The sequence below is a fragment of the Carassius auratus genome, unplaced genomic scaffold (genome assembly GCF_003368295.1).
Source record: "Carassius auratus strain Wakin unplaced genomic scaffold, ASM336829v1 scaf_tig00215410, whole genome shotgun sequence".
NCBI classification, from domain to species: domain Eukaryota; kingdom Metazoa; phylum Chordata; class Actinopteri; order Cypriniformes; family Cyprinidae; genus Carassius; species Carassius auratus.
In genome coordinates, this window is record NW_020528076.1 from 616,858 (window position 1) to 835,916 (window position 219,059).

General features: G+C 36.1%; 12 protein-coding genes, 1 long non-coding RNA gene and 1 pseudogene across 20 annotated transcripts; 5 read left to right on the forward strand and 9 right to left on the reverse strand.

Annotated features, from left to right (window-relative positions):
* Positions 1-4,909: 4,909 nt before the first annotated feature.
* Positions 4,910-20,650, reverse strand: LOC113094594 (alpha-actinin-2-like). Of its 2 annotated transcripts, XM_026260188.1 has the most exons (21): positions 20,346-20,648; positions 17,493-17,607; positions 17,068-17,187; positions 16,819-16,905; positions 16,539-16,626; positions 16,299-16,377; positions 13,592-13,673; positions 13,007-13,092; positions 12,821-12,913; positions 12,498-12,728; positions 11,395-11,542; positions 11,105-11,255; positions 10,161-10,269; positions 9,921-10,061; positions 9,172-9,354; positions 8,920-9,054; positions 8,654-8,833; positions 8,044-8,190; positions 7,162-7,227; positions 6,342-6,500; positions 4,910-6,230 (listed from the first exon to the last, which is right to left on the reverse strand). In XM_026260188.1, the coding sequence occupies exons 1-21, from the start codon at positions 20,472-20,474 to the stop codon at positions 6,072-6,074; spliced, it is 2,688 nt and encodes an 895-aa protein (XP_026115973.1). In that variant the 5' UTR covers positions 20,475-20,648; the 3' UTR covers positions 4,910-6,071. The 2 variants fall into 2 exon arrangements, with proteins under 2 accessions (XP_026115973.1, XP_026115972.1); XM_026260187.1 differs by having other exon boundaries at positions 12,821-13,092; positions 20,346-20,650.
* Positions 20,651-21,665: 1,015 nt separating this feature from the next.
* Positions 21,666-33,050, reverse strand: LOC113094596 (prolyl 4-hydroxylase subunit alpha-1-like). Of its 3 annotated transcripts, none has more exons than XM_026260194.1 (15): positions 32,889-33,050; positions 30,574-30,650; positions 30,283-30,379; positions 30,021-30,172; positions 29,086-29,223; positions 28,349-28,588; positions 26,454-26,665; positions 26,187-26,363; positions 24,845-24,915; positions 23,484-23,583; positions 23,298-23,351; positions 22,872-22,937; positions 22,594-22,662; positions 22,409-22,505; positions 21,666-22,285 (listed from the first exon to the last, which is right to left on the reverse strand). In XM_026260194.1, exons 2-15 carry the CDS (start codon positions 30,647-30,649, stop codon positions 22,215-22,217), a joined length of 1,620 nt encoding a protein of 539 aa, XP_026115979.1. In that variant the 5' UTR covers position 30,650; positions 32,889-33,050; the 3' UTR covers positions 21,666-22,214. The 3 variants fall into 3 exon arrangements, with proteins under 3 accessions (XP_026115979.1, XP_026115978.1, XP_026115980.1); XM_026260193.1 differs by lacking the exon at positions 24,845-24,915 and adding an exon at positions 25,830-25,900; XM_026260195.1 differs by lacking the exon at positions 24,845-24,915 and adding an exon at positions 25,830-25,900 and having other exon boundaries at positions 30,574-30,653; positions 32,900-33,028.
* Positions 33,051-38,025: 4,975 nt separating this feature from the next.
* LOC113094597 (uncharacterized) lies at positions 38,026-44,134 on the forward strand. The gene is made up of 6 exons (XM_026260196.1): positions 38,026-38,231; positions 38,478-38,550; positions 38,683-38,827; positions 39,075-39,282; positions 42,022-42,319; positions 42,762-44,134. The coding sequence occupies exons 3-6, from the start codon at positions 38,796-38,798 to the stop codon at positions 43,148-43,150; spliced, it is 927 nt and encodes a 308-aa protein (XP_026115981.1). The 5' UTR covers positions 38,026-38,231; positions 38,478-38,550; positions 38,683-38,795; the 3' UTR covers positions 43,151-44,134.
* A 407-nt stretch (positions 44,135-44,541) lies between these two features.
* LOC113094595 (protein ecdysoneless homolog) lies at positions 44,542-51,405 on the reverse strand. Of its 2 annotated transcripts, XM_026260191.1 has the most exons (13): positions 51,270-51,405; positions 50,919-51,149; positions 50,614-50,819; positions 49,856-50,034; positions 49,560-49,752; positions 49,293-49,421; positions 49,001-49,126; positions 48,775-48,860; positions 47,291-47,397; positions 46,976-47,186; positions 46,817-46,884; positions 45,151-45,353; positions 44,542-45,063 (listed from the first exon to the last, which is right to left on the reverse strand). In XM_026260191.1, the coding sequence occupies exons 2-13, from the start codon at positions 51,121-51,123 to the stop codon at positions 44,854-44,856; spliced, it is 1,923 nt and encodes a 640-aa protein (XP_026115976.1). In that variant the 5' UTR covers positions 51,124-51,149; positions 51,270-51,405; the 3' UTR covers positions 44,542-44,853. The 2 variants fall into 2 exon arrangements, with proteins under 2 accessions (XP_026115976.1, XP_026115977.1); XM_026260192.1 differs by lacking the exon at positions 51,270-51,405 and having other exon boundaries at positions 50,614-50,845; positions 50,919-51,047.
* A 516-nt stretch (positions 51,406-51,921) lies between these two features.
* Positions 51,922-54,818, forward strand: LOC113094585 (progonadoliberin-3-like). The gene is made up of 4 exons (XM_026260176.1): positions 51,922-52,488; positions 52,977-53,121; positions 53,309-53,383; positions 53,482-54,818. Exons 2-4 carry the CDS (start codon positions 52,984-52,986, stop codon positions 53,551-53,553), a joined length of 285 nt encoding a protein of 94 aa, XP_026115961.1. The 5' UTR covers positions 51,922-52,488; positions 52,977-52,983; the 3' UTR covers positions 53,554-54,818.
* A 6-nt stretch (positions 54,819-54,824) lies between these two features.
* LOC113094584 (methylated-DNA--protein-cysteine methyltransferase) lies at positions 54,825-56,278 on the reverse strand. Of its 2 annotated transcripts, none has more exons than XM_026260175.1 (5): positions 56,173-56,278; positions 55,815-55,956; positions 55,480-55,616; positions 55,238-55,377; positions 54,825-55,143 (listed from the first exon to the last, which is right to left on the reverse strand). In XM_026260175.1, the coding sequence occupies exons 2-5, from the start codon at positions 55,943-55,945 to the stop codon at positions 54,988-54,990; spliced, it is 564 nt and encodes a 187-aa protein (XP_026115960.1). In that variant the 5' UTR covers positions 55,946-55,956; positions 56,173-56,278; the 3' UTR covers positions 54,825-54,987. The 2 variants fall into 2 exon arrangements, with proteins under 2 accessions (XP_026115960.1, XP_026115959.1); XM_026260174.1 differs by having other exon boundaries at positions 55,815-55,959; positions 56,173-56,274.
* A 1,651-nt stretch (positions 56,279-57,929) lies between these two features.
* LOC113094570 (BCL2/adenovirus E1B 19 kDa protein-interacting protein 3-like) lies at positions 57,930-60,638 on the reverse strand. Its single transcript, XM_026260154.1, has 5 exons — positions 60,424-60,638; positions 59,833-59,980; positions 59,675-59,741; positions 58,573-58,802; positions 57,930-58,485 (listed from the first exon to the last, which is right to left on the reverse strand). The coding sequence occupies exons 1-5, from the start codon at positions 60,464-60,466 to the stop codon at positions 58,440-58,442; spliced, it is 534 nt and encodes a 177-aa protein (XP_026115939.1). The 5' UTR covers positions 60,467-60,638; the 3' UTR covers positions 57,930-58,439.
* An 865-nt stretch (positions 60,639-61,503) lies between these two features.
* Positions 61,504-64,656, forward strand: LOC113094602 (survival of motor neuron-related-splicing factor 30). The gene is made up of 6 exons (XM_026260201.1): positions 61,504-61,658; positions 62,126-62,245; positions 62,503-62,645; positions 62,788-62,946; positions 63,708-63,861; positions 63,955-64,656. Exons 2-6 carry the CDS (start codon positions 62,126-62,128, stop codon positions 64,090-64,092), a joined length of 714 nt encoding a protein of 237 aa, XP_026115986.1. The 5' UTR covers positions 61,504-61,658; the 3' UTR covers positions 64,093-64,656.
* A 92-nt stretch (positions 64,657-64,748) lies between these two features.
* Positions 64,749-77,406, reverse strand: LOC113094601 (gamma-adducin-like). The gene is made up of 15 exons (XM_026260199.1): positions 77,209-77,406; positions 76,080-76,327; positions 72,412-72,547; positions 72,095-72,246; positions 70,834-70,914; positions 70,533-70,682; positions 70,220-70,363; positions 69,849-69,947; positions 69,407-69,577; positions 69,014-69,274; positions 67,400-67,516; positions 67,212-67,301; positions 66,662-66,779; positions 65,970-66,077; positions 64,749-65,846 (listed from the first exon to the last, which is right to left on the reverse strand). The coding sequence occupies exons 2-15, from the start codon at positions 76,299-76,301 to the stop codon at positions 65,506-65,508; spliced, it is 2,190 nt and encodes a 729-aa protein (XP_026115984.1). The 5' UTR covers positions 76,302-76,327; positions 77,209-77,406; the 3' UTR covers positions 64,749-65,505.
* A 14,001-nt stretch (positions 77,407-91,407) lies between these two features.
* LOC113094568 (VPS10 domain-containing receptor SorCS3-like) lies at positions 91,408-144,590 on the reverse strand. Its single transcript, XM_026260153.1, has 27 exons — positions 143,559-144,590; positions 124,696-124,763; positions 119,950-120,049; positions 119,701-119,859; positions 119,464-119,537; positions 117,024-117,088; positions 114,375-114,493; positions 112,768-112,857; positions 112,504-112,683; positions 111,562-111,708; positions 110,416-110,518; positions 107,603-107,679; positions 107,358-107,449; positions 104,625-104,732; positions 104,200-104,317; positions 103,246-103,379; positions 102,293-102,406; positions 101,943-102,114; positions 100,826-101,012; positions 100,436-100,569; positions 98,313-98,436; positions 98,070-98,182; positions 97,227-97,358; positions 96,068-96,167; positions 93,714-93,819; positions 93,267-93,502; positions 91,408-92,347 (listed from the first exon to the last, which is right to left on the reverse strand). The coding sequence occupies exons 1-27, from the start codon at positions 144,138-144,140 to the stop codon at positions 92,286-92,288; spliced, it is 3,696 nt and encodes a 1,231-aa protein (XP_026115938.1). The 5' UTR covers positions 144,141-144,590; the 3' UTR covers positions 91,408-92,285.
* Positions 144,591-172,699: 28,109 nt separating this feature from the next.
* On the forward strand, positions 172,700-182,499 carry LOC113094565 (E3 ubiquitin-protein ligase NEURL1-like). Its single transcript, XM_026260149.1, has 6 exons — positions 172,700-172,889; positions 175,828-176,036; positions 176,389-176,710; positions 179,736-180,365; positions 181,493-181,645; positions 181,761-182,499. The coding sequence occupies exons 1-6, from the start codon at positions 172,859-172,861 to the stop codon at positions 181,991-181,993; spliced, it is 1,578 nt and encodes a 525-aa protein (XP_026115934.1). The 5' UTR covers positions 172,700-172,858; the 3' UTR covers positions 181,994-182,499.
* A 108-nt stretch (positions 182,500-182,607) lies between these two features.
* Positions 182,608-193,977, reverse strand: LOC113094564 (SH3 and PX domain-containing protein 2A-like). 3 transcript variants are annotated; one of them, XM_026260148.1, is made up of 8 exons: positions 193,499-193,977; positions 193,167-193,307; positions 188,297-188,401; positions 187,252-187,369; positions 186,006-186,604; positions 185,780-185,829; positions 185,488-185,607; positions 182,608-184,792 (listed from the first exon to the last, which is right to left on the reverse strand). In XM_026260148.1, the coding sequence occupies exons 2-8, from the start codon at positions 193,267-193,269 to the stop codon at positions 183,281-183,283; spliced, it is 2,607 nt and encodes an 868-aa protein (XP_026115933.1). In that variant the 5' UTR covers positions 193,270-193,307; positions 193,499-193,977; the 3' UTR covers positions 182,608-183,280. The 3 variants fall into 3 exon arrangements, with proteins under 3 accessions (XP_026115933.1, XP_026115932.1, XP_026115931.1); XM_026260147.1 differs by having other exon boundaries at positions 187,252-187,366; positions 193,167-193,977; XM_026260146.1 differs by having other exon boundaries at positions 193,167-193,977.
* A 6,036-nt stretch (positions 193,978-200,013) lies between these two features.
* On the forward strand, positions 200,014-202,248 carry LOC113094575 (sphingomyelin synthase-related protein 1 pseudogene; annotated as a pseudogene).
* Positions 202,249-214,025: 11,777 nt separating this feature from the next.
* Positions 214,026-215,336, reverse strand: LOC113094580 (uncharacterized). Its single transcript, XR_003288129.1, has 2 exons — positions 215,177-215,336; positions 214,026-214,417 (listed from the first exon to the last, which is right to left on the reverse strand). It is a non-coding gene; the product is annotated as an uncharacterized LOC113094580 (long non-coding RNA).
* Between the last annotated feature and the right edge of the window lie 3,723 nt (positions 215,337-219,059).

Below are 219,059 nucleotides of genomic sequence, written 5' to 3' on the forward strand. Positions count from 1 at the left end.
AGCCTTCGACACCAGATTGAACGTGCAGTTATTTTTAAACCTGTTAATGTACAAAACAGTCTGGTGGTATATAGGCAGCATATGAGGCAATTTCTAAAATGACTTCTAAATGACTTGATGTAATCTCCTCGTCCCTGTTGAACTGATTTATACTGTCTGGAATTCAATGAAGCTGCTTAAATACTGATCCCAGGTCAGAGTGACACTACTGATATCCACAGGCTTTGGACTGAAAGTGGATGCTTCTTCAAAAGACAGCTATTTGCATTTTAATAATGCTCCAATATTTTCTTTTTATGTTGCATTCAGACAGAGCTGTTGAAACATGTAAAACAGAGACAGAGCTGTTGAAACATGTAGAAACAAAACTGCAAGTCTTTAGGACCCCTTAACCTTTATTCTGGTGTCTACCGTTAAGTAGGGGGTCCACAAATTCAAGATTTTCAGTAAATAACTGACTTAAATTTCAGATTTATTCCTCACACAAAACAATTTGACTTCAAAAGACTTGGAATAAAGTGCATGAGTTGAATTGCTTTGATGATGTTTTATAACATTTTGGAGATCAAGAGCTCCATCCCCACTTATTTCCATTATCCCCACTTATTATGGAAAAAAGCACCACAGAGATTCGGCTAAAATTCCTTTGGTGTTTCATAGAGCAAAGGTTAAAAAAGGTCATATCGGCTTGAAGTGACATTATTCAAATTAGGGTGAACTTTTCCTACATATAATGCCTTTCCCTCTTTACAGCATCCATGTTAACACCCGCTCGCAGGTCCAGCAGGAAACCATTCTCCAGCAGACACTGTCGTATCAAGAACTGCATGTCCTGAACTCTGTAAGACCCGCTCCAAAAACAGCACTATGGCTGTGTTCCGGACAAAATATCCAAGACATGTCAGGCTCCACCACTAGATCATCTGAGTATAACAAGCACAAAATATTTTCAACCACCAATGAATCACTTTTAGACATAAAAATCCCTACTTCCTATCTTTGCCAGTAGCCATGAACTAAATTTACTTTATTTAAAAACTGAGCTAAGACTCTCTCATTACACTGATTTCAGTTGAAAATTAAATACATTTAGAAAGATAAATCAATAGTTTTGAAAATAACGATTTTGCATCATGAATATATATTTTACGCACCTGTGTTTACAATTGGTACTTAAAGGAATATTGATGATTCCCTCCAGATCCTCTCTGGGGACGAGAGATCTTAAGATTGCCCTGATCCGGATGGCCTCACTTCCCTGCTTCTATGAGCTGCAGGCCATTTACAAACACAACAGAAACACCCATTAGCAAACCTTCAATAACTTTTCAAACCTTTAATGAAAACTGACTGTGCTTTAAAAGTAGATAAAACCAATAAGCTCTCTCCAACTAAGTCCTTTAAACACATTACAGGCTCTTATCTAGCTTTCCCAGCGGGTTTCCCAAAACACTTACATGCATCTCAGGGGCGCAATGACCCAACAGATCAATGAGAGCAGAGTAAAAGGTCATTATGGCATTTCCCATGTGGATGACATCATCATCATCATCATCAAGCGTGTCACTGGACATGCAGGTGAGAAAGAGACATGATCGAGAATTAGGAAAACAAAGACAGGATAAGATCGATTCACAGCCCTCACAGCGTCTGGTTGAAAGCACTTCACTCAGGTTGAAGCACTCAGGTTGGCGAATCAGTAGCCTCACTACCACATAGGCTTTCTCCTCAACACTCTCGCCTATATGAGGAGAATAACCAATCATATTTTTCAAAATATAAGTATAGGCTATTTTATGGGGCAGTATTGATCCCAAGATTATTAGTAAACACTAATATGCATAACCTAAATGATAAATATTTGAATGGGACTGCCACCAGTTCTGACTTCGGTTTGCCTGGAAGTAATTGGCAAGCTCCTTGCCATTAGCTGTAAATGTCAGGGGCCCTGTTGTCGTGTCAGCCAGACAGACATCCAATCTCCAGGCCACTGTTGTTGTGACTATGGGACAAACTACTGCCCTCTGCTGCACACACCATTGTAACAGCTGCTACGCTTACACTAACAAATGAATAAACACACACTAGTATTATTATTAAAAACATACTATTATATTTATTAATATTTTAATTAAGCTTTTTTTGTAATTATGTTATGTGTGTCATTTTTTAAACATATTTCTATATAGATTCAATTTTATTTTAAAGATACAGCATCTCTTAAAGGCCCTGTGAGTCTTACCTCTCATGAACTTTGCCCCATTTTATCAGCCAGGAGTTCTACAGTATATCCAAACCCAAGAAGGATACCAAGTGCCTCCCTCATGGCATCTCTGCTAGCCAGTTTGGTCTTCTCATCCAATAGGCAAAATGGCACCAATTGGGTACTTCTCTTATACATTACATCCCTTATAATATATATATATAGTGAGAAGCAATGTCCTCATACTCATATAGATGGCTTCAACTGGACAAATTTGGTATTTTTATTCCAGTGATAAATAATACTCAAGATCACATTTATATTGTTTATTTTCATAAAAATACTGATACATGTTTAATTTTTACCTGCTGTGGTCCACAGCTCCAGTCCTGCTGATATACTCTCCAGCCCAGAGGTTGTGTTCAATTTGTCCGCCAGCTCTTCCTGAGCAGCTGTTAGCGCAGGACTGATCCACAGGGGCAGGTCTTTATCAATCCCATAGTTCAATGTCTGGACAGGTGATGTAATCAGGATTGATTTAAAATTCAACAAATTTTCAAAGTTTATATCTCAGGAGTCTTAGTGAGGAATCCTATTTTGATATACTTATTTGAAAGGTGGACACATTACACATTGTCTTCTGCAGGTTCATCAGAGAGTCCAATATGGACACCAAAAGCAAGAAGAGTCCTTCCACAACACAAAAAGAAGTATGATTGATAATGAAGAGCTAACAGTTTAATATAGGCACAATAATCGATGGCATACCTGAGGATATCCTCACATGACTGGAAGTCATGAATTCGCTTCTGATCTGGATTTTTGGAAAACTCAACTAGACACGAGTGTACTTTTTTGCTCTCATCTTTAACTTAGCAGAAGAGATGCACATCAGAATGAGATGAAACTACTGAAAGGATGTTACTCAGTTACTTACAGGTGCGTAGGTCGAGCCCTGCTCTATTTTGTCAGTAGGCCAGAGTTCATGGAGGTTTTCTGCTAATCTTTCTCTGATCTGCTCCAGCTGTGGAGAATATTCAACCTGATAAGATGCAGATGTGAGTGCAAGGGTGTCAGACACTCATACAAGTTGATGCAAGACCGCTTGTAGCTTGAAAAAACTGCACTGATGCTAAATTTAAAATAATCAGAGCATACTTAAAATTGAATGAGTACCTCGCTGGAATCCACTGGAATAGGGATAAAGGTCACTGGGCTTATTCAACAGGTACTAAGAGGTCATGATGACTTTCAGTGTGATTTCGTGTGATTTGTGTCAAACAGCTCCAGCTTGCAGCAGGTTTTGGGGAGGACAGATTCAGCGCATGGAGAGAAGTCAGCTGGAGGAAGAAACCTAAACTCCCCACGTCGACCTCCAAATGCACCCTGATGATAACATACAAAACCAATCGCTATAAGGTTTTAGGATGTACAGGTCAGATTTAGGGAGATTCACTTAAAAAAAATGCAGTAGAACTGGGGAATCAGACCTTTTTTGTTTTTATTGTGCGATGAATAATGAGCAAACAAACCTACAAGTAACACAACAAGCAAAAGCAAAATCTATTCAAAGGTAACTCACTGCACTCCAGCTGAGAAGCGAACCACTGGAAATAGCAGCCCATCCAGACTGAAGTTCTCCAGCATGCCTTGAACTGGCTTTCTGTTCACCAGGAAGGAGATGCATGTTGAACTAAGCAACTAATGGCATCATCCTCGCTTAGCAAGTGCTGATTTGGAGAGGTGACCCTCTGACCTACGTCTTAGGGAAGAATACACAAATAGTGTTTAGATTTCACTAGGCTACATTTATTTGATAAATATACAGTAAAACAGCAATATTGTGAAATATTATTATATTGTAATATATCCTGTAAAATGTAATTTAGTCCTGTGATGGCAAAGATCAATTTTTAGCAACTATTTCTGCAGTCTTCATTGTCATGTGATCCTTTAGAAATCATTTGTTTATGCTGTTTGTGCAAATAAATATTACTTTTAAATAGTTCAAAAGAACTTTTATTTGAACAAATCCTTGCTGAATAACTTTCGAAAAATTAAATATTTGAACAGTAGTAGTGTATGTGCTTAGTCTCCGTCTTACCTGTCTAGAGCTGAAGTCCATCAAAGCCATAAAAGCTGAGGTCGTCTCCTACACTGTTTGACTCCCAGCCATCACCCCCTGTGAGGGAGGGATGGTACCCTTCAGTGCTGGCCCAACCCACTCACAACTGCGTAGGCTCTGTTTTCATGAAAGGCTCCACTTTCTCAACTATATCCTCATAATACTACTTCTTGTATTGAGCATCTTACACACAGGATTATGTTTGGATGAACACTAAACAGACAAAATAATAAAATGTCCAATACTTAAATGTTCTATATTTTAATAAGCATTTACTCTCATAGTTGGTCAATATCTATATTATTTATAACAGACTAAATTGGGAAAGAAAGGGCTTTTCCATGTTTGGTAAGTTACAGTGGAGAAAGCAAAAAAAAAAAAGAAGGAAGGAAGGAAGAAAACAAACAAAAGCACCAAATACATAAAAATTTAAATAATGAAATTGAATGATCAACTATTCATTATACAAGTAAAAACATACTAGATTATGCAAAACACTATTATGTATACATAAATACATATTTTAGACCTACAGAATGTTAATTGCACTTTATTCAAAACATTCAATAACAAATCAGAGATTTGGCCTTTTCATAAGTAAGGTTTATTTCATTTATGTCACTGTAAAACACACATTTGGCTTTCTTGTTCATAGAATTCAACAGCAGACATTCACAAATCACTTTCACATTAAAACTGATTTGACAGGTTACCAAATTGACCAAAAATCAACCAACTGCACTGTCATAGTACAATGAATTAAAAGTGACCTGTATGAATTAGCTGTATTCATATAAGCTTGATTGATACTCTGGGATTCACATACTTTTCCACTCTTCACTGTGAAAGGTTTACATGCTGTTCAATACAGACAAGAAAACAATTGTTTGTGTGTTAAGCAGGCTGTGTTTGTATATTGTTCCAAAGGGTTCACATACTTTAAACCACAATTGTAAATTTAGTATTTTTATCATACTTTCTCTTTTTTGCTTTCTTTATTTGACAAGCCCTGTAGACGTACCTACGTTAACACTTAATATAATCCCCAAATTGAAGAAATTGTTGAAGCATTCCCAATATTTAAAACGTCAAATCACTCGCTTGTGCTCTTATCTAGCAAACTCTCTACTGAGAAGGTCAAAGATCACCTCTTTCTAATTTATATAAACTGTTACTGTATATGTAATCAGGCACTGTTAGGTTTTTAGGCGATTATGTTGTTAAGAATAGAGCTACTGTTCATGTGGCCACACTATAGTACACTACAGAAAAAAAGAGAAGCATAGTGGTTCTGTGAATGTTTCTCAATTTGGGCATATTTCAAATGTGCAAATCTTACATAATGTAGGTTTAACACTACCACACAAAATAGATTTTGTTCTGGAAAATACAAAAAAATGCTTAAACATACTTAATTATTAATTTAAGTGTAACTACCTTTGGATCCGACAATTTATGAGAAAAGTTTTTGGAGTGCGACAGATAAATTACCACTTTTATTTTATTTTTTTGCTTCCTTCATTGCATTCTTTTCACTTCCAGACTGCATTCCATGTTTATTGACTTCAACGTTTTTTATCAATCATTTATCAAAATACATCAAATAAGATTGTAACTGAAATTGTGTTCATTGTTTATTTGCCATGTTTTTTATTTCTTGAGGTTGTTGATCTACTAATGGGTAAAGAATTTTCTTGGTTAATGAGAGAGACTTGGTCGAAAAGGTCAGAGCTGTTGAGAGAGTTAAAGGTCACTCTCTCCATAGAGAGCAGTGGAGAAGGCAGTGTAGTCCAGGGCTCCAGGCAGGGCCCCGGGGCCGGAGTATGGGGGCATCCTGCTGATGCAGTACTCTGCCTGGTCTGGAGGAAGCTCTCGCCTCAACTCATCTGCCAGAATATATGGCTATTCAAAACACAATAAACAACAGATAAGAAATAAGGAAAGAATTTTTCAGGTACAAAAGACTGTTCTGAAGAGAAGTGTTAAGGTTAAGTAAGCAGCACACACACACACCTTGTCGGCAGCGAGGATCCTGAAGGAAGCAATGACCTGTTCAGCTGTGTCTGTGTCCGCTGTCTCTCTTGTCATGAAGTCAATGAAAGACTGGAATGACACGACACCTGAAGTATTTGGATCAACCAGCATCATGATCCGAGCAAACTCCACTTCTCCCTGAAAAAAAAACACACATAAACATTTATTGCACCTCACCTCTGTAGTGTTGAAATTAATTTATGTGCATACGTATTTATTTCTATATAAATACTATTATAGTATTTATATATATATATACACACACACACACACACACATCACAATCAGGTCTGTAATTTCTGTATAACAATCAGTATTTTTCCCAAGAAAAGATTCTTAAAAATCCTTAACTTTTTTTGTCAAACAAAAGTGTAAAATGAGATTTGTTTTAAGAGAATATATTCATTGTACTTCATATAATGGTTTATATTTGATATAATTTTAGATTATAAAAATATTTAGATTAAGTGTATTTTTCTAAAACCATTGGCAAAACAGATGTTTCTTGTTTTTGAGCATGAACTTTGATCAAATAAATTTGACAAAAAAAAAATGATAAAATAAAGAGACTTGCTTTAAGAAAATATATTAATTATACTTGATATTTTATATTATATAAATGTAGATTTTAAAACATTATTTTAAAAAAATGGCACTGTCATAAAATTAAAATTAACAAAGCAAAACAATTATAATACTAAATAAACGTATTTTGCTTAGATATTTTATATTGTAAAACAACACAAAAATACTGCTTAAGAAAGTTATTTTTTAGTTTGTAATCTATTAAAGGTCCTACCAGATCATAACCCATCGAGATCAGACAGGCCCTAAAGTCATCAGAATCCATGGCCCCATTCTTCTTCTGCATGAAAAAGGTTAAAGGGCAAAGGTTGAGGGTGTGTGGGTGACGCAGCAACATGGTTGGAATAATGAAGCAATGTGGAGTAGAGAAAGAGACAGAACCTAACACAGAAACACACAGACAGAAAAATACACGAGAGGTACATTAGAAATATATTCTGCAGCCCAGGGAATGAATATGTATAAATCTATGCAAAGAACTACACATTGGGGTCAAGGGTTAGAGGTCATGTTAGTTACTACCTGTTTGTCACTTCCTAAAGGTTCAAGACTGATCAGACATGCTCAAAATTTCAGACATGCTCTCATCAGGCCTAAGTTTCCCCCTTTCTTCCTGAGAGCAAGTACCCACAACACTCAAAACCATGCACATGATGTGAGCAGAAATGGAAGGTTACTGATGAAAATAGATAAAACAACACAAAAATGTATTTGTAAGGATTTGGAATGAGTGGTATTTAAATAATATAATTTAACTCTGGCCATCATTTTAAGCGGATTTTAGCACAAATTGCAAATCTTTAAACATACTAAATACAGTAAATGATCTCCCATGTCAAACTAAATCTGTTCCAATAAGTGAATGGAATAATAAATCAGCACTCTTGCAATGTGATGCCTCTGAAGATGTGAAGGCAAGACATAACACAAAGCAAATATGAAATTAATGCGTCTCAGATGAAATAAGAGAGATTAACAGATGTTTGTATAATGCTCGGTCAAAGTGGAGAAGGGTTTAGTGGATGGTGTGGTTTATTGATGATTAGTGTATCATCCATTCAACAAAGGAAACAAGTGAGTAGTTCGAGTACAGCACCCGATCAAAGTGGTTGAAAGAGGACCGGAATTCATTCATCTGCTCCTGGCTGATGCCCTTTGCATCACGTGTCAGAATTTGAGTCTCAATTTCATTAATAGTGCGAGCAACTGTAGTCAAAAGGAGCTCCCAGCCAACACGAATATGCTGCAGAGGAAAGAGAAATACTGTTGTAAAAATTCATTGGCAATTAAGGTGAGAATTCAAACATTTCTATGTACACTCCATTCAGAAGTTTAGGCTTTTTTTATGTTTTTGAAGTATCTTACTTTCATCAAGGCTGCATTCATTTGATCAAAAATATAGTACAAACAGTAACTTTGCGAAATATTTTTATAACTGAATATAAATGCTTTCTATTTGAATACATTTTCAAATTTAATACATTTTTGTGATGGCAAAGCTGATTTTTAAGCAGCCATCCTAATATGCTGATTATCAGTGTTGAAAACAGTTGTGCTGCTTAATACTTTTGTGGAAATCATATTCTTTGATGAATACATTTAAAAGAACAGCATTTATTTGAAATATCAATTTTTACAACATTATAAAATGCCTTTATACTGTCACTTTTGATCAATTGAATGTGTCCTTGCAATTGAATGTGTACCTCCATAGTGTAGTTAGTATGTTTGTTGTCAAAGATAAGTGACTCCTGGATGAGTTGGTGATCTCCCTCCAGTCTGTCTATGTTGGGTTTATAGCTGATGATCACATGCTCGCATTGCTTCAGCTGGGTCATCTGATCCTCCAAAGTCCCGCCCATCGCCATTGAACAACGACCAATTTCCTGATAGACAGACAGATAGATAGATAGATTTAAAAACATGTCTTATTTGGGTATATCAGATTGGCACAGGTGCTAATGTCACCCACCTCCATCCTGGCCTGTATCCAGGGTCCGATGAGGTTGGCTTGGGCAGCAAACTGGCGTCTGAGCCTTTCGTTAGCATGCTGTTGCGCTAACTCCTCCTGCAGAGCACTGTCACGCTGGGGAACCAGCTTCTTCACCTGAATACACAAACACCATTAGCATCATGACTACAGGAATGGCTTAGAATAAGAGGTTAGAAGATCAATTTGAGTTTTAACTTTAAGAACAATTGAAGTCTGATTTTTGTGTTTGACCTTGTCCCACTTGATGGCAATCTCCTCTGTAGTTATGGTGCTGTAGGGGTTAGTGAGGTCTCCACGAATGCCGTAATTCTGGGAGATCTTCAGGACTTCCTGCTGTATGCCAAGGATCGCCTGCCTTTCTGCATCGGCCTCAGGAAGTGTGGCCTTAAACTGCTCGTGAGCAGCTATCAGAGTCTACACACAATGGTTAACTTGTTTTTATATATACACACTACCATTCAAAATTTCAAGTCAGTACGTTTTTTATTTTTTAAAGAAATGAATTCTTTTATTCACCAAGGATGCATTAAACTGATCAAAATGGCAGACTTTTACATAGTTACAAAATATTTATATTTCAAATAAATGCTGTCCTTTGGAACTATTAAGCAACATCTTTTTCCGTATTTTTCTATAAAATATTTAAGCACCAAATGAGCTTATTAAAATAATTTTTGAATGATCACGTGACGCTGAAACCTGGAGTAATGGCTGCTGAAAATTCAGCTTTGCCATCGCAGGAATAAAAAATAAATTTTAAAATGTATTAAAACAAAAAATAGTTATTCAACTGTAAAAAAATATTTTACAATATACAATTTTAATGTATTTTTATATAGTAAAACAAATGTATTCTTGGTGAGCATAAGAGACTCTAAAAACCTTACAAAAAGTCAAAACGTAATACATATGTGACAGCAAGGAGCTGTGGAAATACTAGTCTGTTTCACAAAATAAGCATGTAAATGAAGTGTGTGTACCTGGACCTCTTCAATGGTGTGCACTATGAACATATCCTGTAAGTCTTCCATGGCTCCCTCCATCCAGTTATTAAAGGGAGCGGATCTCTTTGCGTATTCCAGAAACAGCTGCTCCACAGTCTCCAAAAGTTTCTCTGTCCTCTGCAAAAATGTAACACGGATTCAAACCTTTTGCTTTCTTTAATACCTTGATTCATCTAAAATATTCTAGTACAAAACACGTTGCAACAAAGACCACACCTCCAAAGACTCTCTGCGTTTCTGAGTGAGTGTACCCAGGTGGTCCCAGAGGTCACAAATACTTTGACACCTTTGATTCACTGAAGCAACATCATGATAGTCCAGCTCACTTTAGAAATATAAAACAGAAGATAAAAAATATATACTTTATGCCACAACGTTGCATTTGCTATTGAGTCTGTCCCCCTCTAGTGGTAAACAACATCATTTCATTTTGTCTGCTAGTGTATGATTCTCAATCGTTTAGTGTATGATGGCAAGTTTTTCAACTGTAACTATTACAAAGTCGATAATGAATCCTGCCCAGTATTTTAAGAACTGTTCAGTGTAGCGTATTCCAGACTGTTTTGATACTCTAAGTACCTATAACTGTCATTAACATTAGCTATCTACATTTCTTTCTGTTTGCTTTTTGGGTCTAAATTAACATTATTATTCTAATCATCATAACTATGCTCCATAGTTTATAAGTAATATCATCCTGTACTTACTGAGATTACATAAAGGTCAGAAGCTGTCAGTTATTAAGTATTAAATACATGCACACACACACACACTCCAACCAGGCCTGCTGGGAGATAATGAATGTTAAAATAGAAAGTGTGTGATTTAAGTGTAGGGTGTGTGTGTGTATATGTGTGTCTAGTTATGGATAAGTAGTGTGACAGATAGAAGCTATTGAGACCCTGTAAAGTGACGAGAAACTGAACGTGACAGTTTAATAGCTAGGGCAAAGAACTCGTGCACTACCCTTTAAACATCTGACATTTAGAAGATAATTTTTAATATCTCTTATGCTGGCTAAAAATTATATAACTGACCCCAAGCTTTTGAATGTCAATGCACATACCAAAGTATACATTCAAATGAACAGCTAAAATAAATGAAGATCAGCAAAGAAAGTCGAAAGGATTTTTGAAGAGGATAAATCTAAAAGATCATACTTGAGCTCCTGAGCAATAGCAGCAATCTGCTCAACTCTGTCCTGGTGGGCCGAAAGGTCACTCTCAAATGCCTCGTGTTTCCTCAGCAAAGCTCGGACTTCCATTAAAGATGCTGACTCGTAGTCCTTCCGGGTCAACATCTCCTCCTTACCTATTGCAGAGCACACGTCAAGCATATATTAAGCATCATTTAGTGAACTTTCTTTTTCAAACTGGCTTGTAGTTCTTTTTTAATTAAGTGCAGAATGGTGGCATTTTATTGATGACACCACTTAATGTTTGGGGCTCACCTGCAGCCCAGGACTCATGGTTGGTAGCTTTCTGCCTGAATTTCTCTGCTAAATGATCTAGTCGTTCCAGTCTCCTGATCTCCGTCAGCAGCCATTCCTCATAGCCCTTCTCTGCCTGTTCCAGCCCCTGCCACGCACTTGCTATGTCCTAAACAGACAAACACAAACCAAATGATCAGCTATAAAACCATTGAGAAACTGTGAGCATGTTCACCTTACTGTTTCAGAAACGAGTGTTGTTTGTGACCAATATACCTATAAATCTACATATTTGTAATTTTGTCATGCCCACCAAAGATAGCTAGTTAAGATAAATAAATAAAAAATACATATAAAATATAATAAAAATAAAATATAGAATAATATAAAACAATTAATATAAACAAAAGACATTAAGCATGTATTGATTTATTAAATAAGATAAAGTATAACAAGCATAAACAAACTAAATAAATATTAAATAAGATTATTAAATATTAAAATAAAAAAAAACTCAATAAATGTTAAATAAATCAATATAATAATCAAACAAACAAATGTCAAATAAAATAAAATAGAAAATACATATTAAAATATCAATAAATAATACAATACAATAATAATAAAAAATAAATAAATACTACGAACAAACAATAAAAAAAACTAAAACCAGAAACAGCATCAATGGGAATAGTACAAAATTAGACTTCCAAGTAAAGAGGCGTCACATGTACCGTATTTTTCGGACCTGAGTATAAGTCGCATCAGTCCAAAAATACGTCATGATGAGGAAAAAAACATATATAAGTCGCACTGGACTAGAAGTCACATTTATTTAGACCCAAGAACCAAGAGAAAACATTACCGTCTACAGCCGCGAGAGGGCGCTCTATGCCTTCAGTGTAGACTACAGGAGCACTGAGCAGCATAGAGCGCCCTCTCACGGCTGGAGACGGTAATGTTTTTTTCATGGTTCATGTCTCTTAGTTCATTTCTCTTGGTTCATGTCAAATTAATTTTGATAAATAAGTCGCACCTGACTATAAGTCGCAGGACCAGACAAACTATTAAAAAAGTGCGACTTATAGTCCGGAAAATACGGTAAGTGTGAGTCAAACTCTCACCGAAACCATCTTGCCCTCAGAGGGCATAAATGCAGGCCGGTTGCTAATGCGGAGTTTAGTCTGAAGGGTGTTGAAGCTGATTTCCAGTTGACACTTCTCCTGCACTTTGGGAGGTTTGTGCTTCCTGCGGTAATCTCGGAAATCCTCCAGCTTCCGCTGCATCTCTGACATGGTCTTCTCTGGCACACGGTTCTCCAGCCAAGGAATGGTACGTCTGATCCACTCCAACAGCTACAGAGTGGGAATATTCAGGTTAAATATATGTTTATGTGCTGTGTGTGGAGTGTATCTGATGTGTGTTTAACTACAATATGTCTCCTGACCTCACTAGCCAGTTTTTCATAGTCCTCCATCAGCTTCTCATTTTCCTGATTCACTCCCAGCACCTTACAGATCCTGTTAGCAGCGGTTTCAGCCTGAGGGAGAGAGACACAGTAAGAACTAAGGTAGAGATGGATGGAAGGATACTTACTAAATCTGCTAAATCTAGCACATGCAAAACACATTACCTGTTCAGCTCCAGCAAAGGCATGGTAGAAACAGGACACATATGTCATAATAGCTCTCTCATCAGGCTTAGGGGTGTTCAGGATGTCTGCAGGGAGAGGAGATGAGTTAAGAGACAACTACATAAAGTGAAGATGGAGATAAGGTGCAATTGAAGAAAATATAAATACAACAACAAAACAAGTCATGTTCATCTGCTAAAGTGAAAAATGAGGATACAAGAACTGTGGAGTAAAAGCCATATTTTGTAATATTATACAGCTGTTGCTTGAGATCTTTAGAATTTGCATCCAGCTTTTAGAATATTGTCTTATTGATGATTTATTGTAAGGAACATAGGACTAGCCTGAGCCTAGAACTTGGATCATCCTATTGTTTCCTAATAAAATAAATTTGAAGGAGTCTTTCCTTGCCACAGGTAACTGTGACATACAGATCTTGCTCAGTGTAGACGCCATATTTAAGGTCTTATTGTCACCATAACATTTTCGGTAAGACATATTTTCAATGTTTAACTGTATGAAGGTTCTGGATTCAGCTGGAATGTTATATGGAGTATTGGGGAACATCCTATGCTTATCGTTTACCCTCGGCATCCAGCATTTTGGGGATGTCCAGATGTTTTTCAGCAATGTCAAATGCCAAATTCAGATTACCCAGTGGATCATCCTGAAGACAGACAAAAAGAGAGAAAAAGGCATTCTTCTTTACCAATAAATAAATTAAAAGAAATAATATGTCACAAAAAAAAAAAAAGACATAAATCTAAATAATTTCCATGCAAAAGTGAGTCTGGGTATTCAGGTGCCACTAGAAGAAAGAAAAAACGTTTAGCTCTAAAAAAGGATTTCAAATGATAAATTAGTTAAAAATTATCTGAAAAGGAAGCACTGGCATACTGGACATACTGAAAGACTGGTTGCCCTTTAAATGCAAAGGAGTTTTAAATATATATATTTATATATATATTTATGTAAACAAAAGAACCTACACTAATGTTCAAAAGTAATAATGATGTGTTCAGTTGATCAAAAGTGACAGTAAAAACAAAATACTATTTCAAAAAAATGCTGTTCTTTAGAAATTTCCATTAAAAATATTAACTGTTTTCAACATTGAAAATAAATTGTAAAAGTTTCTTAAGCACCAAATCAGCATATAAGAATGATATCTTAAGGATAATGTGACACTAAAGACTGAAGTAATGGCTGCTAAAAATTTAGCTTTGCTGTCACAGGAATAAATTATATTTTAAAGAATATTAAAAAAAAGAAAATTGCTGTTTGTACTGTATTTTTTTATCAAATAAATGCAGCCTTGGTGCGCAGAAAATACTTTCTTTCAAAAACATTACTTTAATAGTAATAATTCTTCCATTCTGCATCCTAAATGTTTGTTTATGGTTATTATTATTGCAGGTATTTTTGGATGTGTGTGTAAGCTGAGTCTGGGGATCAAGCCTTTGTTCTCTGTGTCAATAAAAAGCCATGACAGGACATCAACAGCTGCACGGGATCCAGAGGGTCCGGGACCCTCCTGATGCTCATGTCCAAACTGGGACCACTGGGGTCCATGCTAAACATTGGATTACCCCATTCAAGCTCACCTGGAGCCGCCAGTGACAGCTGAAGGGGACAGGAATGTCTGTGTGGGGTGAGGGGTCTTTTAGTCACTTTAGTCACAGATAAACTGACTGACCCTGACAAGCTAAATAAATCCTTAATCTTTAAAGGTCTGTTCTAACCGACTAATGAAAACCATAGTGCACATACACTCATTCACACTGACTAGGAACATGGCTGGAAACAAATGCCACATCCTGTTCAGCATGCCTTTATGATTCCCTGTTCTGGGAAGGAAGAAATCAAATCTAACATGTCATTAGAGTACTACGATGCTTCAAGTTCTAGCCCACTTAAAATCCACTTCGAAGGGTCAGAATAAGTTCTAATAGGGATTCTTGATTCGGGTCAAGATTATTGTAAAGCCAAGCGGTCCTCTGAGAAAACCTATTATGGGCCGCAACTTTCTCTGACTGCCTTTTGACTGCCATAATTACCGTATGAGGTCAGTTTGATAAGAAACGTTCCTTGAGCACCAAATCAGCATATTAGAAAAATTATTATTATTAAACGTTCAGCTTTGTTATGACAGTAATAAATTCAATTTGCATTAAAACAGGTATTTTAAATTGGAATAATATTTCACAATAAATTACACTACAAACAGTAATAATCAAATAAATTCAGCCCGCGGTAAATGTGAGAGACTTCTTTCAAAAACATTTAAAAATCTTGCCGACCCCAACTTTTGAAGGTGGTTTTACTACATCACTATAAGCTAACACAAGCTACCTGCAAATTACAGCTAAAAAATATCAGCTAACTATACAAATTTGCCCTCAACAAAACATCTCCACGTTTCACAGAGGATCTGTTATGACATTCTAGCAGAATTTCGCTCCAGCCATAAAACATTCCTTCTAATTAAAAGTAGTCACTATATCATGTCTATAACCTTCCAAATGTGAATTAGAAACACTCTATAGGCAGCACACTTTTAAGCAATCACAAGGTACACATGAAGTGAATAGAAAATCTTGCTAACTCTCACATTCGGCTCTAATAGAGTTAGCATGTTAATAATCTATCAACTTACTGTAACAAACACAAAAGTTAGTCTACATACACAACACACACAAATTGGCAATTAGAATACTACTGGCTAAAATCTAAAGTATTGTTTCATCTTGTTAAATGTTTTCTAGTCAACTCTTCTCTCTTGGAGTGCTGTTCTGGATGCAAGCTGCCACGGAGATGAATGGGAACGCTAACAGGTAACTTTCTCCAAGTACAAGAACTAAACTCTGCAGGACTCTTACAGAAAAAAAAAAAATCACATCCAACAATATAAACACTTATGCTACCTCCAGATTATGAAAGTCAATCAGTTCTGGTTTGTGTCTGTGAATAAGTGCACAGAAGGCCAGTCCATCCACAAAAAAAGGGGGATTTCTGATTGTACAATGCAACAAATGACATCTGGATCTACTACATACTAAAAGTCAACCCTTAAGTTTTTAAAGAAGGTCCTCAGATTCCTGAGGGTGGGAGTGTGATGAACTGTGGAGTGTGATGAAGATGTTAGGAACTCATACTGTAACACACACCATCTGTGCAGTGATATCAACAAAAAGGAACATCAGAATGTTGTGGCAGACATGCTATTTTTCTACTGACTGTTAGAACAAATGTCTCGGAGGATTAAAGGTTAATCTGGGGTCACACTTGAGACCTTGTTGAGTTTGGCGTAGTCAATGAGGTCAGGCCTGTGCCTGTGGATGAGAGCGCACAGCGCCAATCCATCCTTCCAGCTTCACCAGAGAGAGAGAGAATCAGGGTCATATGGGAATTAACATAAAAACTGAAACTTTATAGAACTAAAAATAATAGAGTTATCGGTTTTAACTGATTAAAATACAAAACATTGATATCACCCTTCAACATTTTTTTGCACCCAGAAAAAGAGCCTCACCTGACATGAAAGTTTTGAACATTGACATTCCTGTAAGGGGCAGTCTTCCTCTGACACCACAGCAGAAGTCCTTCTTTGGCCGAAGTTTCTGAAAGATAATTAGTGTATCTTTATATCATTCACATATGACTGAACAATCTAATTGCTGTTATTTGATATAAAATGATTTAAACATCACTAGGGGTTGTGAAATGTGCCTTTAATAATAATAATATAAGTATGTTTTGGTGTTTGTGCAAATATTTTGTGGCATTTTATGTTTGGGACTTGTTTGCTTTACGTTCAACAGAGATATCCTGAATGGCGAAGCGAAGGATGATGGTCCAGATCATTCCAAGAGTCATTTTCACATTCCCATCTACAATTTCTTCAAACATATGACAGGAAATCATCAAAATGGGCAGGACAAGTTATTTAAAAAATGCTGTGACATGCAAAATTAATAACCTGCATCCCCTAATATTCAATCTGTTTATAAAACAAATTATTATAAATCCAGATTAAATTACAGTTGTGCAAAAAAGCATACCTTCAGCCCCAATGGAGACCAGTTTCACTCCTTTACTGGTGATGAAATCAAGGGCTTTGTTGACATTGGCTATCTTGTGAAAACGCATCTTTCCTCTGTCAGGCTTGGGTAACCTCTCACCTTCCAAAATACAATGCAGCATGAAAAATTGAACTTGTATAGAGTTGATAATACATATCATTGAGGAAGTTCAGCATATTTACTTTGAACATTCAACACTGTCAAATATCATCCTTATATTGTAATCATTAGGATCACAAGCTGTGATATGTGTCTGCTTGACTGAACACATCACTTTGACACACTCATCTCTGACTGAAAACAGAAAACTTTCTGACTGTAATACTGAAACATGCATGCAAGCTTCTTTGAAACAATGATGTATTGTGTAGAGTGCTAAACAAATAAACTTAAAATGAATTTACCTGAGATGACTTCAAGCAGCAGCATTAGTTTGAGGCCATTCCTGAAGTCTTCCTCTATGTTCTCAATCTGTGTCCCAGCTTTCCTCAGGTGAGAGTTGCACCAGGCTGTGAACGTCTGGGAAACAAGTACAATATACATCAAGTCATGCACACTAACATGCAAATTCTCTTATACAAGTCCTACAGTCACTAGAGTAACATATGTATCCTACGCTCAATATTAATCAAATGCAGAATCCTTGAACAAAACCACAGTGTACAGTTACTAAACCAAATGTGTGACAGTAGACAAGTTTTAAGACTGCTAATTTGTAACTGGTTTGTATAAATATGGTCCAAATGCCTGTACTTTATTCAATCCATGAACTTTGAAAGGCATTATAATTATGAACAGGAAGTGTAATCAGGTCAGTCAGCAAGACAATAGAATGGCATTGGCATGATAAAAACATTGAACACATGAGCATGTAAACTTGAGTTGAACACTGAGTTCATCCTCCAAAAATAACCTGCACTTAACTACATGTACAATAAGCAACAAAGCTGGAAACTGTATAATACAGCTGCTGTATAGCATCATCTGCACCATCCTAGGATTGCTCTCCAGAAACACTTTTAAAGAAATCGGGACCCTTAAATTCAGAAGCATCTTCCCAGACATCATCATCTAAATTCCAGAGTGAATAACATTTTGTCCCCTCAGGTTAATGCTATTACATTATGTGGGCACCAACAGACACTAGTAGGTATCATTTACTATTGAGCACAAAGGGTTAAGAGTAACCACTTCAGGCCCTTTACTATACATTTAAAAGCCACAGGTAAAGAAATAAATTATAACTGCATATACTGGACCCTTTGCTGCCACAGGGGTCGAAAATTAACATTCATCAGGCAACAAAAGGAGTTAAAATTGTTCAAATAAAATTAAATAAAAAGTAATGAAAGGTAACCTGTGCTTGCCACAAATATAAGTACAGCTGCTACTGTATATATTCCCACTGTCACAGGGATATTAGATATAGATAAACAATACATATTCTAATTTAAAATTAACCAAAATATCATTTTGGATTCTGAATACTGCATTAGAATGAGGGGCAACCTTATGAGGCATTTTGGCAACATTATGACCCAGTAATGCTGGGAACCGTTTCATGGAACAAAATGTGGCTGTACTGCTGCCCACATCTGTATTAGGTTACACTCTCAAATCCACCGCTACCCTTTGGCCATTTTTTAGACTCAATAGAGCATCTTTTTTAATCCCTCAAAGCAGGTTCAGTCATTGCTGGGCAGATGAAAGCTTTACTGTGGACCCCAGAGTGCATTCCTGCGAGGTAAGAGTGTAAATTTAGCTCTCTCCGCAGAGTCTGTTTCTGATAAGAGACCTGATGAAGTAGGCTCACAATGAGGAGAGAGAGATTTGAGTGAGAATGCAGTGTATATAATGCGACTATCGCACTGCTTGGTTATCTAATCAGACAGGAAAGAATTTCATTCATTCTGGAAAACTTTAGGGTGTGTCTGCAGTAACATGCTTGCGTGGGGCGATGGTCTCGAAGAATAAAAAAGAATGTTTAGACTCTAAACATCACAGATCAACAGCCCAAGCAATATAAGACTACGTTTAAAATTTGATTTGAGAAGTAAGTATAAATACAATCATTGAGGTTCACTTTAAGGCATAAATGAATTTTAATATCACCCAGCTTGGCATGGACAAGTAATCAGCTTCTATTAAGCCAACCAGATTTAACAGAGGATCTAGGCAGACCACAGGTGCTGTAGATTAAGTGGAAACTAACTTCCTTGCTAAACTTTATTTAGCCTGCATTGTGAATAATATATATAAAAAAAGATCACTAAGGTCATATTATATTTTAACTACACTAAAACGGTCTCAAACATATGGGGTCTGATATGAACATGTTATCGCCTAATATGCTGGGAATGTCAAAAGATATCACAGGTCAAATACTCATAGACTGACTTAATTTGTTCTGAAAGGGTTTAGCCATGACAGTCAATGTACATGTTTTACAGCTCATATTGAAGTGATGCAATTGTGCTACATGTGAGCCTGCAAGAGGGAGAAAGTTCACTTATGTGGTTCTAGTGTATAATAGGATTGAAGATTTGGATTGTTCAGATAAAGTAGAAAGTTTAAGATCACCCTGCTCAAGACACAGTTTAGAGGCCCTCAAAACAAAATCCTTCATTAGGAATCCCTTTGTGATTACTCTGACCATTAATTAATAATAAACAATATATATATAAAGGTGATGTTTATATACAATAGAATTCCCTGCCAAGGACACCGGATTAAACTACTATGATGCCTTTTGGTGGTGAAGTTAAAATTAGCCCCTGCATCCATTCTAATCCCAAGGACGTCATCCTGTGTTGGAAGCATCTGTTGACAGTCCGCATTCCAATCGTATCAGCAACAGACAGAGCCGCGCGCAGCTGCGCTATTGTTAGTTCGGTACCCGCTGCATCCATCCTCAGCAAGCGCTCCCGACAACAGGAGCCAAACCAGACCCCTCCGTGACACTGCCAGAACACAGATCCCATAACGGGACGGGATTCCTTCTAAAACAACTGCTAAATCTAAGCTAAAAAAAATACGTTTAGAATGATAAATAAATAAAAAACGTTGTTAAATTATATTTCTAACGTAATTATTTATCTATAAATCATTATATAATTATAATATTAAAGGTTATAATGTGTGTGTGTGTGTATATATTATATATATATATATATATATATATATATATATATATATATATATATATATATATATATATATATATATATATATATATATATGCAAACTAAACTTTTTACCTTCCGTTGCTGTTTTTCCCATGCTGGATCCAACAGTAAATCCCGATCCCATTCTTCCTCCGGCATCATGTAATCGTCCGGTTCATATCCATTATCATATGGATCCGAAAGGTCGATCTGATTCATCATTTTCAACCCTTCAAGCGTTATATTCTCCTATTCGATGGGTAAATTGTGATATTCGGCTTCTGAGCTTTAGTTGGGTGTAAGTGGACTCTTCAGCGCCTCAGGTGTCTCTCTCTCGTCCGTGCTGGTTTCCAGTCTCGCGGCCGCAGTGCGCGAGCAGTGACAGAAATGAGAGGCGCGGCAGTCAATTAGTACTGATGGGTCACATGACCTCTTCTCGATCCTTCCCCCCGCGGCACCCACAACACTCACATTCGTTATTTTAACGGTAATGTAACAGACAAGCAAACTTCAGTCACTCCTAAACTCAAAATATTCCCTGACAGCAACAAGTGTCGGCCCAGATCTGGCCCACATGAATTTCGCTGGCCAGATGTAGGCTGGATCTGGGCCAACACTATGTTGCTGTCTGGGAACATATACTATAACTCACACAGACAAATCTTTTCAAATTAAAGTAAATAAATAAGAAAAAAGCAAGCTTCAAGCTTTTGTGTGTGTGTGTTCTCTTAAAAAGTTAATTTTAGGTATGAATAATTTATGCTGTCATTTCATAGATCAAAGTCACTTTAAAAAGTGTTTATATAGGGCAGGCTCTGGTAATACACATGTTTTACCTTTTGATATTCAAACCCAATGAGGTCTGCCTGGAAATAAAGAGCTAATGGCAGTTGCTTGAACGGTGTTGTGTAATATTCAGTTCCTTTGAAAAACTGAATATTACTTTAACTTAGCAAAAGAGTTCCAATTTTACAATCAAGCCAATGCAGAAAATGTCTCTTTTCACCGGTTGAACAGGAAATTGGACTACACCATTGCAGTAAGAATGGGGGAGCGGGGGGAAATCTCAAATTATGCTGGAGAATGTGTATTTTAATATGTGTATGTTTACCTTTACACAAATGAAATTCATGCAGCTCAAGTGATGCTCATTAAAGCAAAAGGGGAAAATACCACATTTTTCATTCAACTTTTAACCTAAATTGTTATGCTGATAATACAATTTGCAATAGGAGATTCCTTATTCAGTCAGACATACCTGTTACTGTATTCTGCTTGAAAATCAATCTCAGAATAACTTCAAGAATGGCCAGTCAACAGCATTTTTCTCCAGACCATCTTGCATCGTTCTTAAATGTGCTCACACATATCATGATTACTTATAAACTGAGGCAAACTAAAGACAACCGAGACTGAGAGCATAGAATTTATTTCTGTAGAAAACTATCACACATCCATACGCACGAGTACAACAACAACAAAAAAAAGATGAAAAAAGACAACAAATACAAATTAAAGTTGTTCGCACTGGCCTCAGGAATAAAGAAAATACTCTTTGGTACTTTTGTAGTTGTTTCAGGGATTTGTAAAACATATTTTTGTAACAGATCTTTTGGTCTTAAAAGGTTGGTCTTGCAGTTTGCTGTGTTCCTGTAACAGTTACACGAAGGTTAATGGGTGTTCAGTGGTTTAAATGAAAGACGTAAAAAAAACTGAAGTCTGTTAAGACAAGACAGAAGTTAAAAATCAATTCTTAATAAATAAACTAAAATGGTCACGGTATGTTGCTGCCTAAAAACCTCACAACATTTCTGAGTTTAATATTGGGATAGTAGAGCACGGCAATAGAAAAACTGCATAGGCTGATGCACAGTCATTCGCTCCTTGAACAGACACTCATCCCATACTGACCAAAATTGACACCATGACACTAAACAGGGAGTAAAGGAAGAAAGGAATTTATCATTCATCCTCTGAGATTTCACAGGGCCGTCTGAATTCTTGACCTCGTTCATGTATCCATTTGTTTGATACTGGAGGAAAAGAATAAAAGAAGTAAGTTACAGATGTTGTCAGCCAAGCATTTACTTTTACATACTTGCTTCTCAGCTAATTAAGAGAATAATACATAAATGCCATATTTACTACAGACTCACCCCATTTGCTGCCTACTAATACTGGACAGGCAGCATGTCTTGTGCTGTAGTCTCCTTCTCCACTGGCAAAAAGGTTATACCAGAACACTGCTGTACCCTGAAAGATAACAACCAAAGGGAGTGAATAGTAAAATAAATCAACTAAGTTTACAAATTATGAAAATTTATTGTTAATGGTTATTCACTTTTTTAGGCCATACTGCTGCTCCGACATCTGTGAAGACTGTAGCGCCGCCTGCTGACACGTCACTCATCTGCAACATATTAAAAGTCATGATTGTACAGCATATGTATAATTTTACATTACAATTTGTAACAAGCATTTTAACAAGCATATTTAGTTATAACATCAGACATGATATAGATCATGCTGGAGACCATAAAACCGTATGATATATTATAGTAACAGTGTGTGTTGACAGTGTTATATAAAGTGTGTGCATGTGAAAAACAGGTCACTTACATAAAAGAGCCAAGTGGCGATTCGGTTTCCTGTTCCGAGTTCTTTAAAGGCATCTGGTTCATCTTTCTGTGCATATAAAAAAAACACAGTGTGAATAACAGGAGATACTACTGTTCAAAAGTTTTTAAAGATTTCTGAAAGATTGTTTTAAAAGTAAAAAAAAAAAAAAAAGCTTATGCTCATCAAGTCTGCATTAATTTAATCAAAAACGTATTTATTTTTTTTAAATACTGTAGTAATCTTATATAACATTATAAATGTCTTTACTGTTACTTCTAATCAATTTAATGTGTCCTTGCTGAATCAAAATGCATTGACGCCAAACCTTTGAACAGTTTTGTATATAAACAATATAATAATGCTTTGCTGATTTAAAGGTCTGATATGCGTGGCGGTTTTATCTGTGAAAGAAGGACAGGTACTCACTCTTCCAAAGTCAAAATGAGGTTCGTACTGACCGCCAACTCCATAATTTGCAACCTTAGATGAAAAACATTGATTATGACAACATTTTCAACAAAGCAAAATTTCAATGGGTGGATTATTGTTACGTGAATGTGCCATTAAGCTTGAAGCATCTTACCGGCTGATTATGTGAAAAGCCTCTCTTACCTGCAGTTCTTCTGCCGTGTCCATCTCCAGGCCAGTTATATCCTCGATACGCTGGTTAATCTTTTCAATCGTAGAATGCTCATATGCAGACAGCCAAGCGCTGGAATGAGGAAAATGAGTGAAGTTGAAAAAGAAAATTAAACATTAAAATGACATTTTATATAATAGACCAAACACATGCCACAACATGCACATGAATCATTTTCAGACGTTTTTACATCATGTCTGTGGTGAAAAGATCTTTAACGTGCAATAAAATGTTTTAACTGATTTGATTTAGTTCTGAATGTGAAAATGTTCGATTGTGGAAACGGACAAACAGGTGAAGAGTGGAAAACGGTATTAAAAACAGGAGACAGCAGTCAGCAAAATTAGTTCACTCTTTATGAATATCATAGTAAAGGAAATCAGCAACAGTGAATTCATTCAAGAGAGTGAGAGAGAGAGAGAGAGAGAGAGAGAGAGAGAAAGAGAGAGACCCCTCGGCTATTGTACAGTAAATCAGCAAAAACATTAAACTTAAGCATGTTTTCCCCAAGAAGTCATTGCTAACTGATACCTACAACACTGATTAAATAAAACAATTAATACAGTAATACTGTGAAATATGAATACAATTTAAAACAAATGTTTTCTATTTTAATAGATTTAAAAATGCTATTTATTTCTTTAATGGCATTGCTGAATTTCCAGCAGTCATTACTCCAGTCGTCAGTCACATGATCGATCAGAAATCATTCTAATATACTGATTTGGTGAACCAGAATTAATTTGAAACAGAACATTATAAATAAACATTTACTATCACTTTTTTTCAATTTAATGTGTCCTTGCTGAATAAAAGGATTTAAAAAAATGTGAAAGGAAGCTTTGAGTATTCCAGCGACTCCACCCTGTCTGCCCATGCTGAGACGTGAGTTCTCAAACATACACACTCATAATAACTAGGAGAAGTTAAACCACTCTGGTGTGGGTGGAAATGCAAGTGAGACAACAGAACTATGTATAGCTCTATTAAAAAATATATTTTAGGTCACAGACTCCAGGGGCTTGTCAAGCAGAAACTCAAGGTGCTGTGCTGTACGTGTGCATCCACAATTATTTATTTATCGATTCTCAAATATTTCAAATAGTCAAAATATGAACGGGAGTGTAGTAGAGGAAAGACTCCAACATCTGTTGCCTGTGAAAGTGGGCAACCAAACCTTCTACGGCTAATTTACAGCCAACTGAAGGTTGGGTTTTTTGGGCTTAATCCAGTTTCCGAACACAGTATGAATTTAAGGGGGCTCTCTAGAGATGATGAAGATGATTATGATTTTGGATAGGATGTTTTGACCTATTACCTTTTGATCCCTTACCTCTTGGAGACTCTGTATTGGGCAGTGGTCAGTTTTCCCGTAATGGGATCGTGCACAGTTGCTCGCTTTAGCTATTCACCATTACACAAAGTAAAGAGGAAACAGAGAGAGCAAAGGTTGGAAGAGGAGCAAGAACACACAAAAACATGGACAAGGAAAATGCAAATAAAAAGAATGAAGAGAAGAGAAGAGAATGGGAGAGGGAGAGAGAAAGAGAAAGAGAGGTCACATTAATGTCATTTTCGGAACTGATTAAGCTATATAAAGAGCAGGGACAGAACTGTACACCAGCAACGATGCCAAATTCTAAATCAGTTTTGACTCCTCAAGTCATATTTATTAGCATAAATGAATAAGAGTTACTAAATCCTAAACTTTCAAATTGTAATTTCACATCGCTCTGTCCCTGTTCAAGCCCTCTGCACAGACCACATGACAACGACTGCAAGAAAAAGTAACAAAGTAGAGAATTTCTTACTCTTTCTTTCTTTTATCCAGCACCATATGACAAGAAGACAGCAAAGCAGGGCGGACAACTCCTCAGCATGAAAGCAATATCTAGTGCGTGTGTTTACAAAAATACAGTCACAGCTAGTGCCTGTTAACATGATATGAAATATTTTAGAGTTTAGATTTCAGTATGCTATTAATGATACTTTTAAAGAAAATTAAATATAATTTTATTGATTTCTCATTTAAAAACTGGATGGATGCAAATTTTATTAGTGATTAACTGAAATGTTTTAGATTCCAAATTTCAGTACGCTATTAAACAATACTTTTAAAGAAAATAATTTTACGTTTAAAACTTTTTTTTTTGTTATCTAATATAAATTTTAATAGCAATTAGTTGAGCAATTGTGATCTAGGATTTACTATGTTTTACATTGTTTCTGCTAAGGAGTTCTCAGATTCTGAGGGTCGGATAGGACACGACGGTTCCTTTTGCTGGAGGAGTTCTAGACTCGCACAGTGACTGCCTTACCTCTTACTGATCCTGTAGGGGGCGGTCTCAAGCACGCCCGTGGTGGGATTGGATATAGTAGCCCTACGGAGCTGAGGAGCCAGATAAGAATTATACAGGCTCCTCTAAACCATTTTCAACCCTCACTCATATTTACAAAACCCCTACAGTAGACCCTAAAACTCTAAATAGGATTTTAGGTTGTTGAGATTCATATATGTAAGACACTGTCTAAGAAAATTATAATCAAAAATGTATAATATGCATCTACAATTTTTTTGTAAATGTCATTATTTGAATTTTAAATAGAAAAACTCAAATTAATTTAAATAAAAAATAAATTTAAAAAACAGCATAACCTGAGAAAGCACAACTCACTCTGGGTTTTGCCAACTCCTTCACTGTCTTGATCTCACTGTCAGAGATGATGTCATGATAGCGAACGATATGTGGGCGGTCCCATTCATCTTCTTGCTTCACTGGAGACAAAAGCAACTGCGGATTGCGGTTGTTGTCAAAGTAGCGGCAAAACAGTCGACTCTGTCTGCGGGGTGTCTGCGAGTAAAAAAAGCGAAAGAAAAAAATCAGCGAGAATTTAAAACATGTGAAGAGTAAAACAAAACATGTTTTAAAACTTCTGCTCACCAGTTTGATTCCCTCTCCTCGGCACAGCATTTCATATTTCTTCCTCTCTGGCAGAGGGTCTTTGGACCGTTTCCTCTGAGCGTCACGTTTGTCCAGCACTTTCTTCTCTTTTTTTATATCTTCCTGTTCCTTCTCGGACTCTGGCTTTCTCTGCTTCTCCAGCTGGAACTCAAAGTACTTTAGGTTCCCATTGGCCCTCTGGTGATTCGGGTCTGAGATTCACACACACACAAAAGCAATTACAAGTTTTTTACAAGGAAAAAAATATATATTTTTATATATTTTATATTATATATATATATTTTATATATATTTTTTTTTCAGTCATCATTTCCATGTCATGAAAGTCCCTTTAGGGCAAGTTAGTTCAAACTATAGTAATAATCACCCCAGGCAAGGTTATTTCCTATGTAGGCAATAGCCACAGGTCATTTGTGCATTAATCTTTGCCATGTTTCATTTAGATGGCCAGGGCTATGTGCTGTATTAACAAAAACATAAATGGCATTAATAAAAACAATCTAATGACCGCAATATAGCGTAGCTTGTCAGTGATCTATGGCTCTGTGTATTAAATGCATCTGAATAATTTCCATCTGAAAGCACGTGATGGAGATTTACCGGTACTATTAATCACAGAATCGGCTTTACTGACAAGATGCGCATTAAAATCACATGTGATTTAGTGTGCACCCCTTGTTTGTTGATCACAAAGTACAAAGTAGATTAGGAAAACTACGATGCCAGGTGTATTTAAAGCGTCGTAATTACTGTCTGGAGTGTGTGGAGTGGTGCGCTGTGATTGGTTAAGAGGATATATCGCATTCTGCTAAAAAGGGAGACTGGCATTTGGAGAAAACATGACCTAATAACTCCCCAAATATCACATTTTATGTAAAATTAAAAGTTAACTATTAAATACAAACCAGATATAATACTGATTTTGGTGGAAACACTATTTTTTTAAATGGCGTTTATCGCGTTTTGGAACCAAACTCTTCTGGCCGTTCCCTACAAGCCAATAATAATTTAACTAAACAGATCAAAAATAAACATTAAAAGTAAAACTCATTTTAAATTAGTGTTAAATGCTACATTTTAAATGCTATAGACATGAGAGCGTTATAATAATCTATAAAATAAAACATTAATATTTATTTTAAGATTTTCTAAAGATTACATTTGGCCAGTTCTGTTATTTTAAACTATAAAAGTGTTACCTAAAACAAAAAATATATTAAAAAAAATGCATTAAAACATGAAATAAATATAAATATTACAAGAATAACTTTTTAAAAAAGAAAAGAAAGGAAAATTTGAAATGCTGCCCTGACAACTAACTGAAATAAATAAGTTTAAGTACAAACATTCTAAAATGAAAAGGAATAAAAAAATGAATATATAATAAAATAACAAAAGCATTCGTAAGTCTACTGCACTTTCGGAATTCTGTATTTTCTTTTTCTGCTTGTTTGTGAGTTTTGTTACATCTATATATATATATATATTATTTTATTATTCTTTTAAAATTAATAGTGTACATATTTGGTTAAAATCGATTCCCTATTTTCATTTTCGAAACTTTTTTTGGTTGGTCTGATCGACATAGAAGTATGTCCAAAATAAGAAGTTTAACCAGAAAACATCAAGTAAGCAAGTCTGCCAGTGTTGTTCTGACCAATGGAAAGTTTTACAATAAATGGCACTACTAATGGTGATTAAATCTAACAATCGCAAAGATAGCTCGGATCACGTCAAACCATGCAAATTACTATTATTGTTATACTTTGTTCTCATATTTCAACATCAACATTATTTTGAACACTGATTGGTTATGTACTTGCTCAGTAATTGATTTTGGATCATTTTTAACCAAAAAAAAAAGTTTTTTTCACCTAGTTTCAGCATCCTCTTGGTGAGCTCGAGGGCTCGCTCTAGTTCGCCCTGCTGGTAGATGGCATAACTGAGGTAGTCCATGACTGTGACCTTGTCTATGGTGGATTCCTCCCCTTCATCCAGCTGTGTGAGGGCCTGAGCCATCCAGAGCTCTGTGTGATAATAATCTGCCTCAGAGTAAGCAATCTTGCCCAGCTCAAAGCAGTCTGCCACTGTCATCCGGCTCTTGTGCACAACACCTGAGGTCACACATATGAAAACACACATATGAAAACAAATGGTTCAAGAATTAAATATTCACTTTCTTTGTTCTAACTATAATGAAACTAATATGATTATAATGATATTTTTAAGAGGTCTATTTCACTGCTGTCCCAAATGACCGCCTTCTCAAATGTCAATCAACCATTATGCTACAAGTAGGGTTACTTTTCTAAATAACCATCTGTGGATACACATTTAAAACAAACATTTCTTTCAGGTGTAAACAAGATGGATTGTAACAACTGGCCACTGGCGTTTTCATATATACATATTTTATTTAAATGGCACAGGTTTTATCACTATATCCCATAGGAACTTTACAAAGATTTTCAAAGAGATATCTACGCCACTTATCACAGACATAGCATGTTGCTTCTCATAGAGTTCACACAGACTGTAATAACGTGATGTACTTGATAAAGAAATGCACGGTCTGGAATGCATAAACACACAGACATGTACGATTGCTCACCAGGCAGGTCTCCATTAGAGATGGTGTTGGCAGACAGCTGGTATGTGTCCTGTAATCTAAGCAAAGCTTTGGCTGCTCCTGTCTGGTCCTCATCTGTTGGGAAAAACTGTCTCTGGACGGTCAGATTAGAAATAAACCCTACAAAAGAAAACAAACAGGGAAGAGAGGCTTGTTATCTTGGGGATAAAAAGGTTAGATATCCAAAGCGACCTATTCAGGCTAACATTTTTTACATGTGAATCAAACTCACAACCTTTTGCGCTGCTAACGCAATGCTCTATCACTGAGCCACAGGAAATCTATACATAAAACATGTATCGATGAAGACTAGTGACGGATTTTCCATCACAGGAATAAATTACATTTTAAAGTATATTCAAATGAAAAACAGTTAATTAATAAAACAACAACAACAAACAAAAAACACTTAAATCGTACCATCGTTATTATAAATAAATATTGTTATTTCTGCTATAAATTCAACCTGAAAATGTTATATAGATATTTCCTGTCATGTGGATGGGGACAATTGATGGATACAAAACGAAATGAAACAGTCATTGTTTAGTAAATTAACAATAAGTCAAATATCAGCACATGAATAGCTTAACATCATGTAACATTTTGAGTCTTTCTATGGTATTTCTGAATACTCCATTCTGATTGGCTGGCAGGTATGCATTAAAATTGTTTAATTCACAGGTACTTCCAAGTCAGTTTAAACACCATTCTTTATTAATGTGCTACTTTAATTGACACACACAAACGCACACACACATCACTCGCACAAAGAGATAAAGAGAGAGCGAGAGAGAGAGAGAGATCGGAAACATTCAGGTGTAGCCCAACATAAAAATAAATATCTTTTTAAAAGAGATTTATAATATAATTCTACCCATCACTAATTACTATGTCAGGTTTTCATTGTCACTAACCATTGGCAGTGTCTTTCAGCACCAGGCTCTCCAGATCAGCCCACTCACTGTTGAGTCGTTTCATCAGCTTAAAGGCATTGACCGGGTGTCCCAGGTATCCCTCAGGGTCCTGCGTGGCTGTGATTGTCAGTGAGTCCAGTTTGTCTGCCCAGCTGTTGCCGGAAAAGAAGCAGAATATTCACCAGCTGTCTAGTTATTTATGAGTCAAAAGACAATCTCAACTACCCAAGCAGACAGACATGTTGAACGTGCATTTACTCACTCTTTGACCTGCTCTAGTCTATTTTCCTCTTGTCTGATGTATTCTTTAAGTGATGTCACCAGGTCCTTCTCTGTGTACAGTAGGTCTGTCATCTGACCTACAAGTCAAAAAGTCAAATTCAATATTTTTCTGAATGCTTTATACATATATGTAGCTTGCAAAATAAAAAATAAAAAACAATCAATGCTATCTTTGAATGACCCCTAGCATTTCCTGCAAGTTTCGTATGTTTGGCATGATATATAGCCTAATGGATACAATACAGAACAAAACCATGGAAGATCAACTCACCTATAGAAGTGAAGAAGTCATTGTGGGCATACAGGGAATGGAAGAGGAAACTCAACAGGAACCAACACAAAGCCATCCTGAGAGAAACAGAGAGTGTCATATGGGATGCATCAATGCATCTTCCTGATGATGTCAAGAAAGAAAAATAATAATCTTCGTTTTTAGGTGTTAACACAATCAGATACGACAGCCAACTCTCAGGGCAAGGACAATGCATTACTGAACCAACTAAGACACTGAAAATACATTGATAAATTTGGTTTTGGTTTCCATAACCCCCAGTGCACACCCATTTGGATACACATGGCTGCAGAGTGGACACTGCTGGATCAGAATTTTGGCACAAAGGCGGAATCCAGAGGGCAAACAAAGAGCACCACACCAGGCCTGTGGGAAAATCCCTTTTGTGTGCTTAAGCCAGTGTGAACATGTATAAACAAGATGTCACATTTGTTTGTTAAAAAGGACAACTACAGCGACCAGGGGAAAGCCTCGGGGCAAAGGGAATGCCTCATTAGACAAATATCCTGATTAAACTTACACACACTGAGAGATCCACACAAAGCTGTTACAAACAAAATCATAAGCACATCTTGTATTATCAGTTAAAAATGTGCATCTTAAATGTATATCAGAGTTTAATATTTTGCAGATGTGTCATGGTATGCAAAAAGCACCTGACACATAACAATATGCAGAGGTTTTGCACTTAAGGGACCTGCTCTGCTGTGCTTGCTCATGTGATCTGTAGAAGGAACCTGTCTGAACCAGCAGGCATCTTACATGAACTACTGGTGATGCCACATGTCAAAATAAGATGAAGGGTTCAAGATCATCATGAAGGATACAATGTAGCATGTGAACTCGCATGCCTCAACATAGAGAAGAAAGATCTACATAGAAATTAAAATCTTAAATCAAATAATTGACTTTCAAAGGTAACATCTAGCATTAGAACATTGTCAACTTTCTTAACTATTCAAAGAGATCAAGGGAATTCAAGTCAGAACTAATTCCCAGAATACTCCTCTCTAAACCTCATAAACCTAAACCTAAAATAAAAAAAAACACACACACCTTAAACCTAATCTTAAGAAAATTTGTGATTTCAATCATGTTTTGCAATTACAACTTTTCAGATTTTTTTTTTTACTTTCATCTAATCAAATATATTGCTGATAGCCTAATTCATTATTGTTTCCTGTGTCCCTTAATATCACTTTCTATGCTACTATAACTATCCTGTTAATCTTTTGTAATATCCTTTTAACCAAAAGCCAGGTTGAAACAAGTATTAGCAGTGTTTTTGATGAATTGTCAATGATCAATATCATCACAATATCAAAGTGAGTTCTCACTCACTGTCAGTTCTCAAGCAATGGCTAACTTTAATTTTTCATCCCCATCCTTTTAGACACCATTTACAGTTTTGCCCATAGGCCTATTTGTCTAACATATCTTCTTATAGAAATATTTACTTGGATTACAGCACTATTCATTAATTTCTTACAATTTACATACACTAGTTCAAAAGGTCCCGCATAATTCCAGGACAGACCCGAGTGGAGTGCGTGAGCTCGTGAGGGTCCAGTATGGAAGCCGACCGCAGTTCATTGGGTGTAGAGCCACGGAACTGCCACGTCTTCGCCCCGCCCCCTCGAAAACTCGAGAAGAACCGGACTGCAAGCTCTTCAAAGTTAACAGATAAGCTAACAGATGCCAAAAGAAAAGACATTTAAAAAAATCTGTGCAGTAGTCTAGATGGGACTGAACACGGAATACTCTACTCACTGCAGCATCGTGTCTGTCCACGAAACGTGCTTGACGCAGAGAAACACTGTAACGTTTTTGTAACATTATTTCGCAATTTACAATGCTGCAAATAATGTAATGTTCGTTTGCCTTGTCCAGTTCCGCTTTAGAGCACATACTTATTCTTCATAAGAAAAAACTAAATAAATAAAAACTTGGAAAAGCTTGTCACGTATGAAAAACTAAATCCGAAGTCTAACATCTATTCGCTTGAAGAGCATGAAACTATTTTTTCCTAAAGATTCAATCACTATTGTGACTGTATTACTGTGTACTTTGAAGAATGAGTGCAAGATAAACTTGTGCACGTGAGCCATATTTTCAACTGTTTTTCAACTGTTTTAGATATCAATTTTATCAAAGGAAGTTGTTATGTTTGTATTGCTGGTATCAACTTCCATTTGCTGTACCGATGGGGAAAAAAAGCATTGCAACAATGAATATTTTAACAATAAACCAAACGAAATTTCCTGAAAGAGGTTGAAAAGTAAATATCCTCTTACCTTTCAGGCTGTCACCGCGCGCAGAGAAACAGTGAATCGATCCAGATGTTGCTCTAGAGATGCTGATGAGATGGGGAGCTCAGCATGGATAAAGAACTGTGCTGTGTTTACGATGCTTGTGGTGTGCAGCTAGGCTTTATCGATCTGAGAGGCTGCTCTTCTTCTCGCCCTCTGGCGGAGGGGATTCCGCTACGTGCAGACTCTCACACACTCTTCCTAACTCATGGAACCAGGAGGAATTAAACTGCGCATGCGCCTGGTACAGTTCCTACTTCACATTCCATAAGGGCCATCCTTATGATGTGGTACTTGATACAGCTGGGGGTGTAAAAGTTTTACAGAGTTTGGATGCACATTTATTTAGTTTGTACTAATAATAGTTTGTACTGACATTGTATCTACTAAAATTATCCAACATATAGATTTAATAATAATAATACTACTTATGTAGAATCCATTATGCATCCTTCATTAAAGAAATAGTTCACCCCAAGATCTTATGGATAGAGAACTCAGCTTGTGGATTACTTACATTAATTGAACGTGAATTATTGTGGTGTTTTTATATCTCTTTCTGACAGCACCCATTCACTGCAGAGGATCAAGTGAGCAATGATCTAATGCTAAATTCCCCCAACATATTGGATGGCCTGAAGGGGAGTACATTTTCTGAAAATTATTTCTAGGTAAACCATGCCATTATGTGTCAATAAAGGTTGCATATTTTATGCTCTAATTTCACTTTTAGGTATTACTCATTTTATCTTTTGTATTTCATAGCTCTGTGTTGCATAATGAATATGCAGTAAAAAAAAAATGGAAAGCCTTTTTTTATTTTTTTTTACTTCCAGATGGATTTTTTTTTCTGTGCAAAAAAAAGGATTCGATGCTTCTTTCTCTTTCTCCTCTAACACTCTGTCTTTCTCTGTTGCTTCCTCTCATTTTGATTTCTAACAACTGTCTGAGATTTATTATTGTGAGTTAAATAAAGTGGCAGCTGCTATCTATCTTTAAAGTTATTTCCCTCTGATTTCAATTCTGAATGCAACCTTTGTTTTACAAATTAACATTGAGCTATAAAAGATTTAAAGTACTTTTTCTGTTTTGTTTGTGAAACCATGGCATAATAGAGACATTAAGATTTTTTAAAGAAAAATATTAAGCATTTCAAAATAAAAAAAAAATGCAAATGCTTTTTAAATGCTCATTTACAAAATAAAAATAATAAGAAATATTTTAACACAATCCTTTGAGAGTTGTCTTCGGTATTTTTTTCGTCAATTAGTATTTATTTTTTCTATCCATTATGATGTCTTGTAATGCTCTGTCACCCCAACACTAGCCAAACATCCAAACATCTGGCTCTTCTACGAAAAAGAATTTGGCATTATCCTGTGAGTTTCCAAACTTTTCTTCCTCAGTGTAAATCTTTAAGGGCAGAAAAAGGTCCAACACTGCAGACTGCAGCTGTTCTGTGCAGTTTGTGTTTTCTCCACTGATTCAAACTTGTTTTTTAGTTACTTTATTGCCTTTTTGTCAATAGATCTCTCTCCTATATTGGAAGAAGCTTAAAAACAAAACATTTATATCATTACAAACCTAATCTGGACACAAATTTTGTCACCTTTAGTCCCTCATCCTAAAATTAAAAAAGGCATAATTTTTGCACCCATTTAAACAGTGAAATCACATCAAAAACAATTACTTTTTTGCTTTTTACCCCCTCCTCCTACTTGAACGTTAATCTTGCTAGTTTTGAACAAATATGAAAAATAGCATTTGTATAATGATATTTGTCTTATTTCTTTGGCTTATGATAAAATATATTCTCTAGTATTCCCTGATATATTCTATTTTACGTTTTCCATTCTTATTGGAATAAGGCCATCCACAAATGCCCATTTGTGTCAGATTAATGGATGTTTGTCTTTAAGTCATCATATGATGAACAAAGCTTTTCTTCAGTCTGTCAAATAATTTTTCTGGTGCTCCCCGCAAAGCCTCAGCAATGAACCGAGAAGCTTCTGGAAAGGTCTGCCGAAGATCCTGCTGTGTGTCATCACTTAGCCGAAGCCAAAGATAGCTTAAAACAGCCGGAAAGGCATCTGAGATTTCAGCTGTGGCACTGACCACATGTGTGATGTGGAGGTTTTTGTTGATAGGATAGTCATGTGCTTGTGAGGCAGAGCCCTGGTACAGCGCCCCCTGCAGGATTTCAGAGGGATAGATGGTGAGGGAGCGACGCTCTGACTCCAGGAGAACCATTATTGTATTTCATTATTTTATAATTATACATTATTGTAACATTATTTTCATTGTTGTAAATAATACTAAGTTATTTTTATTATTAAATCTAATAAAACTGCCCAATCAACATAATTATAATAATTAAGATAAACAAAATAATAAATATAAATAATATAAATAGTTTTATTATATTTACATAAACATACCTTTTATAATAATCATTTAATTTGTAATAATAGGCTAATAATATTAATAATAATAATTTAGTAAAATGTCTAAAGTGGACTATCAAAATAAGGTGTTACCTATTACACATATTGTCATTTATTTGACATATTATAAATTGTATTTATAAATAATATTTTTATATTAATTTACACACACACACACACACACACACACACTAGTTAGTTACCATTAAACTTAAAAAACAGAAGCACTCACAGTCCTTTCACTGAATGTGTGTTTATGTGCATCACTGTTACCTCTCTGCAGAGCCGCAGTCCAGTATAATAGGGATCATGCAGTGAAGAATGGCCGCTTCAGCATTCAGGAGGTTGTACACCTGCTGTGGGGTCACATAACCTCTTTCTATATTTGCATTTTCTTGAAGTGCAGGAATCATAAGCTTTCACACAAAAACATAAAAACATTAGAAATTTAGCAATTGATGTGTAAACACTCTATATGTAATCAGCAGTTACACACAGTCATTCAGGATCCAAAGCGCTCTCTCTGTCTCTCTCTCTTCTATGGGCCCAAAGGTAAGAGAGAGAATGCAACTATCCTGATACACACACTCAAACCAGCACCATGCAAAATATACACTGCCTACAGCATTTCTCTGCTCTGATACATCCAAAATCTACCAAAAAAAGTCAGGAAAGTGTGTAGATTTTTACATCCCTGTGTTTGTTAAATCGTTCTGCGCATGTCACCGTGTCAATAATTTTTCTTTCCATTCTATTCTCTCCCTCCCTCTTTGTCAGGTCCTTATTTTAGTGGGTTGCCGGGGTAAGGCGGGACAGTAAAGTGCTCTACATGAGCAGGGGGTGAGCTGGCCATGACAGGTCAGTGTCACACGCAGACACTTAGGAATAAAAGTCAAATAACAAAATGCATACATATTTTTAATATAATACAAATAGTTTCTTTATCTAAACAAACCAAACCTTTTTTTTCTGGGCGAAATTTAGCTACTGGTCAAAGGAGTGTAATAATTATGAATTTTTAAATGTTGCTTTCCAAAGCTTCATTCATTTGATAAAAAATGCAAAGACAACAGAAATTTAAAATAGTAAAATACAACTAAAAATTTTAATATATTTTAAAATGTAATTTATTCCTGTGCAAAGTTACATTTTCAGCAGCCATTACTTTATACTTCAGTGTCACACGATCCTACAGAAATCATTCTAATATGCTGATTTGGTGCCCAAGAAGCAGTTCTGATTATTATCAATGTTGAAAACAGTGCTGCTTAATTTTTGGGCAGGCGGGGGGGATCATGATACAATACCATTCAAAAGTTTGGGCTAAATAAGCTTTAAAAAACAGTAACACTCAAGACATTTGTAATGTCACAAAAGATTGCGATCTCAAAAATGCTGTTCTTTTGAACTTTCTATTCATCAAGGAATGCGTCACCGTTTACAAAAAAATATTAAGCAGCATGAATCAGTTTTCAACATTGATCATAATCAGAACCATTATTAATATTTAAACACCAACAATAATTTGATAATAATTGAGCACTAAATCAGAATATTAGAATGATTTCTGAAGGATCAAAAAGTCCTGACAATTCAGCTTTCCCATCACAGGAATAAATTACTTTTAAAATAGTAAACAGTTCTTTTTAAATTCTAATAATATTTTATTGTATTTTTGATCAAATAAATTAAGCCTCTGTGACCATAAGATAATTCTTTACAAAAACATCACAGTAATTAAATTTATGCATTTTAGCAGACGCTTTTATCCAAAGTGACTTACATCGCATTCAGGCTAACAATTTTCTCCTAACATCTGTTCCCTAGGATTCAAAACCCCCAACCTTGCGCTTGCTAAACCACTTAATCTAGAGGAAAACTATGTTATTAATTATTTTCTAATTGGTAGTGTATTGCTAGCTACAAAATACTATCTCATACAGCCCGAATGGAACCATTTCTTTTTTTCTAGAATATTTGGAATGACATAAGGGTGAGTAAATAATGACTTAGGGTGAATGTCCTTTCATTTATTGACCCACCATCACTATGCCATTCCATAATAGCCTACGATGATGTCACCATATCGATATGTTCTCACTGATATTTATATTATTATTAATATATTATATATTAATAAGTACTGGGTTGTGGGATTCTCACACACCTGTATATAATGTGCTTGTTTTTCCACATTTATTCATTTATTCTGTGGATCCAGCTGCTAGCCTCAAAAAAGCCCTCATGTTTAAATGTTTGTCCTTTTATTAGTAATTAATCATAGACCTAATGGATGTTTTATTTACTCTGTTATAATGCATTCATTTGATCATAGTTCAAACGGAAGCCATATTAACTTTCAAGCATAACATAAAATTTCAGTAAACCAATACATTTTGGAGGTTCCAGAGCATTTTAGAAATCGCTTGTATTCTCCTACTACACAATATATTTTAACACGCTTAAAACATTAAAATTGTTAATCACCAGCTTGGTTAATTTTGTGTGTGTTTGGTACACAACCTGATAACCGCTTCGGCAATGAAAAAATATTTACCAAACAACGTGATGCGCGTTCATGCTGCGACGTGACATATTCAATCATTAACTCCGCTTGTCCTCCAGAGTCTTATCTCAGGTACAAAAATATACACTGACTGCGCTCAATAGACGAGAGAGAGGGGAAACGGAAGGACTAAATCCAGGATAAACGGGTGAGAAAACACCTCTCACCGACGACAGTCAGGTCAAATAATTCGTATTTTTAAATTCTCAGGGTGAGCGGGGTCAAAGTTCACTCGTGCGTGTCCCTCATGAGAGACTTAACAGGTTTCAGTCAGTCAGTCCGTGGAGGAATAACAAGATCTCATGACGATAGAACGATGTGAGTTGGTCTATCTTATCGTTTTGATATTTTATTTTTATTTTACTTGTTTTTATTTTATTTTACTATTTTGTGTAGTAAAAAAATGGGTGGGAAAATAAATGATTAAAGGCTTACTTTTTTAATCATGTTTTTATAATACGTTATAATGTTCTATTCTATTATGTCTATTCTGTTATTTTCTATAAAAAGATTTTGGACTTTGTGTTTTACACATACAATACTAATTGGCATTATTTATTACAGGACAAAACAAGACATACAGCAACGTCTTTTGTGTTAATGGCTGAAATTAAGATTACACTGGGCAAAAATAATGGTCAGTGTACTCCATGATAGCCTATTTATGCTGCTTTTGATTTATTTATATATATAAAAAAACATTCTAAAATCTATATTAGAAGACTTTTGTTTGTAATAGTGTTTTTTTTTTTTTTGTGTGTGTGTGCAGGTAGTTTTACATCCGTCCTCCAAATCCTGATGCTGTAAAGGGGTTAATAAAATAATATAAAATAAAATAAACATATTCCACTCCACCGGTCCTGGGGTGGGTGGACCACTAGTATGGACCCCTGGCAAAATCTGGTGTCCAGATGGTGAGAACAAATTTATTTGAGACTGAAAGTTTTAATGACCACAAAGCTCAGTTGAAATTTATGAATATGAATACTTGCTTGTTAATGTGCTGGGAACAGTAGCCATAAATTAACATATTTATCATTAATGCTTGTGAGATTAAGCCATTATATTACTTCAGTACCTCTAATGTGATATTCTTAGATTTAGGGTTAAAACTTACTATTTAGGCTTAATCAATGTACTGTCTGTCTATGTGTGTTTCAGTTCGGCATGGTGGCAGATGCATACACCGCATGCTCTGAGAGTTTGTGTGTATGAAGTGTGTAAACCTCTGGTGCCACTTCTGCTGGTCATCGCAGCCCTGGTGGCTGTGATTGTGTATGCTCTGGCAGATAAACTACACAGTTTTGTAAGCAGGATCTTCCTTCCCCAGTATCACTATCCTTATGCGGTGCCACTTGCATTCATACAGGTACCTTGCACACAAAGCTACATCTTTATCAACTATTTGTCAGTTTTATAATATTGAACATGCAAATTTAAAGCTGCCTTATATAACTAATGATCAGAGGATTTTCCTGGCTTCTAAGACATTTGGAGTCATGGTAGAAAGCTCTGGGTACTTTAAAATAGGGTTGTTATAGTTAAAGGTGCAATGGGTGATTGTCTTCAGAAACGTTTTTTGTTATTCTTGGTTTAAAATCTCTTCAAATCCCGATAGTATTCATTAAGTTAAGAGGTCTAAATGTATTTATCTGTATTTATATATTCTGTGGAAGACTTAGGACCAACAAATTTTCATTCGGTCTGAGGACTGGAATTGGGAACTGCTGATGTAGCCTATTGCAGTGGCGAAGCTATGGGTGGGCCCAGGTGGGCAAAGGCCCATTTTCCAGCCATTCACCCAGTGAGAAGCTGGTAATTTTCCAGATGAATTTTTTTTATCACAAGATAATAATTGTAAATGTATAGTTTTACTATAACTTTATATAAGTGCTTTAAAATATATTTAACAGGAGTTTTTCATGGTCAATTACAGGCAGTTTTTAATTTCCCCTCTTCCTATGGGTGCATACAGTACCATACTTGTCAAAATAATGATTGGTCAGTTTCTGCCCCACCCACAATTATGTTAACGACGTGACGACACGCACGTTTGAAAATAGTGTTATATTTGAAAGTTGAGTTTTAAAATATTGACACAAATCTCAGTATTCAGTATTCAGTATAAATTCAGTATTTAAAAATTACATATATTTTGGGGGGGTTTCCCAAATAAAATGTAAGGCTTAGCACTGAATCCGGACTGCCTACAAATGAACCAGACCAGCGGTTGTTTAAAGCATCATATTGCCAAAAGCACATTGTTATCCTCGTGGCGCAACGGTAGCATGTCTGACTCCAGATCAGAAGGTTGTGTGTTCAAATCACGTCGGGGTCAAGCCATCACTTTGGGGAAGTTGTGGCCTAGTGGTTAGACAGTTTGACTTCTAACCCTAGGGTTGTGGGTTTGAATCTTGGGCAGGCAATACCACAATTTAGGTGCCCTTGAGCAATGCACTGAACCCCCAACTGCTCCCCAGGCATGGCAGCATAAATGGCTGCCCACTGCTCCGGTTGTGTGTTCATGGTTTGTGTGTGTTCACTGCTGTGTGTGTGCACTTCGGATGGGTTAAATTGCAGATAGGCCCCTGGCCTATTGTAGTAATGTTGTCTCTGGTATTCTGGTCTGTGAGCGTATATGCGCTCAAGGGGCGTGTGTTTGGACAGCGATTGCAGGGAGGGTGGGACGTTCGCTTTCAGTAAGCATTTTCCAAGATCTCCTACTGCACATTTAACTAAAACTAAAAACTTGAATTTTTTTTGTTACTTGAAAAAAAAAAAGTTAACTGAAATAAATATAAATTATTTTAGCTAATTGCCAAAGCAACATTAATAATTTTAATTTAGTTTAAAATTATGTATAAAATCATTAAAACTGAAAAAAATATAAAAATAAAAACTGATTTAAAATATTAATAGAAACTATAGCAGTATCGGAATGATATTATAAATAGAATCTCAATAAAATAAGACTGGTTTTAAGGTATCTAATTTAATTCAGTTATTCAGAAAAGATTAGATTTAAGGCAAAGCTTAAAAAAATATAAACTATTCTGTCATTTTCTCACAAAGAAATTTTGCAGTTTGTTTAAACTTGGAAATAAACAAACGTTTAAGATTTTAAAATGATGAAACATTATATATATTTCACTAGTATTCTCAGTCTTTGACCTCACTTTAAACATACATTTTAACCTCAAATCTTCCATTTGTCAGCCCCTGATATTCCATTTGCATCTTGAACACATAGCCAGCCATAACATTCAAACACAAACAGTAAAATGAATTCACCAGTTTAAAGTCCTCGTCATAACACACCTAATGATTATTCAGAGAGCTGCCCTGGCTTGTGCTTTACACCCTACAAACAATCTATGTACACACTGAGATATACTTAACACTGATCATATGATATATATGCACGATTCTCTTTAGAACTTTACATAATGGTCCATTTGACATAATCCTAAAATAATACAAATTGACATATCATGTTTGAATGGAAATTTTTCCACTGAATAGCAGCTTGGCTGATAGAAATATATTGTGTGACTTTAGAAAACATGGAATGTACCAGAATTTATGTATAATGTAGACGCATGTAGAAGTTGTCCGGACCGTGTATATGCTTTTTTGACCATATTAGAGCTTCCCTTTAATTTTCATGTTGTAAAACAGCAGCTTAAATTAGATTTTGAATCCCAGCTTTTCTATGCAATCTCACAATCTGCATTGGCTATACTGTATATACAAGGGAAAGAGCAGATTTGTATGCCTTTTCTCAATAATTCATTTTTGGAGTTCACTTTTTCAGTATTGCAGTGTGACAAATATTCAGTGCATTCAATGTGGTCATAAAACTGCATGTATAATAGTTATAGAGATGGTCAAATGTTGTTTAAAATAGTGTGATACAACTGTTTCTGCTTAAATGTCATGTTATCATTTATGTTTATCATTGTCCTCTGAAAGTGGTTTTCTTAGGTACACATGAAAAGTCAGTGGTATATAACTCTATGCTTATTTATGGCACTGTGCATCAAGTTTTAATCTCCAGTGTGTTTTTAGGCATGTGAACTTCCTCTTGCTTTTGCTTCCTTCCACTCAGGTATTTTTAAATCTCCTGGCACTGCTAGCTTTGCACGGTGTGGGGCTGATCCACCTGAAGCCTTTTTCACTGAGGCTGGGTGAGCGTTTGTTTGTGCCGGCGGTCTGTGGGAGCGTCCAGTGCGTTCTGGCCATATGGGCTGAAGCCTATTCCCACTCTGGCCTGTTCCCGCTAATCGCCCGTTTCCTCCCAATGGTCAGTGTGAGCTTGGGTCACCTGTTTGCACTGAGTATGCCAGGCTCCATCCATGTCTCCTGCTTTCTGACTGTGCTCACTTTTGCCTCAGTCACCATCACAGGTACACTCTTCATGTCTAATTTGATGTTACTTTCTGTCCTTTGCAACAGTCGGGTAAAAATTATCGAATATAATATATAAATGGTAATATATAAACCTTTAAAAGCAGCTGTTGTGAGCTCAGAAGTTGTTACCCAGCTTTCAGGGAACATTCTCAGAACTATGACTGATGTTCATACAAGGTTCTTTCAAAGTTATATGAATATTATTCCAGGATTGTTAATAGAATGTTTGTTAAAAGTCATCTGGTCTTTAAGAATATTCTCAAAATGTAAAAAAAAAAAAAGGAACCAACAGTGCTAAAAATGCACCCTGCTGTGAAATTTACTAGCAATTTCTAATTAAAATTTGTTTCTGCATTATTTTTTCAGTGCATGATTGCTTCAAATATCTGGGAAGAGGAATAGGCCATTTTTTTATGTCATTAATTTTTGTCTTTTCAGCATGTAAAGGACTTCATGCAATGGAGCCGCTGGAGTATGTCTTCTCTCCCCTCAGCCTTGTCCTCCACAGCCTCTCTCTTGCCTGGCTAGCCAAAGTCTCCCAAACGGAGCGAGGCCATACCTCGACCTTTGACCTTTACTACACTCTGACAGTGACACGTACCCTCTTATTAGGGTTTCTATGTGTGTTGCACCCTGATGGACCAAAGGCACTGATTCTTGGCAACTGGCACAGTCTGCTGTTTCTGGGATACATGCTCGGGATGTTACTGCTGGGTGCTGTGCAGCTTCTCTTTGTGGATTTAACAGCACTGTATTTTTCTGCTCTCCCAGCAGCCGTGCTGCATGCGACCAGAGGGCTGGTTCTACCCCTGTTCAGTCTGCTATAGGACACATAAACCAATCGGAGTGTAGATCATTCTGAAGAGGAACAGTTTATGTAGAATAACCAATCAAATACCTGATACCATGATTGATAAAAACAGTATTAGAACTTAATTTATATAGGCATGACAGCCTCATATTCACATGCTAATTATAATTAATTAATCAGGTAATACTACCAGCAAGCACTGATGTGCGACTCCTTTCTTCGCTTGCACTGAAAGTACAACACAACTAAGACACACATCCTGCAAATGGGGTGTTTTCATGAAGGCGCTGATACTTCAGTTCTGAATTAAATTATAAAGGTAAAATACAGGTTTCTCTGACAAGCTTTTTCGTAAACACTGTATTATTTTTCTATGTATCAGCTGGATGTTCTGAGAAAGAATTATAATATAAAATTATTTTTTTTTTTCTTTTTGCATAAAGAAGTGGAAGCCTTTTTGGGACCATTACAGCAATGAAAAATTGTTATGGTTGTCTATTAAAAATCAGACAGGAATATATTCATCTATAGTTAAAATTACAAACTAAAAAATAAAACATACGAGTGCCTTACAGTAATGAGAATGTAGAATGTGCTTAAGTGTCATAAAAATAATCCAAAATGCAAAAATAACCAACCTTAAAGGTCCTAAAATTGCCTAATTTTTTATGCAAAATATATATTTTTGAGGGTGAAATATGATCTAAGCATGTTCTTGACAAGCTTTGTGAAATTTACCCAAGTATGTCATTCACTTTAAAATAACCTTACATAGACCAGAGGAGCCTTCCACTGGTAAAATGCATGGTTTGTAGAAATCACAGCTATAAACTGCAATACAAGAATTTAACTTTATTACAGTAGTGATATACTGTTCAAAAAGAAAACCTGTGACTCATGTTCTTATGTAGCTCCTAATATACAGTACAACTACAGTATTATTGTTAATGTTTGGAGCAAATAAAACATATTGATGAGGCTTTCTCATGACTAAACCAAATTCCCAAGTGTTTCGGTTTTTCTTGTCATATTTTGGTATAAATGTAATTATCACATTTCCAGCACCGTTTCTTTGTGATGGAACCAGTACTTAACGCAGATACAGATCACAAAAGATCCGAAGAGCTATTTGTATTGCTACCAGCACTGGCCAAAGTCTGCCCGAATCTTGAGGTTAAAAAAGTTCAGCATCACAGCGTCCAGGCTTTGCATCAAATCAGTCATGATTGACTTATCTGTAAACCTTGGTTAATGTTATACGAGCATGCAGTTTGTTTAGTTTATCAGTAATCCCAGCATAGATAAGCATTGTGAAATATCCCTATTCTTTTTCTCTGATTGATAGCCGTGGCTCGTATTTTCAGTTGTAGTGCATACTTGTTGGCTTGATTAATCTCAAAATCTTAATAAAACAAACAACAGAAAAATATCTTTATTCAAAAAAGATGAAGTCATATTTAATTCAGAACAACATGATAAACAATTTCTAACAGAAGAAATTCCCAGTTCATATTTTTAGGGAAGTGCTCGGTGTTGAAGGCAACACCAATGCTGGGATGTAATAATTCACAATTCAGTACTGGGTGTGGAGCAGAACACCATAAATATAGCCATCTGATAGAGGAACTGCTGATGTTCACTAGGTGAAGGAACGCTGAGTGCGTGTTTAGTGTGTGATAAGTCTCTGTAAGTTGATTTTTCCCACTTCAGTTTGACATATCATGACTGATCTGCATCAGGTGGGATGTGGATGCCAAGACTCTGCAGTAGGTTGGATGCAGGCCCAGCAAGCCCTGCCTGAGAAGCGAGAGACTCTAGTAAATTTGAAACCAGGTTGAGATCCACATCAATTGGCTGGATTTCTTCCTCAACAAGCTCTGACCCGGAATCGGCCATTGATCTTTTAGATGCATCTGCTTTATTACTGGTCTATAAGGAAAGGGGAGAATAAATAAATCCAATAAAATGTCTCACAAGGTTACGTGCACAGGATAAACAACATCTGTGGAGACTCACTCTGTTATTCTGTGTAAAACTTCTGCCAATATTTGTGCTTTGCAGTTCCTGGTCCATTTCATCCATGTATTTCCTCAGATTGTCCAGATCCTCTGCACCTGCCTGCTCGCAATTCTGCACTCCTTCATCCTCATCGACATCACTGTCGTCCTTTTCATCATCATCCTCAAAGTCATCAGAGTCTAACTCATCATCCTTTCTTCCTGTAAAATATGAAGTGCAAATTATTAATGCTTTGTGGTTAATGCAGATTAGTAGTTGACCTATGTGTCTGCTGATTTCTAGCATTTTTTAATGACTGATTTCAGCAAAAACGTTTTTTTTTTTCCCATTTGTCCAAAAAATCAGAAGTGGGACATTTTTGTGGTTATTTTGACACCAGTGAGAACACCAGCGCATGATCGTTTTTTTAAATACTTTTACTACTTTTTTTACTTTTAATACTTTCTTAACTACCGCCAGCACTCAGTGTTAGTTCATATTTAAAAATATATATATATTGTAATAGGATTATAGACAGAATAAAGAAGTTTTTATATGAATAAATGTTTATTTTAAAGATGAGTTTTTTTTTCTGGTCAAATTCTTGTTTTCAAATGTATTCATTTGCAAATTATTTATATTTTACTAAATATTATGCAAAGTAATAATATGAATTAAAGCAATTGTTATGAAAGTATTAAAACTATTGTAAATTAAACTGTGATATCATATACATTAGGGCTTGAATGACTAGGGATTTTTTTTTAAGTTGTGATGAAAGTAGAGTCGAAGTAGACTAGTCGCTGATGACATCATTAATGAACATAAGCTTGGAGCTGTAAAAAAAAAACCTTTTGCACAGCTATGGCACATGACACAGCGCTGTGTACATATCTTGCTCCTATAATAGCTCATATTTATCAGTTCTTTTGTCTTTGGATCGTTATATTTCTCACAGATTTCTGCTCGTTTTAAATCAGATACAGATAAAGTAGCACAGTAAAGATTACATTCATATGAATGCATTACTGAGAGAGGCTGTGTGTGTGAATTAATTCTACCTGGCAGCATCTCTACTAGTGAAGCTATGGGATTTAGTTATTAAGAAATAAATTACAGAACATTTCAGTTTCCAAGCAATTTTACTGAGAAATCACAGAACAGCGCTGAATGATACTGTGCGCGAGTGCTCTGCACATGACGTACGAGCTGCTGTTTAGAATGTGCGTTCTCCCGTTCAGTTTCGAGCATCCAGTAATATAATCACACATGCATGTGGAGTGCTTTCATAGTATGTATATTATTTTAACGGTTTGAAAATGGAGCATAAATGTGGAAGTCCTTCAAAGATTTATCCTGTTCCACCATCTATAGGACCGGCGACTAGTCAACGTCTTAAAGCGTCATGGCAGACCATTGAAGTCGACTAGTCGGTGCAACCCCTAATTTAGATTGGATTTCAGCAGATATCAGCATCGGCAATCAAAAAAATCTGTATCACTCAAACACTAGTGTGGCACTGGGCAATTAAACTGGGCATAAAAAAGGCATATATTTGATTTCCAAATACAACTGCAAAGTGTTCAAAAAAAAAATTAACTGGCTTTAACTAAAAATATAAAACTAAAATATTTGTCAAAAGTGGGAATGATTTAGATCTAATATCGCTGAAAATCACACTCACCTAGAAGTCTATCAAGTGCACTGGTTACTGTATCTGGATCAAAGCTGAAGGGCTGAGCCAAGCAAGAACTTAAAAAAAAAAAAGCAAAGAAAGACAAACTATCATGATGGTACAATAATAACTGGAGTATTGACAATTATTCAGATGGAATATCATTACCTAGGTATTTCAGCTCCTTCATGAGAGGACATGGCATTGATGAAGTTCTTCATGCCTTGCGTTACAGCTATCAGACTGTAGCCAGCTTCTTCCTCCTGAAGCTCCTCATCAGGTTTTGCTGTTTTGCAAGTGCCATCGCTCACCCCTCGACCCCCTCTCTCCTCGAGCAGTCTCTCCAGCTCTTGAGGTGTGATGTCTAACCATGCATCACCTACAGAGGGAGATTGAGAGAATTCACAGAAGACTGAAATCATTTTTGTTCTTAATTCACGGGCTAGATTAGTCTCAATATTTGATAGATAAAATGGTACATACTGTCCTCTGGTGGTAGATGTGCCTCTTGATTTTTTAGATCTTCCAAACTGTAGGAGGTGTCCTCCAAGACTTTCAACATCTCTTGACCAGGATTTTGAATAGCAGGGCTTTAGAAAGAGTAACATGAGACTCTACCGTTGACACTTCTGGGGTCAGTAAGATTTTTTTTTTTTTTTTTTGTCATGTCTTTTATTTTCACCAAGGTTGCATTTATTTTATAAAAATACAGTAAACAACAACATTTTAAGATACAACTACAATACAAAATAAATGTTCTGTCACATAGTCCTCCAAAAATCATTCTAATATGCTAATTTGGTGCTATAGAAACATTTCTTATTACAAATCTTGAAATAAGTAGTGCTATTAGTTGTTTAATGTTTAAAGGAATCTGCAATATATATTATATATATATATATATATATATATATATATATATATATATATATATACATATATATATATATATTTTTTTTTTTTTTTTTTTTTTTTAAAGAACAGCATTTATTTGTAACAAATCCTAAAATGTCTTGCCATTACTTTTGATCAATTTACTACATCCTTAATGAATAATAATAAAAAAAGTATTCATTTCTAACTGACCACAAAAATTTCAACACATACTGTATTTACACTACAGACATAAATCCCAGTGCATTTCCACACACAATGAAGTTAAATGAACTTGATTGTGAACTGTGACTGTGATTATGGCTGCAACAAACGATTATTTTGATAATCGATTAATCTAATATTAGAATGATTAATCGGCTAATCGTCGATTATTTCACCGATTAATCAATAGAATTTGATTGATTATTCAGCCCTTGCGATTAGTTAAAATACTGTTATCCTATTTTTAAGATTATTTTACGCATAAAGATTTGTTTTTATTTTGAATGTACACAAATAAAAGCAAACCATTTACAGTTCAGATTGTCCTTCTGACTAAAAGGAGAAGTTGCTTCCACTGTTAGAAGGAAAAAAATTTACTGATTATGCTGACACCGCATGCGCGCACAAAGTTTAGCTGTTGACAATGCAGCCTGTTCATTTTCGTAATAAATTAGAGTCAGTCAAAAATATGGAAAAATAAAAATGTAGTAAAATCTGAACTGTTAAGCGTTTTCACTGTACCGACATGATATTATGCAAAACATTTTGTTTTACGTAGATATAGCAACGCTAGTGAAGTAGCTATAATAAATAATAATTTGTCATTAAAATACATTGCAAATACGGAAACATTTGATATTGTGTCAAATGAGAGACCCAGCTTCGTTTTAGCCTAAATTAATTAATTTTGGCTTCTCGTTTATGTTGCTATAACTTCTTAATATATTTTGATAAATTACCGAAAATAAATAAATAAATGACTTTTTAAACCGTTTAACTGATTGCATTAATCGGTCAAAATTCTTAACGGTCGGTTAACCGGTTAAAGTGAACAACCCTAACTGTGACAATGAAAAAGTCACTCTCACCGGTGAGTGCTGGTTACAGACTGTCTGAAGAAACTCTCTGCTGATGTCATTAGGTCTTTGTATCGAACAGATCCTTCTAGTTCCCCCTGGTTTCACAAAAATATGGATTCACACAGATCAAATGAATGAGGAGTTTATGTTTTACTAAATTTGTTTCTCTCAGGCAAAGGAATCTTTGCATCATCTGCTTCATTTGAGTATTTTGAACACAGAAACATATTCCTACCTTAAAGTATCCATTCTTTTTAAGACTATCTAAAAAGCCTCTCCATAGTGGGTTACTGCTGACTGAAGCCTCTTTCTCGGATGCAGACTGTCCACTCTTGGAGCACAGGATCTCAAAACCATGGGCCTTAGACATGAACAGAAAATAAAAACATATGTTACATGAAAAATTTTATTTTTGAGCATATTCAAATTCCAACGGTAGAATACTTGGATAAACAGATGTTCACTCCTTTAAGAGACAAACTGCAATACATGACTGGAGAACAAGACACCGCATGCCATGAACTCACCAGTTTCATTCCCAGCTCGTGAGCTCTGTACTGGGGATGAGAGCGGACAGGAAGCGTGAAACCACTCCGACGGTCTGGAACAAAACTCTGTTGCTGCAGCTGTGCGTACAAGCAGCGAGTAAACTTTACCTTCAGGAAAGGGGTAGGGGAACAGGAGAAGTTTTCAAAACTTTCATCAGGTTAAACTACTGTTCAAATGTTTGGGCTTGGTAAGAAGTATTTCCCTTATAAAGATAAATTCAGAACAAAATTTAGACATCTTCTTACGGATGCCATAACTCTAGTGTCAGGAGTAAACGTGTGGAAAGTTCGGCAGGCCTGGAGGTCAACAGGGTCACGCAGATAGAAAGCAGACACGGCAGGGGCTATAAGGTCAGGCCTCCTAGACAAAACCACAGCAATGCCCGCAGGCACATAACAGTGGGCACGGTGGAAATTCTGCTGGATTTTATCTGGATACCTACAAGCATACACAAATGACTGGGTAAAAGCTAAAAATAAAGATACAGTGGCAAAATAGAAACAATGTAATTACTTATTTAAAACCATAATGTCACTCTCACCCATCAAGCCTCTTGGTCAGAGCGGCGCATATGGGCTGTTTGACTAAACAGCTCTCAGTGTGTGAATGCAGCACCTCTAGAGCCTGCTCCACAGTAGGCACTGAGTCTCTGGGCCAGCCAACCTCTCCAGAACGTGTGCGGTTGGGTAATATGTGCAGCTCTCCCCGGTACAGGAACACCTGAGATATAACAGGACAGAAAAACTGATTAGCCAATTGGAATATATATGCACCTCATGATGATAAAAAGAACATCCTTACCTTTAAAAACAAAAAAAGTATTTGTTTTTCCCCCTAAAAATGATAATAACCATCTATCACAGATTAGTAAAAACTGTTATTGATGCTGGAATCAAACTGATTATACCATGGTACGAAATGTGTAAGAGCCACTTATTTCTTTATATTGACGTGGAATTCAAAATTGTGAATAAAGTCTACTATAATAATCCAATATTTCAGAAAACTTGGAAATGAAAGCTCCAGAAACATTGCTTAAAACATAAGATTGGATCGATACAATTTTTTACAGCATACCGTTTCCAGTTAATTTTGTTAATAAACATAAAAGTAAGTTACTGCAATATTGGATGATATTCAAGTTCAACTCACGCTCACATCAAAAAGAAATATGACAGACGCTATTTCAAAAAGATTACCATCTTAACGTACTTCAAGGAGTACCATGGCATTACTGGAGTATTCAAATAAAACATGGTAAGACCATCATATTACTATACTATAAATAGTAATACTAACCCTGTTTTCACTGCTGTCAGGATCCAGCCACTTCGGCAGGTGTTCAGCTGCTTCAATCAGAAGAAACTGTCCATCATTATCATAAACGGCAGCAGCTATATCACTAAAGGTGCATGTGATGCGTTTGAGCAGGTAAACGATGAACCATTCGTCCTCCACATTATCACCAAACTCAGTAACACCGCCCAGGTGCGCAGGCACAGCTCCTATGGAGAGTAAATGAAGATGCATACTGCATATAACTGTTTTGTAGCAATGCAAAATCAATTTTAGAGAGTATATATATAAACTGACATATATAATACCTTTCTCAGGGTGGTATCTTAGATTGAAGGGCTGATGCTGCCAGATGTACTGCACCAGGAGGGGGGCGAGCTCAGCGAGGATGTTTTGCAGGATCTGCTGGAGGAATCTTTCATGGGTTTCTGCGTCTGATGATTCGGGGTGAACCAGAAACAGCTGATACTGGACCGCGTCTTCGGGGATAGGAGGTCTTTTCAAAACATCCATATTGATGTATCCTTATACCCTGGAATCTGGAAAGGAGCATCATAGGTTATGTCACTAGACTATAGATTCCTGAAACGCGTCTATCGAACGCTATACATCACAGTAATTACACAACATTTTAAATACGTGTTCATGCAGATGATTACCTGTGAGACTTTACTAGTTATGCGACAGCTTCATTAATAAACGCGTTATAGTGGCGACCATGTGGACAGCTTGACATATTTAGGAGCTCAAGCTCGCGGGACTTTCCTTACACGCCCAGGAAGTGACGTAGTTTTGGATACAGGTCCTCCGTTCAAAATAAGGGTCATTTTGAGTTATTTGACCACTGATTTTCTCACAAAATACACACACATATATACATATATATATATATATATATATATATATATATATATATATATATATATATATATATATATATATATATATATATAAATCCTGAATAAATATCACACTTTCCACAAAAATATTAAGCAGCACAACTATTTTAAAAATGTTTCTTGAGCACCAAATCAGCATTTTAAAAGCAAACTAGAGTAATGGATGCTGAAAAATTCTGCTTAAATAAAATAGATTAAAATTGAAAACAGTTATTTTAAAAAGTTATAATATTTCACATAGTGTTTTGCTTACATTTTTATTATACAAAAAACATTCAATTTCATAAAAAAGTCACACTAAACAAACTTTTAGTGTATATACAAATACAATTAATTACTTATAGAAAAATGACTAATAAAACAACAACAATACATTAAAAGAGATAGAGTACACAAATGAATTGACCTGCTTGTTTGGTTGGTTGTTTAGTCAGTACTTTCATATAAATATACAAATATTATATCAAAGTTGGACACATACAGAACATAAAAAAGGTTTGTGAGCAAACAATTATGTAACAGATAATGTTTTAGTTAGTTAGTGAGTTAGTTTGTTTGTTAGTTAGTTAGTTAATATATTTTTATGTAGGTCTGTTTAAAAAAAAGTCCCCAGCAAATACTTAATTGTCTGTCAGATGACTCAGTCTTTGTTTGACACATCCATTGCCTCTTTTGGCCTTTATATATAGTTCATCTGCTCCCTTGTGTGTTGATGTGACCATCTGAGAGTCTGTTTGAACCATTTAAAGGCATTATTTAATTTATCTCAGGGTTAACAGGTCCATTAGCTGGCCCCCCTGACAGTTATTTTTCAGTTTTTGAAATCCAGCCCCAGGTGTGCATTAGAGCATGGATTAGAGAGAAACCTGCACCTGTGGTTGTGAGTCTCCAGATGACGACATAACATTACAACTCATTTTAGGAGGACTGTATAAAGGAGACCAAGAACAACACATTTCATCTTGAACAAAGACAGCAGGTAAGACATTCTGTATACTATCAAAATTCGGTTTTGTTTTCTGAACATCTAGACAGACTGTGATAAATGTGCCAGTTTAGAATTAAAAACGTACATAATTTGTATTATAAATCTTAGCTGTTATATCCATATACGTTTACCCACCACTTTAATCTCTTAAAAGTAAAATAGACTTGATTTCCTTTTCATGAACATTTACATTAAGAGAAAGTATAGAATTTATGGACATGTTTGAATGGTTTCTGTGGATCTGTTGTTAGAAAGTGGGGTTGAATGCTATTGCATTGTACTTTCACTATACATATAGTGGTTTTGCATCAGACCGGCACCATCTTAATAATTAGGTTTTATAAAATCAAAGGAATGTATTTTCCCATTGTAAGAATCTGAACTGGATATAATATCTCAACTAAAACTAAACAACCCACCCAAAGATCATAACTGTTTATATGAGAGTGCAGTGTTGATATCAAATGTCTTTGTTTCAGTTTTAGCATGGAGGGGAAAGGAAGGGTGCTGGTCCAGTTCCTAATGCTAGCGTGTGTGTTGGAGGTTAGTCTTTGCCAGCACTGGTCATACGGTTGGCTTCCGGGTGGAAAGAGAAGTGTTGGTGAAGTGGAGGCAACATTTAGGGTGAGCTTATCCTCTTGTTCTCATCTGCCTCCTTATGTCTGTCCATCCCATTGCATGTCAACTTTGGTCCTTTTTAGCAGGGGTATCAGAGATGTGTTGGAACATGGGGAGGCCATGAAAATCTAAAGAAATATCCAAAGTACTAAGATGTGTCAGAACTAACAGAGTGAAAATCTGTCTTTGTCAGATGATGGATTCTGGTGATGCAGTACTGTCTATTCCCATGGACAGTCCAATGGAGCGGCTTTCACCGATACACATAGTAAGTTTATGACCGTTCCTCTTTATTATTGGAAAACATCCACAGCTTAATTTCCCAGTGTGAAACTGATCATTAATGTCCTTCTATAATGATTATAGGTGAGTGAGGTGGACGCTGAAGGTTTGCCTCTGAAAGAACAGAGATTTCCCAACAGACGAGGAAGAGATTAAAAGCATAAAAGATGATGATAAACCCTTGGAGCCTATGAGAATACAATTCAGTTTTATTCCCTGGGAACAACATGTTTTATTGAGTCCTGCTGAAATATCCTATTAATTTGGTTTTAAGAAATAAACTGTATTGTAGGTATATATAATGTAAATAAGCAGTATGCCTAGTTTGTTCAAAATAAATATTAAATGTGAGCGAAGCTGGAGCAAATGTTGCAGTAACTGACCAAATAACCAAAGTACTTTTTCCCAAAATGGACAAAAAACAAGTACAAATCCTAACTTTTTTCGCGTGGTGGTGCTATCTGGATATGTCAACAGTGATTTCAGAATTATTATTATTTATAATGTATGCCCTCATTAGAATTCAACATATGTTATATTTAAGACTGAAGTCGATTAAATTTGTTGTGGCCAATAAATATATCATGAGTGTTTACAAAAGTTAGCCTAGCCTACCTGTTATCTCATCGCATTTGTTAGTATGATATTTCGGCATTTTCAAAGAACTGATTAATTTGATTAAAACTGTGTTGACTATGAAAACTGAATTCAAGTGTAATGCTAAAAACTTGCCAATTATCTAGGTATATCAGTTGGCCTGATTGTGTTTAACTGACTTTAGCATCGAGTTCATCTCATTAAACCAATTACATCACTAAGGTTCAATAAAAGTGTGTCGATAATACACATTATTATGACGCACATGTGGTCAAATAGCTGAGCTGTTAGCAACTGAACATGCACTTTCTCAAAGATATCGTCTATATGGACTTTGATTGAGATAGCTTTACACCTCTGGTACTGATGGCTTTGCTCAAAAGCTCCACATAGTTCACATAGTTCTTTTGAATAAATATGAAAATATTAAAAAACTATCAAAATAACTTATTTTTTCTTTTTGAATATATTTTTTATATAATGTATTCAGGTAATGGTAAAGCTGATTTTTCAGCAGTCATTACTCCAGTCTTCAGTGCCACAACATCTTTCAGAAATCATTCTAATATGGTGAATTGGTGCGCAGTTATTATAAGTTATGACTGGAGATCAATTATGAATAATGGCTCGGATTATAAATGTTGAAAACATTTATATATGTGGTTACATTTTTGCTTTAAAGAGCTGTTTATTAGCTTATACATTTTCTTATATAACTCTAAATGATAATTTTGACAATGTCAATGTAAGTGACAACCAGAACAAGTAGTTAACCAAACTTATTCTCAAAAACACAATAATCAAAAAAAAAAAAAAAAAAAAAACTGCATACTGCAATTAAAGCAAAAAAACTAACTAATTAACTGCCATAGACAATATATGGATTATAACAAAGACTGTGTTTGCTTAAGTTTGATATAATTTGTCCAATCAATATAAATGTAAATAAATAAAATAAAACTGAGAAGCAGTGTGAAGTGGTTTTGGGGTCCATCAAAAAGATTTTTCACTCTTTGATGCATTGAGCACCAATGCTTTTTTTTCATGAGTGAGCAGCCAGACTTTAATATCATCTCCCTTTCCTCCCATATATGAGCCACTGTCCCCTGAACTACGCAGCACCCGGTGACATGGCACGATCAGGGGAATCTGAGTGAACAACAGACAGATGACTGCATCAAATGAGAAAAAAATAGATAAATAAAGATAAACCAATCTGTCATGATCATTGCAACAAACTCACCGGGTTATTCTTCATGGCTGAACCCACAGCTCGCACAGCTTTTGGATTCCCGATCATTTCAGCAAGCTGCTTGTAGGAGACCGTTTTACCAAGTCCCACTTCCTTAAACAGAGTCCACAGCACATGTGCTTTAAAAGAGTCTAAGTAAGAGAGAGAGGGAGGAAAACAGTGACACTTAAAATCCTTGTTTTTGCTTTAAGTGAACTACATGTGTAGTGGAGTAGTTTGTGTATGTGACTAACCACTCTGCATTAGCGGATTGTGTAAAGTAGGTAAAGGAAGTGCACTGACAGACTCGGGTTTCATGAAGTAGCACTGAAGCCAGTCAACACAGTGCTGTAACTCAGGACTCATTTCTGACCGGCCAACAGGCTGTACACTACAACAGGATAAACATTTAAAGAACAAAGGACAATTTGCTGAAAATGCACTGAATGTGTAGATTAATCTGAATCAAATTCAAATGATTCAGAATTTCGAATAGCTTCGTTTCCCTCACTATTAGCAGCACTACTGTTTACGTGTGGATTGCATGTTAGGACGGACTGACAGTCTGTGTCATGTTTGTGAGGGTTACCTCTCGTCCTTTTCTGTTCCCAGTTTGATATTAATGGTATGAACTCCTTTCTCGCAGCCGCTCAGCAGGATTTCCCCCACTGGCGAGCTGAGAGTAACTTCACGGAGCACACAAGAACCGCTGGCAGACATCACATCACAACCTGCTGCCAAAACGCAGTTAAACACATGCATTATACACTGAAATGCCAAAACACACAAGCAGCTATTAGACATCATACTCCCACACGTTCACGCTAAAACACAGTTATTTTTTCACGCAGAAGTAAAATACCACAGTTATTTGCAAGATGGCACTTCTTTTTATTACTGTTGTGAGCCGTGTTAAAAAAGATAAAAATAATATAAATAAAACCTACATGATTATAACGAACAATGAACGCCAGGAACTTTTTTTAAGTGTCTTTGGAACGTGACTGGTTGAACATGTTGTTAATTTTACTTCCTGCTTGGGAAACGTGATGAACGATGTCAGGGCACCCGACCAATCAGAGAACAGAATATATGCGCTCAGCTCTATGATTGGACCATTTTGCTCTCAATCCGCCTCACTGCCCAGCAGGGGTATATAATGTCTACGTTTGTCTAGCAAATGAAATCTTGATAACAGGAATATATATATATATATATATATATATATATATATATATATATATATATATATATATATATATATATATATATATACTTTACATTATTCATTAACTCTTATTATTAAGGAGAATAACTATATTTTGTACCCTCATTTTGCACACCATTTCATAAAGACAAACGTGAACAAAACAGATAAATCACATTGGTACAGTTGTGAAGGGATTCAGATGAATATGCAACCTCCGTCTCACACAGGGAGGACTCACTCATGTGCTTAGTTTCAAGACAAACTAAATGTTAAGCGTTTGGTTTTACTTTGGTTGCCTCCTCCTTATAGTAAAACTTGATTGTTTGAAGGAGAGCAAAGCTCATTTGAGAATTCAGTGAAGGATCTTATAGAACCTCCCCAGCCATGAGAACAATTGTCAGCCTATATGAGAATTAAATAAGACATAAAGAATAGACTTGTAGAGACATGGGCCATGTTAAATTTGGGCTGAAATTCATCCTTAGTTTAGTATCATTCCATTTCCTATGCTTTGATCATTTTTCTTTTCCTTAAATAATGGTAAGTTTAAGCAGATAAATGTTCCTGGAAAAGTGTGGTTTAACTGTAGGAAAATGTCACAGATGACTAAAATAATGGCTGCGAAAAATTCAGCATTGCCATCACAGGAATAAATTACATTTAAAACATATTAAAATAGAAAAGTTATTTTAAATAGTAATATTAATTCACAATATTATATCAAATAAATGTAAACTTGGTGAACATAAGAGGAAACCTTACTGACCCCAAACTTTTGAATGTTAGTGTAAATGTAACAATTTCTAGTGCTCATGATAAATTGAGGGATTAAGTAGCCAATCTGAACTCAGCAAGATGACACACAAACACAAAGTTACCATAATTTAATTTAATGGATTTGGCATTAATTAATTAAAATGCCAAATCCACGCTGTTGCAGTTACTCATTCTGTACATGTAATTTGATCATTAATATACGCCATAGCCACGTTCGATTATCGTTAGGCAGAATTTAATTATTCAAGCGGAGTTTAGTGTATTTTAGATTGCATTGCTATGATGAATAAGCAGGTCTCCACAGTCATCCAGTGTTTGGAATAGTTCATTCTCTGTGAAGAAAGAAAATACTGGCAGCCTATAATGAAATGGATGCTGCCATTAATCATATTGCCTGAAAATGTCTATAACACTAATTCTGTTTGGTACGTTTAAAATAAAAGTTATAAGAAGTGTCAACTCCAAACAAAAACCAAACAGAAAATCCCAGAAGAATCGAATTACTTCGCCACCTGCTGTCCCTGAAATGCCAGTACAAAATTTGAGACTTGGTAGCAAGTTAAACATCTATTTAAATATTTGCTTATATGTACTTGGTTATATATATATATATATATATATATATATATATATATATATATATATATATATATATATATATATATATATATATTAAATGTGAAAGTTTTTTTCAACAAAAAATAAATAGAAGATTACTATTTTGGTAGCACAGTTTATTACTTTTCCACAGCATGTGTGAGTAAATTAGAGTAAATGTAAGAATAAGTATTTATATGCCTCTGAATTTTCTGTCAAACATATATATATATACAAATTTAAAATGTTATTTAAAAAGCAGGTCAGCTGAAGGACTACAATGTGACGTGGTCAGTAAAATAATCGTCATGCTCATGTCTTCAAAGTTACAAACATTATTAATTCCTAGCCAAAAAAAAAAAAAAAAGATTAAATCTATTAGGCATATTTCCTGGTTAATCTAACCTGATTCCAATACAGAACTGGATTAATCTTTTTAAATTCTGTGCCAAAGTCCCCACAGGAGAACCAAAGAAAAAATAATGCTGAGAGTTTCTCTCATCATATTTTCACAGTGTCCTCTTACATAGTCCTGCATTTCTCCTGAAAGAAAACTAAAGGACTCCAGGCTGTCAGGTTCTTTCTAGAGACACTGAGACACAGCATACACACACACACACATGCTTTGACTCAGATAACAGAACACTGAGTGGAAAGGCGTCGTCCAATACAGATCCTGCATAGAGAGATTAAAAATAGTCAAACTGTGAACAAAAGAGTGGCGGACATACAGTCAGTATTTATAAGTAAACAAATGTCTCACCCCAATCCAAGCATGAGAATGTGTGTCAAAAGTAGGGAGGGTAGCAGTAACTTCAGGAAGTTTGTGTTCATTTCCTTTTCATTTTTTTCTCTGTTTTTGCTGCACATTCTGTTCCGTTTTGGCCGTTTAATAATAAATGCTTTGGGTGGAAAATTTTCTGGCCGGCTGGACCATTCGCAGATTCTTGCGACAGCCTCAGCTTCCTGTGTGCTTGCTGCTACAACTTCCCCCTGGAACAGAAAGAGCAAAGCTTCAAAATAATATCTGATCTTTTAGTAATCGAAGATGTAGATGAGTTTGCTGAGATTTAGAGAGATATTTAGCATTACATGACTTGCTCACCAATGCATCCTCTGCAGTGAATGGGTGCCGTCAGATGAGAGTTTAAACAGCTGATAAAAACATCACATTAATCCACAAAAAAAACCACACGACTCCAGACCATCAATTAATGTGTTGTTTAGTGAAAAACTGTATGTTTGTAAGAAACAAATCTATCAATAAGGCATTTTAACTTTAGACTATCACTTCTGGACAAAATATTCTCATCCAATAGTCCATAATCCATTATAATACTTCTCCAGTGAAAAAATCCATCATCTGTTGTCCTCTCACAGTAAATCCATAGACATATTTATTTTGGACTGTTTTTCTTGTAAACAGTGCTTGAATTGTACATGGTTGTTCTGATACAGACGAGATGATGTTTCACCGGAGAAAGCAGTATTATTGATAGAGGACTATCAAGTCGAAAGCATGTTTCTTACAAACACACAGCTTTTTTGCTTTACAAGATGTTGAATGATGGATTGGCATTGTGTGAATTACTTGTGGATTATTGTGATGTTTTTATTTGATATGTGATACCCTCATTCTGATGGCATCCATTATTAAGCAAGTGATGTAATGCTAAATTTCACGAAATGTGTTACCATGAAGAACAAAACTTATCTACATCTTGGATGGCCTGAGGGTGAGTAAATTTTAATGCAATATTTGTACTACTTAAAGCCACTGTTCCTCCTGTGAGTGTTATGGAAATGTATTTATAATTTAATAAATGCAAATCTATGCAATGGGTTATTTTTTCTTTTTTTTTTACCTGTGAAATAATGTGTGTGTTGAAAGAGACTGCACTTATGAGTGGAGGTGTCTGGACACGTTGGGGACTAGGAGGAAACAAATGTGATTAGAATGATCATACACTTCCTTGTAAAGTCACATAGTACACGCAGATCACTTGAAGCGGTTTATACACACCTGCTACAATGAGAACTTGTCCGTGAACTACTGCTGGATTCCCGTTGTGCTTCCAGAAGCATTTTTTCTAGGTCTGTGATATCAGACAGGGCTGGTGCGTCCTCACTATGTTCACTACATGAATCAAAGTGGAGCTCTACCCATGAGTCTGGTGGAGAAAGGTACATCCGAATATTTAGAAATTATCACTAAAAGCAGTTTCCACTTTTAGAAGTGGTGAATGCTTGATTGAGTATTTTACATAGAGATTTACAACAACCACCTACACTTACACTTGGTGTAACAGAAACTGAAGCAAAAAGGCTCCAAATGTGTATAATATATTAGTACGTATTTGGGTGTTAGTCCAATGTTAATGCGTCTTGTCCTTAAACAAACATTTGCACCAACAAAAAATAGAGCTAATGATTGTTTTAGCAAACAAGTTGCTGACAAGTTCTTCTTTGTGGACGTTTAGAAAAAGGAAACTGAGGGTATACATTGCTATAAAACCTAAGAATGAGGAAAATTATTTGCTGTTACTTATGGTCTTATTGTTTTCGTTAGTTGTTATTGGGTTATTATTCGAGTAAGACATATTATATAACTCACCGTGCAGACTTTCCTCCTGAATTATGAGTTTTTGCTTTGACATCGCTGTCCCTTGGAATTTCAATCACGTTTTGAACTGTAGTTTTCTATCTTTAAATAATTTTATTTTATGTATTTTTTTCGTAAACAAAATGAAAAAAAAAACTAAATGTTGCTCGACCTGAGAAACATACAGGGCAGTATCGCGCTCCTGGAAAACACTGACGAAATCTTTTGTTTACAGACAGACACTGAGCTCTTATTGGTCAGTCCGTGGACCAATCATCCCAACCTACGTAGGTCAGTAGAAAGCTGGCGCGAACCATGGTGCGAACACGCTGCAGAAGCAGCTGCTTTAACCATAGAACGTGTGTTTTTGGGTAGTCTACGTTACATTAAATATAAATGCAATAAAATATACTGATGTTGTTGTACTCTCTCTCTCTCTCTCTCTCTCTCTCTCTCTCTCTCTCAATATTCAAATGGCTTTATTGGCATGGCAAAAAAGAAAAAAAGAACACAATTATTTTTTTAAGTTTAGTGTTGATGATGTAGTTTGGTAAATATATATATATATATATATATATATATATATATATATATATATATATATATATATATATATATATATATATATATATATATATACACACAAACGTGTTTTTATACAGTCTGTGGTATATACACATTGCACACATCTGTAGTGCAGGTGTGTTTGTTTTTGTGAAGTCAGTGTGATTTCTTATGTAGGTGTCCTGAAGAAGTGTGTCCCTCGACTCGAGCCTTCATTTGCAAACATACAAGGCAACTTGGATTGGCTTTTCTTGTATTAAAACATAGAATATAAAGCATGTATTATATGGTCCAAAAGATGTTGCAAAACCATGCCAACCGTGTCATGATGAACTCTAATGCACCTATAATTTTATATTGCAATATAGGCTACAATATTATTCTATTCTATTCTATTCTATTCTATTCTATTCTATTCTATTCTATTCTTTTTCGCTTTTGCCTTTGTTCTTCTCTGCAAGAAGTTCAAGAAGACGGCAGCGGCAACACCACTATTTTAGCTCAGTGGGCAACACCGCGACAACTTTAATCACGCGAGAGTGTGGCGTCACATCCGGGAAAAGGTAGAAACCAGAAAAGATACAAACGAATCCTTTGCTGTAAACATACATTCGTTCATGGGATTCCACAACACCTCAGTTAATCTGGTTTTTATATAAATATTATACTAGGAATATTTAAAGGTAAGACGCATGTTCAAGGAATATCCGGTTATCTTGTCTTTATAAATATAAACATGTCTTTTGTCGAGCGCGAGGCCTTGTGCTCCCTTTATATACATTAACGTTAGTCGCTGCTCTTCGTTTAACTTGAGCCAAAACCGATTTGTGAGACATGCTGTATTAAATGAGGTAATATTTGTAGTATTTTTTGTTCAAATTATGTATCTCAAGTAAACATGCCCGCATGTTGTTACATTTATTATATTTTAAAACCTTAACATGGCTTTAAGTCTAAGGGAGTATTTTAAAAACAAAGATCGTATTCAGATCAAAAATAATGTTTGGGAAACTTGTTCTAGAGAACTGTTGGGCTATTATGGATTTTGTGCTGGTGCAGTATATAGTAGCAATGTATAAGTTGAAAGTAGAGGCTGGGTGTTTTGAGTTCTGCTTTTACTTATCACTTGAAAAAATGTTTGATTTTTCAGATGTCTGAAGAGTTGGTAAAGCAGTTGAACAATTATAAAGCTCAGCTTGCGCAGGTGGAAGCGGCGCTCTCTACAGATCCAGATAATGAAGATCTGCTCAAACTGCAGAAGGACCTTCAGGTTTGGGGCAAAATTATCTACTGCTTCTTGTGATGCATTACTACAGTAGAGGGGAATGGTGAAGTTTAATGTGTTTTAATATTTGTATCTTTATTTATAATATTAAATATAAGTGTGTGCATTGTTGAAACTTGTCATGTTTTTCAGTGGTCCAGTTTCAGTCACTTAGGCTGATGCCTGATAGCCTTTGACTAGATTAAACGTACCTTTCTATGTAAGTATTTACATCCAATCATTGCTGTTATGTGTCACTGTAGGAGGTGATTGAGTTGACAAAAGACCTGTTGACATCACAGCCAGTGGAGGGTGCAGCCAGCACCAAAAGCTCAGAGGCAGTTGCTCCCACTCGCAGCTGGAGAGTCGGAGACCGTTGCATGGCCACATGGAACAAGGATGGACAGTGAGTATCACACACAAACACAGTAGGTATATTGATCTTACTTGTTGAGTGTTGGGTGGGATTGTGGTTGGCTACATTTGGAGGAGTATATATTTGTGTATATATCCGTACTCACCTGCTTACAGTGCTGTGTGATCTGCAGGGTATATGAAGCAGAAATTGAAGAGATTGACAATGAGAATGGCACGGCAGCCGTCACCTTCTCTGGCTATGGCAACGCAGAGGTAATGCCGCTTCATGTGCTTAAACCAGTGGAGGAAGGCAGGAGTAGAGAAGAGAAGGATGGAAAACCCAAATCTAAGTAAGTTCATGTCAAAATGACTTCTTTTTTTTTCTATATACATTCTTATCAGTTCAACACACCTTGACAAGGAGCTTTATGATTTAAAAGCTGTAATTAAGCACAGTTGTTAACATAAATTAAGATGTCAGTAAAGAAATACATTTTAATATTTATTTTGCTAATTGTTGTCAATTGTTGTCAAAAGACAATTTCTCAAAAACTATTGCTGTTTAAATGTTTTAAGTAGTATTAAGTATGTTATATTGGTGTTAATAAAAAAAATTATAATACTTCCCAAAAACATTTAAATTATTTTTATGCATTTTTTAGATTTTCTCTTTTTTCCCCTCACCCCTTATCACGCTTGTGGTGTTCCTGTTCTAAAATGATTTGCCTACGAAAAGTTGTATAAAATTGTATTGGCGTGTCATAGTGCCAAATATTTCATTCATTATTTTTTATAGCTTGTTTTCTTCCACTTTGCACAGGTTTTGCAGTGAAATTGTTCAGAATGAATCAGAAAGGTTTTTTTATTTTTATTTTATTCAACTGTGGTGCATAGTCTCAGATTAATGAGATTAATCAATTCCAAAAAAAAAATACAAAACCTGTGCTATTTGAAGGAAAACAGGTTGACCGAAAGGTTGAATCCAAGATTTGGTCTTAATATAGCATAATTATATATTTACTAGCTATTTCTAAAAGGTCAGTGACAGAAATGCTCTTCAAGAGTTGTTTTTCATTTATTTATTATATTCCCATTGTGTTTTTTCTCTTAGGAAAGAGCTGCTGGCAGAGCAGAGGGAATATAAGAAGAAAAAGGCCCAGAAAAAGGTGCTGCGCATGAAGGAGCTGGAGCAGGAGAGAGAAGATCAGAAGTCCAAATGGCAGCAGTTTAACAATAAAGCCTATTCCAAGAATAAAAAAGGACAGGTGTGTATCAGAGAAATAAAAGTTAACTAATCCTGCTACGTGTTTTTTATTTGTTTTTTAACCCTGCCATTGTTATATGATTATCATCTCCAGGTGAAGAGGAGTATATTTGCATCTCCAGAGAGTGTGGATGGAAAGGTTGGCGTTGGCACGTGTGGTATCGCAGATAAACCCATGACCCAGTACAATGACACTTCAAAATATAATGTCAGGCACCTAATGCCCCAGTGATCTCCCTTGTGTTCTGTCTGTTCTCATCTGTAATCACCAAAAATGAAAATGGATCGAACTGAAACCTATTTAGAAATCATAAACAGATCTGATTGGACATGAAATAAGTATAGTAACACATTTCCCCTCTTGTACCATTTCCAGTAATAGTTGGTGTTTGTTCTGTGGATGTAGGAGCTGTTCTGTACTGAACGAGTCTCTGGGTGTAGTAACGAATAAAACATCAGTCCTCAGTGAGGCATAACTCCTGGTTAGTTTAACAGGTTTTCCTCATGCTCTCAGGGGCAACTCTCTGCAGGAGCTGCTGAGGATGGGAACTCTGCTCTATAGTTTTTATAATGTGTTGAACAAACATTAATTGAAACACTGGCCTCCCTCATACATAGTGGAGATAGGGAAGACAAGTGTCATTGAACAGATTAAGCCGTTTCTTTTTGTTTTGCTCAGTCCACCTCTGTCTAATAAGTATTCTGCTGCAGTCCATTTGTTGTTACTTTTGCTTTTCAGTTTTGTATATTTACATATTTTAGAGGAATAAATGTGGATTTGTTGACATTTCTATAACGATTTGTGATTTCTTTTTTTTTTTTGCTTTATTAAAATTGTTTTTCCAGCTGATATCTGTATTATATAATTATATATTATATTCTTATACATTTTTCTTTTATCGTAAATTTAAGCACACTTTTATTTCAGGAAGATTACATTCACACATATGACCATGAGACTGCAAATTACAAAAAAGCATTATTTGACCATGGAAGACAAAAACGCCTTGGTAAGACAAGGAAAACATCACTGTTAACATAATTACAGCGCAAGTTTTTGATTAAAATCCATGTATTTGAAAGTATAATCAACATAGAGTGGTTATAGACTTTTATATAATCAGTCAACAAAACTATTATAACAATCGGTTCTCAAGCACATCTTCATTTACAAACCGAGTGAATCAACAAAGCTTCATTTCACACTGAATGGCTGTTTCCCGTTTACTTGAAAATTCCTAATATGCTGGAATCCAGTTTCAAAGTCTTTCTTACAATTCACTGTCACCTGATTAATTCAGCACACAACATCAATTCATCTACAAAACACAATGTAGAGCCATTATAATATTTCCAGCACTTCACACTATTCGGTGATTAGGGCTGTGATTAAGGACTAGAATATGTAATTTAGTCCTCTAATATTTGTGTGTATAAGAGTGCATTTAGGTATAGTTTATAAAAGTCGGCTCTTTAGATGTTGATATAGCTGTACAGGGAAATATTCTGTTTAACAACTTAACATACAAGTCATTGCTTTGATGTTACTATCTCTGTCCCTACTAGTCATCGGATTTAACACTGGGTCCAAAACTACTTTTCCCACAAACCCCTGCACAGTCACATGTCTAACAGGAGTGTTTACTCAGTCCTTCCTGCATTCCTTTTCTTCTTCTATCACCTTTTCTTCTTGCTTCTCCTCTCTCTCCTTTTCCTTCTCTTTGTCTTTTCCTTTCTCCTTGTCTCCTCGCTCTTTCTTTTTCGACTTCCGCAGGAAGGAAGGAGTACGGAATTTCTTTTTCTTCTTTTTGGGTGACACCGGCTGACTCTCAGAAGAGCCGGTGACTGAAATGTTGTTGGCGACGGTGGTTGTTATGGAGACCTGCATCTCTTTAGTGATGCTGAGCTCTGTGACCTGTAGAGTGAGGTCATCATCCTGCGTCAGGTCATCACCATCGCTGCTCTGGAGGAGAGCTGAAAGACAGTCTGAGAACAAGAAGAAGAAACTTTTCGGCATGAGATCGTCTAGTCCAAAACCATAAAACCACAACTTATTTGGTTATCAAAGACCAGTGTAGTAATATACAGATTATATGAGAGAATCTTTACCTCCTCTTTCAGGGCTCATGAGAGGTGAGATCGACAGGGAAATGGTGGAGCCGTCATATGTAGTCATTTCTCCATCTGTGAATTCCTCGTCAGCCTCTGACTGAAGGGCTTAAATGTCAAGAAAACATATTTTGATGAAGCCAAATAAAAAAACTGTGGTTAAATTGAGGTTTTGAAGGTAGGGAAGTAGTAACATATCCCTGAAATTCAAAGTATGTACTGGATCAAAAAACAAATACACTTGAGCTCACAGGAAATGGAACTGACTGCAAACTAAATAGTTATATACTACTGTTCAAAACTTTGGGGTAAGATTTTTAATGTTTTTGAAATATGTCTCAAATGCTCACCAAGGATACATTTATTTGACCAGAAATGCAGTAAAAACAGTAATGTTGTTAAATATCACAATGTTATATTGTTTTCTATTTTAATTTATTTCAAACTGTAAGTTATTTCTGTGAAAGCAAATGCATATTTCTCTGGATTCTTTGATGAATATGAAGTTCAGCAGAACAGCATTTATTTGAAGTAAATAAATAGTAACACCATAAATGTCTTTCCTCACACTTTAGCTCAAAAGTGTCTTTGTAGAATAAAAGTATTAATATCTTTAAAAAATAATTTTGCTGACCACAAACATTTGATTGGTAGGGCCATTCTATGCCCCTGTATGCAGTGTATGTGTGTACCTGATTGGCTGGTCTTATTCTCCACCGTTTGTGTGTATTCCTGTATCTCTGCTTCTGATTGGTTGAAAGGGTTGGGTGGTAAAGCAGCTGTCTGCTTCTCATCCTCATAGATGAATGCCTGAAAATAATAATGGCAAAGGGACTGACTGACAATTGTCTTAGTGATGTCCTTTTTTATTATTTTTTGCTATAACGTTGGTTTTGAACTTAATACTGCCAAATATGGAAGCCTGTTTCTACCTCAGAGTAAAAATAAATTGTAATTGTGAGATAAAGTTTAAAATGAGATAAAGTAACTATTTGAGATATTAATTCACAATTACCTTTTTAAGAGGAAAGAAACAAAATTAAAAAAAAAGTAGAATTTACTATGAAATCACATGACATGAGTACAACAGCATTTAGGCTGCTGATGTTACTGGGATTTCATCTCATGAGAGTGCCATCATTTTAAACATACTATTGGACTAGAAAAGTTATATGGTGTACTTTTAAAGGGTGTTTGATTGGTACTTGTGTTCGTGTTGGATTTATTGGTGTAGTTACGCACTGGTCCTGGAGGCTTGTCAATAACAATGTCTGCCAGCAGCTGAGACTTGGGTCCAGCTGTCATCAGATCTACTCTGTTCTGCTCTCGAATCTAAACCAGCACAAATAAAGCAGTGCTTTAGTGTACAGAACACAATCTGTGGACACAGTCTGTTCAGTCTGTATTTTCTTTCTTTTAGTCAAACATACCTTATTTCTTTTTTCCAATACTTCGTTTGGGTTAGTATTAAGTGGGACAAACTGGTTGGGGTCCTCGATCCTAATTGGGGTGTCCTTGCAGTTCCCTGACTCTTCTGATTTCATCCACTAAAAAGAAAGAAAATAACGAATTTAAGAAATATTAGTGAATATTAAAGGGATAGTTCACCCAAAAAAGAAAATTTGATGTTTATCTGCTTACTCCCAGGGCATCCAAGAGGTAGGTGACCTTGTTTCTTCAGTAGAACTCAAACCAAGATTTTTAGCTCACACCATTGCAGTCTATCTTATAATGTAAGTGGATGGGAATCACGGCTAAAACATACACACACACAAAAAAAATACACAAACAAAACCAAATTAAACCCTGTGGCTCGTGGTGATTCATTGATATGTAAAGACACAAAACTATCGGTCTGTGCAACAAACTGAACAGTATTCATATATACTAGTATACTAATTCATGCAATGTCTGAACTGTTAGAACTCTCCTGAGCGCGTCCTGTTGTGTGTTTTCTCAGCAGCAGGCACAAGTCTTCTTCTCCTTGCTTTACAGTGGATCACAGACTTATAAGTACATTACTGCCACCTATTTCTCAAGTGGACCATTGACGCTCTATCTACAATCTCAATTAGGAGTCTCAATGATCCACTTGAGAGATAGGTGGCGGAAATTCACTTAAAAGTTGCGATCCACCGTAAAGCAAGAAGAAGAATTTGAAGTGTTCCTGTAGCTCAACTGGTAGAGCATTGTGCTATCAAGTGCAAGGTTGGGGGTTCGATACCCCAGGAACACATGATAGGTAAAAATGTATAGCCTGAATGCACTATAAGTTGCTTTGGATAAAAGCATCTGCTAAATACATTAATTTAATTTAAGAAGCCTCCTCATGCGCCTGCTTGAGAACACACACAACAGGAGAGTTCTAACAGTTCGGACATTGCATGAATCAGAAAAATACTGTTCAGTTTCGGGCACAGGCCGATTGCTTTGTGTCTCTACACATCAATGTATCGTCACGAGCTGCAGGGTTTAAGTTGTTTTTTTTTGTGTATGATTTTTTACATTATAAGACTTATAGACTGCAACGGTTTGAGCTAAAAATCTTGGTTTGTGTTCTACTGAAGAAACAAGGTCACCTACATCTTGGATGCCCTTGGGGTAAGCAGATAAACATCAAATTTTCATTTTTGGTTGAACTATTCCTTCAAACATATACATAAAACATGCTGAAATGTTTGGCATTCCACCAATAATTTTTTCTACTATAATTTAAATGTTTAGATTATATGTATCTACTGGTCTACGGGAGCTCATTTTCCCTCAGAGTAAAAAAAGAAAAAAGTTAATTGTGAAATGATGTATACAGTATTATCTAATTATTGCTTACTTTTAAATACATCTCAACTAGCTTTTTAAATGTTATTTTTTTACTCTGAGGTGGTAACATGCTTCCATACTGACCAACGATTAACAACACTGAACACTAACTTTATGGTCATTAAGTTGATGATGTGAATTTATAGACAATACTTATTTATAGCTGTGTGAAGCCCTTGATGCTGTTTGCCAATATGTTTGCATGTGATCATATGCAAGGATACCGTGGTTTTGGTCTGGGGGCTGCAGGTCCCGTTGATGGATTCCTCAGGTATGTTGACCTTCAAGTAGCTGTTTGGTGAGTTCAGCCATCGTATCCTCTCTCTGTCCCGCTTCTGTGCCAGGAAGTGCAACGGACACTCTGGAAAGGTGTCCTTTTCCTCAAGTCCCACCCCTGTGACAGTTGCTGGGATTTCCACATCATTATGGTGTCGGGGCTTCTCTTTTACTATGGGATACCGGTAAGTGTAACCTGTTCTGTAACCCTAGAAACACAAGAGGTGGCATGTTAGTTACCACTATTTACATATTTATTAATACATGCTTAATGCAGCCCAAAAGACATCATTTAAATGCTGCTAGCACATCTGGTATAGATCAGCTCACAGGCCACTCACTAAGTTATCTAACATCCTCATAAGCGCCTCAAACTCTGCCTCTCCGACCCTCCATCTGTTCTGTCCGTCTGGCATTTGTCCACTGGGTTTTTTCGTAGGAGCAGTTTTCAGACTTGCTCTGTCTAACACGCACAGGTTGTCAACACCACCCGCACATAACAGAGCACTAACCTGAAGAAAAACAAAGACAGAGAAAGTGTTGGAGCAGTTTAACCACTCATAAAAATCTACTGGCAGAGTTTAAACTGAGCTGGAACTATCTGGGCCTTGAATTTATATTAAAAAAGCCATATAATCCTTTTTCATTTGGTTTATGTATTTGTATTAGTGTATTTACTCTCATAAGTGTGTATTTCAGTTTTAAATGTGTGTGTGTGTGTGTGTGTGTGTGTGTGTGTGTGTGTGTGTGTGTGTGTGTGCGTGTGTGCGTGTGTGTGTGTACCTGTATCTCACAAGCTTGGTGGCTGTGATACAGATAATGAAAAGCTTCCTCTGTCGTCTCTCCAAATGTCAGTAAACCTTGATTCCTCAGGACCAAAACCTAAAAACAAACAGAATTACATCAGTGTTTGAAAATCCACCCTAACAGATCCCAGTAATGCACAAAATATTACTATAAATATGATTCTGTGCAGTATTATATTCATGATGACAACGACTATAAAAGTTTAAAAATACTAACAGAATTCTAAGGCACATTTAAATTTTTGCAATGGTTAGGACCTGCTATTTTTTCCTGCTTAAGCTTGGCCATGCTGTACTATAGTGAACTTCTAATGGTTGTCATGCCAACAGGTAGCAGAATTCACAGACCTTGGCAGTGGGACCAAGAGCTTTCTGAAGCTCCATCTTCTCCTGCTCGTTGGCTAAATCACCATGGTAGCTAAAATAAGACACCTCCCCCAGCAGCAAAGCTTCATGGGAAATGGGTAAGATGCCACATTTCATAGAAGAGACCTGCAGGACATTCAGAAGTTGCAATGTGTGTGTTACAGGCAGGGTGAATTAGGCAATGGTTTTAAGGGTCTGGGGCCCACCGCAAATTTCAAAAGGGGCCACAGGACATATACAAAATTTTTTTAATAAATTATATATATACACACACTGTGTGTGTTTTATTACTCACGGCAGCTGTAGTCGGTGTATAGGTATGTATAACACATTTGGCATCTGGTCGGGCAGAATACACTGCAGAATGTGGTTTGAATCCCAGAACATCCACAGGCAATGCAGTAGCTCCCTGATCAACCACCTCGCCAATCAGATTCACTTTCACCTTTCAAGAAAAAAAAAAAACATTATAAGGATGAGATAAAAATTATTTATTGCCTTTTTTCCATATATTCTTTCACAAATTATATCTAATGGTATAATTATATTCAGTATATTCAGGGTTTCACGTTCAGGATGTGTGTGGGTGTGTGTACCAGACTAGCTGCTGTGGCCTCTGAGAACGACAGTCCTTTAGGAAGAATAAGAATATGATCCTGCTCTTTGTTGATACGCAGCTGGAGAAGAAAATAACAGATAAAACATGAATAGCGAAGGAAAAAAAAGACAGAGATATATATACATATTATATAAAATTCTGCTATCAAAAATACAACATAGTGAACCAATATATAAATACATATTTATTTTGACTATAGAGAAGGTCTTTACACCTTGTTATTATATTTTACAGTGTTTTTTTGTACAGTCGTTGTACAAGACTGGCACACAACTCATTGTTCTATGCTGGTCTGGAATAGTAGACGAATTTATTTCACTAAAATCTACAATTAAACAGTATATAAAAATGCCGGTCAGGTGGCCTCTTCCTTTTTAACTGCGCGACAGTTGGCCAGAATAAGCTAAAATCTGGAACAAACTGTGTTTTTCTTTCTTCAAAACAACAATGAACAAAACATTTTCATGTTTACAAACTTGATGCAAACCATATATATGTATACATTTAAATGCAATATTTGAAAATGCATTTCAATCTGAATGGTAGATAACATCTCAAGGTTTTTCTTCAATCAGAGTGCAAAATAAGTGTGACGTCCTACATCTTGAGTGTCCAAACTTGTTCCTGGAGGGCCACTGTCCTGCAGAGTTCAGCTCCAATCCCAATTAAACACACCTGCACCAGCTTATCAAGGTCTTCAGACTTACTAGAAACTTCCAGGCAAGTGAGTTGGAGCATGGTGGAACTAAAATCTGTAGCACGTCGCCCTCCATTAACAGCATTGGACTCCCCTGTCCCCTGACCTTTTGAGGACAGCCGTCTCAATTGACTATAATGGAATGTGCATTTTTACAAATAAAGGTACAAAAGCTGTCACTGAGAAGGTACCCATTCAGAAATACATATTAGTACTTTTTTATAAAGGTAGTGCCCCAGTGACACTGTGCGTGTATGCATGGATGTGTAAAACATCTGTAATCTGATGAGTTGTCATGTCAGATCAGAGCAGAAGTAGGATTTACAGTTTCCACAATGGCAGCTATTCTCTTGTCTCTATGCATTGTTCTGACACTCAAGCCATTACTATGGTAACCAATGTTGTCTGAACAAAAGCATCTGCTTTTATTACATCCAAAATGACAGTGAGCACAGTCAGTCCTAGTTCGGATTTGAAAAACTGTTTGTGTGCTCTGTGGGGGGAAAAAAAGCCAACATGTGAAATTAATGTGAGTACTCACAGTTATATACGTATTTGGAAAGTGGGTATTTCCGTATAGGTCCAGCAGCCGGTACAAGCAGGCGAGTTTACAGCGGCCCTGCCTCTCAGCTTTAGAACAACTAAACCACTCCACACCACACAGATCATTCACCGGACTAATTGACCCTGCACCTGGAAACACACGCACAGCCAAGCAACAAAAATAAATATCTGCCTTTATCTGACTTCTAGCTGATAACCATACAGAATTAAACGCCTGCCATCTGTTGACCATGGCTACAACAAATAATCTTCAATGGGAAGGTATAAAGTGTCAATGAAAGTGTGTGCACTCACTGCTGGGACTGTATACGCCAGTGTTGCTAAGTGTATTGCTGATGATGAGGTGTGCGATGTGACCAAGGAGACCGCTGGAGTTACTCCCTTTGGAACATTGCTCCTTTACCATGCACTCCAACTCCTCCTTAAAGTCCTGCAACAAACACACAAATACATTTATTAACGCATGTATGTCAATGCTTTAGAAAACAAAATATCAAACCAAGTGGCATTTATTTTAAAGAAATGTTTATTTCCAAAAAAAAAAAAAAAACTTTTCTTTAATATAATCATTAATTTGTTTTTTAATTTAACACATAAACCGACTTTTGCAGTCACTAGAAAGACCAGTTGGTTAAATGTAATTGCAAGAATATTAGTTTTGATAAAAGGTTGTGCATAAGCTGTTGCTACTCCATATTTATATGATTTAATTGTATTTATTAGATCTACACTAACATTAAAAAGGTTGGGGTCGGTAATACTTGTTTAGCACAGATGCATTTCTGATTTGTTCATAGCTCATTCTTTCATAGTAATTAATAATCAGTGAGAGCAAAACTATGGAAGCATATGGGTAGCATTATTCAATGTGGGATGTAATATGCAAAATGACAATGCAATATGTAAAATGGCAATGCATTTCTGTATTTACATTTACATTTTTCAATACATCTGTGCAACGTTTGGTGCAAAATGAAAATGAAAATTAAATTACCTAATTTTCATTTGCCATTTACTACACCAGTTTTAATATGTAAAATGAATATTAATTTTAACGCTGTATAAGTTGCAAAATTAAAATGAAAATGTATTACAGAAATGATTAGATATGTCTAACATGTTCAAGCAAAAACTGTGGCAAAATGATCATTTAAATGCTATTTTTCTTAATTGCATTAACACTCACAGTCAAGACACTTACGATTGCATTTTCATTCGGTGTCCCGCAATGAATGTAGCAAAACTCAATGTGCACATTGAAAATGCATTCCGAGCCGATCACGTGTCCCCGCCCTCGCGCCACGTCAATCATTGTGTGAACAAGGCGGGGCTTGCAGAAGGTCAGAGACTCAAGTCTCAAGAAGAGGATTCAATCAAGTGAGACAACATGGACAAGACAGTTGGTCCGTGTATGTTTTGATCATTTCGGTTTATGGCTTCAATATTTCATTCGCACTTGTGGGCGGAGCTGAAACGCTGCTTTCATCTGATTGGTCGAATCGGATCGGTTTTCATCTGACAGCCTTCAGCTGAAATGTCTGAAACTATACTCACTGTTAATTAGCATAATATTTGAATCAGATGTAGCTGGGCACATAATTCGTGCTGCTGAGACCTGCAAATTATTTCTAGGTTGTAGTATTGTATGAATATTGTCCCACTGATAAAAACAGTGCAAATAGTTCTGTCCCTTTGGATAACAGTAAAGTGGAAATAAATATAGTTACATTTATGAAATAAAATTAAATAGGATTTTTTGGGAAGGTAAGTCTGGCCAGTTATAGCCTACAAGCAACACGAGTCGGACGAGTCTAAAGATATGAGCTGAATTGGGTGAAACATTAAAGTTCTAGTCTGTGTCAATTACTCTCATAATAAATAATAATAATAATGTACTGTAACTGTATTTTTCGGTATAAGTTGCATCAGTCCAAAAATACGTCATGACGAGTGAAAAAACACATATAAGTCGCACTGGACCATATGTCACATTTATTCAAGACCAAGAGAAAACATTACCGTCTCCAGCCGCGAGAGGGCGCTCTGGGGTAGGCTACAGGAGCACTGAGCAGCATAGAGCTAATTTTACTATTTTTATTTAGAAATGTAACTATATTCATTTTTACAATTATTTATTAATGTCACACACACACATACCTAGTGCCTTATGACTTAAAAGATGAGAGTGGTAAATGTTACAGACATGGAACTGTTCAGTCTATTATTGATTTTAATTTCCACTTCACTGTTATCCAAAGGGACAGAACTATTTGCACTGTTTTTATCAGTGGGACAATATTCATACAATACTACAACCTAGAAATAATTTGCAGGTCTCAGCAGCACGAATTATGTGCCCAGCTACATCTGATTCAAATATTATGCTAATTAACAGTGAGCGTAGTTTCAGACATTTCAGCTGAAGGCTGTCAGATGAAAACCGATCCGATTCGACCAATCAGATGAAAGCAGCGTTTCAGCTCCGCCCACAAATCCGAATGAAATATTGAAGCCATAAACCGAAATGATCAAAACATACACGGACCAACTGTCTTGTCCATGTTGTCTCACTTGATTGAATCCTCTTCTTGAGACTTGAGTCTCTGACCTTCTGTAAGCCCCGCCTTGTTCACGCAGTGATTGACGTGGCGCGAGGGCGGGGACACGTGATCGGCTCGGAATGCATTTTCAATGTGCACATTGAGTTTTGCTACATTCATTGCGGGACACCGAATGAAAATGCAATCGTAAGTGTCTTGACTGTGAGTGTTAATGCAATTAAGAAAAATAGCATTTAAATGATCATTTTGCCACAGTTTTTGCTTGAACATGTTAGACATATCTAATCATTTCTGTAATACATTTTCATTTAAATTTGCAACTTATAAAGCTTTAAAATTAATATTAATTTTACATTTTAAAACTGGTGTAGTAAATGGCAAATAAAAATTATGTAATTTAATTTTCATTTTCATTTTGCACCAAACGTTGCACAGATGTATTGAAAAATGTAAATGTAAATACAGAAATGCATTGCCATTTTACATATTGCATTGTCATTTTGCATATTACATCCCAAATTGAATAATGCTACCCATATGCTTCCATACTAAACAGGCTTTAAGAGAAAAGGTCAGTACACAGAACATCCAGTCATGTGTCTTTGGTCTGGAATAGTTCAGAGAAGTTGACATGCCCTGCAGTGAGAAATGCTATACTTAATCTAAGAATATTTTAAACAGCATTTTATGCTTTCATAATTGCAATGCATGCAGCTTCTATGGCCTCAAGCATAAATATTTGTAATTTAGCATACAAATAGGCCACACCAAAGGACAATTTAGTATAATCCACACATAAAGAAAAAACTATTAATAAAATTATTTTAAAAAAAACATGCTGACCAGTTACAGAATAAGAAGGCATACACTTTATGTACATTTTAATTTATAATAGTGATGCTGATTCATAAGCAAAAATCAGGGACATCACATCATTCAAATTTTAAGTTGAATCTATGAACTTCAACCATAGAACATCATGACAACAAACTATGAAAGATTTTTCTGTGTACTAAGCCAAATCCAGGACATGAAGTTTTGTTGATTACACAGCTTCAAATTTTGCATTTTATATGGATTTTAAAAATAGATCAAGCTATAATCAGATAAGAGACTGAGCTTCAGGCATCAGAAATATGCCTCTAGAGTTACGGCCTCGAAGTACTGCTACAACATAATGCACAGAAATCACTTCGGTTTCTTTATTCAATTCACCCACTCTCTGCATTTCTGATGATCGGTGCATGGTTACTAATGGCAACGGATCTCCACTTTTTGGTTGTTATGCAATCAAACGAGCGTGGGCTCCTCTTAAAATGCAAACGGAAGGAGGGAGAGAGAGAGAGAAAGAGCATGCGAATTCACACCTTGGTGCGAGTGTGTGTGGGAGTGACATCTTACTGGACTCTGCAGAATCTGTGTGACTCTCTTTCTCTGCTCCATCATGTTGAAGTCCTGCCTCAGGTCAGGTGACATAGCGCTGCTCCTCAGAGCCTCAGGGGACTGGAGTTCTTCTGCACTCTCACTGTAGACCTTCTTCACATTTAGACTGGATGGGGGGCGGATGCGTAAACCGCCCTCTTCATCGCCCGCACTCATCTCAACACACTCACCCTCGCTCATACATAAACACAACACACAACCTTGTGCTTCAGAGAGAGAGAGTGAGAGAAACAGAGGGGCGGGCTGAGTGTTTTTTTTTTTTTTTTTTTTTGATCCACTTGAAGCTGTGTTCACAATGGCTGCATGCATACAAAAAGGTTAGGGCACTTTGGATCACAAATGAATTGTCTAAACACACACATACAAATCAACACTCTCACAGACCTGTATGTCTGCTCTCCAGCTGACATCCTATATAACTCATGCATATCTGCACGCACCCCACTGAGAACAATTCACACCTTAAATGGCCCTCTTTCCAACGTGATAGCCTGAAATCACCCCAACAACCCCCAACAGAAGCTCTGTTTTGCACCTGAATTTAATTTGTTTAAATTTATATTTCTAAACCGTGTACAATTGTTTTGACTCTACACTGAATCTGGATGTCTATCTAACCATATAATATGACATATTCCAAGCATATAAACAAAAAAGACTGTAGAATACCTAAAATAAATGGACCCCCTTCAATGTCAGGAAAAAATACATTTTTTCTATTGCTAAAAAAAAAAAAAAAAAAAAAAAAGTCGCGTCCTGAATATGCGTGTTCCTAATCGGTTTGCCACAGACCTTCTCAAAGATTTAATGCCCCCAAATGCGGTCAATTAAGGCAAATGTATTGATGCACTACGTTAATATTGTGTAGCTGCTGCATTATATAACTCAATATGAAATTTAGGCTAACTTCGCATCCATAAAGATTAGAAATCTTTCAAATCGAACACAGTCCGACCCATTTTTTTTAATGCATTTAAAGATCACATATAATGGAAAATGTCGCGCAGTTCTTGCTTTGCAGTAGCACTTTATCAAGCATTTTTCATCCATCTAAACAAGTCCAATAATTACATAAAGGAGTACTCACCTTTCTCGGTCTCAGTTGAAGTTTAATCCCAGAGTTGCAGCGGGAAACATAATAACTGTTTCAATCAGGATAACTAACAATTGCGCATCCGAGTTTGATCTCTCTGGAACCGTAGGACTGTGTTGCGAGTCCAGGGTTGTGAGCGCGCATCGAAAGCGCGAACGCGCGTGGATGTGTGAGAAGAGTTTTGCGTGGGAACTTGGTGAGAGGATCACGTGACCAGTCCTGTCCCCACCACTAATAATAATAATAATACTCGCGCATTGGCAGGACCACCACGACCTCCCCGAGCCTTATCATTAAAATACACAGATAGAGTTTAAACAAACGCGAAGATACGAGCCAGATGTTAGACACCAAACACAGATTTATACAGCCCTGCTGAGGTTGATTTGTTTGGCCACTTTATAGCAGTTTTACTTTTAAACATTTGTAAATAATGAACATGTAGGCTTATATATAATATATTATATTGCATATAAAAAGCCTGTTTGCATCTGAGTGTAAGTTAAAATAATGCGTTAAGGCTTTTAATGCATGTTTACTTCATAAATCTGACCTATGTTATTTAATTACATGTCTTAAAAAGCACTTATCCTCCAAGTTGGTTAGCTCCAAACACTAAGCTAAAACTCGCAAAATAAGAATAATAAGAAAACAAAGTTTTAAAGTTGTCTTCTTTTCATGATGTTTCTTACACTTTCAGCTTCACACAAATACACACTTTATAACACAGTACAATGTCAAATGTCAAAACAGCTCTGAACTTGAGTTTAGCCTCCTGGATCTGACATCTCATGACTGGTTCTGTTCTTTTTCATCCACAATACATTGTTCTCTCAGTGAATCATTTAACCCTGCATACGCCAGCGCGGTGTGATCAACCTTTTCTTTTTAAAAGGGGATAATTACCATAATTACTTAAGTACCCGAGTAAACAAATGACTAACAATGAATCATAATTCTTCAAATGATCATGCACATGAGTACCTGCTTTTGTTTGGCTGATATATATAGAATTAAGAAATAATATATATATATATATATATATATTCCTTATATCTATATATATTTGAGCATAACCTTAAAAAAAAAAAAACGAATGTGTCTTTCTTGTATTTTTAAGTGTGCATTGCAGTGCAGGTTAAAGGAAAATGGTTAAGGTCTGTAAACCTTAACCATTTTTCTACTGATTTTGTTTTTCTTTTCACAGGATATAACAGTATCATATGAGAGTAACATGTAGATATTAAAGTTTTTAGAAAACTTGCTTTGAATTAATAGTGTTTGTAACTCCTTTAGGATGATGGAGTTGGAAAGAAAGACTTGACTGATATAAAAGTCAGTCCCTTGTGCATATTGTTACACCTCTGACCTTATGAGAATGTTAAATACAATTTGAGCACAACTATGTTATGTTCCATTACATTCATGACCTCTGTCCTAAACTCTTGTCATTAAGACAGGTTGGGTGCAGGTCCATAAACTGTGTGTATATAATTTTTTAAACAGATCTGGAGAAGGGTGACAGCTTCTATGTCTTTGAGTTTCCAGATGTCACAGAATAGTATAAATAGGCTAACTGAAGTGGACATTTTAAAGACAGAAAAAAGCGAGTAAAAAGTCTCATGTCTCAAGTTAGGCACATCTGGCCAATTTCCCACGAGGATCTTGCATAACTGCAGGGCTGTTTATTCTTGAGACAGACACAAACTGTTGACTCTGTCTTCCCATTCTGCTCTGTTCAATTCAAATTATCTGTTTTGGAGATGGTTTTAATTTCATCATGATATCATATGACTGTAATTAAGATCTGTTGGAACAGAAAATGACACTTTCTAATGTTGTTTTTGTGCAGTTGAATAATTAAAGGATCATGCATTACAGTACTTTGCATTTCAGTCTGTGGTGTTTTAGTTAGTGCTTTTTTTTGGCAGGCGACATGATTGCTGGCATTTTTAGAGGCTATTTATATTGGAAATTTCACCAGATATTTTTGTGTTGCTGTAGGCTTGCAGCTGACATGTTTGGCTGAATGTTGTATTATTATTATTATTATTATTATTTTGTGCATGTGATACTGCACATGAGCAGCCTGTGACACATTTTTAGGCCATGTAAAATCAAAATGGGTTTTATGACACATTAAATCAAGTTTCTGCATGCATCTTTAAAGTTTTAGCAGTGCTGTAGTAATACCATGATAATGCAGTATATTGCTATATTGTTAGTGAATATTATGTGTGCATGCTGTTGCAGACAGTACAGTGAGCTTCTGCAGTCTCTTCCTTTCCAATCCGCTCTCACCTCCGCCTACACTCACTCCTCACAACCTGAGTCATGTTCATGAATCTGAGAGACATAACAAGGGAGAAACAAAATACTAGATAGAAAAAATGTAATATATTTTGAAATCATATAGCGTGCAAGTGATCAACCTAGCATCTGCTTCAATATGCATAACAGTGAGAAAACATATTAAAGTAATGCTTTGTTCTCAATCTCTGATTTTTGCTCTATTGTTCATAATCCATTGGTATTCTCTTTCCTCTGACAGCTATTAAAAATTTGCATGTAGAATAATGTAGAATGCTGACCTGAGATCAGCTCCTGCTGTTTACTGAATTGTTTTTGTTGGAATATAAAAGAGTCTCCTCTCATGGAGGCATGCTGTTCTCTGGTGGATGTTTGTTGAACTACAGAGAAATAAGAGAACGTTGATATCTTAGAAGTTAAAGGGGAGGTTCACACACACACACACACACACACACACACACACAATTTGTTTTTGTGAAAAGTGGGGACATCCCACAGGCATAATGGTTTTTATACTGTACAAACTGTATATTCTATGACCATGCACCAACCGTACACCTAACACTAACTCTCACAGGAAACTGTGTGCATTTTCACCCCCCCCCCCCCACACACACACAAATCTCATCTTTCTTTACATGTCTCTCCAAACCTGTATGTATTCTGCACTCTAAAAGGAATAAAAGTATACCTAAAATGTACATATAGGTAGGCCTACCTAATTGGTACATGTCTGTAACTTTTGAAAAGGTACCGCCCCCCAGACCCCCCCCCCACCCTAAAAGAAAAGCATATCAAATGTAAACAAACAAATAAACAAAATGTTTTCTTCTTAAAAATACATAAATACACTTGAAAAAATGCTGGGTTGGTTCAATTTTTACATTACATTTTTAACCCAAAATTTGGGTTAGTCCATATTTGACCCAGAGTTGGGTTGAAACCAAGAATTGTTTAGAGTGTATACAAATATACATACATATACATTTTCTAAATGCAAGTCTTTCCTGTTTGGATGAATATCGGTAGCAGTATTCAATATTCAATATTTCAAATTGAATATTGCTACCCATATGCTTCCATATTCCAGATCCACATTTCTTAGATAACTTTAGGTGTAACTTTACTATGGGTCTGTAAAAGTACTGCAAAGATATTTATACTGAATCTAAGTTCCCATGCATTTGTTAATTCCACGTTTTCTTGATTAGAAAACACCAGCATGCATTGTGAAAGAAAATTAATCAATACTGAACAATAATATACTTAAAAATTTAAATTATCCAAGATTTAATAAATTCTGTAAAGATGTTCTTCATTGCTAGTTTATGGGAAATAATTACAAATATTAACCTTATTGTATATATAACCTTATTGTAAAGTGTTACCATAAATTCCTGAATAAACATCAACTCATGATCTCATATGAAATTATATAGCCCTTACTGTAATAATGTTTTACTGAACATTATTATTATACAAAAATCTTTTTTTATATATATATTAGTAGTCCTTCTAGGTCTGAAAAGGTTGAAACTTCATGTCTGAGATTATCAATAGTAGAAGTTTGGCACGTTCGTAGTAAAATTATGTATATTAAATATATATATGTTTTTGTTTTCATGACAAAAACATAATATTCATGTAATGCAGTGATCTCAAACTCAATTCCTGGAGGGCCACAGCTCTACACAGATTTGCTCCAACCCTAACCAAACAGACTTGATGCAGCTGAGCAAGGTCTTCGGGAGATCACCGATGTAAATCATATTTGAGACACTAGGTGGCAGTAGAGATTTAATAAATGCCGCGTGCTTTAATAAGGCACTGGAGTGTTACAACATCTACACTAATCAATACTATCTATTAATTAAACTAGTTCAAATGGATGTTCATGAATATAATAAAAACATTTTTATGTCATATTATTACAATTTCAATGCACAAACCTAAAACCCAGGCAAAATTAGAACTGTAAAGATTTAAAGATAACCACTTAGAGAGGTGTGAGAGTTCAGCTTGTTCAATTACCTCATGCCGCTGGCCTGCTTTTGAATCATCTGAACCCTGAAACCAACAAATGAAAGGAGGACACCGCCCGGGGCATCAAATCAATCTCTGCCACTCTCTCTCCCTCTGCCCTGTTGTGAGATACCTGAATAATATTAGTTACATACAGCACCTTTTTCTTTATTACACAAACACACACACACAAGCACAGCCCATATCCTACCTTTAAAAGAAACCATTTAGCATATTTATGTATTCATTAATACATGAATTAGCATAATGCAGGTTTTACTGTCTTTGTGGTGACATTTGGCTCCCACAATATAGTCAAAACCAGACCCACACAAACAATCATATTCACACACTATATTTTGTATCAAATACAGTGTGAATGTGTGTGTGTGTGCGCATACTTTTAAGCCTGCATTTGTGTGTCTGTGCTCATATCTCATATAATAATTCAAGGCCACTCTCCAACACAAGAACAAAAAGAATAAAACATCCTCTATCCACAGGAGGATCTGTCTCATCCGATTCCCGTTCAGATTAATGTGACAGATGCCCTCTGATTGTTTGGAGCAGATTATTTACACCGTCCTTTTCAATTCCAAGTCTAAGTATAAATGCGTTTTGCTTGCCTGTGATGCTTTTACACATATGATTAAATAGAGCGGGGTCAGAGGTCAAGGCTTAGGATTCGTAGACCTATCCACCTCATTTTGATGTCGTAAAATCCAAAAATGAAAAAATACAAATACAAAATGAAAGGATAATAAGTGCTTAATTTGCATAAACGTATAATAAGTGCTCAATTTGCATAAAAACGTTTACTAATAGGCCTATTGTGGTTTTGTCTATTCATTATCAGATTTCACAGATTCATTTCGGCATCAAAAAAGTTCTAACACATGAACAGTGCTGGGTTGTCATCTACTGATTATGGTAATTACGACATGGGTGAATGCACCATAGGTTTATATTACCTGGCTCTCTGAAATACTTGATTCTGATTGGTCAGTCGCAATATTCTGACAAGGTCAGTTTTTCCCCAGTAATGACCCTTTGTCAATAGCAGTGTCAAAGCCACTGGAAGGCAAGCCTGCAACCTTCAGCCAAAAAAAGTGTGATGGCTATTGCTAATGCGCTATGCAGGGAAAAAGACCAGAGACCATTTTATTGAATGGATATCAATGGATGAGAGGCTTCACTATGCTGAATAAACAGAATAAAACCTAATCTTAAATTTCAGTGAAAATTTTCTTTTTTTTTTTTCTTTCTTTTTTTTTTCTGTGCAACGTAAACTGTAACTGACTGCAGAGATTGTCTGACTATAAGGAGATGAGAGGGTCTGTATTACTATTGGAGAATGCATAACAGCTAACTTGGAACATGGTTCCCTTAATAACTAATCACATTACAGCCTTGATGTCACTGAATTTCAGCCAGAGTTGTACAACGCTCAGTCAGTTGTTGATACCATAGGAAAGAATGAGAAATGGCGTAAGCTGAATCCCACTTGTCGCAAAAAGTCAGTGACTTTGTGCAGGGTTCCTGTAGCTCAACTGGTAGAGCACTGGGTAATTGGTAGAGGTAGAGCGCAAGGTTGGGGGTTTGATTCCCCGGGAGCACATGATATGTAAAAATTGATAGCCTAAATGCACTGTAAGTTGCTTTGGATAAAAGCGTCTGCTAAATGCATACATTTAATTTTAATTAAATTTAAAACATGTTGAAGATATAGTTCCACATTCCACTAGTTGATATGTACCTCTCATGTCTCAATGCATGCACTTAATAGCTGAAGCTCACGGTACCACTATAGCGTTTAAAAGGGATGAATTTATAAGCCAACAAACACTTCCATGTTATCCCTATTTAAAGATGGTTAGTTACAACAAGTAAATATGATGACACAAAATAACATATGGCGATTTTCTAAGCGGATAAAAAAAATTATAACTATAATGTATGGCGGAAGAGCACTTCGCAGCACTTCGATCTCAGCGCAGTAATATCATCAATCCTGAAAACTCCCATTCCTTCTCCCTATCCCTGCATTATTGGTAGTAGTTTGGAGGAGTTTTCATGAGTGATGTGCATTAATATTTATTTGGCTTTTCGACAGCTGTCTTTAAAGTGAATGCATTTTTGCTATTTTTTAGAATAAGAATGTGTTCATGTTGAGTCATGGCACCAGTTTGTGGTCTACGCGTGTCTGTGATGTGTGATAGACGGGAAGGCATTGAAGTAGAAAGTGGGAATATGAAATTTCAACACTGGTATTTTGGCCTCTGTCTGGCATACCTCACCCGTGCACAGTTCTGCAGCAGAGCAACATGTCATTGAAAAGTAGCGCGCATTGAATTGATTATAAATGTAAAAAAAAGGGGCATGAATTATAGTTTTATACATCAATAACTGAACCTCTATACTTATAGAGTCATGTTTTGCTTGTTGTCTGGACTAGCCAGCTTGTCTGCAACCTGGTTGCTTTGTTGTAATACATCAGGCGATCAGATTTAAATGGGTTAGTACTTTATTCAAGCCCTGGGCGCATTACGACTTCCACGACCTTACCATAATTCTCGTTCCCTAGAAGACCACAATTTCTCATGCCCACTCACTATATTCGCTGCCCTCAGCAGCTGCACCGCCTTTAAACTAACATGTTTTCGCTTGTGAGTGTTTATGGATAACACAGTCTACAGGGGTTGGCAGCTCATTACTCCACATTGCAGTCATGACCATAGCATATTAGTCATATACGAATTGCAGCCATTCAAAATGATGGGGAAAATGCCCTAAAGCGGTGGATTGAGTAAACACTGTTGTTGCTGACAACATGTGTACCAAACCTCTATTAGAGTTTGACATCAGAAGAGGTTGATGACCTCACCGATGGCTATGATTGTGAATATGCAAATGGGGAATGAGTACATTGTTAACGAGGCTGTCAGGTTTGAAACTACGGTTCAGTTTCTGGCTTTATCGCATTTGACTCGTGGGGAGGCTATAGTGAATTTTTATTATTTACTTGGTTTTAATTTGTCTTCTAAAAGACATAATGCTGTATACTCACGCTGTTAGGAATCAACTTTTAGAGACATCAGTATTGCCGTTGGTGTCACTAGATGTCACTGCATGTTCATTCAATAAACCAAGTTTAATAGAGTTCAGTCATATTTAAATGAGATAAAGGTGTATACATGCTGCTCAACTCTATTAAAATCCAAGATCTAACCATTAAAGAAAATCTAAAGCGTTTGCCTCTGGAGAACACTGGCAGGGAAGACTGACTCTAGGAACTGGAAAATTATATTTCTAACATATTTTCTAATGTAAAAAGTTGAAAAGTATTTTTCATTTTGCTTTGCCATGAAAAATAAAAATACATTTAAAGAGTGGAAAATAAAAGCTGGCACTTGCATTTGTCCATTTGAGTTATTCTAAAAGTTTGTCAGACTAGATATCATCGTTATATAAAAAGTTTGTTTTCTTTCATGTTTCCCTTTACCTAGTTTTCCCTTGTGTCTGATTAGTTCATTCTGTCACCTGTGTTAGTTAATTATCCTCGGTTGGTCTGTGTATTTAAGTTGCTCCCTTTCAGTTCTTCCTGGCTGGTTATTAGTTGTGTACTGTATGCTGTTTGAGTTACCCTGTGTTTTGTATGAATCTTCATCATCCTGGATTGCAATTAAATGTTATTTGGATTATCTACATCTTCATGTGAATCCATTCACAAGAGTGTGACACTAGATATATGTGAATCTTAATAGAAAACCTATTATTATTATTATTATTTTTTTTTTTTTTTTAAGGGTAGACAATAGCAAAGCAAGTACAAAGACATTTACACTGCCGTTCAAAATGTTTGTTATGCAAAATTGACAGTAGACACTTGTAATGTTAGAAAATATTTAGATTAGAAATTTTTTATTCAAGTATCCCGGAAAAAAAAAATGCATCACTTTTTCCACAAAATTATTTAGCAGTACATTTTTTACAATTGGAAATAGTAAGAGATGCTTTTTTTTTTTTTTTTTGCACCAAATTATTTAAAGCACATTAGAATAATTTCTGAAGGAGTGGAATGATGGCTGCTGGAAATTTGCATTCACAGAAATAACACATTGTATTTGAAATTAAATAAAAACATATATACAAATGTGTCAAAATCAAAAAATTTATTCAGGAAAAGTATTCTTGAAAGATCAAGTAGAGCCTCCTTTGCAAAATCCAAGTTTCACCTGTCCTTCTTCTTTATAGATCCACTGATATTTTCCAGTTAATTATTTTTTAATGGGTCAGTGAATTGGATCTGCAAAATAGACAATTATTTCAAAGTTCAAACAGTAGTTTAATTTGTGGTTTCTTGTTATGGGCATTATTTATACAGTGGAGAGAATCCTGGTTGAAGGCATCATCTGCTCTCTGTAAGTGAGTCTTGTTATGCTACTGAAACTAATAATTATGCAGTGAAAAGAACAGAGTTTCAGTTTAATTTTCACGCTTGCATGGATGAAATTCGTCTAAATGAACATTAGAAATGTTCATCATTTTTTCAGCGCTAATTAAAGATGATTTATAGCAGTAGAATAAACAATGAGCAGATGTTACTTTAACAGTTTGATGGCATTGAAATGATATAGATTGGTAGTTAGTTGTCATTATTATTCAGTATAATTCCATCATAAGTCCACACTGTGATGTGGGGGTCTGAAAGTCCTCAGTGGAGCGTTAACACATACACACGCACATGCAATCTCATTCATAGTATGTGTAATATATCAGTGGTGACAGGCTGAAAGAGATGTGTCTGCTTCTTTATTAGAATGTGTAATTGATTTACTGACCCTTGTATGGGCCATAAGACACCATCATTAGTCACAGAGTAGGAGTTACCATGTGTGCATGAGGATATGTGTCCGCAGTGATGCTTTTTAGAGTGTGTTTGTGTGTGTGAGAGAGAAAGAGAGAGAGTGTAACGGGTCCCAGTATAGGACGTTAGAGACAGTCATTAGTCAGACCAGACTCCTTCTCAGTAGTTACACACTGGGGAGTCAGTAGAGAAATTCTGCACTAGCGAGATGGATTCACCCCTCTGTCCCTGTTTACTGCACCTTCGTGTATGAGACCGCTTTAGTCCACAGATCTGAGAACAGTGCTTTACTGCATTAATCACTGAGCCTTTTCACTTAGCGGACACTCAACATTAAACTCAGACTTAATAAAAACACACGGCGATAACGAGCTGCTTGATGTAATGGAAATGATGATAAAGAGCACGAAGGGCGGCTGTTTATTTCCCAGGGTTCCTGGTTGGCCCTGATCGTTCTGAAGCACCTGGACCCAGAAGTCTTTAAACTGTTTCCAGGTCAATAAACACATCCTGATACACTTGACATCATTAGTAGTGCTTGCTAAGGATGGCAGCACTATTGCTATTACTCAAATATTTTTTTTTGAGTATTCAAATTGGTAATGTAACTAAACATGCCCTGTGCTATGGCTGTAAAGATAGCTCAAATCATCAGATGTGGCTTGTTGAGGAGAGCTGTGTTATTACTGTTCTTATATTACAGGTACAGATGAGCAGCATTTATTTAAAATATAAATATTTTGTAACATTTTACAATTATTTTACTGCACCTACTGCATTTTCTTCATTTAAAAGATCCCAAAAAGTTATGTAGTCATTTCTTTAGGTTAGACTGCAGTAAATTACACTGTTTACATTACAAAAAGAAGTAACAAAATCGCTGATGGTCAGCAGCTCTCATCTGGTTTGTCTTTATCTTTCACTTCACCTGGGAGTGTTTATGAATAACAGACTTTATATGGGTTGGGTAACTAATTTCTATTTTTTATTTGTATTTCTACAAATTTCATATGTAATATAACCGCCACATTGGTTTTTGATGGGATTGTGTGTGTGAATGAGTGTGTTTGTGTGGATTTAAAAACTTGCTAAGCATAGAGAATTTAACTTTTATCTGGCTGGCTTTATCATGTTCAGACATAATGCATAATACAGTGCATAATTTACAATGATGGCAAATACAATCACAATATATATTTTATTATTTAAAACACTGATACACAGTGATTGGGAGATCAAACCAGCGCAGCATGAATATCGAATACAAAATGCACATAGGGAACTGAAGCTGAATTATAGGCTGTTTGCACATGCAACCGTTGGCCTTTGTTACACACACATTATGACATCTCTTAGTATCGCAAGTCAATATTTTTAATCTCTCCATTTTCAATTCCAGATGAGAATCAAGCAAATCTTTTAACTCAGAGGGATTATGCAAGTATAAATGAAAAGAATGGTAAGGCGGATAAAATTATATGTTTTGCACACATTTCCACTTTAATTAAAGATATAATTGGTAATTTTGTTTACATGAAAACTGTTTTAAACATAAGGAAATAAATAGCATGTTTTATTTGGGCCAGTAAGCAACACACTAGAAACGAGCCCCCCAAAAAACCCTAGCAACTGCATAGCCACACCCTAGCAACCCTGTTATTCAGAACATCTAATTAACATATGTCCTCAAATTGATTCATTCCAGATAATTACTTTGCTAAAAAGTCTCATGATAACGTCATTTTGATTTAGTAAAACATATCAACTACTAAATATTATAACTGATGTAAATAGAATTATTGCAGTCAAAAACTTGCACATTTTCTCACTAATACTTTAGAATCACTCTTGACAGTAAAATCTCTTAGGGATTCTACTGCATAAAGTGCTGACATTTAAATTACACTTCATTGCCCATTAAAAATGGACATTAGGAAAATTAATTGGTCACTGGATGCCTGGTAGTAAAAATTGGGATATGAAATCCTTAAGAATATGGATTCACACAGCAGATCTGTAGTTACACCGATTAACAGCAATAAATGTGAAACATGGTCACATTAGCACAAAACAAAATAAATGTCATTCTGTAATGTCTAAGGCAAGAGGAGTCTCTTGTAAATATAAACATAATCATTAGTTTGATATCAGTAAGGATGACCATCTCGTTTAAAATCCTGTAATGACGCACATAAAACAGAATGCCGTTTCATAAAGTCTTTGCTATTGGAAGGTCACCATGGAAAAGGATATTTCCTATATCAGTCTCTGGCTTTGATTTTATCCAGTTGGGAGGCGAGTTGGCATCCAAATTTGAAGCCTGGCAGTTATATTTGGCACAAGTGAATATATTTCACTTTAATGCCTAGTATGTTTGCAATGCAACAATTGATGCTGCTCTAATGCTATGTTTCGACTTCTCTGTGACATCATCTCATTTCATTGTATTTTTTATTTATTTATTCATTTTATTATTATTTTTTATATATATATAAATGTATTAAGGTCATGAATAATGATTGTGCATGAAAAAAATGAACATGATTGTTTTTCTAACAGTTGCACCAGTCAGAATTGCATTGAAGTGAAACGGATGGAGGAGATGGAAGTACTCGCACCAAAACAGGCCTTTTTAATAATTCATCAGACATTAAATAATCCCTCTGAATTTATCAGTGTTTCTCCATCTCTGAAAGCTCAGGATGACCTTTGGAAAATGTTAAATCTTTTTCACACAAGGCAGTGATGAGCCTGGCAGGAAAGGTTGAAACCTAAACAGTCCGTCAGCTACAGCAAGTACACACAAGAAATACTCGCACGCGTGCACACACACACTCACACGCTGACAGCCGAAGCTCAATCACTCTGACATAGATTCAGTTTTCAGACTATAGTGACAGCTGTCTGTCTTTTTCCAAAAGTTAACGGAAGTTGAAATACATAAACTTCAGAAAGTCTGAAACCTGAATTTTATAGCACCGCTCCTTGGCTGACAGTATAGTATAATAATGGCTTATAAAAAATGTTGAACAATGAATGTTCACACAGATCCATAAATGCACAAATAGGGAAAATTAAAACTTGCAAAATACATTATTTATTTTAGTTGAACTTGAGCAGAGCGGGAAATTTTTTTTATCATACATTGCAAAACAAGTTTGCACAACAATGTGATGTACAATGTCATGGGACATGTAGTTTTACAATTTGCGTACGGTCTCATTAACTTGCAATTATGCCTGCACACATGTGAATATTGACTGAATTTAAAGTAGGCCCATCGCAACAAAATACAAAACACTTAGGGAAGAGTGTGTGATGAGACATCCAACTACTTTCTTTGCTTTACATTCATTCATAATGGTAAATGAGATTTTAAAGGAAGCTGAACTGTCCTTGAAGGCAAAGCTCTGTGTGCCATATATATATATATATATATATATATATATATATATATATATATATATATATATATATATATATATATATATATATATATAAATCACTCAAGTTCTAATCCTACCCTTCTCTCCCTTATCACATAAACATGACCACAAGGGCTCCTTGGACGAGATAAAGCTAACTTTGTTTCATGCAGAGTGCTCTTTTGTCCATGTTACTCAACTTTTTTTTTAAATGCTACCATATAAACTTAAAAAAAATGCTTAGAGCCGTCTGCGGTTGTACCTGTGTGTGTGCGTGGTGTATGTGTGAGAGAGAGCGAGACAGAGAGCTACTGTGGTGCAGGATATTTGGACAGCCTTTGTCCAGACCAGCAGCCTGCACATTTACGAGTGGATATTCAATAGATGACTGTTTGCGTTTCCTTTGTGTACGGAGTCTTTGAACAGCTTCAGAAGATCCCAGAGTCATAAAACCCAACACTTTTATTTATTTCCTGTTTTGTTCACCAAATGCACTCTCTGTGTCCTTTTCAAAGTACTGAACCATTTCTATTTGGAGTTTTCTGTCAAAGCTGGTTATTAATGAATTTGCTCAATGAAATATCTGTCTTGCTGGTTTAGTTCTGGCTACACTACCATTGCTACACTGCATTTATACGATCAAACACTGACACTCCACTTAAGCACTTAAGCTGTAGGGATGGAACGATTAAAATATGTGACGGTTCAATTCGGTTGAGATGTTAAACAAATCGCTATTCAATTAGGGGTAGGAGTTTCTATGAGTGTATGTCTGAGGTTAACTTTCTGTGTTTAGAAAAGTTATGATGGTATTTTTTTTCATCTTGCCTTTGCATAATGCCTATTAAAGTTCATAAGTGCAGCACTGTTTTGTTTATAGCGGAAACCAAGTAAATGCATTAAGCAATACCTGCTGGCAGAGAGGGAATCTGTGTCTCGTTCACCACCTCTGCAGTTTTATGTTTTATGCAGATATGTTTTATGTATATTTTCACAAAACTGAAGTCAAACCATTCCATTTTTGCTTCAGATTTAATGCCATTTAGATTAAAAACTGCTCATGTTGCATGCATGCAGCAGCTTTTTTTGGATCATGATTAAAATGCAGTGGTTGCCTGTAATTTTAAATGGAAAGAGCACAGACAAAGCCTTATTTTGTTTATATGAAGAGATTTATTTTATTTGTGTTACTTATTTGATTCAGGGCTTGTTTAAAAATTTGAATTTAATTTTGTTATTTACATCGAAATTATATGTAAATTTTGTCATTTAGCAGACACTTTTATCCAAAGTGTCTTACAAATGAGGACAATGGAAGCAATCAAAACCAAAAAAGAGCAATAATATGCAAGTGCTATATTAGTATATTATCATAATGTTATATTTCAATTTCACAAAGAAACTTGTACCATTTTGTCCAAGCAATAATAAAAGGACACATTTAATTTATCATTTTGTTTTAAATCTAATTTTGTAAAAAAAAAAAAAAAAAAAAAAAAACAATTTTGAATCGAATCGTGAAATCAAAATCGTGAATTGAAATCGAATCATTACATCCCGATTAAGTGGAATAATTTATTTCTGTGATGGTAAAGCTGAATGAAAATCCATTGTAAAAAAATCAGTGGGCAATCACTAATGTAAAAATACATTTATTCAGATTAAAGTAACTTTCAGGTCACATTCAAATATAAAACTGGCTGTCAGTTAGTAGTAGTGATGAAACATGCACTCCAAATGAGTATACTCCTAAGAATATTGTATTGTGAATACTAACCAAATTAAGAATATGTTGCCAATTTACAATAGTAACACAAATTGCCAAGGCACAAATGGACACATTCAGCAGATGAAGCTTCTACACAGATGAAGGTACCAACCTCTATTTGTGCCATGTACATCTACTCGACTCTAAAACCATGCTCCTTATGACTTCTTAACATTGAATTAGATGCATCAGCATCAATATAAACATACATAAAGCTATACGTGTATTTCAAATGATCAAATATTGAATTTTCTGTATGAAAGCGTAACATGATTTGTGAACTCTAAAAGTAAGCTGTTTTACAAATGTGAGGCAGGTAATCTTAATATATCTACAATTTTGCATGCGGAGAAACAAAAGGAATTGGGTGTCCCTGCTAAGGATCAGTTTCTCTGATTATCGTTTTAAGAAAGATTTGTGAAAGAAACGACTCCTAAAGTGCTGATATAATATATATAATTCTAGAAATCTTTTAATTGTAAAATATTTTTATTTAATTTACGTCTGTAATTAATAATGCCTTGATTAACACTTAAGGAATTGTTCTTTTATAGAGCGCAAATGTAAAACACCACAATAATAAAAAAGCGTAAGCACCACAACAACAGGAAAAGATAAGGGAAAAATGTATAAATGTACATGTAATACAGTTGATGTCGTCAAATCTTCCTTCATCATTTTAGACATTGGTGCAGTTTGGAATCTGTCTGGTCCTTTGCCGCTCTCCAACCCCAAGGCTTCCTAAACACACACACACACACACACACACACACACGAACAAACAAAGCAGAAAATCACTGTAATTGCAACCAGCAGGCAAGGGCAACTCTGTGATCAATGCTTTCCACTTCAGTGTCACAGGATCCATTAGATTACTGTGAATCAAAAAGTCCCGGGACACACAGAAGACAATCACCTTTTCTGACAGCAGAGTAATAAAAGTGGAATGAATGAATTGGGGTTCATCCACTGACCTCACGCTCATTCATGCTCCTTCATGCTCCTTCAGCGCAAATTGCATCTTTATGAAAATCAAAGATTACAGAAAAGCACTTCCCTTGTAAAAAAAAATAAAAAATAAAAGGGGGCGCTTCACTGTAGTGAAAGGTACTTAATTTATTTTTAAATAGCTTTAATATGTATAATAATGATATAAAAGACCACTAAAGTGTACTTAAAAGGATACGTTTCTTATGTATGTGCACTTTGTAATCATGTCAAATTAAAAGCTGTATTAGGTACATTTTAAATTGTTGTTTTAATATTTTGCCATGCTTTAAAGATATACACTTATTTTGATGTGTTGACTAACATACTAAAGCACATGTAAAGTACTTAATTATAATTTTTCTGTAGTGTGCTTTGATATTACATGTCAAGTCATATATTTTAAATGTACTAATTGCTACTTCATCTTAATTGAGTGAAAACAGCACTCTTAGGTTTAACTGCGTTTTAAATATACTATAGATTTCCATTTAACTGTAAATAACATGCAGTTAAGTGCATAAAAACATTGCATTTAGTTTGCACTTTATATATTCTTTAAAATAAAGTATTTCAATAAAAAGCATGCCTTTTATAAGTATGCTACACAAGAGTTGTTAAGAACAAGAAAACCTAGCATAAAAATTGTGTATGGGATAATCACTTATCTAACCTGTGTTGTGAGCCTCCAGCTCTTTCTCTATGAGTTCTCTTGGAGGTGGCAGATGGCTGAAACTGTCATGTGTTCCGGTGTTGGAGGGAAATGGTGTTTGTGTTGTGTGTGCGTTGCACATTGTGAATGAAGTGGCTGTTGTACGCGTGCCGTTCTTCTCCTGTCCGACAGCACTGATCATCTCGGGCTCCTTCTCATGGGTGTCCTCTGTCTCCACATGGATCCATGGGATTTTACTAGTGTTGTGGAAAATAAAAAAATTGGATGGGTTTTTGTTTTTAGTCCAAATAGACAAGATCAAGAGGAAACAGTCACTGATGCCAATAAAGAAAGCGAGCATCGTTTGTTAGCATTAGTTGGTGTTTCCAGGGCATATCAAAATGACAGTGTATAATTAGCCCAGATTTGAGGAGCAGAACTGGGAGATTTGGGAGAGGCAAGGCTTACATTTTGAACTTGTAGATGAAGAGAATGACCAATCCCACCAGACCCAGAGAAACCATTAACAGCATGGCAGAGCCACTGGGGAGAACACTGGAGTCCACCAAAGGTGCTGTGGGTAATAAACAGCATAGCTCAATGTCTCATCTCACAGTCTGTACATATAAAGTGTGCATGTCACCCCCCCACACACACACACTAAAAATACACTCAACATTTTTTTTTATGGTGTTGATTAAACAGCAAAATACTGGCAGTGGTGAGTTCCACGGACGAGAATCCATGTAAAACATTATTAGTTGGTTTCTAAGGCTGCATGGAATATTAAAATCATTTAAAAATCTAAATAAATCAAAGAGCTATTGTGAATTTACAAAGACTGCGATTCAATTAAATAAACATATGCACTGCGGGTTTATTATGCACTTTATTTATATGCGATTAGGTTACAGCTCCGTTCACAGTAAATGCTGCTCCACACAAACAGTTATCATTTACATGTGCGGACCATCTCAAACTCCATCTTTGCATATTTCTATTATCTTTTGCTTATAACATTCATCTGGGAAAAATGTGACCCATTATGTCAGATTTATAAGGTAAATCATTTATAAACCTTCGCCAACACAGAAGAACACATTATTATGCTAAACGGTCACCGCAACTTCAAAAATTTAATTCATGTTTTGATCCACACGTTTTTGTTCAAGAAATGACAGCGACCATAGCATTTCTATAATAAAGAAGAGGCCAAATATTAAAGATTAAGGTTTACCCAAAACAGTTTCGGTCAATAACCAATTATTAATGCCTGATTGCTATTATATTTGTATTTTAAGTTATTTTAAAGTCTTTTGTTCGCTTAGGTCAATTTTTGTTACTACAAAAATGATCAGATTACTTGATTAATCACTGGAATAATGGATTGATTATTCGATTAGCAAAATATTTGTTAATGACAGCCCTAGAATATTACTGTAATATAGAATATTATATTCCCAGTATATGCTATTGGTATAACAGCAGCTAACTGCGAAAACAAAAGGTCTGTCAACCACGAATGTCTTTGCTGTCTCTCAGTGTTTCTGATGTGTGAACCGCATATCCATTTCAGTAATTCTAAAAACTGTTTCCCTCGTTCACTGCACACACGCACACACACTACAGTCCATCCTTCAGCCCTTTGAGGGTTGACGCATGATGATTCTGACCTTTTGGCAGAATGCAGGAGGCAATCTGAACCTTTTCCTGTTTGGAGCAATGAAGACAAATGGCTGTGTCGAAAAGGGGTAAAATTATATGTGGCAGAGAGACACTCTTTATGATCCTGTAATGTCCTTTCAAACTCACTATACTGGTCATGCTCAGACAGGCTCCACATGATCAATATTAATTTAAGTTGGAGTATCTGTTCTCTAGGTTTTCTAGCACCAGGAGAAGGTTGAGGTATCTGACACAATGGATCGTCAGCAAAGTAATCATGTAGTGTATTTTATGTAACCACAGAAGCATAGAAGTCACCTCACATGACCACAGACAGCGCTGTAATTTACCACAAAGAGGCAGCAATTAAATGCAGAACACAATGCGGTAGACCGTTAATAGCCGCTTTCACACATATTATCTTTACTGGTAAATAACTTTTAAGATATAATATGTGAACAGGACCTTTCAGAAATACTGGTAAATTCATTCTGGCAATTTAACGGTATGAGACGTTGTAACATTGGCAGTAAATTATTACCAGTAATGTGCTCTGTGTGAACGCAGCTCAAGATTACCAGTATGAGCACATACAATTCAGAATGAACTGACGTAAGAAATTTACTGGGCCAATCATAACATTCTGAAGCAGATTACTCTGCGCTGTTTACGGAAGTCCAAAAAATGTTAAAAGACATCTAATACGATGCATCTGGGCCAAAAGCAGTGGCATGAATATGAAAATTTCATACAAAAGTGAAAACATCAACAAAAACACTGGCTGCATATACCCCTCTTCATGTTTACAGACACAACACCAGGAAGCGGAGCTGTCTGAAGGTCATTTCCAGTTAATGGCGGAACAGAATTTACTGATATTTTGAAATTGATGTGTGAATGGTGCTTTACTGGAAAAAAGACGTAATGTCATTGCCTGTGTGAACAGCGGATTTTTTAATTTACCTGTAAAGTCGTTCTGGTAATTTTATGGCAATTTTACTGGTATTAATATGTGAAAGGGCTAATGTAACTCAACCACAGACAGCAGTGCCAAATGAGCCCTATAACCACAGACAGAAGCAGTGCAAATGCATTTTGGGTCATCAGAGAAACATTGATTAAAATGTTAGGAACAGAAACTTGCGTTCAGGTCTTACCCAGTGTGAGCTGAGACACAGACACTATGACCCGCGTGTCAGGCTTCAGATCAAACTGGATCAGGTTCTGATTTAAAGCGTTCATGAAGACCTCCGACATCTGAAACAAGAGAACGATGATGGGGACCGTAATGATGTGGAATAGGAAAGTTAAAATAGTGAAGAGCTAAGTGGTAAAGCCTTGTTTTAATATATCACATTATTTTATTAAATATTTAATATGCAGTGTTACAACATTAAAGCAGTAAATGTGTGTGAATAATGATATATCTTACTAAAATCGTAGTAATTATTTCAACATGTGGACATTTACTACCATTCAGTTTGGGGTTGGTAAGATTTTTTAAATATTTTTAAAAGAAAGTCTCTTATGCTTACCAAGACTGCATTAATTTGATCAAAAATATAGTAAAAACTCAATATTATTACAATTTAAAATATATTAATGTGATGTAAATCTGAATTTTTAGCAGCCATTACTCCAGTCTTCAGTGTCACATAATCCTTCAGCAGTCTTTTTGATTTGGTGCTAAAAATTATTATAATTTTTTTTTTCAATGTAGAAAACAGTAGTGTAATATTTTTATTTAATATTTTTGTGAAACGTTTTTAGTTTTTCAAGATTCTTTGATGAATTGAAAGTTCAAAAGAACAGCATTTATTTGGAACAAAAATCTTACTGATCCCCAACATTTGAACGGTAGCCTATTTGTTTTGAGTTATTAAAAAACATTTATAAAGGCTGCAAAAAGCTTTATTTGCATAAAGATTGCGAATGTGAATCTTTTGTATGCCATTTAAAATGATCATACATTTTCCATTTCGGAAAGCTGTATGTCATAACCCTACATAAACTGAGAACGCAATAAAAAATACTGCTGGTTTTAGCATAAATTTGAATTATTGTACAAATTTAACCGGAGTTTTAATTTCTCTTTGTGGTTGCTGGGCATTACAATTCAGCCAATGACATTTTTAAAGTAAGTGCTTGTAGTTTGCAGCAATAATAAAGCCTATTTTTATTGCCACTATAATATATTTAGCCATCAGAGAATCATAATAGGTTATTTTAACAGACTGTATCAATCATCGGACCTTGTCATTTGGGGGATCATAGCAAAGCATTTTGTTTTAATATGCGTGCATGTGTGGTTCTTGCCTTATTAAGCTGTTCCTCTGTGTGTGATCTAAATGCTGACTGGTTTGTCTTGGGTAGGATAAAGAGCTCAGCGGCAGTTGGAAATCCAGGAAACACAGAGACCAACAGCTGGTCCTCAGGGAAGCCGCAAACCTGGAGCAAAACACACAGATAAACACACATTTGTCATATGCTAGTAAAGATTCAATTAAACTCATTTGATCAGCATTTAACATTCATGACGTAAAAGCTAGTCATTCATTCCATGCCCATCTGCACATTAATAATATCTCAGTTAATGTTTGCAAATCATAATAAGAAATTCCAGTGAATCTCAAGATGGTTGTAATATTTATGCTATGATGTTGCGTAACTGTATTGAAAGCTCTCCGTTCAAGTTGAAAATCCAGAGGTATTGGGAGACCATTATATTTGTGCTTGAGCGACTCATTGTAATGGAGTTCTGTGGAGCAGTTCTCTGGCTCTGTTCTTTAATTGGCTAACTGGCTTTGGAGTCTCTCTGTTGCCGCATCAATATTCACTCTGAACTCCTATGATTCACTCTCGCCAGTAGCACTACGTTACCCTATCTCTCGCTCTCAGACTGAGGGGAAATCAGTTGGATGCGTGAGAGCACGTAAAGCCTCTCAGCCAAGAACGAACCTCGCTGGAGAGCCCAGAAAGAGCCATCAGGCTTTAAACCAGCAGTGTTTGAGAGAGAGGAAAGAGAATAGCTGAAGAGAGAGGAAGTGTGGAGAGCTATCAGCAGCCTTTCAAGATATTTCGTGCGTTCTTTTCAGCAGTTCGTTGACATGAACAGAGCACTCCAACAGGAACTGATGATAGGCTTTACAGTCAGTATACCTGAGAGAGTGTTGCCCTGACAACCCGCCCCACGTCCTGTCTCCATTCGGCAATGGTCGGGTTATGCTCTTCCAGGTTAGGAGAGAACGACAGCAGTAAAGAACGGAAGAAGTCTGGGAATGAGAGAAAATGGATGGATGGGAACAGAGATGAAACTCTGCCAAACATTCCTCTTAATTCAAAAATATCACTTTCTGTATCTCGAAGAGCACTGCAATGTTTGTAACAACTGGAGGTCTTTACCTTTGACAGTGATGATTTTCACATCCTGTAGGACTGTGCCTCCTGTCGACACCTGTACTGTGACGGAGTTCGGTCCCTCTCGTGTGAATGTGTGAGAAATACTTCCTTCCAGTGTGATCAGCGGCTGAAAACACACACATAGGAGACATTCGGTTCAGGATTGACTGCACTGGGAAACAGGAAAGCAAATCACAGCACTGACTGATGTGTGAGTGGCAGAATCATTTATAGCAGAAAGCAGTTACAGCGCTACATGTACAAACTCCCGCTGTGTTTCACGGTTCAGTTGTCATGTTTTTGATCTCAGGGCTTTCCGTAGATATATTGGTCTTAAGGATCTTCATCCTATTTCCTAGTATTTTTTAACAAGCCGCTCCTTCCTGAGATTTACTTGTAATTTATGGAGGGCTTGCTGATCTTTTGTATTGTTTTAGCACTAGACGAGGATGTTGGGCAGCATCACTAAATAGAATGCCATTTGTAAGTGACATTCCAACATTAATATTCATCCAAAACAATGCAGTTACATTTTAATGCTGCCTTATTTTTCATAGAAATTAAAGTAGTCAATACAAAAACGTTGTACTTTCAGTGTATAATGGGTTAAGTTAATGCATTTACTTCACTGAAATTATTTATAAGCATAATTTTTTATATTTCTAACGCACTAGAGGGTCTGATTTTTGCCTGGTTGTAGTCTTTGCTGTATATGATTACTTTATTATCTTTAAACATTAAAAGCAATCACAAACAATACAGCTGGCTTATAAAGCAAACCTGGACAACATTTTTGTTGCTTTCAATGGGACTGTTCTGCTGACCAAAACATATTCAAGTTACAGTTATATAATGGATATGGGCTTCAAGTGAACACTCTAAGCTTTAATTTGAGGGTATCGCAACAGGTTAACAAATTACAGCTCTTTAATATGTTCCTCCCCACTTTTTCAAGTGACCATAAGTAAATGGACAACTGTTGCTCTGAACCCACATCATGTGGTCAAAGGAGGTCTCCTTGCAAGTGGAACACACAATAGTTTGGCTTCAAAAACAAAACAAATCAATCAGAGAGTTAGCAAACATCAGGAGTGGCAAAATCAACAGTTTGGTACATTCTGAGAAAAAAAAGAATGCAGTGGTGAGCTCAGCAACATGAAAAAGCCTGGAACATCTATGGAAGACAACAGTTGTGGATGATCACAGGATCCTCTCCATGGCAAAGAAAGACCCTTTCAATACATCCGGTTAAGTGAAGAACACTCTCCAGGAGGTAGGTGTGTCATCGTCAAAATCTACAATCTAGAGAAGACTTCACGAGAGCAAATGCAGAGGGTTCACCACAAGGTGCGAACCATTCATCAGCCTCAAGAATTGAAAGGCCAGATTAGCCTAACATCTAACATCTAAAAAAGTCAGACCACTTCTGAAAAAGCAATCTTTGGACAGATAAAATGAATATCAACCTGTACCAGAATGACAGATAGAAAAAATATTGAGACGGCTTGTCACAGCTCATGATCCAAAGCATACAACATGATCTGTGAAACCTGGTGGAAGCAGTGTGATGGTGTGGGCATGCATGGCTTCCAGTGACACTGGGATAGTGGTGTCTAATTCTGAAGTGTAAGGGATATACTGTCTGCCCAAATTCAGCCAAAGACAGCAAAGTTGGTTGGACGGTGCTTCATAGTACAAATGGACAATGAACCAAAACATACAGCAAAAGTAACCCAGGAGTTTTTGAAGGTAAAAAAAGTGAAATATTCTGCAATGGCCAAGTCAATCTCCTGAGCATGCATTTCACTTGCTGAAGAAAAAACTAAAGGCAGAAAGACCCACAAACAAACAACAACTGACAACAGCTGCAGTAAAGGTCTGGCAAAGCATCACAAATCGGTCAAAATTCTTAATGGTCAGTTAATGGTTAACCGGTTAAAATGAACATCCTTAATCCTAATAACAGGTTTACCTATATGACCCTGGTAACCACAATATCTTTGGCAGAGCCCTTGTTTTGTTACAGGTCAAAAGTAATACTGGAAGCCTCTGGGCCATAATACTCACACACACACACACACACACACACACACACACACACACACACATATACACAACAATTGAACCTCTGTGCTGTTACTGAACCACCAGTAGAAAGTAGCAGTCTTGGGCTGACTGGGCCACAGCACTGCTGTCAGGTTGGCCTCTTTTCCTCTGATGACGACCACCGGTGCCGAAAGAAAGATACGCTCCACAGGACCTGACATGACACATTGGACGTGATATCTCATCAGACACAACAGAAAGTCAATAATGATCACATTTAGCACTGAACACAACAACAAGCAATTTCTTCTTCTACACATCTTTCATTGAGAACTGGTTCTGAAATAGATTGTCTAGATGTGCAGTCAGTGGTTTAGAGGTAATGTAGTCTGACAGGAAAGAGTTTTTTAATAGTGACGGCAGTGTCTTCTTATATGTATATGTGTATATGTGCGTGCTCGTGTACTTACTAGTGATGTGCAGATAGAGCAAGCTGCTGTCAGACCCCTGACTGTTCTGAGCATGTGCGGTGACCCTGAATATCCCAGTGACCCTGTACACGTGTGTGATGCTGTCACCAAGACGACTTATATTGGAGTATGACACCGAGATGCCATCTCCAAAATCCACATGGAGACTTGTAGACAGTGAGTCTCCCTACAGAAAAACAGAAGAAAAAAAAAAACAGATATATTCTATGGGTTTGTATGTAAAGGCTTTGAGAAAAACTGGTTCTAAAACTGTAAACACAGATGGCTGGTGGACTGATTTAAAAAAAATAGATCTAAATACATAAAATGCTAATTTTAAAAATGAATTGAAATGATTTACTGTTAAAATCAGTTTTATAATAAGTGAATACTCATAGTTAGGTGTCAGAAAGATTTTGTTTTCGAAATAAGTATCTTATATCAGTTAAGGCTGCATTAGTTTGATCAAAAATACAGTAAAAGAGTAATATTGTGAAATATCATTACAGTTTACAATAATTGTTTTCTGTTGTATTATATTTGTATTTGCATTGTATTATATAAAGCTGAATTTTCAGCATCATTACTCGAGTCTTCAGTGTCACATGATCATTCTAATATGCTGATTTGGTGTTCAAGAAAGATTTCTTATTATGATCAATGTTGAAAACATTTGTGCTGCTTAATATTTTTGTAGAAACTGTGATGAATTGAACAGAAAGTTCAAAAGAACATATTTGAAATAGAAATTGTTTGTAACAATATAAATGTTTATGATGTAACTGTTGTTCAATTTAATGCTTTTGCGCTATATTAAGTGAAGAAAAAACCTTACTGGCCCCAAACTTTTGAAATATTATCTATGCAAGTTCTTTACTAACCTAGTTATTAAGTTGTGTTAAGTTCACTGAAATGAAAAGCAGCAGCCTTGTAAAGTTATGGATTGGTGGCACAAGGCAAGATGTATGAAAAGGACATTGACTGAGACCCCCTCATGAGATCAGGGGTTTGGAAATTTGCTTTACTCGCAAAGTTGGTCTGCCATCAAAGTTTGAGTTGAGTTGAAAGCACAACACCTTATCAATGACTTTGTGTGTTTGTGCACCTGCTGGCTCACTTTTTGCAATGCTACTCTGAAGGTGATGTTGGTTCCCAGTACAGCAGTGAGCTGGGAGTTGATGGTGCTCAGCTGTAGGCCACTGGGTGCTATGGGTTTGCACTGTTGCATTTTGGGACTTAGTGTATCTTTCAGACCCTCTCTACAGTTATTCAACAGCACTTGCCTGTACCTGCACCGACACACACAAAAACTTTAGAAAAAGCCCTCTGTTACCAGCAAAAACACAAAAAGAGACATGTAGTTATTACAAAAAACACTTTTATGAAGACTATCACATAGAGATTAATTTTGCAACTATGGATCATGCAGTGTGTGTGTGCATCTGTGAATCTGTGAGTGTGTGTTACCCTGTGCTGTTGCGGTAGCGCTGACCATGGCTGCAGGTGTGTGCTGGTAAATTGACATCATACCAGAATGCAGGTGCACATTTTCCACTGGCCTGTCTCTCAAACCCATAATCACTGCAGGGAAAATCATAAAAACACATCAATTATTCAGTTTGGTTGAGCTCCTCTTTATGATGCCTTAGCAGTCTATAGAGAGAAGTGGTTTATATTTTCAGTTTTAATTTTAGTTATTGTTTTAAATAATTTAGGTTTTAATTTATTTTTATTTTGGTTTTAGTAATTTTAATACTTCAACTTTAACACCAATTTTTGTTTCAGTAACATTTTAGCAGCACGGAAACCTTAAGTTGTGATTGGTTAGTGCGTTTACAAGATATAAACTGCAGTTGGGGATCAGGGCTAAACTTAGTAACACCTGCTCCTTCAGGCTAATCAGATCACTGCCACATTTAAATAATCATTACTTATTCATTTGGAGATGATTAATCATTTGACATTATGCTACTTTTACGTGCCTCTCATTCATACCTGTAATTTGCCTAAGAGCAGACGACTAATGGAGCCTGTGTGTGGAACAAGGGAGATTTATGTCATCGTTTTGATCAGCGCAGGAGTGTGTCTCCATGTGCATCGGGGTGGGTTTGTCAAATCTCCATCAGTATAGCGATATGATTACGATGTAAAACCAGGTTTTTACCTTGCTGCCTCAAGAGCAGCTGATTTAATTGAGTGCATGAATGGAAAAACCTTGTTTTTTTGTTTTTGTTTTTTTATTCAAATACCACTTGATTGATCTGTATAATTGGTTGGATCCCTGCAGCTTTCGTACTGTGCATGCAACACTGAGTCCTTTGATCTGCAAGAGTTACTGTCACTCATTTCCTCTATTGGAGAAGCAGCTGCTCTGCTTTTCCATGTGTGTGCACGTATGCATATGCTTGCATGTGACTCACCACTCAAAGTCATAGAGGGTGCAGATGCAGGGCTCAGCTGAAACAACTCGAGAATATTCCCGACCCAGAGTGCAACGTGTGCCAGGCTTCCTCTTCATATACACCTGTCTCTCTCCCATCACACACACCTCACCCTGAAATACACATTAATACCTAAATAAATAACTAGCAAAGTCACCAAACTGCTCACGGAACAGTGTTATTTTAGTATTAGTATACTAATAAAATATAAATTAATATTTTACATTGGATTTTTTATATTTTAGGTTTTCATTTAGATTTTAGTTTTGCAATGCCCTTTTTGTGTTTATCTTTTTTTGTAAATTTGTACATTTATATCTAGCTTAAATTTATTGACATTTCAGTTTTAGTTTAACTTATAACTTTAATATTTCAGTAACATTTCTAGCTTCCATAAGTTTTTTTATACGACTTATATTTTATTTTATTGCAGCTATATTTCAATTATCAAAAAATATTTTGCAAAAAATTATTATTATTTTTTTTTTATTAAAGCTATTTTAGGAAATGTAGTTTAGAATATGGCAAAGGAATAGTGACAAAAATGTTTTCTAGTTCCGTCTGCCTAGCTGAGGATGGATACAGTAGTTAGTACGTATTATAGAAAATGTATTGTGCTTTCCAGGAAACAGATTTGACAAGCAATAGATGCTGACTCTGAAACTCTGTAAACCACAAGTGAGAGTCAAGGCTGATGGACAACATGTCACCAATATTATGTGCTGAGATCTGTTGCAAAACTTCATTACGACTCCATTAATTTCCATTTTGCTTGGGCATGTTACCCCTGAGGTGAAAATAATCTCCCTTGCCACCCTAATCACTAACGCATTTAGTGCCAAAAGAAACTCATGTTGAATGCTGAGAGAGTGAATTACTGTTTTGCTGTTGAGACCGAACAGTAAGGCGTGCTGATAAATGTGAGGTGACAACCTTGTTATGCAGGTGCCATGTCTGAAAGTCTCCGTCTGTGCATTTCCGCCCAAACAGGGAGCTGTAGTCAATCTTTATCAGCTGCCAGTCGGAGTGGTAATTAAAGTGCCCAAAGAATCTACGAGGATAAAGATGCTTAAGCACAACAGTATCGCTTTACTTTTACATTCTTTACAATTGCTTAAAGGACACATATTGCTATGAAAAGTAAATTTATGGAAAAAATCCATAAATGACTAACAAGAAGGAAGTGTCAGTGTTATCAGTACAAGAAAGTGTGAGGATCATAGTCCAGGCATGCTGACATGCAAATGAACAGATTTAATCTGATAATAATGATCACAAGTAAGTGAAGGTTCATTACTGACACCTCCTGGGCTATTTGGATGAGTGTGACTTAGAAGACGAGGTGAAATGATTCTTACGTAATGATGTGATTCTCAGTCTCTGGAGTCATCAAAACCCCGTCAACAAATAGGGGTGTAGACGAAAAGCTGAGTTTGTCCCATTGCCGGCCTTCATCCAAACTAATCCTAGACACACATACATTTCACAAATCATTTCACTGGCGAAGCAGATTCGGTTCATATTCTGATTAATATACTGTACAGTGCACATTTGACAAAGACATAAAAATAGAAGATGCATTTGTTCAGTCATCTGAGAATATTTATCGGATCCACAGAAACAAGTCATTGTGGAGTAACTGCATTAACATTCAATGTGGGTTACATCTGCATAATGACATTAAAATCAAATCTAATATATGCTCGATGAAAAATATCAAGACAAAATTATTCACCATACCCCCACTTGTGTTTACATTACCCTCTAATCATTATTAGTCATGTAAAATGCATATTACGTCTCATTACACATTCGGTCTACTTTGCATTTCATTGTTCTTTTATGTTGCATCTCTTTTTTATACTTTTTTTCTGTCCTTTGCATTATTTTTTATTATTTTTCTTTGGGTAAGTGGCATCTCAGCGTGTTTTATTTTCAGATTTTGGTCTTCCTATGAATGCCTTGTATTTTAAAGCACCTGATTGTGTATTTATTGATTGATCTATTGATCTATTGATTGATCTATTATTGTGTATCTACAGACCCCCTGTTTGCTTTGTTCTGTGAGCATGACATTTTTAGCCTAAACTTAGTGGTTATTCATAGTCGTGTTTTTGGGGATCTTAGTTTAGATTAAGTTAATTTCAGCATTTTTTCAATAACCAAAGCAACTCTCACATTGCTGAGTCTGCAGAATGCTGCATAAATCCCATAAAATCAGCACACATTCTTTGTGGAATTGGTATGCTTTTAATACACACAGTTAGTGCACAACATCTATCGCCTTTCTATTCTATACACTTTATTGTGTATAGAAGTTTGGGATTTTTTTTATCCTATTATTAAGCAAATATGCAATAAATTGATCAACAGTGACAGTAAAGTCATTTATGCTACAAATGTCTTTCTTCAAATAAATGTTTTTTCAGCATTCTATTAATCAATTAATCCTGAAAAAAAAAAAGTTAAGCAGCACAGATGTTTTCACCATTAATATATACAGGTAATAAATTAGAATGTTGTGGAAAAGTTAATTTATTTCAGTAATTCAACTAAAATCGTGAATATTAGAATAATTTCTCAATGATCATGTGCGAAGGATCAAATTTTCAATGTAATATATATAAAAACAGAAAACTGTTATTTTACACAGTACTATATTTCACAATATTACTGTTTTTACTGTATTTTGATCAAATAAATGCAGCATTGATGAGCATAAGAGACTTCTTTCAAAAACATTACAATTCTTAAAAACTGCTCCCAAACTATTGAATGGTAGTGTATATCTTTACAATGCTTTTTAAAGTTTACCGTTCTCTTTATTTTTGTGTCTAACAGATGTAACGGTCTTCATGGCATCTTTTCATGAAGAAAGCAGATTTTCAGGTTTGGTGTTCCTGTTGTTGTATATATGGGTCAAAGTCACCCGAGTTGATGGCTAAACACCCGCACACACATCTGACTTCTGTTCTAACAGCAACCCACAGGAGGATACAAATGATCTTCTGCAGCCTAATTGATCCTGACAACATTTCAGAGCTTACCACATCAAAGCTGGGAATGTGATGTGGCAGGAACAATATGAGAATGGAAGCCCACTGAATCCCACCTCTGCTTCAAACCTTAACCCCCCAACATGAGCATAAAAGCCCTGGCAAACACAGCCACCTGCACTACAAAGCCATGACAGACACTTTCGCTGAAAGGATTCCAAATGTTTGATATGATAAGACCTATTGCCTGCTGCTTATATCTACCAGTCCTCATATCAAAGCTGACGTTTAAGCATGAGGGAACTTCAAAAACTTAGTCTGAATAAGAAATATCCCAAAAGTTAGAGCAATAGCCTGCAATGAACCCAAAAATCTTTCTAGTGCTTTGTTTTATATACAAATAATGTGTCAAGTCACTTTTATTTTAATAGCACTTTATACAGCAGAGATTGCTTCAAAGCAGCTTCACAGTATTAAACAGGAAAGTAACCGAATCAGTGATGCAAACTTTAAAAATGAGGCAAATCCAAATTCTGCTTTACAGCTGCTGAAACAAGACAAGTGTCATTATTCAGCTCCAGTCATTTTAGTGTCTATACAGTTCAGTTCAATAACTGTGTAAAAGTTCAATTCAGTGATAAGCAGCTCTGCTGAAGTATAGTGTATAATGTATACAGTATACACTATAGTTTAGTGTAGTTATTCAATTCAAATCAGTAACGGATTAAATACAATTCAATAACAGTGTCAATGTTGCAAAATACGTCAATTATGAACATTTATTTCAGCTATAAAGCAGCTCTACAGAAGAAAATATCTTTGTTATCTTTGTTAGTTCCATCAAATCTATACAGTTTTTGAAATTTATGTGTCTTTTAAACCTCAACTAAGTGAACCAAAGGCAAGAGGTGACATAAATTAAGAAAATATCTTTGGAGAAAGTTAACCAGGCTCAGTCAGGTGACTAGTTATCCTCTGGTCTAAATGCATTAACATGGAGTTAAATAGATTTCAGGCTGCATCACAAATCAGATTTTTGTATTGATGTCATTTAATAAAATTTGCAAGGCACTGCATTTATGTCCATTGTCTTACCATAAATGGCGTGTTGGTACAGCAGATTGTGTAACAGCTAATAAAGCCCCTCCATGGTCCAAAAACCAGACACCGTGCTCCTCCTCAAAAATCTAAAGACAGTGTTTACAGAGTCAAAATCCAGCAAGTTATTTTGTCATTCTGTCTCTTTGTGTTTCTCACATTTCTTTTAGTTTCAGTTAGTTTGAGTGGTGATCAGGGTCTATAATTACAGTAAGGTGATTGTCAGTATGTGACTGGTTTACCTGTCTCCATGTGTTTCCAGCATCAGAGGAAATGAACATTCCTGTATTAGAGGAGGAAAGCTCGGGCCCAATGTTACCTGTGAAAAAAAATACTGCTGTAACTCTGACAGACAGATTATTCACCATGCATATGATGGAGATATGTTAGTGGATGAGATTTGATTCTATTTCACTAGTTTATTAAAATAGAAAATAATCCCTACTGGTAAAAAAAAATAATAATAATAATGAAAAAGATAAAAGCAAATACAATAAAAAATAAACAAAATCAAACAAAACAAATAAACAAAACCAAGCATATCTGGGTTTACACATTTAATCAGTAATTAAACATAGATAATCAAAATATGTCTTTTACAGATCATTTCATGGTCTAAACTCCATGTATTATATGAAGGGTGACAATGTAAAGACCAAAAAAAAAGCTGCTTAAATGATTTTCATTTATATTTTCACTGAACAAAAGCAAATTGTATCTGTAAAAAAAAAAAACAGCATACAAGCAGTCCAACAGCACCCCCAAAGTAGATAAAACGCCTAACAGGATGGGCAATAGACAGGGCCGGCTCCTCACATAATTTAAATGCTATACGCTGTCCATCCATTGTGGCACCCAAATGAGGTAAGTTTTTTGTTTAATTATTATTATTTTAATTAGGGGCACAATATATATTGACATAGAATCAATATCACATTATGGCTTAATACCATAGTCATACTGCGAATGTTGCCATTTAATTAAATAAAAATAACGTGCTGCAGTTTTCAGAGTGAAGTGTTAATGTGTTAAAGTGACACGCATCGCTTCACTCTGAAACATGCAGAATGTTTACTTATTTGATGGCAAATCACCAAAAAAAAACAAGTTTAATATTTAATTTGGGCAGAGATGCACTGATAGACCATCAGCCATAAATTGGAACCGGTTGTTAGCAGACAGAGCAAGATCACTGTTCACGATGCACGAAGTATGAATGTATGTATCTCTGATGGGAACTGACTGTCTTAAGAAACAGTTTAAATGGCATTTTCCTTTCACGTTTCCTCTGTATGTGCTTTTACAGCAGTAATCAAGGAAACAATGCATCACTGCTGTTCCTTAAGCGCCACCTGCTGACAGAGAGTGAATTTGCATTTTCATTCAGCCCATCTGCTGTTTGTTATGTTTTATGTAGCCTAATTTCACAAGGCTAAAGCCAGACCACTCTGTTTTTGCTTCGGGTTTTGAAATTATACAGTCAAATTTAGATCAAAATAATAAATAATAAAGCAACTATCGATATTCTTCATATACTCATATTTTATTTTTTTCTTGTCTTTGGCTTAAATAAAATACATTAAAAATCAGTATTGGATTCTGCCATGAAATATTCATGAAAATATCAGTGCAGCCATAAACTTATGAATGTCTGAAATGAAGATATTAAGATTTAAATGTTAGTATTTTAGCTGCCTTTGGACAATAAAGTTCCCTAATTTAAATAGCTAACTGAGTTAATGTCAGTTTATTTATTTATTTACTGTGCAACGGTCTTATTTTATATGTATTTTGCTTTATATCATAAAGCTATGCAGTTTCTGTGTCAATGATTGGTGGTGGATTTGGCTGTTATACAAGGGGCACCAGTTAAAATCTTGCCTAGGGCTCCAAATTGGTCAGGGCCGGCCCTGGCAATAGGACATGGGGATTCTGCTGCGGCTGCTACTATTGCAGCTACTAGTGACAGCTGACTCTGTTGTATGAAGGATGCATCATTCTGTACTTGCATTCTCAAATTAAATGCAGCGATGCAAAACAATGCATCTAATCATCATTCAGGAAAAACTTTGATTCAAGAATGACCACACTGCTGATGTGATCTTATAGCTAGCACACCCTTAGCATGTGAGTAATTAGTCTTATTGGCAAGCCATAACAGCATAATTTTTCTTATCGGGCCATGCCGATATTTACTTTTTAAGCAATTATCAGCCAATTCCAATAACGTACCTATAATATTGTGCATCCCTAATTAAATTAAAATATTATAAGCTTTGGTGAATACAAAAATTGTGTTTTGCATTAATATTTAAATTAAAAAAATGTTTCCCTAATATTTTGTGCCCCTTTGCAGCCCCCATAGGGTGACCTTGGATTTCTATTAATCAAATAATTAAGTCCAGTTTGAAAACCCCTGGTCGATGAGACCTGAATGAAGTCATTAAGAGTTAACACAATTTTTGCCACTGCACTTAAGTATATTTTTAAATCTATAATCTATGATTTTACAATAAATTCTTGGTGCATATTGTCTGGTGAGTATGAGTACACTCATGGCACCTGATGAATTACGTTTGGTAAAGCTGCTGCCAGTAACAAAACAAAACTAACAAACAAAAAAAAACAACAACATATTTTTCAAATCCCATATTTATATACTCCGAGCATGGGAAAGTGATTGCAGAACAGCTGTTGGACATGACAGGCAATTATGAATGTGGAAGACACTGGTCATATTTTCTGCGTGCTCTGCACGACTTACTTTTTGAGTGAGCATCTATCTAGTCTCATGCAGGAAGCTATTTGGGTTTGAGTTTTGAAGATTTATAATGAGTCTGACAAGCAAAATAACATATGTTTTTTTTCCAATCATGCCAAACTCTGCAGGTGAAAAACACAGAGAGGTAACAACTTGAAAGCCGTGATTTGGCTACTCAAACTCTATCTGCATTTAAAAGCATTTTTCACTCTAATTTGTCAGAAACGCCCGGGGGACTCAAGATGCCACAAGCTTAAAAACAATAAAGGAAGTGGGACAGTTGAACACACACACCTGTGGCTACTATAATCCCTGGAGCGGAGTGTTTGGTGGAGATGGTGTCAGGTGTGTAGGGGTTTTCAGACATCTGCAGGAGAAGGTGCAAGGAGCACGAGGGCTGAAAATTAGAACATTACACAGCATTAAATTATATTTCAATACATTTAAATATATCTACATAATCTCACCTTTATCAACCAACTGGGGCATCAGCTTTCAAAAGCCATGCAAATGAATCTGCTTTGGATCTCTGCTGCTTTTGTCCATATTTGTGGTATCCCTTACAATTAGTGTGACCCATTTCTTTTATTTCAGAGCTTCAGACAAATCTATTATCTATTATGGCAATTAGAATACAGTGTCAAAAATCAGTACATTTAAATGTAAAACCACCTAGTGATTCAAAACTAATTTCATATGCAAATAAGCAACACACTTTTATTCTGTATGTACAAGTGTCTGAATTCTTGTACCAGCAGTTTTTTAAAGTGGGTAATAAGTCCCAAAATACCCTAAGCACAAGGAATGAAAAAAAAAACCTTGTTTCATCTTGTCTTTCTAAAGAATGACAACACGTGTGCAAACACTGAACCCACTGTTTTGGTGCAGCAGAAAAAAAAAGTAATTAAGACTTTCTGAGATCTGCTGATAAATTGACTCCAGCTGTTCAATGTATGTCTTAATTGAAATCACCAATCTTCCAGAACAGTGTAAAACATCAGTGAAAGTCATTACAAAGATACAGAGAAGGTAGTGTGTCTTAATCAAACCATCAGAAAGCACTGAATTCAGAACTATTGTTTGGTAGCTGGTGGTTCACCCTCATTTCACTGTGAAACTCAAGAAGTTCTTCTCTGCAGGGCTCCACTGTAAATACGCATCAAATGAAAAGTGTCAACACTGTAATGTCTTGTTTTCATCTGACCATAGGTTAAGTAGGTGGCTCTGAGTGTAATTTAATGAATATAGTGGGTGTGACTGGCTCTGATGAAGTGCTTGTTTTCTATAAACGTTGGTGTGTCACTATAATAGGATCAACATTAATAATAGCTGTTTTATGATAAATAGTATTTTGCCTACTTTTATGTTGGTGACCTATGCTTTTTTTTGGCAATGTCTTCATGTATGAAGAAATATGTGGATGAATTCACTGGGTCTCACCAGGTTGCAGTTGATGTCATGTCCTGTGGTGTCTTTTGCTGGAGGCTTTAGTAAGCTCCATGTCTGGCCTTTGTTGTAGGTGATGTACGTTCTCATCTGTGTGTCTTCTTTCTTATTGGCTATGATCAGTCCGCTAACACCCGCCACCTACAGGACAGGACAAAAGTGATCTGAACTCAAATATTTGGATTTCCTCTTTGTGATGATGATGATGGTAATAATAATAATAATAATAATAATAAAGTATATTATTGTTATTATTAACAACATAATACTAATTTATTAGTATTATTACTGTTATATAGGTTATTATTATAAAAAATATTTTCAGTACTCTGTTCAGTTACAGACATTAGTTTGTGTTCTACTAAATTATTATGATATAACTTATATATATAATAATAATAAATCAGTACAGTAATCTGTTATTATTATCATTATTAATAGTAGTAGTAGTAATAAAATAATAATATATTCTTATGAATTTTACTGTTAGTAAGATTATTATTATCAGTTCTATTGTTTTCTTTTTTTTTTTTTTTTTTTTTTTACAATTATAGATATTAGTTAGAGTTTTTGCCTAGAAGCGAAGCAAAAGAGAAGAACGGAAAAATATCAGGTTCTACATTATTGCAGATAAGCCAAGTTTCTCTGTGCATTTTTGCTTACACTTCAGTTTCTATATGTTTTGAGTTGTTCTCATTATCAGATTTTCTTCTTCTCTTTGTATTCATTGCGATTAATTGCAGAACTTCAAACACTGCTGCTTTGTGCTGCATTGCACTGTTCCCTGTTCTACTTTCAAAAATTCCTGGCGAAAACCATGTTAATTACTGAGGTTTTCCTAATTGCACACAACCTTCATATGTGAACATTCAAGGTGGTTGACTTCTTTAACTTAATTGAGAAGCACCATCAGGCCATACGATCATATTTGCAGACCTTGTAGACGTCCACAATGAGGTTTCCTGTGAGACTGCGGAAGGTATGGAGGTTTGGGAGCGAGCGAGTGAAGTAGACCCCAGGGGTGTCAGAGATGTACAGACTGTAGGTGTCATTTTCGTTCCACTCCTGCACTGCTGCCAGCACTTGTCCCTCATCTGTACTGACAATGTGCATGTCCTGCATGGAGAACAGCTGTTAGAGCCACATACATTTCATCTTACAACTTATTTGTGACAGCTAGTGCTGTGTCATGTATCTTACTTTGGGTAGACAGTATTTAGGGAGCTGAATGGTCCTGAAGGGCCCTCGCTGATAGGACACAAAGTACGTAGTTCTTCCTGCTGTGGTTAACTGATACACACACACACACAGTCAGAGAAAGCACAGCTACAAGGATTTACAACAGATCAGGAGTTCACACCAGTCAGAACCCATGTTTCTTGTTTATCATAGAAGAGACTTTCCGTTGCTTGTGATTTAATGTTTTCAGCGTCTCGGATCTTGGTATATGCAGTGAACTCTATCACTGCAGGTTACTGCGAGCATTTGGGTCACAGTGGCCATTCACATAATTTCATACATTTTTGTATACAGATAAATACAACATTTCACTAGATTTGTAATGAAACATGTTCGTAAACCTGTTTTCACAAAACGCCAGTTTCCTCCAAAATAAAAGCCAGAGGGTTTAACTTTTGCTTAACTTAAAAAAAATTAAAGTAACAATATACATAAATAATTAAATATTTTTCTGTTCAGTCGACAGAATAAGAATAATAATTTATTTTGGCTGAGGAATCTCATAACCTTTTCTTATCAACTTAAAAGTAAATTATTTTAACTACTAATCAAATTTAGTATTTTTTTGCATGTAATTTAATACAAATATTAAATATAAATAAAGAAATATTAGTAAGCTATTGTTAGATTGTTAGAAATTACAGTATTGTGAAAACACTACCTCACAAATTTTTTAATTGTATTATTATTATTATTATTTTATGTTTTTTTTTTTTACTTTTTTTTTTTGGAGAAAAGGGGGAGATTAGTAGGTATGGAGGTATACAATGCAAGTATAAATACACAGTGTTTAATTAAATATTTTAAGGATTAAATACATAATTGCAAGGCAAATTGTAATCCAATTAACATGTAGACATGTTAAGATACAGTCACATAATCTAATTCTCTTAGTCTGAATTCACAAAAACCTAATAAACATTTTGGTAGCAAACTATTGTCTTGCTCATACTAAAATCGAACTTTTAAAGTGCAGTGTAAATGTACTGAATGTTAGCAAAACCTGACACATGTTGTACACCCTCTTATCAAGTAGATTGTAGCTATTAGGCTATAAATACAGTGCATTAAAGCTCTAATGCTTCGATTGATCCAGTGTCAATAGAGCTTAGATGTCCAAAGAATGAGGTAGTGTGTCTGTGTGTCCACTTTACAGGGTGAGGATGGTGCTACACTGTGTTTTTCCTGCGAGAGGTGTGGGATGTCAGACCGTCTCTTGTTCCTGTGCTTTTTGAATCAATAACCTCATTAATCTCTGTCAGCTCAAATCCAACAGCTTCAAGCAACAAAAGTCAAATGAAAGTTGCTTGTATTGACAGAAGAGGGTCCAGGTTTGGGATTCTCACTCAAAACCATGCCCTGTCCTACCCTGGCCTGCTGTTAAAGATGGAGAGGCTGGTTTCAATGGTTATCACTCACTTACACGGCACTGACAGAGATAAAACGAGGGCTATAAAAAGAGTCAGGCAGAGATTATTGTGACACACACACACACATTTTTGATATCTCCCACGCAAATCTAAATCAGAAAGGCTTATGTACTTAATGTAACGCACACACATCTGTACCTGTAAGAAGATGTATTGGTCCTGCACTACGAGTGAGTTGGTGTCAATTCGGCCGCTGAATGGATACTGCCTACCCTCCTCTGAACACTTTTGTGCTCGGCAGGTGATATACTGCATTTCTGTGAGACACACACACAGATTTATCAACGCAGGATACGCTCGTGCACAAGAACGCCTTGATCTACACCAAACACAAAACAGATGATCAATATCTCCCTCACTCTCGCTGGCACACACACACCAACACAACAAACACAATCAAGAACCTACACACATCTCTGTGTCTAGCCAAATTAATCAGTGCTCTCCATTATCAGTCTCTCTACTAGCTATCCATCCTCACTCAGAAGGGAGAGAAAGAGGGGGTGCGAGTAAAAGTACAGAGAAAGACTGAAGGGAGAGAGCAAAGACAGAAAGAAAATAAGAGCCAAACAAAGAAACAACAGATTAGGCATAATTTTTTTATCTGTTCAAGGTATCTCTGGAAAACAAATGAAGAGTAGGAGATATTATGTCTTTCATAACAATTTTAGATATTTTTTGTTACACGTTTTGAGATCAAATTTAAGGAAGGAGATATTTTTACATGGATTAAAGGGTTAGTTCATCCGAAAAAGAAAACTACACACACACACACAAACACACACACACACACACACACACACCGGAGCAGTGGGCAGCCATTTATGCTGAACCCACAACCCTAGGGTTAGGCGTCAAACTCTCTAACCACTAGGCCACGACTTCCCCCATTCCTAACACGTAAGACCTCCATTCATCTTCGGAACACAGTTTAAGATATTTTAGATTTAGTCCGAGAGCTTTCTCTGTGCTCGCAACAGACCCGGAAGAGAAGACAATGCTGAATAAAGTCGTAATTTTTGTTATTTTCGGACCAGAATGTATTTAGGATGCTAAATTCTAATTGACCCTCTGATGTCACATGGACTAATTTGATTATGTTTTTTTTACCTTTCTGGACATGGACAGTAGACTGTACAAACAGTTTCAATGGAGGGACGGAGAGCTCTCGGACTAAATCTAAAATATCTTAAACTGTGTTCCGAAGATAAACGGAGGTCTTAAGGGGTTGCAACGACATGAAAGTGAGTCATTAATGACAATTTTCATTTTTGGATGAACTAACCCTTTAATGTAGCTTTATATATATACCCTTTGACTTTGCAATACTAGTTAATCATGTTTCTATTGCAGTGATCCTCAAAATTGGCTCGCGATGTTCACTTTCCTGCAGATTTTAGCTCCAACCCTTTAACACCCGTTATCAGTTTTATTTGTTTTAGCTGTTGCACATCATGCCAATATTTTTAACTTTCAATGATTTTAACTCTAACAGTAGCAAACCCACAAGAGAGGTCAGGTGTTAATTTGCACTTTAACATTCAAGGTCTTACAGTACTAAGTGGCCTTCTCAATGTGGTGTACTGAAAAATAGCTAAATAAACCAGCAGACAATGCATGTACAGAACAGAATGTTATTTGAACAACAAATGATTACACACAGCAGCAGGCCATCTGTACAAAACAACTCTCAATCTTTAACTAGTTAATTGAGGCATAATGAAATTGGAATAGAATAGCAAAGACCTCAAAGCTAGGCTAAGGTTGGCTAAATAATGTTAAGCGGTCATAAGTACCAAGTTTATGAAACATAATTGTTTTATTACAAAAATACTCTACCCAGGAAAGTTATTTTTACACAGAAGACTTGAAAAACTTCAGTCTAAAACTAGCTAAGTAAAATATAATATAGTAATATATCAGGGTTGCCAACATTGGTTGCCTGGCTGGAGTGAGATACATGAATATTACCCTTTACCCACTTTCCATCTATAGTGTACATTTTTTAAACACTTTAAATATTTTAAAGCCTATATTATTTTTTAATACAGTCATTCCTGAAACAGCATATGTGAACGGAGAAAACTTTTCTTCAAATTTTAAATGGATTATGTGAGAAACCTTTTTTTTTTTTTTTTTTTTTTTTTTTAATAATGGGAAGATCTGTGAGTGCGAAGAACTCCGTAAACTTGTTAAAAAACAATAAGTTGTTAGGCAAATTAATTGTAGGTAAATGTCAACCTCATCCAGCATTCTTTTTGTTTTATTATGAAATTTACCATTATTTTTCAGTATGAAATTTTCTATTGAACGAACTGAAAGGACTGGTTCAAATCCTTATTTTAGAAGAGGTTTATTACCACCTAAAAAATTAAAGAAGCTTTTGCCACTGTCTCCATTTCCCTGTGCTTCAAATTTAGTTTGGTGTAAGCACTGCATCACTCATAACACATTTAAATGTTGTTTTTAGACTGTCCATAGCTTAGGGCCTGTTGTGTTGTGTCAGGCTCAATAGACTTTAATGCACAACACTGTCCCACAAGGATAAAACACAAGCACAACAGTCTGCCAGAACCAAGCCAGAACCATTTACTATTGAATTTACTCTTGTCCACAATTCATCTATTCATTTTTCACTGCGAACAAAAAGCATAGGCGACTGAGAAAGTAAGAAAGACATGGTGAGAGCACTAGGAGGGGAGGAAGAGAGAAACTGAAAAAGCAGGTGAAAGGAAGACAAAATTTGAAAGGGAATGGAGAGAAAAGAAGGAAAAGAAAGAGACTAACGTCCACTGTCAGTTCGAGCCTCAATGTGCACCAGGTCTGCCTCTTTATCCAGACCACTCAGCGCCCTAAAAATGAAAAAAGAAAAAGTCAGAAAACAAAAAAGAACAGAAGAGAGGAAAACTATCAGGAAGGGCTCCAGTGGAGAGGAGATGAAGAAGGAAGGAAAGAGAAGGAGGTGCCAGCAGGGGATGGACGGATGAGTACAGTAATAACACGAGAGTGATGGAATGATGGAAGAGGAGAGAGGAGGGATGAAGGGGCAGTGATAGACAGCATAATTCCACTGCTCCAGTAGACAGTCTGTCTCCAGTGAATCCTTATTGTTGCTCTGATAGCAATTAATCATACAAACACACAGTGAGAGTTCACTCCCACAAACCATTCTCTATCATACACACTTTCATTTCTTACCTATTTTCACCTGTGATGCACACACACACACACACTCACCATCATATCCTCTTTCTCAGGTTTTTAATCATCTTAATGTCTTGCCTTTTGTCATCCATATTTTCTTCTGAGACAGTTTGAACACAGTCACAATCTGATATTAAGTCATTCTTACAATCCAAAATTAAACCTTTCAGTAAAAAGCTGATATTCCACCTCTACAGAGCCCTAGTTTAATATAAAATCCTATTTATAGTCTCAATCTCAGATTAATATTAATCTCGGTGTGAATTAGCATCTCTCTCATTACATCAAACCCCTTCTAAACTTCTTTATCAGTTCAAGTCAAGACATTAAACCCCCTTAACATGTTGTTTTCTTGAGATCACAATGTAATTTTCTTGCCATCTCAACTTTACAAAAGTTTTCATGTCTTGACTTGATCTTGACTTGAAAATGATCTTGACTTGAAAATGGCATGTTCTTCACCATATGGTCAGCCACAAATTGCTGAAGTCCCGGTCCCTTGAGTTGGCAGGCAATGAAATTAAATATAAGTTGTAGCCTCAATCTCAAGTGTCAGACTGTGATTTGGAAGTGGTCCATCACTGACAGACATTGAAATATGAGTTCCTGATGAAAGTAAAACCAGTTTGCTCATATATGTTGCAGCATTACTCTATATGTGCACTACCACTTAAAGAAATTAAAACATTTATTTTAATGCAAGGATGCAATAACAAAAGTGACAGTAAATATATTTATAATATTTTAAAAGATGTATATTCCGAATAAAAATTTTATTCGTCAAAGAATCCTATAAACATTTTACCAAATATTTTTCAAAATGAGTAATTAAAAGAAAAAAAGCTTTGAGACAAGATAATTAAGAAAAAAAAAAGTTTTACAATGTTGAATTCATTAACATTAATTAATGCATTAAGTATAATGAAGTAACAGCCTTTTTTAGAGCATTTCTTAATCCAGATTATTATTAATTTATAATTGATTTGAACCTTAAATGTCACAAATGTATTAGTATGTGTAGAAATGCACATTTTTCAAGATTAATAAATGCTGTAAATATTGTTCATTGTTAGTTTATGCCACCTAATGCATAAGATGCACATCTGATGTTAACAAACTAAACCTTATTGAGAGTTTTACCAAAATAATATTACATTTAAACACCTTCAATAATCTCAGTTGGAGTTTAAATATCTCTTTCAGTCCCAGTCTAAGATTAAAGCACTTCTCAAAATTTCTCTCTCTCTTTCAATTATCTGTCTGAGATTCAACATCTCGCTCAATCCCATCTAGACGATAACTGAACGGGGGTTAAACATTCCTCTCAAACCCAGTCTGATACCGAGACCCATTATAGTCTGAGGCTAAACTTCTTCATTTTCCATTTTTGTAGTCACCAAACCTGACACAGCAGGGCTTCAGTGACACAAACACAATCAGAACAGTCTTCAGTGTGTGTGTGTGTGTGCTGCAGTACGAAGCAGCAAAGAAAAGATGTATTATATATTTTTAAAAGGATGTAGAGAAATGTGTGTGTGCATATGGATGTTAAACCCAGGGTTGAAGAAATGTTGTTGGCTGTCTCCACAGCTCATCAAGCATGTGACAGGCAACCAGTTATTTTTACTACACCCCACACAAGCACACACTGATGGGATTAAAATATAAAACCTGATCAAAAGTCTACACTTATGCTAATGTGACGCACAGGGGAGAGAGAAGTGACATGACAGTGAGATGGAGATAGATAGAGAAAGAGAGAAGGGAAAGAGACATTGAAAGTGTGTGTATGTAAGTTTATTAGTGTCAGAGTATTGGATGTAGAGAGTGGGTTTAATGTTGGATTAATTTCCAATGTGTGATTGTGTGTGTGCATGCAGGTATATTCTTGCAGTCAGATACATTTTCAGTGTGAAATTGCACTGTAGGCAAACTATATGAATATGAGCCACAGTGTTATATGAGATTGATGATCAGTAAAAAAAAATTACTCCATCTGTGTGTATGTGTGAGTGAGTCGTACCAGTAGAATCGCCCCGGAGTTACTCTCTCATGAACAAGAATCCACTTTTTACCGAAGTCCACCGAGCTATAAAGCTACAGCCAAAAGAGAAACAGACACATTCACTGTAAGATCCCTAACTGCAGCCAACAAATGTAATTATCTTGCTCACACTTAATTATCCACATTATCTGCTTTTAATTGTGCAGTATAAGTAGAACCTCTTGAGGCAGTGTGTGTGTGTGTGTTTGTGTATACCCTCTGATCATGGCTATATGCCAGTATCCAATTCTCCTGAGTAGGGTGAAACAGAAGACTCATGATGTAGAAGTTAATATTGAACTTTTGAAAAGTGGCTCCTTCATCAGAACTGATAAGTAAACTACTCTCCACCTCCGGATCAGATAAAATCAGGATCTGAGGAAGAGGAAGAATTATATTAGCTTGATATTTTCTTTCTGACAATTTTTGTACGTCTGTATCTCTGATGCATTTCAACACACTCACCTTCCTCTTATTGGTCGGACAGACGTACAGATAGCTCAGCATCGTTCTGATCATCACTTTATCCGTCAGCTTCTCATATGTTGTCCCGAAATCTACTGACCTACAAATATATACAAAGCCCACTGATGTGATGTTCATATTTTTTTAAACTTTTATTAATACATTATTAAAAGTTGTATCTGTTAATATAATTTAATGGAACTGTAAGTATTTTTCATTGCTAGTTCATGTTAATTAATATAGTTAACAAGTAATGGAACCTTATTAAAACATTAAAATCCAATGTAAATATGCCAAAATAATGATTTTTCATGTACACTGACACAAGGAACATGCACAAGAAAAATGTTATATGATCATTACACCACGAGTCATTAAACTGAAACTTTTCTTAAATGGGGTAGAAGTTTTTCCAAACTGGAAAAGCAATAAAAATAGAATATTAGATTTTCCTTATTTTAAAGATGTTTCCTTTTCTTTATAGTTGAAACATGTGTGTCATTGACCCACACAGACATTTGATTTCAAACAAAGCATAAACCAAAGTAAAAATACAAAAGAAGAGCTGAGGATTTTTTTTAAAGCATTCAGCTTGTTCTAATCAGGAGGGACACAATAGGTTTTCTGCATCATGTAATTTTTCTGTCCTGACTGAAAATGCAAAAGCAACAAAAAGAGCCATTAAGAACGTATGTGATGTTGAATATACTGCTATGTGGATCAAGAAGTTCAATTTGACAAACTGTTACCTAGAAGGACAGAGACAGAAACCACATGACCAAAACCTTTCTTTATGCTTCCCTTGTTGCCATCACAGCTGGTTAGTACAAAAACTCAAAATAACATGGACATATGGACACAGTTTGTTGGCTTTTTATAAGACAGGCAAAATAAAGGGTGAACGGGAAACATCATGGGCCACGTTAGAACCAGCGTATCCCACACAAGCACTGTAACTCGTCGTGTCAGGAGCACGGTGCGCCACATCTGCAGCGAAACTTAGAGAAATTAAATTAGAGAAATTTAGAAGTCATTGGCGTAATTGACTGAAACTGTTGTGTGTGTGCACGTCTCCGTTCCATCAGGACTCATTAACACCATCTCTTCTCCAGCATGAACGACAGCAGTCAGGAGATACCGCTGAACTCATAGAAGTATTACATTGCTAATGGTTTTAAGCCAGATAATTACACGTTGCTGTGCCGGAGAAGCGCATGTGTATGTGTCGTCTGAAGCATTATCTCCTCGAGTGCTCATCTCTGAATGCCCTAAGAGTGCTCATATTCTGACACTTTTACCGTTGGATACAATTACACTGCCGTTCTGAGCTGTTGAGGTTATTTGGGTTGTGTAAGCTGTAGCGGCACAGGTGAAGAGGAAGATTGTTCTCTGAGCGCCCTCGAACAGTGCTGAGTGCCTGCTCTAAAAAGCTCCTCTGACATTTCTGGTCTGGTCAAGCTCCCCCCCACCCCTCTCTCTCTCTCTCATCCAGCAGATCTGCACTGTACTCAAGGGGATATTACTCCTCCTCTCAGGACAAATACACCTGGGTACGTGTGTGTGTGATTTTAACAATTGCATGGGCATGCTGGATACTTTAAGAGCATGCATCTTTATTTAAAACACAGGAGAGTGTGATTAACTAGCTCCTCTGAATGAGCCGTGATTTGTCTTCTTCTTCTTTTTTTTTTTTTGCTCCTTTTATGCTGCCAACAGCAACATTCATTAATCATTCATACTGTTATTACCGACATCATTTACTACAGCCTGCAAGCTGAGCTTTACCATTCACCTCTTTTAATAACATGATGCCACATCCCTCCCCCCACTACTGTCTATCTCTCTCTCTCTTTCTTCCATTCGCTCTTACTTTGTTCCACTTTCTTCTTCCTCATTTCCTGTTTATGCCATTTCTGTTTGTGGAAGTTTGATGATGGCTCTCTGTTTTTTCTCTCAGTAAACCCCCCAGCTCACTTCCCTCTGTGTGACACACACCAGGAGAGGAAATCTCATCAGGGCTTGCAGCCAAAAAGAAATTAAACAAAGCCTTCCTTCAAGGTGATTGCAGTGGGTATGTGTGTGGGAGCGTGTGAATTTGTGTCTATGCACATGTTTGAAGTGATGGCTTGTTGATAAAGTATGATGTCATATTGCATATCTCCCAAAACATATCAAGTAGTCTGTTTAATTAATGCAACATTGTCTGCATTATTCTTTTAATTAAAATGGACAAAGGTCCATCCAACTATCAGTTGTACTGATGATGATGATCACGCTGTGCTTGTGGCTACAATTACGCTTTCGTTCAGTTCCATTTACATTCATGTGTTATTCATAGAGTCATTTTTGTGTAAATCACAACTTTAATAAGTGGATGAATATCAAGCACATAACTATAATGAACAGAGTAAATGAAAACAAATTTAAGATGCAGAGAGGTGGTTATAAAACTGATAATAACATGTTGAATTACTATTTAGGTTGACTTATATAAAGCACTTATCATTTTAGTTTTGTTCCAAAAACTATTTAAATTCAATTAAGATCAAAAGAATTGTCATCTTTGAAACCCCAATTCCACTGCAATCTTAACAGGTCTGAGCAGTACAGAAGCATATAAGTAAAGGGACTATACTAGTTCACACAGAACCAGTTAGCCATTAAATAATTGAGGGTCTAGGGTTTTTACATTTAATTAAAGGTACTTTAATCGCAGTGAACTGCAGATTTCACTGGGAGCCATTTTAATGGATAAAATAGCTTGGAAATGCTCAAGTGAGAAACGCCTCAGTTAAGCAGGGAATTTTAAACAGACCCTTTCAGACAGCCAGAGAGAAATATACCACAGCAGTCTAATCTGAAACTTAAAAAAGCATACTAAAGTGCAACGAGCTTCTCAGCAGCTTGTAAAGAGCCAGAAAAAAAGGTGTTTTGTGAATAGTGAGGGTTTATAAATGAGTAAATGATTGTTCTCTGTGATGTGAAGTCGAAATTAATGGGGGAAAATTTTCAAAAAGTAAGGTTACAGAATGTACAGTCAGTGCTTTCTTTCTCTATGTACAAGCCTGGCTTACACAGCTACCTTGCAGTTCTTTTCTTTCCATTGTCTATGCACTATGACAGGAAGAGAGAGAGAGTTGGGTCATGGTACAGAGCGTCCCAGGAGAAGACAGGGATTAAGTACTTCACCCAGGGGCATATCAGCAGTAGTCAGTGAAAGTGTTTCCGAGCAGAATTTCATCCCAGATCTTTGCCATTCATATAGTTTGGTGTACTTGCCACTAACGCACTTGTGGCTAATGTAAGAATGTGTGTTGATTTGTAATGGGCTAGAAGCGTAATACTAAAACCACAGTTTTTTCTGATCATTTCATTCAGACTGGTTCAGCAGTGCTGTAGCGGTTAAAAGGTTCATCCCAGATAATATTGGAAGAATGCACGCTTAATGTTCCTGCCCTTTTCCTAGTACTGTTGCAAAATGGTCCCTGTGCTCTCAATATAAAATACTGAGTCCTAAGCACACACCCATGAGGAACAGTAAATTTTACTTACAGAAGGTTTACAACAGAGGATTCTGTATTTGCATGAATTTACGATGAAAAAGAGGTGCGCTTAATTCTACTGAATGTGCTTCAAAACTTAAAAGTATATTTAAAAAAACAGTTTCTTAACAAATCTATGTATACTTTTAAAACCAGCTCTGTAATAGTGTCAAATTAAATGTTTTAAGTAAATTTTAATAATTGATTAAACTATAATTTGTCATGCTTTAAAGTTCATTCCATTTGAAGTGTTACTGACGTACTAAAGCACATGTAACATATTTTATTATAATACAGTTTTATTGTAATATTATTGGTTAAAACTTTAGGTGCCTTTTTTGATATTATGTTTAATATTTAATTTAAAGTTATTATATTGTAATATAAAATTGCAACTTCACATCACAACAAAGCGTTCGAGAGTATGACGCATGAATAGCGGAAGGCGCAACATTTTTAAATATAACTGCGATTGTGTTCATCTGAAAGAGGAATGTCAGATACACCTAGCATGCCCTGAGGGTGAGTAAATCATGGGCTAATTTTCATTTTTGGGTGAACTATCCCTTTAAGTCATGAGCCAAGATGGGCAAATTAACATAATTGTGTGTGTATTTGACCATTGGCTGTGTCAATAATAAATCTATTACTTATTAACTCCTTCACTTAAAACTTATTAAGTCCTGTGCCGCGTGGATATATAAAGTTTGGCGCTGCCAGTGTGCATGCAAGGAAAGGAAGCAGAGCGCTCCACACACACTGCCCTACTGTTGTACATCAATGCAACTCAGGAAACATGGATCTTATTAAAACAATGCCATTTTTAGTAAAGGTATATTGTGTAACACTAATTTGAAAATGTATTTCCATAGCTTTGACTCTTCTCTGGAGATCTCAACTTCTCGCATGACATGATTGGTCAGCACACTATTGGTCGAAATGCTTTTCCATCATTACCTTCAGCAAGTATGAAAACAACAGGAAAACCAAGCTAAAACCCAGACAATTTAGGCAATTTAGAAATCCCGACATGTCTGGGAAAAAGAGGACATTTGGCCACCCAATAATTACATCCAAAAAGTTTATTTTTAATAAGTGAAATATGCTAAAACGTAATTTGTTTTGACAAGGGGTACCAGAGCACTGATGCTTAAAAGGCTTTGAATAAACTCCATGGTGTTTCCATTCAAAGAAGTGGGTTTACCTCCAGAGCGAACTCTCCGTCACAGTTCCCAGGTTAAAGTCGAACAGTTTTGTCAAAATCAAGATCACCTGAAAGAAAAACATGCAGACAGTTAACAAATCACCCAGTAATCTCCATTTACACATTTCCCCAGATACAGCGCTCTTAATGTGCTAAGCTAAATGATAAAATGTCTGTCAGGCAGCCTTGCAGTGATGGATGAGAGTAAATATCAGGTGTGAATTTTATTATCTTGAGATGACAGCAAAATAAGAGGCAATGCACTCAGAGCCAGGACAGCCTGATGGAGGTAATGATGGTCATTGGAGAAGAAGAGAGAGAGAGAGAGAGAGAGAGAGAGAGAGAGCAAGAGAGCGAGAGAGAGAGACAGAACAAAAAAACATGATGCTATACACACATACGCTGTCAAATGTCACACTGAAACGTGGCAGGTAAAACACTTTGCTCTTCTCACGACAAAACATTCTGAGCACACACTCATAAACAACAGACACAAAAAACACACAAAAAAGAAAGGGATAGAGAGAGACTTTGAATCAAAAGCAGACAGTAAGTGGTCCCTTTGCGACCGTGTCTGTGTGAGAACACAGTATTCAGTATCGCCTCTACACACTAATGAAATATTAGTCTAAAAGGTCCAATATTTCATTTCACACTCCATGATTGTTCCCTAATGAGAGTTCAGTCAACAGGAGTATTGTCATTAACCTGAAAGAAAATCGAGTAATGATTTACGAAACGGATGCAGATACAAACACAGCCTTTATAGCAAAACCTATTCCAGCATAGTCTGTGACTTTACTAACGCTGATGTACCGGGTCCTGTGTTTGCATATGCATGTGTGCGCAACCTTCACTCCTCATTCACTCCTCACAGTGATGGGACATTTTCATCTGAGGTTAATTAACCAATCAGAAGAGGACAAACTATTAGCATATCCAAATACAGCATATCTAAAAGACCAGGACCCCAGTCAAACTCACTCAGCTTCCTGAACCAGCAAAACCACCGTGATACTGGAACTAATTACATTTCCTGAAAGAGGGAAAGAGCGACAGAGAGATGGGAGTCCATGGGGCTGAAAATGAATATTAATGTCAAAGTCGAGGTTTCTATTGTACGTTTCTATGAGGTCAATAATATGTGCAGGGATGTTATGCAGATTTAATCACATTTGCATATGAATGGTGGCTTTGATCAGTTCATGTTCTAGCGAAGATCAGATTCAGTTTAAACATGAATGACTTACTGTCATTTTACAGTCAATATGCTGAGGTCTGTTCAGTCGCTTTATTCTTCTTACCTCAAATACATGAAAAAGCTTCACCATTTCATTCATATTTTTATTCCTCTACCTTTTGTTCTCTCTGAAATAAATGTTTTATTACAGTACATGCAAAACATGTCAACATTGTTTAAGACTCAACATTCCTGTCTTTTTCAGCTGGAGCCAGTATATCATAAAATACCTATTATCTGAATCCTACAACTGAACATTTCCATTTCCATAATTCCCATATCTATTTCATATACTTTATTGCATTTGCCTATGAAATATGATTATCTAAATTGCAGCTTATAGTGCTGTGTGTTTTTACTGTCTATGTGTGCATGACCATTTTGTTGAGCTCTGTGATACCATGGAAACAACTCCTGCTAAGACCAATCAGTATCTACTGAAGGCTGCTAACTTGACAGTGATAACAAGTAGCAGTAAAATCAAAAACGATAACGGGAGTAAGAACAGATGGCATAGTACTACCAACATAGCTAATGTTTCTTCCAAAGGAAGCTGACAACACTTTATAAAGCTTTTGCAACTGAATCGGAAAGACATATAACTTTAGGATCTGTTTAAAACTGGACATTTACTCTGATGCCTATGAGCATAAAAAAACAACAACAGCAGGAATGACTACTACAGTACATGGATGTATATTTCATATTGCACAAAAAGACATCAGGTTTACATAGTAAAAAAAAGCACATGCAACATGAACAGCGTTAACTAGCTTATTATTTTGAACTGAATATAAACCAGTTTTTGCCTTTAAGTTACCTGCAAATGCATGTAGTCACATTTGTTACATTAAAATTACATAAACAGTGCCTACTGAACATTTATTCTGGGGCCCAGTACTTAAAAATGTTGGAATGTAATTAAATATATGATTATATTAAACTATAATTTAATAATTCACAATATTAATATAAATGAAGGTACATTATGTGTTTTAGCCCTATTCAATAAGATCAGAAATCACTTCTGTTTAAGTCATTTGCATTTAACCAAAATAATGTGTACCCAGTGGCTTGAATAAAACTGCTTGAATTAATTAGTCTTTTTAATCATAACTGAATCAGTGCAGAATCTGTGCCTGCAAAATTCCATAGAAACATTAACGGAATTACAACATACAGGTGCATCTAAAAAAAAAATTTATATCATGGAAAAGTGTTTTTTTTTTTTTTGTAACTAAATTCAAAAAAGCTTTTTATATTCTAGATTCATTGCACACAAACTGAAATATTTCAAGAGTTTTTTGTTTTAATTCTGATAGTTATGACTTACAGCTTAGGAAAATTTAAAATTCAGTATCTCGGAAAATTTTAATATTTTCTCAAAGAATTTACAAAACAGAAATGTTCAAGATCTCCAAAGCAGGTTTAATTATGTTTCAATACTTGGGTTGGGGCTCCTTTTGTATGAATTACTGCTTCAATGCAGCGTGGCATGGAGACGATCAGCCTGTGTGGCACTGCTGAGGTGTTATTGAAGCCCAGGTTGCTTTGATAGCGGCCTTCAGCTCCTCTGTATTGTTTGTCAGATGTTACTTATCTTCCTCTTCATGATACCCCATAGATTCTCTGTGAGGTTCAGGTCAGGTGAGTTGGCTGGCCAATCAAGCACAGTAATATCATGGTCATCAAACCACTTGGAAGTGGTTTTGGCACTGTGGGCAGGTGCTAAAGTCCTGCTGCGAAATTAAATCAGCATCTCCATAAAGCTTGTAGATGGCTGCATTGACTTTGGACTTGATAAAACACAATGGACCAGCACCAGCAGATGTCATGGCTCACCAAATCATCACTGACTTCAGAAACTTCACACTGGACTTTTGGATTATGTGCCTCTCCAGTCTTCCTCCAGACTCCAGACCTTGATTTACAAATGAAATGCTAAATTTACTTTCATGTGAAAACAGGACTTTGTACCACTGGGCAACAGCTTCTGACATTTTTTCTGGTTCAGGAGTGGCTTGGTTTTAGGAATGTGACAGCTGTAGCCCTTTTCTTGAAGATGTCTGAGTGTGGTGACTCTTGATGTGCTAACTCTTTTGTCCACTCCTTGTGAAGCTCTTCCAAGTTCTTAAATCAGCTTTTCCTGACAATCTTCCCAAGAATGTGGTCAACCCTTTCCTACCACACTTTTTCCTTTCAGTCAACTTTCTATGAATATATTTTGATACAGCACTCTGTGAACAGCCAGCCCTTTCAGCAATGACTTTCTGTGACTTACCCTCCTTGTGGAGTGTGTTGATGGACAACTGTCAAGTCAGTAGTCTTTCCCATAATTGTGTTGCATGTTCTAAACTAGCCCAAGAGCTACCCAGTATTGCTCTCAAAATTAATCAAACTCAATAAAGCTCAATTAAAACAAGCTCAATAAAGCTCAAAATGGAATATTATCAGTTTTTGAGATAATATTTTTAAAATTTTCCTAAACTGTAAATCGTAACTATCAGAATAATAACAAAATATTTGAGTTTGTTTGCTATAAATCCACAATAAAAGAAGTTTGTTTTTTAATTAAATTACAAAAAATAAATATCTTTTCCATGAAATTCCATTTTTTTTTTTTAAAAAAAGAACCTGTACACATTGCATGCTCATTTATTAAAGGGATAGTTCACCCAAAAATGAAAGTTTTATGTTTATCTGCTTGCCCAAAGGGCATCCAAGATGTAGGTGACTTTGTTTCTTCATTAGAATACAAACCAAGATTTTTAACTCACACCGTTGTAGTCTATCACTTTTATAATGTAAATGGATGGGAATCATGGCTAAAACATACAATAAAACAATAAAACATACACAAATAAAAGCCAAAGTAAACACTACAGCTCATGACAATACATTGATGTGTAAAGACACAAAACGATTGGACTGTGCAAGAAACTGAACAGTATTTATAGTTTTTTACCTCTGATTCATGCAATGTCTGAACTGTTAGAACTCTCCTGAGTGCGTTGTCAAGTAGGTGCATGAGGCGTTGTCTTCTTCTTGCTTTATGGTGGATCGCAGACTTATAAGTGAATTACTGCCACCTATCTCTCAAGTGGACCATTGACACTCCTAATTGAGATTGTAGATTGAGTAGGTAGGTGGCGGTTATGAACTTATAAGTCTGCGATCCGCCATAATGCAAGAATAAGATGCCTCAGTACCTGCTTGAGAACCAGGGGGGCAGGGTTTCATATTTTACTGAAGCACCCCTGGACGCCACCATTGGCTAGCGGACCCTCATCTGCTGTTAGCATTCCATTGACTCCCATTCATTTTGGCGTCACTTTGACAGCAAATAACTTTACATCTGAGGCATTTAAAGACTCCATTTGTCCATTCATTATTTCTAAAGAAATACAAAAATGTATAAGGCCCCATTACCTTGTATCTTACATTGTGGCCCCGTAGAAGCAGTTTTCGTAAAAATAGGCTAACAATTGCGTCATAACCTGTGACTCTCTGTCGCATAGTAGAGAAATTACCGTATGGACAGGAGGAGAAGCTCGCAGACAATCTTTTACTGTCTATGAGGCAATCAGGGGGCGTGGAGGCATGAAGTCAAGGGAGAAGCTCATAGAGAGTCCATAAAAGCAATGGGACAAAATTATTCAACAACGTCTGCAAGATTCGGTGGGTGATTCAGATTTCTCTTGGCACAGCGATTAGAAGACTTACAATTGTCAGACAGGTTGCTCACATGACAATCTACATCATCTAGCTCAGTTTGAGTCTGCGAAAGTGAGTGCTTCTAATTGACTTCATTTGTCTCCATTGAATCCAATGGGGTCGCTGTGTCCATTTCTTTTACTGTCTATGTTGAGAACGCACCTAGGAGGGCATGCTCAGGAAGCGCTTTTAACAGTTTGGACATTGCGTGAATCAGAGGTTAAAAAAAACCTATATAAATACTTTTCAGTTTCTTACACAGATCGATCGTTTTGTGTCTTTACACATCGTATATAATCACGAGCAGCAGGGTTACATTTTTTGTTTTGTTTTATTGAATGTTTTAGACGTGATTCCCATTAAATATATTTTGCCATATTTATATCAATTCAATAGAGGTGTACAATCTGCAAGTTTACCCACTAAATAAGTACAGAAAACATGAAAAAATGAGCAGATTTCTAAGTTTGTCCAATTCACAATAATATTCAAACTATTCGTAGTAAGTGCCTTTTGGCAAAAATAAGCATAACAAATGTTTTGATAATTTTATCCCCATTGATCTCTATTTTACATTTACATTTATGCATTTAGCAGATGCTTTTATCCAAAGGATTCAGGCCATACATTTTTTTTTTTTAAGTGACAGCCCTACTAAAATTATTCTGTTTTATTTATGTTGCTGTGGACCTTGACATTTTGAAGAAGACTCAAGGCTATTCTCAAAGTGAACCATAAGCCTTTTAAAATCCACTCATGGGAAAACATGATACACTTGTAAACTTCAGCTTTTAAGCTATAAGTTTTTAAAAGTGAAATAATATATAGAGTGGGACAGGTTGACATTTTAAATCAATTTGTTGACTGAAAGTCTTACTTTCTTCATTTTTCTTTTGAACCCATTATAGAATGTTGTTGCCTAATATATATTTTTTTTTTTCTAAGGCAAGAATAAGACCTGTGAGGTTTTCTAGTTTACTAGCCACAGAACATAAATGACACCACTCTTGGCTTAACTCCATGCAACTTGAACTGGGGAGTATTGTTGCATCAATAACAACATTTTGGTATCAGTACAATACCAGCCTCTGGCACCTCAACTAAATCAACATCTTAAACAACAAATAAAAAGCCTCAGGCAAAATGAAATGAAACTGCTGTTGGACTGTCAAATAGGCCCAGTGTGAATTGTTCATGATAAATCTCATCACATTTTGCAGTACACATTAACGCATTCAGTTCTTTAATAATGTGTAAATGTTGGATACAACTCTACAATTTGTCAAAATGCACAGGAAATGCAAATTCTGAACCAATGCAAAGGTGCAGTGAGTAATTAATTTTAATACATTTTATAAAAAGTAATATATTTTTTTTACATACATTTACAAATGAAAAAGATGTTTTGCTGATTGTCTTCAGTAATGTTTCTAAAATAGTACAACATTTCATTTTTTTAGCTTTGAAGAAAAAAAAAGATATATGCATATGATTTCACTTTTGTTAATCCCATCTAGATTTGATTTATATATTTTTGTAAAGTACAGAACAACAGCTATAACATCAAATATGTCAAAAGGTAAAAGTGTTAAAAAACATTTAATGAATCTCCCAAATAAACACATGCACTTTTATGCTTCAAGTCACAATGCCTGAAATGCCAAACTATGCTAAAGACTGGAACATTATTGACTAGGCCAAGTAACGATATTTGCCAAATTACTTTTTTAGTGCCAGTATAACAATCAACCTTATCGGGGAGTAAAACAGATGCTTATGATTCCCCAGCAGGTTGTTTGAGGCAAAGATAACCTAGCAAAACTATGGATGTATCTGAGAGCATACAGCGGCAATCTGGGACCGCAAGCACAAACAATCAAGAAAACATGAAGACCCATTTGGTAATTTTACTGCAAATGACGAAGCCCATAATTAAAACTGTTTCCGAAACTCTACACAACAAAATCACATTAACATGGGTAGGTGATTAAAAAAGTCTATATGTTCTGAGTCAGTTTTCGGTCAGAGACTTTGTTTTCAAACACTCAGATGAATTCAATTAAAATGGTGAAATAAAATGGAACTACCTGCTCATTGTTCCAGAGGCATTCCTACAGCAATGTTCTACAGAACCCAAAGAACAACATTGAATTCTCCATTGCAATACTTTTTCTATGAGAGCAGAGAAACGTTCATTGCAGTTCTGCTCTCAAAGGAGACATGCAGCACATTGTGACTTTTGTTTCTCCCTGGTGGACTTTGAAGCTCATATCTCAGTGTTTTTGGCACAATTTTTTGTTCTGTGTACTGTAATACACCCCCTGAGTTAGCAGCAAACTGAAATTTGTGCTCACAATTTGAATAAAAATACAAAGAACGGAGGAATCCTTATTCTCTCAATCCAGCGATCATAAACAGAATGGGCATAATATATCAGTTTAACTCTAGTGGAATTAAAACAATCCGTTTCAGTGTGTGCATGGAGTGTGTGGAATATTAATCCAACATTTCTTTCTTTTTAATTCCCTTTTATATTGTTTCCCTCTCAATCTGTCTTTTAGAGCTCTCTGAGTATCATGTTTAGATGCTGCCGTATGAATAAATAAACCTCAAACCATTAAAATATGGAACAAAACGGAGGGAGGGGTCAGGATGAAAAAGTAGTTTATATATATATATATATATATCATATGCTATGCATGTCTGAATATAGTATAACAAGGTAAGGCAAAAATGAATGTTGAATGGAAGGGCTGCTTTCATCGTATCAGATTGGAAGCAGTAATCAAATCTTTTGTACTACTGTATGTTTGTGACCGGTGGTTTATTTGGGGCTGTAGGGTATCTCACCGCTTTCACTGTAATGATAAACCATCAAGGTAAATGAAAGACTTTCTGTGTTATGTGTTTGCATGTATATCAGAGCTCTCACAGCATGATTTGAAATGCAAACACTCCTAGCATGAAATAGAGTTTATGGGGATAATACACACAATAGATGAATTTCAAGAACGAGTTTGTGCTTTGGGGCGAGAGACGTTTTCTCATCAGTCAAAAAAGCAAAAGATGTGCGCTGTCACACACATACACACACCTAGAAAAGGAGAATACTTATTCATATTTATGTTTTATTAATGCTCACTGCTTTGCCTTAGGAAAATCCACAAATCATCGCATTGCTCGATTCTGCCTTGCTGAAAATTTCAATCATTTTCACACACTTCTGGATCTTATTTTGTGTTTATTCACCAGAAAGCCTGGGGGCCACACAGGGCCATAATAAAAACTCTGTACATTTTCCAGCTCCTTAAACATAATCCTCAAGGACACATATCTGTATATTAATATACATGCGTGAATATAAATGACCTTAATATGCATCGCTCTAAGATGATCCCCAGTTAGAGCGTGAGCAGGTGAACATATACGGTCATACACAACACACATACACACGCAGTGCATAAAGTTTCTACAGAAAGCAGCAGCCTTCATAACACTACCAACAGCTGAGAGGTTTATTTTACTGAGAGGTTACTATTTTACTTTAACTGGCTACTTAAAGGATGAGCTAAGATTTTCATGTTTTAAAAGCCTAAGTTGAACAATATAGCTTATCCTTATACACTCACCTAAAGGATCATTAGGAACACCATTCTAATACTGTGTTTGACCCCCTTTCACCTTCAGAACTGCCTTAATTCTATGTGGCATTGATTCAACAAGTTGCTGAAAGCATTCTTAAAAAATGTTGGCCCATATTGATAGGATAGCATCTTGCAGTTGATGGAGATTTGTGGGATGCACATCCAGGGCACGAAGCTCCCGTTCCACCACATCCCAATGATGCTCTATTGGGTTGAGATCTGGTGACTTTGGGGGCCATTTCAGTACAGTGAACTCATTGTCATGTTCCAAGAAACCAATTTGAAATTATTCAAGCTTTGTGACATGGTGCATTATCCTGCTGGAAGTAGCCATCAGAGGATGGGTACATGGTGGTCATAAAGGAATGGACATGGTCAGATACAATGCTCAAGTAGGCCGTGGCATTTAAATGATGCCCAATTGGCACTAAGGGGTCTAAAATGTGCCAAGAAAACATCCCCCACACCATTACACCACCACCAGCAGCCTGCACAGTGGTAACAAGGCATGATGGATCCATGTTCTCATTTGGTTTACGCCAAATTCTGACTCTACCATCTGAATGTCTTGACTCATCAGACCAGGCAACATTTTTCCAGTCTTCAACTGTCCAATTTTGGTGAGCTTGTGCAAATTGTAGCCTATTTTTCCTATTTGTAGTGGAGATGAGTGGTACCCGGTGGGGTCTTCTGCTGTTGTAGCCCATCCGCCTCAAGGTTGTGCGTGTTGTGGCTTCAAAAATGCTTTGCTGCATACCACGGTTGTAACGAGTGGTTATTTCAGTCAAAGTTGCTCTTCTATCAGCATGAATCAGTCGGCCCATTCTCCTCTGACCTCCAGCATCAACAAGGCATAGTCGCCCACAGGACTGCTGCGTACTGGATGTTTTTCCCTTTTCACACCATTCTTTGTAAACCCTAGAAATGGTTGTGCGTGAAAATCTCAGTAACTGAGCAGATTGTGAAATACTCAGACCGGCCCGTCTGGCACCAACAACCATGCCACACTCAAGATTTCTTAAATCACCTTTCTTTCCCTTTATGACATTCAATTTGGAGTTCCAGGACCACAGTTTTTGACCAGGACCACAGCCCTAAATGCATTGGAGCTACTGCCATGTGATTGGTTGATTATTGCATTAATGAGAAATTGAACAGGTGTTCCTGATAATCCTTTAGGTGAGTGTAATTCTCCTAACTGTGGATCACTGGCATTTTTTTTTATTAACTGAAATAATTTATTTGATGGAAAATCAAAGGAAACTGCACCCCCTGGCTGTGTAAACTAGTTTAACAGAGCCTCAAAATAATGTTTATCTATGGCAATTTATTTAACTGAAACAACAACAACAACAACAACAAAGCAAAGAGAAAGACAGACCTTTTATTTTATAATTCCCATTGAGGAGAAATTGAAAGATGCTGGAGCACATCATGTGAAGAATGAGTGAAAACAAATGTGAAGAAAAAAATTGTTTTTTGCCCTTGAAATAATAATAATAAAAATTGTTAAAAGTGTTAGATGAACAATGAACTGTTTACCACCGTGAAAAACCTTCTGTGAGATTATTTGCCCATATAAAGCGGTAAATATTCATGGCCCTTCTCCACACAATGTTAAACAGAGGTGTTAGTCATTTTTTAAAAGGATGTAGCCTTTTAGAGGAGATTTATTTTTCAGACCTGCCACAGAACATTAGTGCAAGCTGTCACTGGGGTTAAAGGGCTAGAAATATGAGTGAAAGTTATGCCATTGAGGTAAAAATAGATTGAACTGAGCTGTCATCTGAACAAAGTCAAAATAAAGAGAGTCAGACTAAAACAAAAAGGTTGCATCATTAACATTAAAGACACACAAGGGTTTTAACTTTGACTCGAACGTATCTTTGCTCCCTCTAAACACAGATTCTGTGATGTCACTTCCTTTCTGTGTCAGAACTGGGTTATAATAGCTTGCTTTCTAAATTTTGAGTGACCTCTTATGTTATGCTATTTTAATTTGATCTGACTTCCTTTGTTTCTTGTTCCCTGGCTTCCTTTGCTCTTCTCTTTCACCACGGTTCTCTAGAGTCTGGATACCCACTCGACCTCTGCTGCCTCTGCCTTTAATTAAAAAGACATAGAGACAAGCTGACTCTCTACAGACCAATAATTAGACACACACATAGGTTTCAAAGACATTCACAGGCATACACACACACATCAGTGCACACACACACAATTATGCACACACACTCTCTAAAGACCACTGACAAATACTCTCTCCAGGTCACATCTGACACTTGCTCCCTACATCCCTGGAAAGTGTACAATAACCACAATTAATCTGCATGCTCATTATTATTCAGTACTGTTACAAAGCATGGATAGCAGCTCATAATGAATAAATCTGTCACCACAAATCCCATTGGAAGGAAAATCAGGTCACTGGTCTGCATACATTTGAATGTGAAAGGGTGCATGGGCGCTCTCACATATTTTGTTATTACTGAGCACAATTTATTATTGAGTAATATTTGGACAATTTATCCTATATAATATTTATAAATTATATATTTATTTTTTCTCGAATTTAATTTGTTACTTTGATTTTTTTTGCATTTATTTTAATGAAATACAGCCCAGCTTTAGGCAAAAGTTAAACATTCCACAAACAGAAGTTTGTTACATTTCACATTTAAAACAATAAATATAAAATTATATTACCTTTGGTGGAACATGACATACGGGTGCATCTCAATAAATTTGAATGTCGTGGAAAAGTTAATTTATTTCAGTAATACAACTCAAATAGTGAAACTCATGTATTAAATAAATGTAATGCACACAGAGTTTATGTCTTTGGTTTTTTACTTCATAAGACCAATAATAATAATAATAATAATAAAAACATTTTTAGTGAATTGTTGGCCTTCTGGGAAGCATGTTCATTTACTGTACATGTACTCAATACTTGGTAGGGGCTCCTTTTGCTTTAATTTGGATAAGCGAGGAGGATTTTTCATGAAACCCTCCCAAACAACTTGTGGTGATATAGGGGCTGTTTCTTAAGACATACTGACCCCAAGGCTCAACAAATCTCTGCCGTTCTCCAGCTGTGAGTCTTTGGCCACTCAAACTCTCCTCCTCACTGTGCATTAGGACAATATAGGCACGCCTCTTTCAGGCAGATTTGTAACATCTTTAGTTAATTGGAATCTCTTAATTATTTCCCTGATGGTGGAACTGGGGATTTTCAATGCTTTAGCTATTTTATTACAGCCACTTTCTATTTTGTGAAGCTCTACAATCTTGTTCCGCACATCAGATTTATATTTGGTTTTGCTCTTTGTGATGGATGATTATGGGAATTTGGCCTTTGTGTTCCTTATATTTATAATGCTGTGGAAAAGAAAGATATAGCTGGACAATTTCATGTTCCAAGTCACCCTGGTGTGCTAAATGTTTATATATATTATATATATATATATATAAACGTGTGTGTGTGAATGGGAATATACTTATATAATTATTTTACTCATAAGAATTTTTAGGGATGCTAATAATCGTGGCCAACATGCATTAAAGAGTTTATTTCATAATGTGAGTTTACCCCACTTTCAGTTGTTTTACTTCAGTGAAAGGTAGAAGTTTGTGATTTGTGAAAGATCAAAAAGATAAATGATGCAGATTTATTTTCAATTCAATTCAATTCATCTTTTATTGTCATTGTAAATTAGACATACAACGAAATTAAAGACTTCCCAACGTATACAGCAAAAGAAAAATAGAAATAAGTGATAAATATAAAGTAAAGTGCACAGATGTTATTGTCATTAATGCATGCTCTTGAATATCAAGAATGTGTTGTAGTGTGTTTTTTTTCATTTCAGAGTTTAGTAGGGTAACAGCTTTTGGATAAAAACTGTTCATGAATCTTGTGGTGCGTGTTTTAATGGACCTATAGCGTTTTCCAGAGGGTAGCAGTTCAAACAGAAGAAGCTGCTCCGTTTGCTCATATTTACCAAGGGTGCCATATTAGTGGAGGGTACTTTGAATCTATCATCATTAACTATATATTCTTATTTTTACTTTTACTTTAATGCATATTTTGGTATTTTGATTATATAATCATCCGGTGTTTAAATTAAACCCAGTGCATGCCAGAGAAGTGCAAGTATGTGGAAATGTGCCCTGCCAGCACATACTACTTTATCTGGGAAAAAGAAATCATAAATCTCCATCAGTCTTTATAGTCTAATATTATTAGCATTGCAGAATTATTTATATAAAAGACATGATGCATGGACATTTGTATTATATTACCATCGGGTTGCTCATGTTCACGTTGACAGATGAAAAAAGGTAAGAAAATGAAGCAAAAACAGCTTAAATGACATCTAGTAGTAGTACAATGTAAATTATTGGATGCCATTTAAGCGGTCTATGCTTAATTTTTTAACACATGAGCTTTTTTCACACCTTGGTATTACTGATATCTATTACTGGTCAACCTTTTAATTAAAATGAGCAACATTTACTGATGTACAAAAAAAATAAATACTGTATACACATTTAAACGACTGAATTGACACAAAGTTGTTCTGCATTTCCCTTTACAGAAGAGACAGTCGGAAATATGAACTTTACTGAACTAACCATCTCTACCACATTTCTGTCAGCAAATATTTGAGTAATGGAGCTTGGGAAATGTGCACATATATCTGGATAAACTGAAAAGGTCAGGATTATAAAAAGAAATCAAATTTTTAGGTTCGACTCTAAGGAACCACTACTAGATTTGTATCCATGTAATTCTCTAATTTAAGATTGCTAAGCTTTACAACCACATTTTTTACAATGACAAGAGAAATATTTTTTTATTCCAGATATTTATTATCCTCGGCTGAAGAAACGCTGAGAGCAGGGCTGTTTGTTTCATTTTCCTTTCAAATTGTACATAAATCTCTGCTGAGCAAATGACAAATTATTTCAGTTTCAAACTTTTATTGGTACTGGATATTCTTATATTTTAAGAATGGCTGTGTCTCATAAATCATGTGATTTTAAAATTAGTTAGTGGCACAAAACATGAATCTGTAAAACACGGAGTTTAACTAAATATATTCACATTGCTCTGGTAGATTCTAATAATGAATATGAGATTTCAGGGTTTGAGAGAATAAATCCTGAGGTTATGCAAGCAGCTCTGCACATTAATGTTAGTGATAAATTATAGAAGACAGAATTTGCACAGATTCAGTTTTTAAGGGTAATGCAGGTAAACGGGTATGACTTGCTGTCCATAACAGAGGGAATGGAGCTCTAAAATGCCCCACTACACGAAGTTAGTTTTTGTATAGCTAATATCAGAAGGTTGATTTTTGTATTAAAGCATAGTTTGCTGAAACTTTTTACATCTTTCATCATCTTTGTGCAAACTACAGAAAAGTGAAGAAAGGAACAAAAAATTCTTATAAATGCTGTTCCTTTGAACCTTCTATTAATCAAAGAATTCTGAAAAAAATATTTCACAGTTTCTTGACCACCAAATGAGCATATTTAAATGATTTCTTAAGGACCACGTGACACTCAAGACTGGAGTAATTAATAAAGAATTTTCAGCTGACATCACAAGAATAAATTACATTTAAAAAAATACTATCATAGAAAAATTATTTAAAATTATATCAATATTATTGGTTGGTCCTTATCTTTTTCAAGCATTTACATAATTGTTTATCCTTTTTAATTCCTATAGATGGGCTGTTAACCTTTGATTTATTGTAATGTTCTCCAAATTTTTGAAATGTAAAAAAAATATAAAAAATAAAAAGATTTCAAGATGCATGTTCTTTGAATAAAACTCACTTTCTTTTAAGAAACTTTTTTTTAAGTGTTATGGTGCAAAACTACATAGAACACTGGCATCCTCTCAAACTGCCCTGATATCGAAAGGTCCTTTAAAACTAACAAGGCTTGATGTTTGCCCAACTCAAGAGTGTTTACTGCTAGAAGCTCTGCCACTCTGCTGCCCTGAGATAGAGAGGACACGCACACATACACACACACACACACGAGTGAACATACACTCACTCACTCACTCACACACACACACACACACACACAATCACTTTGGCTGTCACTCCAGAGTGAAACTGCTGGAGGATGTGTAGACATTTGGATGGACAGCCAAACTCTTCAAGGACATCCCTCATGCTCTCCGCAGGCCATGAATACCCACACGAACACATGCGCACACACCCTTGAAAGTTTCATATGAACGCACGCACAAGCCCACACTTGGATGTACTTGGCTGCCATCTTCCTGTAGGGCATCAACAGAGCATCAACATGAAACTTGAGCGCGACAAAATAAACCCTGCGCAAACTATGATTGTACAGCCATAATCTGTGATTCTCTCACAGCAGGTCGCAGAGTTTTTTAGAACGCTAAAATCACTGCTCGATCACAATCAAACTCCTGCGGAGTGACTTCCCATTGGGAATGTGCTTCCTTAGCCACATTTGCATAAGATCTGTTTTGTCTAGACAGCAAAATATACAAACCCCACCTTCACAATGAGTTCTCCATGGGGGCTCCTCTCAGAGAAAATGTCATCGTGGACTTTGGAGGGCAAACTATGGATCAGGACCCAAGGGCAAACGCAGCAGGGGCCGCAAAATGATTCTCTTGCATTTCCATCATCTTTATGGATTTTCATTGATTGTTTTTACAATTGAAAAAGCGGCCAAACAGCCTCTCCATTGCCGTGAATCAAAAGTGAAAGCTTTCAGCTTTCAGAAACATTAGGCCAAAGAGAGTATGCTTTCAGCAGAACACACAGTTTCTTGCTCTCTCTCTCTCTCTCTCACACACACACACACACACACACACACACACACACTCACTCTGCTTCAGGAAAACTGCTGAACGTGACGGATCAATTTGGTCACTAAAGCCACTAACACCAAAATATAGCAAATGCTTCAAACATGCAAATGTTATTCTAGTTGAAAGCCGTACAGCATAAGACAAATGAATATCATCATATAAATGTAAACTGTACAGTAGCTGCGTCCAATTGGTAGGGTCCCTATGCAGTGTTCACTTCTCTTTACTTAACTACTATTGAAGTTCACTTAACTTGACAAAATGCGTTAATTCGGAACACTTTGCAACATCATCACAGATTAACAAAACTTGAGTCGCTCAGACTAGATCCATGTATATTTATTTAAATATAAATGTATTATTCATTTAATCAATATACATTTTAATATTTAAAGCACTAAACTGAGTGACAAAAATCTGTTACTTTGTTTAATATGACAATTTGGCAACACATTTTGATTATATTGACATTTAATTAAATTTGTTCATCGTACACTAATTAAAAAGACTACATAATTTACAGTTTATGAAACCTTTTGAATCTTACATTTTAAGAAATTTAATTTTCTACATGAACTACATGAAAACTAATGTCAGACCAACAGAGTTCCCCCAAGTGTTTCCCCAGGGAATGTGATATTGATGAAATGTTAAAGGTTTGTGAGTTCCCAGCATGCATTGCAGCAAGAACAAATTGTTTCTATAAAATGGTTGTTTTGCTGTTGGCTGACTGTATTTAAACATTTGTTTTTATATCGTCGATTTATATATTTTTTTTACTAATTGAAAAATTGCTGAACATGGAATCTGTTGTCTTGACAAACTTATTGGATAAATGAGGCATTTTGCATTTAATGAACAAACAAATTCAAAGTAATGTTACATAGTATAATTATTAAGACAATCATTGGGACAACTTATCTGAATGCATCTTGTTGCCTTGGAGTTTTTCAACAATTTATTTACTCTTCATAAGACTTGGATTAAACAACTTGATTAATATGGATTAATTTGACAATGACTTTATGATTTTATAACATTTTTGAATGTTTTGGTTGCATGAACTTTCAATGGTTTAACCAAATTTTTGTGGATTGACATGACAGAATATTAATTTTTAGGTGAACTATCCCCTTAAGATGGTGAAATAACATGTGAAGTCCACTTCTCAGTGCTCTTACAATAGAATGGAACACCTTGTATCTAATTCTTCCGTGATGTCATCACACACACATGCATGGCCTTTGAGTGTAGCTGTATCCTGGTACTATACTCTACAGGTATCTGTCCATCTGCTCTCACCTTCTGGAGCAAAGAAGTGTATTTAAGATAGGCTGCACTATAATAACAGTCAAATTAGCAAAATTATAATTGCCTTTGCATCTAAGTGTGTAAATAGCACTTGTATTTTTGCATGTCAGTGATTGAGCAAGGAACAACAGAGGTGTGAAAGGCCAGACAATAGCTTTATCAATTGTGTGGTAATAAGACAGGAGTGTCTACAGGAAGCAATGGGAAAGGTTTCACGTTATATGAAAACTGGCATGACATAGGGCTTCATTTGTTGCTTGCCGCTGAGGCTACTGGTGTCATCTCTTCTCGTGCTAACATCCTAAACGGATCTTTTGAAAATACCATATGGGTCTCATTTTTCATTTAATGTCATGATTGTGTATGATGCTTTTTAAATATATTACTAAGTGTTATACTTTAAACAATTTGGTGCTTCATTATGTATAGCAGTGTTAAATGTGTCAAATCAATACAGTGAATGTCTGTGAGCCATAAAATAAATGTGAGTATGCCAAGGTGAGATAGAGACAGAAAGAGTTTGTGGGGATGCTATCTGTTCTCTGATGTTCAGTGTGCATCTGTGGCATCGCAAAACATCACTCATGCGGTTTGGTGAAAGATACACCAATGGCATCAGCAGTACTGCAGAAACACGCACGCACACATCAATTCTGCAGGTATTACTCTGCCAATCTAAAAGTCTGCTGACAGAGTCAGTCATTTATATTTCAGATGAGGCACAGAAATTGTGAAGGAAAAGGAATGAGCTTTGATTTAAAAAAAAAATGTGTCATTCACACTCAAAACAAAGCAGCATATGGAGAAATACAAGCTGAGCACCTTGGGCACTAGAGATGTAGATATCTAACAGATGCAGCAAGTGGATTACTGATTAAAGAAATTAATTGTTTGTAAAGTAAAGTGGTGCAGGCAAGTAACTGACAAGGAACTGTGCACTGAACCATGTTCTTATTGGCAGATTCTTCTGACACATTCTGCATTCCTCAAACAGATGCCCCAATGAAGTATGCATCAAACCACAGCTGATGGAAAATTAGACAAAAGCTGTGTCCAAAATCCTGTAAGTTCTTAGCATGTGCTGGATTCGAACAAACTGCTTCTCCACACTTTATCCACCATGCTGACACTTACAACTACTGACAACAACAGCAAAATAATGTACTAAATATTTAGTCACAAGAAATTACTTTTTTACCAAAAGCACTTGGCTCACAATTCTTTTCTTTTTTCCTACTTCTCTTAGCAACCATGGCCTTATGGGCCAGAAAAGTGTCCACTAGCTGCACACTTCATTATCTCAGAAGATGCAGTACTGTAGGTCATTGGGGTATTGTTAGCCTACAGTTTCATAAATACTACATATTCGGACATTCTACTCTTTTTGCATAGTGTGTAGCAAGGAAGTACACTAGAATCAAGAAGCCTTGTATGAAATATGATGCTCAGAAAATAAATACAAATAAAGGCACAGTAACAAAAAATCTTTCATACAATCATTCTTTATAAGTAAACAGTTGAAGAGAAATTTCAGAGAAAGTTACAAAATGAGACAAAAAAAAGAGAAAAAATATTATTCTCACACATACTTAGAAATCGTCAGAATAAGAGAGACATTGTTATATGGGTATTATGAAAACTGGTGGCTTTCAATAATCAATATAATCCTTTAAGGAAAGTACACATTTATTAAAGAAATGTTAATATTTAGGGGAAACAGATTTACTTTGAATTGTTCTCATTTATGGATTATGTTCTCAATGCCTATTAATTAGGTGTCTGCCAAATGCTTTACCGATGCTTTATATTATACGCTTTTATTGCTGTCTCTGTTAAAAAAAAAAAAATAGTTTTTGCTATACAGAAACAAAAAGGTGACGCACGCGTGCGCGCTCTGGTGTTGCAGCTGCCGCGCGCCAGCCCTGCTTGTGAACTACTCCAGAATATCAAAGTCATCACAATACAAAATTACCAATAAGATGACCCACTTGTTCCATTTTAACTTTACAAGTATATCTGATTAAAAATTACTAAAGTAGGGCTTTTCAAGCGAAATACGTTGGATAAAGTTTACACTCACGCTGCTGTTGGGTCCGGACCACAGCACCATGGCCTGATTATGAGCCGAATCTGCGGACAGAGCGAAGGTGGACGTGATCAGGTGTGGCACATTCTGCCTGGGGCTCTTCCCGGTACCATCAACCCCTCCGGTACGCCTGAACTCCAACCGAGAACCGGCCGCGCTGTCAGACGGAAACAGACTGCGCTTTTCTCTCCTGTTTACTTTGGTTTCCTCTGGAGACGATGTTGGATAAACTTTTCCGTCTTTTTCTTCAGCTGGGCTCGTCCGTTCCGCTCTGGAGATGTGCGCATTCTGCAGTTTCTCTCTCCAGGACACGGGAGGAGATTTTTCGTGCGCTTCAGGGTAAAGTTGAGCTCCATCAAGTCTCCATGTCCAGTTTTTATCAGTACTGCCATCCGGTGCACTTCCAAAGTCACGGCTCACAAAAGCTGTCCGACGTATTGGTGCGAAGCACGAGGCGCAAGTGATTTCTGCGCGCACTGGGAGCGGCACGAGAGCGCAGAGAAAAAATAGCTTCCAGAACGTACAGCTCGACTCGAACCACAAGACATCCTTCGTCTTAATTATCCTCCCTCTCATTTTTACCTTTTAGACCCTACCAAGCCCACGTAAGTTCCCCTAAAACCCCAGCATAAACAACTAAAATAACTTTTCGCCACGGTAGTGACGTTGGGGGGATACCTGTATAACGGTGAACGTGTCTCATGTGCAGGTTCGTTCGGTTCTGAGCAGGGTGTAGTTACCGGAGGGGTGGAGCCGCTGAGTGACACGCTCTCACTCACTCACTCCGGCTTGGATCGAGCTCGGGAGCAGAATGTATGACAGGTGCGCGCGCGGGGTATAGCGGTGGCCCCGAGGGCATCCGCGAGCAGAGACATCTGGAGCAGTCGAGACTGCATCTTTTCATATTAATATCTAAGCAGGGAAACAGATAACCTCGTCTGGCGTCACATCAGTGAGAGACAGATTTTAAATACGGAAACAAAATGAAAACCAGTGATAAGTCTAAAGGGAAGGGAAGGAGGGAATTTTTAGCAGCTTACATTTTAGTTTGTTCCTCACACAAAGATACAAAAGTTTAAAAGAATCTCAGAAATAAACATTTACACAATATACCAAAATACAAACTTTTCTTTTTAATCAAATTTAGTAACTTTAAAATAATAATAAAGTCACATTTTGGTAATTAAATTTGCAGTTGTGCACCATAATGTCAGAACTTTGATAAATAAGGTTGCTATTGTGAGATCTTATTTGTTTTCAGAGTGGAAGAATCTGGCTTCTGTACACTGGAAGAAACAAAAAGGTGAAAAAAAAATAAAAAAAATGGCAAGTTTCTGCCAGGACATTATCTGTTAAGTTTACAGACATTTCATTAAACCTAAAACTTGACACAATGCACTGTTTGATCCAAAATACAGTTTAAACACAACAAACACTAATCTATATACAAGTTTAAAGATTATCTGTATAAACATCCTAATCAATTTGGGAAAGATTAAAAAAGGGGAAAGCAAGCATGAAGAAGATTTGCATTAATTATTAATTTAAAACAAACTTTTGATTGCATGATTAGAGACAGAAACAGACACTGAGAAAGAGAAAGAGAGGGAGAGATGGAGAGAGGGCAATATATATCTTTCCTCTCTTTTGGGAAGGGAATGGCATGTGTTTAAAGCAGGAGGGGGTAAAGAAAATACTTAATGCAGCAGTGTTAAAATATGCACAATTAAAACTGTCTCTCTGTATGAGCTGGAAAACTTTGACACATGGACACACACATAAAAACATGCATGTTCAGTCTGACATGATAAAAGACAGAAACATCTGGTTCCCTTTTTTCACCACAGTTAATGTGAGCTGGAAATTTCCTAGCTCTGTCCATCATAGAAAATCCCAGAGGATTTACAAAATATATCTTTATTTTCCAGCACTCAGCTGAACTCTAACCCTTGCTAACAGCTAGAATGATTTATTGAACTGTTCAGTCACTGTCTTAACTCAACAAATGACCTACCTGTTAAGTTGATCTGATTTAATTTATTAGCACATTGAAGTTAAATAGTGTTACTGAGTGTGTGAGACAAACATTTTTTGAATTAAACTTTTTTTCTATCTGTCTATCTCTCTCTCTGTCTGCCTGCCTGCCTGTCTGTCTGTCTGTCTGTTTGTCAGTGTCGAAAAACAAAACAAAAAAATGGAACCTTTACAGTAAAATGCACTAAAGTTGTGTCATTTTACATGAATAATTGTAGCATCATTTTTTTTCAGTGGGATTCCTTCCCCTTGTTCAGTTCATAAATCATTTGTGGAATACCTGGTGTAGTCACAATGGGAAAGTGACTGAGGGGAATGGTTTGCATGTAATGGATTATTGGCATTTCACTAATCACTTATTGCTTTGTCAGATTTTCTGACTGTTTCAAAAGTAATAAATCAATAACCTCTTCCTCTGTGACACTTTTACTTTAGGGCAGACTCTGTCAGGTTTTCCCTATGATTCCAGCCTTGAATACTCCACTGGTTTGCCGGAAGCAATGGTATGACTACTGTATATACATGCAGCTGATGGCTCTTAGTCCACTCACATCCCCTAGAATATATCAGACTTCTGTCATGCTCAGACACAAACGGACTCTCTGCAGTTTTCGATATACTGCTGCAAAATATAGACATTTACTGTCACATTCTTCAGACTGACATATGTTCATGCACATTCAAACACATGCGTGTGCAAAGACTCGTTGCCTCCAGGATGTGTCCCATTTGAAGCGTTCTCAGTCCATGCAGGAGCTTGTTAGCTCTGACACTCCGGTATGAGATCTGACAGACACTGAAATGGCCTCCTCCTGCACACACACACACACACACACACACACACACACTTATGCAGACATGTGAAAGAGACTGCTGCAGAGCTTTTATCACTGCAGTTGCCATTGTGCATAGCGAAAAAACATTCATTGGTCCTAGTGGATGGTTTCTCTGTTGCACAGAAAAAGTCAGCTGAAAGAAAGAGAGAAAGACCAGAAACTGACATAATGAAGCAGCTATACAGTATTTTCACACTGGTTGGATTTATTAAAAAAGTAACAAAGGAAATGGAGAGAAGAGCAATGAAATTCCTAAAACTGAATAATCCATATTAGATTAATTGTTTTTACAAAGACAATGCTCCTCTGTTTATTACGGCTCATTATCTCTGCAGTTTTTTTCTCATCATTATTGCTAATTATCTGGGCAATGTTCACAGTCAGAATAAATCTCTGGATTTCAAAAACAATTCAAATTCAGTCTCCAACTACTGACGTGATGCATTCTTAAACTGCAGAGTCTGGATCTTTTTGGTAAACACATGGGTATGAGTCTCCAGCAAGGTCAGCAAAGGTCTATCCTGATAAACAAAAGCCTTTGTTGCTGCAGAACTGAAAATAGCATGTCAGTGGCAACATTACAGACTGAACTTTTAAAAGCATTTTCTCTTTGCTGTTATAGGGCTCAAGTGAAAGTCTGAAGCCTAAAGTGTTAGTTCACCCACCTGTCATTATTTACTCATCCTCATGTCATTCCAAACGTATGACTTTTTTTCTTCTGTGGTGCACAAAGTTTTGAAACGTTCATGCAATTTTTTTTCTTACAAAGGGGATTAATGCTATCAAGTCCTAAAATGCATGGTAAAAGTTTCATAAATTCCATCCAACTCTAGTACTATATTTCAAATCATCTGGAGCCATATGATATTTGTGTGATGAAAGTACAGAAATGAACAATGCTTAAAATATTCCACCCTGATGTGCTTAAATCTAATTCATGTGTCAGTTTGACATCAGTGATGCTCACGTGTCTTGTAACTAGTTGTTGTGTGACAAGATTTAATATGCGGTGAGAGATATTTCAGTGAATAATGATTTAAATAATAAATCAAAAAGCCATTCACAAAGCTTCAGAACATTTAGCTAGAGTCAATTTGAAAATGCTCCCTAACATCTTGCTTTTTTCTGTTTCACAGAAGAAAAAAATGCATGTTGGATTGTAATTACATGAGGGTGAGTAAATGAAGACAGAATTTTTATTTTTGGGTGAGCTATTCTTTTAACTATTCTTTTAATGAGTTAAAGATGCTCCATTTACACATTGTTTTGATGGCTTATCGATCTGTCATCATGGCAATTATGTGATTGATGAATATAATTTTGTTTATGTAACAAAATTATAGTCAACAGGATTAGGAATATGAGTAACTCATTGGTACCTCTTACAATAAATCTCTTGTTAAACTTGCTAAATATGAAAACATTGACAAACGTCTTGAGGGCAATAAACACAATCAGTTTGAGACCAGACTATCAGTTACAATTACGCTGGCAAATGAGCTATTAATGAATAATGAAGACCACTGCACATGAGATGTGGTTTGTCTTTCATGGGTCTTGGAATCATTCTCTCTGTGTTTTAATGTTGACTCTCTTTCTCTCTCTCACTCCTTTTCCTCACTCTCCAATTACGCTGCAGCTTCACCATTCAAAATCTTAATCAGAAAGCAGCCTATTCATTTATATATGGGCATCCATGCATATTAGCAATACAAACACATGCAGGCTCACATATATTCTCAGGTCTTTATGGCTATGCTGAGTGCATTTGTTTATTGCCACTGGAAATCAAACATCATCAGTTAATGAACAAACTCTCTGACCCACTTAGCTTTATTTATTTAGTCTCTCTTAGCTCCCGACAGACAGAAGTTCATACGTGTGTCATTTGAGACTAAATAAGAATACTATTCTTCAGATACATAGAATAAACTGAATCAGTTTGTGCCATGTAATGTTTTTCCAAGGCACTGCATGAATCAATACTATCAGATTGACTTTGGCTCCCTGGGAAAACAAATCAATAAATAAGTTGTTTTCTATATGAGTTCCTTAATAGACGTAAATCAAAAGAAGAGCCTATAAGATGTGCAATGGATTAAAAGAGATCCAGAGAGAGACAGAGAGAGTTATGTATGCCTCTCTTTTATTGAAAAGTTGGAAAAATAATATGTGTAAGATCCATAAGTGTATAAAAAACACATAAGTGTATATTCACACCATAACCATACATTCAAATGATGACAAGTAGACTAAAAATGGGGTTTATAAGATGCATTTTGTATTGTATTTACTCAACAGTGTTGGGTTGGGTGTTCTGGGCGGGATTTCTAAATTGCTTAAAATGTCCAGGTTATTACTTTGTTTGTTTTCATACTTAATGCCTGAAGGTAATGACTGAAAAGTAAAAAAAAAGATCAAAAAAAGACCTAATAAATCTAACTAATGGACTAACTCCATCAGAAAACTGTCCAACACCATCAGATAAAGAGGTAACATTTTATTTTAATGGTCCCTTTTGAACAATCTGTTGACAATGAATAATGTTGCACCTAAAGTCTACCAACTCATCAACTCGACTTTATGTTTAATATCTGCAAACTCTTTATTGTGATGGTCTAGACATTCTAATGACTATAAATAATTTTGCAAGTACATATCAACTTATTCTAACCCTAACCCTACCAGTCTACTAATAATCTACTAACACTCTAATGAGAGTTAGTAGACATATAGGTGCAACGTTAACTATAGTCAAAAGAATGTGTAGCTACGACGTAAGGATGCTACGACAACAGCCAGACACCTAGAGGGAAAGAACAGGACCTCTGGTACCAAACAGTTTCTGCCCTTCACCCATACAGAAACTGATTCTAAAAGGAACACTCCGACTTTTTGGGACTTTAGCTTTTTCACAGTATCCCCAGAGTTAGATAAGTCCATACATACCTTTTTCATTTCTGTGCGTTCTGTAAGTGTTATTTGACGCACCCACCGCTAGCCTAGCTTAGCACAAAGACTGGATGTAAATGGATAATGGTAGCATAGTAATCTCAATAAGTGACAAAATAATGTAAACATTTTCCTATTTACATGTTGTGATCTGTATAGTCACAGTGTGTACAAATAACAAGGCTATATGAGATAGAGACCATTTTTAATCATATAAATACTAGGAACTATATTCTCACTAGGCGTAGGAGCACAGTTAACCTTACTTGGGCGGAGTGATTAGCGCAGCCCCCGAGACGCGCAGTGGTGATGAGCAGAGTGTTCGCTTAGAGTTGGAGTAATAGAGTCAGCAATTACTAGATAGTAAATTTATAGTGTACAATCATGGGTGGTTGCTGTAATGTAAAGAGCTGCGACAATAAACAGGGGAGACCAGGTAATAGTATGATGTTTCATAGAATTCCAACCAAAAACGCTGACCTGATTAATCGATGGCTAATCCAAACACACCTGTAAACACCATTACGAAGTATTTCGTTTGCTCTGAACATTTTACTCTAGACGACTATTTTGAAAAAATGCAAGTTGCCACACGGACCATGAAACGTGTGCTAAAGGATACAGCCATCCCATCAATAATAAAGACAGGACAAATTGGATCACCTTGTTGCTGCGTGTAAGTGTTCCGTTATGTTTTGAGATGACTAACATTAGCCATACTGTACAGTGTACTGTAACAGTGACGCAAATATTTTGATTGTCATCAAGCCTTGACATTGATGGCAATACCCGGTCCCATTCATTACAACAAAGGCACTTGGTTTCTGTCGGCATAGGACAAATTAATGCATGCATGACAGTTCAAACTTTTTCCATCATGTTTGGACTTAATGCGTTCGAAACATTGCCAAAGGTATTCCAGTTGTTTTTGGAAAGTGAGAAATTTACTGGTAAATCTTTAGTGGCACTTTTCTAACTTTGTGTTTGGACTATGCTAGTAAGTTCCACATGAGGAAAGAAGGGTGAGCCCCGCTCTGATGGAAACGGAAATGGAAGCACCAAATTGCGATCTCCTCCTCATCAGAAAAGGATAAAGGTACCTTTCCAAAACAACTCCTCAGGTTGTGAGTCTCTGGCCAGTTAGTGTGAGACGTCAACAGACCACGTTCTGAGTCTCCAGCATTTGAGGCAGTAACAGATACAACCACATTCTGAGCCTCCAGCCTGTGTGGAAAAAGATACCTCGATAAAGAAAAAAAATACCCTATGTATCTATGTAAGATAATGAAGATAATGCTGGATGTGCTGCATCTGTTGTTTAGGTTGGTGAAAGCAAATTCAATACAATATTCATAAGCACATTGAATTGTAACACAAGTATTATTATTATTATTTTTTTATTGGTTGGTTGAAATATGTTTTTACTTGTAGTGCAGAGTAACTCTTCACAAGGCGCACATGCAGGTGTTGAACCTAAATTAAGACAATCTTAATCTCTGCCAAAGGATAGGATGCATTTGCAGGTTTAAAAGGATTGTGGGTAAATATCCACTTCATGCAGTGTTCATTTTGTTCTCTCTCTCTCTGTGTGTGTGTGTGTGTGTGTGTGTGTTTAAGTATCCCATTACTTTGAGTGTGAGCTGTCGGAATGATTCACATTTGTTAGTTCTGATTCAAAACAGCTGACAGAAAATACTGGACAAGCAACTTCACTGCTGAAATATTGTCAGTGAAAATGTGATGTTATAGTGTTTGTCAGCAGTACACAGCTGCTTCATCAATAAAGTAAAGCTCCCTGCTCAGAAATGTAGTCAAACTAATTGTACTGATGCTATTGCGCAACACTGATTCCCTTAAATCTGAATCGTTGATGTGTAAAAAATTTAATTTTGCCCAATGTATGTGATAGTAAGTCCGTAGCGAAAATGTTGTTTTAGCACAAAGCAAAGCACTGCTCAAGATCTTTTGAAGAGCTCCTGTCCATGTAATGTGTCCTGGTAAAAGTCCTCATTCTGCCTGCCCTGAAAAAAAAAATCGATACATTCTGGCCCTTGAGTCCAAATCATTTTAAACCAGTGCATGGAGGGAGAGATAGCACAGAGCAAATGTCTGGCTTTTAGTAGCTATTTTCCACTCTAGATTTTGGAGCAAAATGAATAGAAGAGTGTCTTTTGACTTCACAGGGCCTGGAGACTGATAAAAACCCTAATGATTTTTAAAACAACAGGGTGCTGAAAAGACAGACTCGTCTGTGTTGCATCAGTCTTTAATCAGTGTAATCCAGTCTTGAAATAAGTTTAATCATGTTTTAAAACTTGAGATTGAGTTGAAAAACAGCTTTAAAGGAAAACGCCACTGTTTTGATTCCACTTTGTTCTTCCCTCAATTAAGACGAGTTGATGTGTACCTCTCCCGTCAATTGCTGGAGTGGGCGGCGCCACTATACTAGCAAGGGATACATTTAGAAGCTACCAAACACTTCCATGTTTTTCTTATTTAAAGCTGGTTGCATGAGTAGTTACATGAGTAAGTATGGTGACACAAAATAAACAGTGGTGATTTCCTAAGCGTATAAAAGTGATGACTATGTAGGTTCTATAGAACCAACATGAGCAGTTTTCTGATGATATTACTGTGCCGAGGTCGAAGGGCTGCGAAGTGCTCTTAAACTTAGGAAAAGTTATTGCAGGCCATAAACTAAGTTGCATAGAACACTGGATTAATTTGTCTTGTACTAGACAGAAAACCTTCTCACAGAGCTTTGTTGTTGAGAATCAGTGGTGCTTCCATATGTTCAATAATGAGTTTACTTTATTGCTATATTTTCCAAAAATCGCTATCCTTAAAGAGATGCAACGGCCAGGTGAGCTGCCAGATTATAAGTAGCAATATTCTGTGCAAATCACAACAAAGTATTTAATTTCGAAATCCCATATGGTTCTTTAGGAAGTTGTACTGTATACCTTAGGCTTAGCAAAAAATAAAAATAAAAATAAACACTGAAGTAATGTTTTTTTCCCCCAACATTAGTCTGTTATACATAGGTTTCCTTCAGAAAATGTTGATTTTCACCCTGAGAACAAAATATTATATGTGTGTTATATTTTCTATGTATTTTAGAGGTTTGTTGGTTTTTTGGGACATGTTTTACAGTTAAACCGTGAAGTATATTTATATTAAAGAAAAATATTCTAGAATGTGTACACTCAAAAAAATGAAATGTTGGGTTTAATTAAAAATATTATGTCAACAGGTTCCACACAATTGTTTAAGTAATCTCAACAAACAATAATTTAGTTCATTTTACAAAAGAAGTTTAAGTAAACGTAACTTAACAAACCTTAGTAGAGTCAACAAACAACAATTGAGTTAATTGTACATAAAAAATATAATTTATGATAGCAAAGTTTTTATAATAATGCCACTTCAGAAACACCACCCCCTTTAATTAGGATTTAATAAGTCCATAACACTGAATCGATAAATAAGAGTGCAGCTGTTCATTACAACTCAATATATAAATCATCTCTTAATTATAGCTCATCAAACAGATCAGAAAAATTATTGAAACGCAATGTTTCATTTCCAACCATTTGTTTGTATGTTTTGTTCTAAAATAAATCAGAACAAGTTAATCAAACATGATTTTTTTTATTATTACTCACGTACCTATCTAATGGTGCTACACTTCTGCAAGAGGGTGACAGAACAACAATTACCCATAATACACTGCAAAATCCTCAGCCAATGAGATTCAAGTCTGTAAAGATTTTATTAATCTGTTACTTTAAAGCAACAATGTTATGTTGGCTGAACAAATAATTTTTAAGTAAAGCTGACAATACACACTTTTTTGTTGAATGAACTAAACTAAATTAAGTTCACATTGTTAAATTAATTTTTTTAAGTAATCACAACATGAACGGATTAAGTAAAATTGGCAAAAGTGAAAGTACATTTTTTTGAGTGTAACAGAGTTTCTGTGTAAAGGAGATCTGAGATCTCTCGAGGATGTCTGAGGTCTTACAACAGCTATATGAGAGAATGTTTTGTATAGAAATATTTCTCTTTTCATTTTCCTTTTCAAATTTGTCTCTTCTTCTCTCTCCTGTGAATATGTGAATATTAAGTTAATACGAGAGCGTCTCATATATATGTGCGTGCTGTGGGGGAGATCATTTATTTTGCACAGACCATATAACATGTGGGTCAAGATCTGTTGATTTAAAATCCCACAATATTTCCCCGTTGGGTTTTTATCTCCTGATGCTGTTGTTGTAATGTTAACCGTGACCCCATGCCATGTTCTGCAGGGCTATTGCTCAGTCAGGATTTAATATTCCTGGGATAACAGACACTACACTTACTAGTGTCTATGTATGCAGGTGTGTGTGCAGTATTTGTATGTGTTCATGTTAGTGAAAGTGTGTTTTGATCCTGTAGAGTAATTATTGATGTGAAGATGCTTTTAGAGAGCAGATGAGTGGGTAACTAGATTGCAGATTTATCTTAAATTGATATGTCACTAAATAGGAGCTAGATAGCTTGGTACTAAAATGTTCGTTTTAATTACTGGTAAAGATATTTTTTCCCCATACATTACATTATATATTTGTCTGATAATTGTTTTAAGAATAATTTTATGATGAGGTTGAATGCATTCTACACTAAAATTTGTGTAAAAATCGAGGAAAATAAATAATATTAGTGCTTGAGAAAGGGTCTTAAATAATGATAATCCTTACTGAGTGTCAACATTTTAAGGAAAAATGTTTATTGGGGAGAAATACCTAAACTTATTTTATTGTAATGAAATGAGTTTAATTTCAGGAGATTACGGAAAAATATGACATGACATTAAATTATTGTATATTTTTAGATTCAGTCGAGAAGGTAAATATATTTTTATATATACTGTATATATACATGTTGCAGCATCAGTTCCACCTTTGCAGTTTAAACATGGCATTTGTTGATGCTGATAAAATTCTATTGGTAATTAAATTCCAATTTAAATATTTGGCACCAAAGATGACACAGATACATTAATTACAAACATAAATTAGTAAATGCTGTAATTAAGATATTTTTTCAACTAAACAAAACAATGCTACAGTGCAATACACTACCTGTATACAACCTGTAGATGAGGTTAAGTGCTTTAAAAAAGGTCTCAGTGTTGATTGAACCGGACTCCAACAGTCGCTGCTCATTTCTAAGGTCAGCCACACTTGAGTTTGCACCTGCACTGCTTGTTTCTGAGCCACATTATATCAGCCCATTATAGCCTTTGCCCTATCCTAACTTTAACCCTTCACGTGTACATGAAGAGTAATAGTTGTTGACCAAGAAACAAGTCATGTCGAGCACTCTTGGTGCATATAGACTCGGATCCCCACTCCCTTTTCACTAGAGTTCATCCTTGAAACTCTTGTAAAAGTCACTCGGTGCAGCGCTGCAGGTGCCACATTAGAGCCAAGAAAAAGCCCCATCCTGCAGATGGCCACGTCCCAGTATCTTAATTTAGACAGTTCTTCTTAAATTCTCCGCTGTGGATGTACGGCATTATATAAGGAGACTGCTGGCAAGATGCAACTTTAGTTCAGGGCATGTGTAATAGAAGCCTCAGACAGACAACATTAGACAGTTACATGAATAACAGATGGAGCAGAGTGCTGTTATGTTCTCTTGTCTAAATTCCCAAAACACCTTATACTATTCTCTATCTCTCTCTCTCTCCCTCTGCTTTTCTCTTTCCTTTACTTTCACTTTCTCTCCACATAAAGGAGATTGTCACGTTGCTGCTTGAGGATTTCTGAAATATTACAACAGCTATATGAGAGAATGTTGTGCAGAAATAATTCTCTTTCATTTTACCCCCAGACTTTGTCTCTTTCTTTCACTCCTGTGAATATGTGAATGATAACAAGTGAATATGAGAGCGACTCGTGTACAGTATGTGTGTGCTGTGGAGGAGATCGTTATTTTGCACACCGTACTGTATTATATGTGGGTCAAGATCTGTTGATTTCAAATCTTTTATTTTTGTGCATGACTTTATTGTAATGTTTACTGTGACCCCGGGTGCAGGGGTCACAGTAGGGCTATTAGCTAGTCAGGATTTAATATGTTTTTTATAACAGACTCTATACATTGTGGAAAGATAGATCTACTGAATAGTGTATATGAATACGTGTGTATGACTGTGAACATGAATAAGTGTGTCTTGGGACCCTTAGAGGAATTATTGATGTGTAGATGCTTTTAGGAGGCAGATGAGACCAATCATGCATAATTACACGCTGTCGCATACACACAAACACCATTATAAGTCGCCCTTATACAGAGGCTCTTGAGTCAGTTCATATATAATTACCCTCATTTAAATGACCAAATGTTCAAGTGCAGCCTGACACTCATCTGACGTGACGTGTCCACACACACACACACACACACACACACACGCACACACGCACACACACACACACACACTTAGATCTCTCAAGGGATTTCAGAGTACCTTTGCCTCATCTGAACTCTTTGAACAGATGAGTCAGGACATTCAGCAATATATGCTCATTAAACACTACCATAGATCCAGGAGATCCATGATTTGTTTTAATTTAAAGTATCAAAATATAAGTATTATTTATATTCTATTCAAATTTATTAATACATTGAATGAACTCTTATTTTTACATTTTATTTTAAGCAGTAATTTTGTTAAAGAGATACTCCACACCAAAATTAACGTTTTGTCATTAATCACTCACCCCTATCTCATTCCAAACCCTTAAAATGTTTGTTTGTCTTCAGAACAAAATTAAGATATTTTGGATGAAAACCGGGAGGCTTGTGACTGTCCTATTAACTGCCTAGTAAATTACACTGTCAAGGTCCAGGAAAGTATGAAAAACATCGTCAGAATAGTCCATCTGCGATCAGCGGTTCAACCGTAACATTATGAAGCGACAAGAATACTTTTTTGTAAGCAAAGAAAACAAAAATAACGAATTTATTCAACAATTTGTCTCCTCTGTGTCTCTCTGCATCACCATAGTGCCATTTTGGAGAATATCCACTACATAATATCCACTATATCCACTACATTTTTAATGAGTCTCAGAACTGGGCGATAGAAGGGATGTGTTTGAAGGCTTATCTGTTGTCTTGAAAATGCATTAGACTGAATTATGTGGGTCTGAATGTGAAGTTATACTATTATCCAAAGAGAATCACACTGTCAGAAAGTTTTTCTCTAATAAATGTGATTTTAGTTCTTATTCTCTGTTTTTGCTCTGTTATTTTTTCTTAGACTATCTTCCTGGTATGTTCCAATAATATTGTCTCAGTGTTTGAGACAAAGATGCAAATTGAACGATGTGTAGTATTTTAATATCTAAAGACCGTTAGGTGATTTGTGTAATTTTTACTTACACCATATATCTCATCTTAAATATGTAATCAACTATAAATTAGCCCTCAGTAGATTGATGTCCTGAAAAGCGCTTGCTCTGAGGTGATTTCATAACATCTTGACCAGCCTATTGGAATCAATTGTGAGCCATATTTCCCATGCACTGCTTTGGTTGCATCACAGACTCACTGGAAAAATGTGCTTCTTAGCTCCAATTCATGAGTTCGCCTGCCCATCCAGTCCTGATGGTTAATGGAAAACAAACTTGGCTTGCTGTCCTCAATGGCGTCTCAAACCCGAGGCTCGGCTTGAGCTCTGAGTTCAAAACTCATAGTATTTTCTTATAAAATATAATTTTTTTCTTTTTCTTTTTTTACAGTGTATTCATACAATTCACTGCCGTTTCCAACTAAAATTAAAACTTGTGGCTCTAAAACACCAACAACTTTTCAGAACTTTTATTACTTTTCACACAAATTATAATTAAGACAGCTGATTGTTGGTTAATAAAGAATTATTTCCTTGCACAGTACTATTTTATGACCTCAAATCACTACCATAGTGCATGATTTATAGACAAACAAATATTCAAGTTTCCAAAATGTGCTAAGTAGCTTACCTATGTATTAATGATACATAATAAATAATAATAATAAATACAATAATAAATGATCACATTCACATTTATCTGTCTCTCATTCCCATCACCTAGCTGTCTGTGACAGCTCATTCAAGTTTCAAAGATTATTAAAAGTATTTCATCCCTTAGTATTCTATCATATTCCACATATATGTTGTACACCTGATAAGATGCTAATCCAGTCCAAGGCAATAAAATAAAGAGCAGACTTTGATCTTCTTTCTCCCCCATATCTCTTTTCTTCTCTTTCTTATGCAACTTTTGACAACAATTTTAACCTGCGGTGTGCTGCTGGACATGAGAAATATCAGACACTATGGCACAGGAAACACAGAAAATCAGAGAGGAAGTAGCTCTGATGGAATGTCACAGCCCTGGAGGAGAGAATGAAAGTATGGAGAGGTTGTGTGAGCCTGTGAGAGACAGAGAGGAAACGAGTGTGCATGCATGTGAGAGAGAGAGAGCTTGAGTGTGTTGGTCAGCTCCTGTCGTTTATTCTCTGAGTGGATCTGGGAGATCAAACACTGGTGAAAATGAATCTCTTTATGTGTCTCTGAGGGCAGTGAGAAAGATGCTCTGATCTAAGAATGTGAGGCATCTGTAGGTTGGATCAATAACAAATTCATTATGGTGCCAATTTTATAAAAATTCCACAGAATCAAAGGTAGATTCTTAGAATGCGCTATAATTGTTACATCATAATATTTATTATTATTATTATTATCTAGATTTATGCTAAATATTATTGTGAAGTTTTGCTGAATGTTGAAAATAATAAATTAATATTCTGGCATTATTCCAAATCATCATTATCCTTTTTTTTCAGAAAAAATAAAATAAAATAAATGGAAATTTGGGTTTCCATGTTATTTTCCACACTGTAAAAAATGACTGTGATTTTAACGGTAAAAAACTGTGAAAATGCTACAATACCTGTTTACTGGTTAACGGTAATTTCCTGTAAACTTTACAGGGAAAAACCGTAAACTTACGTTCCCAGAATTCTCTGCGTTGCATTTCAAATTTTGTTTGAATTTGATGTTTTTTCTTTGAAATAACTATGTTTCTTCTTAATTTTTTCTCATCTGTTATGTTTATTAGGTTTGTATGTAACATAAAATGTTGTTAAATTAATGTTTATTGCATATTTCAGTTTAATGAGTCTCACCATGATGGTGTTTAGTGCTTGTGTGCACCTTCTATGTATCTTATTATTTAAAAGCTGCTTGTGATGGGCTTTGTTTCACCACGTGACTGTCTCATCACCACCTGCTTTTGGTGGTTACCAGTATATTTTTACTGTAAAAGTGCATATAATTACAACAAACATGGACTAAAGCTTTTTAAAATTAAAAACAAACATGAAAGAATCATAAGGTGCACATAATGCTTACTCTATAAAAGGCATAAAATAAAATTGTGCTAGTATGAAAAATTTGGAACATGGTAAACAGTATCAACATCAGTGAAAAAATTCAAAAATTTCATTTTGGGGTAAACTGTGTCTTTAAAATTATAAACATACTCAATGATTTCTGAAACACCATCGTTAATACATCCACAGCACATTTCTCCTGTGAATGACATCTAATGAGCGAGAAGTCTGGCCTTTAGCTCACAAGCTAACACTCATGGTTCCCCTTCCTGAAAATGTCACATGCTCAAATCTGGCACAAAACAAATTGAGGTCTGTCATTTAGTTGAGGTCTGCGCTGAAAGATCCAGAAAGAAATGAAAGCAAGTGGGTTCCATTGATCTTTCGCGGTCTGAATGAGAAGGAATGATATTATGATGGTCTATCCTGCAGGCTGGACGAAAAAGAAAGAAATCTTTCACTATTACCCATACACTGTCAAGACATAGACATGTGCAGCTCCGTAATTTTAGGATTCTTCTATTTTTCCATCAAGAATGAATTCCACGGGTTTATGCGTAAATCACAGTTCTTCGCCTTTTTTTTTTCTTCAAAAAACATTAAAGTCTTGATCTCTCAGAGCCTGAGGGGATGGAGAAGCTTATCTCATTAAACACCCATCTGCAGAATATCACCAGTCATTAGGATTGCTTAACTAATTTCATGATAATTTAACAAATTAAGTTATAGATTAAATATGTATTAGATATTAATATAAGATAACGCCTGGAGCTGCTCAGAGTAATTTGGAAGCACCGTTTTAATGAACAGTTTCTTTCTTTCTTTCTTTGAATGTGTGTAGATGTGTAAAACCTGTAAAACACTCCTGTGATGAACAGGAGGCTCAGAAAGCTACAGTTCTTTTAGGCTGGAGGTCTTTGTAGCTTTAGGAGGCTCATAGTGTCTTTGAACTGCACTTCATATGTTAATGAGGGAACTTTAATCAAGGTTCCTCGTTAAGGTCTCGTTTAGAGCCCTTGCAGGAGCTCCTTAAGGTAAACCTGCCCCAGGATTACACCTAATCAACAAACTCTAAACCAAGCGGGAAAATGACCAGCACTGAGAACTAGAACTAGCTTAATATGTCTCCTGAATATTAAGCTCCATCCCCTGGGTGTTAAAATGCTTCCGCAGTTGTATCTCCACAATGACTCTATCAAATTACCTTAGCTCAGTGTTACAATTTCTCAGCTCCCTATAATCATCTGGTTCAGGTGAGTTCGAGGGCAGTAAAGCCTTCTAATGTTTATTTGTTTTTCCCTTGTTATCTTTATGCATCGCGAACGCGTGTCCAAATGCGTTCGCCACTTGGTGGGTTATCGCTGGGTGTTTAAGCATCTCACACTGTGGCTAATTCTGACTGATGTTCTTCGGCAGTACTGAAAAATATGTAATTAATTCAACGGAGCCAATTAAACTCTCATCTCTAAGTGTGTGCGCATGAGAGAGACTCATTTGTGCAATAGACTCTTGGTCGGCATTACTGGAGCCTTTGATTTTCTAGGACTCCATGATCACAGGTTTAATATATCCTAGGAATTTCGACTTTCTCCGGTCGACTGGCTTTGCACCGATTGTATACTGATGGATCTGCAGTGTAACTGAAGCATAAATTAGAGGCGGCAGATCGCCTCAGGCTGACCTGTGGTGAGCCCGATAAGATGGCTTACAAATAGTGAATCTTAATATCTCTCTAATATACATGCTCAAAAACATATATCAGTTGGCTCACATCTCATAAACGCTTGTTTTAGATTGCTGTCATGTACTGTATAAAGCACACCTTTGATTTTGAGTCTGCCTGTGTACCTGCGAATGTGAAGCTTAGTACCTGTGTATCTGTCTGTCTGCCTGTGCGCCTACGTGTGTATGTTATTGATGTAAGAAAAGAGTTTTGCTGATCGATTCTGGGTCTGTATCGGCACTAACGAATTTCAGTATTGTCAAGTTGAGCCTTTGTGCTTTCTGCCATTAGAAACTCAAATAGCAATGATGTAAATAAACAACAGATCAGAATGACTGTAAAAAAAAAAAAAAAAAAAAAACAAGTCTGATTTCTGGGATGCCAATATTCCTCACACCTCTCCATTCCCTCTCTCTCTGTATCACTCTGTTCCCTCATCCCTGAATCACTTCATCACCTCATTCTTAGAATTCATCTCACACATCATTCATCACCGGTAAGGAGAAAATAACAATACACAAATATATCTATGTGGGCAATTCTCACCCTGACAGCAGTGGACCAAAAGCATACACCAAAAACCAGTGACAGCGGCTAAAAAGCATGAATATCTAATGGGCTTATTCTGACATATACATAGTGGTGTAGTCACACCAAATAGCATTCCATTTAGTTAATTGTGTGTCATTGTGAACAACTGGCTCTCAGATACTTTTTTGTGCATCAGTTGTATGTATAGTCAGTCATTTCCGAATTGTGGACACCAAATCTTTGGATCTTCTGCCATTAGAGCTGTGCTTAGTTTTCTTTAAATTAATGATTTATAATATGGGAACCAATTTAAACTAATGTTTCATCCAGCTGCCCTGCTATAAATGTTTGAAGTTAACGGCATCATTTCTTATTGATCTCTCCCTGTCTGTCTCTCACATGCAGTGAGCCGTCTCTGTAGGCATCATAGGTGCACTCCTGTCGCGAAGACTGTTTCCAAAGGAAGGAAGTTTAATTATGCATCTTCTGAAAATACCTCATTTGTCCAAATTCAAAAAGAGGGTTCACACTAACGAAAAATTAAGCGATCATCACTTATTTTGAATTAAATAGAAATGCTGATTGGCAACAGTGTTTGATTTTTCAAGTGTTGTTTTCTGTGTTTGCGTGTTCCAAACAGAAGTAGGTGGCGACAAGTGACTGGACTGATTCATTTGAACATATGGATTCATTCAGTGACAAAACAATTAATATTCATAGTCATTAATAGTCATAATATCATTCACTCAACCAATTCATTCAAAAACACAGATATTTATGATTTTTACAGATTCTTTATCATTGACTCACTGATTCAATAACCAATTCATTCAAAACTTTTAATTGTTCATATATATATATATATAGAATGATTTTGTTACTCTTTTGAAACACATGACACTGAAGTCAGAAATAATGGTTGCTTTGCTATCACATTAATAAATTATTTATATATATATATATATTAAAATAGAAAACAGATATCAAAATTGTTACAGCAATTCACAATGTTACTGTATATACTGTACTTTTTTTATTTTAATGCAGGCTTGGTGAGCATAAGATACTTCTTTTAAAAACATAATAAAATATTACCATCCCCCAAATTTTGAATGTATTAGTATTAACTTCATGTTTATTGAACTGCTATAAAAGCAATATTTCAAGCAATATTGCTCTCTTTCTTCCTGAAGAGAGCAATATTTCTTCCTGATTCTGCCTTTAACAAACAGAGAGAAACAGAGTTGTTTTTAAAGACTTCCTAAGTTTTTGGTTCTAAAACAGGAGGCTTCTTGTGGCCTCAGCCATAATACACTGTGTTCTCCTGAGCTTTCTGAGGTGGTGCTGTGAATGAAAATATGTTTTTCAGTGTTTGAGTGTTTATGTTTTTTTGAGTCAGGCTGTATGTGTATTTTCCATTTGGCAAGTGATGTTTAAATGGATGTCAAAAGAGAAAGAAGATGAAATGATGCACTCTCGCAGTGCGTCATGAACGAACAACACTAAGTGCGTGTACACATACACAAGTTTGTAAGGAAAAGACAGCAGGGGATGGAGATTATCACTCTTTGAGAGTATACACAGAATCAAATCTTTGCTATCCTTTACTATCATTATGTCATTAACAGCAGTCAGAGCTGCAGAGACACGAGAAATACAGCTTTATATTAGAGACCAACAAGCCTGAAGTTTATAATACATTTAGGCTGTTTGGACGTGAATACCAGCATATTGCAAGTCATGATGCATACTACCTGTCTATCTATCTGTCTGTCTGTCCTCAAAAACCTCTTGTTTTCCTCTTGTTAAATTTGCTTAATTAAAATGAGCCAATGCAACAAAATGTCACTAAATTTCACTGCAGTCAATCAATTTTAGTTTGTAAAATGAAAATGGACTCATTAATTTGTGTTGGGGCAACATGAATAATTGTTGACTGTAACCGGATGTTTTAGATTCATACCAACAGAGATAATTTGGTGTTTGATTTAAGCATTACTTTTTCATCTACCATCACCCATTCATGCAGTTTATTTTATATAGTACTAAAGTAAAATAAGGTTATGTTGTATCCAGAAAGCCACTGTTTAAAATGATAAAAAATGTACTATTTAATGTTTTTTTTTTTTAAATAATGTAATGTTATTTTTTTTAAATATGGTTCTGGAGTAGAGTAACTTCATCAGATGACCGTAGTCTCATATACTGCTTGAAAGGCATACAACAAATACATAAAATGTTATATTAAATGATATAAATTAAACTATGAACAAATCCTTTTGATCATTTTTATGTTTAACAAAAATGAATAAGTTAATAGATCTTTGAATGTATCTATCCATCCGTCCATCAAAAACAAAAACAAAAAACCCTATTGTTTTCATATTAATTTGCTTAATTAAATTAAGCAAATCAAACAAACGATTCTTGCATATTTTTTTTCCCAGACTGCATTTTTTTGTATTGATTTTGTATTGAAGTAACAATGTCATTTTAATTTTAATATTTTGAAATGATATGTTGTTGAGTGGCTTCATCAGTTGACTGTAGTCTGATATATTACTGGCATGAAACTAATAAAAAAAAATGGTCAAATGCTTGTCTATCTGTCTGTCTATAATCTATCTATGGCTTCAGGGAGTTAGGGACGTCCAGCAGTATTATAGGATTAGATTCCCTTAGGTGTGAGTGTGTGATTGTGTTTAAGCCCAGCTTTATCCATTACAAAACTCATCGCGGTGGAGGCCAAAGGTTCCTCCTGCAGAGAGAGGATGTAACCTGTTAAAAGCAGAGAGAGAGACAAGAGAGGGAGAGAGATGGGAGCTGGTGGAAGGGGCTCTGTTTGTAATGAGCTTGGCTTGTGTCCAGTCTCAGAGCTGTGAGCTTAAAACTTTCTGTCTGTTTGAGTGAGGTTATGAGGTATGTGTGTGTCCATGTGTGTGCCTTAGGTCCAGGGGTCTGATCTAATCTCTGAATTACAGAAACGCTTTCTCCTTCCATTCTATTCCACCTTCTCACGGTTCCCCTCGCTCTTTACTCTCTTTTTCCAAGACAATTTCTCTCTCTTTTCAGAGCAGGACCTCAAATTTCTGCCCTTTCTTAAACAGTGCATTTCACTACTTGACTGTCCATATGTCCATACTGACAGCTCACTGCCGGATCGCTCACTGTGTGTAATGGTTTCTAGCCTCCTTGTTTTTCCTTCCCGGGTGTCTGTGTTTATGCTCATGTCTGTCCTGTCATCTCTCAGTCGAGCTCATTCTCATTTCCTCCACCAGTGAAACCACTGAGCCGCAAACAAGCTGATCTTAACAGGAAAATCTAAATTCACTCCCGTCCTCCTTCGCTTATGAGAGAGAGAAGAGGGGAGAGAGAGAGAGTACAAAAATAAAAGAACGGGGAAAAAAATGACACAAAGATTTTATGTCATGTAAAATGAGAGATTTATCCCATATTAAAAGAGTTTGCAGGAATTTCCAGTCATGCTTTGAACTCAGATCTGACTTGTCTGTTCTGTAAACTCAGTTTAGAGAAGCATTGTGTACTTTGAGATAAAAGAACTGACAGAGATAATCTCTCTCTCTCTCACACACACACACACACACACACACACCAGAGACACACTCATTCTTTCCAAAAGCCCTGACAACATGAATAAAAAAAATATATTTCATTGACGTGTTGACTCATGTACAAATCCGACATGTTTATTTTTCCTAATGGGACATTTCTCTGCTCTGTATTTTCAGATAAGCTGTGTGTGTGTGTGTGTGTGTGTGTGTGTGTGTGTGTGTGTGTGTGTGTGTGTGTGTGTGAACTCAACACTTAAAGCCTTTAAAGTTGCATTACTTTATATCCACTCAAATTTCCTGCTAGCTTTTGACGATGCCTTGAAGTGAAGAGTGTAAATAAAAGACTGATGTCCCAATGCATAAATGCACCAGTAAAATTTCTGTTTTATGGAGAACAAAATATAAAGGAATCACAGTTGCTCACCGTCCACAACTATGAAGACCTGTATTTTATGAGCCAACCTTGGCTGTACAGTTAAGACAGTTAATGGTTGATTATAGTTTATCATGTATCTTTCTGACAGCTTTCTCTCTTTATTATTCTTTCTGTCTTTCCTACTTATTGTTATTTAATTTTACCTTGAAACTTTAAGACAGGGTGAGAAAAGGCTTACAGCTAAAATGCCAACATTTCATACACCACGACATCAAACATCCTCTTCAGGAGGAATCCCTAAAGGGTACGTCACCTGTCAGAAACAGTTCAAGCTTGCATAAATGAGACATGACATTCTGAGTTGCCTAAACTACTTTGAAAGGATTAAAGCATTGAACATACTCTAATAAGAGAACACACAGGACTACGGTAAAGGGGTAATTGAATTGCTTACTGTATTTTCAGTACAAGATTTTTATGTAAAACATAAAAAAATACATTAATACTTTTCAAGTACACTTTATTTCAATAGCCCGTTATACCACAGAGATTGTTTCAAAGCAGCTTCATCCTTTTTAAACAGGTGAATAAGAGAATCAATGATGCAAACATTTAATATGAGGCAAATCTAAATTCTGCTGTAAAGCAGCTCATATTAGTTTATTTTTAACAGGTCTGTTATCATTTGTGTCAGACTTTAAAAGAATAGAAAAAAAGTAGTCATCTACTTACTATCATTTAAAATTGTATGAAAAAAAAGAAAATATATTTCGAGTATACAATTCTTTTAAAGTAAATGTGAATTGCAGCATCAATATCATCTTCTTCTTTTTTTGAACTAAAATAATACTTTAATTTAGCAATGATTAATTCAATTCAACTAAAAGTGATAGTTCTGCATAATTTAAAACTGATTTTTTTTCTTTTTTTTTGGACTTACCTTATGAACTTTTATCACCAAATTGGCATATTAGAATGATTTCTGAAGGACAATTTGACAATTAGACAGAATTTGTTTTCAAATAAATGCAGGTCAGCATAAGTCACTTATTTAAAAAAAGTAAAAATCTTACTGACCCCACATTTTTTAACAGTTGTTTATATATGACCCCTTCAATCTGTCATTTAGTCACTGAATCAGTTGCTTGAAGGATTTTAATTGCGTTAGACACAGCTGACCTTCCTGTCGCTCATATGATCAGTATCATGCTGCTGCAGTTTGTCTGGATCTTTGAAGATGACTTTAAATGTTTTTAATTTTTGATCCCTGTTAAACAGTTCTGTCTGTCATTTTAGTATTGGCAAAAATAATATTGAACTCAAAACATTTCATGCAAAACAAGATATAAAAAAACAATCCAAATGTTAGTCATGTCATGGTTTGACTCCTAACCCTAGGGTTATGTGTGTGTGTGTGTGTGTGTGTGTGTTCACTGCTCTGTGTGTGTGCACTTTGGATGGGTTAAACACAGAGCATGAATTCGGAGTATGGGTCACCATCACGTCACTTTAAAGTAAACAGGAAGTGTTTGTCTGAGCTCAACTGATTTTGCAAGAGAGCCCAAAAGTTTTGAAATGTCCTGCTATCTTGTATTTTTCTCACCACCATGTCCCTTAAGGGTCTCTGTAATATTCTGCACATTTTGACAAATGTCCTTCTGAGCATATTTTTGCATACTTCAAAAAAGTATGTACACTAGAAAAACACTGGAAAAAACGGATGGCACCCTTTTAAAAGGTACTAATATTTACACTTTAGGAATACATATGTACATCAGCGCAAATATGTATATTTAATCTAGTATTTAAGAGTAAAATAGAAAGAATTTGAAGGTTTTGTACCCTAGGGTTCCATCCCAGTGAAAGCTTTTACCGTTTTTCTGTAAAAGTAGTATAGTAGTGTATAATTCTGAACCATTTATTACGTGTGTGTGTGGGTGTGTGTGTGTGTGTGCGTGCGTGTGTGTGTGTGTTTGTGTTTTACTTCTCCTGATCCCGCTAGAGAGAACGTTGTGAGTGTGTCCAATGGGCAATGAAGGAACTGATAACTCTCTAATTGGCCTAGCCACACTCCGCCACCTTCACCAATGAGAGAGCTTCTGTCATTACAGCTGCCAATAACTAACAGTTGTTTTGGCATGGAAGCAAGGCTTTAAAACACCAGTTGGACAGCCAGTTTAGGGAGAGAGGGAATATGCAGTTTCATAGTTTTTTTTTTGTCTGGTCCTAGTCTTGTATTCCTGTTGTGCATCACGTTTGTTTGTTTCTGTTTGCCTTTGTGCCTGTATTGTAGTATTACAGTGAGTTAAAATATGAAAATCATGTAATTGCACAGAGCTTTTTCTTTGTTTATTGATGGATGGTAATGATTCTGTAGAACACTGTTAGATCATTATCAGTAGAAGAAATGTCCATTGTATTTCAATATGCATTAATTATTATTGAACCTGTAGCTCAATTGGTAAAGCATGACTTTAGCACCAGCGAGGTCATGTGATTGATTACCACAGAACAGGCTTATTGATGTATGAACACTGAATACAACATGAACCTTGAATGAAAGTTTATTTGAATACAAGCTTCTGGAAAAAGATTGAATAAATAGGAAATGGACCTTTGCATCAAGTAACCTGTGCAAAAGATGAAAATGGAGGTTTCTCTCTTTGTTGTTATGAGACATTTCATTCAAACAGTGGAGGCAGCTCACTATTGTGTTAAAATGTTGGAATGCAAATGAACATTATAAAGGCATTAATTGTAAATGAATATCTATGGATTAGGGTTTTTTATGTTTGCATATAATTTATTTATTTATTTATTTATTTATTTATTTATTTATTTATTTATTTATTTATTTATTTATTTATTTTATTATTTTTTGCATCAAGTTAAAATAAAAATGACATGTCATCTTGGTAAATTCATTATTTATTTATTTTTACCATTTATTTTAAGTCAAGAACATATTTTTATGGTTCTAGTTTTGCTTAACTATAATATCCCTGGCTCCTCATCTAATAGGTATGTGTGATATTACATTTTCCATCATTCTCTGTGGTCGATGGTAAAAGGATGATAAAATACATTCAATTGCACATCTAATGTGGATTGTTTGTTCTTTATTTCGTAATTACCCATTTATTCTGACCAAAATTACAGACGACTCAGTGTATCTGTGATTTCTGAACTTCTTGAGAAAGACTCGAGCATTTCACACAGCCTGTCTGTTGTGAGATCACCTTTAAAACCTTTCTCATTAAACCTCTATCATTGCCTCTGATGTAAGACACTGAGCATGCACTGCAGGCCCTGAGAGTGAAAGATCTTCCCATGAGAGTAAACACTTTGACCCCAGAGAGGCACTTAACATTAACAAAACATAACTTAACAACATTGCACTGCAAGATTATGAGACCAGACAATGTGACACTAATGTGCATTTGGAAGCATCACTTCTCTGATGTTAAGGCTGGGTGTTAATTCATCAAGCCCATGAACACAGCAAAAATGACTGATGTTGTTTATGTATGATGTTTATGAACAGAATGTACACTGGGGCAGAAGAATGTGGCTCGGGCACACTCAGAGGGGCATTTAGTGAATATGGTGGTGAGAAAGAGTGAGGTGAGGATGGAGAGTAGAGATACTTTTGTGGTTTCAGGTTCATGGGTTTAGAAAGTCAGCTGAAGAACTTAGTTTCTTGTACAATGCAACGTTTTACAGGAATTGGATACACACATTACGGTACATAAATTAATATGTTTCCTTAAAGATATATACACAAATATTATAAAACACTGGGTAAAACTTTATTTAATGAAAATATACTATTCTTGTCACTCCACTTAGCATGTATTTACTTTTTAAAACGATTTTAATTTCATTGTTTTCTTTATTTAAGGTAAGCCTTATACTTTCAATGGATTGTACTGTGGTATACAAACATGCTCAGCTAATGAAATGTCTCCAAAAATAATGAAAAAAGAAATTTTAATTAACAAAAAATTTTAATAAAATGTGAAAAATTGTGATCTAGGACTTTTGTGCCATTATAAAAACTTTAAGTCTATTCCTCACAGGCTTGTCATCATCAGTGTTAAATTGGAGTCTAACCTGACTAAAGTCTATGTCAAGTTAAAGCATTACTATAATATTATTTTAAAGAATAATCAACAGTATTTTTATCTGAAAGGTTTGCCAAGATACGGTAGCCCATACTTGGATTTGGTGCTCTGCATTTAATCCGTCCAAGTGCACACACAGAACAATGAGAAGTGAACACCATGAACACACACCCAGAGCAGTGGGCTTATCTGTAAGTTCTGTGCTATATAAATAGTTTACTTACTGTTTAATACAGTCATGCAGTGGCCAATAGAGGAAAAAGTTGGTTGATATATTAAGGCCATTATTTATTTGATTGTTCATTTTTATTAAATTTTTGGATAAAAGTATCATTTGGGTTGTTTGAACAAGTGAAACATCTTAATTTTTTTAGAAATGAGCACAAATTTGTGCACAAAGTTTTGAACAGTGCACCAAAAGTGCAAATTGTGTGAAGGCAATAAGATTTTTTTTTCAGCACATTAGCATGAGCAATGATGACTTATTAGTGCATGGCTACAGTCAAAATACTGTAAGCACATACATGTTTTCCAGTCACTTTGCGTTTATATCAAAGCTTATGAAAGCATTTTGTTTTCCAGTGGTTTTGCTTCAGGGTCCAGATTTGGCACTTTAACCTGCTGTTTGTGAACCATTGACTTAAAAATTGCAATTATAGTTTATAAATAGGAGATAGGAGAAATCTATTTAAAGGTCTTGATGGCATGGTCTCCATCTCACTGTTAAAGTGGCAGTGTGGGTGCTTGCATGTGATACTGTCATACCGGTTGAGACTGACAGCTTTGATATTTATGACGTGATGAAAGCTCTGCATGAGGGCTTTTTGTCTAAGTGTGTGTGTGTACTGATTGCTGGCCTATGATGGGTTCACTGTTGGTAGTCTTCTAAGACTGTGCACACATCTCTCTAAACCGCTAATAAGGTCATACTTGCCACACAAGCATTTACACACACACACACACACACACACACACAAAGAGAGTCCTTTTTAATATACAGCCTCACACAATAACACAAATTATATATAATTTAGCTATTTCTAAAAGAAACAAGATAATTTGCTTTTGTCTGCTAAACAGCACAAAATGCTCTATTCAGTATTCAAACCAAATACTCTTCCCCACATCAAATGTTACGTTCTAAAAGATTCAGGGAGTATGTATTGTGGTATATTCATGACAGACACAATGCAACAGACTTAATATTCTTGAAACATTTTTATATTATCAATGGATCCTGGAGTTCTGCTCATTCACGTTACAGCTTGTCACGTGGAGCTTGTTGATGGTGACATTTAGACATGTAAAATCAAACTCTGGCTTTTTAGCATGAGTTTTTGACCCATGCTCTTTTCACTTTCCTTACTTTTAGACAATTAAACAGTTATTTGCTGAGAGTGAGACAGAGACAGAGATGTTCCTAAATTGTCTGAAAAAGATCACATGCAAGAATGGGGGAGAACAGTTATTCATCCACAAAATGTATACTTTATATTATGTCCTATTTAACTTAACAACTTTAAACCGTGATTTTCTTTGATACATCCATACAATATAATTTTCTTAAAACTGCATTAATAATAATTATTAAATAAAATAAACACATCAGTAATTTAACATACATTTAGTATTGTAATTTTTCCTTGATTTAAAAAGTTTACACATAAAGAAATTAATAGTACTCTATTATTAATGGTATTTCTATAATATAAGTTTCTTTAAAATGCATTAATAATAATAAACATAATCAAATCAAATCAAATAAGCATTTAAAAAAGTAAAAATATATTTTTGTAATTTTTCTTTCATTTAGACAAAAGTTTAAAACATAAAGCATGTTAGAATAAACATTTATATTAGCCTACTTTAAATTATTATTATTATCATTATCATTATCATTATCATTATCATTATCATTATCATTATCATTATTATTATTAATAATAATAATAATAATAATGAATTTTTAAGAAAATTCTATCTTTATTTGTCCTGCAGTGCCTAGAAGTAGCTACTTCAACATCCTTAAACTTTTTTTTTATATTCTGAACAAAAGTTGGTTCATTCCACATTCACTCAGGTCAGCCACGAGACTCTCCAACTTTTTACTTCTGTCTTCATTTACCTTCTCTTACTCTTAAGCTTCTGATAGGGCCTCAGTGGGCTTAATCAGTGTCACAACAGCCTTCACCAGAGCCTCCAGCTGTTGACATATTAGTTTACACACACACACCCACACACATATATAGTTATATATCTTTTATTTCCCTGCAGAGGAAATTGTTCAAACTGCTGGAACACAGAATTAGACTGTCTAAGAGGGTGCTGAGGGGAAACATAGGGGCAGAACATCACCAGAGGACACACACACACACCATCTGCAGCTGCATGAATAAAATTAAGATTTTTTTGCCAAAGTTTGTCCTTGGTAGAACAACCATCTACCATTGTATATGTTGAAAAATATGCATAAAATGCATAGAATGTTGACGAATATTCTAAACGTGAGGACCGGTGAGATTGAAACGTGAACGCTGTACTGGAAATGTTTGGTGAGCGCAGGGCACCCTTCAGTGGACGACAGAGAAACTGCACTGCCTTATCGGATTAAAAATGATACCCGTGCTTCTTTGTGCTCTCATATAAATTGCTTTACTGTAGCGCTTGAATCTATAGCGACACGGCAAAATAAATAATATTTCACTGGAATATTGAATATGAATTTTCACCGTGTATAAAATGTGATTCGCGAAATAATGGCAAGTAACGTCTTTCTATTGAGATGAACTGCGCTCACAAACAACATATCACGCAAACAAAGTAGTCCGATCAGGTCTCCCCCGCTGCCAAAACATAATTCAGTAGGAAACACTGGGTTTGTGTACTTTGTTCATTCAATCATGATGAGCTTAGGAAAGAAAATGATGATGGATGTCTTGTCTTCTGTTCGTTTTGACCTTTGTGGGCAGTGTCTGCAGGTATGATTGTGTACACACACACACACACACACAGAGAGAGAGAGAGAGAGAGAGAGAGAGAGAATAATAGGCCTATGTGTCTACTGAATTCAGTGATTATCAATGACATAATCATCTGAAGTGAAGCTGATTTGATCAAGACACAGTGTGAATCTGACCACACAGTGACTGCTTTTAACGAGATGCTGTTATTTAATCAGTCTTTAGCCTATTTTGTAATGCTAGAAAGTGGTCAGGTCAATCATAACATAAAAGAGTTTGTCAGCTTCCTCTTATTATTTTCAATCTGCTAAAACGACGGGGATAGTTATGGATTATTACATTGCGGATTATTTTTGTCTCTGTCATTTTATTGGCAGCGCGGGGAAATATACGGATCAGCCAGAAGTGCAAAAACTGAATATTAGCCTACTGTCCCTACTAAATATTAATCGAGTCATTCAGACGTTCCGTTTCCGAGAGGGTCCAGTCACGTAAGCTAATTCATCTACATGAGCCAATCAATGACCAGTAGACCTCACAAGCCCCGCCCCCTATGCTAATATGAATCGTCGCTGAAGTGTCTCGTTGAATGGGAGCGCGTTTGCTCGTGGTGTACTGTGTACAGCCACTGTACTATCACACACCAGAGGAGAGGAACATACTATGACTTACTTTATTTGAAATGCAAAGCTACTGAAGACCAGAATCAAGATATTTTTGCAGGATTTCACTGTGTGAACATCGCTGTGCTGAAATGGGTGGCCAGGTAACCCGTACCTCTTTAGGTGAGAGACAGAAGAAATATTGCGTCTTTTTTCATTAGAATTTCGAAGAACTTGTTTGATCTGATATTTGAATATAAGTTATCTGAATTATTCTTTGAAAATTATATGAAGAATTGTGTCTGCATTTTCCTAAAATTATCAGAATAAAAATTAGTTTTTGTTTCTTCATTACTATAAAAACGTTGTAACTTAAACATAGCCTACTTGTCGCTCAGAGTCTTCTCATCAAACAAATCACTTTATTCTCTTCTATTTCTCCAACATGAATGCATTTCAGATGGTTTGGGTTTTTGTCTGTGACAATGGTTTGTAATGATCAATAGGCTACTGATCAACAGTTTGTCTTTCAGGGATCCATTGTTTTTATATAAAGCTAAATAAAATTACTATAAAATAACTCTAACCTTAAAGAAAATGTGTAATTCTTTATAATTAAATAATAATAAAAAAAAACATAATTTGCTTTATTTAGCATGACTTTTGAGTAATTTTTATTGTTGGGTAGGCTATGCCCTCAAATTGATTTTTTTTTTTTTTTTTTTTTTTTTTTTTTTGCCTGTAATAGTATATCCCCATACACATAGTTTAAGATTTGCAAGTTAAATAGGTTTTGCTCTTTCTTGCTGAAGACAAGAAAAGTAGGCATAATAGAGTATTTCAGATTTAGCTGACACTGAGTTAAACTGACACTTAGGCCTGCTATTGCCTGCAGCACTGAGAGAGAGAGAGAGAGTCCACACATATAATGGGACATGACATTAGTACCAAGAGAACATCCCTAACATCTCTTTAAACCAAGAGGAAAAACAAGATATATTGAAATATGTGATTAGTGATTACATCTGGGGCAATTTTTGTCAAGACCAGCAACCGCCTCCACAAAATAATGTTATAATGAAAATATTAAAATGAGAAAGGTTTTCTTTGAGGATTTTGGTTTTGTGTGATTAGTAAATGTATTTTGATCCGTCAAACAAAATGTATAGTGAAAAACAACACAATGAAAACTCAAACACATTTACTGGTTTTCATGTATTTGTCATGACATACAGTGAACATATTTATTTGATCCCCTGCTGATTTTGTAAGTTTGCCCACAAATGAAGGGTCTGTAATTTTTATGGTAGGTTTATTTTAATGTATAGAGACAGAATAGCAACCAGTGGGTCTGTACATGTACTTTCTTGAGCAGGGGGACCTTGCAGGCGCTGCAGGATTTCAGTCCATTGCGGCGTAGTGTGTTAATGTTTTTGCTTGGTGGCTGTGGTCCCAACTTCCTTAAGATCATTAACAAGCTCCTCCTGTGTAGTTCGGGGCTGATCCCTCACCTTTCTCATGATTGTCCTTACCCCATGAGGCAAGATCTTGCACGGAGCTCATACCAAGGCCGATTGATGGTTGTTTTGTATTTCTTCCATTTTCTGAATAATCACACCAACAGTTGTCTCTTTCTCTCTAAGCTTCTTGCTGATGGGCTTGTAGCCCATTCCAGCCTTGTGCAGATCTATAATCTTGTCTCTGACATCCTTTGACCACTCTTTGGTCTTGCCCATGCTTGCCCAAATCAGCAGGGGATCAAATCAATATTTTCCCTACTGTAGAGGTCAGGGGGTTGTGGTTGAAGTATCATTTTTATTTATGTGTGTGTGTGTGTGTGTGTGTGTGTGTGTGTGTGTGCGTGTGTATAAACTGTCTCATGATTCCCATATAAACACTTACAAAAAAAAAACAGTCACACCTGCTACTGCATGTCCTCATTTGCCCACACAGAGATTGAGAGATCATAAAGTGTGAGAAGAATGCAGAATCAGTCTCTCGCTTGTGCAACTAAAAGCTAAAGTTTCAATTGTTGACTCACACCCGGTGAAATGTCAGCAGCAGTTAATTAAAAAGAGAAAGTCTCTGAAATAAGACCGTGTCCTTGACTTAAAAAATATACAAATATGAAATGTCGAGGAGTGAGTGTTTGATCTGTCTGTGAGAATCAGTGCGCATCAGATTTGATCCTTATTAACGGCTGTTTATATTTTTAATTCTATATAATCTAATTCATCATTATAGAATTGTGTGCTATATATGTTATGTACTATACAATATTATATATTGAATATATCAAAACTGTTTAACACTGCATTTTTTTTTCTTTTTTACTCATCTACAGTACCTGTCACTGTATTTCAATGTTATGCTACAACATCCGAGAATGCTTGATACTTGATGGAAAATTTTGAGGTGTTCAATAACTGCATAGCCATGGAGTAGTTCCAGAAATGGACCATGTTGCAGTTCCAAATAACAGCAAATTATTTCAGTAGTTTAAAATAGTAATGCAGCCACCTAATAAGGTTGATTTTGTTTATTTGCTAATCTATTTGTTTATTTCTTTGCTTGTTTTTGTTCTGGTCAGTCCGATAAATCAGGTTTGTACCAGCTCCACTACAACAAATACTTCAGCAGTGAAAAATTATTTTAGAAACATTTTTGTTATATCAAAAATAAGTATATTCATATTTTTCAGTAAATGTTTTCCTAAACAAAAATATGTATCTTACAGCAATGACAATAAATGATATACTAAATTAGATTGAAAATGATAATGTAGGCCTACATACTGTGGGGTGACATGGTTTATTTTTAACACGTTCAAACTGATGCTTTCAAAACTATTGTGAAACATTCTCATACATCACAGGTGTGACCTAACCCTACTTAGCAAGCTAGACAACTTTACTCTGGTAAAATATTTAAATAATGACAATTCATAACAACAGTGTTCAGTAAATCAATGTTTGCATGGCATAAAACATGTAGAAATCATCAACAAAAGTAGTAGGCTGATGTTGAGTAGAGATGTTGACTTTATAGTTTGTGTGTATTTGTGTGTGTGTTGAGACATAACCTCAATTTTGGCACCCCATTTTTTTTGTCCATCTCTCAGACGGAGGAACCATTCGCTGCCACCCCTTGAAGGTGAACACGTGCCCACAGCTGCCAGCTCCCCCGCCGCTCTGCTTCCATGCCACCACGAAAGGCTCTCAAATCGTGATGGACAAGATGCAGCGCAGTGTGCGCCGAATTGCCAGCTTCTGTAATGCCATCACCTTCACCAACCGGCCAGTCAGAATCTATGAACAGGTTCGGCTCAAGGTATGGTTACTTAACTCTCACCATTTCCACATGCCATCCTGTAAAGCGCTTTGTGTGGTCCCAAAATTGCCCTCTTTCATATCACTCCATCTCAGACTTTCCTGAGAAGGGGAAAACAGAAAGAGAATGCTAGAAATGCTAACATGTGAGGTATCATGCCGTTATCTTGTTTTGGTGACTGAGGTTGTCTGGAAATGAAAAAAACAAGAATCTGTGTCTGATTAAAAACGTCTGCTGGTCTCAATTTATTGCATCAGACTTGTCACACAGTAACTTTGGCATTTATTTCTTGAAATATTTACAATTTTAGCTAACCCTCTCAGTTTCTCTCATTTTTGGTCACTTCTGTTAGATCACAAAGAGACAGGGATCTTGGAATGGCGCCCTCCGAGTGGGTTTCAGTATGGTGGATCCATCATATTTAAGTTCAGCATGGCTGCCACGGTTCTCCTGCCCAGATCTAGTTAGCAAAAAGGGATTTTGGGCCAGAGCGCTTCCTGAGGATCATTGTGAAGAAGGAACCATTCTGTCTTTCTGGTTGGATAATACAGGGCGAGTGTTTTACCGGGTTAATTGCAGCCCTCCAATCTTCTTCTTCGGTGGTGTACCAGCCAGAGAGCCAGTTTGGGCGATCATTGACATTTACGGGCTGACACGTGGAGTACAGCTACTTGGTAAGCTCACATTTCTCTCACATGAAATATCAGATCTTACAAATGTATAATGTCTGTTTACGTTCTAAACCAAGCAGTCATCAACCTGCCTGAAGCTGGTTAGCTGGACGTCTCTGTGAAGTAACTCTCTACACAGATCAGATGATGTGCCATTCAGAGTTTGCTCCGAGTGGAATTGCTGAGCAATGGTTGGCATGTAATGTGGGCCAGTATCTGAGCTGCGCTTCAGTGAGCACTTGTTGATCACTTGATGAGTTGAAAAGTTCACAGAGGCCAGTGCGCTTTTGCTGTGCCGAGCATGTTTAAGCGATTTAAATTCACAACATTTAAAAATAGAATTCTAGATTTATACCCTCTTATCCTAATTACAAAAACTGCCCAATGGAAAATGATGGGAGAGATAGGAACGGTCGCCTAGCAACACGTTCACTTTTAAAATGAAAAACATATGCCGGGGAATTCCAGAATGCTGGCAAAGTGAGAAAAACTATTTGTGATGAACAAAATCGATAAACCGAGCTGAATGGAAAATGATTATTCAATTCATAATTTAGTTTTAGTGAGAGAAAAAAATGTCTGCTGTAAAATGGTCAAAAGTTGACAATATTTAGGAAACTTTTGACATTTTTCCTTGTCAAGTGACTGTACCGATACATTTTTCCTTCTATCCTGACGACTGCTCCAGTCCCTGCTGCAGAGAAACACCTCATAACAAGACATCACCACCTCCATGCTTTACTGGAGGAATGCTGTTATTTGGATGGTGAGCTGTATTGGATTTTCACCAGACATATCGTTTGGTGTTGAGGCCAAATAATTCAATTTTATTCTCATCTGCCTCAGAATCTTCAAGATGTGTTTTGGCAAAGCTCATTCGTCATTGCATGTGGGTTTTCTTGAGGAATGTCTTTTTTCTTGCAACACTGACATACCAAGCCACATTTGTGGAGAATTTGTGATGTTGTCACATACACATTGACCACTCTTTGTTATAAATTCCTGCTGTCGTCCTCTTGGTAGCATCTCTGGTTTCCTTCTGGCTCTTTCATCTAGTTTGGAGTGACGTCCTGATCCAGGGAGGCTCTGTGTTTGTGCCAAATACCATCACTGTGCTTCTAGGCAATGATAAAGCCTGATTTGATGCTCAATACAAATTTTTTACTTTTTCTTTTTGCTTAATATTTTTTGTGGAAACTCCTTGATCGAACTGATTCAATAAAATAAATCAAACTTCCCAGTATGTTTGATTAAGACCTCATTTATCTCAGCTACTGTATCTCAGCCACAGCTACTCAGCAACCTGTGTGTGCAAAAAATAGCAATCTAGCATTTTGTCACATTACACTACTGCTTGTTGGAAAAAGTAGATTTTTACTGATGAAGCTACATTGTTTTGAAAAGAGCTGAGCTGTCACACTACAAAAAAACTAACCTAATTTAGTAGCATTGCTACTTTAAGTTAATTGCTCCCTTACACTTGTGTTGTACACACGTATGAAAAACAAAGCTACAGTAATAATTAAAAATATGTTTAATAATAAAAAGTATAGACAGCATGTATGTGTATTGATATCACGGCTCAGTGTTGGTGCAACATCACTTAACAATGAGACAACTAGACTAATTTAACCTTCATTATATAACCTGATCTCAGCTTTCAAACCTACAAGAGACGCAAGTACACATCTATGCACCCAGTTATATATTGCTTCTTATCTAGCTACAACCACTATGTGTATTTTCAGTTGCACTTTCCTCCGTTTAAATACACGTACATATTCGGTCTAGAGATGACCACTAATCATTAATCATCACGAGCCATCCGCACATGCTGTAGTCTCTCACATTACCTCTGCTTCCAAACTGTGTTTATAGTCAGATGGCCAGATGCCGTGACTAAAATCACCTCCTGTTCACACTAATGTAGATCACACCACGTCTGGCATTTAGTCAAAGTGGCTCAGTGATGGGTGGGTGGTCCCTTGTACTGTAGGTCAGCGCACATTAACTACATGTGCATTGTTTTTGTAAAAACAAAATGCATGCTTTATAGAGTATTTTTATACTTTAAAAATCAGTATGACAAATATTTTACAATTTTGTATGCATGTTTCCTTCCTTTTCCGTCCCCAGTGTCACAGACGCTTCTATGTCTCAATAATTCCTGTTCAGACTCGTCAGTGTCAGCTAAAGGCACTTCAGTGGCCTTCAGAGACGTCAAACCCAGAAACTAAAAACCGAGAGAGGAACATCTACCGCGTATGAGAACGTTTCTGCTGATGTAGCCGCAGTGAAAGTTATAACACACCAGTAATTTCCATCACTGAAGCTCTGGTGTTCTCTTTAGCGGCTGTCCACTGTGGATGGCCAGTGGCAACGTTTTTACTGACTGAGGTCTAAATGAAAAACCATCCAGTACAATTTTCTTGATGCTGCTGATTGCAGGCTACATGAGCAATAGATTTTTAAGAAGAAAATATGAAAAGTGCTTCTGCATGCAAAACTCACTGCCATGATATGCTAGTGTTGTGGATGGTTGCCAGGGGGTTGCTATGCAGTTGCTGTTTTAGTTTATTTTTTATCGATATCAGAAAATTCTGAATAAATGAATATTAAAATAATATAATTTCATACAGTACTGTTCAAAAGTTTGAGGTTGGTAATATTTATTTATTTATTTAAGTCTTATGCTCGCCAAGGCAGCATAAATATAAAAATACAGCAAAACAGTAAAGTTGTGAAATAGGATTTCATTTGAATTATATTATATTATATTATATTATATTATATTATATTATATTATATTATATTATATTATATTTAAGTAGTGTAAATGTAAAAATAGGGGAAAGGATAATGCAAAAATACATTTTATGTGGTTGCCAGTGTTTTCTGGTTGGTTTCTAGGAATTTGATTTCCCTTTTGAAATAATTATTACCCACCGAGCAGAAAAATGTAAGTTCAACTACCTGGAAAAATAATAGCATGATCCTGATTAATGCAGTGTGTATGTGTCTCTTCCAGATAGTACGATGGTGCCAGCTGAATATCTCTGTCCTGCTGTGACTCATGGAGGCATGGATGAGTGGCATCTGTCAAGCAGCTGCTCTGAGCTTGACCTCCAGGAAGATCCGGCATCCTTCTCAAATTCTCCAAATGCTCTAAACTCAGTGCTGTCACGTCAGCTCAATGATGACTTGCATTTCCACTGTGTGCATGGCAACGGTCTGCGTCTGCTGACTGAACACATAGTGGTCCATAGGTATAACAAACGTGAGGATAGTACTCTGGCGTTCACTCATCGGCCGTTGCGCTGTGGAGAGTGTGTGTTCCTAAAGGTCTCGTTGAGGTCTTCTGCTCTGAATGGATTTTTGTCTTATGGATTCACTTCCTGTAACCCAACCCATATTAACCCAAAGCACCTGCCGGTCAATCCAGATGACCTGATAGATCGCACAGAATACTGGGCTTTTAGCTGCCTGACTTCACCGCTTGTGGGCGGGGATGTCATCGGGTTCCGGGCTACTGCGGAAGGGGAAGTGCTTGTGAGTCAGAATGGAGGCAGGGCCTGGAGAGAGATATGTGTGGATAACTCTGCTCCTCTGTGGATGATCTTTCATTTACAGCCACACATCAAGCAAATCAGCATACTGGGTAAAAAAATACCAATTATTGCTATTATTGAATAAGGTGATGATGATGTTTATTATTATTTATCCAACTTTTCATAAGTGACTTTAATTGATTATTGATTATATTTCAGTTATAATATAATAAAATTGTGATTAATATTTATTCACCTTTTAAAATTATTTCTCTGGCGTGAGGTGAAGGTGTTAAGATTTGTTTTATTTTTTTCCTATAATCAATTTTACATAAGTAACTTTGGTAACACTCTATTTTAAGGTGTCCTTGTTACACATGTTAGATGTACTTACTGTTATAATAACAATTAATTATGCATAATTACATGCAAATCCTAACCCTAAACATATACTGTAGTAAGTACATGTAGTTAATTAATATTACTCAGTACTTATATGTGTAATTACACTTTAACAAGGGCCTCTTAAAATAAAGTGTAACGGTAACTTTAATTGATTTTGATAATAATTAATTAATAATATAATATAGAACTTATTTGCTTGTTTTTTGTACTGAACAGTTTTCTTTATGACATAATAAAAGGTATGATTGACAATTGTATTTGATATTAACGTATTTTTCGGACTATAAGTCGCACCTAAGTATAAGTCGCATCAGTCCAAAAATACCTCATGACGAATAAAGAAAAAAAAAAGTCGCACTGGACTATAAGGTGCATTTATTTAGAACCAAGAACCAATAAAAAAACATTACCGTCTACAGCCGCGAGAGGGCGCTCTATTTTTTCAGCGGTAGACCAAAGGAGCTCTCAGCAGCATTGAGCGCCATCTCGCGGTTGTAAACGGTAATGTTTTCTCTTGGTTCATGTCAAATTAATTTTGATAAGTCCCACCTGACTATAAGTTGCAGGACCAGCCACAATATGAAAAAAAGTGCGACTTATAGTCTGGAAAATACGGTAGTTGTGGAAGGTTCATGCATTTTTATTTATTGCTCGTGACGTGAAGATGTTTAGTTTTTTTTTTGTCTTTTTTGTCTTATATCCAGTTTTACATAAGTAACTTAAATTGTGTTTTATTGAAATGAAATTATAATGCAATATCGTTTTAATTATTTATTATTATTTGTGCAGGGTTAATGGATTTTTTCTTGCTTTATTTATTTATTTTTTCAAGGCACTTCCAGTGGTTACTCTCCACCCCGTTCAGAAGTACAGAGGTGCATCTTTAGCGATGCCAGTCACCTTTCAGCCAATCAGATTACCAGAACAACAGTCAGGGGCTTTACAGACAGCTTTCAGTCCCACCCACAGTGCCTCAGTTCTGCAGGTTTGTTCCTGTATTTCATTCTTTTATTTTCTATTACTTTGTTTATTTATTAAATTCCTCAACTAAAAATGTAATTCCTCATTGCTGTTTTCTCTGTGATTGCTGTGGTCACCAGGGACATTCAGTTCGCTGTCCTCAGAATCTCCCAGTAGCCCATCATGCTGTGTGATTACTGGTGAGGAGTGTTTGATTTGCTGTGAGAGGGCAGTGGACTCAGTGCTGTATGCATGTGGACACATGTGCACGTGCTCCGTCTGTGGTGGGAAGTTAATGGAGATGTCAAGCCCATCTTGTCCGATGTGTCGCAGCCCAATCAAAGACGTTATCAAAATATTCGGCAACATGTAACCTGGAAACCACCTTTCTGACAAATAGGATCACAGTACATGGATCAAGCTGAAGAGGCTCCCTTACAGGTCACTGTCTCGTTCCCACAATTCCATTTAAAAGACTGCATGAGCTCAGCAAGGAAGAGGTACTAAATGACTGCTTAATGAACTAAATGTCTGACCAAAATTTCTGAGAAACCCAGAAGTAACTGCTTAAGTGAATGGCACATCCCAGATACTATAAATCTAGTAACTACATGCAAAACTGTTCACTTGTGTTTTAAATGTTTGTTCCCACACTTCTTTTCTTTTCATATTTACTTGTATGAACTTGTATATGTTCAATCAGTCCAGAATCAGAAAACTACACTGCGGATTTGATGTGTTGGTAAATGAATTTTTATGCAAAACATTAAACAGAAAAACTAAAAAATGTTTTACATACCAAAGTAGGCATTCACAAAATTGTAAGTGCCAATAACTTTTATTTATGTTCGATGTGGAATTAAACAAACTGTCATGCTACCAAACAGAAAAGCCTGTATTTATTGTTGTAAATATAAATATATAGATATTTTGTAAGGCTTTTATATTAAGCATTTATCATCCATATGTATAAACAATTGTCTTAAGGGTTACCTTATCTCTTGTGAATAATGCAGTGATTGACCACTTACTGAATTATTTAACCTACGTTTGCCCTATATTAATGCATGAACACAAACAGCATCAAGCTATTGTGATTAAGATACAAAATAGCACTTGGACATATATTATAAGCTTTGGTTTGAAAATGAAGTGATTTAATAGGAATAGCACCATGTTTAATTACACATTTACAGATAGATAGATAGATAGATAGATAGATAGATAGATAGATAGATAGATAGATAGATAGATAGATAGATAGATAGATAGATAGATAGATAGATAGATAGATAGATAGATAGATAGATAGATAGATAGATAGATAGATAGATATTTGAAAGTGCATTTAGTCTGTAAACAGAACCTGATATTTATTTAGTAAAAAGAAAAGAAAAAACAGCTAAGAGCAATAACTAAAAATCTGTTCAGTGACAATAAGATCACATCATCCGGCACAAGCAGGAGTATACAGCATATAAACAAGGTGTCAGTCAAGAGAATTCACTTGTGACTGACTCTCTTAGTGTTCCCCTTGATTTTGTGAACAGAGATAGCCATGTCTCTTATGAATTAAAAAGGGAACATGTTTTTTTTTAATCATGGGCAAAATCGAGAGTATGGGACATAAGGGCATTTGGTAATTAATTTTGGCAACCCATTAGCTCCTCCTCTCCAGGAAATTGGAGGGCACCCATCCTTTTTGTGTTTTAGTTGTGTCAAGCACACGGCAGTACCACCATCCATTAGGGTTTTTCTCCAGGACCTCCAGCCTCGTGCCAGCAGGTAAGCTCATGCTCTCTGCATCACCGTGATAGTCGGCGACAGAAACGTACTCCTCGCGAAGGTTGTTGTGGATCAGATGTGGTTTAGGCTTCACCATTGACACCGGTACTTTTCGTCTCATGCTCTCAGTATTAACTGCACAGGAAGAGGTGCTTTGATCATTGTAGCTGTGACTAGGCAGTGCATCGTTCCTCTGTCCTACTGGAGTTGTGTGCGTATTAGTGTTGTCCTTGAGGACATTCTGAGGTCTGACAGCGAGCTGCTTCACGCCAACCCGGCAGTTCTGGTGGTTAGATCGGTGTCCGCTCTTCAGGCTTTGGTTAACACGCTGCTCGTTCTTCTCCAAACTTACGCATTTACCCATATTTCCAACATCTCCCTGCAATGATATTTCCAACTCGGGAGACGCAGACCAAAATGTCTCAGAATTAACCATCTCTATGGTTTTAGCTTCTGTACCACTTGTTTCTGAGCTTTTGGTTTCCTGTAAGTAGTAAGTGGGCGCCCAACCCTCTTCGTTCCCCCAGCGGATGAACCACCAGCCGCTCTCCTGCTTCTCCAGAACCTCTACTTGCACTCCCGCGGGAAAGCTGAGCTCACTCGGCTCTTCCCGCTGGTATGCCGCAGTAGTGTGGTACAAAAAGGAAGGCGGATGAGAGAACGTCTGGAAGTTCTCCGAGTCATTCTCCGAGTCCTCAGATGTGCAGGAGGTCCTGAAATGTATCTGGCCTGGTTCCTCTTGGTTTTGGGGTCTTCTGATGGAACTACAGTCTTGGTTTGCAGGTTTTGGACGCACCGATGGTTTGGATTTCAACTCGTCAGCCTGCTGTTTGAGTTTAGATTGCTTTGTGTGTGCGTAGAGTGTTGTATTGGTCTCAATGTTGGACTCGATTGTTGGGGCGTCATATTCCGGTGGATCCCACATAGATGTCCGGTGAGCCACAGAGGACGAGTATGTGTCCGAGTGACTGTCCTTACACTGTGGTACAGCTCTGAAGCCACCGTTTGCATAAACACCCTCATCATCCTCTTCATCCCCTTCACCCAATGTAAAAGAAACGGTACGCTGACTCAAAGGAGGAGGGGCTTTAGTTGGTGCATCTCCTGGAAGAAACTCCTTCTCAAGGTCGAATTCAAGGCCCACTGTTGGAACATCATATTCTGGTTCCTCGTACACCCTTGGACTCACAGCCTCATACTCAACACATGGAAGCGAGTTCTGCTTTTTGATTGGTGGAGCAGGAGGTGGGACCTTTGGCCGGGTCAGTGTACTGGTTTGGCGGTTCAAGGTGGGTTTCTTGCGTTTGTCGATGTAAGAACATGGGGCCCAACCCTCCTTCTCTCCAATCTGGACATACCACCAGCCTCCGGAGTTCTTGTCAATGACCTGTAAACATACACAGTTTCCAGAACATCTGTAGAAATACTTATAATGTTATCTGCAGCAACAGAGTGAGTCGTCACATTTTTTACGCAATATTTTAGATCAGTTTCTTTTAATTGTAGATACAAACCTTGAAGTTCTATACAGTTTTGACCAACGATATAGTTGTTATATAGGCTAAGCCGTCACAATGGAAACCACTTTTTTTGTCACTGATTTAGAAACAGTACCTTTTGTAAACCTATACAACTATTTTACGAAAAGAAATCTTTTCAGGGTGTTTTATGCTAATTAAGATGTATGCTTCAAAATGTAATTAAAAAATAAAATACAATTCTAAATTTTCATGAGCCATTAATTCCATCTTCATTGGCACACAGTCTTTCAGAAATCATTTTATATATGCTTATTTGCTGCTCAATAAACATTAAAACTATCAATACTAAAAACAATCACTTATATTTGTGGAAACTGTGACAATTTTTCTTTCAGGATTCTTTGATAAACAGGAAGTTGAAAAGAAAAACAGCATTTATTGGAAACAGAAATCATTTGCAACTTCTAAAAGTCTTTAATGTCAGTTTTGTTCAATTTAATGCATCCTTGCTGAATAGCAGTACTTTTTTATTTATTAAAATAAATAAAATAAAATAAAATCCCCAAAACTGATTAAACAGTGAAACTGAAAAGTGTCTTACCTCAGCTTTCTGTCCTCCACTGAAACTGATGCCATCTGTCAAGCAGGATCTGAACTCAGCGATGGTGTAATACTCAGCTTCAACAGTAGGGGGATCCGGGGGCTGCGGTAACTGAAATCCCTGAGAGCGAAGTGAAAAATATGCTGTTCAGTATATTATAAACCACAAAATGACCGACTTATGTGTGTGTGTGTGTGTGTGTGTGTGTGTGTGTGTGTGTGTGTGTGTGTGTACTGGAGAGAAAGAGGAAAAAAGAAACCGAGAATGGAAAAATGAGAACACACACACTGACCAGGCTGTTTTCTCGACGGGGAGGTGGTTTTTGATTGTTTGATGGTGATCCTAGGAAAAAACGAATCAGAAATCAAAATGTGTTTACTATCACATAACATGGCTCAAAAAAATTATGAATAATGCATAAAAAAATAAAGAAAAAAGACAAAAGGAAATGAACAGAATGAAAATTTTATAATAGTGAAAATTAAAGAAAAAGAAAGTAAAAAAAGAAAGAACCTCACTGGTCTCAACACTGTGGAATCTCTGAGGTGCGACTCGAGCAATGGCAGGAGATGTAGGGACGGTTTTGGTCTTTATTGTGGATAATGTAGAAGATACACTTGCTTCAGAAACAGACGCAGTTCCACAAGCATCCGACACTGACACAGACACACTGCTGTCTGAGACTGAGAGACGCACACTGATGTCTGTGTGCTGGCTGACCGGATCATCAGAGACTCTCTCTAAACCACTACTGCTTGTATTAGCTGCTGTGCTAATACTGCTGCTGCTGCTGTTTCTATCGGCGTGTGTATTGTTACCGTAAGCATCGGTCTGCTCCGCATCGCCATTGTACTGTGTATATGTGTCAGTCTGTGAGTGCCTGTATGTGTTTGTGTTGCTGTTACGGTGTGCACTGGTGTCAGTTTGTGTGTGTGAGTGTCGTTCGTTGGCAGGTTTCTTGTTCAGGAGGTTGCTGATATCCATAAGGTTTCCGATGATTTCCACCTGACCCTGCACAGCTGGCTTATTGGTCTCAGTTGCCTGGTTATCAGCTATGACACCATCTTGCATTTTCCTCAGGTAGGCAGCTGGAGCCCATCCCTCCTTTCCACCATAACTGAGAAGAGAACAGAGAGAGGGATAATTCACATACTCTCAATACAAAAAACAACAACAACCAAGGACATTTTTCAAATAAAACTATATAACTATATACAATAGCATTCATAAGCTTGGGGTTAGTGAGATTTGTTTTTCTATTTTTGTAATAAATTATTCCTTTTATTCAGCAAATATGCATTAAATTGCTCAAAAGTGTCAGTAAAAATGTTTAAAAAACATAATTAAAATAAATACTGTTCCTTTGAACTTTTTATTCATCAAAGAATACTGGAAAAAAAATTATTAAGCAGCACAATGTTTTCAATATTGATAGTAATAAGATTCTTGAGCACCAAATCAGCATAGTGGAATGATTTTAAATTAGAAGCATATTAGAAGTATCTTGTGACACTGAACCTTTTAGGTTCTAGCACCGTAGGCTACCATCCAGTGACAACTTTGTACCTTTATTTCTGAGTGAGTGAGTGAGTGAGAGCGTAAGTTTAGGAGTAACTGGAGGATTGCCTGTTTGTCATCAATTGTTTAAAAAGCATACTTTACAATTACATTTGTTTTTTGCAAAAACCCATTAAAAAGCAAAGGATTCTCGAAGCATACTGAAGTAGTATAAAGAAAAGAATAAACAGGTGAAGATGAGTTTACCGTATGAACCACCAGCCCTCCAGATTCCTCTGGATGACCTCAACAATGACGCCACTCTCAAAGCCCAGCTCATCCTGACTTGAGCTGCTGAAGGACTGAACCGTGATATACCTCTCTGCTACAGACAAAAGAGGAAAGAGAGCTCAATGTACACTGTTCTGCTATATATATAATATACATAGACATACAAATGCAAAACTTAGAAAAAAAGCTTAGAACAAATATATTGTAAATCTGTCAGGGAGTGTGTAGCTGTCCCACATGTGTATCTGCACAGTACCCTCAACAATGATTTTGATTCATTTAATTTGGTGTGAATTTTTGTTTTTCTTCCTAAAAAGTTTGCTCATGCTATATTTATATAACATACATGCCACACCTTTTGATATTTTGTATATTATGCGATCAAATTCATATATTTTTGGATGTGCCTTAAGTGTCCAAACTTCTTGGGCCTCTTCAAGTAATGTTTGTGTGTTTAGTGTGTTTGCTATTTTGGTGTAGAAGTGGAAACCCCAAATGAAACATGAAGACATTGCAGAATCTCTCCACCAAAGGCACACTCTCTCTCTATGGGTCAGTGTGCACTAGACCTGGTTGTACAGTAAAAGCTTCTGGACCAGGAGATGGAAAATCTGACATCTTTGTTGGAATTTCCACTCCCAGGCTGTTAAATGCTCCAAGAGCTCTCTCTCTCTCTCTCTCTCTCTCTGTGTGTGTGTGTGTGTGTGTGTGTGTTTGTGGTGCAAGGGGGTCCCTTGGCTATGATGCAATGCCTGTATAGATTTCATCCAAGCAAGACTATGTGCTGACATGGCATCAAGTTGCGTCCATAACAGAATTCACCAACAGTTTTCATCCATAAATCTTTTGAAACAAATTAATTTGAAACTGTTACGAGTGAAGGGTTGCGCAAGACAAAGAAAAACAGGACATTTGGCCATCTGTTGTGAAAGATGTGCCTTGTTTGTTCAACGGTTCTTCATTCAGTTTAGAGGTAGCATGGTTTAATCAAATTTTTATTTTTGCAGTGAATTTGTCTTACTCTCTCCATTTGGTGCTTTGTGGCGGTCTCGGTGTCCTGTGAGAGAGACAAGGTATGTAGCTGGAACCCAGCCTTGTTCTTCAGCTGTTCTTACAAACCACCACCCTGAAGAGAAAGAGAAAGAGTCCGTGAGCAATACCACTGATGTAACTGATTCCAGCTGTTCATTTGAATTGGGTCACTTCCCTTCTGTCTTCATAGTTTAACTAGTCCTGAACACAACAATATAAACAAAAATCAAACCATTAAATAATATTTTTAGGGAAAAGGGATATGGCAAAAAGCATCTGTGATTTCTGTAATGCAACCATTTTCAGGCCAAGGACCATTTGGTGGATAAACAGGTGGAGCAAAGACTCCTTGTTACATAGTGTATAAATATGCATGCATATAGTATCTTATTATTATTTTATATTACACTGCAAAGCTATTAAATTATCTGTACTGATGTGCAAAGTCAGGTACATTACATGATATTTTTTAATGGAGGGACATTTAAACATTTAGCTGCACTTTAACTTCAGAAGTTAACAATATCATATTTCAGTAAGATCTTTTTTAACGTTTTTTTCTTTTTTAAACAAGTCTTTTATGCTCACCAATGCTGCATTTGTTTGTTGAAAAATGTATTGCAAAATATTATTACAAATTAAAATATGTTTTCTATTTTAATATTAATATATTATTTATTAAATTATTTCTGTGATCAGCAGAAATGACTCCAAACTGCAGTCACATGCTCTTTCAGAAACAGTTCTAATATAGTTCTGATTTGTTTCTCAGGAAACATTTATTATTGTTGTTATTGAAAACAGTTGTACTGCTTAATATTTTTTATGGAAATATATATTTATTTTTTAAGATGCTTTGATGAACAAAGAAAAATCCTAAAAACGTGCAGTAGTGTATATCATATCAGTTACAAAATTCTAATGAATTTTTAACCCTTATAACTATACTTCACTAATGTTTTAAAATAGCCTTAAAACTGTAAGAACCACAAAACTGTTTAGGCGGAGCACAAGCTGTCACTGGTTGCAAACACCTGCCGTGAGTTAGTGCTCACAGTGTGAGACGCTCATTAGAGCAAACAAACACACGCACAGATTCCAGATTCCCAGTTTATTATGCTCTGTCAAATAAAAATTCCTTTAGGAAAATAAATGGACAGATTGAATCATGTAAGTACAGTACATCAGATATCTGCAGTCTTTTTGTTATAGCATATATTGCACATGCCTTCATCTACAGTATTTGTGTGTATGCATGTGTTAAAAGACAGAATCAGAACATTCCAAACTAATGTAAGAAAGAGAGACATGATAACAGCTCTCTCTGATGTTGAAGAGAAAACAATAGTAGAGTTAATGGAAAGTTAAGGTTGTCTTAGCTTATTAAGCTCATGATGAATTTAAAATGAAGAGTAACACACACTCACACAAGGACTCACACAAGGACACATAAACAAATACACATACATGAACACAAACTATTTCTGCTGGGGAAAGATTCTGGCGGATCCATTAAGATGATCTAAAGACTTTTACTCAAATACGAGTCTCTGGCTGTGGTGGGCATTTTCCAGACTCACGCAAACTCTTCTGCTGCTCTAAAACGACTCAATATCAATGCTTTTCTCAGAACAGATCATTTAATTTGCATGTCTTTGCATGTTCCAAGTTTTCAAATTTCAATGCAGTATTTCAGTAAAAAAAAATAAAAGTCACTAAATTCTCTCCAGACGCACAATTTGTTTCAAACGCAGTATAGGCTGGAAACTTTACATTTCACCAAATTAAATCCAACTGCTGCTTTTAATTCTGGTAAGACGTGTAAACCAAACTTTTTTTTTTTTTTTTTATACTTATAAAGCTTTTTGCAACAACTCATGTTGTGGTACAAATTTTTCGACATCCAAATACATGTAAAATGGTAAATATTGTTCCTTAAAAAAAAAAAAAAAGAAAGACTTTTTGCTGCGAAGGTAATTTATGATTAATGAATACCATTGAGCCTTTTTTATGTCTTTGGAATTAAATAGGTCATTTTGTGCAAGCTATATAATCATTATTCAGTCATTTAGCTTCCAAAGAGACCATAAAAATAATAATTGCAGGGCTCCAGACTAACTTTTTTCACTAGGAGCACAGTGGCCCCCAACTGAAAATTTTAGGGGCACAACCAGAAAATTTAGGGGCGCACACCGTAAATCAACATGCTAACCAAATCTACTAATTTCCACTGTATTACTAATAAATACTTTAATAATAGATGCAGAAATTACAATGTGCTGTTTCAAATTCAGTGTCACATTTTATTCTGCACTTTTGAAGATGCAACAACAAGATAAACTGACAGCACCATCGCTGTCATGACAGTACAAATAGTAAACAAAATTCCATACACTCAGAATAAAAAATGTGCTTAGTAAAAAAGTTTGTGTGCATGCTGTATCGTTGTTGTATGTTTCGTTAAGTTTTAAGCCATTCTTCCTTTGAAGGTCGAGCTGGCTTTTGTATTTGGTGAAAGGTAGTTCTAATGCTTGTAGTACCTCAGCCATCTGAATTCTTACAGCCAGTCTTCTCGAAAATGGTGAGTGTGGACCAGGGCCGGCCCTAACCAATTTGCTGCCCTAGGCAAGATTTTACCTGGCGCCCCATGCATCACAGCCCTGTCATTGTGTTCATGCTTTAGCATATATATATATATATATATATATATATATATATACATACATATACATACATACATATACATATACATATACACACACACACACACACACACACATTACAGCAGAACTGTTTCCAACACTCATAATAAATCATCATATTAGAATGATTTCTAAAGGATCATGTGATAGATTGGATGTCACATGTGACACTGAAGAATGGAGTAATGATGCAGAAAATTCAGCTTTGCATCACAGATATAAATTATAATTTAAAGTATAATAAATTGAAAACAAATTATTTTAAATTGTAATAATATATCACAATATTAAATTTTTTCTGCATTTTTGATCAAATAAATGCAGGCTTGATGAGCAGAAGAAACTTCTTTCAAAAACATTAAAAATAGTAATGTTTCCAAACTTTTGGCCTGTACTGTATCCCCCCAAAACTGCACAAATGTAGAGTAAAACATTAATAAAAAAGTGATAATAAAAAATATGTCTTAAAAATGACATGATTGTACAAAATCACAGTCTGGGGACTCAGATCAACTGCTAACATTAAGTTTAAGGTAAAAATAACTGCCATGAAATTATAGTATCTTACTCCTATGCAATAAATTGTTCTTTCACTACATCTCTTTACCTCTGTCTTTATCCTCTTCTCTTCTTTTTGGCACTGTATCTATCTCAGACTATGCTCATTTATAATGTGTCATGTAAATTCGGCCTTCCGTCACAATCAGGAAACTTTCACCGTGTCTAGAACTGGCGTGAGCTGCCAGGCCCGTTTCTACGAGCTTTTTGTTAACAAAAGCAGTGCTGTCTACATTGGATGCGGCGTTGGGCATGCTACACAACAAATTACCAACAACTGATCGTGCGCGCGCTCTGTTTCTGACGCACTGCAAGCACTCGATGGGCGGGGGAAGATTGAAGAGCCAGATTTTTTTTTTTTTTGCTTTATTTGGAAGTATTTCGAATTAATGTTTTTTAAATAGTAGCCTATTATAAAAAAAATATGTAAATAAAAAAAATTCACTAGTTCACTCATTCTGGCACCCCTATGGATGAGTGGCGCCCTTAGCATTTGCGGGCCGGCCCTGGTGCAGACTTTTTTCGTCACACCAACCTCTGACTCTGAATCATCATCTGACGGTGACACTGTAGACTCTGGCACTGGTACACTAGCCGCAGGTCGGAAGAACGAATCAATAGTTCGCTTGCTCATAGCTCAGACGCACGCACATATCAGGTTGTGAAGATATTTGTCTCTGTTTCCTTCCCACAGATGTCTACGCGCGCTGAATTATCTCTAGGCCCCTCCCCCTCCACACATTTTAGCCACTTACAGTGGCCATTCCCTATTCTTCTCACACGCATTTGCCGCTTCACAGACAGGCATCACTCAATGTGTTCAATGTGCTCGCGTCTCATTAGTATGTGTGCAAGTGTGTTTGTGTGTTTGCGTGCGTGCGTGTGCAAATCTACTGGTCGCACATGTGCAACTGGATGTAAAATTCAGTCGCACACTCTCAAAATTTGGTCGCAAAATGCGACCAATTGGTCGCAGTCTGGAGCCCTGCATTGTGACATCAGAAAAATAAGCATAGCTGCCATAAAGACATATTACAAAAGGTCAAAGTAATGCACTGACAACAAATCATGAGGACAGTATAAGTTTGTTCCATCGTCACAGTTTGATTGTTTTAAAGAAAATGTTAAGTGCACTTTAAAGAACACATTTTCTTTTATTTTATTCAAACAAAAATGTACTATGTTCTGAATTTTTTTTTTTTCTTCTTTTTTGAGTGTATATGTTTGTTAGGATGTTAGTGGATTTTAAATAGTGTGAGACTATTGAAAATCTGGTATCCAAAATCAAATTATGTTAATAAATATTATAATTAAAAATAAAGAACATTGAAGATTGTGTTCAATTTTAGGTCAATAATAATAAAATATGTAAATTTGTGACATTGATCATGTGACGCTTTGTTCAGACAGGTGTTCATGGTGAAGGACTGGAGGACAAGAAGCTCTTTGGATCATCTCAAAACATGCTGGAGAACTTCATGTTGAAATTCATGCTCTTTTTACTATTTACTAAAAGCATTTTTACCAGTGATTTCTGAATTTCAGGCCCCACTGTACATACAAGACTACGTTGTGTGTGTATGAATGTGTGTCACTCACCGGTCTCACTCTTTTCAATCACCTCTACTCTCTCTCCTGCTTTCAGGCTGATTTCTGTATTTTCCTGACGCTGGTAGTCTGCCGTCACCACATACACACACATACACTCCTCTGCACCCAGGGCTTCTCCATGTTCTCTTCCTGAGGATGATGGAAAAAAACAGGCTGTGAGCCAGCTGCCTCCATGCCCGCGTCCACCTGAACTGCGCCGCGCCATTCACCAACACCAACACAGCCCCAGCCAATCAGCAAGTGGTACAAGATCAAAGGCTCATCCAATCAACAACAACAATGGCCCAAAGAGGCTCAGATCTGTGGAGTTAATGTCTCACCAAGCAAAAAGGCTCAGGTACAACAAATCCTACTTTCATCCAGTCTCATCCCACCTTAAAGTTCCAAGGTAAAAGGTTTTGAGCAATCACAGTTCAACCTGAAGCACATCCTCCCGGCCCTGGGCCCTGAGGTCTCAAATGGGCTCTGGCATCTCCTCTAAGAGTTTCTGATCACTTCTGCAGAAGGACACAGGCCTGACTAAATAAAGAAAAGGAGCAAAAGGAGAAAAGAAAGACAGAAGGAAAAAAAAGGGGTAGCTGACAAAAGGAGTGAAAGATGAGATGTGGAAAATAAACCAAGTGCTATGGGCTCAAGGGGCGGGAAATAGAGAAAGGGGAAACAGACGCCAATCAAATGATGCTCCACCCCTTTAAAATAGTTTAAACAGAAGCATATGGCCTATGAAAATAAAGTATACTCACACACTCAGCACATACTCGCATTCTCTCCAACTTTGCTTACAATCTCTGAAACATGCTACTGCTCTCCGACACAAAAATATTATGGTCACATTCGAAACACTGATTGTCTATTTTCAAACAAGAAACAACGACTACATTAGTTTTTAGCATGAGCTTTAGGGCTCAATCCATCTCTATAATTTATGCTAACTGAAAAAAGCCATGAAAGACACTGACAACAAATCCCGAGGACATCATAAGTTTGTCACATCGTCACTGTTTGAATGTTTTAAAGAAAATGTCAAGTCTACTTTTAAGCATTCATTTTCTTAGATTTTTTTATTTTTTATTTTTATTAAAACCAAAAATAAATGTTTTGATTTGTGTGTCTATGTTTGTTAGTATGTTAATGGATGTTCAAAAATTTGAGACTATTGAAATTCTTGTATCTAAAACCTAATTATGTTAATAAATATTATAATAATAAAAAAAAACATAGAAGATTATGTTAAAATTAAGGTTAAAAATCAAAAAAGGAAAAAACAGCAAGGTCACATCTGAAACACTGACTGATTCTCTATTTCCAAAGAAGAAACAATGACTGCATTAATGGTATTACATTAATGGTTGTTAGCATTAATTTGGGGCGCAATCCATCTATAAAAACATAATATTTCTAGAGTTTATGCTAATTAAAAAAAAAGCATTTTATAAAGTAAAAATATAATAGTGTAATATGGCACTTTACAGTAGTCTTGACAGAACATGAAAGATTGTATGTGTGTGTGTGTATTTGTGTATACACACACACACACACACACACACACACATACATATACTGCCCACAATATTTTTGGTTCAAATAACTGTAGCCTTGACCTCTTTCAAAAACATTGAGTTCTTTTTAATTCTTTCACACTATATGTAATATAGTCTATGTGGCTATACCTGTATTTAAAGCAATGTTTATGTTAATGTTTGTTGTAGAGTAATTATTCTTCTACTTTATACATATTGTAATTGTAATTTTATGACTGAATTTGTTTTTGTTGTTTTTTAAGGTCGTGTCACATGTTGATATTTAAAACAACATAACTCTTGATGAAATTTTATAAACAGATTACATCCTCATTTTCATAAATTTGCATTTTTGCAGACGCTGTTATTTGGAGTTAATTTTTTTTTAAGTATCCTAAGTACTTCACATCCATTTTCCATTCCTCATCCTCAAAGCAGCACACACACACACACACACACACACACAGAGTGTGATACTTTTAATTTTCACAATGTCCAAGTAAAGGGATGTTTTATTCCCTTTTTACAGTCCCTCTTTCTCTGTTTTGCTCTTATTTTTCCTCTTTCCTTCTCTCCCATGGCTCCCCCCTCCTCACTCCTGATTCCCCCCGTCACACTGAAGCCACTTCCTCTCTGCCACGTCAACGGCCTCCCTCTGAACTGCTTATTCTTCAAAATCATAGAATCCCTTTCTCTCTTTTCCTTTCTCCCAATTATTCTCTCTCTCTTTATCTCTCTGTCCCCAATATCATATTTTACATGTTAGATTTTACATAGTTGTTGTTTATTTCTGCAGTAGGCCTATGTTTCCTGCAGGAATTCAGCTGACCTCATGAACAAACAGGCATAATGTACTTTCTTACATTATAAATCTTACATTATAGCTGCACATTCAGAACTGCACACTAAACTACAGTACACTTAATAAAGTACATAAATGTTTTACAACTCAAAAAATGTATAAATGAGTGATTATGTATACTGTCTAGAATAAAGCACAGTTTTCAGTAACAGTCTCAGGTGTGCACAGCTTCGTTTTGAGTCCAAACAGGGCAGAAAAGCTGGGATGTTGTAAAAGAGTGCTAAGGGAATTATATCCTGGTGACCATGAAGGCCCTCAGGGCAACCTAGCCGAACATCAAGGAAATTTTGCAGTGCCATGCTGCCTGATGTTAGAGAAGGCTCCTGCAGAAGCCTTTGAAATGCCTGCATGATCCAGGAAGCATGAAGCCGGTGTCCTGACATTTTATTCTACCCTGTCAGATTTTCCTACCCGGGTTTACTGTGCACGCCCACATCAATCGCGTCCTTGGTCTCATGCTAAACAACGATATTTAATGTATCTGCATTACTGTTAGGGTTTAGGGTTGGAGTAGGTGTAGACTTTAATAAAAACGCAATCTAATTGGTAGAAAAGAATATTTATTGTTGGTTTCCTGTAACTGTATCCCTTCTAGCTACAACCGCGAATATAACACATAATTACTGTATTTGTAGTACTGTAAGAGTATGATTAGGGTTGTGGTAGGTGTAGACATTAATAAATCATAACTTTACAGTAGCATTTTTCGTTGTACCCACTGTTTTAGTGGGAGGTAGGAAAATCTGACAGCGTAGGACAAATCGACAGAACACCGGAACCAGTGTTATCATACCAGCTGGACACAATATCGATGAGTGAAGTAACACTGCAAGTTGAACCCCCGGTTTCTGAATCCAGCCAAGGTGGGTGCTCACATAGTACCTACCTTAGAAAGGACAGAACCCACAGGTCCCAGAAAAACACTGAATATAAAGCTCACAGAAGAATTATACACACATAACCACCAGCACATTAATATATAGAATGGATCATCCACCATGGTTCCCGCGCTGGAGCCCTGCTCAAGAGGTGACCCAAAGAACCAACCAAACATCATAGGTCCAGCATAGGAGACTAATGCAGGAAGTTCCTACCCAACCGTGGTCAGGTAGAGAGATGGTGGTTACAGGGAAATTGAGAAGGGGAAGATAAAGCAGATGTTAAACCCTCCGATAGAGATGAATAGATACTCAAGTATCACTCTTATCAGGACGAAAGTGCTGCCGCCTCATCTGGATCACATCTCTTATCTTGCCTACTTCCCTTTGACCTGTGATTCCTCCTACCCCTACCTGCAGGCAGGGGAGGGGCATGAGCTACAAGACTAGCCTTCTGTTCCCTTTTCTGATCCTCAAAACGAGATGGTTTAGGACCCCTGTGTTTGTACGGGATCAGACCTGGACCTTCATGGAACAAAAGGATTTGAAGGCTGGTGAGCACGCCTTTGCCTCCCTGAACTTCTCAACCACTGTCTCGACAGAGGTATCGAAAAGTTTGAAAGGTGACACCAGAGCATCGAGAAGAAAGCCCCTCTCTTTCTTTCCGACAGGTTCACCCACAGATGACTCGTCATTACCACCATAGACACAATGGACCTGCCATAGCAGAGGTGGCCCGAATAGAAGCACAGAGAGTGAGATCTGTAGTGTGGCGCAACTCTGCTACCTCGGGAGAAAGGACCTTGCCTTCAACCAGGTCTTTCAGCAGAACAGCCTGATACGCCTGAAGCACCGCCATCGTGTGCAATGAAGTGACAGTCTGTCCTGCTGCTACTGGCGACCCCTAGAGGACGTAGTTCAAAGTTCCCTTGAAAGGGAAGCAGGGGTCTCAATATGTCTTTTAAAGTTTAATTAATTTTTTTAATACAGTGCTCATAGAACCAGTCGCTTAAAAAACATCAATACATAATGCAATGGCCAATGATATCAGTCTTGTCTCATATATATACAGTATACATAGACCAACAATTAACATTTCAGACTGAAAGAATTCACATATGACTGAACCATACAGACTCAAGTGCTGTGTACTGCCGGTAAGAGAATATGTTCAAATATCAAAACAAACAATATGCAGACATCTAAAGGCACGTTTTGTAATGTATGTTCAATGTTCCGAAAAATACATTTTAATTATCTTCCTTTGGAGGGTTTTCTCAGCAAATTTTAATATTGATAGAGTGCTAGAGTATAAGGTCTGTGGTTAATATATATTGAAAATAATTGCACATTTAGTTGTACAATGTAAACTGTACACGCACACCCTGACCATTCTTATATAGTTACTTATTACAAACATGTTTTAAAAAACTCATTACAGGTTTCATTACAGGTGTACATCATTTACATTGTAGACCAAAACATCCAAGTATAGTCAAGTTATGTTTACCACAGACCTTATTTTACTAATAAACAGAAGAAAAAAAAAACATTATAAAACCCATAGGAAAATTTCAAGGGAAACCATGGTGAATTAGTCTTCTGGGTTTTTGCAAAATGGCTGAAGCACTCTATTAACCATTTTTCAAATGATGGGTAACTTCAAACTTAAAATGATGTTCAGTACCAAATACAGACAGTTTATGTAGTGCACAGTGAAAACAACAAAACTAATTTTTAGTTCTCTTTCTTTCCAGTAACCCTGAGGAGGACTTTGCAATGGCCTACATATCACATCCACACACATTTGTGTTTCCAGGAATGCAGAATTGCATAACTAAGACAGCAGAACTGAGATCTAATTTCAAACACTCAAGAGCAGTAAGAGAAAACACACACACACACACACAACAACAACATTATTACATTTCACTCAGTGTTTAGAATATCAAATGCACCTCTTCAACATACATCATGTTTAAATGATATTCCTCTTTCTGTTGCACACACACTGATATTGGGAGGTACAGTACTTATTATCATACATTATCTTGCAGATGTAATCCGCATACCTTCACATCAGCAGTTAAGGGGATCTTAACAAAGATATTTCTGTGCAAATTGAATCCAGCTGTTCCTCTTCTTTTTTGTTAAAAAGACGCACTCCCCATGATGTAATGTTAAAGTAGCTTTACCTGAGAAAGCACTTCTTGTCACACAAAAAGAACATCTTCTGCTAAGTCAACCTGAAAAAAGTTGGATGGATTTTTAGAAAAAAAAACAACAACAACAACTTTATATTAATCAGTAAAGTTCAGGAATAATAAACAGCTAACAACAAGGTAACAGATATGTAAATCACTGTTACCTACAATAACACAACCTCTGCAAATGCACAAGAGACTCAGCTAATGTTGAATGTTAAGGATCATTTTGCAATTGCCCTAAAACCAGCATGCACAGAAGTGTTTCATTACACTTACCTTTTATTTTATACATTTTACCACTTAATATCCTTAACAAACCAAACTCAACTGCAATCTATCTACAACAGCACAACCTAGTGTACAAACTCTCTATGACACTATAAGAAAAAAATGTCAGAAGAAAAGCGGATAATGTCCTGGCAGAAATTTTCAGATGTGTCCTTCAACCCTAAAACACAACACAAATACAATTCAAAACACAAGTTAAACACCTCTGAGAAATCTATAGGAAAAAATCCTTCATATTAACATGGTTGGCTACATTTGGGTAATTTCCTATATTCCGATATTTTCAAACTGTTTAACAATAAATAATATTGTTCTGTTACTTTTTTGTGCTGCCTCTTATTACATGCCAAGGAAGCAAAACTGTACAGAAATGTAATGAGCTATATGATTGTTAGATCATTGCTTTAATAACCAAAGACTTTGGATGAGTACAGCAGAAATACATTTTTTAAAAATAAAAAATGTAATATTCACCTTCCCAAATTGAAGTCACAATGTTAAGTCTCACCACTAAATCAAATCACAACCTTGCTGTTCCAGAGTATTCCTGACCAATGAGTAGCTGTGAAAGAGAGAAAGAGGGGAGAATGATATGAGTTGTTGGAATGACCACAGCACAGTGGTTCACAATCCATAACTCTCTGAATATTTAACACTCTTTAAAACTCGGTATTTTTACTCAGCCAATTTACAGGGCATTGCATTCAGGAATGCTACAGCATGTAAAACATACAGATAATTAATGATCTAAAAGGTCAACAGTAATGAGGGTGTGGTCGGTATTGCTACAGCTAGTTAGGTTGATTTTGTTGTTTACATCACAAAAAGCCAGATAGACTGCCACAGAATGGAACAGAAAGCAGGGGAACGGTTTTATATCCCATGCAAAAATAAGATCCATCACAATTTTAATTAAATTCTATTTTATGAGATTTTTACTAAACCACTGCTAATATACTAAAAGTCCAATAAATACACCTAAAACTTACTAGATGACCTATTCTTAGTATAGAGTCAGAATTTTTTTTTTCTATACAAATTCCTTAATTCTTATCTGTGTGTTTTTAAATAACTGTGTACATGTGTAATCTTGAATGTTTCTGCGAGCATGGCTCCAGGTTCATGGGTGTGGAGGGCTGGAGCAGTATAAAGCAGGTCGCTGGATGGCTTAGAGATGAGGGGTTTCATGAATGAATAAATGAAACGAATAAATGAATATGTGGCTCTCTTGTGCTCTAAGCACCACTTGGATGGTGTCAGCATGCTTTGTCTTACTTAGACTAGGTCTTAGACTAGGTCTCCTCCACTGGAACTTAAAAGTGCTGGGTGATATCAAGAGATTGATTCTGTATGTCCAGAGGCTACAGAGACAACACACAACCCTCATGCAGTCAGGTTTGGACATACACGTTAGAGGTTTAGACCATGTAAACTCTAATGGTTTTGCAGAGCGAGGGTCAGGAGACCACCAACCCTGTAATGGGGCGGTAACTACAGTTGGTGGGGAACATAGTTACTCGAACGGCAAGCGTAAACAGTATTGTGGTCAGTTGGACCCAGAGTACTGGAAGACTGCACTCAGCGCACTATATGCCATGCTGGTGTGTGGAGTGACATCATTCGTCCCAGTGTTAGTGCACGAGAGAGGTCCTGACATGAGGACATACTGATATTGAATTAAATTACACTGTACTGTATATATAAAAAATAATATATGGACAACTTTTTACATAATTATATTCAATATACTATGCATTGATATGTAATAGTTCATTAGTAATTGATAATAAAGTGGTCCAGTGGTCCGCATACACGACCAAAATAAGAAATGCACTGTTAAAATAAGTAGTGCATGTGTGCGCATAGTTTATCTTTGTGCCATACGCTTCATTTCGCATTTCACTCAGACTTAATTTCGTTGAGGAAATAGAATTTTCTATCCCCTAGGAAAGCATCTCACGTTCTCAGAAATATCTTGGGGGGGGGGGGTTACTTATGTAACTGAGATGATTTCTATTCACATTTAAAACAAGCATACATCTAGACTACTGTTTTCAAGGCACAATGCAAAACTGTGATATTTCATTCACTGATGCTCTACAGACAGAAGCACATGTACATCTAAAACTGGAAGCACATGTGCAATACTTACTTGCTGGCAACCCGCCAAAATAAAAGCTTGCTGATTTTCAGTTTGAAAATGATGAAAGTTCAAATTAAAATAATAATAAAAGCATTTTATTTTAAAGTTTGCAACAAAAAAAATTGCATTTAAAGCTGCAGTAGGTATCTTTTGTAAAAATATATTTTTTACATATTTGTTAAACCTGTCATTATTTCCTGACAGTAGAATATGAGACAGATAATCTGTGAAAAAAAATCAAGCTCCTCTGGCTCCTTCCAGTGGTCCCATTTCCATTTGCAGAAAGTCATCCGCTCCCGGTCAGAAATCAACCAATCAGAGCTGCGGTCTGTAACTTTGTTTGTGTTCAAAATGTAGAAAAATGTATATAATAAGCGAGTACACCATGAATCCATTTTCCAAACCGTGTTTTTGGCTTGTCCTGAATCACTAGGGTGCACCTATAATAAGTGTTTATATTCGTGACTATTTTAGATTGCTTCGGGGATACCGCGGCGGAGTAACCCAGTACCTTTGTGATTCTTCATAGACATAAACAGAGAGAAGTAGTTCCGGCTACGATGTTCTTCCGCAAGACGCAAGCAGTTCTGTTTATTAACCGCTAGAGCGTCAAAAGTTACCTACTGCAGCTTTAATACTCCCTTTTTAAAAAATAAAATAGTATTATCACACTTTATTATTTAGTTTATTATTTGTTTTTAAAAATATTAAATAAATTGCAATAAAATTATCACTATTATTAATTTATTGTTTATTGTTATAGTTATATTTGATGGCTTACACTATGTGCTGAAAAATATTATGTGCACTTCTGTTTATAATCAAATATTAATTTACTCTTTATAAATATTTTACTGCTTGTAGTGAACATTTTGACAAAATGTTATATACCTTTAAAATGCTGCAAAATAGGAAATGTTTTTGTATATTAAATGCACATCCAACTTTGTTGGTTTTTGTTCACAATTAAGTTAAATGAGAAGTTCAATAACTGTCTTTCCTCAGTAATCTCTTCTTGTGGCTTGGGAGTGTTAATATCAAAAATTATAACTCATGTTGTTTATGTGCCAGTGTACCCAGAAATCCCTGGGCCTTTACCATGGCTAAAGCATGTGCAGTGGTGTTGAGTTCCATACTGAATGCTGGTGTTGTTGATGCACAAACACAGCTAAACACACAGACAAAGAGTCAAAATGCAACCCAGCGCTTTTTAACACATTTTAAAATGTTTACTATGGTCTCAGGACTGTGTTAATGTGTAGTTATAATATTCTCAGCAACAATGCATGAATTGCTGGTACTTATGAAAATGCTTTATTATCATGTAAATCTCTTGAAGATGTGTTGAATTTTAAATGTGAATTATTACTGTTACATATTACTCACTGTGGACCCATGATCAGTTTCTTTTGGCAGCTCATTGGCAGTTGATTTTAACTTTAAAACATATAAAACAATAATCTAAGATTATTAGACTAAATAAAAGCTATTCATTTCAGGATTTTCTGTAATCAGCATTTTAAGATAGACAATATAAATATGAAATATGTATTTTAAGATTTTTCTCATTGTTTTGAAGAATAAATTACAAGAATTTATTTCATAAGAAAAAATAGTACAACAGTAATATTGTGAAATACTTGTATAATTTAATGTACTCGACTTATTTATATTCATCTCTTCACAATAATTCCAACTCAAACTATTTATTTGAACTGCAAGGTACAAAGAAAGTTATTGTCTGTGTACAGTATTGATATGTACAAACAATCCTCGATCATATCAACTTCCTCTAATAATGTAATTGGCTAGCAACCACACGCTAGGTTCGTTTGACTAGTGTGAAGTTTAGTACAAGTGTGCGTGCAGGCCATAAACTGTATAAAAACAGGTGCAGTGAGTACACATTCAATAAACACACACACTGTGTGACTAGACATTAAATTATTTAACTGTCCAACCTGATTTGACTGATATGTTTTCAACATTGACTTCAACACTTGAATATTGTTCCATTTTGGTGCAAGTAATCATTATATAAGAGCACAAGTATTTATTTTCTACAGCCCCTTTTTGCTTGACTTTAGAGGGTCAGTGTGATATAAGACCTGAAAACTCTTAACCCTGTGAGCAATTTTGTACATGTTGATGCAGAATACACTAAGTAGCATGACATGAAGATATTAATAATTATGAATATTTAACATTAACATTTAACATTTACATTTTGTCATTTATATAAGTTCTATATGAGTCAGAATGTTTTCAATTTATTAATTTAATACTTATTTACATATGATTCTTACACATTTATTATTCAAATATTAGTTCATATAGTCATGCAAAATATGTTACTATTCTTTACAAAAATTAATTATTTTTGAGTGTATTGACTGAATTCTGTATATAAAGACAGCAAAAATGCTTTTTATATTTATTTTATGGTTTATGGTGGTCTCCTGTAGTGCCGATTGCTACATTAAAATCTGCCGGTGACAGAACAGACCATCTGCAAGGTAGCCAAAATTGCCCAAAGCTTTTTCTTTCTGACATAAGTTTCTACTAAACAATCTGATTAAATAAATATATTTAATTTGCATATTAACATTTTAATTTACATTTACATTTCATGTTTATAAATTAAATAGACATTCCGGTAATGCTATCTTAAAAGGATAAACTGCTGCTGTTGATCAAAGTGATCAAGTTAAAGATCATTTTTGTAATAATATTTGTATGTCCCTTGTTTTAAAAAATCATTATAAATTATCTTAAATAACAATATTTTACAGTGTTTAAATGGTTTTACAGTGTTTAAATGGTTCTGTGTGTGCATGCATTTATTCAGGTTGTGTCAACTCTGATGAAGTAATCCTTGACTTAAACTCTGAATGGGACAAGGAGTGTTACAACTGTCTTTATACACTGTGTGGCATTAGATGCTGTAACAAGTGAGTATAACACTAGTTAGACTTAATTTATTTATTGTTTTGTGTTTTCACATTTAGTGACTTCTGCATAATCTGATTGAACAGAAACATTAAGTCATGTCTTATTATTTGTAAAGTCACCTAAAATTCAAATCAACTAAATAATTTGCATTCAACAATCTTAAGAATCCAGTTGTTGAGAATATTTACTCAAGAGAAATTTGAATAGAAGCTTTATTTGAATTTCAATTATCAAATGAAAGTTCAAACATACCTTATTTCTACACTGACCCCACCAATGTAAATTATTTACATCAGATGTAGATCAGTTATGTAGTTTTTCACCCATCACAGAAGTAACAATTAAATAAAATGTAAATAATTGAAATACAATTTTCGAGCAGAAAACTTGAAGGGTTACTGCTCACTGGTTGGAGGAAAAGTCTTTCAGTCACATATGTTTATTTAGAGGTAGTATATATTATAGCATTTGAAGAGAGTTCCTTAAGTGTCTGTCGTGTTTGACTGAACAGTCTTTTTGTATTGCTCACCACATCTCACCACAACATGGTACTGTACAATTTTTATCCTTTGGCTTGTTTATGGGGTCTCTTTCACACCATTTCAAATCTTTTCACAATATTCTGTCTCTTTAGGTAGTGAATATTATGTACAAGCTGTCTTCTCTAATAATGTGCAATGCAATTTTTTCTGTATATATAGAATTAACTTAGCTGAAATTGTTTTTTATTTATGGGTCTTATGTACACTGTGTTTTAGATGTGTTTTGTAGAGTAATTAAGTTATGCAACTGCTATTTAAAATCCAATTTTTATTTTTAGAGCCTTCGTTATGTTGATTTTTGTATATGATTTGCAACATATATTAAAAACAAATGTTATTAAAAATCAATCCATGTTAATGTCTTTTTATATATTTGTCCTGTCTTTCAGCTGAGACTGTTTCTGTTGCTTACAGCAGTGCTCTGCTGTAATGCCTGCAGATTAGAAATGTTTTCCGATGAAGATTCCACTAGAAGCCCACCAGGTGAGGTTAAAACTTGGTCTGTTGGGAAAAACATAACTATGCCCACATTTTTGCAAAATTTTTAGTGAAAGGCCCAACTAGCGACGCTATAACGTGTTTTGGTAGATGAAAATTAGAATTTTTTTGTTTGTTTGTTTCTCGCTGTCTATCTCCACTTCTGTCTGTGGTAGTGTTTTTTTTTTTTTTTTAAGACAGTCACTGTCTTAGGCAATTGTGTTTAAACCTGTGCAGATCAAGTAAAAAAGTATTTTTATGTTTCTGTGTATTCATAATCTTGTATTAATATTTGAAATACATCCAGGTTGTCCTGACTCTGATGGAAATCTCCATGAATCTTACTCTGAGTGGGAGAATGGACCTGAAACATGTGTCTGTGTGGATTTTGGAATCATCTGTTGTGAAAGGTAACTTGTATTTTCATACTTGCATACACATCATTTATATGATAAAATAAACAATTAGGGTGGAATATGGTAATGTGGGACACTTTTGGCAATTTTAAATTGTGTATCATAAATCCATATGCAGCCATCTCCCCAAACTTTTTTCAGATATTCTAATATTGTATTGTATTGTATTAATTGTATTAGATTAATATTGTATTGAGGACATGGCCTAAAGGTTAGAGAGTTGCACTTCATGTGATTTGCTGGTTCTAGTCTCATGTCCAGCAGGAATTGTAGGTGAGGGGAGTGAATGTACAATATATGATGTTTTATACACAAGGTTCGGGAGGAGCGCATCAGAAACTTAGCCTAATCAAACACCGGTGGACCACAATCAAGTTAATCAACACCAAAGTATAAATACCTCTATCCATTGACAGTTTATCAGCATCTCTCCTCCAACCCATTTCCTCACTTCGAGTTCATTTTACACTTAAACAGGGAGGGGGTTACTCTTGTGTAAGAGAAAACAGGTAAATTTAGCTCAAAAGGGAATCATTTAAGATTTTAAAGGGAATTTGAACAGAATCAATGTTTTACGGCTGATCACTGAGATGGCCAGCGATTTGTTGAAAGAGCCATTTAACATAAAATATGCATGGATATTAATATCCAAGGTATAGTGAAAACACTATTTAGCACAGTTAGTAACAAGATCGGCAGTTTAAGACATTAACTTGTAAACACAAAACATAAGATACTTCGCTTTTCGATATGATTAAGGGCAGTGCTTAATTTGTAAATTGCAAGGTACCGGATCAAAGCGGGGCAACGGATCCGGCACACGATTACAGAAGGGAGAGGTAATGGAGCACTCGCGCAACCACATTGGTGGACCAGTTTAAGTGATTAAGAGCATGCATGAGTTGCTTTTATAGGGTCTGTAAAGTCTTGAATAGCATGGAAAAGCCATGTGATTTTAAAACAACAATACCCAGGCCTGAAACTTTTCTGAGGGGGACTATGTGTCACATGGTTTGAATAAATCTTGCAGCTTTCAAGTTTAGAATGAGGGAAAATCCTGCATTTATTCAACATAGCTTGTAGGTTTGAATAATAAAATAAATCCACACAATGTCTAAGATTAAATCCGTCATTTGAATCCATGAACTCTCTCAGAGCGCGCTTCTCATCAGCGCATCAGTGACCTGCATGCTGCGATACAAGACCCACTCGCATTTCAGGACAGCTGACAGAACTGTCAATTGACTAATCGGGTCATTGTTGCATTGTCACAAAAATTTATAATAATTTGCACACCTTTTTACTAATTTTAAGCCATTTGGTACTCACGCTCTCCAAAGGCTGTATTATGTGCCCTCACAGTAACATCCAAAGCTTGTGCGAATAAGGCTGACTCGGAGTACCATATAAGAGTTATTTTCCGTAGTCTGTTGAGTTTAAGCAACCAAATACAAACAATATGATGTCAGATGGGTGTTAACAAATAAAACGGTTTCATGGCACTACTAAAATACAGGGGGAAAAAGAAAGAATAGGGGGAACAAATCAATAATTAATCAACACTGCATCGTAAGTGTTGGTGTTGTATCAGACACTTAAAATGAACATCAGGCTATATGTAAAAAAAAGCTCAAATGGAGTTAAGAAGGTCTTTGGCCGGCGAATGAGTCCAATGGGTCCGCATCTGAGGAAAGTGCAGCGCATTATGTGCCATTATCACCTTTTACCGGTTAGGATATAACGTTTATTTTTTTATGTTTTTTTTTTTTTTTGGCGCGTCGCTTGTTCACGAGTCAAGAACCATTTCTGTCAGACGTGTCCGATTCGAGAACCAAGGAGCTGTAATACTGCGCATGTGTGATTCAGCGTGAAACAAACCGACACACAGAGCGTCTGAACCGAAATGATTATTTTGGTGATTGATTCTGAACTGATTCTGTGCTAATGTTATGAGCCCAGGTAAACCAAAGGCTTGCAATCATTGCCAATGATGCTGTTACTTCGAGCGCAAAAGAACCGGCGAACCTTATTCTTCAACCAGTTTATTGAATCAAACTGTCAGAAAGAACTACTGGTGATCAGAAAACCGATGCAACCAGTTCTTGACTCGTGAACGAGTCATTATCTGGCTCAGCTCGGTGTTCATCTTTAGTTCTCTCTTCACAGCAGTTCAGTCAGTGTACTGTTTGAGTACATGAATTACTCCGGGATATTGGTTTGTTTTAACTAAGGGAGTGTCAGCCTCATTAAGTCATTTGTGGATTAATGCGTATTGGAGACGCAAACTATTTAAAATGATTCAGTTTGATTTGGTGAACTGGTTCAAAAAGATCTGGTTACATCGAATGATTAGTTCGCGAACCGGATATGACAAACTGGTTTGTTTTGAACTCTCTCACAACAGACACGGAGGAGAAGACAATGCTGAATAAAGTTGTAGTTTTTGCTATTTTTAGACCAAAATGTATTTTCGATGCTTCAAAAAATTCTAACTGACCCTCTGATGTCACATGGACTATTTTGAAGATGTTTTTCTTACCTTTCTGGACATGGACAGTATACCGTACACACAGTTTCAATGGAGGGAACCATTCTCGGACTAAATCTAAAATATCTTAAACTGTGTTCTGAAGATAAATGGAGGTCTTACTGGTTTGGAACGACATGAGTGTGAGTCATTAATGACATAATTTAGATTCAACCATGCTCCCGATCGAATCCTTAATTTGTCTGGTTCGGGTCTGATACGCTACACTTGGTTCAGGCCATTCCCGAGCTTGGATCCCTTCCCCGGACAGCATGCCAAATACGCATTTTCATACTTCAGCTAATTATATGTGAGCTTGAACTCGTGAAATATAGATCCCATCGCTCTCTAGACTCTATTTTTTTTTTATCCAGACCTTAAAACAAATTATATTGCTGAATTATAAACCAACATTTTACAAGATTACATGTATTGCATTTAACTTTCTTAATGCACATTTCATCAATTGAATAACATAGTATATTGACTGACTGTCCCACATAAGTCAAAACATGATGTCCCACTTTTGAAGAGTCCTTTTCTAAAGTGGGACGACAAAGATTGCTTCAAATAGAAAATATTGTTAACACAATATTATTGCTACATTCGATATACAAAATAAACCACAAATATAATTTGATAAATTATCAAGCATCTCTGCTTGTCTAACAGACATTTCTTGCTGGATGAAGGACCATCACCTTCAACTCAACCTTGCCAAGACAGAACTGCTTGTGATTCAAGCAAACCCATTGTTTCATCACAATTTCACCATCAAGTTAGGCACATTAACCATAACGCCTTCAAAAACAGCCAAAAGCCATGGTGTTATGATTGATGATCAGCTGACTTTCTAAGACCACATTGCTAAAACTGTCCGGTCCGGCAGATTTGCTTTATTCAACATTAAGAAGATTTCTTTCTGAACATGCTACACAACTTCTTCAAGCTCTTGTTCTGTCCAGGCTGGACTATTGCAATGCTTTCTTGGCAGGTCTTCCAGCCAATTCTATCAAACCTTTACAATTAATTCAGAACGAGGCAGCAAGATAAATTTTTAATAAGCTAAAAAGAATACACGTCACACCTCTGTTTATCAATTTGCACTGGCTTCCAATAGCTGCTCGCATTAAAATTCAAGGCATTGATGTTTGCCTACAAAACTACCACTGACTCTGCACCCATTTACCAAAATGCATTACTTGTGCATGTGCCCTCTAGAGGCTTGTGTTCTGCAAGTGAACGTCACTTGATTGTGCCATCCCAAAGAAGCACAAAGTCACTTTATATTTATTTATATCCTTAAAATAATTTTGTCTAATTTCACTGACCTTTGAGGGAACTTCACAAGAGGTGCTTCCTGTTGAATGATTTTCATAGCAACATTTAAGACATAATTTCCAGAAAGTCAAATAATTTCAATAACTTGACACCCCTGCTTGAATGCAACACCAATCATGTTCACTCTAATGTTCTAATAGCTGGTGTAATGTTGTAAAATGTTGTAAAAATGCACTGAAGCTTAGGTGTCCTACATTATACTAATCCACCCTTTATATTATATAGTGATGATTGTGGACATTTGGCTTTGATGTTAACATGGCTATGTTCTTTATATGCATTATTTATTTATTTTCTTTCTTTTTTTTCTGTTTTCATAAATGACTTGGGTATAGGTTCGGAAATTAATGAGGGCTTGTAGAGGAGAAAATGGAACCAAAATGAACAACACAATGTCCTAATGTCCAAATTCTAGATTAGACAAATGTATCCAAATATTGCCTATTAGGGCTTTCATGAATTGTTGATGGTGATCAAATTGTAGTAGTATTTAGACTGATTGAAGCACCCTAATTTGTTAAATTTAACTATTGTTCATAAAAGACAACAAAGACAGGCTATCTTTAATAAAGGTGTAATTAAAATTACCATTGTTATGACTTTGTGTTTTTGTGTGTTGTAACAGATTTGGAAATTCGGAACTGGATTATCATGACAATGAAGAGTGAACAGTAAGTCATTTTAATGAACATTGCATTTTACAGTTTACAGTTAATTAAGACAGAAGTACATTGAAAAAGAGAGCAATGATTATTCAGCAGTTAACTTGAAAAATAAGATTTTTAAAATAAACATTTACTGAGATTCTACAGGCTTCGTTATGATATATAAGTTGTGTTATTTCTTATTTTACATTTAAACATTTAGCAGATGTTTTTATCCAAAGCAAGGTACATTTAGCAATATAAAACATACATCAAACCATTTGTGTATTTATTTGTTGGGACTGAGGTGATAGTTGGCATGACATTTACTGCATCACTCAACCAAAATCCCTTTTAAGGAAAGTTAACTTGTTGGCCATATTTCCAGATGCTCATTCCAGGACAGGGAAATGCATCGTATCATAAAGTATCGTACATTTAACTAAACGAAACAGAGGTTTAGTATAAGCTATAGACACAGTTATAAACTGCGCTGATGGTTTTACTCAGGTGGTTAACTGACTCTTTTCATGGCTTCATTCTCTGGTTTTCCTGATGGTATCATCCATCAAAAAATTGTTGCCCTTTCCCTGTATGAGTGATTGTATGTTTGTTTGTTAGATTAGTTTGCGTTAGTGTTTAGTTAATAAAAATCTTGTGCACAAATTACATGAGTCACTGAATCTGCTGACCCACTGACCCTTTACCACTACTGTTACTACAACTTTTGAATTTGAGTTTACTTCACGGCCATTAAAAAAGTATGGGTATTATGAATGATATTTAGTACTACCAAAGCCTAGAAGGCAAGCCTGCAACCTTTAGCCAAAAAAGCATTACGGCTGATGTTAATGATTTTGCTTTGGTAGTAGCCTACATAGCAAAAGGCCTTTTTTTTAATGGATGTCAATGGAGGAGAGGCTTCACTGCGCTGAATAAACAACTTTTTAGAGGAAACAGCTTAACATTTAATTAATCAACAGCCTATCAGCAATCTTCAACATGTTTTACACTAAACAGTACTTTTGGTCTAGTGTGAAAATAGGCTTTTTAAACTCTATTTGAGCAAAAGAAACAAAATTTATGATACAGATCTTGTCAAATTTCATTGAAGACTTCAAATATGAAATTGAATCTTAAACTTGAAATATTTTGGAGAATTTGATATTTCCCCATTCAAAGTGATATGAGCTGCACTTGCATGCACGAGAGGCGTTTCAAAGATGGCCACTGAGTGACATGACTTTATAGGGACTTCGGTAATACAGACCCTTTCATCTCCCAATAGTAAGACAATCTCTGATACTACATCCACTATGATGTTACTGTCATACGACCAACCAGCGTCAGTTGCATCGCTTCACTGCCATTCATAAATCCTCTCATGTGGCCTCAATGTATAGTAAGGTGTCCTTTGAATGCGCACTTCAGAATCTGGGAGTAAGAATTAGGACATCTGGGTACTTTTTGCTTCCTGTTTTTAAATACTATATTGCAGGGAAGTATACAACTTCAGACGCAGCAATAGTCTTTAACCCAACATTATAACATCGGAGACAATGAGCTGTCAGTTCCATAATTTTTCACTTTTAAATAACACAGAGCTTTTGTGGTCATGTGTAAATGTAAATAAAAATTTTAAAACCATATTAAACTCAATTTGTATATTTGTGTGTTGGAACAGATATGTCCCTGGTGAAAGCACTCCACAGCCCGCTGATGATTACCACGTGGCTGAGGAAACAAAACCAGAAAAGAAACGTCATGAGTGGACAAATTCTCTCTTATATGATCAGACTTAACCCTGCTGAATGAACTGATTTAAACAGCATTTTAAATAAACATACCTAAGCATCTATGCTTGTTTGTGCATTTCTAAATAATATAATGTGTTTTAATGTTAGACTTCAGTGTGTTTCCAGCAGGTTTAAATAAAAAAAAACTCAAGATGACATGCAGTGCATCTTTCCTGCCACAGGTGGGAAGCAAACGGTGTATTAAAGGGGTTTGCTAATACAACAAAATGAAGCACAGAATAAATATGTGTCATATAGCTATAGGTCATTTTCAGTAGGAAAGTCTGTTCATTCAGCTGTCATATTTGCAAAGCCTCAACTATGTCATGCATCCGAGGCCAAGTCCTATCTAAATGATTGGGGGAATCCTGAAATTTCAAGTTATGGATGGGCGTATCGATCCCGAAATATTGATACTCAAATAAAAAAATATAGATACTTTCGTCTTAGCGTAATGCAAGTTAAAACCCTATATATATCCGAATATACATGTCATCTTATATTGTCAAACTGCAACCTAAAAAGGGGAAAACTACTGACAATATCCACTGGGCAAACAAAACTGGGCTGGAGTTTTACATTCTACTGGAGCTTATTTCTGGAGACTCATCCTTCCAAACAGATACATACACACAAAATCAGCACAAAGCATTTTTTCTAAGATACACTTTCTAAGAGAGTTTTGTTGTGTGCATTGGGCCATTGTCATGTTGGAAGGTAAATCTTCTTCCCATTGACAACTTTCCAGCACAGAGCAGCAGATTTTTCTCAAGGATTTGACAGTTAAGTTCACAATGACCACACTTTTGTCATACATTTCCAATAGCATCCAGCTGCAGCCCCGCAGACTCACCTCCGGCTAGACACCACTGGCTGGACACCAGTGGATAGACCGCCTACGTCATTTCCGTTTCGCCGCTAATTTTCGTTTTCACAACTCGATGGACAGCAATTTTATTTCTTATTTTCACCTCTGGATTGAGATATATTTATTTTATATTTTCACCTCTGGATAGACAGATATTTAGTTCTCACCTCTGGATAGACAGAATATTTAGTTCTCACCTCTGGATAGACAGCATATTTAGTTCTTACCTCTGGATAGACAGAATATTTAGTTCTCACCTCTGGATAGACAGCATATTTAGTTCTCACCTCTGGATAGACAGAATATTTAGTTCTCACCTCTGGATAGACAGCATATTTAGTTCTTACCTCTGGATAGACAGAATATTTAGTTCTCACCTCTGGATAGACAGCATATTTAGTTCTCACCTCTGGATAGACAGAATATTTAGTTCTCACCTCTGGATAGACAGCATATTTAGTTCTCACCTCTGGATAGACAGAATATTTAGTTCTCACCTCTGGATAGACAGCATATTTAGTTCTCACCTCTGGATAGACAGCATATTTAGTTCTCAGCTCTGCATAGACATTTATTTTATATTTTCACCTCTGGATAGACAGCATATTTATTTTATATTTTCCCCTCTGGATAGACAGATATTTAGTTCTCACCTCTGGATAGACAGAATATTTAGTTCTCACCTCTGGATAGACATTTATTTTATATTTTCACCTCTGGATAGACAGCATATTTAGTTCTCACCTCTGGATTGAATTTTTTTTATTTTATATTTTCACCTCTGGATAGACAGTATATTTATTTTATATTTTCACCTCTGGATTGACATTTTTTATTTTATATTTTCACCTCTGGATAGACAGTGTATTTATTTTATATTTTCACCTCTGGATTGACATTTATTTATTTTATATTTTCACCAGTGGATAGACAGCATTCTTTGCAGGCTTAATTGCACACGTCTTTTCCGTATTGTCATTTTACTTTTATGACTTAAAATATATAATATAAAAACTGTGTGCAAATTGAAATATTATCTTTATCATATCTCTTTACATAAAACAATTCTCAATAATACACTTAATATTATAACATCAATAATTCATGCAAACTGCATTCACAAGAACCACCATGAAAATATATATTGTTCAGATCATATCACTATTTTTTGTGACTTAAATTCAGCCTAGATCAATGAACTATAATGTTTTGTCAATACAACAGACTTGTACATGTTAATTGACCACAGTTTTTTGCCTTGCCCATTTGGATATTCAATCCTTATTTTTTATTTATTTTTTGTAAACGTAACCACTTCTGTTTTTAAAATATACGTATATTCACATGATCAGACAATTTACCAAACAATCCAGATCAAATTAACACTTTATGGTTTTGCAATATTTATTGGAAATTACACAATCTAATTAGTAAAATTTGTCAAATCTGACCATCAGAATGAAGATGCCACAGTCAGGCTCCTTAAGGTTGTGGGGGAAGTCCCTATTTCAAGAGGAAATAAAACATGAACAGTTCCAAATAAACTATTGCACACTGTGCACACCACACCTCATTCCTGCCCCCTAAAACTAGCAGTCTGGGAAATGCTCAGGAAATTCAGGGTCTGTATAAACCCCTCGCAGGTCTCCACGTCTTCTGTTTCCACAGTACCTCACAGTGTTTGAATTGCACAGCGGGCAGTGATACCGGCTGCAGCACTCTGTGTATTTCTGTATTGGTGGTAGCTCCGTCCCTTTACGCACACTAATGCGATTTGCCTAAAAGAAGAGGGTAGTATTAATAGATTGTTTACGTAATAAGTATAGTGACACATATGAAATACCGGTAGTACCTTATAATTCATAAGAGTTTACAAAAATCCAATTAATAACTTAAAAAAAAAAAAAAAAAAGGAACTGATAATGTAGGTGAAAAATTGTGTGTGGTAGATGGACTGTAAAAAATAGTGTGGTAACAAAACAAAACAACTTATATAAATGTTAACATTCTCCTATACAAAATACATAAAATGGTAAATGGACTGCATTTAGGCTACATAGCGCTTTCAACAGACCCATGGCCACCAAAGCGCTTTAAACATCATCATAAACATATTAAACATCAGGCATTTACACCTGCATAGGGAAAAGTACTACTTCAACTAAAAAAATAAAAAATAAAAAAACATAGTTAGCTAGCAAACTCTCGTGTGCATGGACAACCTAGCATTTTAGACTATTCTCTACCAAGACTGTTCTAAGAGATCTCGTTAACTTGGTACAATCTTCACACATCCAAGTGAATAAAAATCATGTTTACAGTATTAAATCATACCACTCAAAGAACGATTTAATTGGAAAATCTATTGTAGCAACCTAACGTTAGCTCTAGAATTGAGGCACACCAGAGTTCACTTATACCTTTAAAAAACACGACACAGTACCTTGAAAACAAGACGTTTTTTTTAACTAGCTAGTTTGTGCATTTGAATTCTGACATGACCTATAAATCATCAACAGTTTATTATTTTTTCTTACCGCTGACATCTATATGGCGCGTTAAAATTGAAAAGTGAAAGACGATACGGAAATAACGTCAATTTGAAAAGTGAATGACGATACGGAAATGACGTCTGCTGTCCATCCACTGGTGTCCAGCCACTGGTGTCTAGCAAGAAGTGAGTCTGCGGGGCTGCAGCTGGATGCCTCTCTACATTTCTGCAATTGCTTCAGAGTCTTCCGACTCTTGGACCAGTCTCCTCTTGGTTCTTTAATCTAGTTTGGTACAATGTCCTGATTCAGAGAGGGTCTGTGTTCTACCAAATACCTTCCACTTCTTAATAATAGACTTGACTGTGGCATTGATAAAGCCTTTGACACTTTTTTTGTATCCATCTCCTGACTTGTGCCTGTCCGCAACTTTGTCCCAGAGATCTTGCCAAGGACTGAAATGATCCAGGAAAGTTTTTACATGCTGAGCTAATCAAAATGACTACAGCCAATCACAGTTGAACATCAAATGGATTAATGTGCCATTGAGAAGGTGATTAGCTACACCTGAATGAGTTTACAAGTCATTTTAGGGGGGGGGCTTTTTCCAACTCAGTGATTCAGTAATTATTTTCTGACATGTTGGTGTTATATCTTTCACTTGGATGTTATAAGTTACACTGATTAAATACAGCTGGATAAAACAAAAACTGTGTCCGTCTTCATTTCAGTCTGCAAAGCAACAAAATGTGATTATTTTAAAGGGAGGTGATTCTTTTCTATACCCTCTGTATGCTCACATTAAAATCTGGATGCATTCAGCAGCAAAATAAGAATGTAATTTCCTAAACTTGTCTAAACAGGTTTTAATAGCTGAATTGAATGTGACCTTTTCTACAGTGTTATGTTTTCAGGTTTTGTGAAACATTATAAATGTTTACTGTTCTGTTCTGTATCTTTGTAATGTCATATACATGGATGGAAGTGGAACATAAATAAATCTTTTTTATAGTCAAATGGGGTGATACCAAATGTTGTAAAAGGCAAAGCAGAGATTTAGAGGGAGAAGTAAATAGAGCAGAGAGGATAGATGAGTTTAATATGATTTTTCCTGGAACGGCACACTTGGCTTATGCGAAAAGGTTCACACTTATATAACTGTTTGTCAGCATTTCTTCAACACACTTAATATTGTTTTGATGCTGTTTAGTTTTTGTAAATGTGTCAGAACGTTAGCACATAAATCTAAGGAAAAGCTGGCATGTAATTTAGATTCAAGTTTATATTACATTTGATGTCATGTCTCTTAGCACTTTATCTAATGGCAAGGAATTTTACATTTTCATTTTAGGGTGGGGTATCCCTTTAACGAGACTATATAATGAGACTAGCCTACTCCCTAGGCTACTTAATAAGCCTAAAAATATTAATAAATAGAACTGAATAGAAATATAGGCGCTGAAGGGAAACTGATGTAAGCCGTTGACATTTACAAGTTGTCGTTGAAAGCATTAAACCTACCTGCTACTTTTGGATTTCCCTTTATAAGCTTAATTTAGTAAAACACATAGATGAAATGTGTTTGTTTCTGTATAATTACAGTTATTGTTAAAAAAAACTTACACGTGAATATTATGTTTTTACTGGATATTAACTTTGATCGTAGAGCTTTACGAAACAAATACTCTCATTAGAAACTCTCTGAGCTGACTGGCTCACTCTGTCTCCCCCTTCTGGTCACCAGAGGAACAGTGGGAAACTGCTGCATAACATTACCACTCCACTCGAAAAGTAATGTGTCAACATTTTACTTTTCAGCTAAAGTGTATAAAGACGTTAAACAAATGGCTTATCAAACTTAATGTCTGAAAAGATTTAGCGCTACTTCAAAATTTTAGGCATCACGCCTGAATTAATATATTAATCGCAAAGAGGGTGCCATTGCTCAACCTATTTATTATCTTATTTATATTTATTTGAATATAATGAAATACAAGTTTGCAGAAACATGTATGCAGATATTCTCAATAATGTTTTTTCGGCTGTATTTAATAATACAGTTTTGTTCTGAACTGTGTATGAACTGTGAACTTCTGTCCATCTTGTCATTATAGACTTTACAATTCAACTTTATTTCTGTTTAAACTTAATCCTATTTATATGTGTACTTCAAGGTATTATTGGTAGTCGGTATAATTTTAGTTTGTGACCGTGTGCTATGGGAGGGTGTATTAGAGGCCAGAATATTAAAAGCATGGAAATATTTTGTTTACTGAGTGACCAGACAGTCCATATTAAAAATACATAAGGGCATCTCTCTTACACACACACACACACACACTGTCTGCCTGTTATTTTTCCACTGCTCCAAATGGAACATGCCAATAGCAATGTCTTGTATACATGACAAGGTAATTTTCCTGTTACTAACAACACACACACACACACACACATACACACAAGCAAATAAAGCTGGTAAACATTAGGAATGGTAAATAAAACCTACAAATAAACAATTCAGAGATATTACGTGACTCATCTTCACTGATTATAGCAAGCTGGGTTTGTGTGTCAAAGGCAAATAATCAATGAGATTTGCAGACTAAACAAAGGAACAAGGAAGCTGTAATCAAATCTTCTAGTTGGGTGTGGGGAGTTTTAAAATGAAGCTGTAATTTGCAGGATTATTAAACAATTCTTTAAGGTTTTTGTATTTGTTCTTCAAAATGTAGACAAAACCTGACTCCTAGTCCCAAGGAGTATTGAAACAGTACACTTACAAGTATACTACTAGAACACTGATATTTGTATACTTGCTACATAAAGTATACTTAAAAATATGGTAAGCATACTTAATAAAATACATTTGAAGTATACTACTTTTTGGTAAGGGAAGGGCTCCTTTTATTACTGCATCAATTCAGCGTGGCATGGAGGTGATCAGTTTGTGGCACTGCTGAGGTGGTATGGAAGCCAAGGTTTCTTTGACAGTGGCCTTCAGCTAATTTTTTCCTGTTTCTCATTTTCCTCTTGATAATATACCATAGATTTTCTATGAGGTTCAGGTCTGGTTAGTTTGCTGGCCAGTCAAGCACACCAACACCATAGTCATAGGCAGGTGCCAAATACTGCTGGAAAATGAAATCAGCATCTTCAAAAAGCTGGTCAGCAGAAGGAAGTATTACATGCTCTAAAATATCTTGGTAAACGGGTGCAGTGACTTTGGTTTTTAAAAAAAACTCAATGGACCAACACCAGCAGATGACATTGCACCCCAAATCATCACAGACTGTGGAAACTTAACACTGGACTTCAAGCAACTTGGGCTATGAACTTCTCCACCTTCCTCCAGACTCTAGGATCTTGGTTTCCAAATGAAATACAAAACTTGCTCTCATTTGAAAAGAGGACTTTGGACCACTGGGCAACAGTCCAGTTCTTCTTCTCCTTAGCCCAGGTAAGACGCCTCTGACGTTATCTGTGGTTCAGTAAATCTCCTGACACGTCTGTGTGAGGCTGCTCTTGATGCCTTGATCTTAGCCCTTTGTCCATTCCTTGTGAAGTTCACACAAATTCTTGAATTGATTTTGCTAGACAATCCTCATAAGGCTGCGGTTCTCTCAGTTTGTTTTTCATCTTTTTCTTCCACACTTTTTCCTTCCATTCAACTTTCTGTTAACATGCCTGGATACAGCACTCTGTGAACAGCTTCTTTGGCAATGAATGTTTGTGGCTTACCCTCCTTATGAAAGGGGTCAGTGATTGTCTTCTGGACAACTGTCAGATCAGCAGTCTTCCCCATGATTGTGTAGCCTGGTAAACCAAACTCAGAGATCATTTGGAAGGCTTAGGAAACCTTTGCAGATGTTTTGAGTTGATTAGCTGATTGGCATGTCACCATATTCTAATGTGGTGAGATGATGAATTGGTG

Bases quoted from the DNA above. Each gene is read 5' to 3' on its own strand.
- LOC113094594 (XM_026260187.1), bottom strand. From the start codon at position 20,474: ATGATGAATCAGATCGACCTTTCGGATCCATATGATAATGGATATGAA. The intron at 17,188-17,492 runs GTAAATTCATTT...GTATTTTGGAAG, and splicing joins GCTGCTTGAAGTCATCTCAG to GTGAGAGGTTACCCAAGCCT. The intron at 9,355-9,920 runs GTACACACACTT...CATTGTGTGTAG, and splicing joins ACACCATTGAAGAGGTCCAG to ACTCTGATAGCTGCTCACGA.
- LOC113094596 (XM_026260194.1), bottom strand. From the start codon at position 30,649: ATGGCTTTGTGTTGGTTCCTGTTGAGTTTCCTCTTCCATTCCCTGTAT. The intron at 30,173-30,282 runs GTGAGTAAATGC...TTCCGGCAACAG, and splicing joins AGACTAGAGCAGGTCAAAGA to CTGGGCAGACAAACTGGACT. The intron at 22,938-23,297 runs GTGAGTACCTGT...TTATATGCACAG, and splicing joins CTCATTTTGACTTTGGAAGA to AAAGATGAACCAGATGCCTT.
- LOC113094597 (XM_026260196.1), top strand. From the start codon at position 38,796: ATGGACCCCTGGCAAAATCTGGTGTCCAGATG. The intron at 38,828-39,074 runs GTGAGAACAAAT...TGTGTGTTTCAG, and splicing joins CAAAATCTGGTGTCCAGATG to TTCGGCATGGTGGCAGATGC. The intron at 42,320-42,761 runs GTACACTCTTCA...TTGTCTTTTCAG, and splicing joins TGCCTCAGTCACCATCACAG to CATGTAAAGGACTTCATGCA.
- LOC113094595 (XM_026260191.1), bottom strand. From the start codon at position 51,123: ATGGATGTTTTGAAAAGACCTCCTATCCCCGAAGACGCGGTCCAGTAT. The intron at 50,035-50,613 runs GTTAGTATTACT...GTTATATCTCAG, and splicing joins CTGACAGCAGTGAAAACAGG to GTGTTCCTGTACCGGGGAGA. The intron at 45,354-46,816 runs GTGAGTGTGATT...CATATTTTACAG, and splicing joins TGCACTTGATAGACTTCTAG to GAAGAAAGGATGATGAGTTA.
- LOC113094585 (XM_026260176.1), top strand. From the start codon at position 52,984: ATGGAGGGGAAAGGAAGGGTGCTGGTCCAGTTCCTAATGCTAGCGTGT. The intron at 53,122-53,308 runs GTGAGCTTATCC...TGTCTTTGTCAG, and splicing joins AAGTGGAGGCAACATTTAGG to ATGATGGATTCTGGTGATGC. The intron at 53,384-53,481 runs GTAAGTTTATGA...TAATGATTATAG, and splicing joins GGCTTTCACCGATACACATA to GTGAGTGAGGTGGACGCTGA.
- LOC113094584 (XM_026260175.1), bottom strand. From the start codon at position 55,945: ATGTCTGCCAGCGGTTCTTGTGTGCTCCGTGAAGTTACTCTCAGCTCG. The intron at 55,378-55,479 runs GTTAGTCACATA...TCTCTTACTTAG, and splicing joins CAATCCGCTAATGCAGAGTG to ACTCTTTTAAAGCACATGTG. The intron at 55,144-55,237 runs GTGAGTTTGTTG...TTGTTCACTCAG, and splicing joins CAGCCATGAAGAATAACCCG to ATTCCCCTGATCGTGCCATG.
- LOC113094570 (XM_026260154.1), bottom strand. From the start codon at position 60,466: ATGTCAAAGCAAAAACTCATAATTCAGGAGGAAAGTCTGCACG. The intron at 59,981-60,423 runs GTGAGTTATATA...TTTCTCCACCAG, and splicing joins TCAGGAGGAAAGTCTGCACG to ACTCATGGGTAGAGCTCCAC. The intron at 59,742-59,832 runs GTGTGTATAAAC...GTTTCCTCCTAG, and splicing joins ACAAGTTCTCATTGTAGCAG to TCCCCAACGTGTCCAGACAC.
- LOC113094602 (XM_026260201.1), top strand. From the start codon at position 62,126: ATGTCTGAAGAGTTGGTAAAGCAGTTGAACAATTATAAAGCTCAGCTT. The intron at 62,646-62,787 runs GTGAGTATCACA...TGTGATCTGCAG, and splicing joins ACATGGAACAAGGATGGACA to GGTATATGAAGCAGAAATTG. The intron at 63,862-63,954 runs GTGTGTATCAGA...TATCATCTCCAG, and splicing joins CCAAGAATAAAAAAGGACAG to GTGAAGAGGAGTATATTTGC.
- LOC113094601 (XM_026260199.1), bottom strand. From the start codon at position 76,301: ATGAGCGAGGGTGAGTGTGTTGAGATGAGTGCGGGCGATGAAGAGGGC. The intron at 69,948-70,219 runs GTCTGTGAATTC...GTTTGTTTTTAG, and splicing joins CTCTTGGTCCCACTGCCAAG to GTTTTGGTCCTGAGGAATCA. The intron at 66,780-67,211 runs GTGCGTAACTAC...TATTATTTTCAG, and splicing joins TTGACAAGCCTCCAGGACCA to GCATTCATCTATGAGGATGA.
- LOC113094568 (XM_026260153.1), bottom strand. From the start codon at position 144,140: ATGAGAGGGAGGATAATTAAGACGAAGGATGTCTTGTGGTTCGAGTCG. The intron at 120,050-124,695 runs GTAAACCCACTT...ATATATTTGTAG, and splicing joins ACGGAGAGTTCGCTCTGGAG to GTCAGTAGATTTCGGGACAA. The intron at 97,359-98,069 runs GTATACTGACTG...GTTTTGCTCCAG, and splicing joins TCAGGGCAACACTCTCTCAG to GTTTGCGGCTTCCCTGAGGA.
- LOC113094565 (XM_026260149.1), top strand. From the start codon at position 172,859: ATGGGTGGCCAGGTAACCCGTACCTCTTTAG. The intron at 172,890-175,827 runs GTGAGAGACAGA...TCCATCTCTCAG, and splicing joins GGTAACCCGTACCTCTTTAG to ACGGAGGAACCATTCGCTGC. The intron at 180,366-181,492 runs GTAAAAAAATAC...TATTTTTTCAAG, and splicing joins CAAGCAAATCAGCATACTGG to GCACTTCCAGTGGTTACTCT.
- LOC113094564 (XM_026260146.1), bottom strand. From the start codon at position 193,383: ATGGCGCGGCGCAGTTCAGGTGGACGCGGGCATGGAGGCAGCTGGCTC. The intron at 186,605-187,251 runs GTAAACTCATCT...TTCTCTTCTCAG, and splicing joins GAGGGCTGGTGGTTCATACG to TTATGGTGGAAAGGAGGGAT. The intron at 185,608-185,779 runs GTCAGTGTGTGT...CTTCGCTCTCAG, and splicing joins CCCGTCGAGAAAACAGCCTG to GGATTTCAGTTACCGCAGCC.